General features: G+C 54.3%; 3 protein-coding genes, 2 long non-coding RNA genes and 1 pseudogene across 11 annotated transcripts; 4 read left to right on the forward strand and 2 right to left on the reverse strand.

The window, feature by feature from the left end:
* The first annotated feature begins 5325 nt into the window (after positions 1-5325).
* LOC133059217 (uncharacterized) lies at positions 5326-11653 on the forward strand. The gene is made up of 3 exons (XR_009693505.1): positions 5326-5461; positions 7019-7085; positions 7305-11653. It is a non-coding gene; the product is annotated as an uncharacterized LOC133059217 (long non-coding RNA).
* Positions 11654-39498: 27845 nt separating this feature from the next.
* On the reverse strand, positions 39499-41293 carry LOC133059945 (uncharacterized). Its single transcript, XR_009693668.1, has 3 exons — positions 41167-41293; positions 40152-40322; positions 39499-39792 (listed from the first exon to the last, which is right to left on the reverse strand). It is a non-coding gene; the product is annotated as an uncharacterized LOC133059945 (long non-coding RNA).
* Positions 41294-50398: 9105 nt separating this feature from the next.
* SLC22A23 (solute carrier family 22 member 23) lies at positions 50399-180236 on the forward strand. 7 transcript variants are annotated; one of them, XM_061147716.1, is made up of 10 exons: positions 50399-51031; positions 86207-86310; positions 91274-91428; positions 148190-148358; positions 161787-161914; positions 166533-166635; positions 166839-167071; positions 168620-168652; positions 169683-169806; positions 176747-180236. In XM_061147716.1, the coding sequence occupies exons 1-10, from the start codon at positions 50399-50401 to the stop codon at positions 177102-177104; spliced, it is 2040 nt and encodes a 679-aa protein (XP_061003699.1). In that variant the 3' UTR covers positions 177105-180236. The 7 variants fall into 7 exon arrangements, with proteins under 7 accessions (XP_061003699.1, XP_061003700.1, XP_061003705.1 ...); XM_061147717.1 differs by having other exon boundaries at positions 179307-180236; XM_061147718.1 differs by lacking the exons at positions 86207-86310; positions 91274-91428 and having other exon boundaries at positions 50572-51031.
* A 959-nt stretch (positions 180237-181195) lies between these two features.
* Positions 181196-185467, reverse strand: PSMG4 (proteasome assembly chaperone 4). The gene is made up of 3 exons (XM_061147723.1): positions 185218-185467; positions 183957-184032; positions 181196-181374 (listed from the first exon to the last, which is right to left on the reverse strand). Exons 1-3 carry the CDS (start codon positions 185389-185391, stop codon positions 181253-181255), a joined length of 372 nt encoding a protein of 123 aa, XP_061003706.1. The 5' UTR covers positions 185392-185467; the 3' UTR covers positions 181196-181252.
* Positions 185468-197544: 12077 nt separating this feature from the next.
* LOC133059218 (leydig cell tumor 10 kDa protein homolog) lies at positions 197545-198346 on the forward strand (annotated as a pseudogene).
* Positions 198347-208134: 9788 nt separating this feature from the next.
* LOC133059946 (tubulin beta-2B chain) lies at positions 208135-210989 on the forward strand. Its single transcript, XM_061147724.1, has 4 exons — positions 208135-208324; positions 209052-209160; positions 209435-209545; positions 209861-210989. The coding sequence occupies exons 1-4, from the start codon at positions 208268-208270 to the stop codon at positions 210919-210921; spliced, it is 1338 nt and encodes a 445-aa protein (XP_061003707.1). The 5' UTR covers positions 208135-208267; the 3' UTR covers positions 210922-210989.
* The last annotated feature ends 31166 nt before the right edge of the window (positions 210990-242155 follow it).

Genomic DNA, 242155 nt, shown 5'->3' on the forward strand with positions numbered 1-242155 from the left:
CCAAAGTGGGCGTCTCCAGCACAGCCCCGGGTCTGACGCGTGTCAGCCTCCGTGGTGACAAGGGGCGCTCAGGAGCCTGCTTTTTACAACAGCTGTAAAAACCTCACTTTGAAAATAAAGAAGGTGATTATCACCACCCTGAGCTCTAGTCGGGATCAGGTGCTGATACCGAAACCAACTCCCCAGACGCTAGCGTGCTCCCCGTGCCGGGGAGGGGGGAGCGGTAACAGCAGATCTGCTGTTGTGGGATCCGGCCATGTGCTAGCCCCAGCTTTCCGAGCTGGGAGCCGCTGCTGTCCCCGTGTTAGACAGGAGGAGCCTGAGGCACAGAGAGGTGCGTTATATCCCTATGGTCCCACAGCAGGGCTGGGATTCTAACCCACACGGACTGTGTGCCTCCAAGGAAGAAAAAGGAGTGCTCAGTTGCCAGCATTGGGCCCCTCTAAGGTGCTCATGGGCCCCAGTGACCTGTGAGGTTGGGTTAATGGAAGAATAACGGGGCTATTCTGCAAGCCTGAGCAAAGAATTCAGAGTAGTTCTTGAGCGCACCTCCCAGATTTGCACGGAGGGGCCGGTTGGGTTGCAGCCCTGGTAACTCTGGAGGCCTCTAGTAAGACACGCACCTTAGGAAGGGGGGACAGGGCACAGTGACTGTTAACGCGCCTCCCATCAGCCAGCTGCCTCCACAAGTCCTCCTGCAATGAGGAGGGTTCAGAGCAGTTGGTACAAAGCCTGGTTACTCCGAACTGAAACAAAATGAAGACTGTAAATTTTAGGTCACCAAGTGTGCTGACTGCTGGTAGAACTGGGACCTGCCGGGACAGAAGGTCATAAATCCACCAAGTTCACGGCCACGGAGAGGAACGCAGGGCCGAGAGGGCTGTCCGTGGGCCTCTGCCAGCCTGCTGTCCCTGCAAACATTGCAGATGAAATGAGTTGACTCTGGATGCTCCAAGCCTGTGGCCTCTCCAGAGCCAGGCTGACGTTCAGGTCGTGCCGTGGGAAGAACTGATCCCCAGGTTTCAGAGTCTAACCTTTCTCAACCAAAGCCCCAGAAGACAGAGGCCCTCAGCTGGGTCGCCTCCAGGAACTGCCCACCGCTAAAGAAAGCAGGCTTGACTGAGGTCACACCACGCCCTGGGGCAGCTGTGTGCCACGGCTGGTCTCACCAACAGCTCCCGAGGGCCGTGGGCTCCGGAGTCCCCATGGGGGCTAAGCGTCCTGCAGTAACAGACACTCCTCACCACACCCCGCCAGACTCCTCGGACTGTAGCTCTCTTTGTGACCCCGTGGACTGTAGCCCTCCAGCCTCCTCTGTCCATGGGATTTCCCAGGCAAGAATAACGGGGTGGGTTGCCATCCCCTTCTCCAGGGTATCATCCTTACCCAGGCGTCAAACCCGGGTTTCCTGCTTTGCAGGCAGATTCTTTACCGTCTGCGCCACCAGGGATGCTTGTCAAGTCTAGCACTTTTCATAGCGACACAATACAGTTTTGGCAGAAGTCAGAACCTCCATCATCCCTGTGTAACTCAGCAGGTGGCCTTCCATCAGGGACAACCTGTGGACAGCCAGTGACAGAAGCAGCCCAGACAGAGGCGTCCTTGGAGGACGGCTACCCTGGGACTCAGATATGCTTGTAAGACAAACCACCTTGGTGTTAAGACTTTTACCACAGCCATCCTTCAATGAATTTCCCTGGCAAAAAAAAAAGAAAATCTCCGTTTATAATTGCCTTTGAAATTTCCTTGGAATATTGGCAGTGCTATGAAACCATCATTCTTTGAATACGAATTAATTCACTGATCCAGGTCAGTTCTGCAAGTATGGACTGCACACCTCGCATGTTCGGGAGGGAACGGCGGGGCCGGAGAGACACCGCTGCGGCAGCTACACCCGGTAGGCCAGTGGGGACACGACCAGTGGGTGTGGCCAGTGGGTGTGGTCGGCGGGGGCGGGGCCAGGGAGAGAGGGTGTGGCCAGGGAGATGGGGCGTGGCAGGGAGAGGGGCGTGGCCAGGGAGAGGGGGCGTGGCAGGGAGGGGCGTGGCAGGGAGAGAGGGCGTGGCAGGGAGAGGGCGTGGCAGGGAGAGGGCGTGGCAGGGAGAGGGCGTGGCAGGGAGGGGCGTGGCAGGGAGAGGGGGCGTGGCAGGGAGAGGGGGCGTGGCAGGGAGAGAGGGAGGAGTGGGTTGGAGTTTGAAGCCACAAAGCTATTTCCTTAGAAAATGCCATATTAAAATGAGAGACATTCAAGCCACATTGTCAAATAGCCTATTCCCTGCCTGAGGGGGTCCTGCTCCCCTGGCTTTGGGTGGGTGCCCACCATCTTCCGTGGATCGGGAAGCTCCGCTGGAGGAGGAAATGGCAACCCACTGCAGTATCCTTGCCTGGGGAGCCTCATGGGCAGAGGAGCCTGGAGGGCTACAGTCCACGGGGTCACAGAGAGTCAGACAGGACTCAGCGCCCACCTGAGCACGGACCACCACCAGGCAGGCCGTGCAGCCCACAGGGGTACGCGATGTCTTGAGACCCTTCCGGTCCCAGGAGGGCCGTCTGCCGCTGAGCTGGTGGAACTCGCAATCGTTGGGTGGACGTTGGCCAAGTTTGTGCCTCGGTTTCCCCACGGACGGCCCAAAGAGGAGGATAACCCACTTTCTGCTGTGTCATCGGGCCACGTAAGGGTACGGAGGGATGTCAGGTGAGGGCTCTGGGCTCAGAGGTTTGCTGTGATGAATACATCATAGCGAGTATCGACGCCCTGACGGACGATGGCTGAGCTCGCAGAACTCACCGAACCGCTTTAAAAAAAATATTTCTCCCAGCGAAGGTCACGTTTATTTATTTATTTAAGTTAATCTGTTTCTTTTAAGTTTTTTAAAATATTGCTGCTAGAAGATTTGAAAGTACATTTATAGCTGATTATTTTTATTGGACAGTGCTGGCCTAGATGGTTCCAGTTTTTTTTAAACTTTATTTCGTGTTGGGATATAACAGAGCCGGACATGACTGAGCACGCATGCGTTGCCCGCATAGCCGATTAACAATATTGTGATAGTTTCAGGGAAACAGTGAAGGGACTCAGCCACACGTACACACGTGTCCGTTTCCCCCAAACTCCCTCCCAGACAGGCTGCCATGAAATACTGAACAGAGTTCCCTGTGCTGTCCTGTACCGTAGGTCACAGGTCATATTTAGCGTGAGCGAAAGATAAAACTCATAGCGAAATGGGGACACGTGAAGACTACTTCATTAGCATAAGCAGAACAGTTTACACAAGCAGGATAACCCAGTGACCTCAGAGCCTGCTGTGGACTGGCCCATGGCAGCATGGCAGCCCCTGCTGACCAGGGTCGCTCGGGGAGACGGAGGGAGCGGACTGGCCCGGCTCTCTGCCTCACAGAGGCCCCTGCACTTGGCGAGATCCATAGTCTCATACCTCGGTTCTGGACGCCGTAACCCCGCCCTCTCCCTGGAGGCAGGCAGGCTGAGACCTTCTGAGCTCCAGTCTCCTTGTTCCACGCAATATTTACATAAGAAGGGAGCAGACCGACTCTGAGTTAACTTCCAGCTTACGCATTCTAAAACGCCAGTCTGAAAGCTCATAGCTCTCACTCGTAATTACCTTCCAGCCTCACGGCCGGCCCCGGCGTTATTCTATTTTCATTCCATCTTACAGATGAGGAAACTAAGGCGCAGAGAGGTCAGGGGAGCCCAGAGAAGACCACACAGCGTGTAAAGAGCAGAAAGCTTCAAACCTGTGTCTGGTTGCCTCCAGGATCTAAACTCTTGGCTGTTATGCTGAACACTGGCTGTGATGGTTCATCTGATCTGTCAACTGGACTGGGTCACAGGTCGCCCCCGTATCTGGTGAAATGTTACTCTGGGTGTTTCTGTGAAGGTGTTTTCAGGAGAGGCTGGCATTTCAATCCATAAACTGAGTAGAGAAGGCACCCTCCCAGCGTGGTTGGGCTCCATCCAAACCCTGGGAGACTGAAGAGAAAAAAGGGAGAGGGAGGAGGAGGAAGGGGTCTTCTCTCTCTCTCTCTGCCTGACTGTTGAGCTGGGACCTGCCTCGTCTCCTGTCCTGGGGCTTGGAATGGGACTCACAGCACTTATTTCTCGCATTCTTAGGCCTTTGAGTTTATAGCACTTTTCCTTCTCCGTCATCAGATGAGCTATTTTTTCATAATAAATCACTCTATAGACGATAGAACAAAAGAAGGAAGGAAAGAGAAAGAAAGGAAGGAAGAAGAGAAAGAGGGAAGGAGGGAGGGAGAGAAAGAAAGGTATAGAGAAAGTAGATACAGGTGTAGATTGTATAAAGATATGTACAGAGATACAGACGTTGAACCTGAAACTCTAATAATTTGGCCACCTGATGTGAAGAGCTGACTCATTGGAAAAGACCCTGATGCTGGGATAGATTGAGGGCAGGAGGAGAAGGGGACGACAGAGGATGAGATCATTGGATGGCATCACCGACTCAACTGACAAGAGTTTAAGCAAACTCCGGGTGATGATGAAGGACAAGGAGGCCTCGCGTGCTACAGTCCATGGGGTCGCAAGGAGTTGGACACGATTGAGCAAGTGAACAACATAGACATAGACAAATAGATATATAGACCCTATTGGTTCTGTTTCTCCAGAGAGTCCTACGATTCTGCCTCTGAAGCAAAAATCATCCCTGGTGGCCCTTTTCCTCTTTGCCACGTCCCTAGAATAAGGATGATGGGATTGGAAGTCTGAGTAACAGTATCTTCATCCACGTACCCCGCCAACATCTTTACTATTATTATTATATTGCTGCTATTGTATCAAACATCAGTTTAACATAAGTTCACTATTTAAATGAGATGGCCTTACAGAATTTCCCTTCCCAATTTTCAATAAAAATAAGCGGAAAAAATTTTAACTGGCAAAAAAAAAAAAAAAAAATAGGATTTCCCGACAGCCAGCAAGGAGGAAAAGAATATAACCCAAAAAGGTGCATTTAAAAACCAGAAGCCAAAGGCAGGGGGAAGATTCCAGGGCAGAGTCCAGGGCATGGCCAGTCTTCGAGGCCCGGAAGCCACAAGGGAGGGTCCCCCCAGCTGAGATGGGCTGTCTCTCCCCCTGCCTGAGCCTGAGCCGGTGGAATCAGTCCTGAGAAAGGACAGTGGGCGAGGGCTACAGTCAGACTGCCCGAGGGGAAGGCCCTGAGTCCCGGGGTGTTTCCTGCAGGAGCCGGGCACACCTGCCACGAGGCGGGGCAGGTCTTGGTTCATGAAACAAAGTCCAGATGGCGCGGCACAAACCCGATCAGGTCAAGCCCTTCCCTCTGCTGGGGCCGTACTCGAAGGCACCAGGAAAACAGACTTTAAGCTGCTTGCAGAGAAAAACAACCCGGTCTCAAGGACGGAAGGCATCATGTCAAGTTACCTCTTTAATTCAAAGCAGAGGGTTTGGAAGGAGCTCCTTAAGCAGGTGTCAGACGGAAAGAAAGGAGTCAGCAGCTAAGCAAGCATCCAGCAGAGTGGGGGTGGGGGAGAGCAAGCCGGTGGGAGGGGGTGGGAAGGGAGCTGGGAGGGGGCTGGACAGGGGAAGGGGGAGGGCAGGGAGGGGGACGGGGAAGTGGGGGCAGGGGAGGAGAGGAGGGGGCGGGGGGCAGGGAGGGGGAGGGCAGGGAGGAGAGGAGGAGGACAGCACCAAGAGTCCGAAGATGAGAGGAAATAACTGCTGAGAAAGGAGCGTGTGTTACTAAGGGCACCGGTGGTGAAGAGTGAGTCTGTTTAAAGGTAAAGCGCAGGTCGCACATCAGGAACTGTTGTTGCCCAGGAGACTGTGATTAATGCAAACCTGGACAGCGCACCAGTGACTGTAAGTTTGGCCAGGGCTGCTGTAACAAAGCGCCTCAAACTGGGGACGGCAGAAATTTCTCCTCTCCCAGATCTGGAGGCTGAAGCCTGCAGTCAAGGAGATGGCAGGGTGGGCTCCTCCCGGGGGCTGGCAGGGGGACCTGCTCTAGGCCCTCTCGCAGCTCCCAGGGGTCACCAGCAGCCCGGGGTGTTCCAAGGCTTGTAACGACCATCCCACCCCAGTCTCGGTCTGTGGTCTGTGTCAGACCGTCCGTCCCCCTGTAAGGACAACAATCCCAGTCACCAGTATGGCCTCATTCTAACCTGATCACACCTGCAAAGACCCGGTCTCAGAGGCCCACGGTCACAGGGACCACGGTAGGAACAATCCTTGGGGGAGCTCCATTCAGCCAGCAGTAGTTCAACAACAAGTGAAGAGGAAGCTGGCAGGAAATGGAAGCAGCCCGAGAACTCCAATATCCCCGTCTTCACTCAGAAGAGACAGTTGATCTGTTCTCAAGTGGAGACAGGCAGTATAGACGTGTGTGTGTGTGTGTGTGTGTGTGTGTGTGTGTGTGTGTGACTGTAAAATCCCAGCCCACTCATTTTTCTGTAGGGCTTCCCAGGTGGCCCAGTGGTAAAGAATCGTCTGCCAATGCAGGAGACTCATGTTCAATGTCTAGGTGGGGAAGATGCCCTGGAGGAGGGCATGGCAACCCACTCCAGTATTCTTGCCTGGAGAATCCCATGGATGGAGGAGCCTGGCGGGCTACAGTCCATGGGGTCACAAAAAGTCAGACACGACTGAGAGACTAAATAACAGTAACTCATTTTTCTGTAATCTCTTACACTAAGAGGAATAATCTCTTTTGTGGTAAAGAGACACTTGTCTCAAGAGTATAAAGTATAAAAATAGAGACACTTTATTTTTATCCTTCTATAAAATAAGTAAATGTTCAATGTAAAGATTCCTGTTCTTTTAAAGACCCTAGTGACAGCTTACAAGGTTGTTCCTTAAGCAGTTCTGATACTAACTTCCTCCCCAACAACCACCAGAACAATCACAAGTGTATGAATAAACCAGCGACCTGGTTATATTGAAAGTCCTGGCAGCCAGCAGCATGCTCACTTCATAGCTGCTGCTTAATGTCAGCTAAATTGGATTATTTTGTTTCTAATTGCGCAGGGTTGTACCAGATAACATACAACCAAGCTGGAGCTGATAAGCCCTCTGGAATCCTGAGCCAAAAGAGGTACATGGTGTCCAGTTTTCAAGGACTGCATCTTTCGTTTCTCTTTCACACCCAGCAGCCTAACTCTGGGAGGTTATTTCCAGACAAAGCTGAGGGGAAGAGGGCACAGCGGTCTGCAGTTGGGCTGACCGTGTAGAGAATGGGAAGATGAGTACCTTCTTTTTCTCTGGAGTGTATTTCATGCCCCTTGATCTAAAGTCACGTTCTCCGGCTACACAGAGATCCCATCCTTGGACCTCAGGATCTGCTGGTGAAAAGCCTTGGGGTTACGACGCCAGCTCTTGGAGCCCAGCCCCGTTCCTGCACATGAGTTGTTACTCCTGGGACCCGGCTCCTTCCCTGCACACGCGTCTCAGCGGTGAGCGGATGCTGGCTCAGAAAGATGCCGCGGGGTGTGTGGAACATCCACACTCCATCACCCACCGAGAGTCCGCCATCCCCCATCTCCCGCACGACCCCCTCCAGCCTGCTGGGAGGCCACACAGAGGACTTGGGTTTAGCCCAGACCTGGCCTCTGCCATCACTGACAGGCCCTTGGGGAGGCAGCGTGGGGCTGCATCCATCCATCCGGGTGGTGGCTCCCTCCCTCCCTCCGTGCGGTCGGCATTCCGCTCAGTCACAGACCTGGGGTCTCGCAGGGGTGTCCGCTGTCCAGGCCTGTCCTGACCCATCGTGGAGCCAGTCAGGGGCAGAAGCCACCCGCTGGGCCGGCCGGCTCTGGGACCTTGGGCCCCGGCTGCCCAGCTGGGCTGCTCTCAATCTGGGCTGCCAAGAGCTGGGGACAATGGCCTCATGGAACTCGGGTCTAGTCCTCGTACCAGCAGGAACCCAGATGGGCCCCATTCCCAACCGCCGTGGTCTCTGTCAGACACACACAGACACACACACATACTCACACACGGCACAGATGCACGCACACACTCCAGTTGCCTTCCAAGCACAGCACCAGAGCAGTCAGCAATGCTGGACCCCACTTACCAGGACTCTGGCCCAGATGGGGGCCCCCTCGCCTCCCCCACTCGGTCCCCACGCCCTTGTGCACGTGGCCTCCCCCCCATGCTGTTCCTTCCAGCTCCGACCTCTTAGTGCCTCTGGGACCGACTGAGGAAGAGCATCCGTTTCCCGAGCCCCGTTTCCCTCTGTCCCTGACCCGAGCCTTCCTCCTAACCCACAGGATGTATTTCTGCATCCTTCCCGGAGCAGTGATGTCTGTGTACAAACTCCCCCAAACCCCTGGCAGGGTTCTGGAGGCTGCTTTCTCGGCCACTGAAGACAGCTCCCTGGAGGCCTGGTCTGCACTCTGTAAGGCCAGAAGTTATCCAGTCCCCGAGACTGCTGCTGTTTCTGCCAGTTTTACTGTGGCCAGAGGCTGGTGGCCGGCTGGCACCTCACCAGCCCCACACAAGCAGCACCGATGTTGCGAGGATGCTGTGGGGAGGAGCCTGAGGACCACGTTCCAGAAGCCGCACCAGCATCGAGTTGTAAGAACAGTACCAAGAACTCCTACCTGTTCTGTACCCAGTTCTCCACTGTTAACAATGACCACATTTACTTTATCACTATTAATAAGTGCATAGGTTTAATGTAATCTCCCCAAATGACCTAAAGAGCTTCCTTCCTTCACAAACAGACAAGCAAATTCACTGAAAATAAGCAAGTAAGCACAGTCCAGCAAGACTCTAAAGCAGAAGAGAAAAAAAAAAGAGAGAGAGAGAAATAAAGCAGAAGAGAGAAACAAGGAGAGATTGGTCTCCCCGGTTCTTAAAACCCTCACAAGGCCTTGGTGATTAATACAGAATATGAATAGACACACAGCCCACTGGAACAGCAGAGAAAGTCCAGAAATAGCCCTGAGTGCCCATGGGACATTAATATATGACAAATGGGGTCAAAAGAGGATTTTGTGGTAAACAGCGTAGGGACCAGTGGCTGGTTGTTGGGGGAAGGGAAGCGGGGACCACCCAGAGTCCATCCAGAGAGACCCCATGGTAAAGTTGTCAATTGGAAAGTAAGCCCCTGCAAGTGCTGCCAGAGGGGTCTGTAAGTGGGCCTGATCTATGCCCCCTGCGTCCACCACACAGAGTTCAGACCCCTCGCTCCCTCATTCTGGGCCCTGGACTGCTGTCCACGGGGACACCACCCGCAGCAGGCTTCTCCCAGCGTGGAGCTACGGCCAGACAGGGAGGTGCGAGGAACGTGAGGGTGGGGTGCTCGCTCCTGGTCCCCCCAGACGGGGGCCCCTCTCTAGGCAGCCTGGTCTACACGTTCCCTCCCTGCAGGCTGCATGACTCCTCCACCCCGGGGGGCCCAGGGTGATGGCCTCTCTTGCTGCAGGGCCCCCATTCTCACCTCTGGGCCCCCCAACACTTGCCCAGGCCCTTGTCATTAGTCGCTTTGTATGCAATCCCCACTTGGGTCACCAGACTTTGAGTGTGCCCTGTAATTCCTGTTGGGACTCTAAATAGAATAACCTTGGAGTTGACAGACATATGGAACTAGGTCTCAAAATCCAGCAGCCAAAACACAGAGGTGAACAGCTGCAAGCATAGAGACTTCCCGGGTGGTCCAGTGGTTAAGACTTCGCCTTCTAATGCTGAAGGTGCCTGCTCGACCCCCAGTTGGGGAGCTGAGACCCCAGGGTGCCTCTCAGCCAAAGAGCCAGGACACAGAAAGAAGCAATGTTGTAACAGATTCAAGAGGGACTTTGAAAATGGCCCCCAGTTTAAAAAAACTGCAAATGTGAGCAGCAGCCACTTCCATACAGAAAACCAAACCAAACCGCAACCCAGAAGGGAAAGCGAAAAGGGCAGAACCTGGGAAACTGCACCTCCCGACACAGAGAAGCGTTTTTCTCCAAAATACATGAAGCGCTCTCAGAGATGAAAGCAGAGAAGACCACAAGACCAACAGAAAAACAGGCCGAGGTCACAGGCGGTTCACAGAACAAGAAATACACATGGTTCAAAACACGTGCAAGCCTGACAGTCAGAGACGCCTGCAGTCAGTGCAGCAGGACGCAGGTCTCATCGGCCAGCTGGGAAGGCGGTGGGAGTCTGACCAAGCACTCTGGTGTCGGGGGGCGAGGGTGCCCAGGTGCCCACGCTGTTGTCCTTTCTCAGTGGATGTGCCCGCCTGCCTGTGAGGGGCACGGCCAGCAAGACCTCCAACGGCCTTTCCCCGACTCCGTGACCTGCTCCTGGGGCTACCCCTGACGCGGGGACACTGACCTCTGACCAGGTGGCTCCCTGTAGGATTGTTTGTGATTATAAAACACGTGCAACCAGCAAGTGGCCAAACCCGAGCACCTGGCTAGGTAACCCGATGACTTACCAGGGCCTGTCTCTGTGAGGAGGAAGAGGACGCTCCCTTGGAGCTAAAAGCAAAATGTTCCCTGGGCACTTGGCTAGGTGAAAACAGAGTAAGTGCAAAAAGCATGGTGCATTTGGCGTGCCAACTCTGGGGTAAGAAGGTAGGAAATAGGAACATGCATGTCTTTGGTCTTGAGTTTGCACAGAGAAGGGAGGCCGAAGGTATAAGGAAATTGGGGAGGACACAGATGCGGGGTGGGGGCCAGGCCAGGTGGGAAGGAGGAGTCTCAGTGCCGACCTTCCTTACTGCTTCAGTCCATGAACGGGTGCTTATGCCCAAGGATGGAGCGTAAAGGAGTCAAGGATGCAGGGGAGATGGAGATATCGACCACGCTGCAGAGTTTGAGAGAACGGTGGCCATCCTCCGTGAGGGTGGCAGGGCCGCAGTCTCTGAGGTCAGAGGTGAAGAGTGTGGCACTTGGGATAGAAGGGACCTCAGCTTGGACCTTGCTGTTTCTGCCTTCCTGCTGGACGCTGACCTGACCCCTCTGAGCTCAGTGTGCACGACTGGGCAATGGGTCTCTCAGCCCTGATGTCACAGGGTCCTGAGGATGTCATCGACGTCCTGGCAAAGCGCTGGCTCATAGGAAATACAAGACACTATTGTTTCCATAGCTTTTAGCAGATGTGTTGAAAGGTTAGAGTTTAATTGCCCATGTGAACTCTTTTTACCAAAAATTCTCCCTGGAAAATGAAATTGTTGTCTTCCAAATATACACTGAGTCTTCTGTTTTGAGAAGCGTGGCTGAGGGCTCTTTGCTCACTGTGACTCCAACATTTAACAAGTGCATCCAGCATGGAAACTTATACATGACCACGTGTAAAACAGACAGCCAGTGGGAAGCTGCAGTGTAACACTGGGAGCTCAGGTAAGTGTGGGCTTCCCGATAGCTCAATTGGTAAAGGATCCGCCTGCAATGCAGGAGACCCTGGTTTGATTCCTGGGTTGGGAAAATCCACTGGAGATGGGATAGGCTACCCACTCCAGTATTCTTGGGCTTCCCTTGTGGCCTGGCTGGTAAAAGAATCCGCCCGTAATACAGGAGACCTGGGTTCGATCCCTGGGTTGGGAAGATACCCTGGAGAAAGGAAAGGCTACCCACTCCAGTATTCTGGCCTAAAGAATTCCATGGACTCTATAGTCTATGGGGTCACAAAAAGTCGGATACAACAGTGACTTCACGGTTGATTCACATTGTTGCATGGCAGAAATCAACACAACATTGTAAAGCAGTTATCCTCCAACTGAAAATAAAATAATTATTTAAAAAAAAACACAAGCATGTCCAGGAGGCAGGAGGGTGCAGTTGGTGCAGGGCTCCCCTCCCCCCACCCCCCTCACCCTCCAGGGTCCCCTCTTCGCTTCATCCTTTCCCGTTTCTCCTGTTCCTCCTCCCTCCCCTCTCCCTCCTCCCTCCCCCCTCCCCCGCCACCCCGGCCTCTGCAGCCACAGATGACCTGGCTCATGAGGCCTTCTGGTTGCCTGAGAGGTAGATTTGATTATCTCTGTTTCGCTAATGAGAACTTTTAAGTAACTTCCCTAAGGCTTCCCCGGTGGCTCAGATGGTAACGAATCTGCCTGCAATGAGGGAAGACCTGGGTTTGATCCCTGGGTTGGGAAGATCCCCTGGAGAAGGACATGACAACCACTCCAGTGTTCTTGCCTGGAGAATCCCATGGACGGAGGAGCCTGGCGGGCTACAGTCCGTGGGGCCACAAAGAGTCGGACGCGACTGAGGACTAACACCAAGCCCCTGTACCTCTGACTTGAAGCCGCTGAGGAGCCATGCCTGACCACAGGGCTGGCCTCCTTCTTCATGAGGCTCGAGGGCCTCCCTGGGGACTTACCCCGCAGCAGGGAGGCAAGAAGGAAGAACAGATGGCCAGCTGTTCCCCGGAGACCTCTGTGCGCCTCTGGCAAACCAGGTCTCCAGACTGTCTGCTTTTTATTTTCTCTTTCTCTTCCTTAGGGAGAAGGTGAGTCCCTCGGCTAGATGCAAATAAAAATCCAAGTTTCCTGAGGCCAGAGAACAGCATTTGAAGATCGTTTGGTTCCTCAGTGGAACCCAGTAAAGATGAGTGAGGTGCAGAATGCATCCAGAAGGGGCTGTGAGGGACTTCCTTCTCCCCACGTGGTTCCAAGGTTGTGTTTCAACCGCCCCGGGCACATGCTCACAGCCTCAGGGGCAAGGGTACCCTGCCGGCCCCTTTTCTTTTGAAAAACAGGTTTCTTTCTCTCTCTCTCTTTGTTAAATCCTTCAAGTATAGCTGATTTAAAGTGCCGTGCCAGATTCTGCTCTTCAGCAAAGTGACTCTGTTACACACATACACGCATTCTTTTTTTATATTCTTTTCTATTATGGTTTATCACAGGATGCTGAGTCTCCAATGCAACACAGTTGCACCTAGAGGTCGATCCATTCTGTATGTAACAGTCTGCATCTGTCAACCCCAAACTCCCTGTCTCTCTCTCAATCCGCACCCAACCCCCCCCGCCCCCCCCCCCCACCCCGGCATCTACGAGACTGTTCTCTGTGCCGATCGGTCTGTTTCAAAGACAGATTTCTGTGGAAGGTGACTGGGGCTTCCTTCATAGCAACCGAGGTGTAAGAAACAGTCAGCTGAGGCCCTGGGGGTTTTCCCTTCAGACTGGGAATCCTTCCAGCGGACCCCAGCTCACCTGCCCGTTTCTTTCCCAATTCAGCGGTGCGAGGGTGAACAAAGCTTTCCTGTTTCTGCGGTGACGCTAGGCTTCGGTGAAGAGGTCCGCTCACGGCTGGAACAGAATCCTGCAGAGACAGAGGTAAATATTTCCCTGACAGAGATAGTCTTCAGTGGGATTCTCTTTCTGCCATGATGTTTTCTAGCTTAGTGTCCCGGTTTTGCAACATAGTGATTAATACATTAAACCAATCAAGCTCTGAGTAACTGCTCACACTTGTTTGCATATGTATTTTAGAAGCAAACACACAGAATTAGTCTGAACCAAAGGTGTAATTTATTTGTCTGAAATCTGAGTCACTAAGTTCCCTCAGGGTATCTCTGAACTTGTTCTATCTCCATGGAGTACTTTTTTTTTCTCCTCCAAACATGTGGTTTCTTGAGACATTGAAAACAAATTCATGGTTACCAAAGGGAAAGGAGGGGAGGGATGAATTAGGAGTTAGGGATGAACAGATACACACTCCTATACATAAAATAAATAACACAGTGCTACTGCGTAGTGCAGGGAACTCCATTCAATATCTTGTAATAATCTATCAAGGGGAAGAATCTGTGTGTGTGAGTCACTTAGTCATGTCTAACTCTTTGCAACTCCATGGACTGTAGCCCACCAGGCTCCTCTGTCCATGGAACTGTCCAGGCAAGAAAACTGGAGTGGTTGCCATTTCCTTCTCCAGGGGATCTTCTGAACCCAGGGATTGAACCTGGGTCTCCTGCATTGCAGGCAGATTCTTTACCGTCTGAGCCACCAGGGAAGCCCATATATACAAATATATGTGTGTGTGTGTGTTTGTATGTGTGTATAACTGAGTCACTTTGTGGTATACCTGAAACACTGTAAATTAAATATATTTCAATAAAAAATAAATACATAAATAATTAAAAGATTAAAAAAACAAACCCCATGTGAATTGTTTATAAACAGCCTCCCCAGCCCAGAACCCAACCTGTTCTATGTTCTCTGTTTCAGAATTTGCTCACATTACTTAAGAAATACTCAAACCACATGCTCTGTGCCTTTTTGGCTCTGAATCCATGTGCAATAGTGAATATTGTTACCGTGGCTGTTTATCGCAGAAATTGGAAACAACTACCCTCCCTAGACACGGCCTGTCAGTATTGGAGAGTTACAGCAAGGAGATAAGCATCGTTGGTGGTTCAGATAGTAAAGAATATTCCTGCAATGCAGAGACCCAGGTTCGATCCCTGGGTCAGGAAGATCCCCTGGAGAAGGAAATGGCAACCCACTCCAGTATTCTTGCCTGGAGAATCCCATGGACAGAGGAACCTGGAGGGCTACAGTCCAGGGGGTTGCAGAGAGTCAGACAAGATGGAGTGACTATTATCTATCTATCTATCTAGAACAAGGCGACAGCAGAGACTGTTTCCACACACCTTTCAAATCTCTTCAGCTCTATGTCACTTACAGCACTGCACGATATTTTACCTACAACTCAAAAGAAATTTTCCTCCTAAACATTTTACATGGCTTTTAGCCTTGAGCTGAAAGATTTTCAGAGATCTATACAATTATTAGAACCCAGGTACAAGAGTTCAATTTTTTTCAGGCCAACGACCCTTCTAGAATATTCGTGAAGGTCTGCGGCATGTGGTCAAGAAGACCACAGAGCCCAAGCTGCAAGTCGGCTGTGTCGACCCCGGGACTGGGGTGAGCTGCCCTCCCTGGGCCTCGGCTTCCGCAGGCGCGACGTGGGGAAGCACCTGGTCGGCCTCAGGAACTCTGTGTTTGCTTTCAGATGATATCATGCCCCTGGAAGCCCTTTGTGGTGAGTGTGCGAGGCAGCCCTCCCACAGCGCCTCCATCACAGCCCTTGCCTGGTCTCCACGGAGAAGTCTGCTAAGGGACCCGCGGTGGGACGGGAAGGAAACAAGAGCGCCTGGGAGACTCATTCCCCAGCTTTCATCCCGTTTCTCCTCTGGGTGCATTTGGAGGGGGGGCTGTGTGTCTGAGGGGACCCCGGCCGGCGCTGTCCCAGTCACCTTCCGGCGTGACTTCCGTGCCTGGCAGAGGCTGGAAGCCTCCGAACCTGCGCTTCCCAGGTCCCTGGGGTTCGGCTCCCAGTGGAGACGCTGTGTATTGATCGCGTTCAAGCTGCTGCCGGCTGGGAGCGTCCATGTCCACCCTGACGCAGGGACCTGGGACGTGCCCGTCACCCCCACCCTCCTCCGTCACCCCCACCCTCCTCCGTCACTCCCACCCCTCCTCTGTCACCCCCTCCCACCGCTGCCAGGGAAACTTCCCACGAGTAGCCAGGCCGCCAGCTAGGGGGACAGCCCCGGATCCCGGGAGAGCAGCCCCTTCGTTGTGCAAAGGGGTCCAGTGAGGAGAGAGGACCAAAGGGCAGTTTGGGACAAGTGATTTTTCATAAAGCCCCTGCACCCACCACCGGACATGGTCATAACTTCTCAAGTCACAGTCCCGCTGAATATTCTGTCACCGGAAGACAGAACGGGAAGGTTGGTCTGTGTGTGAGATAACAGTGGAAAGAGAAGGGAAACGCTCATGTCCGTGTGCATGCAGAACGACGCACACATCGGAGCAGGGAGGAGACAGGCCAGGTCCTCGGCCTCCTATGAGTGGCTGGGCGGGGACTTCCTTCCACCCACCGCCCACTCCAGGCTCCCGAGCCCCGAATCAGAACGTCCACCGTTATCTGGGTCCTGACCTGGTGAAACTACCCAAACCTTCATGTGCCCAGTGGTCTGAATCCTGAATCATCCGGCCTTTTCCTGTTTTTTTGGTTGCTGTAGTTTTCCATTGACCTTCCTATGAGGCAGGGAATACTCCGACTTACCCTAGGAGCCCCCCAGGTTCCAGACGCAGTCCTTGCTGCCCGATTCACAGTCTCCCCTGGGTTACCGGGGTTTGTCACTCCAGCCAGTGGCCTGACCCCTTTTTGTGCCCAGTGGTTCCGAGGCGTCAAGAGCCCAAGAGAGCCGGGTGGCAGGGGCATCTTCCAACTCCATGAGGCCATTGTTTTGCCCGGGGTGGGGAAGGTTGTCCTTGCTAAGATCTCCGGACCAGCGAGTTCGGAGCTGCTGGGACTGAGCGGCAGCTCTGCAAGGGGTTGCTGCTGCTGATGGAGTGGACCCTGCCTGCTGCCACCCCCGGCCTCCCAGATCCGGGGTCCTGGCACAGGAAGGCAGGGGGGAGGCAGGGAGGAGGGAGGAGGCAGGGAGGAGGGAGAGAAGGAGGGAGGAGGGATGGATGGAGAGACGGTGGGAAGGAGGAAAGGATGGAGGGAGGAAGGAAGGAAGGAGGAAAGAAGGAAGGAAGGAAGGAAGGAAAAGGAAACGAAGGAGAGAGAAGAGAAAAAGGAGACAGAAGCCCCTGGCACTAGAGCCCGCCGGGTTTCCAGAGCTGCGCCGCCTCGCCGCCCAGAGCCCCTCCTCTCCCACAAACACAGCCTCCATCCAAGAAGGCTTTCCCAGCAGAGATCTATTGCTCTCAGGCTCGCTTTATGTAGAAGCAAGTAATTTAGGGGCACCATAAAAGCTTATTGATTACCAGTGGTCGGCTCTGTGGTAGGTACTTGGCAAGGGGGAAAAGGAAAGATAGAAATAAGCCTCGAGCTTCCTTCTGCAGAAAGAAATAGACCAAACACCAGCATGGCATCCTCCCAGCCCAGGCCATTTCTTGCACTCATTAAAATTCAACATCAGTGACCTGATGTGTCCTGGAGGAGTCGTCCCAGCCTCCCCGGGACCTCTCGTACGCCTCTCCACCTCCAGCAAAGGCCTCCATGGGACGAAGGGACAGGAAGGCGGTGGTTCTCAGGCCTGGGCACCAGAACCCACTGGAGGGCCTGTGGGGTCCACCCAGAGGGTCTGGGCCAGCTCCCTGCTGGGCCAGGGCCCACTTGCTGAGAACCAGTGGTTTTGAGGTGGTAAAGCAGAGAGGTGAAGAACACAGACTCTGAAAGTCAGACCGCCTGGGTCCAAATGCTGCTGCACCTTCACTGTGGGACCCTGGACGATCACTTACGGGTGCCATCTCTAGAATGGGCATCACAGCACTAGGTGCCCCACAGGGTCATCAGGAGAACTGAGTTAACAAAACAAAGCACTGAGCCCAGCACTCGTCTCAGGCCAAGTATGAGCCGACCCCAGGTGCTAGTTACACGCTTTCTGTCTGGTGACCCGAGCCATGCCCCGAGTGTCCCGTCCGTGAGCCCCCCACCGCCGACACCCCTGCTCACAAGTGTCTCCGTTTCCTCTCCCATGAGACAGGAGGACTGGCTAGTTGACATTCAAGATTCCTTTTCATAGAAGGACGAAGCGACCTCTGCAGCTCGCAGGAAGCCCTCTGAGCCTCTGCAGGCTGTGACCACGCCCGGCACGTCTTCTGTTTTAACTTTCCAGGGTAGCAAGCGTGTGAGCCCCAGCAGCTTGCTGAGTCAGAGCTGACGGTGTGACCTTGCCCTTGTGCGTTTCTTCTCTTTTTGGGCAGCGTTGCCTCCTTCCCCGCTCCGTCAGGGCCAGGCCAGGGGCTGCCCCCTGCTCACTGTGGTCCTCGGGGCGGCCCTGGAGGGCCGTGGGCTTGTCTGAATTTCCAGGCGAGGGAACCAAGCCCAGGGCAGGGATGAAACCTGCCCAAGGTGAGCTACCTGGTGGGAGATGACCCTGGGACCTGAGCCCCGCGTGGAGGCTGCTGTGAGGTGCTGGGGACCGAGGTTGGGGCACGAATAGACAGACCCAGACCAGGGACCCCCAGCCGGAGGGGTCCGAGGAAGCAGAGGGGCTTCTCCAAGTGAAGGGGCTGCCAAGCCGGGACCCAGTCTGCCAGACAGAAGCCCCAGGATCCCCCATCCTGGCTAGGAACGGCAGCCTGTCTCCACCCAAAGCTGCCCGGGAGGGCAGGGTGGCCTGCTGCCCCTCCAAGCTCCTTCACCTGGCCCTGGGCCTGCGGGAGAGCCTGCTCACTGGCCGAGGCCCAGCCCGCACCGCTGCGGGGCTCCTGGGACTCCTGCCCACCCTGCAGTGACCGCCACTCCAGGCCAACAGGTGTCTACCACGGCCTCTGGGGCATGAATGCATCCCTTCACCCCACGACCTGACCCCCTGTTGCAGGCTGAACTGTGTCCCCCACACCTGTAGATTCCCATGTTGAAGGGCCAACCCAGGAGGTTAAATGAGGTCATTGGGGTGGGACCTAGTTCAACATGATAGGTATCTTTACTTTTTTATTTTTAAATTTATGAAAGTATAATAATACATGTATGAGACTTGTAAAATACAGAACAAGGTTACATATAGTTCCACTATATATTACAATTATTTTTTTAAGTAGATAAATTAAGATTTTTAGTTGGAGTTTCAATACCAAACTCTTAAAAATAGAACAAATAGACATAAAAGTAGAAGGATACAGTAGACCTGAAAAGCACCATGAACCAAGTCAACATAAACAGTTAGTTGCTCACTCGTGTCCAACTCTTTGCGACCCTATGGGCTGTAGCCCGCCAGACTCCCCTGTCCATGAGATTTTTCAGGTAAGAATACCGGAGCAGGTTGTCATTTCCTCCTCCAGGGGATCTTCCCGACCCAGGGATCAAATCTGTGTCTTCCGCATTGACAGGCAGATTCTTTATTTAGTGCCCCGGCTCAGCACTGAAAAATGCCTTAAAGAGCCCCTCCTGCCATGGGATGTTGGACACCAGCCCCCAGCGTCACGGTAAGATGAGTCAGAGCAAGACGACTGAGAAAAGGCTTGGCAGTTGGCAAAGGGGAGAGGAGTGCTAGCAGGTTCCAGTCGGCTGCCTCTGTGGGGGCAAGGCAAGCCTCTCCTCCACCCCCAGCAGAAGCTTCAGTTCCTCTGTGTCATTCGCGGAGCTCTCCAAGTTGGGTCTGGGTTTGCGGCTGAGCAGCCGGATCTCTGGGTAACTGGCTGGAGAGGCTGGGCTGTGACAGACCCTCCGCAGAGGCGGGCAACCCCACGGGGGTTCCCTGACCATCTCGGGGGTTCCCTGAGTCCCGGGGGCTCAAGGCAGCGGTTCTCCACCCACCCAGCCGTTAAAACTCCCCAGGGTGCTCGAGAAAGGTCCTCGGGGCCCAGGTGAGCGTCTCCACTTCCGCCTTCGGGAATCCTTAGGGTTCTGGAGCCGCATTCCAACAGGTGCGCTTGTGTAAGAAGCGGCTCAGCTGGGAGAAATCTCAGCCATCAGTTTCCATGGTGAGAAAGTATTTGTGAACAGAGACGTCTTTCATTCTCTAAATAAATAAGAATGAGGTCGCTTGGGGGCTTTGTAAGATCTTACCAGGAAATGTGTGTGGGGCCAAGGGCCGGGAGGTCCCTTACGGAGGACAGAGGAATGCTCCAGGTGAACCCCACCCCACCCCGTGACCCCTGGAGCCCTCAGGGGGCTCGCCATCCGGGCTTCCGCTGAACAGGCCTGTCTGGAGCCGTCCTTCCGCCCCAGTCCTCTGGGTACACACCCAGCAGGACGTTCCCAAGAGCAAGTGCTTGAGAATCCTCAGGTTCCTCCAGGAGGGAAGCGATCTGCCAGCTCGCGTGTGAGCCCCGAGGGCAAGACGCCTGGGGCCTGCAAAACCGGAAACCGGCCTTCCCACGATTCTACAAAGAGCGCTGCTTTTAAACCGTAAAGAACCGGAAAAAGCCCTGTGCCCCTATTAAAGAGGTTCTCTTTCCTCTGCTCAGGTGTAACAGGTGAGCCCCAGGTCCTCAGCACCTTGCTATCCGGGAAGCGCATCGCACACCTTGAGAGTTGTCCTTGCCTACTGACCGCGGTCCCCTCCCCCCGCGTGAGCCTCTCCCCCACGTGAGCTCTCCCCCCACGTGAGCCCGTCCCCCCACGTGAGCCCTCCCCCCATGCAGGCCCCTCCCCCACGCGGGGCCCTCCCCCACATGAGCCCCTCCCCCACGTGAGCCCCTCCCCCACGTGAGCCCTCCCCCACATGAGCTCTCCCCCCACGCGGGCCCCCCCCAACGCAGGGCCCTCCCCCACGTGAGCCCCTCCCCCCACGTGAGCCCCTCCCCCACGTGAGCTCTCCCCCCACGTGAGCCCCTCCCCCCACGCAGGCCCCTCCCCCACGTGAGCCCTCCCCCACGTGAGCCCCTCCCCCACGTGGGCCCCTCCCCACGCGGGGCCCTCCCCCACGTGAGCCCTCCCCCACTTGAGCCCCTCCCCCACGTGGGCCCTCCCCTGTGCATCAGGGCCCGTCGGGGTCTAGACCAGGCCGCACACCCCGCGACATCACGGTGAGAAGCGGCACCAGCCCTGGGGGAGCTGGGAGCCTGGTCCTAGGATCCGCTCTCCGCCCGCACTGGGCACAGAGGGGCTCAAGCACCGGTGATGCAAGAGCTTCAGGGCGGGTGAGGATGGGCAAGTGAGGGCCCCACCAAAGGACAAGCCCATGCCTTTTCGGACTTCCATCCCCCACGACGGTGCAGCTTTAGTAGGACGGCATGGGGAGGGTGAGGGGAATGAGCAGGGGTGGGAGGGTGGAGAGGCGGGGGCCGTGGGAGGCCGGGGCATCTCTGACCTTAACCTTCCCTCCACCCTGGAGACAGGCCGGCCCTGGCAACTCCTGCACCACCGAGGTCTGAGAGCGGGATTCAAGCTGCCCCCAAGCAGAGGCCGCGTCTCGGAGGTGGCAGGCCTCTCCGCGCGGCACCTCTCCGTCTCACGCCTTTCAGCCCCTTCCCACGCGGTTCCCAGGGGCCCCCAGCTGTGCCCTCAGGTGACCCGGGAGCCTCCTCCTCACAAACCAGGAGGCCTCGCTCCTCTCTGCCACTGGCAGAGACCGCGGGCCAGGACTGCACATCCTAAATACCTTAAAAATAGCACGGCTGACATCTTGGAGACTGATTAGCAATCTGATGTTTGCTCAGCTCAGCTGCCTGAGTTGAAATCTATTTGGATCTATCGATTGGCGGCGGTGGAACACCTGCTGGGAGCCGAGGGCAAAAGCAGCACAGAGCGGTCCTCGCGGGGCGCGGCTTCCTGCCTCCGGGAGTCTCCGGCGATGCTGAGCGCGGCCGCTGGGCCTCCAAGTGTGAGGGGTGCTGAAGGTGCCCCAGTGGGGCGGGAGGATGCCGGGGGCAGCTGTGGGCGGAGGCGGAGGGGCACCGAGCGAGGGGTGACTGGAAGCAGAAGCTGCAGCGGCTGAGGGCCCGGGCAGGGGGCGTGGGCCGGGACCACCGACAGACGGCCACCCAGCGCGGGCCGCGGAGGGAGGCAGGTGATGCAGGGCTCAGCCCATCGCAGGCAGAACAGAACCCAGAGCAGAGGCCGCAGCAACGCCGACCGAGAGGAGTGGGCTGGCCTGGGCGCGCAGGATGCAGTTGGGAGAGGAAGGACAATCCTGGGGAAGACGGGCAGGAGGGGGGGACAGGCGGGAAGCAGAGGGTGAAGAACCGGCCTTTCAGGCCCAGGAGGTGAGAGAGATAAAAGGTTCCGGGCACGGGATTCACTGGAGAGCTTTCTTCTTTCTTTCTTTTTTTAAAGATATTTTTATTATTAAAAAAACAATGTGAAATGTACACAATGAAATGTACCGTTTTGTTGTTTTTTTGTTTGTTGGAAGATTTTTATTTTTATTTTTTATTTTTTTATTTAATTAATTTTTTTATTAAGTTGGAGGCTTATTACAATATTGCAGTGGTTTTTGCCATACATTGACATGAATCAGCCATGGATTTACATGTGTTCCCCATCCCGATCCCCCCTCCCACCTCCCTCCTCACCCCATCCCTCTGGGTCTTCCCAGTGCACCAGCCCTGAGCACTTGTTTCATGCATCCAACCTGGGCTGGTGATCTGTTTCACCCTTGATAATATACATGTTTCGATGCTGTTCTCTCAGAACATCCCACCCTCGCCTTCCCCCACAGAGTCCAAAAGTCTGTTCTGTACATCTGTGTCTCTTTTTCTGTTTTGCATATAGGGTTATCGTTACCATCTTTCTAAATTCCATATATGTGCATTAGTATACTGTATTGGTCTTTATCTTTCTGGCTTACTTCACTCTGTATAATGGGCTCCAGTTTCATCCATCTCATTAGAACTGATTCAAATGAATTCTTTTCAATGGCTGAGTAATATTCCATGGTGTATATGTACCACAGCTTGCTTATCCATTCGTCTGCTGATGGGCATCTAGGTCACTTCCATGTCCTGGCTATTATAAACAGTGCTGCGATGAACATTGGGGTGCACGTGTCTCTTTCAGATCTGGTTTCCCCGGTGTGTGTGCCCAGGAGTGGGATTGCTGGGTCATATGGCAGTTCTGTTTCCATTTTTTAAAGTTATCTCCACACTGTTCTCCATAGTGGCTGTACTAGTTTGCATTCCCAACAACAGTGTTAAGAGGGTTCCCTTTTCTCCACACCCTCTCCAGCATTTATTGCTTGTAGACTTTTGGATAGCAGCCATCCTGACTGGCATGTAATGGTACCTCATTGTGGTTTTGATTTGCATTTCTCTGATAATGAGTGATGTTGAGCATCTTTTCATGTGTTTGTTAGCCATCTGTATGTCTTCTTTGGACAAATGCCTTTTTAGTTCTTTGGCCCATTTTTTGATTGGGTCATTTATTTTTCTGGAATTGAGCTGCAGGAGTTGCTTGTATATTTTTGAGATTAATCCTTTGTCTGTTTCTTCATTTGCTATTATTTTCTCTCAATCTGAGGGCTGTCTTTTCACCTTGCTTATAGTTTCCTTTGTTGTGCAAAAGCTTTTAAGTTTCATAAGGTCCCATTTGTTTATTTTTGCTTTTATTTCCAATATTCTGGGAGGTGGGTCATAGAGGATCCTGCTGTGATTTATGTCAGAGAGTGTTTTGCCTATGTTCTCCTTTAGGAGTTTTATAGTTTCTGGTCTTACATTTAGATCTTTAATCCATTTTGAGTTTATTTTTGTGTATGGTGTTAGAAAGTGTTCTAGTTTCATTCTTTTACAAGTGGTTGACCAGTTTTCCCAACATCACTTGTTAAAGAGGTTGTCTTTTTTCCATTGTATATCCTTACCTCCTTTGTCAAAGATAAGGTGTCCATAGGTTCGTGGATTTATCTCTGGGCTTTCTATTCTGTTCCATTGATCTATATTTCTGTCTTTGTGCCAGTACCATACTGTCTTGATGACTGTGGCTTTGTAGTAGAGCCTGGAGTCAGGCAGGTTGATTCCTCCAGTTCCATTCTTCTTTCTCAAGATTGCTTTGGCTATTTGAGTTTTTTTGTATTTCCATACAAATTGTGGAATTATTTGTTCTAGTTCTGTGAAGAATACCGTTGGTAGCTTGATAGGGATTGCATTGAATCTATAGATTGCTTTGGGTAGTATAGTCATTTTCACAATCTTGATTCTTCCAATCCGTGAACATGGTATATTTCTCCATCTGTTTGTGTCCTCTTTGATTTCTTTCATCAGTGTTTTATAGTTTTCTATGTATAGTTCTTTTGTTTCTTTAGGTAGATATACTCCTTAGTATTTTATTCTTTTTGTTGCAATGGTGAATGGTATTGTTTCCTTAATTTCTCTTTCTGTTTTCTCATTGTTCGTATATAGGAATGCAAGGAATTTCTGTGTGTTAATTTTATATCCTGCAACTTTACTATATTCATTGATTAGCTCTAGTAATTTTCTGGTAGAGTCTTTAGGGTTTTCTATGTAGAGGATCATGTCATCTGCAAACAGTGAGAGTTTCACTTCTTCTTTTCCTATCTGGATTCCTTTTATTTCTTTTTCTGCTCTGATTGCTGTGGCCAAAACTTCCAACACTATGTTGAATAGTAGTGGTGAGAGTGGGCACCCTTGTCTTGTTCCTGATTTCAGGGGAAATGCTTTCAATTTTTCACCATTGAGGGTAATGCTTGCTGTGGGTTTGTCATATATAGCTTTTATTATGTTGAGGTATGCCTTCTATGCCTGCTTTCTGGAGAGTTTTTATCATAAATGGATGTTGAATTTTGTCAAAGGCTTTTTCTCCATCTATTGAGATAATCATATGGTTTTTATCTTTCAATTTGTTAGTGTGGTGTATTACATTGATTGATTTGCAGATATTAAAGAATCCTTGCATCCCTGGGATAAAGCCCACTTGGTCATGATGTATGATCTTTTTAATATGTTGTTGGATTCTGTTTGCTAGAATTTTGTTAAGGATTTTTGCATCTATGTTCATCAGTGATATTGGCCTGTAGTTTTCTTTTTTTGTGGCATCTTTGTCTAGTTTTGGAATTAGGGTGATGGTGGCCTCATAGAATGAGTTTGGAAGTTTACCTTCTTCTTCAATTTTCTGGAAGAGTTTGAGTAAGATAGGTGTTAGCTCTTCTCTAAATCTTTGGTAGAATTCAGCTGTGAAGCCATCTGGTCCTGGACTTTTGTTTGCTGGAAGATTTCTGATTACAGTTTTGATTTCCTTGCTTGTGATGGGTCTGTTAAGATCTTCTATTTCTTCCTGGTTCAGTTTTGGAAAGTTATACTTTTCTAAGAATTTGTCCGTTTCTTCCAAGTTGTCCATTTTATTGGCATAGAGCTGCTGGTAGTACTGTCTTATGATCCTTTGTATTTCAGTGTTGTCTGTTGTGATCTCTCCATTTTCATTTCTAGTTTTGTTGATTTGGTTCTTCTCCCTTTGTTTCTTAATGAGTCTTGCTAACAGTTTGTCCATTTTGTTTATTTTTTCAAAAAACCAGCTTTTAGCTTTGTTGATTTTTGCTATGGTCTCTTTAGTTTTTTTGCATTTATTTCTGCCCTAATTTTTAAGATTTCTTTCCTTCTGCTAACCCTGGGGTTCTTCATTTCTTCCTTCTCTAGTTGCTTTAGGTGTAGGGTTAGGTTATTTATTTGACTTTTTTCTTGTTTCTTGAGGCAAGCCTGTAATGCTATGAACCTTCCCCTTAGCACTGCTTTTACAGTGTCCCATACATTTTGGGTTGTGTTTTCATTTTCATTCATTTCTATGCATATTTTGATTTCTTTTTTGATTTCTTCTATGATTTGTTGGTTATTCAGAAGCATGTTATTTAGCCTCCATATGTTGGAATTTTTAATAGTTTTTTTTTCCTGTAATTGAGATCTAATCTTACTGCATTGTGGTCAGAAAAGATGACTGGAATGATTTCAATTTTTTTGAATTTCCCAAGGCTAGATTTATGGCCCAGGATGTGATCTATTCTGGAGAAGGTTCCGTGTGCACTTGAGAAAAAGGTGAAATTGATTAATTGGGGGTGAAATATCCTATGGATATCAGTTAGGGCTAGCTGGTCCATTGTGTCATCTAAAGTTTGTGTTTCCTTGTTAATTTTCTGTTTAGTTAATCTATCCATAGGTGTGAGTGGGGTATTAAAGTCTCCCACTATTATTGTGTTACTATTAATTTCCCCTTTCATACTCATTGGCATTTGCCTTTACATATTGCGGTGCTCCTGTGTTGGGTGCATATATATTTACAATTGTCATATCTTCTTCTTGGATGGATCCTTTGATCATTATGTAGTGTCCTTTTTTGTCTCTTTTCACAGCCTTTATTTTAAAGTCTATTTTATCTGAGATGAGTATTGCGACTCCTGCTTTCTTTTGGTCTCCGTTTGCGTGAAATATTTTTTTCCAGCCCTTCACTTTCAGTCTGTATGTGTCCCTTGTTTTGAGGTGGGTCTCTTGTAGTCAGCATATATAGGGGTCTTGTTTTTGTATCCATTCAGCCAGTCTTTGTCTTTTGGTTGGGGCATTCAACTCATTTACATTTAAGGTAATTATTGATAGGTATGGTCCCGTTGCCATTTACTTTGTTGTTTTGGGTTCGCGTTTATACAACCTTTCTGTGTTTCCTGTCTAGAGAAGATCCTTTAGCATTTGTTGAAGAGCTGGTTTGGTGGTGCTGAATTCTCTCACCTTTTGCTTGTCTGTAAAGTTTTTGAATTCTCCTTCATATCTGAATGAGATCCTTGCGGGGTACAGTAATCTGGGTTGTAGGTTATTCTCTTTCATTACTTTAAATATGTCCTGCCATTCCCTTCTGGCCTGGAGGGTTTCTATTGATAGATCAGCTGTTATCCTTATGGGAATCCCTTTGTGTGTTATTTGTTGTTTCTCCCTTGCTGCTTTTAATATTTGTTCTTTGTGTTTGATCTTTGTTAATTTGATTAATATGTGTCTTGGGGTGTTTCGCCTTGGGTTTATCCTGTTTGGGACTCTCTGGGTTTCTTGCCTGTGTGACTATTTCCTTCCCCATTTTAGGGAAGTTTTCAGCTATTATCTCCTTGAGTATTTTCTCATGGCCTTTCTTTTTGTCTTCTTCTTCTGGGACTCCTATGATTCGAATGTTGGGGCATTTCACATTGTCCCAGAGGTCCCTGAGGTTGTCCTCATTTCTTTTAATTCTTTTTTCCTTTTTCCTCTCTGCTTCATTTATTTCCACCATTTTATATTCTACCTAACTTATCCTATCTTCTGCCTCCATTATTCTACTTTTGGTTCCCTCCAGAGTGTTTTTGATCTCATTTATTGCATTATTCATTTTTAATTGACTCTTTTTTTATTTCTTCTAGGTCCTTGTTAAACATTTCTTGCATCTTCTCAATCCTTGTCTCCAAGCTATTTATCTGTAACTCCATTTTTGTTTTCAAGATTTTGGATCATTTTTGTTATCATTATTCTAAATTCTTTTTCAGGTAGATTCCCTATCTCCTTCTCTTTTGTTTGGCTTGGCGGGCATTTTTCATGTTCCTTTACCTGCTGGGTATTTCTCTGCCTTTTCATCTTGTTTAGATTGCTGTGTCTGGAGTGGCCTTTCTGTATTCTGGTGGTCTGTGGTTCCTTTTTATTGTGGAGGTTTCTCCCAGTGGGTGGGGTTGGATGATTGGCTTGCCAAGGTTTCCTGGTTAGGGAAGCTTGCGTCGGTGTTCTGGTGCGTGGAACTGGATTTCTCTCTGGAGTGCAATGGAGTGTCCAGTAATGACTTTTGAGATGGGTCTATGTGTTAGGTGTGACTTTGGGCAGCCTGTATGTTGACGCTCACGGCTATGTTCCTGCGTTGTTGGAGAATTTGCGTGGTATGTCTTGCTCTGGAACTTACTGGCTCTTGGGTGGTGGTTGGTTTCAGTGTAGGTATGGAGGCTTTTGGATGATCTCTTACTACTTAATGTTCCCTGTAGTCAGGAGTTTTCTGGTGTTCTCAGGTTTGGGGCTTAAGTCTCCTGCCTCTGGATTTCAGTCTTATTCTTCCAGTAGCCTCAAGACTTCTCCAACTATACAGCACTGATAATAAAACTTATAGGTTAATGGTGAAACGATTCTCCACCATGAGGGACACCCAGAGAGGATCACAGAGTTACATGAAGAAGAGGAGAGGGAGGAGGGAGATAGAGATGAGCAGGAGGAGAAAAGGGGGACTCAAGAGGAGAGAGACAGATCCACGCAGTACTCTGTTCCCTAAGTGTTCTCCGTAGCCCAGACACCCACAGAGATTCACAAAATTGGATTGAGAAGAGAAGGCAGAGGGAGAAAATAGAGGTGATCTGGGGGAGAAAACAGAGTCAAAAGGGGGAGAGAGTGATCATCACACTCCTGAGTAAAAATGGGTACTGAATATTGGATTCTTAAATGTCCAAAATTAATATCAAATGCTGAAAAACAAAGATTAAAAATCTAGAGTAGAGGTTAGACTCTTAAAAATACAATATTTAAAACAAAAACAAAAAATTTAAGAAATATATAAGAAGTTTGCTTTAAAAATAGGGTCTTTTTTTTTCAAGGTTATAGTGAAATGAAAATGAAAATTAAGGAGTAATAGAGGACTTTAAAAGAAAATAAGAGAAAAAAGAAAAGAAAAAAATTTAATTAAAAAAATAGTAAAAATATATGAAAATGAAAGTTAAGGAGTAATAGGGAATTTTAAAAGAAAATAGAAGAGAAAAAAATGAAAAGAAAAAAAAAATTTTTTTAATTAAAAAAAAAAAAGGTAAAAATATATCTAGGAGTTTCCCTGGAGCTGTTGCGGTCAGTGTGGGTTCGGCTCAGTTTCAGATAGCTCCTCGTTCCAGCTTACGCTTCTCGATATCTACAGGCCCCTTCCGGTGTAGTCGGTGTTTTCTACAGGGATTTTAATGTGTTGCACCAGTCCCTTCTGAAGCGGTTCCCTTTGTTTCTTTGGCTTCTGTTTGCCGGTCTCTTCAGTGTCTAATTTCCGCCCTGACACAGGCGGGCGGAGGTGGTCTCTCTTTAGGTTCGCTGGTTCAGCCCTGCTGCGGGGAGTGCGGGGCGCTGCAGGCAGATATCGCTGTCTGTGTGTGGGGAGCACTCGCAGTGTTCCGGCCACCCTGGGTTTGCCCCGCTCGCGGCGTGTGCTCTCCCCGTCTACACTGCTCAGGCTCCCGGCTGCTCTATATGGAGCGGGCCCTGCGTGGCGTGCGGTTCCAGTTTTCCGGTACTCCACAAAAGCGAGGACTCGGTTGGGCCTGCGTTTTGTGCCTTCCCCGCCCGAGCAGCTCCGGCAGCCAGGAGCTTGCCGGGCGCACTCTCCCCGGGTGCGGTGCACCTTCTCCCCTCCGCGGCCCCAGCCTCAGTTTCCGCGCATGCTGGTTGGGTGCGCCTTCTGTCTGTTCTGGGGGGCTGGTCTCTAGCCGCGACCCTCCCAGCGGATGTCAGCCATCCAGAATCTCAGGAAGTCTTTGGTTAGAAACTGAAGGCCTGTTTGCAGTTTGGTAGGGATGCCCTCTCTGGGGCCGAGTTTGCCCCTTTCCCCTCCCCGCTGCCTCCTGCCTCCGGCAGGGGATGGGCTGGCCCGCAGCCGGCTAGCTCTTCTCTGGGATCGCTCAGTTCTTCCTTTGTTCTGTGAACGGCCGGCAGTATGTTCGGGACAGTTAATTTTCTCTTTCTCTCTCTTGCTATCCCGCAGTTTAAGTTGCTATCTCCCGTTAGCTCCCTCCGATTGCCCTCAGGGCACTCAGGCCCGGTCCTTACCCTAAGCAATGCCGCCCGCTCCTCTCCGTTCCGCCCCCACTTGCTGGTGGTGGATGCGGGCGTCTGGGGTACTTTTCTGCTGGGAGTTGCTTTTAGGCATGTAATCTGTGGGTTTTATTTCTTTTTCCTCCCACTTAAGTTGCCCTCCGAGATTCAAAAACTTCCCCCAGACCCGCCAGTAAGAAGATTTCCTGGTGTTTGGAAACTTCCTCTATTATGACTCCCATCCCGGGACGGGTCTCTGTCCCCAGCTCTTTTGTCTCTCTCTTTATCTTTTATATTTTGTCCTACCCCCTTTCGATGACAATGGGCTGCTTTTCTGGGCGCCTGATGTCCTCTGCTTGCGATCAGAAGTTGTTTTGTGCAGTTTGCTCAGCGTTCAAATGTTCTTTCGATGAATTTGTGGGGGAGAAAGTGGTCTCCCCGTCCTATTCCTCCACCATCTTAGCTCCTCCTCCCCCGAAATGTACCGTTTTAACCATTCATGTCCAGTGCAGAGCGCCACATTCACCGGCGCCTCCACAGGGGGGTCTGACGGTCCCCAGCACCCATCTCCCAAAATGAGGCTCCATCCCCGTTAAAGCCCAACTCCGCATTCCCGACCCTCAGCCCCGGGCGCCCTCTTTCTACTTCCTGTCTCTGCTTCGACGGCTCTGGGAACGTGGAGTCGTGCAGTATTTGTCCTTTTGTATCTGGCTTATTTCACCGGGTATCACGTCCAAGGTTCATCCACGCTGTGGCCTGTGTCAGAATTTCCTTCCTTTTGTCGGCTGGACCATACATCACTGTGTGTATGGACCACGTTTGTTTATCCACCATCCGTGAAGGGCCACTTGGGTTACTTCCACCTCTCAGCCATTGTGAAGGATGTTGCTGTGAGCACAGGTGTGCAAATCATTGTTCCAGGCCCTGCTTTTAATTTCTCTCATTCCTCTCTCATTTTGCACTAAGCAAATCGAGCAGCTCCTTCAAACTTGGCTTAGACATCGCCTCAGCTAAATATCCAAGTTCATCACACGCAAGGCCCACCTTCTACTCAACCCTAGAACATAGTCAAGTTATTGTTTAACCAGGATTGCTTTCCTCCAGTGTCCAGTAACACACGGCTCATTTCCGTATGAGCACCCACATTTCTACCACCTTCCCGAACATATGAAGCTTGTTCCCTGACTCCATCAGCAGCGCGTCCCCCGGCCCGCTATGTGGGCAGCTGTGATTCCTGGCGTGAGAACGGGTCTCTGTCTCCCCACCCGACCCCCAACCTGGCCCTGCCTCCCGGGGAAGCCATCCAACCACGAGGGTCTCAGTACTGTCATGGGGGATGGGGATGGGCACACATGACCTTTCCCCAGGCTCCTCCCAAGGGTTAAACCAGCCACCAGTGTGCAGGCCTTTCGGCGCCCTCACACCTAAGGATTTCCCGGTCACAGCTTCCAGGCTTCCACGTGCTCTGACAGTCAAACCCCGAAAGCCCACGTCTGTGTTCATCTGCACTGACCTCTTGCCCGCTTGTAAGTGTGGGAGGCTGACATTCTCTTTCTGGGGTGGCAGGCACTTTTAGAACAGAGACATGCGTTCTCAGTCACTTGGGTTGTGTCTGACTCTTTGAAACCCCACAGACAGTAGCCCGCCAGGCTCCTCTGTCCATGGGATTCTCCAGGCAAGAATAATGGGGTGGCTTGCATTTTCTCCTCCAGGGGATCTTTCTGACCCGGGGATCGAACCCACGTCTCCTGTGTCTCTTGCATTGCAGGCGGATTCTTTACCCTCCAAGCCACCACCAATGATGGCAAATATTGGGTTCCAAAGGAGTCTCAGCTGTGTCCAGTCTCGGCCAAAGAGGGCGATGGTGTCCACCAAGGGCAGGGGGCAGGCCAGGCTGAGCCCAGACCCCAGGGGCTCCAGAGACGGTCACCAGACTCTTGTTTTTCAGTTCTCTAGACTCTGAGTAACGCGACCTCCCTCTCCAGTATGTGGACCTGTTATCCAAAGACATGGAGCCAAGACGTCAGAAGGTGGTAAGGACCGTTTAATGGTGAAACCAAACCCCACCACACCGTCAATCCTCAGCATCTGCAGAAACGAGCAGGGACCCCCCCCCCCCCACCCAGCAAGTGAGCGTTTGACGCGTGAATTCCTGCCCGCACGCAGGAAGCACCACAGACCTCAGGCCTTTAGCGTTGTGCCCCGAATTACAAAGCAAACAGCACAGGCGTTTGCCACAGCTCAGCCAAGACAAAGGCCACGATAATTAAACCTGCAACCGGTGACCAGCAGGCCTGCCTGTGTCTCCCGAGGCTCACACGCTGTGCTGTCACGGCCCGCCTTCTTCTGCACTGAGCCCTCCCCACGCCATAGTGACATTAATTCTGTCTTCTTCCCTCCCTGGACAGTGAAGTCCTCGGGGCCCAGGTGCCCCATTAAGTCTGTGTCGCCGAAGCCTGGCGCGTCCTCTGCAGACCTGGGAGGTGCGTGTGGTCGAGCCCCCCCAGGCGGAAGGTGCCAGCCATGTTGTCCTGGTCTCATTCCTTCCACCTCTCATCACCTGCGGGGACCAAAGCAGGCCTGCTTGATTTATTTTGGTCTCTGTGTCTGAAAACGCATACATTAGCTGGCTTGTGAGAAAGAAGTGGCTCTTCCACAGGCTGGAATTAGACACTGTATTCAAGCTTTACACAGCGACTTGGGGGATTAGAAAAACGCCTTGTCCCAAACAGGAACCGTGATGCTTCCCTTTTTTTTTTTTTTTTTTTTTAGTGTAAAACATGAAGTAAACATAATTCACAGCCGTTTTCAATGTCCTGGTGCATTCTAGAGACCCATTTCAGATAAATGACTCTCCAGCGCTCGATGAGTCTGGTTTGATGGGCTATAACATGTTCAGATTGTTTTAAACCCAGGCCCTGCTTTGATATTTGTTTCTTGTTGTCACCATGGATGGAAAACAAAGACACCAGGAGCAGAAGCGGGTTCTGCTGGGGGATGAGGGAGAAGCGGGAAGGGAGGGTGTATCTTCAAAAAATCACAAGGCAGATGCGCTGACATCTGTAAAACTGAGGTGGTACCGGCTTATATTATTGCCTGTACTTTTCTGAAAGTTTAAAACATTTCAGAGAGAGAGAGAGACTCCTCCAGGTGTCTGTACCCTGCTGTGAGTCCTGGCCACCCTGAGCTACTCAAGGTGGGGTCGGCCAGCAGCTTCTCGCAAACGCAACTTCTCAGGCCCAGTCCACCCTGGAGAATCTGCATTTTAAAGAGCCCCAGATGATTCCCACACATGTGAAACTGGCCTCTTCCCTCCTGAGAAGCAACCCTGTGCATCACCTCCTGAACTCCTAAAGCACAGAAGCAGTTCAAGGATATTTTAAGGTTTCTTTGAGCCCCCATCTGGGTCAGAGAGTTCCCCGATGCCCTGCACGTGCTTTTCCCAAAGCACTCTGCATTATCACCAGATGCCCCCTGGACTGTGAACTCCCCATCGGGGCCTTCAGCCTCTGGGCGATTGTCCTAGCACAGTACATCATGGTACATGGTGTGAGGGTCAATGGATGTTTTAGGCTCAAACAAGAATCCACATTTTTAGATACCTGTCAGGCCACCATTCACACTGACGCTTCATCCAGGGGAGGGAAGTGCCTGGTTCTGGAGCACATTAACGCGTGGGATGGCTTTCTCACCGCCTTTTACAGTTCTAGATCTAAAATAAATTAATTCACTGTAAAATTATCCACATTTTTAAAAACAGCATGTTTAAAATGTAGCAAAGTGGGACTGTTAATGGCACATGTCAGTAAATTGACATTAAAAAAATATCCCCACTTCATAAAGCATCTGCCTACCAAATACAGGAGACACGGGTTCGATCCCTGCCTGGGAATACCCCACATGCCTCGGAGCAGCTAAGCCTGTGGACCACAGCTACTGAGCCTGCGCTCTAAAGCCTGGAAGCTCTGACTTCTGAGTCCATGCGCTGCAACTCCTGAAGCCCGCAGCCCTGGAGGCCATGCTCCACAGCAAGAGAAGCCACAGCAGTGAGGAGCCGTGCCCGACAGCCAGAGCGTGGGCCCACTCACTGCAACTCGCGCACAGCCACGAAGACCTGGCACAGCCAAAATAAAGAAAGAAAAAATAAACTTTAAAAATGCAGGAATCTAAATTTTCGAGACAACTTGACCCCATATAAAAGCCCAAGGAGAGATGGGAACGTCTCCTCCAGAAAAAGGAACACAATTGGTGTGTAATTCCAGGGGCACAGACCCCAAGCAAAGAGCCTCCACCCTAAGTTGACAAGGCCGTGTATGCTGCCCTCACCCGGCGTTGTCCTGGAGTTTCCCATGAGCATTGGACGCGTCAGTGGACACTCTCCCCACGTGGCACTCGGGGCAGCCACCTCGTCTCTGTTACTATAAAAATACCCCCAGCAACACACTGGAAATCATGACCACCTTGAAAACTCCTATCATCATTGGCTGATTATATGATGTTTTGAAGGGTTTTAAGTCTGCAGTAGGACTTCCCTGGTGGCTCAGTGGTAAAGAATCCACCTGCAATGCTGGAGACCTGAGTTCAATCCCTGGGTTGGGAAGATCCTCTGGAGAAGGGAATGGCAACCCACTCCAGTGTTCTTGCCTGGAGAATCCCCAGGGACAGAGGAGCCTGGTGGGCTACAGGACATGGGGTCACAAAGAGTCGGACACGACTGAGCGACCAAACAAGTTTGCATTAATCCCACCAGTTCTCCTTGTAGGTCTAGGAGGCAGGAAGTGGTCACGGGAATCTACTTACTGGGCAGATGCCGCCTTGGGGACCAGACAGTATTTTATCAAGTGGATTTTTTTTCCCTTTAAGACAGAAAAGGACCTTGGAAGCAGTCAGCAAAGCAGTGGAAATATTTTCCTCTATTTATAAGCACCATCCAACCAGCACATGGTCTATGCATTCAGAACAAGTAGCGCCTGGAGGAACCAAGATGGGAGGAGCCGTCCGCAGGAGGCCCTGGTGATGTGGGGAGCCCGGATCTCAGGGCTGCCCACTCCACGCCCTGTGCATTCGCTGTAAAGAAAAGCCCAATGCCCACCCCTCTTAGCAAGAATCCCTTCAGGAGAAACACCGGCTTTTAGCAGTCATCTCCCCTGACATTCAGTCACTGCACCCGTGAGAATAGCGTTAATAGTTTAGTGGAATAATAGTGAGCAATAATTCAGTGATAATTGAATGATAATAAATAAGAATGATAGCGTGCATGGAAAGACCTGGACAAACTTTTTGGCCAACCCAAAAGTAAGATGGGTATTTGCACTGCTTTTAACTTTGCAAAGCTCTTTCACTTTCCATTGGTCCAGTGATTTAATTATGTTGCCAGAAAGAAAGAGGAACTTCCTCCTCTGTTCAGACCATGGCCCCCGATGTGTCCACACACCCCCAAAAGCACCCACAGAAACCACGGAGCCTCAAGGCTGTGAGTGAGTGCTGAGCCTCAGAGACTCTTCTTGCCTTATGAGTGTCTGCGATATTTGCAAAATGATTCCCCGTGGACAGAAGTCAGCTCCTCCTGGACTAAGTGCTGAGTAAGAGGTTGATTAAAAAAGACTCAGAAATTTTGAAAAAGGCCCAGAAATCTCAAGGAAGGCAGAGTTCATAAGAGAGGCTGGCCTTCCAGAAGAATCACCTTTCTTTGGGAGCCTCATTTAATTAAGCTCAGGAGATAAAGTGAAGCTTTGGGTGAGTAGCATTTTTATTTTTTATTTCAATTTATTTTAAATATTGCATTGATGTTTTTAAAAGAAGTCAACTTCTTCAAAATCATAAAGGGAAAGATGGTGAAAGTTGCTTAATGGCTGGTTAACCAAACTCATTGGCACCATCAGAAGTGTCAAAGGGGATTTGGGAGGTGATGTTTTGCCTGGTTTTATTCATTCCTTCATCCCCATTTATTGAGCCCCTACAAGGTTCAAAAGATGAAGGCTATACAGTCATATCTTCAGAGAGCTTCACGCTTAAGAGAGCAACTCAGAAAGAACGTATTTGTTTCCAGAAAACTGAGGTTGGAGGGACGTGAGGGAAAGAGCCTTGTGGACTGTTTGCACGGCTGAGCCTGGTCGTCCTCCACAGACACGGTTTCTGGGGAGCCTCACCCAGGGTGTGTTAACTGGGCTCCAGACCTGAGCTCTCGCCCTGGGCTGGCCTCTGATGGAATCTTCCATTTAGGTGGAAGGATTGGATTTCCCTGGCCCTCAGGTTCCTCTCTGAGAAAGCCCCGAGAGGCTGTCAGACAATGAGAGGACCCGCGTAGCTTCCTCGTGTGTTACCATCAAAAACTGCATTCGCCACCCCGGAGAGGGAGAAGTTATTGATTTTTTTGTTGCCTTGGAAGAAAACCAGCCACGACGCGGGAGCAAACACACTAACCAGCTCTCCCCAGACTGGCCTCCAGGCCCAGGAGAGACCATCCCTCCTTGCCGGGGGCAGGTGCGGGGGCGGCTGTGTGCAAAGCTTCCGAGAGAGGCCTTAATTAGCGAGTCTGCACTTGGGTTTAAAGCAAAACAGCTTCTCCCGGCAACAGAGAGCTTCAAACGGTGAGCCCCGCGCCAGCGTAGACGCTACGGAGCCGACATGGAGTCCAGAGCCTACAGAGCCTGGTGCCCAGAGGAGGGACCGACGCCACCTGGGCCGTCTGCCCTCCTGGCCCGGCCGGGTGAGCCTGGAGCCACCGCAGGCCTCTCTCCTGCAGACTCGGTGAAGGCGCTGCAAGTGGGCCTTCCCTCCCAGCCCGGCCGGGTGAGCCTGGGGCCCCTGCAGGCCTCTCTCCTGCAGACTGGATGAAGGCGCTGCGTGTGGACCCTCGCCACGGCGGGACCAGCAGGACCTCACACCCGAAGATCTGATTGGGGGGGAATGGACGGGGGCCGGCGCATGCATTCTCCTTTGAAAGGGAGAAAACTGAAAATCAGAGAAGACAGACCCCGGAGGAGCCTTTCATCTCACCAGCTGGAAAGCGCAGCTGAGCGGGAGCAGCTGAGAAGCCACCTTTCCGTGGACGATGCGGGGGAGATGAACGTTCTTCTCAGGGCCCCCCGGGGCCTGGACACGTTTCCGCCCTCATTAAATGGAAATGCGCGGGAAGAACGCTCAGCTGAGATCAGAAGGGAGCGTGGTGCTTTCGAGCGAGCTTGGAGCGGACCGGAGCCCAGCCTGTCACTCATTGTCACCGTCCCCAGCATGAGGCCTCCTCTCCCCATGGCCTCCTGGGCTGCAAAAGAAATGCAGGACCCTCAGAGCCACACAGGACAAGAAACCCACCTCCTTAAGTCATACGCAAGGTCGCCTCAAGTCCCAGGTCATGCTTCTCAGTCAAATCACTCAACTTGGTTTCAACGGACTTTCAGCCTCTGAAAGTCAGGAGTGTAAAAAATTTTTTCACAACTGAGGATATTCAAAGAATGTGCTGCAAACTCCAAATGCAGTTTCGGGAAGCAGGCTGAACATTTGGAACTATAGCAGTGCCATCCTCAGGGGTCCTTTGTCCTCTGGGAAGAGGAGGGACTCCTGGGCTCATATTCCCATCACTTAAACATATCTGTTTCTCAGTGGGACCTAACTCATCAAAAGCTTTTGCGCAGCAAAGGAAGCCACAAACAAAACTAAAAGACAACCCATAAAATGGGAGAAATATTCGCTTAGGGTGTGACCTACAAGGGATTAATCTCCAAATTTTCCAAACAGCTCATGCAGCTCTATATCAAAAATAAACAATCAAAAGATGAGCAGAAGACCTAAAGAGGTATTTCTCCCAAAGAAGACATACAGATGGCCAAGAGGCGCATGAAAAGTAAGTGCTCAACATCACTAATTTTTAGAGAAATGCAAATCAAAACTGCAATGAGGTATCACCTCACATCAGTCAGAATGGCCATCATCAAGAAGCCCACAAACAAAAAATGCTGGAGAGGGAGTGGAGAAAAGGGAAGCCTCCTACACTCCTGGTGGGAATGGAAACTGGTGCGGCCACCATGGAGAACAACAGGAGGTTCCTTAAAAAACTGAAAACAGAACTGTCATATGACCCAGCAACCCCACTATTGGGCGTGTACTCTGAGAAAACCAAAATTCAAAAAGACACATGCACCCCAATGTTCACAGAAGTACACTTTACAATCGGTCCATAGACAGATGAATAGATAAAATGTAGTACATATTCACAATGAATATTACTCAGCCATTAAAAAAAATGAAATTATGCTATTTGCAGCAACATGAATGGACCTGGAGATTATCATACTGGGAAGTCAGACACAGAAAGACAAATACACATCTCACTGACACGTGGAATCTAGAAAAATTACACAAGTGAACTTAATTACCAAACAGAAACAGACTCACAGACTTAGAGCATGAACGTATGGTTCCAGCGGGGAAGGATGTGGGTGAGGACAGATTGTGGGTTTGGGATGGACGTGTGTCCACTACTACTGCATTTAAAATAGATAACTATTAAGGACCTACAGGGAATTCTGCTCAATATTCTGTCATAACCTAAACGGGAAAGGAATCTGAAAAAGAAGAGATGCATGTATATGCATACCTGAATCACTTTGCGGAACACTTGAAACTATCACAACATTAGCAATCAACTATACTCCAAAATAAAATAAAAACTTTTTAAATAAAATAAAAAAATCTATTTCTCTATGTAAAAGTCTCATCTGATACAAGGCATTAAGGTTTTTTTTCTTTAATGATCTAGGCGAGAAAAAAGGTAAACATGTCAAATAGAATCCTAGACAATGGAGTCTAGATTCTTGCTCTTTGGATCTGTTCTGCAGAAAGCGCCCCCTCACACCAGGGTGATCCCCAGCCTCCGTGACCACTCAGACCAGTTCAGGCTTCAGCCCAAGAGGGCCAGTCCCTCTGGGGTTGGGGAGGGACTGAAGTTCCCCTGTGCTTCTCTGTGGTCCCGCGTCCGACAGGAAGACAGAGAGCGAGACACAGAATTTTAGACTCCAGAGCCTTCCTAGTGGGAGAAGAGTCCAGAGTCCAACACAAAGGGCAGTTAAGTCGGGCAGGTTTCCAAGGAGCCTTCCCTGTCTGGGGCTTTATGTTGTTCACTGACCAAGGGATGCAGAGGTGAGTCTCCTGACTAGATAGCGGACTCTGGAGAGCGTGTGGGCTCAGTGGTGTCCCCGGGAGGGCAGGGGTCACAGAGCTGACCTCAGGAGCTGGAGGCGGGCACCTTCCTGTGGGGAAGCCCTCGGGGGTTTCCCAAGGTCTCCAGCGTTTGGGCAGAGAGCCAGGGGCTCCAGGAGCGAGGCATTTTCGGGGTGAAGGAGGCCCCGGCACGACCTTCTGCTGGGACGACGGGGCGGGCAGAGCAGCGTTGCAGGGCAGGCTGGCGTCCTGAGGCCGGCAGGGGACCTGGGCAACGGCCGTCTGCATCCCAGGCCGGCTACCACGCAACCTCGGGCGGGCGAGTCAGCCCCGTCAAAGCTGCTGTCCTCACCTCCGCCAAGGCCATCACGGGGTGCAGGCGCTTCAGGGAGTGATGCACCAGGCGGGCGTGGGGACCAGGGATGGCTCTTGAGATGGTCAGGAGCGTGGCCCGTCCCTGGTTCTGCCAAAGACGCGGAGCGATGTTTGCGGCAGGAGGGCGGTCAGAGGGCGGTGGGGTCAGCTCGGCTGTTAGCGCCTCTGGGTGTAAAATCAGGGCCGGGACTGCAGGTGTAAAAGCCTGCCCGAGGCTGCTCCAGGGCGGGATTGGGTGGGGTGGACGGGACACTGGCCAGCAGGGTGTGGCAGTCTTGATGATGTGGATTCAGCTCCGTAGATAAGATAGAGAGCTGTCTGGCCTGCCCCTGGGCAAAGGGGCCACCAGGGATTCCGGTCAAAACACTGACGTCAAGGCCAGAGTCACCGCTCCGAGGAGGTCTGACCACAGGCAGCAGAGTCCAGCTCTGCATCTGTCGGGCCTGGCTGCGGAATCACTTAGCGGAGCTAACGGAGTGGGACGTCCTGGGATTCCAGCCTCTTTGCTCTGTTTGACTGATGTTGGAAGCCGACCGTGGATGGTGGGGATGAGGAATCCTTTAAGCTCAGTCTGGGTCTCTCGAGGGGCTGGGGCCGGGACGACCACTTCTGACCGCACCTGAACCACCCTGGGTACTGTACAGTTGTTCACCCGCCCGAGTCCCCAGCTCCCACCATCTCGTGTTCCTCACAGACGCCCCGTGTGACAGGCGGTCGGTACTAAGGCAGGTGTGAGGATTATTCCCACTTTACTGATGAGGAAGGGCTCCCCTGGTGGCTCAGTGGTAAAGAATCTGCCTGCCAATGAAGGAGACGCAGGTTCGATCCCGGGGTCGGGAAGATCCCCTGGAGGAGGAGAGGCGACCCTCTCCAATCTTCTTGCCTGGAGAATCCCACGGACAGAGGAGCCTGGTGGGCTGCAGTCCATGGGGTCAAAGAGTCGGACACGACTTGTCAACCAAACAACGATGACAACTCAAGAGGACAGTAAGGCTCACAGAGGTGAGGGGACCAGTTCAAGGTCACCCAGCCAGAAGCCGTGAGGTCCGGAGAAAGAAATCAGGAAGTCTGACTCTAGACGCTCTGCTCTTGAGATCCTGCCGAGTGTTAGGGGGCTTGAAATACTTCTCCTCCTGGGCTTAGGCTTTGGTGCCTGGAGGCAGACCCTGGAATGAGGAAGCCGGCGAGGGGGGGGGGGATTCCCTGTCCCAGGTGAAGGGGGCACCGAATCCCAGGGCCACCTGCTGCCCTGTCCGTGACCTCCCGGAATCCAGCGCTCTGAGGGGACGTCTCCACTGGGGGCTGACGGGGAAAACGCCCTGTGGAGCTGGCCTCCATTCCCCAGCTCCCCGCCCTGGCCTCCCCACAGCGACAGCTGCTCGTGCCCTTCGGGGTCTGGGCAAAGCAGGCCTGCAGCCAGCACGCCTGGAAGGCCCTGCATCTTCCTCTCGGGGTGACAGCCTCATGAGCAGCCCTCCCACCCCTGCTTCGGGGAAACGTGGAGTTCAGTACCTGAGCATCACCGCTGTTTCGTGGGCAGCAAGTCCTTCTCGTGTATTTGCTGAGTTGTCCTGAAAAGTGGAGGATTCCCTCCTGACAGCTTGTCACTAATGTCTCATCTGTTTTCTCTCTGAGATGAAGGGCCCTGGGTGACGTCGACATAGTACAGTTTGCACGACGTGTCTATCGAGCACAGAAATGGGCGTCACCGTTTCTGCTTCAGGAACCGCACCAGGGGGCTCTGCTACCCGCCTCCCACCCCACCAGGCTCGTGGTTCAGACCAGCCTCGGGCCCCCTCCCTGCACGTGGCCAGGCCTGGACGCAGCATCACAGCCAGGTGCCCTGGTGACAGGCTCACAAGCGCACGGGGCCCTCCAACCGTCAGAGCCGTGGAAACTGGCTGGGGACGCTGTTGGGAACTTTCGAGAAGAGCTGCGTCTTTCTGTGGGAGCTGCCAGGGTGGATGAGCAGGGGACCCACACGGGAGCCAGAGAACGAGGGCAGAGAAGAGGGCAGCTCCAGGGAGAGACACCCCAGGCTGCAGCGTGTCCGAAGCCAGCCCACCCCCTGCTCTCTGTGGTTACATAAGCTAGGGAAGTCCCTTTTTTTTTTTAGCATAAGTCAGTTTGCCTTAGGTCTATAGTTTCCATATGAAAAAAACACTAACATACTCTCAGTATCGGTAACTTCCTGTTGATGTCTTGCTGTGTCAGCAAGTATGAGACCCTGCTATGCTGCCTAAAATAAGTCCACCTCCAGATACTGACGTGCCAGTCATTCACGTCAGCCCAGACCACGAACCAGCAAGTTCAGTGCCATCTCCCCACGGTTACTCGTGTCCTCAAAGAACACGAGCATTGTCCACATCTCCCGAGAACGCAAGCTGTTCCCCGCCCGCTCGGACGGCGCTCCACCCGGCCGGGGCCCTTTGTTCACACAGTGGCCATTGGGACAGTTTTTGTGGGTCGGGGACCCAAAAAGCACCGTTTTCAGATAACCCAACTGCTGCTGCCCCTAGACCTTTACCAGAGAGCAGTGAGAGCGTGTGTCTACACAGAGGACGTCTGCATCTGAGGGACCAGAGCAGCTCCATCCCGAGTGGCCCGTGAGCAGGGGGACAGATAACATGTTCACCCAACAGAACACCACTCAGCAGCAGGCACGAAGGAGTGAGATGCTGACACGTGCGAAGATGTGGGGCCTCTCACAGGCTGCTGAACGAAGGCAGACGGACATAGGACTGCAGTGCCTGGTTCCATTTGCACGCTGAGGACAGGAATGACTGACCTGCGGTGAGAGAAATGGGCCACTCGCCGTCCAGGGTGGGTTGGAGGGTGAGAACCGTCTGCAAAGAGGCGCCGCGGAACTTTTCCGGGTGACGGACGTGTCTGTACCTTGATGGGGGCGAGGGCTTCGCAGGTGTGTACATCCTTGTTTAAATTTAAAACGTGCGTGTATAAAATATACCTCAATAAAGTCACTTTACGTTTATTATTGGAGTGTAAAGTCATTTTCTAAAGTGAGGATTTCCCCAGAATTCTCAAAACTCCTAATGTTCATATTTAACACAGTCTTTTGAAGAGTGCACTTTCTCCTTCCCACATCCCTCTGCCCCTGTGTCTTTCTGGCCTGCAGATGGGTCTCCTCTGCTGCTCACGGAAAACACTTCCCTTCTGGTCACCACGTGCGGAGGGCTCTCAGCCCGCGAGTCTCTGGGACACCAGCATGGTGTCCTGAAACTTAACTCAGCTCTGACACTGCTGTCCCGCAGTTACACCAAACCCCACGGATCAGGACTCGGTCGCAGCAAGACTGCCCTCCCCACTCCCCTGCAGACGCTTGTTATAGACCCGGCCTCACCGGTGCTTCTGACCCAACAGCTACACAGCGGACGCTGCGATGATGGACTTGAGTGTGATTCACTTGATAGAGCGGTTCACAGAAGTGGTGGAAATGTCTACTTACCTTTCCCTGTTTATTAAAGAGTGCATTACCAGCCCCTTGCGCCTCTCTAGAGATCTGGGGAGAGAGGGGCTGAAAATTCAGAGCTGCTCACCCTGGCTTGTATTTCGGCCACCAGCCTGCCTCCGGGAGCCACCCAGGCTCACCTGCTTAGAACAAGGGATGCTCCTAGGGCTCTCTGTCTGCTTAGCTTTAAGATTTTTTTTCTTTTTGGATGTGGATCATTTTTAAACTCTTTGTTGAATTTGTTACAGTATTATGCTTTGTTGTTTTGGCTATAAAGCATGTGAGATCCCTCACCAGGGATCAAACCCTCACCCCCTGCGTTGGAAGAGAAAGTCCTAACCGCTGGACCACCGGGGAAGGCCCACTCCTCATGCTTTTATCACCTGGAAATCTCAAGGGATGTAGGAGTTCTGTGTCAGGAACCAGCAACAGAGACTCACCTATATATTCTTTGTTGATGTTGTTTAGTCGCTCAGTCGTGTCCGACTCTGTGACCCCACGGACTGCAGCCCACCAGGCTCCTCTGTCCATGGGATTTCCCAGGCAAGAACACTGGAGTGGGTTGCCATTTCCTCCTCTAATATGTTTCTTATTTCACAACAATGTTATTATTTACATGCCGTAATTGAATCATCATATAGAAATGCCATGAGGTTCCTAAACTTTCACAAATGGTAATTCTCCTTGTACCTCGGGGCCTTCCTTCCGGCTGTTCCTTCTAGTTGTTCCCTCTTCTCTTTCTGGCAAAATCCTGCCTACCGCCCCAGCCTTCATGCATTCCAAAAATATTTATTGAGTGCCAGGCAGTGTGGCTACTGAGACATATAACCAGGGCTCTGCTCTGGCCTTCAGAGACGTACACTGGAAACATGGAGTTTCACTCGAACGCCCTTAGATTTATATCCCAGCATTTTCTGGTTGATGAAAAGATTCTGTCAAAGACCATTAACCTGGAGGCTATGGCCGCTCCGTCCCATCACCCAACAGCCGCTGCTTACCCCAAAAAGCACATGTGCTTGCCTCCTCCCTGCAGGGTCTGTTAACTCTAAAGAAGTGGGATCTTTGAGAAGGTTACCAAAGCAGGAGGAAAAAACTCTGCCAAAATGAGGGGAAAACTTGGGACAAGTGCACTTCTGGGTTGCTGATCAGAACACGGCACGAGATGGAACTGTAAACAGATGAGACGGGGGAATGTGAAGACTGAGTCTGCCTGACTCTCAGGCTGCCCTGAGGCTCACGCCCCAGCCCCCAGCCTTTCAGATGGACCACAGCCTGGACTGCAGCAGGCAGATTTACTGCTGCAGGGGTCTTTAATATTTTAGAGTAGTTTAAAAAATGTTCCTGGAACAAGCTTTCATTAAAATTTACTTTTCGGGCTTCCCTGGTGGCTCAGTGGTAAAGAATCCACCCACCAATGCGGGGGACCTGGGTTTCATCCCTGGTCTGGGAGGATCCCACAGGCCATGGAGCGACTAACCCGTGCTCCACAGCTACTGAATTTGTGCTCCAGAGCCTGGGAGCCGCAACTACTGAGCTCACAGGCTGCAAGTACTGAAGCCGGTGTGTGCCCTGGTGGCCGCGCTCTGCCGCAGACGCCACTGCAGTAAGGAGCCCTGGCGACAAAGAGCAGCCCCCGCTCGCTGCAACCAGAGAGAAGTCTGTGCGGCAGCAAAGACCCAGCACAGCCAAATGCAAATCAATGAAATTAAAATTTGTTGTCCGAGGTTTTATTTTTTTCTGCTCCCCCATCAGCTCTGAGTTCCAAAACCAAATCTTTACTTGATTAAAAATATCATCACACACTGTAAATCAACTATAGGTACAATTAAAATTTTTTAAATATACCATTGCAGACATAGAAACTGTACAGAGGAAAATCGCTCATTTGGAACTTACAATGAAATAGTGTTTGAAAAAGTGTTAAATCACCTTAAAAATTTTTTTTTATTTTAGAATATTTTGACACATAGAAAACATTTCCAAGGATAGTACAGTTTCCATATACCCTACACCTAACGCCACTGCTATTAACATCTTGTAATTAGCCTGGTATATGAGTCAGAACAAATGAGCCAATATTGGTACATTTTTACTCACTAAAGTCTCTAGCTTGCGCGGACGGGAAGTCCTTCTCTTTCAGGACCCCATCAGTTGTCACATCACGCTTGATCCTCACCTCTCCTTGGCTCCTCTGAGCTGTGACTTCGTTCACACTTCCCTTGCTTTGGATGAGCCGAGCACTTTTCTGTTCCGGTTGGGTATTTTGTAGGATCCCTCAGCTGGGATGCACTTGGTATTTCCCTCCTGGTTAGACAGGTTCGGGGTTTGGGGGAGGAAGATTCCAGAGGTAAGGGCCCTTCTCATCACACCAGGTCAAGGTTACATGCTCTCCGGCTGACTTTGTCCTTGTTGTTGTTGAAGTGATGACCCTTCCTCTTCAGAAGGAAACGCCGTGGCCAGCCCACGCTCGATGAGTGCTGAGTTACGCTCCACCTTCTCGAGGGCCATGTACCTACATGTATTGTCTGCAGTTCTCCCACAGGAGGGATTTACCTCTTCTCCATTTCTTTCTTGCTTTATTCAATCATTGTCTATATCACTATGGAACTGGGGATAGTTCTTTGATGTGCTCAGTACTCAGGCGTGTCTGACTCTTTTTTGACCCCACGGACTATAGCCTGCCTGGTTCCTATGTCAGCGGGATTTCCCAGGCAAGAATGCTAGAGTGGGTTGTCATTTCCTCCTCCAGGGGCTCTTCCCGACCCACGGATGGAACCTGCGTCTCCTGAATCACCTGCCTCATCAGGTAGATTCTTTACCACTGTGCTCTCTGGAAAGCCCATAGTTCTTTTATACTTTGGGTTAGTAACCAACATGACTTTATTTTGTTGCTCAAATCAGGAGCTTGTCTCTTTGACACAGCTCTGCTGCTGTGTGTGTGACAAGGAACATTCTGACATTCCATTTATTTCTTTTAAATTTTATTGAAGTATAGTTGATTTAAAATGTGTTAATTTCTGCTGTAGAGCAAGGTGATTTGTTATACATATATATACATTCTTTTTCATATTCTTTTCCATTGTGATTTAATCACAGGATATTTAATATAGTTCCCTGTACTATCCAGTAGGACCTTGTTCTTTGTTCATCCCACATGGGATAGTTTTCATCTGCTCATCCCAGACTCCCAATCCTCCCCTCTCCTAACCCCTCCCCACCCCCTTGGCAACCACAGGGGGCTTCTCTGGGTCTGTGAGTCTGTCTTTGTTTTGTAGATATGCTGATTCGCACCATGCATTAGTTTCTACGTGTAAGTGACATCACACTTCTTAACCACAAGAAGGCTAACGTGACATCTGTGGGTTTTAGCAAACAAGAGCCAGCCCCCAATTCTAGATCAATTTGTTCTGCTAATTGTTTCTAAACTCAATAAGAGTTCAAAATTAAACTTTAACCAAGCGTTTAATTGGGCCCTATCAATCAGATTTATAATTGAATTGCTTTTTGCATAGAAGTCTTATCTCCACTTTGTTACTTCTTTTCACTTCCCTTGATCAGGAACAATGAATTGGCTTGTACTCCTCCAGTTTTTCTCAAGATATTCCCTGTAGGTTTTTTAAAGGATAGATTTTGTGATATTTTGATTACTTCTTCCACAGAACAAAAGTAGTTGTTGCACTTTCATTTATGATAGGTTTTGTAAATGTCAAATTCCTTGTTAGTCGAAAGTTAACATTTCAAAAGTCAAAGGATGATGTAAATAAAGTTCAAATGTACACAGTAGACTTTGAAGTAATTTCATATCACTTTCTCCCATCCTCCAAAAATCAAGATAACCTACCTTTCAAATAGCTATTTGAAAGAAAGAATCAGACTGTAGTATATATATATAAAAAAAGGACACGATGTTTTAAAATATATCTACCTGCATTTCAAGTATAAATAAAAAGCATGAACATACAGGTTCAAAAAAAAATGAAAAGAAAACAATGTGAAGTCCATCTGCTATGATTGCTTTGTACATTTTATTAACCCTGATACCAATTCCTTGAAACTAACTCTTCCAGAATTTTGGAGGATTTAAAATTAGACTTCTATCAACTTTAGAAGTAAGCTAAATATTTTTTTTCCTCTTGCTATGTCCAAGGAAATAAAATTGCTCAAGTGTATTGGTGATTTGGTTGTATCTTTTATTTCTTTTCATTGTTTTCTCAATTTTAATAAAATTACAGACAGACATTTTTGACATGCTTTCAAAGGAAGAGAAATGGAGATCAGTGAGTTCAGGATACCAACATAAATTTAGGGTCACAATCTCAGACGTTCTCTGGGGCCAGAGACATGCACACACATCCTAGTGTGCCCAGCAGAAACAAGAGAAGCTGAGAACTCCTGTCCATCCACTGTCTTTCAAGGAAAGGAGCATCACAAGGGCCAGGGCTTCTGCCATGCGCTTAAAAGAATCTCCTGGTTTTTAAGTTAGTAGTTATTTTTCTGGATGCATAGTGTGTGGTCTATGAGCTGCTTTTGGCCCACAAATCATGGTGTGCAAAGCCATCTGTTATTGTTTCGTTGCTAAGTCGTGTCCAACTCTTTGTGACCCCATGGACTTCCCTGTCCTTCACTATCTCCCGAAGTTTGCTTAAACTCACGTCCATGAAGTCGGTGATGCCATCCAACCATCTCATCCTCTGTTGTCCCCTTCTCCTCCCGCCTTCAATCCTTCCCAGCATCAGGGTCTTTTCCAATGAGTCAGCTCTCCGCATCAGGTGGCCAAATTATTGGAGCTTCAGCTTCAGCATCAGTCCTTCCAATGAATATTCAGGACTGATTTCCTTTAGGATGGACTGGTTTGATCTCCTTGCAGTCCAAGGGACTCTCAAGAGTCTTCTCCAACACCACAGTTTGAAAGCGTCGATTCTTCGGTGCTCAGCTTTCTTTATGGTCCAATTCTCACATCCCTACATGACAACTGGAAAAACTATAGCTTGGACTATACGGACCTTTCTTGGCAAAGTGATGTCTCTGCTTTTTAATATGCCATCTAGGTTTGTCATAGCTTTTCTTCCAAGGAGCAAGCGTCTTTTAACTGCCCATAAGAACTTTACACTGGGAGCTAACCCACTTAATCACAATAACTTAGAATAAGACATAGAATTGTCAGGACCATTTGAATTCTCCTACTGGCTGATCTGAGCACTATATTTGAGAGATTCAACAAACATGAAAAGGCTGCTGGGTGACTGAAGAATCCGAGTGAACAGAGATGGAGGATCCTAACAGATGATCTCACCAAGCAATGACAACTGGACACACTCATTTATTCAACGATATATACTGTCTTGGGTGTGCCAGGCAGCAAAAACATAGCTGAGGACAGGAACCTTCTGGAGTCAGGAGGCAATAAATAAATAAGCAAACAAGAAAACTAGCCCTTAGTGATAACTACGGTGCAGGAAAGTAGAATTCAGTAATGTGATAGCAGGTGTCTGATAGGCTGCCCTGTACCGGCTAGTGATCCCAGACACTTACCCTGGCGGCCTTCAGTTTCCACTTCTTTCTCCTGACTCATTTTGTTCTCGGTCCCTCTGTGAGGTCACTTGCGATATGCCTTAATAAATTCAAGAGCACTTTGTTACCTTTCAATCTTCTTGACTAGATTTGGGGGGGGGGCATGTCGATCCAAGGCGAATTTAGGAAAACCCTAATCTAATCAGTAACTCAATTACAAGGACCAGGTCAGTGTGGCGCTGGCTAATTCCAAACATCTTAGGTGACTTCCTTTTAGTTTGATTAAAAAAATTTTTTTAATTTATTCTTCAATTGAATAACTGCTTTACAGAATTTTGTTGGTTTCTGCCAACCATCATCATGAATCAGCCACAGGTACATATATGTCCCCTCCCTCTTGAATCTCACACCTCTCTCCCCTCTCCTCCTCCCCTCTAGGGTGTTACAGAGCCAGGGGTTTGAGTTCCCAGAGTCATGCAGCAAATTCCCGTTGGCTCTCTATTTTACATACGGCAGTGTAAGTTTCCATGTTACTCTCTCCATATAGCTTGAATTTTAAGGGCTACCATTTCAAGTATGTCCCCCAATTCTGGGAATGTACCACTTGAGGGTTTTTACCACCATTTTGAAACAAGAGCTAACAAACAGCTTAGCAATGAAACTCCTCCTCAAGGCCAGGGATTCTCCCACTTAAAAATCAGTTCAGTTCAGTCAGTCAGCTGTGTCTGACTCTTTGCCACCCCATGCATATTGACAAATATCTTTTAAAACTCTTTCCTATGATTTTTTTTTTTCTTGATTTTCTTTCTGTTTGCTTTGTCGAGGTTTTGTTGTTTACCCTGCCTGTTGAAATGGAGGAAACCCCAGAGTGTAAAGTCAGAAGATCTGGTTCCAAGCTAGATGTTTGGCTCTGCCTGGCCTGGTATTCACCTAACCCTGCAGCTTCATCTTGAGGACCTACCTCTTGGAGGTCCCAAGAGGAGTATCTGAAAGCCAACACTGCCAGGTTCAGTCTTTACCGAAACACTGAATACTAACGAAGTGCTTCGCGTTTAGATACGTGCAGGGTTTGAGACCCATTTCTCCGAGGTCTGGCGTTTCCTGCGGGCCCCTTGCTTATCTAATCTCCCCTTCTCAGGCTCACAGGAGACTCCATGAGCTCCCTGCCCCCGAGGCCCCTGGAAGCCTTTAAAGAATTCTCTCTCTCTCCTGCGTGCTAGTATTTTATATAGTAAGTACGTATTGCCCATAACAAAGAGGAAACCCAGGTTAAAAAATGTAAGCAAATAATGGAAATCCAAGAGTACATTGTGTAAGCGCAGCTTCCTTTGGAAAGCAAAAGCATTTCTTCCATCCCCCCCCCCCCCCCGCCCCAAACAAGTGTGCAAATGGACTGCTCTATTTAAGACACTCATTAATAAACTTCCCAAAATGTCAAGTTAAGGGTCTCTATCACTGGGCAGGCCGGGTGCAGGAGGAAATGTGCGAATGCGGCCGTTTGCCGCAGGGCGGTGTTCTGTGTACCGCGCTGGCGGCACGGTCGGCCCGGGAGCGCGAGAGGGGAGGGGAGGCCGGGCCGCGGGGCCCCGTGCGCTCCGCCGGGATCCGAGTGCACCTAGGGGAGGGGATGAGGGACGCCAGCACCTTCGCGATCCGGTGTTAGTATTTACATGTAACTCCAGGTTGGCAATATATCCGTCTGGCATCGTGTTTAGACAGGAGTGGGGCGAGAAATGGCGACTTGGGAGTGGGTGCTGCGGTCGGTCTCGGGGGACCTGACGCTGCGGAAGACCCACGACCTGAAATGGGCACACGCGCCCACTCGACTTGTGTCGGCACCTCGAAACAGAGCCGGGGGCGGGGGGTTGCTCCCGAACGCTGGCGACCCTTGGGCTGGGAGCCGGGCGTGGGGTGCAGGTAGCTGGTGGCGGGCACTTGGGAAACGGATAGAGGTCACCGAGAGCCGGCGCCCGCCGGAGCCGATCCCGAGGACCACCCGATCACCCGCCCGGCGCGCGCCGCCCCCTCCGAGCCCCCGACCCCACGCGCCCGCGGCGGCGCGCGCCGCCCCCTCGCCCGGCCGGGCGCCGAGAGGATCCGGGCGGCGATCTTCGCACCGGCGGCCGGGCGCCGGAGTCCCCGCCCCTCCCGCGGCGGCGGCGGCGGGCCGGAGGGGGCGCTCGCGCGCAGGAGCGGGCGCAGCAGGTGCCGCGTTACCTCCACCGCGCGGGGGGAGAGGGGGCGGGCCGGGGCTCGGGAGGCGGGGGAAGCCGGGGAGCCGAGCCGGGGAGCGCGGCCGGCGCGGCAGGCTGGCACCGGGCTCGCGGCTTCCGGGAGGCGCCGGGGTCGGATAAATACATCCCGGGCGCGCGGGGATCGCCGAGCCGCCCGCATCGCGCGCGCCGCGCCCCGCAGAGCTCCGCCGGCCGGCCCCGCACCGCGCCGCTCCTCCTCCTCGAGCGCGCCGCGCGCGGAGCCGCGGAGAGCGGCTGGCTCGGCCGCCGGCGCCCGGGCCGCTGAGCAGATGAACGGCGGCGGCTGAGGGCCGCGGCCTCTGCCCGCCCTCCGCCCGGCGCCCGCCGGGGCCGCAGCCGGGGCGCGGGTGGCCGGCCATGGGGGCGCAGTGACGCGCGCGGCGGCCGATCGTCCCTGCGAGCGGCGGGCCCTGCTCGGCGGCGGCGGCGGCGGCGGCGGCGCCGGGCCCGCGCGCTCTGCCCGGGGCCCCGCGGGAGCCTCCGCCGCGCTCTATGCGCCTCTGCGGGCGCCGCGGGCCCGGGCCATGGCGATAGACCGGCGGCGCGAGGCGGCGGGCGGCGGGCCCGGGAGGCTGCCGCCCGCGGCCGAGGAGAACGGCGCCCTGCCGCCCGGGGACGCGGCGGCCTCGGCGCCCCTCGGGGGACGCGCGGGCCCCGGCGGCGGCGGTGACATCCAGCCGCTGCCCGCGCCACACGCCGCCGGCGGAGCGCACCCGAGCCTCCTGTTGTTGGACTACGACGGGTCGGTGCTGCCCTTCCTCGGGGGCCTGGGCGGCGGCTACCAGAAGACCCTCGTGCTGCTCACCTGGATCCCCGCGCTGTTCATAGGCTTCAGCCAGTTCTCGGACTCCTTCCTCCTGGACCAGCCCAACTTCTGGTGCCGCGGGGCCGGCAAGGGCGCCGAGTCGGCGGGGGTCACGGCCACGGGCCGGTGGGGCGGCGGCGACCTGGCCAACGGGACCAGCCCCCCGACCACCCCCTTCCCCACCGCCGCCTGGGGGACAGCCGGCCCCCTCGGCAACGGCAGCGGGGCGGACAGCGGCGAGGCGCCGCCCCTCCCGTCCCCCCCGGACAAGGGAGACAACGCCTCCAACTGCGACTGCCACGCGTGGGACTACGGCATCCGCACAGGCCTGGTGCAAAACGTGGTCAGCAAGGTAAGGCCAGCGACCGCGCCGGCCCCGCGTCCCCATCCCGAGCGCGCTGTGCCCTCCGCGGTCCCCGCGCACTTCCCCGCGCGCTCTGCAGACCGGGTCCTGCGGTGGTGCGCGCTCGCGTGTCCACGGCCTCCCGTGGGCTCGCCCTCCTTGCGTCCCCCAGAGGTGCGGGCCTGGGTGCGCGGCTGGGCTCCCGCAGCCCTTCGCGGCGGCTCTGCCTCCAGACTCCCAGGGGCACCCAAACTCGCGTCCCCGCTGGCACACACAGAAGGGGCGCCCCTCCCGCCGCGAGGGAGCGAGCTTCCCTCCCCCACCCTGGAGCTGTCACTGCGTTCGGGCAGGGCTGGCCCGCGGAGGGCGAGAGGCTGGTCTGTGAGCCGCTGGCCCTGCGGACGCGCCTCTCTCAAGGTCTGCCCGCTGGAGCCAGGCCCCGGGCTTAGCCCTTTGCTGGCCCACTGCCCCCGAGTCTCCCACAGAGAACCAGCCCCTCCAGAATCGCTCCTATGCCCAGGCATTCTTCCTGGCAGACCCCAGCCATCCCCCGCTGGCACTGGAAACTGACTAAAAGCTGACGGCAGAGCCCGAGTGGTGGCCAGAGTAGCAAATGGCCTTTGGAATCTCCCTCTCCCTGTCCCCAAGCTCAGTCCTTCCCAGAGGCTGGGGTGTTTATTTCCCGGTGGAGTTTGCCACCCCCAGTGTTCCTCAGAAAGCAAACACCTCTGGACTATAGGAAGGGTGCTGAGTTTGTGCTGTTCTGGGACAGCCGGGCTCTCACACTGCAGCCCTCTGGTCCTGGCGTTGAGATCGGATCCCGGCCAGCCTCAGCTCCACATGGACTTGCTCCAGCCCAGGGGCCCCCTCTAGCCGAGGTCCTGCATCCTGGAAGACAGAACAGGAGTGTTTGCAAGAGATGCGTGGCCTGCAAAAAGACGGAGAATGGGCACTACTAGGAAATTAACACCCAAGACACCTACATATTGTCTGGATTTCTTAACATGTAAGAGAGGTCGTATGCCAGTGTGTCAAACAACTTGTGTTATTTTGCCCCTTCTGTGTTTTAAACAACTAATTTGCCTTTCAAAGTAAATGTAGACCTTTCTCCCACTTCCATGCAGTTCTGGGCAGAGTTTTAAATGCTTTGTTTAAATGCAACACTGAAATTTGACGGTTTGTAATAGTCCATGGGCATGTATTCCCCCCTCCCCCGAAACATGTGTTGGTAAACAGTTGTGCCTCATGGATGTGTAAGATGAAACTCTTACATCATCATAACCATTGTCTTCAGCTTGTACCAGCCTGCTGAGAAATGATCTGGCCTCTGGGAACTGTTGGATTACCTGTTAATGGGGAGATCGTTCTAGCTTGTTCACCTTGAGCCCCCTGCCCCCAGTCAGCCTGTCCTCTGCCAAGGCATTTCTGTGACTGTTTCCCATCCATGGAGGTCAATATCTGTCTTTTGTTTACCAGCAGGAAAAATGAAGAACATTGAGTATCTTAACACTGTTTGTATGTCTGTGAAAGTAAGGGTTTGCAACACTGTCAAATACTTTGAGCCTCTTTGTAGAGTAGGGGAGGAATAATGGAGATCAAAGCAGATGCGTGTACAGGGTGGTCTGTCCCGGGGTGACAGGGGAGGCCAACTTGGAGTTAGGAGGTGGGACAGAGAATCGTTACCTAGTGGTGCTGTGGATGGTGGGAGGAGACAGCTAGAACCGTCCTTGAAAGCAGGCTCTGCGGGCACCTGGGAGAGCTGGACAGGTGTTCCAGGTGAGCGATCGAGGGGCTCACGTATGCGCAGCGTGGTTTGGGGTGCCTGCTGTGCAGCTCCGGGCCGCTGACAAGGCAGTCCAGGAGGTGCAGACTTGGGGGCAGTAGGGAGAGACACATTTTCCTGCAAGACCAAGACTAAAAAGGACATATTGATTTTCACGCACAAATAAGATCTAAATAAAGGTCTGTCCTTCCACGGTGTTCTGTTCCATAACCGATGCTCTCAAGAGCCTTTTAAGCACACTCTGGCAGAGCCGAGGCCGGCCGCCGCCTCTGCGGGCCGTGCCCCCTGGATCCTGGATCAGATGCACGGATGCGGAACGTGTCCTGGGTGGGTGCCGACTCCGGGGGTCAGGGGCCTGCCAGCGTGGTTTGCCCGAGGGAGTGGAGTTGGCTGCTTCTCCTGTCAGCAGATGGAAGCGCGGGGTCTGAGGAGTGCTCTCTGGTGCCCTCCCCCGAGCAGAGTGCCAAGGCCTTCCCCACTCAAAGAAGCCCCGTGCAAGGGTTTTGTCATTCGGCTTCCTTCAGCGCGCATGTGCCCCTCCCTGCCACAGAGGCCCTGTCCTCCCTCCGGGTGTTAGGTGGGGAGGGGGCACCTTGCTTTTCCTTTTATTGTTGTACATAGTGATGTTGTTGTTTAGCTACTCGGTCACATCCGACTCTTTGCGACCCCGTGGACTGCAGCACCCCAGGCTTCCCTGTCCTTCACCATCTCCCGGAGCTTGCTCAAACTCAAGTCCATCGAGTCGGTGATGCCATCCAACCATCTCATCCTCTGTCGTCCCCTTCTCCTCCTGCCTTCAATCTTTCCCAGCATCAGGGTCTGTTCCAATGAATCGGCTCTTCGAATCAGGTGGCCCAAGTATTGGAGCTTCCGTCCTTCCAATGAATATGTCACGTTATATTAAATATATGTTATAGATATATACCATTTATATATATATATATATATCATATATTGTCCTGTTACAGGGGTTCACCACCTCTGTGCCACAGACCAGTACCTCCTCTCAGATCAGTAGCAGCACTAGATTAGTAATAAAGGGCCCAATCAATGCAGTGCACTTGAATCATCCCCAAACCATCCCCCTCACCCCCAGGCTGTGGAAAGTTGTCTTCTACAAAATCCCCAGTGTGAAAAGGCTGGGGACCACTGGGTTATACAGGCTAGGATAGCCTCTACACATGTGAAACTGTCAGGCCCGTAGAGCTCCAGGCTGTTAGAGTTAGGAGGGGCTTTGGAGCTGACAGACCTCTGCCCCCTTCCGGTGGCATCCCCGGCATGGCCGTCCCTTGCTGAGAGCCCCGCGAGCTAGCAGCCCACTTCTCAGCAGCTCTTCCAACAGAAAGATGTGCTTTTGGCGGCGACAACAAGGATCGTCTCATGCCTGTTTGTGCAGCATTCTCCTCCGAACGATTCTTCTTCCTTCGTATCACACCTGCTCCGATATCTGAGGGTACAAGGGCTGGGTTCTTCCCTGGCTAGGAAATCTCCAGCTCCTTCAGTCCTTCCGTAAGGAACAGCATTTACCCTTCTGACAGCTTCACACGGTGTGCGTGTCTCTTAAGCAGACCGCCCAGGACACGGCCAGCAGGCACACACACCCTGATCTGTTCTGATCAGAATCTTCCACTCATGAAATTCACGGTCAGCTCATGAAGGCTTTCAGTAGACGCATCATCTGTCTACCTTGAGGCCACAGTCCCCAAAGTTCGATGGGATCCTGTTCAGGCAGGGCTTTCTCAGCCGGTGCCCGTGTGTGGCATGCTTGCTAGTTTAGGGTTGCTAGATCTCTCCTGTTAGGATCTTTTTTTATTTCTACTTTATTTCTGTCTTTGTAAATTTCTCTTCTTTGCCTTGGTCCCTGGTGTTTCAGGATCCACGGTGCCTTCAAAATAATGCTGATGATGCCACTTTCGTGCCGCCCCGTAAAGTCTTCAGGGCATTTTCACGTGTTGGTGCCTTTGGTTAAGAATGTTGAGCCATCCAAGACCGCTCTTAACACTGTGTGGTCTTGAGCTTTAAGTCGGTTCACCAGCCTCGAGTGGATCATGAAGTTGGTCCTCAGCTTCCACGTGCTGTTGCTTGCTCTTCCTTTTTTCCCCAGCCCACGTAGGAAGATTGTCGCGCTTAACACAGCTCTGCTGGGTTTAAAACACGCCTCAATAATTTGCATAGTGAGCCCTGTATTGTTCAGAGTGAACCCTTGTTGGTTTCTAATGCTCTCCACTTCCTTGAACAACCCTTAGAATTTTGCCTAAAATCAGTGTCAGTAACACTTCCTAACCTGCTCTCTTTCTGTACGTGAAATTTAAGGTGCTTGCTCATCTCCAGTGTCCTGGTGTTTTTTTCTATCTGCCAAGAACTCTCATAGATTGTTGGCTCTTCTCCTGTGTAACCTGGGAGTTGTTTAAATATCCCAGGAAATAATTGGACTTCTTTTTCTGGGGCTCAACACTAGAAGTTGTTTCAAGTGGCTCAGTACAATTAGGATGGAGAATGATTACAATATCATCACAATAGGAATAGTTTTAGAAAGAACTTACCTGTAGGTCATCCCAGTGTGGTTTTGTTTAGTCTGCCTGCTATATACAACACAGCAGTGAACATGTCTGTGCATGTCTTTTTTTTTTTTTTTTTAAGGAACTGACCGTAATAAAAAAAAAATGCACCCACATGGGACAGAACATAAAGAATAAAAGCAAGATTTCTCACCATCTCTGCGTCTAAGTTCCCTCTTCAAAAGCAACCATGGTTACAGTTTCTTATGTATCCTTCCAAAAATATTCTATTTTCATTTATATCTATCTTCTCTCCTAAACCTCAATATGCCATACGCACTGTCTCATGCTTCTTGATCACCTGTGTGGGGGAAGGGTGTGCACCAGTGCGGGCAGCCTCCTCTCTTATTTTCTCACCTTCTAAGGGGGCCTTTTGCTTATTATATAACGTACAGTGAAATTCCGGCACACAGGAAACGTAGAAGTGGAGGCTGTATTTTTATTTTGATAGATGTTGTCAAAGCGCTCTCCATAGAGATCTTATTACCAATTCACACTTGCATTGATTAGGCGGGAGGCCTGTTCCCACACTACCCCCACCCCGCCCACCCCTGGAGCATTGTCCCAGTTCTAAATGAGAAATTGTCTGTGGTCATTGCTGTTACTTGCATTGTCTTCTGAGGAGCGAGGTTAAACATCTCTGAAAATTTTCGAGCCATTTTTCTTTCCTTTTCTGTGAACTGCATCTTCACGTCCTTTGTGTGTGTATCTTTGGGGGGAGGGCATTATTTTCTTACTGATTTACAGAAGTACATCATGCATAAAGTAAATTAAGTGTTCGGGATGTTTTGTGAATGTTTTTTTCCCCACAGTGTGTTGTTTGTCTTTTGATTTTGCTTGTCGTGTTTTCATCGCGCACAGACTTTTGGTTTGGATAGTGTCAAATGAGTTTTTCATGGTTTCTGGGTTTTGTGTTAGATTTAGGGCTTCTACAATCCTGGAATATTAGGGCAAAAACACTGTCTTCTAATATTTTTATGATCTCAGTACTTTTTTGATTTGGTGTTGTAGGGTCAGAATTGCTTCTTTTGAGCTATTAGGGTAAATTACTGGGAAGGAAAACAAATGTTAGGTCAGCGGGTATAGCAGCTTTTCTCAAAGGCTTTGACTTGCTCGTGACGAGCTCCTTTGTGTAGAATCCGGCCTGGTCCTCACTGATGGAGAGACAGGATGTTGCGCAGTTACTAAGCAGCTCTTCCATCTTTTGGGGGACGGTGTTCGTCCCAGGTCTCACCTTTCCTTCATCTTCTCGGTCTGCTGGATCAGCTGCACAACCTCTTGTCTTTGGCCTTTTCTACAAGCCTCGGTTCATCTTGGCCTTCAGTCCCAGGTAGTACTGAGTCAACAGTGGATGTCACTTGTGGGGTGTGGGGAGGGGGGTGGGAGGGGATTCAGGATGGGAGACACATGTCCACCCGTGGCTGATTCATGTCAGTGTACGGCAAAGACCACCGCAGGATCGTGAAGTCATTAGCCTCCAATGAAAATAAATAATTTTAAAACAAAAGTTGATGTCATTTAAGAACAGAGGATGAGACGGACGGATAGCATCATGGACTCAGTGGACAGGAATGTGAGCAAACTCCGAGAGGTGGTGAAGGACAGGGAAGCCTGGCGTGCGGCAGTTCACGGGGTCACAGAGTCAGACACGACTGATTGAACAACAACAACAGAAGCATGTTGGACTCGGCCTGTCCGTCCTGGCTTGGAGCCGGCTGGACCAAATGGTCAGGATGCAGGGCTGGCGGCTGGAGCGTTTGCCCCGGGCACGTCTGCAAACTCTGCGCACCCGGCTTTCTCATTCATTCTTTGAAGCCGTTGTTAGGCGATCAGCAGGCCCCTGAGTGTGCCCTGGGCCATTCCTGTCTTTTCTTCCTAACCTCCCCCATCGCCCCCCTTCTCCCTTCCGCGGACAGGAGTGCGGATCCTGGGCCAGGCGGTGTGGTTTGTGTTGGGGATACAGCGCCAGGCAGAAATAGCGCAGGTCCCACCGAGCTGATAGACTAACGAGGGAGGTGCACCTTAGCTAATCATCGTGACTTTTTAATTACAAACCGAGCCGAGTGCACGGAAAGAAAGGGAACTGAGAGAGAGAGAGCAGAGCGCCTGGGCCGGGCGAACCGGCCTCGTTGACACTGAGGCCTGAGATGCCGAGAGATGGAGGCGGGGCGTGAGTGCTCGGGGGTCTTTCCCTTGGAGAGCGAGCGGCTTCTGCAAGGGCCCTGGGGCCTGCGGGAGCCCGGATCTGCAGGGTGGCCTGGAGCATGGGCCGGGGTGACTCACAGTCACAAGATGAGCTCAGCCGGCCAAGAGAGAGGGGCTGGAAAGGCAGGCGCCCGGGGAGGGCCTGTGGGGTGAGATGGGGGCTGGGGTCGACCCTGCTTGGGGCCCCGCGGACAGGCGACAGGGAGGCCGGGCCTGTTTCTCCTGCCGGAGGGAGGCTGCTGACCCCAAGCGGGGCCTGAAGGGGAGCCATGGCCAGCAGGTCCACCACAGGCCTTGGACAAGTGGACCTGACCGGGCCCCAGCGCTGTTGATAGGAGAAGCACCGGCCTTGGAGAGTTCCAGCATTTTCTCTTGCTCTCTGGCTCCAAAGGGGAGGCTGCTAAGTAAATTTCCCCAAGGTTGAGGGCCCTGAAACGGGAAGCCTCCAGCTAGCGTGGGGTCCATTCAACCAGCTTCACCTATGCCCAGCGCCCGGCATGGGTGAAAGTCTGTCCCGGGCACGGCTGACTGTGGTGTTATCTACAAGTCCGAAGTTCAGTTCAGGGCGGGGAAGGAGGCGGGCGGTCACTGGCCTGTCCAGAGTTGGAGCTGCAGGGTTAGGATCTCTCACCCGCTCCGCCTGAGGGTGTGCCTGCCTCCGCCCTGGGGCCCCACCTGGAGGACGGGGGTGATGGGGGGTACCCTGCCCTTTATCTTCATCTTTACCAGTCAATCAGAGGTGGGGTCCTGCTGCTGCCGGAGGATGGGCGTGGCTGGGGGCTGTTACTGTGGCTTCCTGCAGTAGGCCGTGCAGACCTGGCCGGCAGCTTCCCTGATCTTTGCTCCTTCTGCCTTCTGAGCCCTTTTCCTGGAACGCTTTCCTCTTCCGCCGGCCCGCCGGTCCCTGTTCATCCTTTAGATCCGCCGGGTCTACACACAATGCCCCCAGCACTGGCTGTGTGTCTGTCCATCTCCCCACTAGACGTGTACCTTTCACCCACTGAGTCCTCACCATACACATCAGCTCGCCTGAACTCATGTCATGAAAAGACTGGTGCTCTCTGGTTTGGCAGGGAGGTTACGACCCATTCATCTATAGGGCCTTCATGGGTAGAGGGGGCTCAGGGCTCCCCCCCGCCCCGCGCCAGCGGGGAGCAAGAATGGGAGCGAGGCCCCCACCCTCCAGGAGGCACCTGGAAATCTCAGATTCCTTTCCTCCTCATCTGTGGGGTGAGGACTGGCTGAGCGAGTCAGGTCAGAAATGCTTAGATGGGGAGGAGCTGATAGACCACACCTGGACGGGCAGTTTATCCTGCAGCCGTTCCAGGGCGTCTCACACCTTCACCCGGAAACTGATGACACGGAAAGCCAGGTGCACCTTTCAGACTGGCTGTCCCAATCCAGGGGGCCGGAGGGGGCCGGCCAAGAGGGGCCTCCAGGGGGGGTTTGCCTGAAAGAGCCTTGAAGGCACTGGGAGGTATTTGTGGTTCTCACATGAAAACAGAGCAGGTCTCTGGCCACAGGGCCCAGGGATCTGATAAAGGAGAGGAGCTTCCTGACCTCCTGGTGGGTGGAAGAGTGGGGAGGCTTCCTTGCCTCCACTGAGGTCCTGGGTCAGAAATCTGAGTCCATGCCCTTTGATGGAAGACAGTGTTCTGAGTTTGGAAGTCTGGTTGGCTGTGCTGGGTGGAAACGGATGGAGAGAAAGTGGAATTTTAAACAGGGGCAGAGGGTAACCTGAGCCCTGACCGCAAGGATCGGGGAGAGGACTTCAGGGCAGGTGCAAGCAGGGGAAAGGGCCAGGCTCCACCTCCGGCGGTGTTCCTGGTTCTGTCTATGGGAGGCCTTGACCTGACCTTGGTGGTCCACAGACCTGGATCTCTGCTTCTCTCAGTGTTTACCCCTTGCTGGTCACTGTGTAGGAGCTGACCTCCCCCAGACAAGTGACCTGGAGATTCACAAGCCTGTGTTTCTGGGAAAGGGGCAGGCTTATGGGCTGGTTGAAGCGGGTTTCCCCTACAGCAAATCATTGCTGTCCTAGAAAACCACCAGCGGGCTCTTGGGTCCTCATTTGCATAGATGAAGTGCTGACTGACCCTCTCGTCTCAGGACTTGTCTGGTTGCAAGTAAGAAAACAAGTTTCCAATGACATTAACAAAATAGAGAAGAAATTGGTTGGAAAAATGCAGAAATGGTTGAGGAAACCCAGGGTGGGATCTGAGGCCAGAAAGTGGGGCAGGGGGCTGTTTCAGGGGCTCTGCCACCTTCTTCAGCCTTTTGGAAGCTGTGTCTGCTTCTCCTGGAGTTGGCTCCCCTCCACCCACCCCAGACTGGGTTTTGCTCACCCGGTCTTTGGTCAGGCATTGGCCAGTGTGGGCCTCTGTCCAACGCCGGATTCCTGGGTGCAATTCTTATGTCCACTCAGGGCCGAGGAGGCAGGTTTCAGAACACAGTTCTGAAACTGTGCAGTTACCCAGGGTGGGGGACCCCTCCAGACCTTGTGACAGAAGACAAGAGTGGCTGTTCTTTTTGGGGGTGAAAGGGACTAGACATGGCTCTTTTCGGCAATGAATGGAGAATAAATGAATATGGATGCCTTCACCATTAAATGCTTCAGACAAAGTCGTCTTCCCAGAGACTCAGGAGGTAACTTACCTGGCTCCTTAAGCTTGGTGTGGAATCGGCAAGACCATGCTTCCTGAGGCTTTTCTTCTGGAAATAGGTACAGATGGCCTCAGCTGTTAGCTCCAGGGCAGAGGGGGCTTGGAGCAAGCCCCTGGACGGGCACTGAAGTGTGGGGCCAAGCGTTGCCCCCACCCCTGCCCTGAAGGCGGGTCTGCAAACTTTTCTTCTACTCAAGACCAGCCACGTAACTTGCAAGATGAAAACGCAGGCCCTCTTGCTCGTATGGTTCCCAAGACGAAGGTGCCAACCATGGAGCCGGAAGCCAAACGCGGCCCTCCTGGGGTGCCCCCAGGGGCCGCGCGCCCGTCCGTGTTCACAGAGCCAGGGGTCAGCGCTGCGAAGCCCAGCAAGTGTTCCCCTGCCGTCCCGCCTCTCGCTTCCCAATTTCACATCCTTCTCCTTCTGCTTTTCCTTCCCCGTGTTTGTGTCTCTTTCTCGCTGTCTTGCAGCGAAAGTCTAACTCACTTTTGGGGGGCCTGGGTCTGGGGGCACAGCCCTAACCAGTTGAGCACTGAGTGTCTCGTTAGGAGGGGGCCTGCAGGGCTCCAAGGGGCCTGGGAGGCTCCCGGCACTGGAAAGCCTGCTCCTCAGAGAAGTGAGCCAGTTTCCTTATCTGAGCAGCGGACCCCGCGCTGAGTCACAGGAGCCCGCGGGGAGGATGCTGGTTAAGTGTTCGTCAGCTTTTTTTTTTTTAAGTGGGGAAGAGGGTCAGTCTTTGTATAACTTGATTCCTGCTGGCTGACGGTCACATTTTACTTCTTAGCATCATTTAAAGAATACGTGCAATGGCAACAGCACTGGTGTAAGCCAGCCACCAGCCTCCGAGGGGTCATATTAAACTATGGATGGTTATGCACTCAGCCCCGTAATTTGCGCTGCAGACTGTTTCCTCCCAGATTAGATTAAAAGCTGCTTTCTCTGTGTGTTTAAAAGATGCTTTACTTTGGGTAGTATAGTCATTTTCACAATAGTGACTCTTCCAATCCAAGGACATGGTATGTCTCTCTATCTGTTTGTGTTACCTTTGATTTCTTTCATCAGTGTCTCATAGTTCTCTATGTACCGTGTTTTGTCTCTTTAGGTAGGTATATCCCTAGGTATTTTATTCTTTTCGTTGCAGTGGTGGATGGGATTGTTTCCTTAACTCCTCTTTCTGATTTTTTATTGTTAGTATATAAGAATACAAGGGATGTCTATATGTTAATTTTTATCCTGTGACTTCGCTATATTCATTGATTAGCTCTAGTAATTTTCTGGTGGAATCTTGAGGGTTTTCTATGTATAGTATCATGTCATCTGCAAATAGAGTTTTATTTCTTCTTTTACAATCTGGATTCCTTTTATTTCTTTTTCTTCTCTGATTGCTGTGGCTAGGAAAATCCCATGGACAGAGGAGCCTGGTAGGCTGCAGTCCGTGGGGTCACTAAGAGTCAGACACAACTGAGCGACTTCATTTTCACTTACCACTTTCATGCATTGGAGAAGGAAATGGCAACCCACTCCAGTGTTCTTGCCTGGAGAATCCCAGGGACGGGGGAGCCTGGTGGGCTGCCGTCTATGGGGTCGCACAGAGTCGGACACGACTGACGCGACTTAGCAGCAGCAGCAGCAGCAGCAGCAGGACTTCCAAAACTATGTTGAATGATAATAGCAAGAGTGGGCACCCTTGTCTTGTTCCTGATCTTGGAGGAAATGCTTTCAATTTTTCACCATTGAGAATAATGTTTGCTGTGGGTTTGTTGTATAGGGCCTTTATCATATTGAGGTAGGTTCCTTCTTTGCCTGTACTACCCAAAGCAATCTATAGATTCAATGCAAGCCCTATCAAACTACCAATGGTATTTTTCACAGAACTAAAACAAAAAATTTCACAATTTGTATGGACACACACAGGACCCTGAATAGCCAAAGCAATCTTGTAAAAGAAGAATGGACCTGGAGGAATCAACCTTCCTGACTTCTCTCTATCCTGCAAAGCTACAGTTATTAAGAAAGTATGGTACTGGCACAAAAACAGAAATATAGACCCCTGGAACAAGATAGAAAGCCCAGAGATAAACCCATGCACCTATGGGCACCTTATCATTAACAAAGGAGGCAAGAATACACAATGGAGAAAAGACAGCCTCTTCAATAAGTGGTGCTGGGTAAACTGGACAGCTACGCAAAAGAATGGAACTAGAATACTTTCTAACACCACACACAAAGATAAACTCAAATTGGATTAAAGATTTAAATGTAAGGCCAAAAACTATAAAGCTCTTAGAGGAAAACATAGGCGGTACATTCTTTGACATATATCATAGCAAGATCCTCTGTGACCCACCTCCTAGAGTAATGGAAATAAAAACATAAGTAAACATATGGGACTTGCAAGCTTTTGCACAGCAAAGGAAACAATAAACAAGATTAAAAGACAACCCTCAAAATGGGAGAAAATAACTGTAAATGAAACAACTGACAATTAATCTGCAGAACATACAAGCAGCTTAATACCAAACAAACAACCCAATCAAAAAATGGGCAGAAGACCTAAAGAAGACAGACAGATGGCCAACAAATACATGAAAGATCCTAAGCACTGATCATTATTAGAGAAATGCAAACAAAACTACAATGAGGTATTACTTCACCCTCATCAGAATGACCATCATCAAAAAATCTACAAACAGTAGTGCTGGAGAGGATGTGGAGCAAAGGGAACCCTCTTGCAGTGTTGGTGAGAATGTAACTTGATACGGCCGCTATGGAGAGCAGTATGGACCGTCCTTAAAAAGCTAGAAACAGGAGTACCATGTGACCCAACAACCCCACTGCCGGGCATATACCCTGAGAAAGCCATAATCGAAAGAGAGGCATGTACCGCGCTGTTTGTTGCAACAGTTTTTACAATAGCTAGGACGTGGAAGCAACCTACATGTCCATCGACAGGTGACTAGATACAGAAATTATGGTCCATGTATACAATGGAACATTACTCAGCCACAAAAAAGGATGCATTTGAGTCAGTCCTAATGAGGCGGATGAACCTAGAGCCTATTATATAGAGTGAATAAGTCAGATAGACAAATATTGTGTATATCAACCCATGCATATGGAAACTAGAAAGATGCTATGGATGAACCTATTTGCAGGGCAGTAGTGGAGACACAGACATAGAGAACAGACCTGTGGACACAGCGGGGGAAGGAGAGGGAGGGATGAATTGAGAGTCTCGTGGAAGCACATACATCACCATGTGTGAAGGAGCCCGTGGGAATTCGCTGTATGATGCAGGGAGCTCAAGCTAGCGCTCGAGACGAGCTGGAGGGGTGGGATGGGGAGGGCCTGGGAGGCGTTTCAGGAGGAAGGGGACACACAGACACCTGTGTCTGGTTCATGTTGATTGTGGCAGAAACCAGCACAATAATGTAAAGCAATTATCCTCTAAGTGTGAAGGTTGTAAGTATGTATAGTGATCCCAGTTATCAGGGTGAGTATTTATCAGCAGGGAGATGAATCAAAGTGTCTGCAGAGTGACGTCTGTGTGCGGGGACCATGAATGATCATGGTTTCCCTCTTTTCACCTCTATTAAAAATTATCTGGTCAACAGGGAATATTAAGTGTAGATAATAAAGTGTGTCTGTGTGCTTAAAAAACAAAAAACAAAAAAAGGTGCTTTACAGATTGGCCACTCTTGGTGGCTTCTTCCTGAGGCATTCCACTATTCCCAAATGGACGTACATGAGCGTCTGCAGAAAACACGGAGTCCTTGTCCTACTTTAAAACTTTTTCCACAATTGTGGTGAAATCGTCACAACATAAAGTTGGCCATTTGAACCCTTGGTGAGCGCACAGTGTGACGGCGTTGAGGACAGTCACCGTGTTGTGCGACCATCACCTCCATCCTCCGCCAGAATTTTCTAAGAGTCTTCCCAAACTGGACCCCTGTCCCCATCAAACACCAGCTCCCTGTCCCGCAGCCCCTGGGCGCCACCGTCTACTTTCTGTCTCTGTGAATTGACTGCTCAGCACCTCGTGTAAGTGGAATCATTCTCTGCCCTCCTGGGGGGTGGGGGTGGGGAAGCTGACTTAATTCTCAGATGGAGAGAACGTAACTGCAGGTCAGCTCAGGCCTGACTTCCCATTTCCAGGAGCTGCTGAGGACCGTGAAGGGCCACGCGATGCGTCTGAACCAGCGGCTCATCACACTGCGCTTCATCCTGGGCCCTGGGCCCCATCCTGGCTTTAAGCCAGTGTTTTCCAGACCTGCTCGCCACAGTCTTTTCTTCCAATGCAAGGTCCGTGTGGACAGAGTTGCTCTTTCTGGATCTAGGATCAGGGGCGCACCTGGGGAACTTTGGGGAGCATCTGCAGACCCCCGGCATCCGCTGTTGTAAAGGTCCTCGGGTATCTCCAGTGGTCTGTGCTTCCCCTGAGCACACGTGGCTGTCACGTCAGAGGAGGACGGGGTGCTAGAGACTCCCGGGGAGCAGGGAGCAGGGGTGCTGCTCTCTGAGGAGCAGCAAAGGGTGATCCCCCCAATGTCGAGGGTTCAGGTCCAGGCTTGTGTAGACGTCCACTGTGTGGTATAGACGCCCAGCCAACAGACGGCCGGGGGCAGCCCAGCTGAGACCACGGCTCCCCTGGAACGCGGGTCCGTGCTGCAGAGAGGCCGGGAATGGCCGTCAGCCCCGTGGAGGGGCATCTGAGGGTCTGAGAGCCTTCCACCAGGGCCGGCCTGCCCCGGGAGGCACGTTGTGAAACAGCACCCAGCGGAGTTTACCTGTAAACCGGAGTCGCCAACAAGTCCGCCCCTCATTAAACAGGCCCTTTGAACCTCTGCTTAGAATAGTGGTTAATTACTTGTAAAGGAAACATTTATTTGCAAGTGACAGGTATTTATTTTCAAAATGGCCCTAATTCAGACCAGTCTTTTCCGTAGTAATTCCCCTTGAGGTGGTTTGATAGTGTTTTCAGGGGCAGGAAAGGGGAGCTGGCCCCTGGGAGCAAGCGCTGGAGGCCAGAACAGCGCAGGAGCGCCGTTCACGGCGTCAGAGCCGCGATCAGGGTGCCCCCCGCCCCCAGCACAGGCCGTGAAGAGCACCGTTCACGGCGTCAGAGCCGCGATCAGGGTGCCCCCCGCCCCAGCACAGGCCGTGAAGAGCACCGTTCACGGCGTCAGAGCCGCGATCAGGGTGCCCCCCGCCCCAGCACAGGCCGTGAAGAGCACCGTTCACGGCGTCAGAGCCGCGATCAGGGTGCCCCCCGCCCCCAGCACAGGCCGTGAAGAGCACCGTTCACGGCGTCAGAGCCGCGATCAGGGTGCCCCCCGCCCCAGCACAGGCCGTGAAGAGCACCGTTCACGGCGTCAGAGCCGCGATCAGGGTGCCCCCCGCCCGCAGCACAGGCCGTGAAGAGCACCGTTCACGGCGTCAGAGCCGCGATCAGGGTGCCCCCCGCCCGCAGCACAGGCCGTGAAGAGCACCGTTCACCGTGTCAGAGCCGCGATCAGGGTGCCCCCTGCCCCAGCACAGGCCGTGAAGAGCACCGTTCACGGCTTCAGAGCCGCGATCAGGGTGCCCCCCCCAACCCTGAGCACGAGCACGGGTCAGGGGATCGGGGGGCCCCCCACCCCACCCCAGCACAGGCCGTGAAGAGCACCATTCACAGCATCAGAGCCGCGATCAGGGTGCCCCCCACCCCGCCCCAGCACAGGCAGCGAACCTGCTGTGGTCCAGGTGTGACGTCGCCCACGACACGTGTGCCTCTGACAGTCAGCCTTGGAGGGTCTCCAGAGCTGCTGGCCTGGGGCCCCTCCGCTGACTGGAGCCCGCTGCCCACTTCGGGGAGGCTCGAACCCCCGGCTTCCCCAGCCAGTGAGATCTTTCCCTCCTTAGACGCTCACCGTGCTGTCCGCCTGTCCCGCTCACTGTCCTTCTGAGGGTCTGTGCTCGGAGTCCTGATAGGAAGGGCTATCCGGGGCTGCAGACGTGGAGGCCTGGTGGAGCATTCCGGGGCTGGGGTGCGTTAGCTGGCTCTTAGAGGTAACTTTGCAGTAGGAAGCAAAGATGCCTCGGTCAGCGGTCACCCAGAGAGAGACAGTACAGAGAGACAGTGGCGCGTCTGGAAGCTTCTGGAGCGGTCGCATGGTGGGTGAACTGTAACGTCTTCTAGGCTCCAGGGGAGGGTTTTTTATTATTTCATCATGATAGAAGTTTTATTTTTAATCCTTTCTCTGGAAAGTCCCAGAAGAAGCCGCTTTTCAAAAACGGGTATCATCAAGGTTATGAGGCTGTTTTGAGGGTTTTTTTGGGTTTTGTGTGTCTGCAGATTACAGGTCTGGATTGAATTGTGGTTTAGGCATAAACAGTGATTTCTCTCCTTAATAAGTCACTCACCTGCCATCTTATTTTTCCCTGTTTGTAACTCTGGTCCTCCGTTGACTGGAGTTTTGACCAGAGTCTCAGAGAAGTGATTCCAGGGAGGCCGGTGAAGAAAGAAATCCTTGAGGCTTGGTTATGGGTCTCAGTCCAGCAGCAATCTGGGGGAAGCTGACGACCTGAGCAGGCGGGAGGGTGGGGGTGACCAGGGTTTAAAGACCATTTATGATATTGAGGGCCTCCCAGGTGGGGCTGGTGGGAAAGAACCCTTCTGCCAGTGCAGGAGACGCAAGAGACGTGGGTTTGATGCCTGGGTCGGGAAGATCCCCTGGAGGAGGACATGGCAACCCACTCCAGTATTCTTGCCTGGAGAATCCCACGGACAGAGGAGCCTTGTGGGCTACAGTCCATGGGGTCGCAAAGAGTTGGACATGATTGAAGGGACTCAGCCCGAACGCCTGATACCAAGAGTAGGTTTTCAGTCTCCAAGAGGCATTTTCCTCGCCAGGCGGGAGGTCGTGGTCCACAGCCGCCTCTCCTTGGCGACCTGGTTGAACCCGTAGGGCAGAGGCAGCAGCTGAACCCCTCAGGTTCCTGTTCACAAGGGGAGAGGACCCCGGGGGCAAAGTGCAGAGGGTGTGACGGTCCTGTTTGCTGGGCGGCTCTGTTTGCTCAGCGCTGTGCTGAGAGCCCGTGAGTCATGCCCCGCGGACGGGGCGGGCCCGGAGACGAGGAGAATGTGAACAGCGTGGGTGGGGGAGCCTGCAAGGGGCAGGGGCAGCAGGAAACAGGAGGAAGCTCTTGTTTCATCTTGGGAGAGAGACGGCTCAGAGTTGTGAAGGTCTGAGCCCTTGCGGGCCAGTAGGGATGCTGTCCGCTCGCTGCCAAGGGCAGAAAACGTCGGGTCACACTGGGTTCTGAGACAGGCAGGAAAATGTCGGGCATCTCTGGAGTCCACAGTCTTTCCTGCGTCTCTTCCCCACCTTCCTCAGCAGAGGTTCGCCCTGACTCTGTAGGAAGCTGACACTGCTGGGGTGCTCGTATCGGAGCCCCAGGGGCTGGGGCTGAGACAGCAGGACCGAGTCCCTCCCAGGCTCAAGGCTGGGCTCAGGGTCAAAGGCTGTGCAGGGTGGGTTCTCCCGAGGCCTCTCTCCCTGACTGGTAGGTGCCGCCTCCTCCCTGGGTCCTCAGGTCTCTCCTCTGAGCATCTGTGTCCTGATTTCCTCCTCGGTAAGGACACCGTGCGACCCCCTCCCCCCAATGACCTCCTCTTGATGGCTTAATCACCTCTTGATGACTCAGACGGTGAAGAATCTGCCTGCCAATGCAGGAGATGTGGGTTTGACCCCTGAGTCAGGAAGATCGCCTGGAGAAGGAAATGGCAACCCGCTCCAGTCTTCTCGGCTGGAGAGTCCCACGGACGGAGGGTCCGTGGGGTCGCAAAGAGTCGGACACAACTCAGAGACTAACACTTCCACCTCCTGAAAGCCTCGTGTCCAGATTCCGCCACATCTGACGCGCCGGCGGGAAGGGCTTCTGCAGGTGGATTTTGAGGGGACACAGTTCCATCCTCGTGTTGGCGCAGTGACCCTCCCAACAGCGGCTTTTCCCCGCGTGTCTTCACCCGGGCCTCCCTCTGTGTCTCTGTGTCCACGTGTCCCCTTTTCCCAAGGACACCACCCCCCCCCCCATGGGGACCCACCCTGCTGACATCGCCTGACCTTGACCGTCTCTGTGAAGCCCCTTCTCCACGTACGGTCCTGTTCTGAGCCACCAGCTCATGCTGGGGACGCAGCTCAGCCCACAACAGGTGCTCTCGGGGAGACGAGAGCAGGTTCTCACCCCTGCGCGGGGGTGGTTCTGTCCTTCACTTCCGTTTTGCAAGAAGAGAGCTTCTCCAGACGATTCTGTCTGCTGCAGAGTGACGGATCTGCAGGCAGGCGGCCGCAGTGGCGATGGGGTGGGGAGGGGGTGGGAGACAGGAGAGGTGGCTGTGGACCCGAGCATCTGGGGGTGCCATTCACGGGGGGTGGGGGAATAAACAGCACCTGCGGGGGTCGCTCGCGCTGTCTTGAGCTCGTGGCCGTCTCCTTGAGCAGACGGAAAGTCCGGACTGCTGCCTTCCCTCCTCGAGGTCCGTCCAGCCTGCAGGCTCTTCCGTCGGGGCGGTCACCCCCCACCCCTCACCCCCACCCCGCGTCTCCTTCACCCCCGTCACCAGAGACCTCGGAAGGCGAGGAGAGGGAAGCCCCAGTCAGCTCGGTGTTTCTGCCTCATCTTTGGGGACCCATTTAAGACAATCCTCCCAGGTTTTAAAAAATGGGGGTAAAGCACTGCGATGTTTAAAATGGATCACCAACAAGGACCTTGTGTCGCTGTTCGCTGTCTCTCCGTGTTCGCTGAACCAGGGTGGGCCAGGCGCGGGCAGGAAAGCTGGAAGAACTTGTGAGGAGCCGTGGGAACTAGTCTTGATTCGCAGCAGCGGGCCGACCTGCTTAACTCCCTCGTGGCCGACACGGCAGCATCGACGATGACAAAATGCAACGCGACTCTCCTGGGGCTTCTCAGGCGGTGCTTGCACAGGACCGCGTCCCGGAGTGCCCCGAGTGGTCCCAGGTGCAGCACGTGTGTGGAGTGGGCGAGAGAGCCTGGCCACTGCCGCCCTGGCTAACTTGCCCTTTTCCTACAGACCTGCGTATGACGCCGGGGACTCTGCTCCATGATCTGTGGCCGCCTGGATGGGAGGGGAGTTGGGGGAGAAGGGATACATGTATATATACAGCTGAGTCCCTTCACTGTTCAGTTGAAGCTATCACAACATTGTTCATTGGCTGTATTCCAATACAAAATAAAAAGTTTCAAAAAAAAATGTTTAATGGAGGTACAATTAAATACAATATAAAACAGGAAGAGTTTAAGCATGTAGTTCAGTGGGTTTGGACCCATTTACATGCCTTTTAGAAAAAAATCGAAAGTGTTCAGTCACTCCGCCGTGTCCTACTCTTTGCAGCCCCACGGACTGTAGTCCGCCAGGCTCCTCCGGCCATGGGATTCTCCAGGCAAGAATACTGGAGTGGGTAGCCATTGCCTTCTCCAGAGGATCTTCCCGACCCAGGGATCGAACCTGGGTTTCCTGCACTGCAGGTGGACTCTTTACCGTCTGAGCCCCCAGGGAAGCCCCCTACACCTCTGAACCTGAATTAAGCCGCAGTGCGCTCCCAGCGCCCAGCTCCGCCACCCCACCCCGAGCAGGCGTGTCTGCCTCGGGCAGCGCAGCACTGGCCCGCGGCCTCGTGTCCACTGCTCGCCCCTGCATCTCCCGTGAGCCTCGTCCACGTGCCCGCCACGTCGACGGCCGCTCCTGCTCCCACAGCCTCTGACCCGTCTTCCATCGCTCCCCGGCCGTTATGCGCAGGCTCCATGAACGTGAAGTTCAAGAACTTAGTACGGGCTTCCTGGTCCTCCTTACATTTCAGTTCTGAGGCTTCCACGCTGATTGACAGAATCAGAGCAGCCGGTGGGAGGCCCTGCCTTGCTTGTCATCTGGGTCAGCCTCCCTCTTTCTCTTTTCTTTCTGGGGGTCGAAAGCAGGAGTGAGGGGGTGCTGTCGGGGAGAAGCTGCAGGCTCTGGGACGCAGGAATCTACATAGAGCTTCCCGGGCGAGCGTCCTGGCCCACAGCTGCCCTGCACCCCTCGGGCGATGAGGGAGCCGGGGATGGTGCTGGGGCGGCGGGAGGAGCCCCATGGGGACCCCCTGGTCCCGTGACTGCGGGGCGGGTACCATGTGGTGCTGGGGAGGCCGAAGGAGCCCTGCGAGGACCCGCTGGTCCCCTGACCGCGGGGTGGGTACCATGTGGTGCTGGGGAGGCCGAAGGAGCCCTGCGAGGACCCGCTGGTCCCCTGACCGCGGGGCAGGTACCACGTGCGGCTGTGGTCGTCCTCCCCACTCCGGGGGCGCTGGGCTGCAGGCTCTCCAGCCACAGGGGAACTGTGCTGGGGACCCCCGTCCCTCCTGGCTTAGGGAGACCTGGGTGAGCCTGCTGCAGGCAGACAGCTCTGGTGTTAAGTTTGGAGCCGGAGACCAAACAAAACAGAGGGGGCATCCGCCGGCCACCAGCCACAGCTGAAGGCAGAGCGGCGGCCCGTGTGTAGGGACGGGCCAGGGAATTCTCTTCCCGTGGACGTGCTTGCAGGGTCCTGCTTGTCCCCTTCAGGGCGAGGAGGGGGTTAGAAGAGAGTTTACCAGCAGGGCTGGGGTGTGTGGGAGGCTCGGCCCTCCCGACCTCTCCCCTGCCTGCAGACCCTAAAGGAAGCCACGAAGTGCAGGCAGACACGGTTCCGGCCACGTCTGAAGCTCGGGAGCCGTGGCGCTTTCGCTGGGGTTGTCCCGTTTTCAAGTCCCCGGGCCTTTGGTCGGGAAGCGTGTTTGCGTCGGTGCACACGCATCGTCCCCGGTGAACTGGACTCCTGTTGAGGCAGGTGAAGGCCCGAGGGACGCGCTTGTCCTGAGACCCCGGAGTGAGGACGCGGGCCCCGTGCTCTGCAGGGGGGCTGAGTTCATTCCGACGGTGATGGCGTCTCTGCGCCGAGAGGACAGCGTCTCTCCTGCGCTCAGGAAGGCGGTGCTCTGAACGACAGTGTGTGCAGTCGCCAGGGGCTCGGTTCCTCCAGGTTTTGTAAAATCAGCCCATGATTTGAAGGAAGACCTTGCGAAACGTGATTTTACGCGTGGCTTGTTCACAGCGTGGCCTTTGTCGCACGCATGCGAGGTTGTGAGACCCAGACCTGGTCTGGCAGAGGCGCGGCTCCGCGCCTGCCCAGCACGAGGCGAGGGGTGGTCCCCGGATCTTCAGCACCTTTCCGCTCAGCGCTCCGGCTCCTGGAGTTGCCGGGCAGGAAGGGGCTGCCCCGTGCTTCCTGCAGCCTCTGTGTGTGAGCTAAGTAGGACGCTGATCAGGCATCTCAGGTTCATCTTTGTTAGAACTGGAACACAATTTTATTTCACTTTTTAAAATTCTGATAAAATATATATTAAGTAAAACGTAACCGTGTTAACCATTTTTAGGTACATGGTTCACTAGCATTAAGTACATTCACGATGTTGTACAACCGTCACCACCATCATCTGCAGAACGTTTTCATCTTCTTAAACTGAGACTTTGTCCCCATTCACCACTCACTCCCCGCATCCCAGCACCCACCCTTCGACTCTCTGTCTCCGTGGATCTGACTATTAACAACCTTGGATAAGTAGAATCTTATTTGCCCTTTTGTAACTGACTTATTTCATTGAGTGTAGTGTCCCCAGGGGTCATCCCTGGTGTAGCCTGTGGCAGAATCTCCTCCCTTTTGGGGGCTGAATAATATTCCACTGTGTGTGTGGACATTTTGCATATCCATTCATGTGTTTATGGACCCTTGGGGTGCTCCTACTTTTGGGCTGTTGTGCTTTGCACAAAGTGGAAGTTTTAGTCGCTCAGTCTTGTCTCTTTGCAATCTATGGACTGTAGCCTGACAGGTTCCTCTGTCCGTGTGATTTCCCAGGCAAAAATACTGGAGTGGGTTGCCATTCCCTTCTCTAGGGGATCTACCCAACCCAGGGATCGAACCCGGGTCTCCTTCATTGCAGCAGATTCTTTACCGTCTGAGCCACCTGGGTTTGCACAGGGACATAGAAATACCTGTTTGTGTCCCTGAGTTCACGTCTGTTGTTGAGGGAACTACTCCTTAAGGAATCCGTAAGTGCCACTGGACTTGGCTGGCCGAGCGTCCTCCCGCAAGAGGCGGTGACGTCCACTGGAGGTTCCCGTCCTTTCGAGGAGGCTGAACTGTGCGTGGTGATTGCATTTTGCCATGGTCGACCTTCTGCATGTCTTCTAAGGGTAATGAGTGTTTGTTCATCCATCACCAGTTAGCCTTTATAGTCTTTATAGAGACACAGAACAATGTTATTTTCATTTTCTCTGATCACATGTAGAAAACATTCCTCTGCTTCCTTTGCCTGTCCTATGACACATGTGAATGGCAGGCTCCCTCCCTCATGTAGGTGCAGGGGTGACTGAAGTGTTCCACCCCAGGCTCAAAATCCCAGAACTGCTATGTTATAATTTGCATTGTGATTGTATATTAGGTCATAAGGCAAACAGAATGTACATGGCAACATCTCTTACTGTGCAGTTTGAAAAATGCCCTTTACAAAGCGTAGGGGGGAGGGTTTCCAAGGCCTCAGGTTTGGGAGGTACAGTCACAGAGACCCTCTCCTGGATCTGTGGTGTGCAGTCTATAAAGGCTCTGAGAAGTCCTGCAGGGCAGGCCCCAGCTTCTCTGCGTCACCTGTGGGTGCCCTTTCAAGCACCTTCAGAAAATGCCTCCGCTGCTGACTTAGAAGTGAATGCGTCTTAAAGACGTAGCCCTGCAGGGGAGAACAGTCCAGCTGAAAGTTTCATTTATGGGCCGTTCACTTCTCTTCTGCTTCCTGCGTGCCTCAGACAGAGGGGATAGAGTGCCCAGAGGGTGGCCTTCGTGGCCCTGTGGCAAACTTTGTAAAATCTACTCTCTTGAATCAGTGGTGGATGGAGGGTTTTCATCTGGTCATCTGTGAATTGCATGCTTTTAGAGCATGTCCAAGGCTAGGTTGGAATTCAGGTGCCCTGGCTTAGTTAGTTAACAAGGCCATGCCCACCAAGCCCCAACCCTGATGCAGTTAATACTGTTACAAGAAAGAGCCCAGGTTTCCCAAGGTTCCTAAGTGCTGCTATTTCAAATGCATTCCCAGCAGAAGACTCCTCTCAGGAGTCCACCATTCCCAGGCCTGTCCTCAGTAGTAAATAAAGCCCATGTGATTCTGGCCAGCCTGGCAGGGGAGGAGGTGAGCGCACCCATGCAGCCTTGGGGACCTGCAAAGGAGACCACCTGAGGCACAGCCTGGCCACTCGCAGCCACTTGGGCCTGAGGGGTCTCTGCCCCTGCCTCCCCGCTCTGGCTGACTGCCATCTCCCTCGCCCACCTGGCTAGCCTGCCGTGGGTCCCGGAGGTCTGCCCCTCCGGTTCTCGGCAGTGGGTGGTATTCCTCGGGGAGCTTGTTCTGGGGTTGGTCTAAGGATGCTTTTGCGTTTATTCGAGGAAGATCTTGGAGAGTCGTCTGTTAACTTGGTGCCTCAGTGATCCCGAGGAAGGGGTGTCTTCCAGCCGCATGTCCTGTCTGTACAGCCAGTGCTGGAGACAACGCCCCCTGGGAGCAGCCGTGTCCGCCGCTGGGGGTGGGGGGGTGCAGGTATCAGGCGCCGTTCCCCACGGGGGTCCCCCAGCCCGGCGGGATGTGGACAGCGGGGCCCCTCCTGCATCTGTATCTGCACGTCCGGGTCCCGCTGAGCCCTGGGCAGCAGGAGACAAACCACACTGTCACCTCGAGCTGTCACGTTGCCAGTTCAGCTCAGTGTTTTGGAGATATTAATAGTTGGCTCAAGGGGGGAAAATGTAAACACCCTTTTGGGTGTCATAGTGTTGTTGGCTTTTGAGAAGCAGCCTCCTTTTTCTCCTTGGGGTCAGAGAAGCACTGTGTTTATGCCTGTTTGTGGGATGTCTGGTTCGTGTGGCTGGGATGCTGTCCCCGTCTGTGGCTGCTGAAGTGAAGGACATTGCGTCTGAGGTCAGGGGAAGGGTGTGAGGGGCGCAGACCCCGTGGGGCCTGGCGCCCACTGCCCTGCAGACCCTGCCCAGCGGCGGACACGGCTGTGCCCCAGGGGCATCGTCTCTGCCCGCCTCGCCCCATCTCTCCCGGTACCACCCTTCCGCCGGGATCAGTTAGGGTAAGGCTCCATGAATGACCCAGACTCTCAGTATCCAAACCCTTTCTGAAAGTAGCTTTATTAGCTCTCCTGCAAGTGTTCCCAGCAGACATAAGCCCTAAAGGAGCTGCAGACTGAATTAATGAGCGGTAATCACTTGTGCCAGAGACTACACAGACACATGCTTTATATTAGTTTTGACTCATAACAAACCCATATTACAAGTTTTATGACCTTTATGTCATAGATGTTGCAACCCCGAGAGCTGAGGGGACGCTCCCGGGTCACGTGACTAGAGCCGAAACTCGGGGAACCTGCACCCTCTCCTGGGCGCCAGCTGCTCCCCGCCTGGCCCGCCCCCGCGTCGGTCTCCGAACTCCTGGCCTCCTCCATGCTCTTGTTTATCCAACGGTGCTCTTCCTCGGAGACCCTGGTAAACTGTTGCCCAGCCCAAGTGCAGCAAAGAAAAAGACCAGATTGGTAAAAATTCCCCAAATCGTGTTGCACTAGAACTTTTGAGAGTTCAGCAGCTGAGGGATCAGTGTAGCTTGTTTAGCAAGTTGCTGTCAGCGGTGCTCGTGGAAAAGGCGCTCATCTAGATCCACAACCGCCCTGGTTTCTGATTTGAGTCAGACGAAGCAAATAGCATCCTCGTCTGAAGACGCCTCTTCACCTAGCGTTCACGTTCTTTCAAGATGGTTAGATTGATGTTGAAACGGAGAAAACTGGTTTAGCTTCTCCTCTGTTCTGATTCATTTATTGTTTAAAAAATGACTATTTGACAAGAAGCCCAAAAGTTGGTCCCAATTAGAATGTTGAGTCAACTTTTGAAAATCCTTTGGACCAGAGTAAAGGTGATGCAGACAGGTGACCTTGAGGTCAGGAGTTGGACCACGTGTCCTCGTCCTGCTCAGCAGTGATGGACCCGGACAGTTTGGATTAGGGTCACCTGTCAGGAAGTGACACCTTCCACGGCAGCCTGGACTGGGGTGACTGCAGTCCAGGAGTCCTGGCCCAGCCACAGGTGACTTGAATAAGTCACTTCACCTCTCTGGGTCTCAGGTTTCTCATTTTCAAAATCAGGATGTTGACCTTGACTTTTCCCAGCATTTTGGTACTAAAATTTTATGAAAAATAAGACACTGGGATATTACTTTTTAATTACTGCCCTTGAGTACATCCTTGCCATTCACAGGGACGTTACCAGCTATTTTTGTTTAGTCATCAAAACAATAAAGTAGCAACAAAACTTGTTCTGCTTCCATGGTTATGCTTTGCTTCCATGTATCTGAAGTCTTCTGAATACCTGGCAAGACAGATGCTGTAACCTAGAGCAATATAATATAAGCCAGAGAATTGTTTGTGTTTGCATGAATGAGAGCCGTCTCTTTGAGTTGATGGTTGGGGAAAGAGCATGAGTTTTAATCAGACGCAGATTTATAACCTTGTGAGAAGCCATTTGACTTTGGTCTTGTTGCTTCCCCTCAGCCTCAGTTTCCTCATCTGTAAAGTGGGCTCACTGGTCATAAAGCCTGAGTTGTACGGCTGTTCCAACAGCTGAATGAGACACTTAGTCAAAGCAGCCAACAGGACACCTAGACCATGGCGGGTGCTCAACACATGTTGAGATGATGCTTAATTTACGTAACAGATTTGTTCTATTAAGCAAGAATTGTTCATTGTTTTAACTAAATTTCTCATCTCCAATATTCTATGGGTTGTTATAACAAAACTAGAATTCTCTTTCCCTTGGGGAAAATGACTAATAACAGAAAATGTGGCGGAGACACTTAACTGCCATATTGCCTCTGTGGGCGTCATCAACTGTGTGTCCACTGTTTGAATCCTATTGGAAGAAATCCCTGCAGAGAGGAGGAGGGGCGAGAAGATCCCTGGCACAGTGGACGCAGATCCCTGCAGAAACGGACGCATCCACTTCCGGGCGGCAGCTCCAGCTGCTGTCTTGCCCCGTCGAGGACCTTGGCTTGGAGGCTGAAGACAGTCCCTTTCTTCCAGGAACTCACAGTCCAGTCCTGGGGTCGGCAGACTCTCCGTGTGCGGGGCTGAATACTAGATGTTCTCTGCTCGGCAGGCCGTGTGGTCTGCGTTGCCACCACACTGCTCTCCACACACACTTGTGCACGAGCAGAATCAGACACGGACCAAGGCGTGCAGCTGGACGCCCATCAGACTATGCGCAGAACAGGAGGCAGGGCCGTGCCGGGGCCGTGGGCTGTGGGCTGCCAGCCCCTGAGCTGGAGAAGGAAAGATCTGTAAACCGCAGGCAAGCGTGACACGTTCTGATGAGCGGTCTGGCCGTTCACCCTGAGTGCAGGTCTCCATAGGAGTACCGACTGGGGCGCGGGGAAGAGGAGAGTGGCTCAGTTGTCTTTATTAAATACACAGAAGTGTATGTATTGCATCTTTCTAATTTTTCACCCCTTGTAATCAACCGTGTGCTTACAAAGGTCATATGTGCCCTTTCAAAGGAAAAATGCCACCAGTACAGAAAGACTGCCTTCTACAACCCACGGGTGATGGTCCCTGTTAAAGAACTGTGGCTGAAACGAGTTTTATGCTTTGAGTAGGCACTGAGGAAAGATCGGGTGTACGTGGAGGTGAGAGGACGGGTGTGGGGAGCAGGTGGAGCCGGGGCGAGGCTGGGCCCTGGCCAGGCAGGGGCAGGGGCAGCCGTGGGCACAGAGGTGAGGGTGGCTCAGCCTGGTGGCCCCTCACGGGTGGAGAGGGGTCAGGGCACAGCCCGCCGGGCATGCAGCTTCACAAGTGAAACGGACTCTTCCTTCTGCCTCTGAGTTCTTCCGGGGTTGGTCACCGGGTCGTCACATCCTTCTCATTCCAAGGCTCCTCTGACCCTGCCGTCCAGCGGTCCCAAAACTTGGCTCCTTTCCAGAATTAGGGAGGCTGTTTTAAACGATAGAGTCCAGTTTTGCTCCTGCTGGGACTTCCCTGGTGGCTCAGCTGGTAAAGAATTGGCCTGCAGTGCAGGAGACCTGTGGTTCGATCCCTGGGTTGGGAGGATCCCCTGGAGGAGGGAAAGGCTCCCCACTCCAGTGGTCTGGCCTGGAGAATTCCATGGACTGTCCAAGGGGTCACAAAGACTCGGACACGACTAGGCAACTTTCGCTTTCTTTCACTTTCACTTTTGCTCCTGCACTGTATTGTACTAAGATCTCTTTTAGTAACACATAAGACAGCTTTTTAATATCTGAGAGTCTTTCAGTCACTAATATCAGTCATGTGTTAGAAGCCGGTGTGTTGATTTCATTTAGGCCACGAGTAGTTCCTCGGGTTTAGTACTCTCCGTGGTGGCTTTTTTCCCTCCCTCGTTTTCTGGTTTTGCAGTAGCCATTTTGAATATGTAGTGGGTACTGTCAATTTCGTTTCTTGGAGGTAGTAAAATACGCACTGCAGCGTTTGGAGAGACTCTCTGAGGTTCTGGCTGATGGAAGGTCATTGCTCATCTGCCATCTCAGCTGCCTGAGGATTGTAGATTCAGCGTCCCCCAGTGCCGTCCAGGGCGTGATGGCAGATTAATCAGAACATTCGCTAGCATAACCTCTGCTTTGACTGTATACTCCCTTGCTTCCTTTCAGAAAAAGTAAAAGAAAATTGAGTGTTACTGCCCAGGGATGCTCCTACATCCACTCCTCAGGGCCTGTTTAGGTAGATGATTTTCTGTTTCCTTTTTAAGTTAATTTTTTTTTTAAGAAATTGAAGTGTAGTTGATTTACAGTGTTGTGCTAGTCTCAGGTGTATAGCAGAGTGATCAGTCACACATCATATTTGTCCTTGTTGTTCAGCCGCTCAGTCGTGTCCGACTCTTTGTGACCCCAGGGACTGCAGCACACCAGGCCTCCCTGTCCATCACCAACTCCCAGAGCTTACTCAAACTCATGTCCATCAAGTCCGTGATGCCATCCAACCATCTCATCCCCTGCCGCCCTCTTCTCCTCCCGCCTTCAGTCTTTCCCAGTGAGTCAGTTCTTCACATCAGGCGCCCAAAGTATTGGAGCTTCAGTTGCAGCATCAGTCCTTCCAATGAGTATTCAGGGTTGATTTCTCTTAGGATGGACTGGTTTGATCTCCTTGCTGTCCAAGGAGAATAAATACATATATACATTATATATATATATTATATCATTATATATTTTTTAAAATTATTTTCCATTATAGTTTATTACAAGATATTGAATATAGTTCTCTGTGCTATGAATAAGAGGTTTTATTTTTCCAGACCTTTAAAAAATGGTCAAATTCAGTCAGAAGCAGGAAAGCCCCTGATGGCAACATTTGAAGCCAAAGGGCAGCAGGCTTTGGAGTCAACGGTGGGAGAAAGAAAGAATAGGGACAGATCACTGAGCAAGTGTTAGGATGAATCTAAATGACTGCATCGGTCCATAGCAGACCACGTGAGGCTGAAGACGTTTACCAGCGTTGATGCTGAGGTTTTGGAATAGTGCCCCCCAACACACACACACACACAGACACACACACACACACACACACACACACACACACACACACACACACACGGAATTCAGGCTTGCTGGTCTCTTCCGTGCAGTGCCAGCAGGCTCGCAGTAGATTTTTGGTTCAGATGTTTCCCTCAGTGTACTGTGTTTGAGTTTGGGGCACCAAGTGAGGGGGAACAGCAATGAATGAAAAACAGAGAAGCAAAACTAAAGAGAAAAAAATGAAAAACCTCCCAGAGTCGCTGGCAAGGTTGTTCGTTATGTCATTCAAGGAAGCTTCTGAGAGTGCCAGCCCTAATTGGCAGCTCTGTTGGCTACTGTCAACAGTAGCCAATCTCCTAAAATTGCAGAATGAGCTTAGAGGCAAGAAGCAGAGAATAGTTTGGGGTTTTCAAAACATGCAGTATTTCTTGAATTTTAATAGAATCTTTTAGGGAAAAATCCAAATACAGCTAGGTTAAAAAAGAAAGAAAGAAAGAAGCACTGAAAAACACAGACCCGTTGAACAGTTGATCTTAGCTAAAGTGATTCATGGATCCAGTTTAAATGACCAGCCTTCCAGGGTAGAGAGTGTGAGTGAGTGTGTGAGTGTGTGTGTGAGTCTGTGTATGTGTGAGTGTGAGTGAGTGTGTGTTTGTCACTTCTGTAGTCTCCAGCTGAGAAGCAGGGCAAATCCTCAGAGTATGAAACGGCAGTTCACGAGGGACCAGTGAAATGCCGCTTCATGGGAAAAAAAGGTTGCAGAAGAATGTTGACCTTGCATTTCTCTAAATCCCTACAACTCAGTCAGGAATGCTGTTTTATTTAAGCTTTTGAAATTTTCAGCAGTGTTATCCCCTTTGTAGTCTGAGCAGAAACTCTTCCTTTCATCTCCACTGACTCCTCAGCTCTAGAGCACATGTGTGTGTTAAAAGCCCTTGTGGTTTCTACTGGGGATCTCCAGCTCCAAAGATGAAACTTAGGGGAAATTTTTCATTTAGTTCCCTAAAAAATGTTTTTGGCTTTAGTCAGTGAATGTTAATTAATATCACTTCACTGGTGGCTCAGTGGGAAAGAATCCGCCTACCAGTGCAGGAGACGCGGGTTCGATCCCTGGGTCAGGAAGCTCCCCTGGAGAAGGAAATGGCAACCCACTCCAGTGTTCTTGCCTGGAGAATCCCATGGAGACAGGAGCCTGGTGGGCTACAGTCCATGGGGTCACAAAGAGTCGGACACGCTGAGCGACTAAACAACAACAACATTAACATCACAGTAATCTTCCAAGTTCCTCAGTTTGTTTCCAGTCACTTTCCTAACCAGCCTGAGTGTTTAGATTGTGTTAAAACGCATATTCCTGAAAAGGTGAAAAGTTTTTGGTTGTTTTTTATTTTTAATGATTTTGTCTCACCCTCATCACCATCATCACTTCCACCTCCATGGGTGGGAGCTAACATTACCTATATTTGTTGTCCCATTATAAGGCTTATCGATTAATTGTAGAAACTTTGGAGAAGTCAAGAAAAGTATAAAATTGAAAATAAGGCTACAGTCCATGGGGTTGCAAGGAGTCAGACGTGACCGAGTGACTGACACACTTTCGCCCAACACGCCTGTATTCGTGGCCTTTATGCCGAGGCTTTCTCCTAGTGTTGTATTGGGAGCATCTTTCTGGAGCATCTGCTTTCAGACGCAAACGTTCTCATGCTCTACAGTCTTGCTGGACATCAGGCAGGGTCTCATTTCTCACAAGCGACCGACACTGAGGCTCATTGTACCGGGACATCCGAGGGCTGCCCTCAAGGTCTCCTTGGGGAAAAGTTCCAAGAAAAGCAATTGCTAGGATGGAAGAGTGGTCACGATTTCAAGTCACGAGATAAGTGCTCCCAGACAGCCTTCCAGAAACTCAGGGCTTTGTTTACATGCCCAGCACATGCTCGATCCTATGTTTCTCCTGCATCTTTGGGAAACATAAAAAAAAAATCTTAAAAAAAAATATTAATAAAGTATTGAGCTTTGATTTTAATTGGACTTCCTTGGTAGTTCAGTGGTAAAGAGTCTGCCTGCCAATGCAGGATATGTGGGTTCGATCTCTGGGTAGGGAAGATCCCCTGGAGAAGGAAATGGCAACCCACTACAGTATTCTTGCCTGGGAAATCCCATGGACAGAGGAGCCTGGCGGGCTACAGTCCATGGGGTCCCAAAGAGTTGGACATGACTGAATTGACATAGCACACACACACACACACACACACACACAATTTTTTTTAGTTAATAAAGTATTGAGCTTTGATTTTCATTAGAGGAATGAAGTATTTCCCAGGTGTCCTTTAACCATTTGTTTCATGTTTTGTGAATTTTCTGGATGCTTGACCAGAAACTTAGAGCATTGGTCGATATTGTTATGGAAATACTGACTACAGATAGTAAGTGTTCGTTGCTCAATCATGTCCGACTCTTTGTGACCCCCATGGACTTTAGCCCGCCAGGCTCCCCTGTCCTTGGAATTCTCCAGGCAAGCGTGTTGGAGTGGATTGCCATTCCGTTCTCCAGAGGATAGTGACCCTTTGGCTATTGTAGGAGGAAATCTCTTCCTTTCAGGCTCCTAGGTTCTGTGGCTGGGGCGCTGGCAGCTAGACTGAGGGAAGGCGGCCGAACAAGAGGGAACCAGGGTTCACTGCCAAGTGCAGCCCGGCACACGGAATGCTCAGAAGGATGAGCGCTCAGAAGAATGGGCAGGGCTTGGGCTCACGGAGCATCTTGACAAAGGACAACATGTCTGCTGAAAAGGGGGAGAAGAGTTGGGGCTTTTAGGGGCAGCAGACTTGGGAAGTAAATATATGGGGGGGGGTGGGAACTAATGGAAGGTGAGGGTTGTTTCCGTGAGGTTTTTTGAAGTTTTTATTTTATACTGGAGCGTACTTGACTTACAGTGTTGTGTTAGTGTCCCGCAAAGTGATTCAGTTACCTTTACACGTATACCTGTTCTCTTTCAAATTCTTTTCCTGTTGAGGTTATTCCAGAATATCGAGTAAAGTCCCCTGTGGTGTATAGCAGGCCCTTGTTGCTTTACTGTTTTATACACAGTAATGTGTCCACATGTCAGTCCCAGACTCCTAATCTGTCAGTGAGGTTGTTTGCAGACACATCTCGGCGCCGACTTTGATTTCACGGCCTCGGGGCTTGCCCGGAGAGGGGGTTTATGGCCCTCTCCGCTCCTCCGGAGTTTCTGCTTTTCGGCAGGTGGAGGGGCTCTGAGGAGGCTGCTTTCTGCATCTGCTGATCCTCCTTTGCCTCCAGATGAAGATCGCCCCTGTGCCAAAGTGGCCTTTCTAGGGGCTGGCAGACTCCTATCCCCTTCCAATATATCCTAAAATTTAAGTCTTTATAATATTGCTTATGTTATTTTTTATATGAGGAGATTTTAAATAAGTAAAATGAATAATAACTCAGGAGTAACATCCACTTATAAAATCCATCATCTTTTCCTTGGGTAATTTTCCCTCTTTTAGTTTTTATCCGTAGGGAGCCCCTCTTTACCTCAAAATTGGATAAGTAATCTGTTTCCATCCGTCTTTTTTTATGCTCTTGTTTGCATTTCACTTTATCAGAGTTTTCATTATTGCTGAAAATAAGATTCTTTTCCTCCCATCCCATTTATTTTCCATCTTCTTTAGAAATTTCATTAGTTTCCTCAATGAATATTTCTCTCCTCTGGCAAGTCAAACAATTATATTTATTCCTTAGAAAGTAATATCAGTTTTCTTTCTTTCAGCTTATCCTTGAAATGTATAGGTAGGTTAAACAGTCTACCAGATGTTTTGTAACTGCTGCCTTAAAAAAAAAAAAAAAGAAAGAAACATGGGCAGCTAAGATTGAGATCACATTCTGGGGTCAGTTCCCTAACTGAGGACCATCCCTGGTCCTGGAACCACAGCAAAGAGAGCAAGCCTCAGGCTGGAAAACGGGGCCGTGACGTCTCCACTTCCACGGCCTTGGTAGGCTCGCTGCCGGGGTGACGCAGGGCTGAGCTGGAGGGCTGTTCCCGCCCTTGTTGAGGCAGCGAGTGGGACTGAGGGGTCAATGCGTGGGGACCCCGTGTGAGTTCAGGGGTGGGGACCCCAGGGAGACGGGCCGTGGGACCAGCACTCAGAATTCCCGGGCAGCTGAGGGCGGGCTCCCACATGCCCCCACTTCAGTCTCTTCCTAATTCAGTCACCCCGGAAGTCAGCTTCAGGTTGCCGCGGAAGGTTATTTTGAGGGGCCGATGGCCGGCGGAGCCCCAGCCTCGTGGGAAAGCTTCGCGGGAGGGCAGTCCGGGAGCGGCGTTTTCCAGCCCTCCCCGCAGGGCCCGCCGCGGAAGGGTGGCGCGTGAACCCCTGCGGGTTCCCGAGAAACAGGCTGTCTGCAGAGCGGGCGGGGTGGAGCTGGGGGCAGGGAGCGCCCTCGGGCGTTGGTGATTGATTGGTGATTGGCGTGGGGGCGTGAGAAGAGGGAGGTGACGGCGGGCGACCTCAAGGGACGAAACCCATGCCCCTGCGTCCTGGCTTGGTGAAATGACTGATTGCTGTACCCTATTTTTTCTCATAATTTTGTCTGTGTTTGTCTTTGGCCGTGTTGGGTCTGCACTGCTGCATGCGGACCCTCTCTAGCCGGGTGAGCAATGCTCTGTCGTTGCACACCGCGGGCTCCAGGACCCGTGGGGCTTCGGTAGTTGGGGCTGATGGCTCAGCACTTGTGGTTCCTGGACTCTAGAGCCCCAGCTCAGTCATTACGGCTCTCGGGCTTAGTGGCACGTGGGGTCTTCCCAGACCAGGGATCGAACCCGTGTCCACCGCATCGGCAGGGGAAGTCTTTATCGCTGAGGCACCAGGGGAGCCCAGCCATGTCTTATTGGGAATGGGGCAAGTTTTGGAAACTGAGTGATCTCAAGGCTTCCTTAGACTCCTGAAATCCTTCCCGAGATTGTAGCCCATCTGAGCATACTTTATTCTCATCAGATGTGGAGGTCAGACAGGAGATCCCGGCCCCACCCTCCTGGTTTAGGGAATGTGCCTCCAGGGGGGGCCTCCAGGCTTTGGGGGTATCCAGCAGACCCCAGGCGGGGGATCTTTATCTTGAGGAGCTTGCGGGGGTCTGGGGTGGTTTTCTTGTTGACTCAGAGATGCTGTCTGCCCTGGCACCTGGAAGAGGGGGTTAGGGCGCCAGGTGGCTGCCTTGCCCTGGATCCCACCCCCGGGCTGCAGGCCGTGGCGTCAGCAGGCCGTGCTGACCAGCCGCCTCTCCCTCCTGGCCGCAGAAGAGGGCCTGTGTCCTCCCCGGGTCAGTTTTCTGCTCCTGCCTTGCTAATTGGCAGAGGTTGCCCTGGACATCTCTGTAGGCAGCAGCCGGATTGGGTGGTGGCTGCCCAGGGCCGGGTCGGGTTGTGGCTCAGAGGCTTGAACACACAGCAGTGGTGGCAGCCCCCCCCTTCCCGAATGCTTCTGTCCTCTGTTGCCTCCTGGCCAGCCCCTGCAAGCAGGGTGTGCTGCGGGCATCACTTGACCTCAGATCAGCTCCCAGCGGGGCGTCAGGGTGGAGACCGAGGGCAGAGCGGGCACCTGGTGCCCCACCCTCGCCCTCCCCCAGCAGCACCTGGGACAGGGCGTGCCTTTCCCCTGCCAAGCGTGTGCCCACCCGGCGGAGGTTCGGGCAGCTGCCACGGCGCTGGGCTGCGACGATCACAGGGGCCGTCAGCCTCTCCTGGGCAGGGAGATGCAGCTCGTACCCCGTGGATTGGTTACCTTGTGGGCCACGAGGAGAGAAGGGAAAACAGCAGGAGCAGCCTCAGAAGGCAGACAGCGGGGCGGGGGGTACAGACCGTCCCGGGCTGTGACTCACAGGAGGGCAGAGAGGAGAGAAGACCAACAGCCTCCAGTCGAAACCAGGGGGGCAAAGAGTCGCCGCTGCCCTGCTCCTGATGCAGTGACTCAGCAGCGCTTCAGGCTGCGTGTCCCAGGTTAGACATGCAGGGTGCGCCGTGGAAGGTGTTTGTTGTTACAAATACGTTTGCTCCTAGAAACCAGGTCACGTGAGTTTGGTTTTCCAGGCTGGCCTCCAGAAGCCCCCTTAGCTGCCCCTCCAGCCCCACCCGGTGTGTTCCCTGGAGACTCTGACCACCCCCTGCACTCTGGGGGGCTGTTGTTTGAGCCCCAGCCTGGGAAGCTCATTCACCGAATTCGAATGGCCTCTCGGTCACCTGGATGGCTTGTTAAACCGCCTCGCCACGCTTCCTCCAAAACCTCCCATGGGGTCTGGCCTGGGCCCGAGAATGCGCATTTCTGATGCCTTCCCAGGTGACGGTGCTGCTGGGGGTCCCTGAGCAGACATGGGAGGACAGCAACCCAGTAGAGAACCCTTGAATCTGAGTCATTAATGATCGACTTGTGCGGCCAGCGGTGCCCGGCCCTGGGTGTGTCCAGGGGACGGCGTCACAGGCGGCTGGTGCCTCCTCCGCAGAGGCCGGTGCAGAGGCGCGGCTCTCCCCGAAGCCCGTTGATGCGGAGACCCCGGTTGTTTGCCCCCCTCGGACCCAGACATCAGCTGCCCTTGGACTGAGGGCCGGTCCCCACCTGTGCTCCACGTGGACACACGTCACTCGGAGAGAGTGGACGTGCGTTTTTCTCCCACTTCTGCCAATACAGGAGGGAAAGATTGGAGGGCTGTTTTCTATTTTTTTTAAATAATAAAGCTTATATGTAAAACTAGTCTAAAAGTTGTGTGCACCAACTGATTGGCTTTCTCTCCAAGTAGAGCAGGTGGCTTTAGCCTGGAATATGGGGAAACGTGTGGCATTGACAAGGAAAATGTAAGACTGCTTCAAGTGGCTATTTCAGCATTGACCGCTAACTGTCTTAACTGTTAGGATGACTTGTGAAGTTTGGGGGGTTTCCGGGCTGGAGACGCAGAGCTCGCGCTGTTGTGACCCGCTGTGCAGAAGCCGGCAGGGGCTTCCCCCCGCGGGGCGTGTGCTGGCCGTCGGTGCCTGGGGACACCTGGCCCTGCCTCCCCGCGGGGATGGAGGGAGGACCCCCCCCCAGATGTCACGAGGGCACCAGACCCTGCAGACTTCTGTCCTCTGCCCCAGACGAAAGCATCACACCGCCTTCTGTGGCCAGGTGATAGTTCCCGTTGTTGGATTCTCCAGGCCCTGGAGAAACCCCCAGTGGTGCGTGTGACGCAGCCTGTGAAGGGCGTCACGGCCCCCACCCACAGAGATGCGTGCTCTGTGATTGATGACGCTGGCCTCTGTGTGCCTTTCTCTCTGACCTGTTTTCTATTTGCCCCTCTCTAGTGGGATCTTGTGTGTGATAATGCCTGGAAGGTCCATGTCGCTAAGTTCTCCTTACTGGTTGGATTAATCTTTGGCTACCTGATAACTGGATGCATTGCTGACTGGTAAGTACCTGCATGCCTGCCACACCACAACCCCCCGGAGCCTCCCGGGGCGTGGTCGGCCTGAGCTCGCGGCGACCGAGGCTCCCCCCGCCAGCCCTGGCACTGGGCCAGAGCTGACGGGGGCAGCCGCCCCCTGCAGAGTTCAGACAGAGAGAGCTGGCCAGTGCCCAGAGCAGACCCTTTTGAAGTAAGGATTTAAATTCATTGCAATTCCCTGGCTGCTAGAATCTAGCTAAACCAGCCTGGAGCCAGCCGCCCATCTCCTGAGAGAGCGAGGTTAGAAAGAGCCTGGGAACGTGGCTTCGAGGCTTTAAGGGCTGGGCCCTGGGTAGGCATAGACAGACCAGGGGTCTCAAAAGACAGGGAGAGGACAGACAGACTCCTCACACTCGAGAACTGGACAGATGCAGGCAGATCTCAGAGAGGGACCGTCCCTGTAAGTTGGCTTGGCCAGGAGATGCTTCTGCAGGTCCACGGGGAGCTGGGCTTTGAAAAGTGGACGGCCTGTGGGTGGCGGCTGGGCAGGGTAGGCAGAGGGGTGCGGACGGGAGACAAAAATAAATGTGCTTTCCTTGGGCGGGTGAGGGGCCAGGTGAGGGTTCCGGGGGGAGCGAGAGGGTGGGATGGAGACGCGGGTCGCTGTGGCAGGAGTGACGGCGTTAGCAGCCCGCCCTCACCGACGCCTGTGTGGCCGGGCTCTGTGCTGAGTGTCTCCGTGGATTAAAATAGCCCCTCCGCACAGCTCCCCTGTTTCCCAGTGGAAAACTAGCATCACCCCTATCTCCTGGGGAAAACCAGAGGCACATGCGTTTAAGTAAAATCCCCGGATGCCCTTGGGCTGGAGAGCCGGCGTTTGAAACTAAGCTCCTCGCGGCCCCAGAGCTGGACTCCACAGGCATGGACTGAGTCATGGGTCTTGTGTCGGCAGTGGGGACTCGCCCGAATAGCATGGCCGTGGCCCAGTGCTGCTGGGGCTCGCGGGAAACAGGGCTGCCGAAGAGGAGAGGTGCGGGGACCCCTCCCCGCTTGACGTTCTTTCTCTTTAAGGGGCTTTATTTACGAATCAGGGCCTCTTGAATCCCAGACTTAATAAGCCGGCAGTGAGGCGGAGCAGGCTCCTCGAGGCTGAGGTGTGCCCTCTGTCCTGGTCGGCTGAGTCCGCTGGCCGGCACCGTGGGAAGTGCCCGCGGTGGGGAGCCCAGGGAGACCACTTTCAAGTTCTGGAAAGTTCTTCCCGAAAGCTGACATCTAACTGGGTGTTCCCTGCATTAACATGAAGTGCGATTGTCTATGTGTTCAGAATTTGCTGAATCATCATCTGTAAGTGCTTCTTAAGGGCATCCGCCCGGGGCAGGAAGACAGATGCTGGGAGTGACCTGTAGAAACCCACAGACATCCTCATGTGGGGTTTGGTGGTGGGTTTTTGGGGGAGAGGGGAGGGACCGGGATTGGAAAAGGATGAGGATTTCAGTTTGGTTTTTTTTTTTCAAACCAAATACTTGAACTTTTAAAGGTTTTCAGAGTGAGCTATACTGACCTAAAAGACACTCCAATCCCAATGTTTTAACCACAAGGAATTTTGTTTCCCAGGAACCTACACTGAGATAGGTTGGGAAGATAAGAGTAATATAACCACCTCACTTCTCCCTAAAATCACGGACTTGACTAAGGTCTTAGCGTCCTGATTCAGTGATTTAATAGGGAAAGTAAATGCAGACTTCACCAAGAGATCTGCAGTGGTTTTAAGCTGTTTACAGGTGGTTTTGTGGTTTCTTAAGCCTTGCCCATCAGTGGTGTTCAGCCTCCCTGATCACACACTGGCCCCGGGGACCAAGACTGGAGAGTTTGGGGTCTTCCTTGGCAAGCAGCCAGGGGCTGAGCTGAAGCCCCTTCTCCAAGGTCATGGGGGTGGGGGCAGTGGGCCAGGGGTGCCCAGAAGGTGAGGGCAGGCAGCTTGTGCTGCGGCTTTCTGAACATTCTGAGCGGGCCTCAGTTCCAGTTTGAAGGTTTGGTATTTTCCGCCCTTGACTGATTTACTGTTAGCATTTTACTCCCTGCTGGAGCCTTGCTTCAAAGGAGATAAACACATACAGAGGGAAGTCCGGGTTTCACAGCTGCTGGTACCGTTTCACGGCCGTGTCGGGAAGCTGACCAGGTCATAGGTTATGCCAAGACCCCAGTCAGTGTCTAGTGAAGCTTCAGCTGCATGGTTTTTTGTTTTTGTTTTTTTTGTTTTTGTTTTTGTTTTTAAAGGTGACTGTTTTGCACACACGTTCAGTCTGGGCTGGACAGCATGTCCTGTCAGGCAACGTGTTAGTTTAGGTGGAGGATGGGGACAAGCTCGGTCAGTGGCTGTGGCCAGATGACCTCGCTGCCTCTCTTGCTGGGTCTTTTGCTGGACTCTGCGCGTTTCTCATCCTGCCGGTCCTGGGAGGCGGTGTATAGGCTGCACCGCAGACCCCTTCCCTCTGGCTCTGGGCTGAGCTTGGTCAGTGGCAGGGAAGGAGTTTTTCCCAGCTTCTAGAGACTCTCCCACACTTCCCAGGTGGCTCAGTGGTGAAGAATCCGCCTGCCAATGCAGGAGATGCAAGAGGCGCAGGTTCGACCCCTGGGTCAGGCAGATCCCCTGGAGGAGGGCATGGCAACCCACTCCAGGATTCTTGCCTGGAGAATCCCATGGAGAGAGGAGCCTGGCGGGCTGCAGTCCACGGGGTCGCAGAGTCGGACACGACTTGACAACTAAACAGCAGCAGAGGCCCACCCGTTCCTTGGCTCCGGCCCCACTTCTAGTTGAGCCCACCGTGGCTGGCCAGGTCCTTCTCGTGAGACCGTCTCCCTGGTTCCATGCAGCCAAGAGCCCTTCACTTTGACCCCATCTGCAGAGCCCCTTGTGCCGTGAGAGGCGGCACAGCCTCTGGGGGTTAGGACGGGGATGCCTTCAAGGCCGATATTCTGCCCATCACAGGTCCTGGCTGACCGACGACGCCTCTGCATCGCAGATTTGGGAGTGTGAGTTTACCGGTCATGTGGTGGAAGACCTCTGCTCTGGGGAGAGCTAGGGCCCACTTGAACCCCAGGGGCTTCTAAACTTGTGCACGCATCTACACCCGCTGGCCATTCCCGAAGAGAGCCTGAGGCTCGTGGGACCCAGTGTGTCTTGCTTGGGACCTCCGTCCCCAGGGAGCCTGGGTCGGGGCCAGGGCTCTGACTTTGAACACCATGTTTGCCCCGCATTCCTAATATGAATTTTCACTTAATGATTTTTAGCAGCCACTTGGGAGGAAAGATTTAGAATTGTTTCTACAAGTTAAACAGAAATCCAGGATCTTCCCTAAAGTGTCAGGACAGACCAGACTGTGTCCAGTGGGCGTCGGGGAGGCCAGACGTAGGAAGACCCGCGGCTGCCTGGTGCCCGGTCTGTCGTCCTATTAGTGATCTCGACACTCTGCGATGCAGGACAGATGGGGAAGCAGAGGGAAATAAAGAGGGATAAGTTTGACTTTGGTTTCCTTCATTTTAATAAGTCAGCTGAGCTGTGTTTAAGTTCATTTCTGTAGATGAGTTGGATTTGGACAGAACTTCCTATAGTCGTTCCTGGTAAGGGCTACGTGACCCCAGTGCAAGTGAAGGGAAGTAATGGCCAAAATCTCGACAGGAAAATCAACTTAGGTTGCATTGAGCTCACAGCTTTGGCCCCATTTCTCTAACCCAGAGTGACAGACGGGGATGCTCAGAGGCCTAAGGGATCCTGAATGAGATGGTGTCCTGGAGTTCCCGCCCCCAGAGTATGTAGAAATAACATCTGTCTCTTGCACAGGCAAGGCCAGACGCTACCACATATTGCTTTTCTTAAAAAACAGATTTATTGAGAGATGGTTTACACACCATGGAGCTCACGCATGTTAAGCGCACAGGTCAGTGAGTTTTGGTGTATCTGCAGAGCTAGACATACGGCCAATGGCACACGCTGCCTTTAGAACGTTCCCCTCTTCTGCCCACTCCCAATCTCTGCTGGTCTCGCCCCGACCTCAGGCAACCCCAAACCTCCCGTTTCTGTTCGCCCTGCTGGGTGTCTCCCTTCCAGGAGGATGTCCAGGCATCAGAGGTTCCAGGCCTGGCATTTGTTCCCTTGGCAGATAGAGTCCAGCCTCTCTCAGAGCTCTCCTAGTCCGCGCTGGCTGTGCCACGCTCATCCTCGTGTGTGGGGAGGTTGGTCCGGGAGGGGTGGCGAGGGAGGGCCGCCCCAGGCCCGAGGGCCGTCCCCCCACCCCCCACCATGCCTGGAAGCTCACTGCCTGCTGGTGCTCCCCGAGCTCGCTCGGGCCGGCCCGGTGACCACTCGCCCAGGGTGCGCTGGCCTTTCCCTAATGGAGAGGACGGGCCCCTGGGGACCTCCCTTCCAGGTCCACGTGCATCCTTACAGCTCAGGCTACCCCCGCTCAGTCTGTGCTCCCTGCTGGTCACTCCTCATCGTGGAGCTGAAGCCAGCCGGCCGCCGGCTCGCCCCCTGGCTCACCAGGCCTCGGGTGAGGTCGAGGCTGGGCTTGTTAACAACTCAGAGAAACAGCTGGAAGCCACACACCCTATGTCTGTGTTGACTCTGGAGCCAGTTTCAAAGGTCACAGCCTCCAAGCCATTTTATGCTGGGCATGCCAAGGTTGAGGTTTGGGGAGTTACTATTGGTTCTGTTGAATTACCCCCATAAACTCAGGAGTAGACTGGCCAACAGGAATTGGTTCCCATCTCACGTCTGTCGTGCAGCGGCTGTTGACCTGTGTTCCCTTATCTACAGGGCGAGGTGTGGGTGTGTGTCCCCTGAGGGCCCACTCCCCCTGGGCCTCCCCACGAGGGTCCAGGAGGGATGCAGACTCCGTGGGGTCCCCACCCAGCAGCTGCTGGCCCCCAGGGAGGCCCGGCCCCGGCCCGCCCGGCGGTGACTAACCGTGCCCCTCTCTGCGTGCAGGTTCGGCCGGCGGCCTGTGCTGCTCTTCTCCATCATCTTCATCCTCATCTTCGGACTGACCGTGGCGCTGTCCGTGAACGTGACCATGTTCAGCACACTCAGGTTCTTCGAGGGGTTTTGCCTGGCGGGAGTGACCCTCACCCTGTACGCGCTGCGTAAGTAGGGGCCTTCGGGGGGCCTTGAGGAGGTAAGGGAGCGTGTGGCCGCCACGTGTGAGGTGCGGGCAGGCGTCCGCGTGCTGAGACTCTGGAGCGCAGACGATGGCATCTTCCGCGGCGAGGACCCTGCTCCCGGGCTGTGCGTCTCACCCGCCCTTCAGCCTGAACTCCGGCTCGGGCTCAGGATGCGTCGGAGCCCGTGGGGGGTTGCATCGCCACCTGGAGAAGTGGGGCTCGGCCTGCCGCGGGGGCCGGGGTCCTCCGTGTTGACTCGCGTGCTCCTCCAAACCCAGGTGTCCCCACGCTTGGGAAACAGGGAACAAAGCAAGTGGCTCATGTTTGGGGTGGGCTCCGTGTTCTGATGGATTTCTTAAGAGTTTTCTTTCTTTGTGTTTTTCACTAAGGCTATGCAGAGTCCAAATGTCCCACATTCCCGTGTGGCCTGAGTGGTCTGGACTTGAACCCCGAGCCCTGGTGCTGGGAGATTTAAGTGGCGATCTTTTCAGTGTGAAGACTGTCCTCTGTTGATCCGCCGTGTGGGCGTCTGTGTGGACCCCCCTGTTAGGATGGCCGTCTTGCTTCTTTGGTGTTTTCTAGTGCATGGCCACACACCCACAGGGAGAAGGAAGGTTTTAGGTGTGGATGTTTATTTATTTTCCAGTTTTATATTTTTTAACCATGGTGTGGAAAGAACCATAAGGAATAATATAAGGTTATTCGTAATGTATTTTCCTTTTCTTTCCCTTGGACAACATGTGTAGGATCAGAGATTAAGTAGCAATTTCTAGAGGGGTCGATAAGGATAGCTCTGATTATCTTAAGGTGCAGCTACCTTTGTTTAGCGTATGATCCCTTTAAACGACACTGTTAAATAAACTGGATTTTGTTCCCTGTTGTAGAGGATAGAACTATGGTCCATTACAGCATGGGTTTACAGTCACGGAGAAGAACAGGACTACAGATGTGTTCTCCGGAATCCACAGTAGGCTGTTCTGTTATCTTCTTCTGACGTTGACTTGAGTTGTGGTTTCTTAGACATCGCCGTTTTCAGGTTATTTGCATCTTTTCTGGCAGCCTCGCTCTGGGGGGTCCTTGGGACTGTGCCTGTCCTGGGTCAGCGGGTTGGTGTGACGACCATGTGGAGGGCTTATCTCTCTGAACAGAGGTCTCGGGGTTTGAGCCTGAGCGCTTCCGTAGGAGCTGCCTGGGCCCTCCTCCCTCCCTGCCCCCATGGTCTGCACAGAGGAGCGGCCCCCCTTTCTGGAGGAGACCCCAGCACTCGTCTCGAGCCCGCAGGCCCCGGGTGTGTACCAGCGTGTGGGGTCTGCTCTCCGGGGCCCCATCCCCACGGGGCTCCAGCTCTCATGCAAGGGCGCCGTGCTGTGCCCCCTGGAGGGCCCTGTTCTAGGGGCAGCCCTGCAGGCTGGCAGAATGGGACAGTGGGCTTCGGGAACTGAGCAGAGAAGCAGCCTCCATCTCAACACCCCGGTGCCTGTCAAACTCAGCGCAGAGGACGTTCGCAGAAAAGAGCCTTAAAGCAAAGCTGATGTATCAGCTTTACCTTGCATGCCCACTGCTGCCAGAGACCGGAGGGAGGCTCAGGGGAACCCCTGGGGCTCAGCAGGAGAGGAGCCCGACCCAGCAGCCCTGCTGGCCTCTGATCAGCAGTGGGAGGACCAGCTCTGGCCATCTCTGCAGACTCCCCTGCCTTCACCAGACCTGGAGGAAAACTACCCCCCACGGCACCCTGTCAGCCTCACTTAGAATCACCATTGGCCCTATAAACCTGTGACTGTGAAAAATGAAGCTAAGGATGTTTTTCAAGAGATTACACGTGAGTTCTTGACAGTGGAAAGTTCTCGTGTACTTCAGAACCATACCGGAAGTGTGGTTATCCCAGGAAAGCTTTGCTGTTACGTCACGGGTGCAGAACCAAGTAACCCAGCTGTCTGCAGACTTTCTTCTCTACAGAGCCAGGTGGTAAATGTTTCATTCCGTCACAGGCATTCAGCTCTGCCATGATATCCTATCGTTGTTGCTCAGTCATTAAGTCACGTCTGACTTTTTGCAACCCCATGGACTGCAGCACACCAGGCTGCTCTGTCCTTCACCGTCTCCCGGAGCTTGCTCAGACTCATGTCCACTGAGTTGGTGATGCCATCCAGTCATCTCGTCCTCTGTCACTGCCTGTCATCCTCCTGTCCTCAGTCTTTCCCAGCATCGGGGACTTTTCCAATGAGTCGGCTCTTCACATCAGGTGGCCAAAGTATTGGAGCTTCAGCATCAGTCCTTCCAATGAATATTGAGGGTTGATTTCCTTTAGCATTGACAAACGGTTTCCTCTCCTTGCAGTCCAAGGGACTCAAGAGTCTTCTCCAGCACCAAGCAGTAAATGAGATGTAAATGGTTAGGCGCGGCTGTGCTCCAGGAAGACCTTATTCACAGAAGCAGATGGCGGCTGCTTTGACCAGCGGGCCGGCGTATTTTTGCCACCCAAAAGTGCTCCTCTTTCCACTGACTGCTGGGGAGCTTGGAAAACCTCGAATCTCATCTAGCATGTGTGTGGGCTCCGCAAGCTGAGCTTTAAATGCTGGCCCCATTCCTAGTTTTATTTGAAATTTTCTGCTTTCATTTTTCCTTTGTCCCATTTTTATATTGCCATAAGTTCAGTGTTATATGACTGTATGGATTTCTGTGAGCAGTCTTAAGTTTTCTCTGAAATAACACAGGGCATAAGTAAAGAGTTACATTTTCTTAGATTGGGATTACAAATCAGACGTCACGGCAGATACCACTGTGGTGAGAGTTTCCAAGTGTCCACTAGTGGCCCACTAGGTTGATGTGATATGTGATATAGCAAAATTAACATAAAGCAGAAGAGTAATTGTCTGGAGTTCACTGAGATAGTATTCAAACAGCGTGAATCAGGGGGTTGACTGAGAGACGGGAGGAGAACCAGGCTTGGGAAGAGAGGCTCAAAAAAAGGAAAGTTCTAAATGGACAGCATCGGGGCGGGCGTGCCGTGTGCTGGGCGGGGGCAGCCCCTCCCCCGGCGATCTTGGAGGAAACGGAGGCTGGGGTGGGAACTGAGGATCCCAGCCCTCGGTCCACGGGGCTGCGCTGAACTTCCTAACCAGTGTGCTTGCTTCGTACACCAGTCATACCTGGGCTGAGTGAATGCTTGGCGATTTGTTTCACTTAAAGGAATTTCTTGCTAACCCTGGTCACAGGGTTAAAATATTTCTCGACCGAAGCTCTCACTCCGGAGGCGCTGATTATTTGGGGGATAAATGTTAGACGGCCCTGACGCTCTGTCCCCCCCACTGGCAGGCTTTTATCTCACTTTGTGCATCTGCGGGAAAGGTCTGAACTTTCTCAGAAGAGACAGGATGTGCTTCTCTTTTCCGTCTTGCAGGTGCCTGGCCTTGCAAGTGGGGAGAGTCTTGGTTTTGGCAGGTCGCGTGGCTTGCGGAGCTCACTGTGAAGGTGGACTCTGTGTCTGAGACGTGCTGCTGATGTGGGAAACTGTGCTTTTATGTGCGGAGTTGCTTAAGGCTTTTCGGCTTTGGAATTTTTCTATGGTACATTCCAGTTAAACACTCCTTCCTTTAAACTGTAGTTTCCTTAAATTCACCAAAGGGAGACAAGGTTGCGTAATTAGGACATAAACCAGAGACCGTTGGCATCTTCCTCAGGAGCCTGTACCTGGAAGCCTGTTGGCAGGAGCCAGAGACGGAGCGATGCTGAACTGCGATTGGTGGCTGCAGGCGGGGTCCGGCCGCCTCTGAGGCTGCGCAAGACACTCAAGTAATTTAACCCACCTGGCCACCCTGGTGGCCTCCTTGTATCTCTTAGCTCTGACAAAGAAGAGAAAAGAGAAAATCTTGACCTAGTCAGGCCAGGGGCAGGGAAGCACAGACCAGGGAAAGAGGCGAGCATCCTGTTTCCTTATCTGTTCGTGAAAATAAAGACTTGCCAGAGATGAAAGTCTTGCCCATGTGCTTCTCAACAAGGGCAGCCACGACCTGTCGCGTGAATTCTTTCCCCAGGGATGGTTCACCTCACAGACAAGGTGATGCCGCTTTTGCTGGGATGTGTCCTTGTTGAAAAGAAGCGCAGAGAGAAAACAGCTCTTGGAGCTGACTTGCTGTCCGTGTGCTGAGTCCTGTGGGAGAGGAATGGTTTTCTTACCTTCTCTGAATCGGTCCTCATTGGATCTCTGTCTCTCTCTCCCCATTGGGGCAACCTCCCCCTCCCCAAGTGGAAGTGATGAAGCCTGCTTCTTGATGGCAGAGACCACACCTTAGTGACGGTGAGTGAATGAACACTCCTTGTTTTTGTTTTTAGGCCTAACAGCAGCGAGCCGTTTCCTTGAAAATTTCTCTCAAAGGCTTGGCGTTCTCATTATAATAACCCTCCTCAAACCCAGACAGCTTAAATAATTGGGCAAATTTTACGCATAATCAAAGGGTGACCAGAAACTTCACAGGCGACTGAGTTACTGATTACTTTGCAAAGTGTGAAGCCGAGTCTTAACTGGTAAATAATTTTGGGAGAGCCTTGATTCTGCTCTGGGCGGGGTGATGTCGCTCACGAGATGATGGGCTTGGCCTCCGGCTGAGTCGTTTCTAGTGTGCTGGGTGATGTTCCTTCTTGCTATTGTGTGTCTTTCTTTTTTTGTTCAAATCTGGGACTTCGGTGCTCCAGGGTTCCTTATCTGGTTTTTTTTTTTAATACAGTTTCTTTCTTTTGTTTATTTTTGACTGCGCCGGATCTTCATTGCTTTTTCGAAGCCTGTCTCTAGTTGGGGGGAGGCTTGCTCTCGGTTGCAGCACACACCGCCCCTTTCGGTGGCTTCTCTTAGCGCGGAGCACGGGCTCCAGATGCACGGACTCAGTAGTGTGGCTCACGGGCTTTAGTTGCTCTGTGCTGCGTGGAATCTTCCCAAACCAGGGGTAGAACTGGTGTCCACTGTTTGGACTGGCAGAGATTGGCAGGCAGATTCTCATCCACCAGGGAAGTCCTCTGTGTATTTCTGTAATTTAATGTTTTTCTGAATACTCCTTGGGGTGTATTTCAGTTGCCAGGATTGTTGAGCGTCAGAGCCGCCGTGCTTATAATAAGAAAAGAATCCACTGAACCATAGTTCCAGGTGGCGGGCTGTTGGGCTGTGGGGTCAGGTGTAGTGACTTCAGCTGGCTAGGGCGCTAATATGTGCATTGCATTTGGGTGAAGGGACAGTTTCTCAAGAACGTGCTCTGGGCACCATGACCCATCACCTGTCTTCACCCCACACCCCCGTCTGCAGCCTCCCTGCCTTCTCAGCAGCTGCCCTGGGAGCCCCAGCCCTGCACTTCTGGTGGGACCAGACCTGCCAACAGGCTTTGTCAGCCAAGGCAGTGAGTCAGAGTTTACCCAAAGCCTTTAGCAAGCATTTTTTTTTTTTTTAATTTCAGAAGAGTTTTTGTCTGATGCAGGTTCCAAATGATACGGTTGGGAAATCAGAATGGACTTAGGTTCTCATCTGGCCTTCGCTTCTCTGGAGACGCTCTGCTAACCCGGCAGACAGACCGTGACAAGTGAAGAGCACATATAGAAGAGGAAGGTGGCCAGGCCTCTGTGGCAGCGCTGCCCCCTCACCCCCCCGGAGCCCCAGCGCCGGTGCCCCCTTGGGGTACAGGAGAGGGCAGGGGCGCCCGGGCCCCTCCCCCGAGGGGCTGGCCTGAGGCTGGAGGGGTGAGCCATCCCGTGGGGAGCCGGAAAGCACCCCCGAAGACCAATTTTTCTCAGAGTGGTGCCGGTGCTTCAAATGAAAATGGTGACCCCTCTCTCCCCCTTCTTAGCTGTTAGCCGCGGTGCAGATTTACATGGAGACTTCACTCCGAAGAAAGTGCAAACGTCTGTGTGTCTGTGGAGCACACGAAGGTGCACTGTGTGTGTCCACATCAAAGGTGGAAAGACGAGGGCAGAGGAGGGGGTCTGCGCCTAGTGGGCTCAGTGAGGTCCAGACTGTGTCTTCTGCAGGAGGTTAGGGCAGCGTGTCTGTGTGTGGGGGGGTGCTTCAGAGTGCCTGTTTCTTTGGGTGTTTCGAACTTGGTGAGAAGATAGTCTGTCTCAAAACTGGCAGAAAAGAATAGAAATATTTAGCTATCTAGCATTCTAAAATCACAGTCTCTGGATGCCTTTTCCAGCATGCATGCGTGCTTAGTCGTTCAGTCATGTCTGACTCCCTGTGACCCCAGGGGCTGTAGCCCAGCAGGCACCTCTGTCCGTGAGATTTCCCAGAGAAGAATACTGGATTGTGTTGCCATTCCCTTCTCCACGGGATCTTCCTAGCCCAGGGATGGAAGCCTTGTCTCCTGCGTTGCAGGCGGATTCTATACCTCAGAGCCTCCAGGGAAGCCCTGCCCCCACTTTTTTTTTTTTTTAGCAATGGAGGATAATATTAATATTAACACCATGTCTGTCCTTAAGGACTAGGCGTTTCCAGACACATAGTGATTTTAGCAGTGGGATGGTAGTGGTGGCCGAGAGCTTCATTTGAAATAAGGTGTTCACGCACCAAGAGGGAAGCAGGACGATCTGGAAATCTGGAGACCCAGGTGTAGTGAGAGCTCCGTGGTGGACCCACTGCATCTGCCACAAACCACCTTATCTCCGTGCCTCTGTCTCCATCTCTCTGAAGTCAGGGCACAGGTGTTCGATGTGTCCTGTGGAACCACGGAACTATGGAGTCACATCGGTGGAGAAAATGAGTGGAAAACAAAAATGAACGGACTCCAGGTGTGGACACTGAATACCGCGGTCCAAATAAGAAAACAGCAAAACCAGGTGGAAACCCCCGCTGCCCGCCGCCTTCTCCCTTTGGAACTCTAAGCTCAACCAGGAGCCTCCTCCGTGTTGAGGGGGTCACCAGGAACCAGGGATGCTGGGCTCTGAGCGGCATCCCCATCCTGCCCAGGTGGGCAGCTGGGGTCATTGCCGTCCAGAGGCTGCCGCGTGTGGGGACTGGAGTCCAAGGTGACGACGTGGGAGGAGGTGAGCGAGCGTCCGGATTAACCGTCCCGGCTTCCCGGCCCCCGGGGGCCAGGCCCTGCCCTCCCACCACAGCCCTGTCCCCGCACCCCGACCCTCCTGGGAAAGCCCACCTTGTTCTCTGCACCCTCCTGTCTTGCCGCACGCTTGCCAGGTGGACCCACAGGCCTGTTCTGGGAACCCCGTAGGATGCTACCGGAGTTTCTTCTCTCATCTGGAAAGAGAGGAAGAGACACAGGGCTGGAAGCCGGGCTGACTGGGAGAGGGGCTGAGGAGAAGTAAGAGAGGCACCAGGCTGACTGTTTTTCATTCTTGAAACAGAAGAGAGAGGAAATGAACGTCACCTTGGGAGCAGGTGAAGACCAGGCTTCTTCAAAGACATCCAAATGGATCTGGTGGGAGGTGAAGTCATGAGTGGTTTGCCGAGACTTCTATTGGCCAAAACAAAATGAAACAAAACACAACTTTGGTGGTGAGACCAGAGAGGAATGTGACTCCCGAGATGAGGAGCCATAACGCTTGCTGTTAGCGCCGGTGTGACTGCGTCACGCCAGAGCAGCTGGGCTTCAGAGAGTCTCGGTTTCGCTTGGGGCAGCCTGTGAAAGCAGGATGGCTTTCTTCCTCACTCAGCAAGTGTCTGAGGGCTTCCTGGGTACCAGGGGGCCATGATGAACTTGAGTACTTGCTGTGTGCTGTTAGGGGCCAAGCATGCAAAGGCAACATGCCTTTCTGCCCATCAACAGATGACTGGCTTCAGAAGACGTGGTGTGTGTGTACAACGGAACATTACTCGGCCTTAAAAAGAATGAAGCAGTGCCCTTTGCGGCAACGTGGATGGACCTGCTCATAGTGAAGTCAGTCAGACCAGACAGATATCATGATGTCACTTACGCGTGTGGAATCTAAAAAATAATACAGGGGAGTTTATTTACGAAACAGAAACAGACTCTCAGACATAGGAAGCAAACTGTGTGTACAAGAGGGAGAAAAGAAAGGGGGAGGGATGGACTAGGAGATTGGGATCAACATACTGCTGTATATAAAATAAACAACACGCTCCTGCCATATAGCACAGAGAACTAGAGTCAGTATCTCGTAACAACCTAGAGTGGAAAAAATACTGAAAAAAAAAATAACCGAATCACTTTGCTGTACGCCTGAGACGACACCAGCACTGCACGTCAGCTGCGCGGTTTAAAAAGCCGTCATCTGTGTGACAGAAACCACTACAGTGTTGTAATCAGCCTCCAACTAATACAAATAAATGGGGGGGGAAAGCTATCATCACATCCTCCTCAGTCTCTCCTTTCTACTCCTTAACCTCAAAACACTGCTCAGCACCATGCCACACACACACTCACACACAGACACGCACAGGCGTGTGCACACACACACACACACACAGGCGTGTGCACACACACACAGACATGCACAGGCGTGTGCACACTCACTCACACAGACACGCACAGGCGTGTGCACACACACAGAGACACGCACAGGCGTGTGCACACACACTCACACACAGGGGTGTGCGCACACACACTCAGACACAGACACACACAGGCGTGTGCACACACACTCACACACAGGCGTGTACACACACACACAGACACGCACAGGCGTGTCTCATTATTGTCTTGCCTTCTAACTCAGTTTTTCCTGTCCAGTGATAAGGAAGATTTACCACTGTTATTTTCTTGCACAACAATGCAGATGCCCTTAAGCCCCTAACTTCCTCACTTAAAAATAGTGGCAATGGTAAATGTGTGCACACTCACTCACACAGACACGCACAGGCGTGTGCACACACACACAGACACACACGGGCGTGTGCACACGCACTCACACACAGACACACACAGGCGTGTGCACACACACTCACACACAGGCGTGTACACACACACACAGACACGCACAGGCGTGTGCACACACACACTCAGACATGCACAGGGGTGTGCACACTCACTCACACAGACACGCACAGGCATGTGCACTCACACAGACACAGACACGCACAGGCGTGTGCACACACACTCACACACAGACACACACAGGCGTGTGCACACACACACTCACACATAGGTGTGTGCACTCACACACAGACACGCACAGGCATGTGCACACTCACACAGACACACACAGGGGTGTGCACACACACACAGAGACATGCACAGGTGTGTGCACACACACGCACAGACACGCACAGGCATGTGCACTCACACAGACAGACCCGCACAGGCGTGCGCACACACACACTCACACAGACACGCACAGATGTGTGCACACACACACAGACACGCACAGGTGTGTGCACACTCACACACAGACACACACAGGGGTGTGCACACACACAGAGACATGCACAGGCGTGTGCACACTCACACAGACATGCACAGGCGTGTGCACATGTACACTCACACAGACACAGGCGTGTGCACACACACACAGACGCGCACAGGCGTGTGCACAGACACGCACAGACACGCACAGGCATGTGCACACACACTCACAGACACGCACAGACGTGTGTGCGCACACACACTCACACAGACACGCACAGATGTGTGCACACACACAGACACGCACAGGCATGTGCACACTCACACACATTCACACACAGACACGCACAGGCATGTGCACACACACTCACAGACACGCACAGGCGTGTGCACACTCACACACACACCCTGCCTTCAGCGTGAGCAACGTCACACCCCTCGAAGGACACAGCTGCCCCTCCAACTCTGCTGCAGTTCTGAGTTCCCAGCTATCGAGCCAAGACAATGCGCTGTTTTAGGCGACTTCAAGGAAAAAATCTCATTATTGTCTTGCCTTCTAACTCAGTTTTTCCTGTCCAGTGATAAGGAAGATTTACCACTGTTATTTTCTTGCACAACAATGCAGATGCCCTTAAGCCCCTAACTTCCTCACTTAAAAATAGTGGCAATGGTAAATTTTATATTATATACATTTTACCAAAATTTTTTCGAAAAGTTATTTTCTTCCTAAAATACTTGACATGAAGACAAGGTGGTATTTTTCTGGGGAACACAGGAATTAAAAGCAATGCTTGAAACAATTTAGATCACATTGGTCACTGTATGGAAGTTGCTTTTGCCCCAGTTACCTCTTACCTACTGGGCAACCATTGCTCCATCCATGGTCTGCATTTCTCAATCCTCGGCCTGCGTTACTGGCCACTCTCACTGGCCCTTTCTTCATGCCCTGGTTATCAGGCTGTCCTGACTTCCCACTGGTCTCTCAGGTTACCGCTTCCTGCCTCCCTCCACCCACTTACTTCTCCTGTCAGTCGGGTTCTCAGCACACTCAGCTCTTCGGAGCCTGTGACTGCCTCCGAACTTCTGGACAGACGACTGCCTGCTAAGTCAGCCCTCTTGGGTGCCCCTAAGGCATCATCCGCTCATCATGTCTGAACGGGAAGCTGCCTGTCATCGCCCCCAGCAACCCTGCTGGAGGAGGGCGAGGCCACTGGCTTCAAAATCTATAGGGTTTGGAATCAAAATCCTGGGCTGCCTCCCTCGCTCCACCGTGTGGAGGAGAATCAGTCCAGGTGCCCCAGCTGGTCGCCCGGTCCTGCCCCCTCCCCATCCGCTCTCAGTCACCTGGGACTCGTCCCGCCTCCTCAAAGCCTCTCCTTCCCCGTGGCCAAGGCCTTCACACAGGCTCTCCTTCCTCTCCCAGACGCCGCAATGGCCTGCAGCTTTCAGCTTGGCCTGAGCTCTCCACTGCCCCAGCCTGACCAGCCCCCCTGAAATGTGCATCTAAAACTCTACCTTTCTTCTTCGAAACCTACAGGAGCCTGGCCTGTCCCATGGTCACGGAGGACAGAATCTCTGTGCATTGTCCTAGCTTCCTTCCCAGGCTTCCCGCCTCATGATTCTGGTCTCTACCCAGCCCCCAGCCACTCTCATTACCCAGGATGCTCTAGGCTCCAGCTGGGTCCTAACCACTCTCATTACCCAGGATGCTCTAGGCTCCAGCTGGGTCCTAACCACTCTCATTACCCAGGATGCTCTAGGCTCCAGCTGGGTCCTAACCACTCTCATTACCCAGGATGCTCTAGGCTCCAGCTGGGTCCTAACCACTCTCATTACCCAAGATGCTCCAGGCTCCAGCTGGGTCCTAACCACTCTCATTACCCAGGATGCTCTAGGCTCCAACTGGCTCCTAACCACTCTCATTACCCAGGGTGCTCTAGGCTCTGGCCGGTCCCTAACCACTTTACCCAGGATGCTCTAGGCTCCCCTGATCACTCACATTACCCAGGATGCACTAGGCTCAAGCTGGTCCCTTATCACCCACAGGACCCAGAGTGCACTAAACTCCTCTGGCCTCTGAGCATCCAGTGCAAATAGCAAACACCTACCCTTTCGACCCTACCAAACCCACAGTTCGTGGTGCTCCGGTGGCCTTTCCATGGCCGGCTTCAGCCTGGTCACGTCCTGGACTGCTGTCTATATGTGTGGAGACTCTGTTCTCCTGCTACTGTGTTCAAACCATTATTTAGCCTGAATCTGTGCCGCCGGTCGGGATGACCTTTGGTCTTTGTGAGTGTAAATTCAGACACAAACATGGGCCTGAAGTCCTAGCTCCACGCTGGGTTCCTGGCTGCTCACCCAGACAATCAGGGTGATGCTTATGTTAACGTATCAATAGATGAGTTTTCACTGACATGAGAACATAAAATGTACGAGTTTCTGCAGACTGCTTGGAGCGTGTCCGCAGGTGGCCGCAGGCCTCTCCCCAACTCAGGAACCGTGTTCTAAAGTCCGGAGTCCAGCCCCACCGCGGGGCCCTCTCCCTGGCCCCATTCCCACCACCCTCAGCTCCCCCTCCCCCGTCCCCAGGTTGATGGCTTCTCCTGCCTCAACCCCCCTCCCTTTCCAGGGTCTGCTTCCTCTCTGGCCTCGTGCAGCTGATGACCAGGCGCCTTCCCACGATGCTCCTCCCTCTCACCCAGGAGCCTGGCCAGCAGGTGTGACTCTCCAGGGAGTCTCCATGGGGGAAGGAGAAGGTTTCCCCGGAGGACTGGGGCTCCCCGGGTCGTGGATGCCGGGTGAGGTGTCCGGGCTTCACTCTGGAGGCCGAGGACGGCCATCACCGCCTCTGTGAGAAAGCATTTGCTCCATTCTGTGTTTCGGGGAGGTGGTGCTGGGGGTCCTGTCCTCTCATCCCGTGGTGACTGTGCTATTCTAGTTCTCCCTGGTTCTGACCGGTTTGAACTGAACTGTCCTCTGTCACAGAAGGCGTCCCCGGACGTGGTTCAGTGGGGAACGAGTGATTCAGATCTCTGGTTCTCAAGGATGAAGTTTACCCCAGCCTTCCTTCTCTTGGCAGTTTTGTCACAGACAAGAGGGTCTCCTCCAGAATCACCCTTCGGCGGCTATCCTGGTGTTTGCACAGCTCTTGGAGGGCAGGGATGTTGCTGGAACCTGGGTGTCAGTCTGGAGCTTGTTGGATATCAACTTGCTCCAGGGTACTCAGATCTTATTCTTTAAGAGGGTGAGACTGAATCACTTGCTTCCCGGGTGGCTCAATGGTAAAGAATCTGCCTGCCAATGCAGGAGATGTGGGTTCAATCCCTGGGTCGGGAAGATCCCCTGGAGAAGGGCATGGCAACCCACTCCAGTATTCTTGCCTGGAGAATCCCATGAACAGAGGAGCCTGGCAGGCTACAGTCCATGGGGTCTCAAAAAAGTTGGATACGACTGAGTGACTGAACAAGTGACACAGAGGTCGCCACCCAGTGGAGGTGGGTTTGCAGGGTGCCCGGGAGGAGTGTCGCGGAGCCCAGACCTTGCTTTTCGTTTGTGATCGTTGCCCGGAAACCCTGCTGGTCTCTGACCCGCTCGTTTGTGGGGGTGTTTGTTTTCTGCTTCTTTGTGGGGTCACTGTAGGATCTCATTTCATGTTCTCTGCAGGGATGATTGCTCTTTTGGTGCTCTTCCAGGCTCTCCTGTCTGGCAGTCTCCCCGTCCGCCTTGTGACCGTAGAAGCGAACGTTTGCACGGCTGGCTTTTCTGTCGCTTCACCGCTGCTTGGTGTCTGTGTGGGGCTGGGACGAGGGCGCGGGAGGCGTCTGCCTTCAGCTGATGCAAGAGCGTCTCTTAGGCTCCCATCCTCTCTCAGGGTTGAGAAGGCAACCCCAAGTAAAAGAAAAATTGAGACCTCAGGCTGGTTACCTTCTGAACAGTCATGCAGACCTCTGCCCTCTGTGAATATTGGGAATTGTTGTGAGCAGTGGATAGACGTGAACCTGAAGCATTTGGGCAAGGGCGTGAGAACAGTGGTGGTTTGCGGTCCACTTTACAGAAGAAGAAATAAAATAAAATAAATGATTTTCTTTCCCGCTCTCTCTCGCACCTCAGCTTGTGAGACAAGCAAATCCATCGTAATAAACCATCCCTAAAGAGGCGTGGACCAGAGCAGTCGCAGAGACCTTCGGCTGTGCTGAGAGTGGGCTGTCTACACTGCCCAGGGCTCTGACGTCACCGCAGGCCGTTGAGCAGGGCAGCGTGGCTGTAACGTTAATGAAGTTTAATGAATTAAAGTCTGTGTTGGTTGGCGCTGCTGGAACCACACGCCATGTTGTTTAGTCACACAATCCTGTCTGACTGTTTTGCGACCGCATACACTGTAGCCCGCCAGGCTCCTGTGTCCATGGGATTTCCCAGGCAGGAATACTGGGGTGGGTTGCCGTTTCCTCCTCCAGAGAATCTTCCCGACCCAGGTTGCCATTGGCAGGCGGGTTCTTTACCGCTGACCCGCCTGGGAAGCCTGTGCTGCTGGAAATGTGGTATTAAATCATCTGGGGGTGAGTTATTTCACCAGCTCTTACTTCCCTACTGAGTTCTACCCCTCCGCCCCGCGGCCCGGAGGGTATTCAGCTTGGCTGTTGGAGGCCTTTCAGGTGCCTGCTTCAGGGCTGAAGCAGAGCCCTCATCACCCCGCCAGCCTCCCGGCCTCACCCCCTCATCCTGCCAGCCTCAGTCGAGAACCACCATCCGCACCGGGGCTCCAGCTGGGTCTGAGCCACTGTCTTCTTGATCATCAAGTCCTACAGATCACTTGCCCAGCTACTGCCCCTGAAAGCAAAGCCTTTCCATTTCTTGCCTGAATAACCACAACAGCTTCCTGAACCATCTTCCTGGTCGAGCCGTGCAACTGATTGTTCTCTTACAACCACGGCAATATTTATACGGCGTGAGCCAGAACTTGTACCCATCCGCCTCAGACCCTCGGGGTTAGTCAGCAGTGGCTTCACTGTGACAGCAGGAAAACCCCAAACGACAGGGATCTAAACAAAGTAGCTGGTAATGTCTGTCCTCACTGGAGTCATCCAGGGCTGGTACGGACAGTCTCCTAACTCTGGGGCCCGGACTCTCTCTGTCTGCTAATTCTGCACTCATGTCCGCATTCCGGCCAGCACAGAGGTGGGAGGGAGGATGCAGGGATGCTGTTCCCATGAAGGTCACCTCTCAGAGGTTGAGGGTACCACATCTTACCTCCCCTTAGTGTCCTGCCCACAGCCGGTTGCTGGGGACAGGGGGTGGGGCTGGGCAATATTGCTTCGTCTTGAACATCCGCAAGCCCGCAGGAGACAGGGCAAAGGGTGTGGGGAGTGATCCGTGGTCATCGCCTCACGCTCCAGCAGCTTTCATGGTGCAGCCCCAGCTCCTCATCACGGCCTGTGAGGTCCTGCGAGGCCTGCCTCCTGCTGACCTCACTCTGTTTTCCAGCCAAACTGAACTTTCCGTCCTCTGTGTGCCGGGCTCCCCCTGCTTCCTTGGGTCATCCGTGCTGGCCTTGCCCTCTGCCTGAAACGCCGCGTCCTGGGCCTCTGCAGGCTGGGCCACGTCTTGTCACCATGATTCTGCTCACATCACGTCGGTGGTTATCACCCACATTATTCCTTTAGGACCCTCTGCCTTTTTCCCAGCATCCACCACTCCCTGGAGATTTACTGATTCATCTGTGTCTCCATCAGTACCACCCCCTGCTCTGGAGCAGGACCTCTCATCCTTCTTTCCCCCTGTATCTCTGGTACCCAGGGCTGTGCCTGGCACAGAAAGGGTGTCTAAATATGAGTTGGGTGAATGAAGGAATTCATGGCACTGTCAGGGTAGGAGTGTGTGTGTGGAGCTGGAAAGGCTGGAGTTCTCTTGGTCCATTTCTCATCTATAAAGGATGAGGGGAAGGGCTCGTGGTGGTGTCACGTAGGTGGTTATGAATGGTAGCGGTAATTAGCTGAGATTTCTCATGAAAGCCTCGTGGACTAGACAGATTCGGACCGGAAGCCGAGAGGATTGGCTGGATTTGGAACTGATCGCTCACCGCTCTGCCTCCACGACTGATCGACAATCTGGGGGCAGCAGACAAAAGATGCCCGCGAGCTCGGTCTAGACGTCATCTTGCCCTCCACCTTCGGGCCCTCCTCAGAGAGTCTTCCCTGGCTGCTCACACAGAATTCACCGGCTTATTTCTCTTACTACACGCTGATCCTCTGCGTGCACTTTTAAAGCATTGTTTAATTGTGGTATAAAGCTCTAACAGAAAGTTCCCCATAGTAACCCTTTCTAAGTGGTTGTGCCGTGTTAAGTACATTCACTTTGTTGTGCAGTTGTCACCACCATCCGTCTCCCACTGAAACTGTGCCCCATGACACGCTGGCCTCCCCTCCCCCTCGCCAGCCCCCACTACCCACGTTCTACTTTCTGTCTGCATCTGAGTCCTCTGGGGACCTCACGCCAGTGGCATCACGCAGTATTTATCCTTTTGCGCTGGTTTATTTAAGTTATAATGTCTTCAAGGTTCACCTATGTTGTAAAACGTGGCCAGGTTTCTGTTTTAAGCCTGAGTAGTATTCCAGTGTCTGTCTAGACCGTGTGTAGTTTATCTGTCCTTCCACCCCTGGACAGAAGGTGGGTTGCGCCCACCTTCTGGCTGATGAAGGGAGCAGGGGTGAGACCTTGCTTCCAGTTCTTTGGGGTATATACCCAGAAGTGGGATTGCTGGATTATAAAGGACTCACTTTTTCCATCTGATGCAAGTGTTGGCCCTGGGCCCCGGCTGTCTCCAGCGTGGCGTGGCCTGGCCGCTGGGGAGCAGGGCCCGCAGAGCGGCTGCGGCCAGAGGTGCCAGTCTCCTCCGGGCACCAAGAACAAGGCTGTCTCAGAAGAACCGGGAACCTCCCACGGCCACTTTATTTGGAGCCCCTCCCCCGACTTCACAAACGAGCGGAATCGTTAGGGAGGACGGTGCCCCTCCCGACTGCACGGCTGGGGCTGCGGCTGTGATTTCTGTGCAGCAAGCGAGTCTCCCTTCTTTCTGTCCAGCGCTGAGGCCTGTCTGCCCCCCTGCAGGGCTCCCTTGGGGCCGTGTCCCAAGTGTCCCGTCCTGCCCCCTCTTGTCTTCCCTCGGGTCCGTTTCTAAACTCCTGGGGAGCTTTCCGAGCCGGGGCGGCATCACTGGTGTGTTTCTAGCTCATGGCAACCCAGGTCGTGTAATAAATGCATGTGCAGGTAATTAAAGACCTGGGAGGAGCGTGTGAAGATGCTGTTTTTAAGCCCTCTGAGACCTCCTCTTCGTGTCCAGCAGGGACTGAGGTATTTAAATCGGGAGATGGGGAGCTGCGTTGTTTCGAGCGCAGTGCGTCTGATTTGGCAGCGTCCGGCTTGAGTTCAGAGCCGAGGCGCTTGTTGAGGGATCTTAGTGCCTAAGGGGTCACTCTGTGGGTGTTCTTGGAGAAGGTGAGCTGAGAAACACTCGGAGCCCGGATCTGCCCTGCCGACGTGCAGCTGACAGACTCCTCCCCGACCTGGTGGCAGAGGCCTCTGAGGATGGTTTGTTGTGACAACAGGGGTGGTGTTTGGGGGCCAGAAGCAGGTACTTGTGTTTGTTCCCACAGCGGGGAGGACGCAGATGTCCTTGTCTCCGGTCAGTCTTCAGAGGACATCCCTGAGGAGCCCAGAGACCTTTAAGGAACCTGGGCCATCGGGGCCGCAGGGAGGGACAAGGTGAGTCCATCTATAACCAATCACCAGTTGTACGGCTCGATTAAGATATCTAGGTTTGGGACCTTTGTGTTTCATTGGGTAAAATATACATAACGTTAGGGGCTTCCCAGGCGGCACTAGTGGTAAAGAACCCTCCTGCCAATGCAGCAGATGTAAGAGGCCTGGGTTCCATCCCTGGAGAAGGGAATGGCTACCCACTCCAGTATCCTTTCCTGGAGAATCCTACTGACAAAGGAGCCTGTCAGGCTACAGCCCACGGGGTTGCAAAGAGTCGGACACGACTGAAGTGACTTAGCACGCACACACACGTACATAACGTGAAACCATGTCAACGCTTCCTAAGTGTGTGACTCAGTGGCATTAAGTGTATTGCTGTTATTGGTGTCACCACCATCCATCTTGGAATATTTTTTGTCCTGCAGAACTGAAACTCTGTCCCCAGTAAACCACACCTCCCCACGCCCTCCTCCCAGACCCTCACACCCACATTCTCCCTTCCTGTCTCTACGAATCCGATGACTCTGGGACCTTGTGTAAGTGGGATCACCAAGGATTTGTCTTTCGGCTCTGCTCACTGAGCGGAATGTTGTTGGGGTTCATGCACGCCGCGGCCTGGGTCAGAACCCCCTTCCTTTCTGAGGCTGAGCCGTGTTCCACGCTGTGGGTGTGGCACACCCCGGTCATCCGTCATCGGTCACCTGGGAGGATTCCTCTTCTGGACGGTTGTGAGCGGCGCTGCGTGGACAGGAGTGCACAGCGGTCCGTCCACGTCCCTGCTTCCAGCTCCTTTAGGGCACACGCTCTGAGGAGGAGTTGCTGGGTCATCGAGTTTCGAAGACTTTTGAAGTCGCTGTGTTCTTTGGAGATGATTTGATCTAACTTTCTACAGCAGAATAAGAGTTAATGTTGACTTTTCTTTTTTCAAATAGAATGAAAAGGAGGCAAAAAATACAGTCATTATTTACTAATCAAATTGCAGGTTTGAACTAGGTGATGTGATGATGAAACCAGAGGCAGTGCTGTTTTTCTGTTTTGTTGTCTTTGTACCTTTTTATATAATAATAATAATTATTATTATTATATATGCATGTTTCTTCCTGCCTCTAGAGACATATGCTTTTAAACTGATTTTCCTACTGATATGATTTTAAAATGCTTACAGCATTCATACTTTTCACTTGTCTATACTTTCAAAGAACAAAGGCGCATTTAGATGGAATGCTTGTTTAAAATGGGTCTGATGGGTTAAAACCTTTCATTGTAAAGTCGGTTTGTGGTAGGAGATTGTTTTAGAGAAGGAGCATCTGCTTTACAAAGATTCGCCATTGGGATGTCTTTATAGGTGTAACCTCTCCCAGTGCACTGATATTTAAGTCAGTGTGCAAAAAACATTGGTTTGCACAAACTGTTTGTGTTCCTGCTCATAAGAGTCCATAGTCAATACCCGTCAGCTGTGGGAACAAAGGGCCTTGCGGTTGTGGCCTGACACCTTGGCGGTGTTTGTGGAACTGGTGGTGCGTGTCAGGGGCCAGCATTGCTCTCAGGCCTGCAGAACCCCGAGGGGGACATCCGCACAGCAGAATAAACTCATGTTGCCGCAGCAAGAAGAGTCTTTTTAGAAGATGACTGACCGTGTCTGTTTACCCAATGGCTTCAGTCTTTCAATGGCTCACGCTGCCTCTCAGGGCGGCCGGGGGACCTTCCAGCCCTGCTTTCCCACTGCCCCCTCCCCTGCCCGTTCAGGCCCTCGGAAACTTTGCCTCTGTGGCACCTGGATTCTGCACGGCGCTCTTTGCTGGAACACTCTCCCCCGACGTTTGCTCAGGTCCTCAAAGGTGTGCCGTTTTTTCCAGTGGCTTTTCTCCTGGCATCACCCACCCCCCAGCCCATCTGAGCTGGGGGCCTCCTCACTCATCACAGTGACTGCTTTCAAACTTGAGTTTGATTAGACAGTGAATAGGGACAAGAGTATAAGAAGTCAGATGTGAAGGATCCCAACAGGACACACAGGGGAGGAATCCAGCTGTTTCTTGACATCCCCATGCATCGCCCCCACCAGCCACTGTGTCGCCCTGCCCTCCTGCCCCCTCCCCTCCTTCGGTCTCTGCGAGCCTGGCTTTTGCCTTTCCCCTTCCCTTGCTCTTTACACTTTCGCTGTGTCCGCAGGATTTGTAGAATCGAGGTCAGGATCGCGCACCTGTCCTGGTCGTGATGGTTTTCCCCCGGCGTGTGCCCCAGGTCCGTCTGTGTTGACCTTGGCAGGCAAAATGCCCTAACTTCGCTGCTGTGTGAACGGCCCGCCGCTCTTTGACCCCTGATGGATTTTTCACGTCTCTCTACGCCTCTCTCCCTTCTGCCCCATCTTCATCCCAACACAGAACTTTAAGCTCCCACAGGGCGTTCATCTTGCCATCATCATGTCCCAGCTCCCAGCACGTAAGGAGGTGTTGAGTAAAGGAAGCCGTGCGCTCGGTCTGCAGGGCTGCATGTGGCGGTCACCGCCCAGGACAGCATCCTCGTGAGGCCGACGCTCTGTCCCCCGGGCCCTTCCCTGCCACAAGCCCCCAACCACGGCTCAGCACGCTTTCTGTAAGGGCCAGATGGAGAGTATCTCCAGCTCTCTGGGCCAAAGGGTTTCTCTTGCAACTACTCTGCCATCCTGGCATAAAGCAGCCACAGATGATGCGTCCAGGGAGGAGTGCACCAATAAAACTTTATTTGCAAAACTCGCTGTTGGGCCAAATGGGCCCATCAGCTGTGTTTGCCAGCGTCTGCTCCGGAGGACTTCCCAGAGGGGAAGCCCTGACTGCACCGTGCCTCCAGACGAGGGCAGGCAGGGTGGGCCGTGGCGCCTGTGAAGCCAGAGGCAAGCTGAGTGGCTCCATCCAGGTGGGAAGGTAGCGGTTTCCAGACCAGGACCCCAGCTCACCTTCCGGCGGCCTGCTGTGCGTGCGTGTGGAGCCGTGAAGGAAGATGCCTCTGGGGCCTGAGGTGCAGCAGGGACGGGGTTTGGATGGCCACCTCGCCGTCCTTCCCCTGGCCCTTGCTTCCTGATTCCCCGCCAGCCTCTGCAATGGGAGCCTTGCTGGCCGTGTGTGCAGACGACGGAGGGTCAAGCACGCAGGGTGTGTTCAGGGGCTGGGGGGCAGGGGGCGGGCAGAAACATGGCCTGATATTTTAGGGAATTGGGCAGAGCGGCTTCTTTGAAGAGTTCCAGGTACGAGTGAGGGAATCAACCTTTGCAAGCTGTTTTCCTGACCCTTGTGTGTGGTTCTCACGGTATCAGGACAAGCTCGGGAGAAGGTTTCAGGAAAGAGGGCAGCCTCGGACAGTTGGAGGCGAACTCTGGGTCAGTCTTGGTCTTTCTCTGGTTTGATGGGGATGCTTACCTCCCAGGATCCCAGAGGGATGCGACTTACTCTTTGTGGAACTGATTCATTTGAAACAAATGTGGCCAAAGAGAGGTCCGGGACGAGTGGCTCCGGTGCTGTGAGGCTGGCCCGCACCCCTCGCTGACGGCACAGTGCCCCGGGGGGACGGAGCCGCCCCCCACACCACCGTGAGTGGGAGGAACGAGGCTGAGACGCAGGTTGCCTGGCTGGGAGCCGCCGCTCATGGCCACAGAACGGGTTCCTTGGATTGGCTGCTCCTCTCTGCCGAGGAGCTGGGCAGTGGTCCTGAAACCTTCGGTCCGTTTGTCTGCTCTCACACCTTCCAGGGTGCCCGACCTTTGGCAGAAGAGACAGAAGCCGCCCTCGTGAGAGTCACCGAGGAAGAGGAGGGTGTGAAATCGGAGGGGCTGAGCCCGCACTGAGGTCTGGGGGCCGAAGTCCGGGTGCTGAGCCGTTTCCCGGGATGCTGTGCTGCGTGGCGGGTGGAGACGACCCCGGCGGGGCCCCGAGTCAGTCTCGGGGACAGGCCTGCGCTCTGCAGGGGGATGATGGGGCTGGGGGCCTAGAGACGTCTCAGGACACAGAGCTTCCAGGAAGTCAGGGCCACCTCTTCATGCGTGATGTGTGTTTGAAGCATTTTTGAACAATCAACTCCCCGTAACAAGGTGTGAATGCCACTGGTGACTTTGGCCAGTATGTCCCTCGACCTTGGGCAGGTCCCCATGTCTGGCCTGGACCCATGAGCTGTGAACAGAAGTGACACGTCCCTCCTGGGCCAGAGCATTGAATTATTGGCGAGGGACCTGGGGACCTTAACACATAACCATTTTCTCCGCCTGACCCTCAAGTGGCAGTGATAATCAGAGACCCAGCCAGCCTGCACGGGGCATGTGGTGTGATCAAGAAGTGACGTTCTGGTGTTCTGAGCATCTGACATCACAGTTTTTGGTTCCTGCAGCATGACGTGGCCCCACGACTAACACACAAGCCGGTGCGGGCTTCTCTCTGTGCGGACTTCTCTCTGTGCGGACCCTGCTTGCACCATCTTTTAATGTCAGACAAACAGGAAAGAAGGTTAGTGTTGACTTTGGATAGAGTTTTATAAAGAATAAATAAGTTGCAAAAATAGGGTCCACTGCCATAGGACTTTGGACATGATAATGAATCTACTAAGAGTTCGGGGGTCGTGATGACGTCAGGAAGTGTTGCTTCCTGGGTCAGGCTGTTGTTAGGAGCCCAGATGGACAGAAATACCCTTCACTGATGCAGCCAGACTGGCCGCTCCCCCGAGTCCTCTTCTCATCAGTGCTCGTGACTGTGGCTGGGACTTGTTCACCAGAAGAGCCTCCCCTCACATCTCACCCAGGATGCCGGATGTTCCAGGAGGACAAGCCGGACGGGCATCGGGTCCAACAGGGTCCTCCCCAGGCACGCACACAGATGCCCACCCACCTGACACGCTCGTCCAAGCGGTGTCTCCAACACCCGCTTCACCCGCTGAATCTGGGCAACTCGTTCAGCCGGCGGGCCTGTGTGCTGCGCGTGTGTTCTCCGCACGTCAGGCCCTGCTCTGGCCCTGGACGTGTTTCCTGCTGAGCGTCCTCCGTGGTCGTCATTTTGGGGTTCCTCCTCTCTCACCTCTCCCTCCCCTCCCGCACCGTGCCCTTCATGTCTTCTCTTGCTCACATGTAGGTGTTCCCCCCTCTCTGCCTCTCTCCCCCGACGCCCCAAAGATTTAAATCGATGCTGCTCTGAGATCCCTGACTCTGAGAAAATGCACCTTTTTCATCATCCCTTGTGAACAGAACTGCAGGACACCTAGGCAACCCCCAAGCCGGGCCCGAGGGGCTCGGGCGAGCAGGGCCGGGCCCTGAGCCCACCCGGCCGCAGCCTTCAGTCTGAGTCATGTAGTTTCTGCCTTAAGCTCCAGGGGCGTCGGTTTTCAGCTTGTGTTGAGGATGACGTGGAGCAGGGGTAGAGTGAGTAGGAGAAACCTAGCCCCGAGGGAAAGGAAAGGTGGCCGAATTCCCGGCCCACAGGTGTACTGTTCCAGTGTCACATACGCTGAAGTTCCCGGCCAAGTGGAGACGCTGTGCACCCCCGCCCCCGGGCCCTGCAGCGGCGATGCCGTGGATTTGCTCTGCAGTGCCCTTCCGTTCACAGACAGCGACCCACAGCGTGAGAAGTCTCATCTTTGACAGTGAACTTTCTCGGGGAACATTTGGTAGCTTTTAATATTTATAGTTGTGTCTGACTCTTTGTGACCCCATGGACCATAGCCTGCCAAGCTCCTCTGTCCATGGCATTTCCCAGGCAAGAGTACTGGAGTGGGTTGCCATTTCCTCCTCCAGGGGATCTTCCTGACCCAGGGATTGAACCCGGGTCTTCTGCACTGCAGGCGGATTCTTCACCATCTGAACCACCAGGGAAGCCTCAAAGTTTATGGATTATCATTAGGGTGGACCTTTCTCTCAGGGAACTTCCCACCGTCTTGGCTGTAAGACTTTTGGACGGGGAGGGCCCATCTATTCTGAAGCCCCCACCCAGCGTTACTTCCGTCTCCTTACGGTCAGCGTCCTTCTCTCTCCTGCTGGCCCACACGGTACCTGTGTGTCCTGTTGGGTTTTGTCCGAATGGCCCCATACCGTGCGTGTGTAGGGACCTGCATTTGCATGCTCTGAGCTGTATCCCACAGATGCTAAGATGTTAGTGATGCAAGTGAATCAATGAGGGATGGGTGTGGGTGGCTGGAAGTCACCGGAAATTCAGGAGAGAGCCGTGTGCATGTTGAGAGAGACAGACCTTCCTGTGGGAGGGGGCCTGAGATGGAACGTTTCCTGCCAGGGAGTCAAGAGGGCACGTTCTGTAGTGAGAGGAAGTGGTGGGGGGCGGGGGGGTCCCTGCAAGGGATGGGGGGTGCACGGAGGGTGGTGGGGCCAGGAGGGGCTCTTATTGTTGTTGTTTAGTCGCTGAGTCGTGCCCGACTCTTTGCATGGACTGTGGTCCCCAGGCTCCTCTGTCCGTGGGATTTCCCAGGTAAGAATACTGGAGTGAGTGGCCATTCCCTTCTCCAGGGGATCTTCCTGACCCAGGGATGGAACCCTCGTCTCCTGCATTGGCAGGCAGGTTCTTTACCACGGAGGGGGAGGCTCTAACCTGGCCTGAAAGGTGGGCGTCAGGGGAGAGCAGAGGGAGGGCTGACTTTGCACCCTGGTTTGCTCCTGGCACAGTCGTGGTTAAGGGGCTTGCTCAAATCCGTCGGTGAAATCAGTGACGAGGGGAGGAGGGGCCGGAGTCCAGCCGCTGGTCCAGCCTCTCCCGCGCGGCGCCCCTCTGAGATGCAGGCACAATGGGCGTTTGTGCCCTGAAGCCAGCATTAGCATTTACCGCTCGCACTCACTGGCACGATTGTTTAATAAAATCTGCAGGATCTTTATTACCCCAAATGCTGCATGTTTTCCAGAGAATTGTTTGTGGCCATAAAACATTCAGGGGTGGAACGTAGAGGAGGCTTCCTAGCGCCCACTAGAATGGGAACAGAAATAAGCATGGCACCAAATGAATTTATTTTTCTATTAAAATTCCCAGTGTATCAGCTACTTAAAAGGCAAGTCCGAGTGAACAGAGGAGGTGTGTGGTTTCCTCTAAGGGGAATATTTTAATGAGAAGAGAGACAGCTGCTAGACGTTTGCATCTGCATCCCTTCTATCTGCCCCATTAAACCAGAAATTGGTCTTTGCCGGGTAGTGACCTAGTATATATGCACGTGCTCACTCACTGAGTGAGTCTGACTCTTGTGACCCCATGGACTGTAGCCCGCCAGGCTCCTCTGTCCATGGGATTCTCCAGGCAAACATACTGGAGTGGGTTGCCATTTCCTCCTCCAGGGGCTCTTCCTGACCCAGGGATAGAACCTGAGTCTTCTGAGTCTCTTATATTGGCAGGCTCTTTACCACTGAGCCACCTGGGAAGTCCTGTGTATGTGTACAAGGCGCGATAATTGATTAGAAGGAGCCAGCTGCAGAACTGCCTGGATACTCAATATGCACCCATGTAGCACTCACATCAGGGGATGAAGTCTCCCTCTCTGGAGAGCGGGACTGTGCATGGAGCAGGAAGCAGCCTCCGCAGCATGACTGAGCAGCTTCTGCCGAGGACTGCTCCGTCCACCCAGGGTCGTGGCCTTGGCACTTGCCGTGGGCCCACGTTGGTCCCCGGGCAGAGAGCTCGCTACGGGGCGCGGCCACCTGGGAGATGAATGGTTTCATCGGATGCCTGACTATGCTTGAAAATGGAAAAGCAGTTAGCTTCCTGAGGGTCAGTGGCTGGTCCTCCTTCAAAACACAGAATGTGCTGGGATACGATCCTGAGACTTATTCGGCTTTGACTGCAGCTGTCCAGAAATGTTCTGACAGGGGTGGTTTGTCTGAAGCTATGGAGCTGGTGAGTTAACTGGTGACCAGGCTGGAGGAAGCAGCCACCAGCGAGCCTGTCTTCTCTTGGGCTTGCTTTTCATTTTTTCCTACTTTTTTCCGTGTAGCTTATTGTTGTTGAGAGCCTCCCTTCTTGTCGCTGCTAAGGTTGTCTTTTCCTTTAAATATGTTTTTCTGTGTGACTCGATGGATGTCATTGACTTTCTGCCCTGACTCCCTTACCCCCGTCAGTATCACCGTCATGGCTGCAGTTCTCCGCGCTTGCTCTTGGGGCCATCGTGAACACCCCGCCGCTGCTAGGGAGATGCTGGAGGCCTTCAGTCCTCTCTTTAGAGGTGATTCTTAAGCCCACGGCTGCCAGCAGTTCCAGCCCAAGTATGTCAGGATCCTCAAAGGTTAGACTGGGGAAGACTGAGACCGTCAGCACCACCGTCAGCTCAGAGAGGTCGCGCCGGCCGGGATCTCACAGGAGTCCGGCCGTGGATCCCAGCTCGCTCTAGCCCCTGCCTGCATGCCGCACGGGTTCACGTCATGCTGAGACTCCATCAGCATCTTCTCAGCTCCTCCCCATCCCCAGGGCTCTGGCCCACGCCTCCCTCTGCCCCGGATAACTCTTAGCAAACCATCGCTTCCTCCCTGGCCACACTGCACTGTTAGATTCAAGCTTTCCACGGAGGAGCCGTCAGTTTGACTTCTCTGCAGGTGGGCCCATGACTCCGCTGGCTGTCTCTCCGGCCTCTCCGCTTCTCACGGTCGTACCCAGGTCCACCTCTTCCCCGTGGGCTGCTCGCTTTCCCTTCTGACTGTTGGGAACTTACCTCTGAGATCCCCGCCGTGTCCACATGCTCCCCAAGACTGGATCACAATTCTAGTCTGTGCTGACCCCCCCAGTCCCGAATGGTGACCCCTTCCCATCTGTCTGCTCTGAGTGTGTGGTACAAAGCATGGTACCCGGGGCGGGGAGCCCAGAGTCCACACTGTCCGCACCGCTCAGAGGGTGACGCACACATATGCGTCCTGCTGAGGCTGGCATGGAACCCGCGCTGTGTCTCCTCAAGGGAAGGGTGGCACCGGGCCTGTTGAGACAAGTGCAGATTTCTGTCTGTGTCCAGAGAGGGACAGTTGGGTGCAGTGGTGAGAACTTGGATTCTAAAGCCAAGGGATGTGTCCCCGAACCAGTGTGTGACGGTGGGCGGCTCTTAGCTGTTTTGTGATCCGCGTCCTCATCGCAAGATGGAGCCAACAACAGTGCCCGCCTGCCAGGGTGGCTGAGGGTGAGCTGATGCGGGACGTGACCCTGGTGCACAACAGGTCCCAGAAAGCATGAGCCGTCGTCACCTCTATCGTCACCGACACCGTCTCCTGCCACCATCTGTCTTCCACTCAAAGGACAGAAATCACGAGGTCACCTCTCCCAGCGGAGTGTGGATGGGGCGGCCCGCCCCCAAGCGGGACAGAGATCCTCCCCTGGCTTCTCGCGACCTCCACTCTGGGGCCAGCGCAGACAGGGCCTCCATCTAGCACCCGGCTCAGCCCCATCTCTTGAGGACGATGCCCTGAGACAAAACGGCTGAGCGTGGCTGTGTCGGAGCCCCCAGCCCACCCGGGACTGAGGTTCTCAGGACTCAGCATGTCAGCCTCTGGTTCAGATGTGATTTATCACAGGAAAGGAAACAGAACAAACTCAGCGCAGGGCGAAGTCCGCAGGGGGCCAGGCCTGACTTCAGCATCCACTCCCGGGGAGTCCCACGGAGGGGCACTTCATTCCCCAGCTACAGGCTGCGACCACACGTGGGAGACAGTGTCGCCAGGAGCTCATCGGAGACTCACCACCCGGGGATTTGACCAGGACTGATCACACCGGCCCCCTCTGCCCAGCTCGGACCAGACTCCAGGCTCTCAGGAGGAAGCAGGTGCCTGGCGTGAACCACCCTGACCACGCAGTGTAGGTCCCCAGGCCCGTGCTCGTTGGCCAGGGCACCAAGGGACGCATCCTGAAGTCCCGGGTCCTGGACGTCACATCACGTCCACTCAGCATCTCGGTCCACCTCCCTGAGCTGGACAGGATTCCCCATGCGGCCATCCGGGGGCCCTGCAGGTGAGATGCTGGTACAGCTGCTGTTTTTATCCTGCATCTGAGACTCAAGTTTCCTGTTACTTCCTTCTGCAATCACACCCTGCCCGGAAGCACCCGGGGAACACGACTGGCTGGCCTGGGTGTGTCCTCTCTGACCGAGGACAGGGCCCCTCTGTGCCCGACTCCTGGACTTTGCCATTTCCTACTCAGAGGTCCAGCTGTTTCAGCTTCCACCAGGCATTCATGCCTGAGGGTCTGAGCTCAGACTCCTGACTCTGCTGCCCACTCTGGACCCAAGCCATCTGAGCACGCTCGGGCCACTCCTCGGTTTCCTCTTCTGTAAAGTGGGGACAGGAGTGCCCACCTCCTAGGATGCTCGCGGACTTCAAGGAGACACCGTTTTTCGTCGGTTCTAAAGTGCAGTCCTCCCTGCCCCGTACGCGCACACATATTTTAGCATCTGTGAAATCAGGATGCATCTTGCGATCGATGCTGCGTCAGAGGTTAACTGGCAGCTTTCTCTGTCTTGGTGATCCATTCAGTAACGTCGCGTCTTAAAATCAATGGCCTCGGAAATTAGATAAGATGCTATAAAAAGCACGCAGCGCTCAACTCCATGCTGGCAGGAGGCAAGTGTTCGGGAAGCTTAGCTGTTACTGCCGTGACCAGCGAGACCGCCCCCCCAGGAAGACCAGCTGGCATTCATCTAGTGCCGTCTATGTTTAGGTGCCTCATCGTTCGAACCCACGAAACAATGATTCGCCTCCTTATTTTACAGATGAGGAAAGCAGGGTTCGGGACGTCCAGGCAGCTCACCAACACCCAGCGAGGAAGGGGCAGACTCAGGAGTCTGCAGGCCACGGCCCCCGGCCACGCTCGGCCAGCTGCCCACGCTGTGTGGTCACTGAGCTGTGGGTGGTTTTTATGCTCTTTTATGATTCATGAAACATCAGAAGGAGATGCGTATTTAGTGATGTGTGGAAACTGTAAGAAATCGGAGTTTCCGTGTCCATCAGAGCCGTTCTCTGGAGCCGGCCCTGCCCTGGCAGTTCTGTGCCGGCTGGCGGCTTCTGCGCTGAGGTGCCAGCATTGGTCGGTCCCGACAGAAAGCCCGTGGCCCGAAGCACCAGCACCTTCACCGTTTGGCTTTTGACGGGAGAAGCTGCCGACGCGTAGCCTGGGTCTTGTGTCCTGTGTCCGCTGGAGGAGAATCTTGTTCATTTTTGTCTCCCAGGCTCGGCAGCCAGTCAGCCAGCGGCGGCTATTTCAAATTTCTGAAATCGCTCCTGAGTCTGAACAGCAGATCTCAAGTCGTGCTGGTAACCCGGGTGCCAGACAAACACCAAAATAAAAACGCTCATCGAGGAGGGGACCCTAGTTGGGGAGCCTCTCCAAGGCGCTTTTCCAAATCAGTTCATATTTGTGTTACAGCCTCTCTTAAAGAGTAAATAAAATATAAAGTGGTTCCCTTAGAACGAGACCACACTCCCAGGAGCTGTGGAATTTGTTAAAAAAAAAAAAAAAAAGCCTGAGGTAGGAGCTGTTTTAAGGAAACGAACAGTTGACCCTGTGGCAGGGCTGGGCAGACAGGAGACCCTTCGGCCGGGGGGCAGAGACGTGAGTCCCTGATGCCCTGCTTTGAAGGCCTGCAGGTTTCAAGAGGTCAGTCGAGTTATTGACACATGACCAGGATCGAGGTTCCCTCCCCATTAAATGTGTACAAGGCAGGTAGACGGAGGCACCAGCAAGGTCACGGGGAACTTGCTCAACCTGGAGTTTGAGCGGGCAGTCGGGCAGGTGGGCCCACGGCCCAGTGAGCAAGGAGCTCTGCGGCCTCAGATCCCGTTGGACCAGCACGGCTGACCGGTGCCCTGGGCAGCCTGCCCACCCCGATGAGGCTTTCTCCCAAGTCAGGGTCCTGGGGAGAGTCCACTCTTCACACCTGTGCAGAGAGCGCTTCGTGGAGTCAGAATCAAGAGCGGGCCCCCTGCCCTCGGGGGTCCACACCCACCACCTCTGCCGGAGACTCCAAGTTCCTCGAGGACCCACTTGGGATTCTTCCACATGTGTTTAAGCATTTAAATCGTCTTGCTAAATAATTTCCATGTAAGTCACTTCCCAAAAAAGCTTAATTTTAAAAAGACTTCTTGCATCCCTGGATGTGGTTAACCAACCTTAGTTTTGCAAAGAAAATCAGTGGAAAAGTTTAGGGGAAAGAATTCCCAACCAAGGCATCCTTAAAAGTGGAAGCATGAAAAAAAAAAAAAAAGTGGAAGCATGGATCCCACCCAGTGACATTCAGTGGTGCTCACGAGTCCACACCGAAACGTCATCCTCATCAGCTGGCGCTGTTTCCTTATAGTTTGCCTCTTCATCCTAAAACAAAACTGTGATGTTAACAAATAATAATTAGTGGTTACCATGGAGTGAGTTCTTCTTTTTCCTCTTGAATTTGGAGGTGTACCTGTATGTAACGCAAATTTTCACAAGAAAAAGGTTGCACTTAAAATATATTAAAAACCACTTGTGATATCAAAGCAATGTTGTTTCCGCACACATTTTAAATATGAAGCATTTCAGCAGTCTTTGGGTTAAAATGGTTTGTGTAGGCTGGGTCAGGGCCCCTAAAACTTGTGATCTTGAATTGAGAATCTAAACGTATGTTCATACCATTATTTCTTTTTTTTAATTGAAGTGCAGTTGAAGTTATGTTGTGCTAATTTCTCCTGTAGAACAGAGTGATTCAGTTATACATGTATACGTTTTTTCTCATGTTCTTTTCCGTTGTGGTTTATCACGGGGTTTTGACGATAGTTCGCTGTGTTGTGCAGTGGGACCTTGTGCTTATCCATCCTTATATATAATAGTTCGCGTCTGCTAACCCCAAACGCCCCTCCCTCCCTCCCCACGCCTCTCCCCTGGGCCACCACGTCTGTTCTCTGTCTGCGAGTCTCCTTCTGTTTCATAGAAGGTTCCTTTGTTTACGCCATTATTTCTAATAAGCAATTTATGCATGAACTTTCGGGAAACGCTCATTAAATAGACCTATCACTTTGAACCCGGGGCTGCAGGAGAATTACCAGGAGGTGATGGTGATGTTCAAAGCTCTCAGACTACAGTCCTTTAGTCTTTTTGTTGTGGTGGTTCTTTTATTTTTAATTAGGGCCCCTGCAGGGTGAGAGGCAGAGATTCACATGGTTTTTCAGTCCCTTCTGCCCGGAACGTCCCCATCTGTCTTCAGAAAAAGTGCTTGAAGGAGACGGGAGGAATTGTCAGCAAGACTAAATTATTCATGGGAATATTAAAAAGGAAAAGGTATTTTCTTACCGAAAAGCAATGTAAACCTCACCCTTTGTGACAGTCGGAATTGGGTTAAAAATAGAGCATCTCTGGGAAAGACCACGGAATTTTAATCAGCGCGTCTCTCCGAGCAGTTCTGACGTGTCCGCAGGTTGTCCCGGGGGTGGTGTCGGGGGGTGGGGGGGTGGCCAGGACTTCTGCACCGCACGCACGCTTTCCAGTTGTTTAAATAAAAACAGGAACCTGTGTGCCGGCTAAGCCAGCTGCCTGTGGCGGCCACCTCAGGGCGGACAGGAGGGCCCTGCGTCCACTTGGGGCTTCCGACGGCTCTTTCTCCTTCCTGACCCTGACCCCCCCTTCCATGGCCATCACCTCACCCCCCACCCTGTTCTGTCGCAGTCCTTTCCCATATCATATCCCGTCGCAGGACCTGTTTTAATTTCCCTGAAACCTTACAGATGCAATTGCCCATCCTTGACTTCTTTCCACTTCTGATCGCTCTGACCCACTTTATGTTGAAATATGGCCAATTTGACAGAAATGAAAGAGCCTTTTAAACTGGTGCTTCCGAGTCATCTGAATCTTTTTTTGGGTCAGAGACCCCTGCGAGAATTTGACAAAAACTATGGGTTCTTCCGCTGGAAAATGCATATTTTACACCCATGCAGTCGTATATAAAATTACAGGAAATTCATGGCTCCCCCCAGACACGCCTGTGCATCCCAGCTGATGACTCCCCGGCTGTGGGTGGGCGTGGGGGGCGGGGGTCCCGGAGCAGCCTGACTTGTGGTGTCAGCGCTGGGACTGTGTGGAAGGCATTCAGGAGGGGCCGGCAAGGAGTGTGTTCACAAGGCGTGGGTCTAGCAAGCACTGCATCAGAGAGAACCAAGGATTCAGGTTTGGGCCCAAACGCCCTGTTCCTAGAAAACATTAATGCTCTTCGTCCAAACGGGAGGAGGGTAAGGGGTTTGACTCCCTCCCCCAGGAGGCCTCCTGGTGGCACTGATGACAGTGTAATAAGTTATTTGTTGAGGCAGGAACCCTACTGGACAGTTGACACATATTAACCCGGCCCCCCACGCCGATAGCGTGAGTTAAACGTTTACCACCACTTAGCAGATGTCCCCAGAAGAACTCAGGATAGAGACACTGACCTTACAGGCCCGACAGCTAACTCCCTAATGCTTTAAAAGTTTCAGGGGGAGAGAAATGAACACATGGCCCAACCCTGTCTTAGGATTATGACAGGAAAGGGTATGTCAAGTGGGATTATTCTGGTAAATTCCTGGTGGGTCATTTCCACAGTTGTTGGTCCCGCCAGCGTCCTTCCCTGTTTATTCCTCGCGGGAAGCGCTTTAAAGGGGGCATCGCCCCAGCGTGCTGCCGACTTCTCCTGATGCCGTAACCTCCGCGGGCGAACAGGTACCCAGTGGGTGCCCGGCGGAGGCCCCCTGGGCGGATGGAGAAGCCGGCACTTCAGAGGCCCTGGCCCTTTCTCAGAGCGCTGGCTGAGACAGGTTGGTCGTGTCTTCTCCCCAGTTTTTCCCGAACCTGCTAAGGATCGACCACGTGGCATTTCCCACCTCCACGGCTGCAGCGGCACCTGCCCTTTGGTCTCCTCTCTCTCGTCCCCCCTCGGGGGGCTTGGCTGCTCCCGGAGGCTCTGCGCATCCGTGTACCCCTCGAACTCCTCTCCATTCCACAGTGACCCCTCTCAGCCCAAGCCCATCACGTCACTCCCCCGCCTCAGATCCCTTCAGCGACCTCAGACTCAGCCCACGTGTCCCTGATGGCGGGCTGGCCGCATGCATCTCCCGCTGCTCCCTGCACGGTGCCCCCGACGGGCCCAGGAACAGCGTGGGCACCTCCTCCTCCCCGGGGCGGTAGGTGGGGAGCATTTCATGGCCTGGAGTGGCTCCCTCCCCTGCCATCCCTTCCCGTGTGAGCGGCACAGGCTGACCTCGAAGTGCGGCGGTGGGGCCACCCCCTGACCCTCCCTCATCTGTGCCCTTCGGTGTGAGCAGGGCCGGGACGGGTGTGACCTCGCCCCGCAGGGCCTCGCCAGCTCGGGTCCCGACCACTCGTAAAGAAGGGGATGAGTGAGGGCCATCCCCAGCCCGGGAGCCTGGAGTCTGGTCCAACGGTGAGCACTTTGTCAGCCACGCAGCGTATGGCCAGAATTAGCCTGTCCTGCCTTCCGCAGGCTCTGGGGTCAAGTGCAGGAAAGGAGGCTCTGAGCCGTAAACCCCGAGGGGGCAGTCAGTGGCACCGTCCGGTCACGGGCGTTCATTTCCAACGGGCCCCTCTTGTGGTTTGTGTGCGGGCTGGACAGAGAGCCTTCTGTGTGCGCCCGGGGGGGCCCCTCCCAGCGGGGCTTGGGGTGGGGCCGCGGGGGAGGGGGCTCGGAGAGGGGCCCCGGGGGAGGGGCTCGCCGGGGGAGGGGGGAGGGGTTTGGGGAGGGCCCCGGGGGAGGGGCTGGGGAGGGGCCCCGGGGGAGCCGGGGTGTCCCGCCTGCCTCGGTGCCTGTGGGACGCCAGACACCGCCCAGGGCAGGGAGAGCCGCGCCGCCCGGCCGCTGGCGAGAGCAGGCCTGTGGCCTCGAGTCTGAGCGTGTCCTCGGGCTGTGCCTGCAGGTGGCCGCCGCCTCGTGGGGCCAGCCGTCCCCTGGCTCTGCCCCAGGCCCCTGTGTCCTCTGGGAGGTGTAAAGCTGAGGCCCCCGCGGCGCCAGGACAGGGGGCCCGCGGTGGTGGCCCCATCTCAGCCAGGAGACCCGGGCGGCCAGCCGCACGCAGGGCAGAGCCCGCAGCCGCGATCCTGCCCCTTCCTGTGCGCTCCCGCCCCCCGTCCTGTCCGTGAACCGTGCACACGTGGGACGCGGGATGCTCCCGAGGCCTGGACGGAGGGTCCCCCAGCCCCCCGCTGCTCTGCTGTCCCCCTGAGCTCCCGCTGGCCTGCCCGCTGTGTCCGCCCACACCTGGCCCGAGGCGCCCCACTTCCCCCGGGAAGCCTGTGGTGGACGCGCCTCGTGGGGTTGTCGGCCCCTCTGCCCGGCGTCGTCACAAAGAACTCAGCTCGCTCCTCGGGAACTGGGGCGGCATCCGAGGGTCGGTGGTGATGGACATGGGAGTAAGTGCAAACGTGGGGATGGGCGTGCGTCCGGAGATGCCGGGTGACCTCAGGAGCTGAGAAGGCCCTGAAGTGATCTCTCCCTGCTGCCGAGCAGGTGCCTGACGTCTGACTGTCAGGATGAAAGTCTCTATTTTAAGCCACACAGGATCCTTGCCCTGAGGATGGAACACAACACGCTCCCGGAGTCAGTTCCATGTCATGGTGACCAAGTTTATCTGGTCCCCCGACGGGAAAGGGGACCTAAGGACCTTGGTGGGTGGGGCAGGTGGGCACAGGCAGGTCAGGGCTCCAGAGGCAATTATGCCCACTTTCCGTTGAGTTTTTGCCGTAGTAAAAGACACAAGATGCAAAATTTACCCTTCTAACTATTTTCAAGTGTGTAATTCAGCAGCATTACCTACGTTTACATTGTCGTAGTGTCCATTTCCAGAACTTTTTCATCTTGCAGAATTGAAATTCTATCCCGTTAAGCACAACGTCCCATCCCCTTGTCTCCAGCCTCTGGCAACTACCCCTGTATTCTCTTTGTCTCTGAATTTGAAGCCTCCAGGGGCCTCATAGGCGTGGAATCAAACACAGCTGCCTGTTGGCTGTCTGTAGATCTTCCTTGGTTTCCGTTTTGCTTTAAACTTGCACTCATGATCCTTGTTCAAGTGGAAGTCTATGAGTGGGGACTGAGAAGGCCATTTGGTGACGAGGGCCAGCCCCTGCCTGCTGGCTCACCACCATCTGTGTCTGCCGGGTGGCGGCGAGGCCTCCGGGAGGTGGGCCTTCCAGCCCGTCCCCGAGTCAGCTGGGCCTCAGGTGGCGCCTTCCTGCCTCCCCTTCCCGGCACCCGTACTTTGCTCTGCTGAGATGATCGTGGCTCTGGGTACAGCCTGTCCGGTCGCTGATCCGTCTTTGCGGCACTGAAGGAATAAGACCTTCCCTCTCGGCGCGCCCCGTCTTCCCGTCCTGTTAAATCACCGAGACCCACAGAGGTGGGGCCCGGGGGAGCGCAGGCCTGATGTGAAAGCAGGCAGGTGGTGGAGGCCTGGTTCAGAGGCACTGGGGTGCAGAGAGCGGAGGCTGCCCAGGCCGTGGCCCGAGCGCCTGTGAACCCGTAGTGTCCCCACCCCTGCCCACCTCCCCCCTGCAGCCCCTCCTCGCGGACCCGTGGCCGCTTCTTGTGCTGTCCGTGGTGATGAAGCAGACCCTCCCAGGGGGCTCTGGGTCCCGGCGACCACGCCAGCTTGCGACCTCTCTTCCTGGGCGTGAGCTGAGCCCTGCCCTCAGCCCCTCCTCCCCATCCCCCACAGGGCAGTTTCAGACACCCCTTCCCCTGCAGAGTCCTCCCCAGGTCACCTCCCTCCTCCCACTCCCAGGGGTCTGACCTCAGAGCCCCGTGCCTCCTCCATCAGACCATCGTACCCCTGAGGCCGGCAGGCTGCTTGCTCATCCTGGCACTTGCCCCAGCAGAGCGCCTCTGCCCAGTGCCTGCTGAATAAGCAGACGGGATGCGTTCATGGTGCATGATCAGCCTTCTATTTTCCACGATTCACCGTTACCCAGTGTTTCCTCTGGGTCAAAAGCTGGACGTGGGACTTTGAATAGAAACTCAGCCCCTAAACTCAAGGAGCTTTTAATCTGGTCACCAGAAAGGTCGAGTCTGGATTTTTATTTATGATACGTGTGTAGATGTCTTTTTGATACTCTCTGGTGGCTCAGACAGTAAAGAATCCGCCTGCAATGCAGGAGACCCGGGTTCTGTCCCCGGGACGGGAAGATTCCCCTGGAGAAGGGAGTGGCACCCCACTGCAGTATTCTTGCTTGGAGAATCCCATGGACAGAGGAGCCTGGCGGGCTACAGGCCATGGGGTCGCAAAGACTCAGACACAATTAAGAGACTAACACCTCCACTTTCTTGACCCTTGGAAAGGGGTGAACAGCATGAGGCATGGGGCTCAGTTTTTGAGGCAGTTAAGCTCTGGCTGATGCAGAGCATGGGGAGTGGGGACACACCCCCTGTGTGGGCATCGCCGCCTCCTGCTGCTGGTAAGGGGTTGGTCCCCATGCTGTCGCCGGGCCGCCCGCCTGCCTGGCCAAAGAGAGCCGTCTGGATGATTGTTAGCACAGGCTTTCCAGAGGCCAAGGCATGTTCTCCAGCCGGTTGTTTGCCCTGGGAGTTAGCCTGTGCTTTCGACCTTTGCTTTTAAGGTAAGGGAGGGTTTGTTTGGCAAAAACAATGATAAATACTCCCCTGGCCTTTGCGTGCCGCTGGACTTCTGAGACCCGGGGAGTGTGGTGTGGGCTCCACAGGAGGTGTTAACGTCTCGTACAGACCTGCCTCGTGTCTTGTTTTTATGCTGCTGTGACTGTCTCTACCAGGCTGGCTTGCCTGCTTAAAGAGGAGTCTCTGGGCTGCCTGCAGTGGGCGATCTAGAAGCCTGGGTCTCTGGTGCATCCCCGTGTCAATGAACCGGCCTTTGAAGGTGTCGTTTCTCATCTTAGAAATGGACATGATACCTGATATCCTTATTTATAGGATTTACTGAGGCCTTACGAGGTCATGAGTCTAAAAATGCTCCGAAGGGCCTGGGTGTAACTCTGCGTCTTCCTCTGTTGACATCACGGGCCTGATTTCAACACTCGGCAGTCCAAGCCAGCAATCCTCACTGCCCAGCAGAGGATGGAGTCATCAGTTACAACCCCGCTCCACACTGGGGGAGAGACACCCTGCGCGGATGGGGTCCTGGCCAGCGGGTTCAGTTTTAAAATAAACACCCTTCTCCTTGGCTGAGATCTGCCCAGTGAAACGGAGACGCTGACCGAGGGCAGAGCGCGGTGGCTCAGTTTAGGGTCAGCTGTATTTTCAGCAGCAGATCAGGAAGTGAGAGGCTGCCAAGGTCACTCCTTGGAGGTGTCTCTTCCTGAGACAGCCACTGCCGTCTCCAAGACAGGGGCATGGCCCTTGACCCCGCCGCGGGTCAGCTGGATTTCGTGCCCTGCTTTAGGGCCCAGCTCCGTCAGCTGTTGGCTTGCTCACCATTTCCTTCCAAACGTGCCAGGAGCCTCTGGTCCAGCTCCTAAGAATGGGCGGGCACAGGGGAGCTGCTCAGAGGAACGCGTGGACTTTGATTTCTTTCATCCACGGTCACTAGGAAACATTCCTGATGTCACCCAGCGATGCACCCAATCCCCAGATTCAGAGACAAAGGATTATTGTGCAAAGTAGTATATATAGGATGGACGGACAACAAGGTCCTACTGTAGACCACAGGGAACTATATTCAGTGTCTGTGATAAACCCGAATGGAAAAGAATATGAAAAAGTATGTGTATGTGTATAACTGAGTCACTCTCCGGTGCAGCAGAAATTAACACAACATTCAGAATCAACTGCACATCAACAGAATTTCTTTTTAAAAGAATGATCTGGGGCTCCTACCCCTCAGCTTCTTCCTCCCCACTTGTCTGGACCTCCCGCTGCTTTGTCGCCCCATGCATTTCCTTTCGCCGTGGCCCGTCTGTCCTTGTCCCCAGGCCGTCTCTAGGACACTATGTGGTACTGGGCTGTGTGCTAAGTCGCTTCAGCCACGTCCGACTCTCTGTGACCCCGTGGACGGTAGCCCCCAGGCTCCTCTGTCCATGGGATTCTCCAGGCAAGGACACTGGAGTGGGTTGCCATTCCCTCTTCGAGGGGATCTTCCCGACCCAGGGGTCAAACCCACATCTCTTCCATCTCTTGCATTGGCAGGTAGGTTCTTTACCACTAGTTCCGCCTGGCCCCTATATGGTACTGGTTTGCCTTTAAAAAAAACTTTAAGTGGTATCCTGTGTATTTGTATTTGGAATAGGAAATGGCAACCCACTCCAGTATTCTTGCCTGGAAAATCCCATGGACAGAGGAGCCTGGCGAGCTACAGTCCATGGGGTAACAAAGAGTCGGATACGACTTAGTGACTAAACAGCCACAAGTGTATTTGCTCTCCTGAACTTCCTTTTTTTCTTTTCGAAAACTCAGCACTGTGTTTGGGAGGCGCCTCCGCATAGACCAGGGTGGAAAGGATGAACTAGAGCCTAGTCAGCTTTGACGGTTACGTTTGCTCAGGACTGAACTTGGGCCTTGACTTAAGAAATAGCAAACATACAGTGGAGGAGGCAGAAAATCACGTGCTTCTGTTTCCTCCATGCTGAAACTGAATTTTGGAAGGCACAGCATGGTGGGCAGGGCAGGTGGAGACTGCGCCTGCAGCCTGGGAGCGTGGTGATGGGGACGTGGGGTGCAACGGGCCCAAATCACACCCTGTTTTTCCCGTCACAGGTGTAACTCGCTGGGGCTCTTCCTGCCCTTGGCTGTGGCCCTGGCCCCCTTTCTTTCCGTGGTACAAACAGAAGGAAAGATGGTCATGTTGCCAAGAATAGGGCACGAGGAATCAGTGAGCGGGAAACTGGGTTTCCTCTTACTAGTTTTTTAAGTTCAAAGGCTTCTTACCAGACCCAGTCAGTTCATCTCTTTTCTCTGATACTCTTCTTTCTGATTTTCAGCCTGAAGATGGGGAAGCTGATGGTAGCAGGGCCTCTGATCATCCTCTTTTATTTCCACAATATAAAGGTGCAGAGACGCTGGTTTGGAGGGATGTCCCTTTTGCTTTGACTGGTGAGGGCGGCAATCATACAGGGAGGGTGGAGGACCGGAACCGCAGACAGGGGTGTGGATGCTGGAACGCACTAGAGGTGGGGCGCTGTTCTCATTTCTTGCTGTCAGCTTAGGTTTGCCGACTCAGAGTCTTTCCCGTTTCCCATTTGAAAGGAGAAGAGGCAGCACGAACACATCCAGATCCGTGACGCTTTTGGGGGCAGAACTAGAGCTGTAACCTCTAACCCTCAGATCACCACTCTCCCACGGTCCCCTCTCCCCGGGAACTGACGCAGCCACCTGCCACAAGGGGACACATGCTGATGAAGGTGATGTTGAGTTACGACTCTCAGCGGCCACGGCCACTTGGCCCAGGGCGGCTCCTCCCCGCTGCGGACGGTCACTGATGACTCGATGGACTGGTGGGAAGTTAGCAGCCCACTCCAGTGTTCCTGCCTGGAGAATCCCATGGACGGAGGAGCCTGGGGGGGCTACAGTCCATGGGGTCACAAAGAGTCGGACGCGACTGAGGCGACTTAGCACTAGCACAGTGCGGATAACTGAAACCTGGGCAGCTCCCCCACCCACCCCCGTCTCCCACCAACACTCGTGAGGGGTCATCTACTGAGAGGCCGAGCTTCCCTTCTTCCCCTGCCGAGTGGCCGATCCATCACTTGCTGAGGGACAGCCCGACGCCGGTTCAGGGTCTTGGGGTGACCAGGGGGTCTGGCCACATGGGGGAGTCACGTGATGAGGCACAGGCCGGGTGCAGTGGGGTGCGGGACTGACGGACTCCCAGCCTCTCTGGAATCCTCTGACCCTCCCTCACGTGAAGGCAGGAGAACCCGGGTCTCAGGGCCTCACTTATCAGTTTCAGGGCAAATATGTGTCTCCTGCTGAATCTCCCACGGAGGTCTTGGGGGCAGGGCGTGTCTCTGGGGGAGGGTCCAGTCCGTCCACCTGCTGAGCCGTCTGTGAGTCTCTGGCCTGGACTCTCACGCGGCTCCCCTTGGCCTCGCCAACTCAAAGGGGAAATGCCTGAGATCGTGGGAACCCCCGCGAGCCCCTCGGGTGCCCAGGAGCATCACCTCGTGGGAAGGTGGTTTCGCCACCAGTCTCCCTGGAGAACTTAGCCCGGCCTGGGAACGGGGTTCCCCCAGCGGCTCCCTCAGAAAAGCCAAGCCCGCCTGTAAGAGACGGAGAAAATCCAGGGCCTGCCCGTGTCATGGTCGGGGTTGAGCTGGGGTCCTGGGGGACGTCCCCCGCGGAGGAGAGGGAAGGACAGAGACCCACCCTCGTCAGACATCAGTGAAGAAGACAGCACACAGCCTCCCCCCAGCCCCGTCCCACCCGGGGAAAGAGGCACGTGACCGCTCTGGTGATCTGAGGACAGAAGTCCCACTCTGTCTTCACTCAGTCACAGAACTGTCAATCACTGTCTTCTGTGTTCAGTTGAACCTTTCTCCTGATGTTTAACTCTATGATCTTTTAGAGGGTCGTAAACTCCTAATCTGGCTCAGAGGTAAAGAATCCACCAGCTGATGCAGGAGATGTGGCTTCAATCCCTGGGTCAGGAAGACCCCCTGGAGCAGGAAATGGCAACCCACTCCAGTACTCTTGCCTGGAGAATCCCATGGACAGAGGAGCCTGGGGGCTGCAGTCCACGGGGGTCTCAAGAGTCAGACACGACTTAGTGACCAAGCAAGAACAACGGAGCGCACTGATCATTCTCAGGACACGAAACACGTGTGGCTTAGACGCGGAAGTTCTCACCTGACGTGAGAATATGATGGAAGGACCAGGGGATTCTGTCTTCCGGGACTCAGGGGAGTGTCAATAGAGGTTTCTTATTAAAGGTGGGAAAACGATCCTGAGACGGAGGCAGAGGTCAGAGCCTCTGGAAACCAGCCCCTCGGGGCGGCTGCTCCCCCCTGCTGTTGCTGACCGCTGTTGCAGCTGAAGCCCGCTGCTCCCGCCCCGTGCCTGCGGCGTGTGCCTGGTGTGCGTGCGTGCACTTGTGTGTGGCGGGTGCTAGAGTGTGTGCGTGACTTCCACGCTGCCCGTCCCAAACGCCCCTTCGCCAGGGTCCCCGCAGCCTGGCTGGGGCCCTATGCCTGGCCGCCCACAGGCCCGCGGCCCTGCCCAGTGCGGGGAGGCCGTGCCTTTCCGGGACTCGAGCTCGGAGTCGAGTGCTGCCAGCCGGGCGCTGGGCACCGGAGCCTCGAGCTGTGTCCTCCCTGCCCTTCTGCTGGCCCTGCCGTCGTGGGGCGTGGCTGGGCCTTGGCCCCTTGGCTCTGGGCCCTGCCTGCAGGGCCGTGTGTGTGTGTGTGTGTGTGTGTGTGTGTGTCGGGACCAATGAGGTCCTTCAAGCCTGGGTCTCTGGCCCACTTTGCAAGGAAGCACGGAGTCCCCTTGGGCACCGTTTTGGTTCCGAGTGACAGAAGGGTGGCCTCCCCAGGTCCGGTTACTGTGGGCACTGGGGGTGGGGTAGGCCAGGGGGCCAAGAGGGGCTGCGAGCCGTCTAAGTGGCCCACGGCCAAGGCCAAGAGGGGCAAAGGAGGGGCCTGCTGAAGCTGCTGGAGGTTGGGGGCAGGAGAGGAGCACCAGAAGGCCCTTTATTCGGCCGCCTCTGACTGTGCACACAGGCTGAGGGTACCCGCGGACACACCCTCAGACAGAGCCCGGGGTGCAGCTCACTGCCCCCAGCCCCCCACCCCACGACTCAGCCACGGTCGGGTTCCTCCCCCTCCCACTGTTCCTTCCCCCTCCTTTGTCCACCCCAGAGGCCGACCCCAGGCGTCTACGCGTCCCCAGATGACACTGCACCAAGGCCCACAGGCGGCAGGGCAGGTGGGAGCCTTCTCTTCTCTCCCGGGAGGGCCTCAGAAGCCACGCCGCCCCCAGCCCGTGCTCTTGCTTTCCTGCACGCCCGGCCTCAGCACGCCCGGCCTCTGCACGCCCGGCCTCAGCACGCCCGGCCTCAGCCGCAGCGGGCCTTTGTTTGCAGCCATTCCGATGGCTTGAATGTTAAGAGAAATTTTGTCTAATCAGCCTGGTGTTCCCTCATGTGGAGAAAATGCAGGCTTGTAATTATAAGTTCCGAAAGGGATGGTTTTTAACACCATCCTTTTCTTCCGCCACAAATTAAATGCCCCCATAAAAGAAGAGCATTAAAAATTAAACCGCCCTTGGATGACAAGCTCACTGCCCTTGGAATCCACGGTGCAGGACCCTCCCACACCCGAGAAACTCCAAGGAATCTGTTCTCATAATAAAAATCACCTTGCTCTTCAAGCGATCTTACTGGTCATTCTGTCACAAACGAAAGTGAAACGGAAATATCCCGACTCCGGGACTTCCCTGGCGGCCCACGGGTTAGGGCCCCACGCTCGCACTGCAGGGGAGGCAGGTTTGATCCCTGGTCGGGGAACTAAGAGCCTGCGTGCTGCACGGACCGTAAACGTACATGTCTCCTAACTCTGGCTCCCCACTTGCCTGATTGACCAGGTGGTCCAGTCTGCACCTGTTAGAGCTTCGCAGCACTCAGCAAAGTTTTTCTGTAAAGGGCCAGACGTTCTGTCTTTCAGGTCCTGTAGGCCATCGGTCTGTACCCTGGTGTGAGAATAACTCAGCCAGGCTGGGAGTGAGCAGTGTGGCTGTGTTCCAGCAAGACACTGTTGGCTGACTCTCAAATCCAAATTTCACATACATTCCACACAAGAAGCATTATTCTTCCTGTGATTGTTGGGAGCCCTTTGAAAATGTAAAAAGCATTGGTAGTTCGTGGACCGAATACAAATAGGTGGCAGGTTTTAGAAAAGCAGGCTGGACGGGCCGGGGTCCCAGTTCTCAGAGGCCCCTGTACATGTGCTTCTAAAGTGACCTGAACCCTCCCCTGAAGCAGTTACCCTGAACCCTACCCTTGAAACTGCAGTTTGTAATACTTCAGGGGGTTACCAAGTCCATTTGGGGGACTCCTTCTTGGCATTTTAAAAGGAAAAAATAGAATTTAGTGCCAACACATAATATGGCTTAAGTACTATGTCCTGAGGGCTTCCTAGTTGGTTCGGTGGTAAAGAATTCACCTGCCAATGCAGGAGGCATGGGTGTGACCCCTGGGTCAGAAAGATCCCCTGGAGGAGGAAGTGACAACCCACTCCAGTATTCTTGCGTGGAGAATCCCATGCACAGAGGAGTCTGGCAGGCTATAGTCCATGAGATCACAGAGTCGGACACGCCTTAGCGACTCAACAACAACTATCTCGTGAACCCTTGTGTGTGTACTGGGTGTGTATGATGCTGTCAAGGACTTGGACAGAATTTTATATCAGCATGGCCCTCTCCACCCCCCCCCCAGACTTTTGTGTACCCCAAGAGATGCAAGGACTCTGAATTGGTGGAGCGCTGAGGTCAGGCAGCAAAGGGGACCAGGGTGTGTGGATCCCCCCTTTCCTGTACCCCAGGAATCAGGATGCTTAGCATTCATCTGTCTCCTGGATCAAAGCCTGAGAGACAGAAGTAACGAGCAAACATCCGTCCTTATAATACTAGGTGGTCTGGGGCATGCCCGTGAAGCATGAATATCCTGCCTTTGTGTTGCGCTCATTTCTGCGTAGCTCCAAGGATCTGTCTTCGTCTCTCCGCTGTCTCTCCGCTGTCTCCCCAGACTGAGTGATATTTAAAGCGTTGGTCGGGTATTCACTGTCCTTCGCCAACAGAAACGCAATCCTGCGTGGGAAGAGGGATGATACAGTTTAATCTGATAAAAACAAGGCATGCCAAGTGTGGCTGTTTGCCAGGCCATGAGGAACTGGAGGCGGAGGAAGGACTATTTGGTGCTGTAATGATTCAGGGCCCACGGGGATGCCCTGGGGGTGATCCACAACCTGGAGAAGGTTCCAGAGACTCCAGGGGTCCCAGGGCTCCCCTGGGCCTTCTACTGCGTGTGCTGGTGGTCGGAGTCAGTGGGGCCGAAGTGCCTTCCAGGAGGTGTTGATAGTGACAGGCGCGGGGTGGACGGAGGGAGAGACAGCGCCTTAGGTTCCTGCCTTGGACCGCTGGGGTGGGGCGGGGTAGGGGAGATGGGGCTGGAAAGAGGTCAGGTTCCCGTGGAGCAGCTCCGTGCCTCCTGGCAGTGGAGGGCTGGGGTCTCCGGACTCAGAGGCCTTGGGGCGCCCCCGGCCCCATGAGTGGGGCGCTCCTGCTCGGAGCTGCCAGGAGAAAGGCCTGCTGCCAGGCCCCCTTGTTCTCCTGTTCAGATGGTGACCGACTTGTTTACCCAGAGGGAGAAACGTTTACTTTGCTGACGAGATAATGGAAGATTAGCTTCCATTTCCAGGGTGGTGCTGGCGGCGGAGACGAGGTGGGGAGGCAAGGGGGCTTGGTCACTTCCTCCCCAGAGTGGAGTGTGCATTTCACAGGCATCCCCAGTCCAGGCCTGGCCCCCGGGGACGGCTCGGGGAGGTCGGCGGGTGCTGCCCTCGAGCCGTGTACAGATGAGAGGTCTCAGCCAGATTGTCGCTGCACGGTCCTCTGGGGGTCTGAGTGAGTGACTGTGGCCGTGGGGAGCGCCCAGCTCAGTGTCCAGAACGGGGTGGACACCCAGCGATGGCTGGGTCACTCAGGGCAGGACGGCAGATGCGGCATCCCGTCCCTAGGGCCCACGTCCACACATGCATGCAGAGGTGCATAAGTGGAATCAGGGCCCAGGCGGCGGCCTCCCTGAATGACGGACCCGCGCATCTGGTCCGGAGCCCAGGGTGGTCATCACCAGCCTCCTTTGAACTTTCAGTAAGGCTTTCACTGGGCTTGTTGACGGGGTCCCCTGGGGCTCTCACTGAATCTCTTGTATTTTCTTATCTTCACCAAAGAAAGAAGTGGGGGAGTATGGTAAACATAAAGATTTGACGGAGCCGAGTGTGGGCACACAAATATTTTCTATTACTTCTTATACTTTTCCACTGTATACTTGAAATATTTCACAATTTAAAGACCATCTCTTAAGTTGTCTCCCCCTCCTTCCTACTTACATATTCTTGAGAATGTTGAAATATCTTTATTTCAACACTGACATCAGATTCTAGATCAGCGCTGTCCAATAGAACATGTGAAATGTGGCTAGCCCAACTCAGCAACTGAATTTTTTATTTTATTTAACTTCACTTAAATTTAAATTTTAAAAGTCCTAGTTGGTCATCATATTGGACATGTGCAGTTCTGGAAGGAAAAGCTGTAGAAACCAGCATATTCCTCCGGGGCTGTCAGAGACAGCGCTGAACACTCTAATCTGTGTTCTCAGAGAGCCTCAGGGTTAGCTGCTCAGTTGTGTCTGACTCTCTGCAACCCCACAGACCGTAGCCCACCAGGCTCCTCTGTCCATGGGGTTTCCCAGGCAAGAACACCGGAGTGGGTTGCCATGGCCTTCTCCAGGGGATCTTCCCAACTTAGGGATCGAACCTAAATCGCCTACATTTCGGGCAGATTCTTTACCATCTGCGCCACCAGGGAAGTCCAATTTGTGTTCTATACCTGAGCAAAAATCCTCTTTAACAGTCTTAGGAATTAACGAGCCAAGTGTAAGATTTTCTGAAGGAAGTGACATCCTCAGTGTCTATGTAGGACGTAGATTCCTCCTTCTGCAGCCTTCTGGCTTCCACTTGTCCTTTTCCAAATAAGACGTGCCCTTCCTCCTCGCGTGTGAGAGCCGCCCCCTGGCTGGCACTGTTGTCCGACAGTTATTAGCTCTTCTCTAGGCCAGACTCCACCCAGTCCCTGAGGTCATCAGTCAGTGTCTCTCTGTTTGGAAGCAGATGGACAATTCAGGAGCCAGCGATGGGCCCTTAGACATTTGGCTGGTTGCTGAGTGTTTAATTATGTCTCCGCAGACACAGGAGGGAGCCCTCATGTATACGTTTAGCTTTTTAAGGGCTGGTCTTGTTAATGGCCCTGGTGATAAATTGAGTAAGTCTTATTGGAAGGAGATGATTAACAGGAAAACAGAGTGTCTAAATGGGATCCGAGTTGGTTTGGAGGGCGGCATTCTTTGCTTTGTTCTCAGAGGACGCATCTGCTGTTTAAAATCTAAAGGTCCGGGCTCAAGTTCTAGGTGCTGAAACCCGGGAAGCCTGCCGGGCCTCCTGTGTCTGGGGGCCACCCTGTGCAGTGGGGAGGGTGCTTGCTTGCAGGACACGCATGTGGTTGGGAACAGAGGTGGTGTTGCAGGCCACTGCGTCTGCCCCAGCAGGGTCCAGGAGCTGCCGTAGTCGCGTAAGGGTTACTGGGAGCCAGAGACGCGTGCAAGTTGACAGGTGCCGGAAGAGGCGTTCTCTGCATTCCCCTTACTGCCCAAAGGGAGACTTTTCTAAAAGAATTCAACTTCCATAAATCCCCCTTTATGGGAAGCTTAGAGGGGGAGGGGGGCACATCAGGAAGAAGAGCTCCTGTCACCTGAGATGAGAAGTTGCAGACTTCCCTACAGCAGACCTTACTTTCCAGCAGTTTCTTTCATCTACATTTGTGGCGTTCGTTTCTCCCTGCTTACTGTTCCTTGAAATCCTAACTCTTTCCTCACGTGAAGACGGTGTATAAGCCCCACATTCTGTATAAACCGCAGATATTTCTGGGAGGTCTGACAGTTGTCTAACTAAAAATGAGCTTTGAGCGTGCCCTCAAAGCTTCACCTTGAAACAGCCTCTTACCCCATATAAACAGTTGTTGTTGTGGTTCAGTCACTAAGTCATGTCTGACTCTGCAAACCCATGGACTGTAGCCCATCAGGCTTCCCTGTCCTTTTCTGTCTCCCGGAGCTTGCTCAAACCCATGTCCATCAAGTCGGTGATGCCATCCAACCATCTCATCTTCTGTTGTCCCTTCTCCTCCTGCCCTCAATCTTTCCCAGCATCAGGGTGTTTTGCAGTGAGCCAGCTCTTCAAATCAGGTGGCCAAAGTATTAGAGTTTCAGCTTCAACATCGGTCCTTCCAATGAATATTCAGGACTGATTTCCTCTAGGATGGACTGGCTGGATCTTCTTGCAGTATAAACAGTAGGCTTTTGGAAGAAAATCTTTTAAACAAACAAACAGAAAAGCTGTAACTCGATGGCAGAACTTTCCCAAACTTTCGATCTCTGTCCTATACCTGACCTGTCCTCTCAGCCCGAGAGGAGGGCTGCTCTCTGGGAATCTCTGGGAATTCCCGCTGCAGCTCACAGAGGCACCTGGACGGTGGGCCTGCCTGGGTCCTTGACATGGGGTCTCACTCTTTACAAAGTGCTGGAGCTCGCGGGCGCCATATGACCCCTGACTGCACAGCAGGCTGTTTTGAAGGGTATGAAATGGTCAGAAGTGGTGTGTGTGTTTGTATGTGTGTGTGTGTGTGTGATGAGAAGCCCTGTGCTCACAGAGAGAGTGAAAGATGGGGCTCCCGGCCACTCACTGTTGTCCTTGAAGAAGGAACATGGTCTGAAGACGCTGCTCTGTTAAGTAGGATTGCTGAGAATCAGGCTCCCCTGGTGGTCCAGTGGTTTACAATCTGCCTTGCGCTGCAGGGGAAATGGGTTCGATCTCCGAGCTGGGAAGACCCCACCCGCTGCGGAGCACCTAGCCCGGAGCTGCTGAAGCCCTCGGGCCCTGAGCTTAGGCTCCAGGAGAACCCTTGCACGGCAGCTAGAGGGGACCCCCGCTCGCTGCCGCTGGAGAAAGCCCACGTGTAGCAGCAAAGACCCAGAAACAAAACCTTTTATTAAACTTAAAAAAAATATACATAGAATCTACAGTGCCTCCCCGCTGCCTTTAAAAATACTAAATGTGTCCCTTCCAGGTGGATCCCATCAAACCCAGACAGTCCCCCGGGACCTCGCCCACCTTCCCAGCCTGGGGCCGTCCTTTCCCCAAGGCCCGTCTGTGTCTACAGGCCGCATCTGCCCTGAGAGGTGCCTCTTCCCTTTTCACATGGGCCCTGGGAAACCTTCCTCAACCTTTAAACAATGGATCACTTAGAAAGGCCCTTCCTCATGCTGCAGGTAGAATTCTCGGCTCTTGAGAAGTTGCCGTTCTTTGAAAAGTCCCCAGCTTTCACAAGAGGTAGAAGCTTTTTCAGAGGTTGGTTTGTTTCACAGTTACCTGGAACTAAAGGGGTGTTTGGGAGCAGCCCCCGCCGCCCCGGGGCTGTTGGGCCGCATCCCGGAGTTGCTGTTGCTTGGAGGCGCTGCGCCGGGCGCTGGGGAAGGCGCTGGGAGCCCGCCTCGGTCACCGGGCTGGTCAGAGCATCCTGCACCCTAAAACGGGCAGCGTGAGCGTGTTGGCCACCAGGCTGGTCTGGAGGGTGGAGAGTCCACCCATGTCCTCGCTTGTTCCCCCCACTGCTGCCTCTCCTGGACAATGCTGTTCCCGTGGGGAAGGGGCAGCCAAGCAGGTGGACTCGCAGATACAGGCCTGGGTAACCTCAGGCCTGCAGAGAGGGGCTGGCCTCGGGGCGGGTGTCCCCCAAGGTCCTGAGCTGGAAAAGCTGAGGCTTGGCCCCAGAGGACTGGGGCTGGGGCTTGGGAAGCCGGTGCAGCTGGCAAGGGACGGTCAGCATCTCCCCATCAGGGGCCTGGTCCACACGTCGGGGAGAAGAGGGCAGGGGAAGGAACGCTGGTTTCATTTTTATAAATCGGGGCAGGAGCTAAAGGACACGGATCCTGGTTGCAGGAGGCTGACTTGGGTTTTAGTCGTGGTGGGAAAGAGGGCCACACAGCTGTCCTGGCACCTTGGGGTGACTGGACGCTCTGTCCCGTGAGCCTTCCGGCCCCTCTGCGGGCGTGCTGGCGGGGCAGGCCTGGGTCGGTGGTGAACGCTGCCCTCCACATCCTGGCCGCAGCCCCTGAAGGTGCTGCCTCGGGTAGCAGATGCCCAGTGGGAGCTGTGAGGGTGGCTGGGGGGCAGCCGTGACGAGTGGGCTGCCAGCTCCCCTGTGGTCGGGGGTCCTTGCATCTAGAGGACCCTCCCGCCCATGTGGGAAGGGGCTCAGTAGACACTGCAGGCCCTGGCGTACCAGCTCATGGGCTCCCGGGGAAACACGCGCCTCCTTCGTGTTGTGGTTTTATCTCAGCGTTTGCTGAGCATCTGCTCAGTGCCGGATGCAGTGCTGGACGTGAAGAGGGGCCAGAGGGACGCGGGCTGGTTGCTCCCACGACCTCTGCGGCCTGACTTTCCCTGTGAGCGATTCCAGCCAGCCGGCAGACCTGGCCCAGCTGTGTTCCCGGTGACCCAGACAGGGATTTATCTCCTAATTGAATTTAAAGGCCTTTGAACAGAGCGGGCAAGCTGCGATCTGCCACAGGCCCACCCTCACGCCAGGCCAGCTTGGCACGCTTCTTACCTGCCTGGCATTCGACTCCGCCTGCCCCGCTGGGTGTTCTCTGAGCTTCCTTTCATCTGAAATAGGCTGACGGTTGAACTTCTTTGCAACTGCAGGTCTTTATGCCTCTGCCTGCCTTGCCCTTGGGATACTGGGAGAACTCTTCTTCAATGGGAAAAAAAAATCACATGTATGGTGATGGGAACAAGCAAGCATCCAGTCTCCCCAAGGCCTGCAGGCCAACTGGCGCTGTAAGCTGTGCGGCCTTGATCTGTGTTATTTTCAATACGCCAGCGCGGCAGTTTTGTTGTTGGTTGGTGTTCAGTCACTAAGTCATGTCCAGCTCTTTGCAGCCCCATGGACTGCAGCACACCAGGCTTCCCTGTCCTTCACCGTCTCCTTGAGTTTGCTCAAACTCACATTCATTGAGTAGTGACGCCATCTAGTCTCATCCTCTGTCGTCCCCTTCTCCTCTTGCCCTCAATTTTTCCCAGCTTGAAGCCTTTTCTAGTAAGTCAGCTCTTCGCATCAGGTAGCCAAAATATTGGAGCTTCAGCTTTAGCATCAGTCCTTCCAATGAATATTCAGGACTGATCTCCTTTAGGATGGACTGGTTTGATTTCCTTGCAGTTCAGGGGACTCTCAAGAGTCTTCTCCAGCATCACAATTCAAAAGCCATCAATTCTTTGACGCTCAGCCTTCTTTATGATCCAACTCTCACATCTGTGCATGACTACTAGAAGAACCACAGCTTTAAATAACCGTGCAGACCTTTGTCGGCAAAGTGATGTCTCTGCTTTTTAGTATGCTCTCCAGGTTTGTCATAGCTTTCCTTCCAAGAAGCAAGTGTCTTTTAATTTCGTGGCTGCAGTCACCATCTGTGGTGATTTTGGAGTCCAGGAAAAGAAAATCTCTCTGTTTTCACTTTTCCCCCATGTATTTGCCATGAAGGGATGGGACTGGATGGCATGATTTTAGTTTTTCGAATCCTGAGTTTCAAGCCAGCTTTTTCACTCTCCTCTTTCACCCTTATCAAGAGGCTCCTTAGTTCCTCTTTGCTTTCTGCCATTAGAATGGTATCATTTGCATATCTGAGGTTGTTGATATTTCTCCCAGCAAAATGCTGCACAGGGGACCTTACTTAATCTCAGGGTTAAGAGGTATAAACCTCTCCCTCCAGTGTTGAGAATGCTTGGTTCAGGATGCTGAGTGTGGTCCCTGAGTCAGCAGCACCTGCATCACCTGGAAACATGTTAGAAACACAATATTGAATATTAAATATATTCAATAAATTCAATAAAGACTTTAAAAATGGTCTACATTAAAAAATTGTTTAAAAAATGTAGACATGAGAGAAATGGGAAGGTAAGAAGAAGAGAAAAATAAAAAAGGAAGACCTTGTTTAGAAAGACTACCTTGCTAAGAATTCCTCCCTATTTAGGAAAATTATGCCAAAGACTAGAGGATGTTCACTGTTACCAGGTATTATACAGTAATGATACTGTGACCTCAAGTTGAGATATATTTACCATAAACCCAACCCCCTAATTTCCTGATTGCTTGTCATGCTTGTAAAGTAGCAAGGCCAGCAATGCCAATGCAGAGAAATAAACGCCGGGTGATCCTCCCGGGGAGCTGTGTGCCCCTGATGTGGGGCACGGTTGGACGTTTTAACTTAGGCCTCCTCTCTTCGGCCACATTCCTCTGAGGTTCCAAATCTGACGCCTCTGGGGCCTCTGTTTGCTTGCATGTCTCATCTAATTATGGAAACATGTGGCTTAGACCCATGGAATGGATGATACCAAACAGCACGAGCATTGAGGATGTCACTTTGGAACCGGCAGCTGGAAACCTGGGTGGCGATTCCTAAACTCTGTTCTGGACGTGAAAATCGCTCACTCTGTTTCTGCTCCTTCACTCGGCTTGAAAACACTCAGCAGACCCGAAATGCCAGGATTTCAGTGGACTTGAGCCCGTTCTGATGTTGCAAGTGACTTCTCGGGTTTTTCTCCTCCTATTAAATAACTGGTGAAAGTGAAGTCACTCAGTTGTGTCTGACTCTTTGTGATCCCACGGACTGTAGTCTACCAGGCTTCTCTGTCCATGAGATTTTCCAGGCAAGGGTACTGGAGTGGGTTGCCGTTTCCTTCTCCAGGGGATCTTCCCAACCCAGGGATCGAACCCAGGCCTCCCGCATTGCAGGCAGACACTTTACTGTCTGGGCCACCAGGGCAGTACGGTATTAATAACTGGTGGTACGGTATTAATTGAAATGCTTAAGCGTGTACTGCTGAACGTCAGCCACAGGTTTTAAACAGAAGCATTCCCTGAGCAGACTAGTGAACACTTAAATCCTTCTCCCTCCTTTTGAGTAATTGCAATGTTCATTCAAAGCAGCATAGGGTGGTGGAAAGAATCCATTATCTGGGAAGGACAGTGGGCTGTGTGGCTCGTGCCTCGCAGCTGGCTTGGCGGCGGTGTCTCCCCAACCTGTGATCAGCGGGTGGCTCTGTGAGCCACGTGAGATCCCGTGTGAGACGGGCTCCTGCAGGTTTACTGATGCGCCTCAGCCGCCGTGACCCTGACGGGCTCCGTCGCGGGGCTCTAAGGCACGCGGAGCGCAGGCATCGCCGCTGGACCCGCCAGGAAGAGCCTGCCATGCCGTCCTCACGTGACTGACGCCCGAGCCCCGTGCCGGCTTTGTCCCAGGCTCTGAGCAAGGGCCGTGGGCATCTTCAGGTGGGCCCGGCCCCAGGAGCTGAGATCCCGGCGGGTCCCGCTGAGAGGCCAGAGCCAGCGGGGTCTCTGCTTGGAGGCCTTCCTGCAGCAGAGAGTAGGGGCGGACACACGGGGGCGGGGGCACGCGGCTGCAAGTCCTGCTTTGTTCCCTCCTTAGCTGTGTGATCTTGGACAAGCCACTTCATCACTCTGGGCTTTAGGGTCCTCTTGTGTAAAGTGAAAGTCGCTCAGTCATGTCCAACTCTTTGCCACCCCATGGACTATCCAATCCATGGAATTCTCCAGGCCAGAATACTGGAGCGGGTAGCCTTTCCCTTCTCCAGGGGATCTTCCCAACCCAGGGATCGAACCCAGGTCTCCCGTATTACAGGTGGATTCTTTACCAGCTGAGCCACAAGGGAAGCCCAAGAAGACTGGAGTGGGTGGCTTATCCCTTCCCCAGCAGATCTTCCCAACCCAAGGATAGAAAAATGAATATTAAAAACAGCACTTAAACTAGTACATGCTGGGTCACATATATGTCTCTCTGTGACCCCATGAATTATAGCCCTCCAGGCTCCTCTGTCCATGGAATTTTTCAGGCAAGAATACTGGAGAGGGTTGCCATTTCCTTCTCCAGGGGATCTTCCTGACCCAGGGATTGAACCCACATCTCTTACATCTCCTGCGTTGGCAGGAGGGTTCTTTACCACTAGCACCAGCTGGGAAGCCCACTTAACGCTAGACTCCAACATAAACTAAAAAGTTTTTTAAAAAAAAAAACTTCATTGGTGATATTACATCAGGAACGTGTGTTATAATTGATGTAGTTTCATGTTCTTTGTCACTGAATATTTGATGAGAGTCCAAACAGCAAACACTTAATTGAAGTTAAGGAACAAATCATTGTGTACTGACTATAACAATTTTGTGGCTTGATAAAAATAATTTACTGAATTGCTATCTTTTAAAGGACAGTGTCTGTAAGATACTGTGCCGGACACCATAAAATTGACAAACCAGGCGTTCTTCTGAAAAACAGAGCAAAATCAGTACCTCCATCAGAGAGTTGGGCAGATGAGTGAGTTTCATACGTGAAAAATGCCCACCGACGTGTTCAGCCCCAGGGAAGGGAGAGCCTGCCTCAGCCCAGCGCTGCAGATCCGGCGGGCGGCCTGGCTGGTGAGCGGTGCGGTTCTTCCGCATTTGAGCATTAAACGTCTGCATCAGCGCGTCTGGCAGACACTGGAACGTGATTTGTAGGAAATATTGATGTTTCTATATTTTTTATTTTCTTTTCCTCTAAGTGGAGGCAGTTTTAACTATTCCACTGGGTTGCCAGGTCCTAAATTGAGAGGAAAAGGAAGTTTTCCGGGGGCAGGGAAGATAATCGCAGCCTTCTGCGCTCACGCCCTCGAGTGCTATTTGAGTCCCCATGACTGGCGATTTCGGACGCTCCTGCTATAATAAGGAATTCCACAATGACATGTGGCAGGTCTGTCTTCCGGGGCTCTGGGGCCCCCGTGTCCTCAGCCGGGATGGTAATTAGTGAGGGGAGTGTCCCCTTCTGGGCCAGCGCGGTGAGCGGCAGGAAGCAAGGGAGAGGAGAGGGGCCCGCAGGTGTCGGGGGGCAGCGGCCAGGGAGCTGCCCCCTTGGTGGGGGGGCGGGGGAGGAGCCCAGGCCCAGGGGAGCAGCAGCACCCCCGGGTGGGGGGCGGGGAGGGGGCCGCTGTCCTCCTCTGGCAGTTTCTCTGCAGCAGCTCCTGAGCCGCTGGGCTGGTGACAGAGGCGGCTGGAGGACGGGGCGCAGGAGCGCGGTGGAGGACCGAGCGCAGGGTGGAGGACGGGGCGCAGGCGCGGAGTGGAGGACGGAGCGCAGGGTGGAGGACGGGGCGCAGGCGCAGGGTGGAGGACGGGGCGCAGGGTGGAGGACGGGGCGCAGGCGCAGGGTGGAGGACGGGGCGCAGGGTGGAGAATGGGACGCAGGCGCGGGGTGGAGGACGGAGCGCAGGGTGGAGGACGGGGCGCAGGGTGGAGGACGGAGCGCAGGGTGGAGGACGGGGCGCAGGCGCGCAGTGGAGGACGGAGCGCAGGGTGGAGGACGGAGCGCAGGGTGGAGGACGGAGCGCAGGCGCAGGGTGGAGGACGGGGCGCAGGGTGGAGAATGGGACGCAGGCGCGGGGTGGAGGACGGAGCGCAGGGTGGAGGACGGAGCGCAGGGTGGAGGACGGGGCGCAGGCGCGCGGTGGAGGACGGAGCGCAGGGTGGAGGACGGAGCGCAGGGTGGAGGATGGAGCGCAGGGTGGAGGACGGAGCGCAGGGTGGAGGACGGAGCGCAGGCGCAGGGTGGAGGACGGGGCGCAGGGTGGAGAATGGGACGCAGGCGCGGGGTGGAGGACGGAGCGCAGGGTGGAGGACGGAGCGCAAGCGCAGGGTGGAGGACAGGGCGCAGGGTGGAGGACGGGGCGCAGGCGCGGGGTGGAGGACGGAGCGCAGGGTGGAGGACGGGGCGCAGGGTGGAGGACGCGCGTCTGCACGCGTGGCCTCTGAGCGGCTGCACCAGGCCCGGTGGCCCTTGGCCGGCGCACCCCTCCGTGGGGAGGGCCGAGTGCCCCGCAGTGCCCTGTGCTTTGACGGACTTCTCGTTCCGCGCCCGGCCTGGGCCCGAGGTCGGCAGCGACGACAGCCTGGTGCGGCACTTAGACGTGCGTCGCTGTCCGGCCGATGGATGTCGCCGACTTCGAGGGCCAGGAGAGGCAGGGCGGAGAGCGGGCTGTATGGGCCCCGCCTCCCCCGCCGGGCCCACGGCCGCCTCCTCTTGCGCAGGCGCACTCCTGCGTTACTGCAGACCCCCGCCCGGAAAAACCCCAGAGATTCCGAGACCCGGGAACACCGTGTGATCTCAAGAAAACGTCGACCCCCCGCCTTCCTGCAGCAAGTGCACGAGAAGTCTATTTATACTACATTTAAGAGAGAATGAGGGTCGGGAGCGCCCGTGTGCAGCCCTGCGCCAAGCCTGTCTCGGGAGAACCGTCCGCCTGAAGTCCCCACCCCCCCACCGGCTGTGGGGACTTGGGGCTCACGCTCTGCTGTTCGCCTTCCTCTCCTCACCTCAGAAAAGCTGATTTCTCATCGTCCAAAAGGAACATGTGATTTATGGCAAACCCGAAGTGCCTGCGGTTCTTTGATAATTGCTTTTTTTTTTCCTTTAAACATCTTTACAGCCACCCTTCAGAGCACAGTTGCTTTCAGGCAGTTTGGAACGAAGTCCTGGTGAGTCAGGCAGAAGGTCGTTGTCTGCAAGTGTCATCTGTGTGCCCTTACATCAGATCGCTGTGTTTTTCCACTGCCCCAGCAGGAAGGCTGGAACACCGAGGATCTGCTGGAATGCTCTACGTTTTGCTACCTGAGAGAAAGTAACACCTCTGCTAGCATTCCTGGCGAAACAGCAGCCCTGGAGAGGTCCGGAAATGATGTTACTTATTCAGCTCTGGTAGCTGTGTGTCCGGGAGGCAAAAACATTTCTCCTGCCGGGGGTGATGCGTAACGGTTTGGGGGACACAGTGAGCCAGCGCGTCTCCGCCAGGCATCTGGGGATCTCGTTACAGTGCAGACGTGATCCTGTGGGTCTGGGCGGAGCCCCAGGCTCTGTGTCTCTAACGAGCTCCCTGGTGGCGCTGCTGCTTCCGCCCGGGTAGCCAGGAGTTAGAGACTCGCTCGGGCCGCTCGGGGAGAGCAAGGAGAGACCCTCTAGAAGGCGCACCCTGGCAGTGTAACCCTAACAGATGTGCTGGCCACGGCGAGGAGAGAGGGTGGAGTAAGATTGTGGAATCACGCACGTCGAGGGGCGAAGCGCCTTTGTCATCCACAAACCTCGACCCAGGTTCCGGAAGTTACCTGTGACCCTAGGTGTGTAAGCATGTAACGTAGATTGATATGTGGGATCAGACGTCCCCGAGGGATCCGGGGGAACCACGGCAGCTGCAGATGTTTGCTTACTGCATCGTGAAATTAAAGAGCCAGGCAGGGAAGAGGAAAACTGCCAGCCGTGTGCAGGGCCCGAGGATGTGAAGCGGTGGTTACTTCTCTGGCTTTGTTTGTAGGTTACCCGGGTGGCCGGGTGCTGGATTTTCTCATCTGATCTTAGCCAGTGCGGAGCCTCAGAGCATCACACTTGCCCTGGCTGATGCTGAGTTCTGGTTTCCATAGCAACACATCCTCTGCTCTTGCTTAATACATGAAAACTAGAACTTGCCACTGTCAGTCTTTTCTAAAAGACCCTGATCTCCTTCTTATTTTTAAGCGCAGAAATGCCAGATCTGGGGTGAGTACCCAAGCCACGCTAGGAAGTAATCCTTTACTGAACCTGACCCCGGCCCTGAAAGTTACAGCATCACAGTAAACGGCCAGGAGAGGGCTGTTTGGTCCCGTTTTCTTCATTAAATGGCAAAGGTTCTTTATCTGCTGCAAGGCCAGGTTTCTCTCACCCACGGACAGCTGTGAGGGTGACCTGACCGTCTGCGGCGGGGCGAAGATGGAGACTGATGGCTCTTGTTTCTTCCGTGTGTGAGCTGGTGGAGGTGTTGGCTGGCACAGCGCGTGGTCCTTGTTAGCGCCGATTCTGTCCTTGTGACCAAATGTGATTCGCCTGTGCCCCCCTCATCTGCTTTCCTTCTTACTGCCTTTTTCCCTCTGACCTCCACTCTGACCTCTGGACAACCAGCGAGGGGTCTGTAGCCACTGACCTGCCATCTCTGGGGACAGAGGTGTGAGGAGGGGTGTCTCCTGAGGGTCTTTCTTCTGCTTTTTTAAGAATCATTTTAACTACACTTTAAAAAAAAAAAAGCAAACTTTAGGGACTCCTGCAAATTGTTGAAGAATAGCAAACAGACTCCATGCTCTATAGGGGGGAACATGTATCAAACCTAGCTGGATGTTCTAGTATTGGGGACCTTTATTACAGGAGTTCATGCAGTGGGTGGACACTGGTTGTCACTTGGATGCTACAGTTCAAGGTTTGGGGACCATCTTCCTTATTCAAGTTCAGATTAAGAGCATAGATTCTTGCAAACAGGAGGGACTGTGATGACCTTGACATTTATTGAAGGCAGGCACTGTGTTTTTGGAGCTTCACAGGTGAATCAGACCTGCCCCTGCTGGCAGAGCCCTCATCTGAGAGGGCTGCGTGAGAAGCCCAGGGTGGGGGTGGGGGGGGTTCAGTGAGTCCCGCCCTAGGAGATGCAGTCTGCTTTATGGTTTGCTTCCTGTCTGGTTCAGAAGAAAGGCCGGATGTGGCTGGTCTGATTTAGGCTCACGTGTAAGCGGGTTGCCTGGAACTCAGGGTCCAGCGGGAACTGGGACACACGGCGGGCGGTGAGGTGGGGGTCTGGAGGACTTCTGAGCGGAGGTGGGGAGGGTGCAGGGCAGAGGCAGAGGAAAGGGCAGCAGAGGGCTGGGGGCCCCGAGTGATGTTGCACTCAGTCTTCATCTGAAGCAGCAGCAGCATCTCCTATCCCGGGGCCGGCCGCTCTCCATCCCTACGTTCTTCTGCCAAGACTTGCCCTGCGACCCTTCATGCTGGGGACCCAAGCTCATCCAGCTGTTAAAAAATGAGTGTCTGAGCCTGAAGGGGAGCGGGCAGGCCGGGCGCTCACGGCTCTCTCGTCCCTTCTGTGTTCCAGGAATAGAACTGTGCCCCCCGGGGAAGCGATTCATGATCACGATGGTGGCGAGCTTCGTGACCACAGCGGGGCAGTTCCTCATGCCCGGGCTGGCCGCCCTGTGCCGCGACTGGCAGGTGCTACAGGCGCTCATCATCTGCCCCTTCCTGCTCATGCTGCTCTACTGGTCGTGAGTACCCGCCACCCGCCCGCCCGCCCCAGGCCCACACGGCACCCAGAGTCCCCGCCCGCCCACCCCGGGCCCAGACGGCCCCCAGGTCCAGCTTGTGGTTTTTAATGAGGGGATTTCTCTCCTTTTTAAAAAAAATTTCCTCTTCTAACTGTTTCATCTTGGAAAACATTCTAACATACACAAAAGCAGACGGAGGAGCAGGACGAGCCCCGGGCGCCCCCTCTGGCCCCATCATCTGGCCGGGCTTCCCCGATGCTGGGTGTTCTGACATGGCTTTCCCGAATGGGCTTCCGAAGGGCAGGGTCCCGTGTTGGGAGGAGGAAACCTGGTTGACGATGTCCAGGAGAGATTTAGCAGAGCCCCTCCCCGTCTCCTCTGGGTGAGGGTTGGGCGGACTCCGGCCCACTATCTGTGTCTGTAAATAAAGTTTTATTGGAACACGGGCCCTGCTCACGTGTTTCCACCTCTGTCATCCATGACCACTCTCACACCATGCTGGCAGAGTTGAGCAGGTACGACCGAGACGATGTGGCAGAGTCAGGCGCGTTTACTCTCTGGTCTCCTGCAGGGGTTTGACCGCCCCTGTCCTGGACGAGTCCACTGGGGCTTTTAGAACCGTGTGTCACTTTTAGTGTTTGGCTTCCTGACTTTAGGGGAAAAAAACAACTGAACACACTGGCCTGGGGGTATAACTTGGTCAACTAGAGGCTTTTAAGCTCCCCAGGGGATTAATGTTTAGCCAAAGTTGAGAAAATGCCGCCCTTCGATAGAGATGTTTACACAGAAAGGGAGCGTTGTACCTGTTCCGGAAAAGCCTCTTTTCTCTCTTTCCTTCCCTCCCATCCCGCTTCTGTGCCAAACTCCACCCCCGCCCCAGTCCAGAGTTTGAGACATCAGAGAGATTTTTACCAGCTCCTGTGTATCTGTTATTTAGTTACTAATGAAAACTAGTTTCTAGCCAGAAGTCAATTGTGTCTTTGCTTAAAGTGTTCACTGTGGCCGAGACAGCTATTAATTGGGCTTCCTTTTCAAAGATGCCAGAGAGGGGAAGAAAGCGGCAAACTTTCAACTTAGTAGGCTGGCCCATCTTCGCCTGGCAGGAGAGCCCCCAGCAGAGCAGTGCTGTGAGCTGGACTCAGGTGGCTTTCCTCAAGAGCCGGGTTCCCGCTCAGGGTGTCCGCAGAGTCGGGCAGCGGTGGGGAGGAGGCCAGATGAGGGAAGGGCCACCCGCCAGGAGGCCGCCCTCGGGCCAAGGCCAGCCTCCCCCGCCGGCCCGGGCTGGATGGTTCTGCTCCCGCAGGAGCCCGCGCGTCTCAGGACCTCCTGCTCTTTCCGGCAGGGCTGTAAGAGGCGAAGAAAGAAACCGTTCCCCAAGGCAGGATGGAGTGGGCAGCCCCCTTTGTATCACCTGAGGAGGCCTTTCCTGCTCACTCTCTTGCTTCTCTCCAGGGCTTGGCTTCACTTGGCTTGGAATTTCAGGCCATTTCCTTATTTAACACTTGTTCGCCTAGCACTTGTGCCAACACAAATGGCAAACTCTGTACAAATAGTAGATGTGTCAGGCTGGGCATTTCATGGCCCCATTGAACAGAAGGCAAAACTGAGGACACCCGCAGGCCCTGGAGCCAAGGGTGCTATCTACTGCCCTCAGCCTCGGTGCCTCATCCCTGACCTCCTTACCACTGAGAGGAGCCCACTGCCGCGGCACGTCCACTCTGCAGTCAGGAATCCGCCCCCCCACCCCCACCCCATGGAGGCTTCCCTGCCTTCATGGCGCCCAGGGGCAGTGGTGCTATCTGCCAGCCCTGGGGGCTGGAGACCTGGGCATCCACACGGCCTCTCGGAGACTCAGATGCCCGCGAGGACAGGCAGCAGCGTCTCCATCACCGCCAGGCTCCGAGGCTCCAGCCAGGTGCTGCTCCCACCTGTCACAGGTAGGAGGACACACCTGATGGGGAGAACTGGCCGAGAGGGGTTTCCTGGAGCCGGTCTGGGGGCCCGGCTCCCGGGCCAGATGCTAGAGGGTTTATCTTATTTTTTATTTTCAATTTTAAAAATACCTGAGAATTTAATGACAGGCAAGGTTTAAAAAAGTTCATTTATGTGAATACATAATATTACATAAATATTCTGTGAATATTTATATGAAAATTCACATGAAAATACATGGAAAACTCAGCAGTGGCCACAGGACTGAAAAGGGTCTGTTTTCATTCCAATCCCAAAGAAACGCAGTGCCAAAGAATGCTCAAACTACCACACAATTGCACTCATCTCACACACTAGTAAAGTAATGCTCAAAATTCTCCAAGCCAGGCTTCAGCAATACATGAACCGTGAACTTCCAGATGTTCAAACTGGTTTTAGAAAAGGCAGAGGAACCAGAGATCAAATTGCCAACATCCGCCGGATCATCGAAAAAGCAAGAGAGTTCCAGAAAAACATCTATTTCTACTTTACTGACTATGCCAAAGCCTTTGACTGTGTCGATCACAACAAACTGTGGAAAATGCTGAAAGAGATGGGAATATCAGACCACCTGACCTGCCTCTTGAGAAACCTGTATGCAGGTCAGGAAGCAACAGTTAGAGCTGAACATGCAACAACAGACTGGTTCCAAATAGGAAAAGGAGTTCGTCAAGGCTGTATATTGTCACCCTGCTTATTTAACTTATATGCAGAGTACATCTTGAGAAACGCTGGGCTGGAGAAAGCACAAGCTGGAATCAAGATTGCCAGGAGAAATATCAATAACCTCATATATGCAGATGACACCACCCTTATGGCAGAAAGTGAAGAGGAACTAAAGAACCTCTTGATGAAAGTGAAAGAGGAGAGTGAAAAAATTGGCTTAAAGCTCAACATTCAGAAAACTAAGATCATGGCATCCAGTCCCATCACTTCATAGATGGAAAAACAGTGGAAACAGTGGCTGACTTTATTTTTCTGGGCTCCAAAATCACTGCAGATGGTGATTGCAGCCATGAAATTAAAAGATGCTTACTCCTTGGAAGGAAAGTTATGACCAACCTAGACAGCATATTAAAAAGCAGAGACATTACTTTGCCAACAAAGGTCCGTCTAATCAAGGCTATGGTTTTTCCAGTGGTCATGTATGGATGTGAGAATTGGACTGTGAAGAAAGCTGAGTGCCAAAGAATTGATGCTTTTGAACTGTGGTGTTTGAGAAGACTCTTGGAGTCCCTTGGACTGCAAGGAGATCCAACCAGTCCATCCTAAAGGAGATCAGTCCTGGGTGTTCATTGGAAGGACTGATGTTGAAGCTGAAACTCCAGTACTTTGGCCACCTGATGCAAAGAGCTGACTCATTAGAAAAGACCCTGATGTTGGGAAAGACTGAGGGCAGGAGGAGAAGGGGATGACAGAGGATGAGATGGTTGGATGACATCACCGACTCGATGGACATGGGTTTGGGTGGACTCCGGGAGTTGGTGATGGACAGGGAGGCCTGGCGCGCTGCAGTTTATGGGGTCTCAAAGAGTTGGACACTACTGAGCGACTGAACTGAACTGATGTGAATACGTTAGAAAACCTAAAAATGTTCTTTGAAACATGCAAATGTAAAAACAAAACTTGATGGTGCAAAGGGCACCCAGGGTGCTTTGATAAGTGAGGAGTGTGTGCAGACAGACAGACGGGTAGCGTCTCGATGTACGGACGCCATGTGGTTCCTGCCCGGGCACCCCGGCTTTGAGGTGGACCCACTCCACCCCGGGTCAGCTGCTGTCGTGGACGTCAGGGCCCCCGAGGCACATGGTGCGCGTCTGGCCTGAGCGGCGCTGGCAGATCGTAGCTGCTGCTATTACCGTTGTCACACCCTGCTTCCAGGGGTGCAGGCCTGTGACTGTCCAGGGGACAGTCGAGGGAACCGCGGTCCACCTCTGCCCACAGCCCTCCGCGGATCCGGAGGCGTCACTGGCTTTTAAAGGCCACTAAAGGGCGCCCTCATTTTTGTCCCCTGATGACCACCCTTCCGCCCCTCTGCTGCTGGAGGAGCTTCGTCACTCCTGAAGCATGAACTCGCCTCTGGGGGAGGGCAGGAGCTGCAGCCAGCTGTTGGTGACAAAAATATTGAAAGTCACTCTTTAATTTAAGAACCAGTATTTGTATGCAGTCTGGGCACCTGGCAGCGTGCCTGGTGCTTTGGAGCAACTCCGAGGAGCAGAGGCCGTAAACCAGAGTCCATCCTGAAGGAAATCCACTGAATGTTCATTGGAAGGACTGATGCTGAAGCTGAACCTCCGATACTCTGGCCACCTGATGTGAAGAACTGACTCACTGGAAAAGACCCTGATGCTGGAAAAGACTGAAGGCGGGAGGAGAAGGGGACGACAGAGGATGAGATGGTTGGATGGCATCACCCGACTCGATGGACTTGAGTTTGAGCAAGTTCCGGGAGATGGTGAAGGACAGGGAAGCCTCGCGTGCTGCAGTCCTTGGGGTCCCAAAGAGTCGGACACGACTGAGCGACTGAACCACAGCAAAAGCAGAGCACATGATACCGATATCATGTGAGCAGGAGCGTGGGCACGTCTGCCTGGGGTGCGCTGGGGGCGCTGTGTGTGTGTCCGTCGCTCAGTTGTGTCTGACTCTGCGTGACCCCTGGATTGTAGCCTGCCAGGCTCCTCTGTCCATGGGAGTCTCCAGGCAAGAATACTGGAGTGGGCTGCCATTTCCTTCCCCAGGGGATCTTCTCCACCCAGAGGTCAAACCCGAGTCTCTTGCATCTCCTGCATTGGCAGGTGGATTCTTTACCACTAGCGCAGCAACTGAGCGAGGTTCCCGGCGAGGCCGCTGGTGAGACAGCGCACCCAGGCTTCTTCAGGGAGCACACCACTGTACGCACACACACACTCTCCCGCCGCGTGGAAAAGCAGGTTGTCATGGAGGGGAGCCTCAGGTGCCTCCCGCGAGGAAGGTGCACCATCAGGTGTGGCGACTTGAACGTGTCTTCAAATTTTCAGGAAGCGCTTTTCCGGAGATCAGTCCTAGGCTCCTGTATGCAAGGCTGTGTTAACCTGATATTCTCGGATTAGGTCCAAGATGGTGGTTAGTGGGATTATCCCTGGTTTTAGCTGGAGAGACCAGGGCATCAAAAAGCTTCTGTAAAAACACTCACAAGTGTGGAGAGCCATTAAAAGTTGGTTTTCGAGCGTCGGTGGTTCTCAGAGAGCAGGCTGGGCCAGCACTACCACAGGGCCTCACCCCAGACCTCCTGGGTCCGGATGTCCAAGGGTGGTTCAGGAAGCCTTCCAGGGAGGCTGTCAGCTCGAGTCCCGGGGGCTGCTGCATGCCGGGCTGCCCCGTGAGAAGGAGCACCCAGCCGTCCGCTTACAGGACGAGGGGCCTGGTCCAACGAAGATGCTGACAAGGTGTCAAAGGGGACACGTGTCGGCTGAGGACAACACACCCTTCTTGCAGGAAGGGGTTCTTGGTTCTGCCGAGCATGAAGCAGGTGCCATCCGTGAGGGTCTGCAAGATGCCACGCGGGACCTGCTGCGCAGCGCAGTTCCTGTGGGTCATCTCAGACGGCGGAAGTCGTAGGCATTCCTGGAACCGATAGAAGACACAAAAGCCTCGGTACAGAATCCAGCGATTTTATCTGCGCTGTGAGAATGTACCCCCACATGCAAGCACGTCTGGGAGTCTCCAGCTGTGGCCCCTGGTGGCAGCTGCTGGGACGGCAAGGTCCCACCTTGCTCACCTGCCCCGGCACCTGTGTGTCCCTCACCCCGCAGGAAACCTGGGCGTGGTCTCCCTTCACGACCCCCAGGCTCCCAGCCACGCCCCTGCATCGAGCGGGGTCTCCCTGAGACTCGCCTGATGGACGCGTGGCGTGAGCTGCCTTGAGAAGGTTCAAGACACGTGAAGGTACGGGATCATCGACCGAGCACTGCGCAGTCACCGAGACTGCGGGATGCGTCCAGAGAGCAAGAAGGGAGTCAACCCCGCGGGAACACGGAGGCCTGAGAGGAGGCTCTCCCGGCCCTGGGAGCAGCGAGAACAAGCAGTCTGTCCATTCCTCAGAAGGAAGATGAACCTTGACACCACGGTCATCCAAGCGGGCTAGCCTGGGGACTCTCTGGGAGAGGAGAAGCACTTAAACCCTTCGGGCACATGGTATGTGCTAAAAGCAATCTTAATTTTTAAAAATTTCAAGAAACAAGCCATTGTAAAACATTTGAAGGGCCTCATGTTAGATAAATATCCTGAAAAAAATTAACAATTCCAATAGATAAGCGCTCCTAAATATTATTTGGCTCTTTTAAATATGGTCGGAACTATTCTGACCAGAATGATACTGATTTTTAACATTTCTTGAGGGTCTGCTCTGAGTCAGATGCTGCCCGGCACTTTCTACGACTCAGACCCTCCGGAGGAGGTTCCAGGGCGGATGGAGAAACTGAGGCAGAGAGCGATTGGCCCAGCTCTGGTCTGCTGGCCGAGGTCAAGGCCCGCAGTGACTCCCGAGCCGGCATGAGGACCATACATGAGCATCCCAGCGTTTGTTCGTCTTGCCCACTCACACCAGGGGGACAGAACACCTTCCTGCATCAAGAGAAAGTTTATTTCAGCATGTATGTGTGTCTGTGTGTTAGTTGCTCAGTCGTGTCTGACTCTTCGTGACCCCCATGGACTGTCGCCCGCCAGGCTTCTCTGTCCATGGGATTCTCCAGGCAAGAATACTGGAGTAGATTGTCATTCCCTTCTCCAGAGGATCTTCCCAACCCAGGGATAGAACCCTGGTCTCCTGCACTGCAGGCAGATTCTTTACAACAGGGGGTCGAAATAACACTATGCAGACGTAAAACAAGGGCCTCAGGATGCCCTGCGCACCAGGACAGAAACCCAGTTCAGCTACAGCGTCCCCGGAGGTCAAGCCCCACAGGACGACGTTTTCCTCCCAGGAAAGTGGAAGAAGTGAGTCATAAAAGACCCATCGCCTCTGGGAGCTTGATTGACTCTGCAGTGATTATTTGTACAGGTTGTCAGATAGTTAATTTAAGGAGAGTTTCAGGAAACTTGCAACAACAACAAAATGTTTTAGTCAAATCCTATGTGTGTGCTCAGCCATGTCCGACTCTTTTGACCCCATGGACTGTAGCCCCCCAAGCTCCTCTGTCCATGGGATTTCCCAGGCAAGAACACTGGAGTGGGTTGCCATTTCCTTCTCCAGGAAATCATCCTGGCCCAGGGACTGAACCCACTGCATCTCTTGCATCTCCTGCATTATTGGCGGGTGGGTTCTTTACCACTGTGCCACCTGGGAGACCCATCAAATCCTATGTATGCGTGTGAAAGTCACTCTGTGTGTCTGACTCTTTGCGACCCCATGGACTATACAGTCCATGGAATTCTTCAGGCCAGAATACTGGACTGGGCAGCTGTTCCTTTATCCAGGGGATCTTCCCAATCCAGAGATTGAACCCAGATCTCCCACTTTGCAGGCAGATTCTTTACCGTCTGAGCCACCAGGGAAGCCCCACGAAATCCTGGTTGTCTGTAAATTATCTGGATGGGGAAGGTTAGGTAATATTGACAAAGGTGAACACAGAAACAAAAGCTGTAAGCCGATGTCAGTCGTAAGCACCTGATGAACAGATCAGAATGCTCTCTAAATTGGGGTTTGGGGGATTTGCTGATGGGTGGAATTTTCAGGAGCCCTCAGGCTAGAGGCAGCCCCATTTTTGCCTTCTGAGTAGGCAGAGATTATGTAAAATAATAGGAAGCCCTGCAGTCAACTGAAACGTTTCCAAGTAGACGTGGAGAGAAGCTGCCAGTCCGAAGCGAGGCACTGCCGTAGGGTCTGACCCCAGAGCCACACCGCGGCCCAGGGCCTGGCCTCTGCTCCAGTATTCCGCCCCGATACCCTGCCCACCGCAGGGAAGCCAGGGGTCACTTAAGACCAGCTTGAGAATCTCGGAGCCTGGAGATCAGGCCACACTCAGGCCGTGCGCATGCACACGTGTGTTGTGTGCAGGTATGTGTGTGTGTCGCGTGCGCATGGGTGTCGTGGGAGTGGCAGGGTGGAGCTGTTGGCGGTGGCAGAAATTAGGGAAGTGGCCTGGTGACAGGTGTGCAGGGAGAACTGCTAAGTGCCTGCCCGGCTGGCAACTGGCAAGAGTCCCCGGAAGGACAGAGTGGCCAGGTCCCAGCCTCCATCGGTCACTGAAGGCCCTCTGGCAAAGCCCACAACAGCCCCACACGAGCGGGCGGTCCTGGCAGGAGACGGGAGGCCTCACCGGTCCTTGTGGCTGCTCTTTGGGGTCGGCCGAGGTGTGACACAACGGGCCGCCTCCCAGAGCCGGGTCTGAGGTCACGGCAAACCATCAGGGTTCCATTTGTGGCCTCGATGATCATCCCGAGGGGTTCGAGACTGCAGCCACAGGCCGGGGTGGGGGGCGTGAGGGGCTGCTCCCTGGGGGTCCAGGAAGCTCCCTGTAACAGGCGGCTGGTTCAGAGGAGCCGATGGAATTCCAGTTAGAAAAAGAAGCGCACGGAGGCTCTGCTGCTTCTGCCCACTCACCTCCTCAGGTCGTTTCTCAGCATCACATTTTATTTTTATCGTTGGCAAAAATGCCAGATTAATTCCTCTTCAATATTACATTTGAATGCCCACGTGTCCTATCACTTTCTTCCGCCTGATCACCTCTCACGTAAATCAATTAGTAAAAGGAGCTGAAAGAAGGGAGTCCAAGGAAGTGAGGAAATGAGCCCAGATGAATTCCAAGTAATCCCTGTCTCGAGCGGGAACTGAGGAACTTTTTTTTTTTTTTTTCTGAGGAACGTTTTAAATGTATCCCAGCCGTTCCACGCTGTGGTCCATTCAGAGCTGCCGAACCTTTAAAAGGCCAGCTTCGAAGGCGTCTCAGGGACTGACTCCACCCGTCCTGGCGGAACCTAAAGCAGCATTGGAGCATGGGTTCCGTGCACTGTGTGAGCAGCACCTTTTTTAACTTTCAGAAAGAGGCAACAGTCGCCACGAGCCCCTTGAAATACATTAGAATGTTGGGGTCGGGGGAGCCTTGGTGTCATGACACACCCCACCCCATTCCACAGATGGGGAAACAGAGGCCTGGGGCGAGGTGACTTGCCCAAGGTCACAAAACTGGTCTATGAGCCTGCACCTCCTGATAAATCCCCCCACAATTTTGCCGAAGTGAAAGAATTCTGGAGTTTAGGTGTCCATCATGTTGCAAACCAATAAAGGTGCTGCGTTCCAAATTGCATCCCTATCAGCTCGTGGGATGCAATTTAATTATGAAGGAATTCCTTGTGCTACAGAAATTTACAGGAAGGGTTCATTTGCCTTAGGGAGACTTTGGGGCTTAACCATCTTGAGAGCCAAATTTTCTTTAATTTTGTACTTGTCCCTTCTCCCTAATTTACTAAATTTAGCTGAAATCATGAACTTGACTTTTTTTTTAAAAAGAGCTAATTCATATCCATTTGCTCTGCCCTGAATTGAGCCTCCTTACCTAATTTTTTCAATGCCAAACAGAAGGAAAGTTTAAAAAAAATTCAGGTGAAAGCTTATCTACTGGAACCAAGGGTATATTTTTATAAGAGCTTTGTTTCAAAGACTTAGAATATCCTTCCAACTGGTGTTTAATTCAATTCTAGTCTTGGATTTTTTTTTCCATTTTGAGAGCGTTTTCAGAATGTCATACGTGTGTTGCTTGGTGATACTCCAGAGCTAGAATCACCTCTTTAAATCAAAGCACCCTTAGAACAACCATCTACGACCCTTTTCTCAGCCACGTTCAGGGAAACTCCATCCTCAAAGCCTTTCACGGCTCTGCCCCTCCATCCTCACTGGTCTCCCTGTGGCCGGTTGATCGTGTTCAGGTCACGTTTCCCCCAGAGTGTGGTGACGTCGCTGTCAGCAGGCCTGTCACCCATAACTAAGTGCCTCGGAATCACAGACAGAACAACTCGAGGAGAGAGTTAATTTTACAGAGTGTCAGCAATCAGCCTTACTTCCATACTTTCTTTGTGAGTAAATGTTCCAGCTCAGCGATTTGAGGAGAGACGAGCTTTAGATGCAGACCCTTGCCAGGACCAGGTGTCATGTGGCAGAGCAGGAAGGCAACGTGCGTGGTGTCCAGTGGGACAGAAGCAGTACTTGGCCTTATTGTGAAACGTTAAGGAGAAAATGTCAGCGTCATGGTATTATGAAAGGATCACAGTGTTAGGTTTTAATTTCTGAGGGATATTTCAGGTGATGGGGATGCAGCACAGACCATGAGTGTGAGTCTGACTTGCTGCCGCTTCTTGTCTAGGGGCTCAGTCCTGTCTGACTCTTCTGCGGCCCCTCGGACTGTAGCCACCTGTCCTCTGTCCGTGGGGCCCTCCAGGCAGGAACACTGGAGTGGTTGCCGTTTTAGCACTGGCCCCACGTGTGAGTCCCGCAGCAGACGTGGGCTCCAGCCGCCCACTATGCTCTTAAATTTTTGTTGAAAATGATGGATAGTCCTGAGGCTCAGCTACATTCCTGCCAGACCCTGGGCCACTGGCCGGCTTTTTAATTTCCATGGTGTTATTACATTATGTACTTGTTGGGAGACATTTCATTAAGTTCCCATAATGTGGCCGCACCGCACATCACCCAGGTTGGAGCGGCCGTCCTGGGCTTTCTCACCAGCGGACGGCTCAGTGAGTCCTTTATGACCACAGCAGATTAAAACACCCGGGAGGGGGTGGGCACTGCGGCATCTGGAGGGCCCGAGGGGGCGTCGCTGGACCAGTGTCTGCCTCCCATCCCCCATCATCGGAGCACCATCCCCACACTCGGGCTGAGCGTCTTTGCTGTGACCCCCGAGGTTCTGGTCACGGGTCCTGGGTCGGGGTGCCTGGGCTCTGATTCAGCTCTGCCTTTTACCCCCTGGAATCTGGACGATGTCCCTGAACTTTGTTCACCTGAGTCTTCCCATCTGTGCAGTGGGGAGAATGTTACTTCTACATAACAAGCTTGAAAGGCTTAAACTCATGGGAAACGTGTGGCAGCAGGCCTAGTGAGTGTAGACCCAGTCGTGGGGAGGTGGTTTGCAGTGCTGTCTGCCACCAGTCGTGGGGGTGTGGTTTGCAATATTGTCTGCCCCTGGAGACGGGTCATGTGGCTAACAGTCTGCCTGTCACCTGTGCCCAGGTCTCCTGGGAGAGCAGTTTCTTACTTGGGTTCATTCTGGTCCGAGGGCCGCTGCTCCCCCATAACCCTCCCTGGGCCCTGCCTCTCTCCTCTCCTCATCTCTCCTCTTGGTTCTGGTTGTGCCAGCTTGCAGGAACACAGACTGTTTTCTCAAAGTGATTTTAAAAACTTAAGAATCAATGAAACAAGACTGCAGCTCTACCACTACCCTCCTCTCAAACCCTGTGTGTTTGTAAATGTGTATATATATATGTAATATGCACATGTTTATATATACATATATATGTAACATTTGCATTTGTAAAATATATACAAGGTTTGTCATAGGTAAGGAAAAATCCTGAGAGAGTCACAAATATTTAGAATCAAATCTCAGCAAGAACTCCTTATCAAAAGTTGTAAAGTGTAGCTAAAATGGTAGGTGGAATTTTGAAGTCCAAAATGCACATATTAGAAAAGAAGAATTAAAGTTAATGATCTATGTGTCTCTCTCAAGAAATAAGAACGTGACACTAAACTCAAATAAATCAGAAAGATGGATGGGAGAGGGTATTGAGAGCTATAAGAGTGGGCATTGTATCAGGCTATTTCATTACAAAGAAAAGCTCTGATAAAATATGGCAAGATGTTAATGTCTATGTAATATGATTCTGAGGGTTTCTGTTTGCTGGACATACATTATTCAAAGTTAATTTGTAAAAAGTAAAAGCTAGTAAAACATTAACTTTTATTATTTTTTTTAAAAAAACCTGTACCTCCAGTTTGAAACCTGTGTTTTATCAGCTTTCTGGGGGGCTCCCCGAGCCCAGCTTCTGGCTCGGACCATGCCTTCCTGGGGAAGACCCTCCTGCAGCCTGCTGGGAGGGGGGCTCTTTGACTCTTGGTGACAACCCAGGTCGCCCAGCTCAGATTAACACTCACAGAGCAGCCCAGTGTGCCCAATGTACCGCTGACATCAGCTCTTTCTGCAGAATACATCATGAACATTTAGAAACTTGATTTTTGTTCAGACAAGCAAGGGGATGACAGCTGTTGCATCATGAGTGATGTGACTCTGTCAGAGTCAGCTTTTCTGGCTTCTGGCTGACTCTAACTGGAGTCTCCCCAGAGCTGGCAGGGCAGGTGCCAGGCAGCAGCAAAGATAACTGCTTATCAGCATTGGTCACGCTTCCTGGACACCCTGCAAGCGACAGGGGACACGGGGACACCCGGAGCGCGGGCCACAGGGGCTGTGCTATCGTCCCCAGCCCCAACTCCCAGCTTCGGCGTCCCCCACCCAGGGGCACCGCCAGCCTCAGAGTCAAGTCCTGGGGACACAGCCCGCCCCTGAGGAAGGGGCAGTGGCTGGTTTATGAAGAGACCTCGCGGCCCGCAGGCAAAGTCTAAAATATTGGCTGTTTGGGCTTTTACAGAAAAAGCACGCTGACCCCTGCTCCGAACAGGCACGTTGTTCTCTTCGGCCGACTTGCAAATGTCGTTATAAATGTAAAATTACAAAATGCACTGAGAATAAGACACGACTTTGGGAGGTTTTTTCCTCCCACTGGGAATCCTCATCAGATTTCATCCTAAACAGTAACCAGCAAGGAGTCTGTTGCCAATAACCCTTGAAAACCAAACTCGCAGGGAGCAGTTCCGGGCATTAGCAGCAAGGTGAAAACAGTTCTGCGGGGGAGGCCCGGGAAAGAGCCTGTCAGGTTGCTAGGATGGGGGCATTTTTTAAAACTTAAAACAATTCTGTGAACATTTGTTTTTTGAAACAGATCTGTCCATAGGATTTCCCAGGCAAGAATGCTGGAGTCGGTGGCCATTTCCTCCTCCAGGGGATCTTCCCGACCCAGGGAGCAAACCCGTCTCCTGCATTCTTTACCATCTGAGCCACCAGGGAAGCCCCGGTTTTGAGACAAACGATCATGAAAGCAGCCCGTCCGCGAGTTGCCAGAACGGGCTTTAGAGGCACAGCATTGTGCTCAACAGCCTACATGGGTTTCTTGACACAGCTGGGAGGATGCTGCTCCTTTCTGCCATATTTTAAAAATTGCAACGTTTACACTTTCTAAAGAAAACTACGAACATCCAGGGCCACAGTCTTCTTTTGGCCGGCGGCACTACCCGAGTCCTGAGCACCCACTGGCCTCCCCAGCTCACGGACAGAAACCCAGACGGACCTGCCTGGACGCTCCCAGCCCCCAACAGAGCGTCTCCTCACGCCACACGATGCAAAGACCCTCACCCGCTCCCCCGTCTCTCTGCAGGATCTTCCCCGAGTCCCTGCGGTGGCTCATGGCCACCCACCAGTTTGAGTTGGCAAAGAAGCTGATCCTGCACTTCACGCAGAAGAACCGCATGAGTCCTGAGAGTGACATCAAAGGCGTGATGCCCGGTAAGCATGTCTTCCCTTCAGCCCCGAGGCCCCACCAGGCGTGGGGGACCCGCCAGCCACCCCTCCAGGACAGGGAGTCACCCCACAACACGCCCTGCATGGGCCCCACTCTGCCAGGCAGTGGCCCACCCAGCGGTCTCACTTCCTGTGATGGTCAGTCCCCAGCTCGACGAGGAACGTGATCGGGTCCAAGTCTGGAGGGAGGCGTGACCTTCCGTGCCCCTGCTCCTCCGGGGAAACGCGAGGCTTAGCCGGCGCCTGGCACTCAGCCTTGCCTGCCTGCCTGCAGGGTGAGGTGCCAGCAGACGCTGGCCTAGGGGTGGCCCTGGTCCCCGAGCCATCTCTCCCAAGCAGGACCTTCAGGCAGCTACCCCGTTGCCTGTATCTGTTAGGACCTATTGACTGGGCGTCGGAAGAAGCAGCAAAGTTCAGATCCGTAGAATTTATCAGGAATGTCAGCACAAGCTGGACCAGACGTGTGGCGTCACCAGGAGGTGTTGGAGCCCAGACTCCTGGGCCCCTCCCGGCAGGCAGCCCGAGCTCTGGTCCAGTAGATCTCGGAACGAACCCTGAACGCTGTGTGTTCAGCAAGCCCTAGAAGTGAGCGGCGCGTGTTGAGTCTTTCCGCGGCAGCTCTGTACAGCGTGCTGTGGCTGTGCCTGTTCGCAGGTGAGGGGGCCGAGGCACAGGGAGGTTGAGCGTCTTGCCAGGGGTCACACAGCTAGTGAGCAGTAGCCCTGGGACGTGGGCCCTGCAAGCCCAGCGGCAGCGGCAGCGGCTTGGGTGCTGCCGCAGGAGAGGGGGGTGGACGCAGGCCCGGCGGGTTGGCCGGGCGGAGGGCCGCGTCTGCTCCTTGCAGACAGGCCAGCCCTCATCCCGTCTTGCCCAAGCCCAGCCATTAGCACGTCAGCGCTCTTAAGTCAAAGTGCCTTGTTTCCGGCGTTTCCCCACTTAAGTCGCCTCCTCTGCCACTTCCGGGTTAGAACCCGTCTGGGAGGAGCTTGTTGTCTGCATCCTCATTGCACGGATTCATTTCCCTCCTGTTTTTGGAAGGCGGTGCTCAGTCTTTTCCCGCTTCCCTGCCCGGGGGTTGGGTGGTGCTGGGTTCAGCCCAGGGCCCCGGGGCACGCGGTTGTCCCCGCCCCTGGGTCTCCCTCCGCGGCAGCACCTGGGCAAAGCTGGGGGACAGCGGCTGTCCGAGCTCCAGACCCGCGCCCTGCACTGCCTGGGTGGACTCTCCTCCCCGGCATCTAATCCAGGCCCCTCCCGGCTTCTCTCCAGCCCTGACTCCACCCCCGCCACGCGGGGCTGAGCCGCTCTTTGTGCGTTTGACCCCACTCAGAACCTGTTCTGTCAATCAGATCGTCCCCCTCTACCTCTGGGGAAGGGGCCCCAAGAGGCTGGGGCTGGGGCAGGGCTCCCCACCCCCAGCCTTCCCTCCTTGGCAGGAGCCCCCTGGCCTCCTCCGCGTGAGCCAGGTCGGGGCAGGCCTATCCCCCTGCAGCAGGCCCTCTCTGGGCAGCCTGACGCTGAGGGGAGCATCCTGGCCCAGGTCGTTCGGGTGAGGCTCTGAGGTTCGAGGGTCCCCACATCAGGCCAGGGGGCTTTGCCTGAGCCCTGCTCAGTAACAGAGCGTAGACCTGGCCCCGCGTGGCTCGCTCTGTCTTGTCCGTCTGTCCTGGACCCCGGGTGAGGAGCAGGTCCCCGTGTCAGGCCCCCTCCTTGCCCCCAGCGACCCGCCTCTGACCCTCTGCATAAGCTTCCTGCTCCTGTGGGGTCCTCGGGCTGGCTGGAGCCTCGCGGGCCGAGAGGTCACCTCAAGGGTCAGCCTCAGGGGTCAGCGGGGGTCCCCCAGGCCCAGGAAGGAGTCCTTGCGCTGGCTGGGGAGAAGCCGGGATGGTCTGGGTCAGCCGAGCCTGGGGCCAGGGAGGCGGCTGCACCCGGGGGCCAGGCAGCCCCGCGACTTCTGTCTGGTCGTTAATCCGTCCCTTCATCAGACGGGAAGCCTCAGCCTGAGGGTGAGAGCTGGGGTTCCGTCAGGCCCCTCGCCCCCCCAGGTGAGGACAGCTGTCACCTGTCCGGCCAGGGCCGGCTCCCCGGTGGCCCATCGCGGGGAGCAGGGCAGAGAGGGGGCGCGGGTGGAGCAGGGGAGGCCTGGAGCCCCAGAGGCCCGACTTAGCCTTCGTCTTGGAATCTCAAGTCTGGCTCCAAGAGGTTGGAAGAGGCACGGGGAGAGGGGAGGCGTCTCCCCATCAACTCGTGGGTGCTCAGAGCCTGTTCTCCGTGCCCCTTGTCCCTCCTGTTCCCCCATGTGAGGACCTCAGGGAACCCCGAGATTTCTGGAGAGACCAAAAGGCCTCTGGTGTCCATCCCGAGGGCCTCCCCGCTGGGTTTCCTCCCAGAACAGACCTGGGAAGTTCTGCGTTGTTTTTGACAGGCCAGGGACACGCAAGACACCAGCGGCCCCGACGGGTCAATGGGATTCCACCCAGAATAACGCAGCTACCTCTGCAGACTACAGTCTACTTGGGCTCCAGAGTTTAATGCTTAAAAAAGAAAAAAAAAAAACTCAGGTCATAATTACAATTGCTACAGCTTCTTAACAACCTCTATTTCATATACCAGAAAGTATCAGGAATTCAGTTTGGGCCACAGTACAAAAAAAATTTTAATCTATACAGCTGTCCTGATGGACGTCTAGTTTTTCTTCTTGGAAGGTTTCCACGGTGAGCGAGTGTGGAACCTGTGATAGCAGGTTCGTGAGCAGTTTTACAACAGCGAGGATACTCGTGTCGTTGGATCGGCGTTATGTGTTCAGAGCACATTTCCATGCTCTTTAAAAGTCTTCTAGTGTTGTGACTGTGGGGAAAGTGTGTCTGTAACCCCCATGAGCCTGTTTCTGCAGAGGGGACGATAAAGGTCAGGAGGACCTGTGGATGGACGGCTGGATGCCCAGCTGTCCCCGCTGGGGCACAGGCCGCCAGGCCTGGGCTTGAACAGTGAGAAGGAAGAAGGTTCTGGAGACTCAGGGGGCTGATCCCTCAGATGTAGGCGCAGTCCCCCTTCTCCCTTCCGGGCCCCAGTTGGTGGTGCTGATCCGGACTTTTTTCTTTTTTGGCTGCACTGGGTCTCCGTGCAGTGTGGGGCTTTCAGCAGCTGTGGGACGCCAGCTTCATTGCCCCGTAGCCTGTGGGCTGTTGGTTCCTCAACCAGGGATCGAACCCACGTCCCCTGCATTGGAAGGCATATTCCTAACCACTGGGTCACCAGGGAAGTCCCCATTTTTAAAAGAGAAAACCTCCTCAGCCCTTGTGGTTAAGCAGCCTGTTTTTCCCCCCAGCTGTCACTAGTGAGGTGGTGACCCTCTCCCGTGGGATGGCAGGGAGGGGGCAGGGCGCCCCGGGGTCGGAGTGGGCCTAGGATGTTTGGGAGGGGCACACACCCCTAGACCCCATCTCCCAAGAGAGCTACCACTCCCAGGCCCCTCCAGAGGCGACCCCGCTTCCCCCAGGCCTTTGCACCCACCGCGGGCTTTATTTTTAGTGCACTTGTTTAGGATTCATCTCAAGTTTATGGTAAAGCTGCAGAGACAGAATTCTGAAACCTCCCCATCAGTCTCCCGGTTGTAACGTCCCAGGTCCCCTGACTGTGTCACGGCTGGGAAACTGCACGGCTGTTCTGCGGGCAGCCCAGCTGCAGCCCGGACCCGACATCCTCACCGAGGGCTGCCCAGGACCCCACCAGGGCTGCCCACTCCTCAGGCCCCCAGCCGCCTCTGGTCGGCGCACTTTCAGTCTTTACTCACTTCCCCAGCTTCAGCAGTCCTGCTTGCTTAAGTCTCCTTTTCCTTTTCTGGCCCCTGAAAAGGGTGTCGTTGTGGCTGTTCAGTCGCTCAGTCGAGTCAGACTCTGCGACCCCATGGACGCACACCAGGCTTCCCTGTCCATCACCAACTCCCAGAGCTTGCTCAAACTCAAGTCCATCGTGTCGGTGATGCCATCCAACCATCTCATCCTGTCGTCCCCTTCTCCCGCCTTCCATCTTTCCCAACATCAGGGTCTTTTCCAATGAGTCAGGTCTTCACATCAGGTAGCCAAGTATTGGAGTTTCAGCTTCAACATCAGTCCTTCAAATGAATATTCAGGACTGATTTCCTTTAGGATGGACTGGTTGGATCTCCTGGTCCATTTGGCCACTTCTCTTTCTAAGATGCAGGCACTGTACCTGCCCAGTTTGTTGTGCCCACAGGGGTGGTCTGGGGACGAGGGCAGCGCGTGTGTCTCCCAGTCCTTAAGCAGAGGGAGATGCAGACCAGTCAGACTCCGCAAGGAGGAGAACCCCTGCCCGAGCCTAACCAGGGCCTCAGCGCCCGCCAGCAGCGCCTGCAGACAGAGCCCACTCGGATGACTGCTTCGTGCATCCTGCTGTCTCTGGAAAAGGCCCGGTTCCCTGCAGCCCCTGAGGCACCTGCAAAGCCAGTGTTCTGCCCCGAGAGCCAGGCCCTCCCCCGCCTTAGCGGAAACCGCTCTCCTCCTGACGACGCAGTTGACGCCTGTTCTGTCGGTGGGGCCCCCTGCCGGCCAGCCGGACAGTGTGACTCACGAGCCCTTCCCCGCAGAGCTGGAGAAGGAGCTGTCCCGGAGGCCCAGGAAGGTCTGCATCGTGAAGGTGGTGGGGACCCGGAACCTGTGGAAGAACATCGTGGTGCTGTGTGTGAACTCGTGAGTGCGGGGGCCGGCGGCGGCGGGCGGGGCGCCCAGGAGTGGCGCGGGGCCGGTGAGCCGAGGAGCTGCTGGAGCGTCTGGAGGGAACCTTGCTGGCGGACACGGACCCCCAGCCTCGGGAAAACGGGGCGCACCGGGAGCACCCCCGCGCGGCGGCCCCGCCCCCAGGACCCCGGGGCCCACGCGCTGTGTGCCCGCAGGCTGACTGGCTTCGGGATCCACCACTGCTTCGCCCGCAGCATGATGGGCCACGAGGTGAAGGTGCCGCTGCTCGAGGACTTCTACGCCGACTACTATGCGGCGGCCGGCATCGCGCTGGCGTCCTGCCTGGCCATGTGCCTGGCGGTGCGTGTCCTGGGCCGCCGGGGCGGCCTGCTGCTGTTCATGATCCTCACCGCCCTAGCCTCGCTCCTGCAGCTCGGGCTGCTCAACCGTGAGTGGGCCGGGCCGGGGGCGGGCGGCCTGCGGGACCAGGGACATGGGGGTGGGGTGGGGCGATACCCAGGGGCCCCGCTGTCCTCCCAGAACCCCTGCACTGAGAGGCTGCAGGATGAGCTTCCCTTAGAAAGCGTGGCCACTGCCCCTAGGGTGTGGGGTCTCCCCTCCTGCCCCTAGGGTGTGGGATCTCTTCTCCCGCCCTGACCCCAGCCCTCCCAGGCACCGAGGCCTCTGCAGTCCTGGCAGCCATGACCCCCTGGTGGCCACATGACCCCTTTGTGATCCATCATCACCTGAGAAGGAAGAAAGGACTTTTCTCTCGTGTGACATCAAGGGAAAGATAAACACTCAGTGACACCCTTCCCCTGGGACACTGCTTTTCACTACGTGTTCCCGAGTTTATTAGCTGCTCTTGGGGCCAGAGAACTTCTCAGTAAACGTTAAAAATCATTTAAAGAAAAGCTAGACCAACTGTGTAGCTCGTTCGGCTCTAAGAGTCAAGCCCAGTGCGGTTCTGGTGAACTGAAGCTGCTCCCACGCCGGGACGAGGCTCAGAGCGTCTGATCACCCAAAGCGAGGCGGGAGCCGGGCACCCGAGCCCCCTCTACCCAGGACCGTCCCCACGACGGCCTCGGGCACTGCGGCAACCAGATGCCTCTGATGGCTGCCCCCTCCCTCCCGAGGTGTCGGGAGTTAGGCCAGAGCTGCTAAGAAAGCCAAACGCCTCCTAGTATCCCAGGTCTGTGTGACGTCCAGGTGGGGAGCGCGTGTCCAGAACAAAGGGAAGAGAAGGAAAAGACTGAGGACTTCCTCAGCCTTGTTGTGCAAACTGGATTCTAGAACAGCCAGTGTTGGACTGTTTTCCGACTTGGGCAAGTTTGCATGCGTTCAGCATCTTGCCGGGAGACTGGTCTTACGAGCTGTGGCCACATGGGGCCCGTCCCCTGCTGGGGCCTCCCGAGTTGCCCTTGGGGGAGTCTTCCTCGGTGCCCCTGGGTTGGGGGGACGTGCAGGCAAGCGGCAGCCCAGGCTCACAGCCGCCACCTTGGTCCTTGAGCTGGGGTGCCCAGGGGACCAGGCTTCATGGGCACATGATGCCGTCTGGTCTAACCTGAGCCTGGTGCCCCAGCACAGGCTGCAGGGACCTGAGTGGCACTGGACACAGTGAAAGTCACCCTTTGGCTTGAGGGGGTGCGGGGTGCTGTGCCTGGACCCCTCCTCTCAGAGCTGCACCCCCCTCAGGCTCCAGAGCCAGAGGGGCCCCAGACCTCCCTTCTGAACAGGAGGCGCTCCATTTGGTGAGAGGCGTTCCATTTGGTGAGAGGCGCTCCATTTGGTGAAACGCCCACCCGGAGGCCCTGGGCTCTCCCCCTCTCTGGCCGCTGGCAGTGTCAACCGTGCTGCCCGTGTGGGCCTGGCAGGCGGGCAGAGAGGCTGCCCCGCTGCCCCTGGACACACGAGATCGTAACAGCCGCCCTGACCTGCTCTCTTTCTCTTCTCTCTGCCCACCTTCATCCCCCTCCACTGCGGTTCCACCGCCCAGTGATCGGGAAATACAGCCAGCATCCAGACTCAGGTGAGCCCCGGGGCGTGCGGTGACGCTGTCTTTTTATTGCACCGGAAGGGCGTTTTCAGAGCGACTCACAGACCTGTGGTTTCCCTTTCCTCTCTCTCCCCACCCCTTTCGCCCCAAGAGTTGCAGCTGAAGTTGGCCGTAGGTTGGACACCACACGCATCCACTTGTCCTCTGTCCCTCCCGCCTCTAGAAAGCCTGGCTTGCCCCCCTCCCGTTTGCGTCCGGCTTGCAGGCTGCCCTCGCCCCTTCCCCTGGCAGCAGCCGGCAGCGTGGCCCGGCCCAGCCACGCCTGCTGGGATGCAGGGCCTCGGGGACGCGGCCCCGGAGCGTTGGAGGTCTGGCTGACCGCCGCCAGGGGAAGCCGCCCACCCCGCATGTGAACCCCCAAAGCCCGCCGCCCTGGCCACGGGGACTGCTGGACCGCTGCCCCTGCACGCAACACGGCTGTGCGCACGCACGAGCCATGGCTGCGCGTGACACGGCTGCGCGCACGCACGAGCCCGGCCTACAGAGCCGAGCCCCCGGGGCTCCCGACCAGCCTCGCAGGGAACGGGCCGCACCCCGCTTCCGACCCTCAGCAGCTTGCCTGCCGCCCCGCGCCTGCCCCCGCCTAGGTGTGAGGTCAGACCCCGAGCCACGGCCAAGATGCCTGACTCGGTCCGGCACGTTCCCTCCAGGCCCCCATTCCTCTCTCGGGGTTATCTGAGTTTTTGTTCCGCTAAATCAAGCTCGGGGCTCCTGTCCCTCGTCTTGGTCAGGCCTGAGGCCAGGGAGCCCCCCAGTCTCCGTCCCTGCCGGTCGCTCCCGTCCTCAGCTTCCGGCAAAGCCAGCCTGGGCCCCGCGTTCCAGTCCCCCGGGGCCTCGGGGGAACCTGCCAGGAGGGCTCTGACCTCCCCCGCCTGGACTCGCTCGTCTCAGGTTCTGCGCCTCACCCCGGGCAGAGGGGAGGAGGGGAGAGCGCCGTCAGGCCCCCTCCCCCCGCCCCCTGCCCCGCGCCCTCCAGCCCCTCACCGCCCCGGTTCTCCCCCAGGAATGAGCGACAGCGTCAAGGACAAGTTCTCCATCACCTTCTCCATCGTGGGCATGTTCGCCTCCCACGCGGTGGGGAGCCTCAGCGTGTTCTTCTGTGCAGAGATCACCCCCACGGTCATCAGGTACCTGCGGGCCGTCCACGGGCGGACGGAGGTCTTCCAAGGACACTGGGGTTGGGGTGGGCGCTGCCTGGCAAAGCTTCTGGTGAATGTGCCACCAGCTCTAGCCCAGGCCTCTGGACAAGGTGTGGGCTGCACTGGGCGTCCGCTTGGGATGGACTGCTGTTCCACCCTGACCCCCAGGGATGCCCGAATCAGGGGAGAACTGAGCCCTGGGTCCCGTCCAGGCAGCTGGAGGGATGGGGAGCAAGCCACACAAGAGGCCCTGGTAAGGGGGGTGTCGGGGTCCCTGGATATATGCCTGTGCTTCACCCCACCAAGTGCTGCCCACTCTCCTAGGAGGATTCAGTGACAAGTCGGTCTCAGAAAGTAGAGTAGAAAGGGCCTTGGTCTGCTGGCTGAGAAGCCGGTGTCTCCAGTCCAAAGAAAGGCCTCATAGAGAGAAAGCCCAGCCGGTTACGTCACTGATTTGTCTGACAAACACTTGTTGGGAACCACCCCACCCCCGTGTGCCTGCCCGGCAGAGGCCGAGTGCAAAGACTGAGTGGCGGCCTGTTTTCTGAAATGGCGGGGGGACCTGCCCTGTCCTTGGGGGCGGGGGGCGCGTGCACAGGCTCTGGTGCTGAGGTTGTAGCGACACGGAAGGGTGTCCTGCTGTCCGGATGTCACTTGGGTTCAGTGAAGCGGCGACTTTCGGTCGAGCTCCTGAACTTGGTGTGTGAATGTCATTAACTTTCTAAACACGTGCTTTGTTAATTGAGTGTGTGGCAGTTATTCGGCCGTGAGATAGAGCCCAAGCCGCCAGCACGCAACACCCTGCCAGCCTCCCTTTCCCACGTGAGAGACACATGCGGCCAGTCCCGTTCAAGGCAGGGTGCCCGGGACGGACCGTCTTGCCCCTGGGCTCTGGGCGGAGGCAGGCAGGTCTGCGGGACTGCCTGATTTCTGATTGCTCCTTCTGATTTCTGATTCCTCCTTCTGGGTTCTCACACGCGCGCCAAGCCTGAAGGCTGCCCCATCCTGGAATACGACGCCAGGAGCTTATTTCAGGCGAGACTCCGCACAGTGCCCAGGCAGACAGCAGCCCTCGGCGTCTCTGTGCGGGTTAAACGCCCTCCCTTCACAAAAGCACCCTGCAGGAGGGCTCCTTCAGAGGGCAAGAATCATGGTCAGACCTGTGTGTGGTTGTCTCTCCGGGGCGGGCCACCCTTCACCCTGGTGGTTGGCAGACTGCATTCATCATGGTTAGGTTCTGCTGAACAAGCTGAACTGAAGGAAACGCAGTCATCCTTTTCCTCGGAGGCAGACCTAGCAAGATTATTGGGGACGGAAATTCAGCGAATGTTCTCGGGGTCAGCTTGTCAGGATGACAAGCTAGACAGAATACTTGACCTGGGCGATGTGTTTGTAGTTGCAGAGGAAGGAGGTGAGGTTGGGGGTCTCCCACTGAGGACACTCCCCGCGGGACACCCCGCATCCCGGCCCTTCCTGGCGTGTCCCCTCGGGGGCAGTCCCAGTGCCGCTGGGGGGAAATGGGCTTCCTGCCCCTCCCATCTCACAGGTGAAGCCCGGAGCAGCTGGGAGGGGCCGCTCGGGCCTGCAAGCTTCATGTTTGCTAATACAGAATTAGCCTTCTGTTCAGCACTGTTAGGAACACACCCTCCGAACACCGCAGCTGCGAAGGTCAGGGACCGACTATCCAGAGGCGGCCAGAAGGCTCCAGGGCGCCGGCTGTCGCGTCCGCGGGTGACGGGTGTACTCCAGGGCCCCCAGGTGCAGCAGGCACTTCCCTTGGGCTTCGGCAGGATTGGGGCATCTGGCTGGTGAAGAGGCAGCGGTGGCTTTGGTATGACAGGCCCCGTGCCACTGCAAGCTGCAGGCAGGTCCCCTCACAGACTGGACGGGGAGGAGGCAGGCGCTGGGGGCAGGGGCGAGCCACTTCAGCTCCCAACTTCCTGGCTGCCTACGCGCCAGGGCCTGGCTGCGGGGCTTTGCTTTTCTTTATGGACAGTTGATGCACAATGTAAGTTTCAGGTGTGCCGCAGTGAAGGTTACTGTATGTTAACTGAAAGGTAAATTATAAAGTACTGGCTCTATTCCCCGTGTTGCAGTGTACATCCTTGTGGCATATTTTACACCGGCTGGTTTGTACCTCTTACCCCCCACCCTACCGTGCCCCCCGCACTCTCCCTCCACTGGGAGCCACTAACTAGTCTTTCCCGTATCTGTGAATCTGCTTCCTTTCTGCTACATTCCCTAGTTTCTTCTACTTTTTAGATTACACTTACAAGTGATACCATACAGGATTTGTCTTTCTCTGACTTACTTCACTTAGCATGACACCCTCCAAACCTATCCATGTTGCAAATGGCACAGTCTTGTTCTTTTTCATGGCTGACGTTCCATCGCGTGTATATCCCACGTCTTCTTGATCTGTCCGTGGATACTTGGGATGCTTCCATGTTTTGGCTGCTGTAAATAATGCCGCTCTGAACGCTGAGGAGCATGTCTGGTCTTGGTGTTTTGGGTTTTCCTTGGACCCAGAAGTGGAATCTGGATCATGTGGTAGTTCCAGTGTTGGTTTGCTGAGAAACCTCCATCGTGGTCTCCGTGGTGGCTGCAGCACTTCCCACCAGCAGGGCACAAAGGTTCGCTTCTCCACGTCCTCATCGGCGTGGGGGTGGGGGGGAGGTTGTGTTCTTTTCGATGATGGCCATTTTGGCAGGGGTGAGGTGGTACCTTGCTGTGGTTCTGATCTGCTTTTTCGGTGATGCGGAGTGTGTTTTCCCATGCCTCTCGGCCATCTGCACTTCTTTGGAAAAATGCATATTCGGTTCTGCCGATGTTTCAATCGGGGTCTTCTGTTTTTGACGTTAAGTTATATCAGCTGTTTGTGTATTTTGGATGTTAACTGCTTATCGGTCATACCACTTGCAAATACTGTCTCCCATTCAGTAGGTTGGCTTTTCGTTTTGTTGACGGTTTCCTTTACTGTGCAAAACCTTTAACTTCAGACCGTTTAATTAGGTCCCGTTTATTTATTTATTTATTTATTTTTTGGTCCCGTTTATTTTTGCTTGCATTTCCTTCACCTGAGGTGAGCAGCGTCACCTGCCGACACCTCCTCACAGGCTCTGGGGGGCGCCAGTGCCTGCCTCCCCCCTCCCCCTCCCCCAGCACCTTCCTCTCTCCTACCGGTTCCTCCCCGGCCCCACTCCCGCCAGATGGAACCCGCCTGCGTCATTGCTCCAGGCGGCCCTCACGAGCGGGCACCAGGGAGGGGCAGAGACAGCCTGCACGTTCGAGACACGCAGGGCGGCCGCTTACGTTGTATATAAATGTCTACAGCACAGGCTCCCCTGGGAGGTGACCCAAGACTCGGGCCCTTTGCCGCAAGAAGGGGGGAGCTCACCTCTGCCCCGAGAAAGACTCATCCTGATGGCCCCATGTCGGGGACGGGTAGGGACAGAGAGCACGTGCAGGGTCTGATCCCAGGGACGTGGTGTTATCAGCGATGCCTACCTGAGTGTTTCTGGCAGTGATATGCAGAGATTGGCAGAAATATTTGTTCATCTCTGGCTTCACAGAAAGGCAGTAAAAATAAGTAACACAACGGAGGAATCGAAAAACAGGAGGCTTGTTTTCTGTGTTCGAGATGCTGGGTTCATGTCTTTAAAAAGATAATTTGAAGATTTCCTTGTTTTTTCTTTTTCTTCCCCCAAAGATCCCAGAAAACTTAATTCAAGCTTGCTACTTGTAAGAAATCTGCCTGCATGCCAACCTTTTTATCATTAAAGTAATTTAGGTGTTATTACTAGTAAAAAATAAGGGCCCTTTGGCGCAGATGGTAAAGAATCTGCCTGCAATGCAGGAGACCTGGGTTTGACCCCTGGGTCGGGAAGATTCCCCTGGAGAAAGGAAAGGCTGCCCACTCCAGTATTCTTGCTTGGAGACATCCATGGACAGAGGAGCCTGGTGGGCTGCAGTCCTTGGGGTCGCAGAGTTGGACACGACTGAGGGACTAACGCATCACCATCACATCATCACTAGTAAATCAGATATCCAGTGCATATTAAACCTTTGTGCTCCTGAAGCTGGAGGAGGCAACCTGCCCTGGGTCCTCCTTTATCTGTAAGTCTACTGCTTAAACACAAGCAGGTGCTGCCCTCTCCTGACAAGCTAGAGAAAAGCAAAAAATGTACAAAGGCAGCATTCCGGGGTGGTGGGGGCGGGGTAGAGCCTCAGAACCAACCACATAATCATCCCATTCTCTGAACTGAGATTTCTGAAACACAAGAGCCAAAAATGGAATATCAGATTCTGCCACAGCTGTTCCTGATCTTACTAATTCCAAGGGATCCTTAATAGGAAATCAACAGAAAACGGCTTTTGAGGGGAAAAATATATAAAGACGTATTGCATAGTACATATGCGTGCACACATGTATTGCATTTTATATGTATGCATTTGTAGACACTTTTTAAAAACCAGTCCAAAGTTCTACCGTAAATCAAACACATTTCATTTGATAGACCTCCCAGGTGGCGCTAGTGGTAAAGAACCCGCCTGCCAGTGGAAGCTCAGGTGATAAAAGAATCCACCTGCAATGTGGGAGACCTGACTTCATTCCCTGGTTTGGGAAGATCCCCTGGAGAAGAGACAGTCTACCCACTCCAGTATTCTGGCCTAGAGAATCCCATGGAGAGAGGAGCCTGGCAGGCTACAGTCCATAGGGTTGCAGAGTCAGACACGACTGAAGCGACTTAGCACGCAGAGTAACCTAATACCTTACATGTCAAGTTCACCTGGACTCTGAGGGGAGCCCAGCTCCTTGACCAGGACCCCCTTGGGGGCTGTGTACCCACCTCCCTGTGGGCCCACCTCCCTCGGCACCACCCAGACTCAGGCACAGGAAGGTCACCCAGGTGGTCTTGGAGAAAATGACCGCTCACTGGTATCAAAAGCCTGAGAACAAGCGCTTCAGCCCCAGCACCCCACACGCCCCCTGCAGCGCCCTGCGACTTCCTGGAGTGAGCAGACTCACGAGGACCAGATGGTTGTTTCAGGTTCTCGTTTATCCAACTTCAGGTGGCTCAGTCACACCACTCTTTGCAGGGTCATCATATTCACTGTGCTGCGTTCACTCGGCCAGTGGCCCTCTTGCCGAGGACCAGGGTGATCTGATCTGCAGCGTCCCAACGGTTACGAAGCAGGGTGTCTGCAATGGACGTTCCAGAAGAGAATGCTTGACTGTCTTTTCCCCACTGCACATTCTTGCCTCCTCTGTCACAGGTTAACTGACCATAAGCGTGCGGGTTTCTTTCTGGGCTTTCTATTCTGTTCCGTTGGTCTGCGTGTCGCTTTCTGTGCCAGCACCATGCTGTTTTGATCACTGTTGCTTTGTAGTGTAGTCTGGAGTCAGGGAGCTTGATTCCTGCAGCTCCGTTCTTCTTTCTCAAGATTGTTTTGGCTATTACAGGTCTTCTGTGTTTCCATAAATTTCTAAAATGTTTGTTGTAGTTCTGTGAAAAACGTCATGGGTATTCTGATAAGGACTGCACTCAATCTGTATATTGCCTTGTGTGGTGGTGATTTTAAGAACATTGATTCTCCCAATCCAAAAACAGTGTATATTCCTATTTGTTTTTGTCATCTTCTGTTTCTTTCATCAGCATCATAGCTTTCAGAATACAAGTCTTTTACCTCCTTTGGTAGGTTTATTCCTACATATTTTATTCTCTTTGATGTGATGGTAAATGAGATTGTTTCCTTAATTTCTCTTACTGATAGTTTGTTGTTAGTGTACAGAAATGCAACAGACTTGTTTATTAGTTTCTTATCTTGCAGTTTTACCGAATTCACTGATGAACGCCAGCAGTTTTCTGGTGGCATCTTTAGGATTTTCTAAATATAGTATCACGTCATCTGCAAACAGTGACAGCTTTACTTCTTTCCAACTTGGATTCTTCTTCTCTGATTGCTGTGGCTAGGATTTTTATTCAAAACTACATTGAGTAAAAACGGTGAGAGTGCACACCTTGTTTTTGTTCCTGATCGCAGAGGAGATGCTTTTAGCTTTTCACCGAGTATGTTAGCTCTGGGCCTGTGACCATGCTCGTGCTCAGCCGCTAAGTCATGTCCGAGTCTCTGTGACCCTGTGGACTGTGGTCCCCCAGGCTCCTCTGTCCATGGAATTTCCCAGGTGAGAATACTGGAGTGGGCTGCCGTCTTCTCCTCCAGGGGCTCTTCCCTGGAGGGGAATCAAACCTGAGTCTCCTGCACTGACAGGCAGATTCTTTACCACTGTGCCACCAGGCAGCCTGGGTTTGCATGTATGGCCTTTATTGTGTTGTGGTGTGTTTCTTCCTGGTGCAGGACCCCCAAGCTGGGGAGCCCGACTTGGGGCTCAGAACTCACTTCTGCGGGAGATCCTCTGGAATATATTCTCCAGCATGTGGGTCAGTGGTCTGGTGGGAGTCATGAGACTTTATATTGTGCTTCTGGTCCTCCTACCCATCTTGTCATGGTTCCTTCTTTACGTCTTTAGTTGTGGATCTATTTGGCACCAATGGTTGTTCCACAGACAGCTGTGATTCTGGTGGGCCCTTGCAGGGAGGCGAGCTCAGGGCCTTTATGCTCCACTGTCTTGGCAGCTTTCCTCTTGATGTGTTTTTAATGCGTTCGTTAATCCGTGGCCACCCTCCTCTCTTCTAAGCGGAAAGCAAGCCTCGGGACAACAGCGTAATCTAGTAACACTTGGTTTCTCAACACCATCTATCATGTAGGGCAGGTGAGGCTGGTTTTCCCCCTTACGGTGGTGTTTATTATAGAGTCACCTTTGAAAGTGAAGGAAGGAAGAAGCCTGGGCTGACGCGGGGAACGCGGGGCAGGGGTGGAGCCCGGCCCGGCCCGGCCAGGCCCGCTGACCCGTGCGCCCTCGCAGGTGCGGCGGGCTGGGGCTGGTGCTGGCCAGCGCGGGCTTCGGCATGCTGACGGCGCCCATCATCGAGCTGCACAACCAGAAGGGCTACTTCCTGCACCACGTCATCTTCGCCTGCTGTACACTCATCTGCATCATCTGCCTCCTGCTGCTGCCCGAGAGCCGGGGCCAGAGCCTGCCCGAGAGCATCCCCGACGGCGAGCACTACACGCGCCAGCCGCTCCTGCCGCCCCGGCGCGGCGAGCAGCCCCTGCTGCCCACCCACGCGGAGCTCAAGGACTACTCGGGGCTGCATGACGCCGCCGCCGCGGGCGACGGGCTGCCCGACGGGGCCACGGCCAACGGTGGGCGGCCCATGTAGCCGGGCGCGGCTGCGGGAGACCCCACTCCGCGGAGGCTGCGGACCCCACGGGGGGCGGGGACCCTGCAAAGCTCTCGAGGAGCGCACGCGTCTGAGGAAGGGGACCTAGCAGACGACCCTTTGGAGACTTTCTTTTCTGCCATGAAATGTTTGTATTTATTTTGGTCATTTTTACAAGAAGCACTTTATTCCCTTCCCTTCACTGATCTCAAAACCGAGCCCCCTCCTCGGGAAGGACACGCCGCCGCTGGACCTGACCGTGCAGCCCGGCTCCCCGGGGTCCCCCGCCCCCGAGCATTCCCAGGGCTGCGCTCTCCTCAGACTGAGATGTGAATGGTTAGGGTTTTGCTGGAGTCTCTGTGATGGTTTGTACAGGTCTTTTCTGTAAGGGAAGAGCTTCCGCTCTGTGTTAGGGAAAAGCAGCTCACAATATCATTAAAACCAGCTTCGTCTCTCCTTCGAGATCATCCTTTTATACTTGATCCGGAAGCTCTTTCGGGGGAAAAGCGTCACCATTTCACCGGAAGTCATAAATGATGAGTGGCGGCCTCGCCACGGTCTTCCAGCGCAGGTCTGCCCGCTGCGCTCCCCAGCAGCCAGCGCCTCGCGTCCACGAGGAGTCACTGCTGTCGCCGCCCTCCCGGCTGTCGCCCGCCTCCCGGTTCAGCTCCCGCAGGAAAGGCCCTCCCCGCCCCGCCTCGCAGTCAGCGTTTCTGCAGCACGACTTCACTACCGGCTCCTTCCTGAACTAAACCCAAGGGAAACATGACCGCGGCAGCGCTCCGGGAGGGACGGGCACTCTCGCAGGCGTGGCCCAGGTAGGCCGTGTCCTGAGCACACACCGCGCGGAAATCACCAGCCTGGAGGCCCCGGGGAGCCTGCGAGGGACCGGCCTTGCCCCCTGCTTCCCCCTGGCGAGGAGCAGGCCCGGGGCGGGGCCTGACCGCAGCCTCGGAGGGCATCGAGGCGAGCGAGAAGCAATAACCCACCCGAGCTCACCCCGCCCCGCCGTGCGAGGGCGCACCTCGCGTTCCTCGACCCGTCCTCCCGCCCCGTTCTCCTGTCTGTCCTCCCGCCTGTCTGGGTCAGGCCTTCGGTTCCCGTCTGCGGCTGTTTCAGAGGCGGCACGGGGGAGGCCAAGAAGCTACCCTCGCCGGCCAGGCGACCCCGTCCTGTCGCAGCACCGGCACCGTCTGGGGGCAGCCTGGGCTCTCTCTGGAAGGCCCGGCCCTGGCTCTGGAGCACGTCTTTGCCGTGGGCTCTTCTTCCAGGGACAGCGTGGCCCCGAGTCTGTGTGACCCAGCAAGGCAACCTCCCGCCCCCAACCGAGCCCCCACAAGCTGGCCGACGTGGGAGGAGCCACGGGCTCCGGAGAACTTTGTGGGGAAGCGAGCAAACTCGCAGGCCTGTGACCCAGCTCCTCCTGGCTCTCCGTCTCTCAAGTCACTTCTGTTCTCTGTTTCCACGGGCGGGTCCCACTCACCTTAACCTCCAGGCCTATCTGCCAAACCAGGAGGTGCCTCAGCCCTTCTCACGTGCTGGGCGCGGGCCCCCCGGGCCAGGACAGGCCTGCAGCGTGGGGGCCAGGGCAGCAAGCAGGGTCCCCGGGCCCCACCTGCCAGGCGTGCCTGCACCTGCGACCCCAGAGCAGCCCACTCACCAGACCCCAGGCGCTGCGCGGCCTCCCGCTGGTGGTGTAGACCTCTAGGGAACGCGTGAAGCCGCAGGGTGTGGCCTGCACCTCCAGGAAGACTGTCCATCTCAGGTGACCGCGGTGGACGCCGGTCCTGGGGGGTCAGCACTGTCCCGTCATGGTCAGGCCTGGCTCCTGGACTAGACGAGACGCTGGCCGAGGCTGGGCTCCTACGGGCATGAGCAGCACTGCCCGGCAGAAGGCTTCCATGAGCAATGGTTGAGAATCAGGGCCAAAGCAGAAAAGCCTCCCGTAGGCCAAGCCCACAAGCACCCACCCGCGTGGGCAAGGCAGCAGGGCCCCGCCTGCTTGGTCAGGCCCCGGTCACGCGTGGACCCCCGGCCCGTGTCCTCCACGCTCAGCAGGGAGACGCTGCTCAGGCACCTGACCGCTCGCCTGGGGGGACCCACGCCACCCTGCACCCCGTCCCGACCCCAGGGAGCCGGGACCCCCCCACTTCCAACAAGTCAGGCACACAAGCAACCCTTCTGCTTTCTGTTCTTTTCCAGAAACCAGTAACAACTCACCTAATATCCCGCATATTAGCACCCGAAACAGAGAGTAAAACGCTTTAAATATCTCATTTTCTAAGAGGGTAATCACTGGTGACTAGGGAGAAGGGGCTGGTGAGCTGGTCTGACCACAGAACAGCAAGAATGAGGCCTCGAAGAGTAAGTACTGCCCCTGGTACCACCTCCTAGAGCCAAAAAGGGGGGCCGACGGGCCACAAGACCGTGGGGACCCTGGCCAGGATGCAGCGCCCCGGGCCAGGGGGACGCAGCGCTCCGGCCTCACTGACGGGCCCTCCCTGCCCCGAGGCCGCAACCCGGAAGCTTCCGGACGGGACGCCTGGAGTGCCTGCTGGCGGCGCAGAGCTGCGCCCAGCCCTGACCCGGCCTTCCGTGCCGCCTGCATGCCGTCACGGCTGTTGTACCCTGGGGGAGATGTGTGTGTAAATGTACAGAAATAAAGATGTTGCCCCATTAACAAACCTCCTCTGGAATGTCTTCCCTACCTCATCCGATGGGATCCCCTGCAGGGCATTTCACAACCACTGGCCACAAGGAATAAACTCTGTGTTCAGGTCTCACTGTGTCCCTGCTTCAGCGCCCGTGTGACCCCAGCCCCCGCCCTGCCCCAGGCCGGGGGGCTCCTGGCCAGCAGGTCCTCGTCTTCCGGGCGGGCGGAGGCAGCGTGGGGGGGCTGCCCACCACCTGCTCAGTGCCCCGCTCAGATCCCCGAGGAGGGGCGGCAGGTTTCCGAGCTCGCCCCGCTCGTGTGTGGCCGTCCTGCTGACCTCACCCGGGGCCTGGAGCCTCCCAGGGAGGGAACAATTCTCACACTGTGACTGTCGAAGACTGAGCGCCCAGGGCTCTCTTTAATGTAGTGTTTTTTTAAACAAGAAAGCAATATTTCTTTAATAAAGTATTTATACCAAACTCTCCTCTCCATAGCCCTGATTTTGTTACCTATTCCTCCCTCCTAGAGAGGTGCCCTCCGTACCTCCAAGCCGTGACGGGCCGGGGCTCACAGGTTAGCGGCTTAGCCCAGGACTCAGTTCCCGGAAGGGCCGTTCATCCTGGCCAAGCGTCCCAGCCCAGCTGCAGGCACCGGCCCAACGTGACACCTGCCACCACGTGAAACGCGTTCCAGGGTCCCGAACCACTGCCTCCCCGGACAAAAGGGGCCCATGTGGACCCCAAGCATCAGAGAGTCCTGTCCCCGCCTTGGCTGTGCTGAGAAGCACGTGGGGCGCTCTCCGGCCCCACAAAGCAGGGAAGCAGGGGCCGCCCAGCTCTGGGGAGGAAGCTGTAAAAACTCCCCAGGGACGCGACTGGAAGCCAAGTGAGGAGCCGCTGACCCAGGAACGCAGCTTCCGGAAAGCAGCACGTGTCCCAGAGAGACTGATGCCACCGCGAGCGGCAGGAAAAGGCTGAGGGTTAAGACGCGGGCAGGAGGGGCCTGAGGCGTGGAGGAGAGAGGAGACAAGACGGAAAGACGGGGTGGCGGGAAGCATGGGGTGGCGGGAAGCATGGGGAGGGGCTGACACTGGGATCCGTTCAGCGAAGCAGGTAAACCCGGGACCCAGTTCCTAGAGGCACCGGCATCCAGGGTTTGCAGAGCGTTTCTGGTGATAACCCAGCCCAGGGAGACGGTTCCCACCTCCCAGGTGAGGGGACAGGGCCCAGTGGAGCGAGACCTTGGGGATGGAGCTGGCAGGACAGCCTGACACAGTCGTGGCCCACGCCCTCTCGGGGACCGGGGCAGCCTCCCCATCCTCACACGTCCTGCTGGACCCCTCCTCCCAGGAACCTCAGGTGCAGCCCTGAGACCCTACCCCGGCGACTGAAGGGAGGAGACCAGCCCTTTAGGAACAAACGCGAACACGTAAACCTGCTGCAGGGTGGGATCCAGTCCGTTTATTCAAGCGTCCCCTGTGCCTGAGTCTCTCCGGCTAGAACTTCTCCGGAAAGGCCTGCATCTCCTCCTTGATCCGGTTTTCTACCAGCAACTCGAAGCTGCTGCTGGTGTTTGGAAGGTTATAGCTGACGAAGACCTGCTTGCTGGTCTTCCTGGCTGGAAGAGAGAGACCGCAGGGACGCGTGTGACCCCATGCCTGCCCACAGTGGAGAAAGGCCTGGAAAAGGCAGGCTTTTTGAGAGCAAAGAAAGTTCTGACTCCGACAACATCGCAGGCAGCTGCTGCAAAGCAGACCAGTTGCTGGACCTGCCACTCATCCGGAAGAGCAGTTCTGAGAGCCACGCACCAGGACCTGTGAGGTGCACCCCCAGACCCCCGAGTCTGTTCACAGATCCCGGTGTCTGAGACCCCCACGCTACACACAGGGCTGGCTGGTTGCTGCGCTTCTGCAAACCACAGATGATGTCCACAGACTTAAAGTATTAAGGTCCTCCAGTACCACCCTCCTCCCAGAGGAGCTGACACTCCTACATGAATGTAAGTGCAGGTGCACACGCACACACGAGGTGTGGTTTTCAGCTGCATGCTGAATACACGACTGAGCCCCTTTCTACAGAACCACCTAGGGCTGGTGGGAGTGGCTCCAACCAGGAAAACCGACTCAGCTGCACACCCAGCACGTGAAGGCAGGACAGGGCCTGAGGACAAGCGGGCGGTACCGGCCCCTCACCCGGTCCCACCCCCCAGGGGCAGGCCACAGAGACGGGCGAGTCCCACCGTCAGAGGCAAAGAGCAGGCGGCGGGGGAAGCTGGGCCCCTCGCATCACAGCGGCTCCGTGTTCAGTGGCAGAAAGTCCCCGACCCCATGGGCCGCTGACCCCCATCCCTCCACGAGCCAAGACCTGAGCCCACCTGCTCGTCCGCCCAGCAGCCCCTCTGCCCTCCAGAACCACACGGAGCAAGGAGTCCCCGTCCACGGGAAGCCCCCAGGGCGCTCAGCTCTCCCACACGAGACGGTCTCGGGACACCTGTCTCTTCAGCACCGTCCAGACAACCAACAACAGTTAATAACACAACTTCCACTGCAGAGTCCAGACCCCAGGTCCAGAGGATGGTGCAGCAGGGCATCACAGGCCGGCCCGCCGCGATCTCAGCAGCCATGTGACCCGCTCCGGGGGGCGGGGGGCAGTGCTGGCATCTCACCACGCACGCCCGACCCTCTGGGTGGTGGCCGACAGCCACCAGGTTTGCAGACATGGGCAGCTGGGAGTCAGTTACAGGGGATGTCTGTGTTCTGTTTCAGACTGCGTAGTTTGTAAACTGATGTAAACCAGGTGAAAGAAAAATGCTAATTTTAAAAAGCCCCAACATTTGCACAAAATGCAAAAAAAGAAATAAAAAGAACCCCGGTTTTTGCTTACAGACTGCTTCCAGGCCTCGCCCCGAGGACACTGGGAGCCGGCCTCCCTTCACTGAAGAGCCAGCTCATTCGTTCTCCTCAAACGAGCTCCCGCCGCCTCCTCTCCCAGACTCTGTCCACACTCGGGGACCCCCCAGTCCCAGCTCCACACACCAGCAGGCTCCCGCCCTCCTCCTCCAGGCCCGTCACATGGGGTCTGCCTGCTGGGGTGAGGCGGTTACCCTGAAACGCAGGCAAACACACAGTGAAACAAAAGGGTGTCAGTCTTCCAACCTATTTCCACTAAAAACCACCACTCTAGCAAAGGCAGAGAAGGAATGGCGGCACCTGGGAACCCGGGTGAAAAAAGCTGAACAGGAAGACTTTCTCTCTTTCTTGCTGCTTTTCTGTAGAATCAAAATTGCTTCCTAATGAGAGATTACCAAGCTAACTTACCACTCGGATTCCTGTAACTTCAGGCTAAAGCACAAGTGTGGTGGACGCTCCTGAGACGTGGCCGCTGGCCCTGTGGTCTCCACCCCATCTGGTGCGGCCCGTGGGCCCCATGACACCCCCACCCCTAGAAAGCCGGCGGTGCCCGGAATCCGTGTGACCGTGGGGCGTCCCAGAGCGACCACCACAGACATGCCCACTCCCCAGGGACCAGGCTGACAGAACTGTGAACACAACCACAGAGAGCGCCTCAAAACCACGGCAGGGGCCCCACCACCGCACCCCGGCCAGGACGCCAGGCTCCGCACATGGCCAGGACACTCAGGCCAGACGGGGGCGAGGCTGCTCTGCCCATCGAGGTGCCCAGGCACCGAAGACCACTGGGCAGTCACACATGCCAGCCACAGGCATCCTCACCTGGACCGGTCAGGCATCTGTGGGACGGGTGCTCGGGGTGCAGTGGAGGCTGCAGCCCCCAACCTCGGCCCCTGCTTGACAACCCCTCCACACCACCCTCAGGCCAGGCCATCTCCCTTCCAGCTCTGAGCAGCATCACGTGCAGTGAAGGGCAGGCCCCGGATGCTACCTGGAACCACTGCCACTGGGCACCGAGGGCGTTACTCACCCTCGCCTCCCAAGAGGACAAGGAGCAAAATCACCTCTCACTGGCTTGGAGGCAGCCAAGGCCATTGGAGCCCGTGGGGAGCAGGCCCCCAGAGAGGGGGCTGGTACCACCTCCTGAGACCAGTGCGCAAGGCCTGGGCTTCCTGCAGTGACCAGGGGATTCACCTCCCAGATGGAGACCCTCCCTCCTACACTGACTCACCTCCCTGCTTCACTGAACAGCCCCACCCGGGCGCTCCGGCAGCTGAGCTGCGGAACCTACCTAAGCGCTGGGCAAGGCCGGTGGACATGGTGTCAGATGCGTCCCCGAGGAGGGCAGTGGACAGGGGGATGGAGTCCTGCAAGGAAAACAGAGAGTGGTACTGGTTCTTCTGCGAGGTCCAGCCTCCTGGATCACCTGGGCACCCAGGGTCCCACAGCCCCCCTTCTGGTCGCAGGCCAGCCTCCCCTGCGGTGGGCCTGTGTCACCCAGTTCTGCAGCCTCTTCCGGGAGCAGACGGGCCTGCCCCGTGAAGGGCTGGAGCAGCCCAGAGGGGCAAGTGGGTGCAAAGTCAGAGGGGCGGGGGCGACCCAGCCGTTACAGGGCCTGGAGGTCCATGCAGGCTCTGAACTCTTGAGGGTCTGAGTGCAGGGATGACAAGGCTGATGTTGTCAGCACCAGGCTGAGCCACGTCCTCCAAGAGGAATGTCCAGGTCCTAGCGTCCTGACCCCAGCACCTGCGAAGGTGACTTTATTTGGAGACATGGTCTCTGCACATGTAGTTGAGACATAAGCAAAGTGAGGCGGACCCTTCCGCTAATAGGACTGGTGTTTGGGGAAGAAGGGGACAGACTGAGATGCACAGAGGAGGCGATACTGGAGCAGGACTGGGGTGACGAGGCTGCCAGACAAGGGGCCCCGAGGTGTCAGCAGCACCACAAGCCCAGAGACGGGAGGAAGCAACCCGCGGATGCCTCAATTCCGCCCTCTCTGCTGTTCTCAGCCCCCCAGTCTGCGGCCCTTGGATACAGCGGCTCTGACACACCCCAAAGGTGGCAAAGGGGACCTCGGCCGGGGGAGCGATGGCGCGGGGCCCAGGTAACAGGTGAGGGAGGTGAGAAGTGGCTGGATTCCGCGGGAGGGGCGGCCCTGGAGGAGCGGTCGGGGGTCTGGAGAGCCCAACAGGACACCAAGTACACCCGCGATGGGACAGCAGAGCGAAAGAGCGGGAGACAGGTCCGTGCGGGAAACGTAAACAAACGCGCTCAGCGAGGAACCCGCAGGAAAAAGGCAGGGACACGCCACCCCCGGCCCAGGGAGGGTGAGAGCGGACAGCAGAGGTCCCGCGGGGACCCCGACACTCCAACCAGAGACCGGGGGCGGGGGGGGGGGGGACCAGCCGTGCGGCGGGACAGAGACCCCCGGGTGGGCGGCGCAGGCCCAGCAGACCCGGCCCCGCCCCCGCCCCGCCCCCTCCGGGACCCCAGCGCCCCTCCCCCTTCCTCATCCCCTCCCTCCCCCTCCCGGCCCCTCGCCCACTCACGTAGCGCGTGCACATGGCCACGGCGAGGTTGCGCAGGTGCGGCGTGGCCCCCACCCAGAGGAAGAGCGAGTCCGTCAGCCGCATCACATGGAAGTGAACGAGCTGCTCCCACAGCCTCGCGCTGAAGTTGTGCAGGGACACGTCCCCGGCCGCGGCGGCCACCGGCCGCTCCATCCGCCCGGAGCCCGTCCGCGCCCGTCAGCCCGCCGCCGCTACGAGACGCGAGCAGGAAAGCGCCGAGAGGCCGAGTGGGCGGGGCCTTCCGGGGGAGGCGGGGCCTGAGTGGGAAGTTGAGGGGCGGGGCCCGGGAGTGGGCGGGGCGGGGCCTTCCGGAGGGCGGGCCCGGGCGGGGCGGGCCTTTCGGGGAAGGCGGAGCCTAGGTGGGACGTTGAGGGGCGGGCCCGGGAGTGGGCGGGGCGGCGTCCCCATTGGGCGAAGTGTAGACTCGCAGGAGCACCTTCCCGGGTGTAGACGCGTGGTCCCGCGCTGTTTAGTCGGTGCCACAAGCGCTCAGTGCGGCCGCCTGTGTCCCGCGAGCTGGGTTACACTTTCTAAAACCCTCCTGCTGCCAGCAGCCCCGTACCTGCTGGAGGCCCGTGAGAATGGCAGTGATGTCGGGGGGCTCTCAGAAGAGCTGCGTGAGTTGAGTTAGGGGCGTGTGCTGGCGCGCCTTTGGTCCAAGACCCCAGAGCTGGTCGCTGTACAAGCGTGGGCCTCGGCTAACGGTTCAGCCCCTGAGGCTCAGTCTCCCCGTCTGCCGCTCAGAGACGGGGGCCACTGTCAGCCCTGCTGGGGAGCTTGACTTGAGTCACTCTGGGACCTCCAGAGCTGACACGGGGACCCTGCAGTGTGTTGAGAGTGTCTTTGTTGTAAAAACACACAGCGCCCACTCTTGTCAGATTCTGTTGCAACTATCTTGGGTTTAAGGACAGAGCTATCAGTTCTGCCTTTTAAATCTCTAATAGGTCTAAATTAAACTGACAGTTAAGAAGGTAAGTATTGTGAATAAGTTTGCTCAGTTCGCTAATTAATGATTCAATTTATAATTTTCAGGTCAATATTATAATAGATTAACAGCTTTATTAAGAAATAAACTACAGTAACTGCACTGATCAAAGTATACAGACTGAAGCTGTGACATGTGTAACTCATAAAATCATCACCACAGTCAAGAGGGTACATGTCCATCACCCCCAGAGGCTTCCTCAAGCGCCGGGGAACCCTTCCTCCCTCCCCCACCCCAGGCACTGTGCTGCACTCAGTCACAGAGTAGTTTGCATTTCTAGAGTTTTATGTAAATGGAAAGTATAGTGTGTACAACTTTTTGTCTGCCTTTTCTCTCCTCACAGTTATATTGAGATTCACGCAGGTTGTTGCATGAGTCAGTTGTTCCTTCCTTTGTGTTGATGATCAGGGCTCCGCTGGCTGGACACATCGCTGTGTGTTTAGCCCTCACGCAGTGGTGTCCACTGGGGCGGTTTTCAGTTTGGGGATATTGCAGTCAAGCTGCTGCAAACACGTGTGAATGCGTAAGTCTCTGTGTGAACATGTGCTTTCATTTCCTGTAGTTAAAGGCCTGGAGCAGAATGGTTGTACCATGTGTAGCTTCTTAAGAACCTGACAAGCTGTTTCCACAGTGACTGTACCACTGCACGCTCCCAGTCTTTTTTATTTAGCCATCCTAAGGAGTATCTCAATGTGATTTTAATTGGCATTTCCTTAATTATTAATGAACTTCAATTTACACTCTACATCATACACAAAGTGAAGTCAAAATGGTTCAGAGACGTAAGTGGGAACCCTAAAACGGTCAAACTTGCAGAAGACAGAGGAGAAAGTCTGTGACCTTTAATCAGACCAAGATTTCACAACAAAATACCAAGTGTGATCCATGAAAAAATAAATCAATAAACTGGACTGACACAGCAGGTGATGTCACCCACACATTAACTCCTAATACCCTCTTAATGCCTAGTCCCCTTAGAAGACAAACGCCATTTTCAAATCAAGAGTTTCTCTCTGAAGAATCCTGAAGAGCTGTCTGGGAACCTAAGGTAACTAGCTAACTCCCTGTTGCCCGCCTCCTCCCCAGTCCCGCCCCAGCACAGGTGGGAGACTGCTCTTCTCTGCTCCTCCCACTGGGCTCAGATAACCACCAGGGAAGTCACATGACCCAGGCAGGGCTTACAACCTCTAGCCACCCCATCAGCAGCTGCCCCACAACACACTGCCCTGCGGCCCCCGGGATTGCACCCTCTCATTTACCTTGAGGACTCTTCCCCTCAAGCCCTAACCCCACTAAGCCCAAGTTCAGCAGATGACCCAGCTTCTGTACTTAGAAAGAAAATCGAGGTTGTCAGGTTCAATTTCCCCAACACCTTGTCTCTCTACTCAAATCCATACCTTTGTGTGGCCTCATTCTCACCTCCTTCTCCCCCCTCATTAAGCAGAGATGCCCCCTCCCTGTGTCCAAGGTTGATCTCTCCCCCTGTGCTCTGACCCTGTCCTCCTCCACGTCCTCAGGAACCCACCCCATCAACCATGCCAGCTCTGCAAACGCTGTGGTGGCCTCTGAGATGTGCCGCCCAGACCCCCTTCAAGAAAGGACTGGCTGTCCCAGCTGCTGGAACTGCCCAGCGCAGACAGCCTCCCGCTGTGCCTCCTTCGGGGTCTGCACCCCCTCCCCAGGCAGCCCACACCCAGTGACTGACAGAAGCAGCTGCGGAAAGGCAGGCCATTTCAGCCCAACGCAGAACAACTGCGGGGGCCGTTTTCATTCCTGAGCGATGCTCGGCTGACGCTGAGCTCCACAAGGAGGCCCGCCCCCGCCCCCACGGTCTGCCCTGTGCACCCCTGCCCTCCCTGCCTTCCCCACAGTAGAAACCCAGGTCCGGAGGTTTGCCCTGACTCTGCCCACAGGAGAAGTGGGGAGACTCTCCTGGCCTGCCTTTATACCTCACACAGAGCAATCGTTGGCACAATGGCCTTTTTCCTGCCCACCTTCCTTCTCGGGAAGCTCCTCGGGGCAGCCCTGGGGCCCCTCACCCTGGGGCCCTGCACGTCAGAGGCACAGGGAAGATGGGCTGAGTGGTGGGGGGAGTGAGGGAGCTGGAGGAACAGACGGGGACTTCCCAGGGCTGCAGGCTCCTGGCCTGGCTCAGCTCTCACTAGCGCTGTATCCCTGCGCTGGGCTTCTGTTAACTTAGCTGGAAATGAGAAGACGGGCTTAGGTCATCTGCAAGGCGCCTTCCAGGGCTAGAACCCTGTGAAGATCAGATAAGCATGCAGACGGGTAACAGGATCCTTCCACTCCAGGACAGGCAGGAGCCTGTAATTCCGCAGGGGGCCGCGGGGTGGCAGGTGGGAAGGAGGCGGGCTCCGTGCAGAGCCGCCTTGGCTTTGCAGAGTGGAGCGAGGGCCTGGATCCTACCCTCAACTCAGGGTCAGCCTTTTCTCTAAACTGTGCAATTTTAGAACACTCAGGTGAAAGAGCAGGTCCGGGTTCCCAGGCTGCAAAGGCAGCAGTAGGAGGCTTCAGGAGAGATCAGCCTGCCAGCTGTGGGCTTGAAGAGGGGACGGCCCAGTGTTTCAACTCATCCCTCTCCTCTCTCTGCCACCCGTCTGGGTTGTGAGCCTCGGTCTGGTGTGAATTTCATTAGGAACCAAGAACTACAGGCTTCAGATGATGGACACCTATCAGCTTCCTCCCAGGTGAGGAAAGATGAGTCCCAGGTTCGTGATGGGCCCCACCTGGAGATGCAGCTGCCCCCCAGGCACGTTTGCGGCGTGTTCACGGCACAGTCAGTGAGCCACAAGAACGTCCAGGATGTCTGCAGCATCACCAGAGTTTCTCACAAGATCCTTGGGCCTTTAATCCAAAGGCATACCCAAACTCTGCTATATGCCCTGGTTGGTCAGGTGGTATCGGGTTAGTAATACACCAGGTTACATGATGGTAATGTTTTAACCCTGAAACGGCAGTGCTGTGAGGGAACCAACTCTTGTCTTCAGCTCATGATGTATTTCTAGCTTGGACAGGGGGGTAGGAGGTGGGGCGGTGGGGGTACTGGGCTCCAGGTGCCACCTCGGGTCACAGCTGCAGTGCTGGGTCCAGCCCTTCAGTGCCCCGACCCAGAAGTGACGCATCACATCCTCTTATAGCCCATTCGCCGCAGATAGCCACCCGTCACTGTGACTGGGCGTGGAGGGGTTCCAGGATGGGGGGCAGATGGGAGTGTTGGATGAGCACCACTGTTCCTTCTGCCGCAACAGAAAGGCACGATTTACCAAGAGTGACCACAGCCGGCGTCATCCAGATTTTCCAGGGTCCTGGGTCAGGAGGCGTGGCCCAAATGGTTAAACCATTCGTTTTCTAACCCAAAGAGTATTCAATAATCCATGCCCTGCCCCAGATCTGTCCCAAGCCCCGCCCAACCCAACCTGAGAAACCTTCTCCAATTGAACCATTACATCCACTTCCATCCTGGGATCAAGTCCACTCCCTCACTCACGGGCCCCGTCTCACGTCCAGGGCAACACCCAGCGGTCGTACCCCTCTCCTGCATCTCCAATCTGCCCCTCCCTACTAGCCTACTCCTGTCAGCATACAGATGGCACCTTTAAACAGATCTGTCTCCCCATTGACTCTGAGCAGCCCCCACGACGTGTCTGCCGTCCCTTACCCTTTCCTTCCTGAACTCACTCCATCCGGCTGCCTGCCCGCGCCTGAGCGGGTCCCACCGACACCAGCAAAGACCTCAGGAGTCAGAGCCATAGCCTGATACAGCCTCTCCCCACCTGTGGCTGCTGCGGCTTCCAGAATGTCTCCTCCCTCCCGCCCCTTCTCAGGGTCCCCCCAGGTTCTGGGTCACGGTGGTCCCAGGCTCTCCAGCTCCAGGGCCCACTTGCTCCCCGAGCCGCTCTCCCTTCCAGGTGACCCCACGCCACAGCCCACACTGACCTCCCCCGAATTTGTGTCTCTGGACGCAGCCTCCTTCCTGAGCTTCCACCCCATAAGGTCGGCTACCCACCAAGCATTTCCATCCGAATGTGCCTAGAAACCTCTCATTTTCCACGGGTCCCCCGGCAAGCTGGCCCCTCCAGTCTCCCAGTTCAGAACGTGGCCCCTGATTCTTAGGCATTCAGGCATCTCCCTGCTGCCTCCGCCCATCACCCCCATCTGGCTGCAGACACTAAACTAAATGGCTCCCCCACCCCACGGCCTCCACCCTCATCTCAGCCCCTGGCCAGATATCTATTCTCAGAATAGCAGAGTGAGTCCTTTAAGCAGCTCTCATCTTCCCTCATTTTTAAAATAAGGGGATTAGATGCTCCAACCAAAATTACCTAATGTGAGGAGTCTGTTTTCAGGGAAGACTTCTAAAATGTCCATCTTCCTTGGGGCTATCAGAGCTATTCCTAATTTTTTTTTAAATTTCTCATCAGTCCTTGTATGTATGTGTGTGTTAGTTGCTCAGTCGTGCCCACGTCTTTTTGAACCCCATGGACAGTAGCCCTCCAGGCTCCTCTGTCCATGGGATTCTCCAGGCAAGAACACCGAAATGGGTTGCTATTTCCTTCTCCAGGGATCTTCCCGACCCAGGGACTGAACCCGAGTCTCCTGCATTGCGGGCAGACTCTGCCACCTGAGCCACCAGGGAAGCCCCCATCAGTCCTTGAAGCCCCCAAAGGCTAGCGTTCCCAGTGCATCCAACTCTCCCCTGCTCCGCACGCCAGCTCCCCGACTCTCTCTCCACAAGTGCAGACAAAATATTTTTGCTGGCACCAACTGTCCCAGGGCGTTCCTTAGCACTGACACAAGAGAAGAGCCCTGCCCAGGTTCTGACGTCATCAGGGTCTGGCATGAAAGGAAAACAAGATGACCCTACTAGCGTGCTCCAGAGGAAGACAAACCTTCGAGTGGGCAGAAGCAAGCTGAGCCGTCCCTGTTACCACGGAAAGGACCATCCACCGCGAGATTTTTCTGTAACTGCTTTAAAAATGTTTGTTCAGTTTCTTTACCAATTACACTTCAACCCAGCCCCACCCTACGCAGAGGTTAACCTGCTCAGCCTCTGCTGCAGACCGCCGCCCCCCCTCACTTCGCCTCCACCCCGGGCCCAGCAGGAGCCCCAGTTCCACCCTTGCATGGAGCAGGCCTTGTCCCTGCCTCTGGACGAACCATGAGTGATGAATAGAAAGGTTCCCCCAGTCTGGCTGGCCAGGGGAGCAGCCACATGCATGCCCACCCACAGTCCGAGGGCAGGGTGGACACAAGCCCAGGATTCAGGGGAGCAAAGCAGGAAACGGCGTTCCAACACGGGCAATGGCCAGGTGTCCTCACCCTGCCGACCCCTGCAGCTCCTAGGACTCACTGAGCTCTGGGCGGGAGGATGGCGTCTGCCCCCCCAGGCAGGGACCAGCCAAGAATGAACAATGGGGGCAGGACGGGGCCACATGGGGGAGACCCTCACAAGGATCCTGTGAGGTGGCTGTTAGGGAGTTTTCAAACAAGGAAATGAAGAAGGAGGGACAAGGGACCCCGAAGACCCTTGGTCACTACCGGCAGGGCTGGGCCTCTACTTACACAATGGGGCCTCTTCTCCCATCACCAGGGAGGGGGCGCTGAAGGCCAGCCAGGGAGCCAGGATGCAGGGGGTGCAGGGCGGGGGTGGGGGCAGGGAGCCTGTTCCACAGGGCATCCCTCCTCAGCCTCCTCGGCTGGACATCCGCCATGGCCCTGAAGGTGGGCAGAGACTCGGGCCGGGTCACCAAAGCCAGTGGGACATCCATTCGTCCTCATCCCAGACCTCAGAATTTCCCAGCACTTTCAGATGAGCAGCCGCACCTGGAGGGGGACCCACTTCACGGATGGGGCGCAGCCCTCGGGCTGGGGACACGTGGCCGTCGTCGGTGTGTCGCTGCTGGGGAGGGCCCCCCTGAAGGCGCTGGGGCGCACGTGGGTGGCGGACACGAGGAGACGCGGGAGGAAACGGAGACACAGCTGCCGGTTGAGGCTGGAGGAGCCCGGGCGGCTCCGGGCGCGGCCCCCCAGGCTTTGTCAGAATCCTGGCAGCCCTCGGAGCCGAGGGCCCCCCCCCCCGCCCCCCCAGGAGCGGACAAGGAGGACGGGGAACAAAAGCGGCCTCTCCTGCGCGCTGTGCGGCTCCTGGGGAAGGGTCACGTGACGCAGAGGAGCGCTCAGTCTGCAAGGCCGGGCGGGGGAGGGGGAGGGGAGAGGAGGGGAGGGGAAGGGGAGAGGAGGGGAGGGGGAGGGGAGAGGAGGGGAGGGGGAGGGGAGAGGAGGGGAGGGGGAGGGGAGGCGGGGCAGGGGAGGGGGAGGGGGCTCAGAGCACCTGAGGGGGGCGGCGGAGGGGTCTCTTCCACAACGTCACAGCCCCTTGCCTGCCTGGGTGCCAGCCCGGCCCCTCGGCCCCGAGCCCCTCCCGGAGCGTAGACCTGCAGTGCCCAGACCAAGGCTGCCGGGCGGGTCCCTTCCTGCTGTTTTCTTCCCAGCCCTGAAGACGAGTCCAGCGGCCCAAGAACGAAGGACTCGGCCCATGAAAGCAGCTGTTATTTCAAGGAGAGCGGGGAGCAAGCCAAGGGAAAAATGAAAAGATCCAGCGACAAAACGCCCATTCATGGGCTCACTCGGCAAACATTTACTGAGGCCATCTGTGCTCCAGGCCCGCCCTGAGTGCTGGGGGCACAAAGATGCCCTTGAGCGCGCGCCCCGCCCCCGGCTGCCCAGCCTGTCCGCCCGGAGCGCGGGGAGGGCGGCACCCCTCCACCCGCGAGGCTCAGCTTCCGGAGCGCGGCCGTGTGCACGCGCCTCGCGCCCGGATGAATGGACCTGCTCACAGTGCGGGGCGCAGGTGCATCGGTGCTGCCGGATACCTGGTTACTCTCCCGGGCAGGAGATGAAGACCACCAAGGGGCCCAGGAAGGCGTGCAGCGCCCACCGGGAGAGGTGAAGCTGTCCCCTGTAATCTGAGCACTTTCTGAATCGATCCTGGAATAGCCTAAGAGTCTATGTGTCTATACAGGTATTTATAGACATGTCTGTATAGACTCAGAGAGCAGGAGGCCTTCCAGGGCATCTTTTCCGCTGCCTCTGCCCAGAACCAGATCTAAACAGTACCGGCCCCTCCCCTATTTGCCCCAAACTTGATCACATCTCCACCAAAAAGGTCTCTATCTCAGTCCATAAAATGCAATAATTAAGTCCATTGATCCTAATGATGGTGCCTGGTTTATACCGAAGATGAGTTCCCAGTTTTTCACTTACCCATGCATATGTTTATCCTACAAATTATTGAGTGACAACTGTGTACCAGGCACCAGGGGAACAAAAGAAAATGAAGACAAAGCTCTTTTTAACGAAAGGAATGGAAAAGCAAATCACTGCAGTGCAGCACAGTAATGGCTGGGCTAGAAGTAAAGTGAGTTGGGTGTTTTGGTCCAGCGCAGATGGAGCCCTCAGGAGGACTTCCTGGAAGAGGCAGCGCCATGCAGGAGGATGAGGAGGTGTCAGATGGACCAGGTGGGAGGCCTGGGCAGGGGTGGGGGAACGTGCCGGGTGATGAGAAGTTGGGGTCCGCCTGGAGAACGCAACTGGGGACACAGGGCAGAGAAGGTTCAGAGGCTGGTACACAGACAGGGAGAGAGACGAGCTGACAAAAGGCAACAGTACAGACGAAAGGGGAGGACTAGAGTCCGCAGGATTCTCCCGGCCGACCTGGTTCCATGAAAAACCCTCATCTGAACATCTGGGAACCCACTCAGAGTGGGGACTCTGCCTTAGAAATGGAGGAAATTCCGCCACAGGCTGCAACGTGAGGAACCTGAGGACACTGTGCTCAATGAGATAAGCCAGACACAAAAGGACAGATACCAGATGATCCCACTCACAAGAGGGCCCTCGGGGTGCGGAAAGTAGACGGGTGGGGGCCAGGGACCCGGGGGCGGAACGGGGGAGTTAGTGTCTGATGGGGCAGAGTTTCAGATTCGCAAGATGAGGAGTCCTGTGGATGGACAGTGTGATGGCTACAGAACAGTGAGAATGGACGTGATGCCACAGACCTTATACTTCAGAATGGATAAAAGGGAAACTGAATGTGTTTTACCATAATGTTGTGTTTGTTTTTTTAGAAAAAGAAAGGTGACTTTAGCTTGGAAGGTCAACTACATTCATAATGTATTTAACCAGACCCCCTAAGAAGGCTTCCCTGGTGGCTCAGACGGTAAAGCGTCTGCCTGCAATGCAGGAGACCCAAGTTCGAGCCCTGGGTGGGGGAGACCCCCTGGAGAAGGAAATGGCAACCCACTCCAGTATTCTTGCCTGGAAGATCACATGGACAGAGGAGCCTGGCGGGCAACATCCCGTGGGGTCGCAAAGAGTTGGACACGACTGAGCGACCAACACACACACACATCACCTAGGAAGCCTCCTCCCACTCTGCTGTCCAAACTATGCCAGGTCCTCGAGACAGGCTGGGCCCTGGGACCTGCTGCAGCAGTGCTCACACCTGGACAAACACCTCCAGCAAGAAAATACAGATACTGAAAGGCGGGACTAAAAATAACTGCAGGCACGCCCAGCTGAGCAGATTATGAACAAGATACAAAAAGGCCACTTCTGAGGGGCTGGGAGCAAAGGCAGGGTCCTGACACGGTCCCTGCACACTGTACCAGCGAGGGGCGGGCAGACCGCCTGAGCCACCGTCCAGTCTGCCCCCACGGTCGCCGCATTTAAGGGGCCAGCCCGCCCTCCCCGGGGAGCTCACAGGGCACCTGTTTCTTGCCTTGGCTGCCGAGCCCCAGTGAAGCTTTGCCTGGATTTCTCCTCCAGCCTCCTATCCACTTCTATTGAACAAGAGTCCAAGGACCCGGGCGGGGAACACCCTCCGAGAACTCAGAACAAATCCCGAATTGTTACTGGTGTTGCAAAGGTCCTGGTCTACAGTTCTCCTGTAAACTTCCGAATCAGCTTCATTTCCAAGAGACCCTCTGGGTCAGTCGCCCCCTTTCTGGACACTCCTCTCTGGAAGCTGCAGCTAAAAGCCCACCACAGCTTCCGGGCCCCAAAGAACCCCCGTGCAGACCCTGCCCGCCACTTGCCCAGCCCGGCTCCACAGCAGGCCCACGAGGGAGGGGGCAGGACCTCTCCACCTGGTCGCAGAGGCTGAAGCTGAGCAGTCGCCTCCTTGCCCACAGGCCCTGGGCGCTGTGCTGAGGCAAGGAGCCAGCATTTCAGGCATGCAGTCTGTGCATCGCCCCCTCACACCCCCTAACTCCTTGCACTTTCCTCCCAGTTGCAGCAAGGAAGTGCAGACTCCGGGCCCAGCTCTGACGCCTGGGTTTTTCCCACCCACTTCAGCACGAGACCCTGAACCCTTTCGTGCCCTCAGCGAGCAGTGAGGATGCCGGTTACCCGTCGGGGTGCCCGCCTCAAGCAGGGAGCTGCCGCCACGTCCTCACGTCCGCTCAGCCACGACCCGGGGAGGCGTCCACGCGCTTTCGTTTCCCCGTTTAGGTCGCGGTTTGAGTCCAGACTGGGTGTTCTTCCCTCTCTGCTTGCTCACTTGGTCTGGGCGACCTGGACTCCCCTTGGAAGTGCCTTTAAGGCCTCGCTCCGGGTTCAGAGGACATCCCCACCCGTCTGTGTCCCTGACTCATCGGCTTGGGCATCTCCTGTTCCCCAGCCCTTCCAGTCCAACCACAGCAGCGAGCACTGCACCCCCGGCCTGGGGTTTGGGGCGGGGGGAGTGGGCAGCGCTCTAGAGCCGCTCAGACGCTGCCGGGCCTGCAGGGTGGACCTGGGGCTGCGGGACCAGCGCCCGGCGGGCCACCGCCCTCCTGCATAGCGCCTTCAGCGGCTCCTCTTTCATCTCGAATCTGCGTGGCTGGGTGGGGCTCGGGGCAGAGAGAACAGAGCTCACCTGCCGGCCTCACGGGGCCCCGAGGGTTCTAGAAACGTGCACGGCGGCTGAAGGCCAGAGGTGCGGAGGCCGCGGCCAGCGGCGCAGTTGGGTCACTGTCTTCTCCTGGTTAAAATGAAACCCCCCGGGGGCCACAGGCCCAACTCTCCCCCAGCACCCCGCCCCGCCGCCCCTCTGCACATGCTCCCCCCACAGGCTTCTCCCTGGACCCTCGCGTCACCGCCGCCGGCTCCTGGGGGCGCTCACCTCGTGGACACTGTGTCCAGGGCCACAGACGCCCTTCCTGGGCAGGCGCATGGGGGCCCGGAGAGGGTTCAGCCTCTCTGTCTGGGTGGCTGGTTTGGAGCAAAGAGGGCCTCACAGTGACCATGGCAAACAGGTTCACCTCTCTCTGCGATGACCCTGTAATTACTAAAAACACCAGTATTTAAGCTGAGGGTTTGCTTTTTCTTTTCAAGTGAAATCCCAGAATCAATCACTTGTCTCCCACACCAGGTACTCTGTAAACATTCAGAGAGAGAGAGAGGAAGAGACGGAAGGAGGGAGAGAAGGGAGGGGGAGATGGGTGGGGGAGATGGGAGGGTGACTCACCTTGACCGCACCTCTTCCGCAAGCCACCCAGACTCACCGTCACCCCAGCTTCTGCAGCCCTTAATTACTTGTCTGACCACACGCTCAATTTAGCAGAGAACCGAAAGGTTTGGAGGAGCGTAAGAACGGGCTAAACAAAACCAATGAGGGGAAGCAAATGAGGATGAAGAAAACATCAAAAACCCCAGGAACGGGGCTTCTCTAACCTGACCGCCTGGGCTGCCGCTCAGTTCCAGGAGGGCCGGGGTCCCACCCGGTGCGTTCGCTTGTCTTTCTGGGCCTAGAACAGCGCCCGACACCGCAGACGTTTGCGGGGTGAACGTGGTGGCCTCTCATACCACTCTGAAGGATGACGCGGGGTGTGCTGGCTGGAAGATAACACTTCCAGGGGCCCCGAGGGACCCACAGCGGGGCCCAGCCTGCTGTCCTGGGAAGGCCTCCAGGCCCCTTTCTCTGCCTCCTGGGGAAAGGCCAGGACCAGGGCTGTTTGGGAAGCAAGCTCTGTTTTCTCACCCTCACCCTCCGCTCTGACCCCTCTCTCTGGTCCTTCTAATCATGAGGACAGCTGGGCCTGCCCCACTCGGGCACACACCCGATTTCACTCAGTTTCCAGGCTGAAGGCAGCGACTAGGACAAAGGATCAGGCCCCCTGCGGTCGTTCCGGACCATCTGATTCCTGACCGAGGGAATCACTATCGTGCAGAGGTGGACACCACCTCTCTACGCTTCAGATTTGTTGTTGTTTAGTCACTCAATCGTGTCCAACTCTTTTCAACCCCCATGGATTGTAGCCCGCCAGGCTCCTCTGTCCACGGGATTCTCCAGGCAAGGATACTGCAGTGGGTTGCCATGCCCTCCTCCAGCGGATCTTGCCCACCCAGGGATCGAACTCGAGTCTCCCATGGCTCCTGCTTGGCCGGCGAATTCTTTACCACTGAGCCATCAGGGAAGTCCTGCTCTTCAAATTACAGTGAGGTTTTTTCTTTTTCCATCTTGAAGTACCTTGACAACATTTTTAAACTTTACAAATAGTTTTTAAGGGTAGGTCATTTTCATAATGTTTAAAATTTATAATGTTTAGCTCTTCTGATGCGTGCCTGATCATGGCGCAGGGGCAGTGCAAGTTCCAGGCGCAGAAGCCAGCGAAGAGCAAGGCGGCGGCGGCGGCCTCGGTGCGGAACCGGCCCGAGGAAGGGCGCTCACGTTATCGTACCCGAGAAGGCACACATCATGCAGCAGCAGCAGCTCAAGAAGAACCTGGAGGTTGGGATCCGGAAGAGGACTGAACATGACGTGGTGATGAAAGCCAGCACCTGCCTGCCCAAAAAGCTGGCGCTTTTGAAGGCCAGCACCAAGAAGAAGGAGGCCTCTTCCTCCACCAAGATGCCTGCCTAAGGATGCGCCCCAGCAGGGACCATCACTGCAGCCCCCTCCTCTGTGCTCAGGCCTGTGCGGTTAACCCCACAGGAAAGAGGAACTGTGCTCTCCAAAGACTTGAATTGCACCTCGAACTTGACCGGGGATCTGGCCTGTGAGCCAGTGAGTAGCAGGTCAAAAGCACATGGACTGGCTGGCTTCTCAGGTGCTGAGGTCTCAGCACAGGCCAAGGCCAGGGGGATGTCTTCACCGACTTCCTGTGTCCCCACTACCCCCACCCACATCCCGTCTGGATAACTTGGAGCGAGGCACCTGACTTTGTCCTTCCTCCCAGGGTCACATGCTCCTGTGAGCAGGCCGTGCTGGGGCGTCGGGCCAGGTGCCCAGGCCACCCGGCCAGCCCCAGTTTACACATGAGCCACATGCCCAGGGAAGGATGAACAAACTCCTGCACCTCCAGCCTGGGGGCTGGGGGAGAGTCTTTTCTTTCTCCCTACCTGGGGTGACTCGCCTGCTTTCCCTCCACAGATATCCCTGTGTCTTCCCGTCTGCCGGGGACAAGCCAGAGAGCCTAGGGAGCCACTTTCCCATCCGCAGGACAGACAGTGACACCACCTTGTAGAGTCAAAATGCTGATTAAACCAGAAGCGCTTTCCAAAAAAAAAAAAATTTATAATGTTTAAAATTTCATAATGTTTAAAATAATTTACTTGGATTACAGTAACAAAATAAAGCAGGTAACGCTGTGGTCAGCTGCATCTGCAGGGTCTCCTCCGTCTGGGGCTCATCCTGGGTAAGCAAGAGTCAGTACGAGAGAACAACAGAAGTGGAGCCCAACCAGCGGCCCGTTCATTGTCATGAGCCTGGTCAGGGAGAGGCCTGAGAGCGGTCCTGTGAGCCGCCAAGGCTCAGCTCTGGAGCCTGAAGACATTCCCGAATCTTGCAAAAGGTGGTGGCAAACAGTCCCCTGCTCTGGGGTGGGAGGAGGGCAGGGAGGTCACTGAGGTCAGAGCAGAGTCCAGGGATTCTAGAGGGGGGTTCTCTGCCGGGCTTCCCACCACGCGGGCGCATGCTCTGAGGGGGCAGTGTTCCCTAGGCCTGGAGGGCGAGCCCAGAGCGGGTGGGAGACAGTGAAGAGGCCCAGAGCCCACCCCCTGCGAGGAGGTGTCTAAGCGGACCCTGTGGGCACCCTCTGTCGTCCTCCCGAAAGGCCGAGTTCTCAGACCAGCATCACCCGGGACGTTCATCATTGCCGGAAGGATGAGGTCTCTGCGTTTAGTGATGACAGCTCCTTGAGCCCGGCACCCAGGCACATTTTGTTCCAGAAACCTTTGGGCCTATCTCTTCCCTGAGAGCTGTCGTTACCGCGTCCTCCTGGGTGTGAGCATGGCTGCGTGGAAAAGCTGCGGGTTTGGCTGCCTTGGTTTCTGTCCCGGGCTGGCATACGTCACCCTCGGCTCCGGTGAGTGCAGCGGGCCAGCTGTCACGAGCCCCCAGGGGACAGCCTGGGGTTTTGTGAGCTGTCTCTGCTGCCATCCTGCACCAGGGGTGTCTTCCTTCTGCCCCGGGGGTTCTCACTTCCTCTGCAGCTGCCGGCCTCTGGGCTTCTTCTCCCACTTACATGTGTTGTGGATCAGCTGCTTTTCCAGAACCCTGTGTCTTGAGAGAGAGGTCATCACCGGTCTCGGCTTTGTGCTGCTAGGTTTTTTCTTTTGTTTCCCAGCAGAATTTTTTGGGCAAATGTCACGCCCAACTGACCTCTCAGCCCTCAGCTTAAGCTGGAAACAAAGGATTGAGCAACGGTTTGTCTGTGAAACCTGCATCTTCCTCCTCTTTAAAATACTCTTGCTGCAGGGCCTGGCCTCCAGGTCAGCTGCAAATGCAGTGATTCAAAACTTTGATTTCCTTCTCTCTGTGAGCAAGGCGCCTCACACATCTTTCTAAGGGTTTCTACATAATTTTGTTACTTCACGGAGCTCAGAGTGTTTCTAATTCCTCCATCACTGCTCCACGCTCCTCTTAAATCTGGTCATGTTCCTCATAAGCCTGATGGAGTTTAGACCTCATCTTTTCTTTACTAATTTAGTTTTATTACAGCTTTTTAAAATTTTTCTTTCTGCCTCTGTGAGTTTTTACAGAATTCCTTATAAAACACGTGACATTTCCATAGAGTTTTTGGCTTCCCAGTAGCTTGGCCTGTTTCTTTCCACGGCATTTATCCTTCGTCATCAAAGTAAGAAGCAGATTTTCTACTGCAGTCTGGGTCATTTCTTCAAGCCCCCGACAATGTGTCTTGAAGCCCACTCACCTCCTCAGGCACACTCTTACTTTGCATCCTGACTTCTAATGTGGCCTTTGTTGCTTTGACGTCTGCCTAAAATCTTAGGATTTGTTGAGAATTTTATATTTTCATGGGACATTTTAAAACGTCTGTGCATCTGTTTTTCCATCATTTGAAATCGTCTACTCTTTGTAGCAGAGAAGTTTCCAGAATAAACTGGCAAACAACCAATTCCCCATAAGGAGGTAATAATTCCAATTTCAGGGAACTTGATGACGATCTGGCAGCCTCAGGTCCTCGGCCAGCACCTGAAAAAAGCATTTCCAGCATCCTTCACGAAGGACCAATTGAAGGACTTCTGTGTCTGTCTCTAGGCTGTGTTTGGAGGTACCTTTATCCCTTAGGTCATGTGCTGTCAAACAACCAACCTTTCTAAGATCTATTTCACATTCTCTGAGATTCTTTTTCTTTTTTTCTTTCCAAAATGACTCACAGAAGCTACATTTCCTCGGTTCTTTTATGTTCAAAAATACCTATTACCTTTAAAATTAAACGTAAATGTAACTGGGCATGCAAATATTAAGGCATATTTTCCTTGCAATTTTTATAGGAATTGTTCTATCATGTTCTAGCATTGACTATTGCTTTATAAAATTCTGGATAGCTGAGTTTTTCCACCTTTATAAATGACCTGGTCTTTTTTTCTGTTTCTAACCTGCTTCTGAGTGTGCTGGAAATAGTTGGGTTCTCTAGTCGCTGTATATTCAAGATATTTTATTTACTAGAGAAATATTTATTGTTTTCCTGCACTTAGTTCCAGCAATGTGGGAGATATAAAGGCTAATAAGACATGGTTCCTGCCATCAAGGGGTCAAAAACCAGCAGGAAACAGAGGCCTCAATGGAATGAACCCTAACCTCACGAAGAAATCTAGTCTGGAGGTGGGGCCGGCGGAAACGGCCTTTGCAGTGTGGGAAGAAACTGTGAGAATTCCTATTTATGCTTATTTCCTTTAGCTCCTCCATCCACGGGATTCTCCAGACAAGAGTCCTCAAGCAGGTTGCCATGCCCTTCCCCGGGATCGAACCTGCATCTGCTATGGGTCCTGCATTGCAGGTGGACTCTTTACCACTGGGCCACAGGGGAAGCCCTACCATAAAAATAAAGAAATTAATATAACAGTTAATGTTAAATAGCTGATGTTCCCAGTGATGCTGGGGCCTCACAGGGTGCTGTGCGTTGCGGTCACGTGTTGTGAATTGTTCCCTGGAAAGGAGGAAGCGATGACGGAAGCCACCACATCATCGAGATTTTGCTCCACGGATCCTCACAGCTGGGCTTCAAACACTACAGAAAAGAAACTGCAAAGTGAAGATATTAGTGATGCAAACACATAAGAAAAATAAGGAGATGGCAGAGCTTACACTCTGCTCCTTCCACAGGCTCTTAGTCAAGTCCATTGACAGGTAAGAAAACCATGAGTAGCCCAAGTCTGGTGAGACGTTGGCCAAAATAAAAGTGAGACAGTGGTGAGATGGTGACTACCTTCTGATGTCACTCAGGATACAACTCACACTAAATATATGGTACCTTGAGATACAGGCTTGTAAAAATAAATGTATACAATTTATGGATAAATACCTTGGGCACAAATAAATAATAAATATGGTGGGCTTGTGGGGGCTTTCCCAGATGGTGCTAGTGGTAAAGAATCTGCCTGCCAATGCAGGAGATGTAAAAGGTGCAGGTTTGACCCCTGGGTCAGGAAGATCTCCTAGAGAAGGGAATGGCTACCCACTTCAGTACTCTTGCCTGGGAAATCCCGTGGACAGAGGAGCCTGATGGGCTACAGTCCATGGGGTCACAAAGAGTCGGACACGACTGAAGCGACTAAGTACATACTGGGCATGTATTCTCAACTTTTTTTTTAATGGGTAGAGGTGTGCAATGAACAAGCTGGGTGATCACTGCTTTTAGGTAATAAATGTAAATCTGACACTAACCGGAGAAGAAGCCTCTGGGATCAGAGCATCAGCAACTCATGGTTCCAGGTGACCTGCTGGGGTGGGGGTGGAGAGGGTCGCAGGTAGTTACGATGCAGCAGGAAGAACAATGGAAATGTCACCAGTAAAGAAGAGGAGAGGTTTCTCCAGTCGATGGAGCAGAATGAGACTCAGACTCGAGAACACATCCTCAAAGGAACTCGGCGGGCAGGCTCAAGTCTCCTGGGATGCACTGTGGAGGCAGAGAGGGGGCGGGTAGCACTGGGAAGGTAGACCACCCGAGTTGGAGTGGCCACAGTGCTGTGCTAAGAATTTGGACCAAAGACTCTGAACCACAGGGCATCCGTGGAGATGTAAGAACAAGGACAGCCATCAGCCAGTCGGTGCCGAGATGCCTCTGACACCTTTGGTGCAGAATAAGGGGCAATAAATGATGAAATTGATGTTAGTATTTAAAGTATCTATCTACTGTCTCTGTGCCTATCACCTATCTATCTATCTATCCACCACTGAGAAACTTGGGGCACCGTATTAGCATCAAGACAAAAAAGTGCCTCTATATATTTCACAGAGAGTAACAAGCTATTTTTAATTGTGGTAAAATGCACACAAACATAAAAGCTGCCCTCTCAATCGTTTTCACAATTACATCTCATTGGCATTAAGCACATTCACACTGTGGTACAGCCACCACCGCCAGCCTCTCCAGGACTCTTCCTCTTGGAAAACTGAAAGTCTGTCCTCAGTAAATACTCGCTCCCCATCCCCCTCCCCCAGGCCCTGGGCACCCGCCCTCACCCTCTCCGCCTCTGCAAACTTGGCTACTCTAGGTGCCTTGTATATGTTAAATCACACAATTTTTGTCTTCTCACAACTGGCTTCTTTCACCAAGCACAATATCAAGGTTCGTCCATGTTCCAGCTGGTGTCAAAACATCCTTCCTTTTTAAGGCTGAATAGTATTCCATGTGTGTGTGTGGACCACACTTGATTTGTATGAATACATCCGTCTATCACTGGACACTTAGGTGGCTTCCACTTTGGGTATGGTGAATAATGCTGCTATGAACATGAGTGTGTGTGCAAATATCTCTATGAAATTCTTTCAGTTCTTTTGAGTATATGTGAGAAACCAAATGTTTTGATAAACTGTCTCTCTAGAGACTAATTTGAAAGAGCGAAATTCTCCCCGAGGTTCTCTTAAGGAATTGTTTTCTTGAAAATGGACGGTGAATGTATGGTGGCTAGTGACAAGAAGGCTGGGCAGGTCAAGCCAAGAGTCCCTGCTCAGAGGGTGACCTGCTTCTGCAGTTAAGACATCGGTGACCAGGTTAATGGTGACCAGGCATCTAAATGCCAGAGGCAAAGGGTAGACAGTCACAAATGCTCTGTGGACGTGTGTGCCTCTGTCTGTCTGAATACACAGGTTTAATTTTATTTAAGTGGCAGGCAAAGGTCTGGGGCCGATCTAGAAGAGAAGCGGTGAGCTGCCTGGATATCCATGTGCCCAGAGGCTGGAGGACCGGTTTCTACTGGGGGGGGGGGGGGCAGCCCTGCAATCACAATTATACTACACTGCTACGGCGGCGGCGGCATGAAACTTAAAATGCACCCCCCCAACCCTTCCTGAGAGTAGCATTCATTTCATAAATTTATTTCTACCTTTGTGATTTCACGGATTGCACCTGCCGGTCTTAGCATTCTGGAAGGCTCCCATTCAAGGGTATTTTCTACCCTCTGCTTGCCTTTTCCGCACAATCTGGCTCGGTCACGAGCTGTCCTTCACCAAGGATTCACAGAGTCCGCATCCTCTGGCCTGCCCTCCCCCAGCCCGAGAATCTTAGGGTCTCCGACGGTGTGGGGGAGGGGCGCGCATAAACAGGGCGCGGGGTCCGGAGAGCGTGGTCCGACTCCCCCCGCCGACCTGCAGGACAAAGAAGGCAAGGCTCCGCGCGAAGAGCCCAGCGCTCTCAGGCTGGCCTGAGGCCACTTTCACCCCAGTTCGGAGGCCGGCCGTGGGAAAACCGCCAGCTTGACGGAGGAACAAAAGGAGAGGTCGCCGCCCCCTCCGCCACCCGCACGCCCGGCCTCAGCGTCGTCCCGCTCCGTCCCGTCCTTTGTTACCTGGGCCGGCTGCTCCCACAGGGCCCCGCGGCCGCGGAAGACGAGGCTCGAGCCTCCCACCCGGCCCTTTGATTAGAGGGCCCGGGGCAGCCCTGCGGGAGCGGCTGGCTTCCCGGGGCGGGGGGGGGGGGGGGGGGTGGAGGGGCGGAGGAAAGGGGACCATCCACAGGGGCCCTGGCAGCTGAGAAAGCTCCCGTCCCGGCGGGTCCCAGGACCCCCACCCCCCGCAGCCACAGTGTGGGGCTGGACCCCGTCCTAGTCCCGGTTCTGTGGCCATTGACTCCTTTACATAGATGTTAGGGCTGGTAGCTTTCCAATATTTCTAGCTGGAGCGCATTGAGACGAGTGAAAAAGGAAATAATGATGGATTTGCAGTCGCTTTCTTTCAATTCCGCTTCATTCATTGGCTAAGTGTCGGTTACCCAGGAAACCGCGGGCATCTCCAAGGCAGAGTTGTCTGTCAGGCTACCAGCTCCGCGAGCTGGGTATTAAGTAGTGATTGCAGGCAGGCAGTGGGAAAACCGGAAAGCTCTAAGCCTTGCAATTTCAGTCTATGCAAAAGCACACACCTTGGTTTAAGAAAATAATGCTTTAACAATTCACTACCCATTCGGCTATGCAATGCCCCCTCTCAATCAGACGTCTTCCGTTAATTAACACAATGACTCTCTGTGTTACTGATGAATGCAAACTCACTTGAGAATTTGCCCTTGAAAATACTCTGCAAAGTGTGAGAGCAAATAGAATTTTAGTAGCTTAAGGGGTATCTTACTCGCCTTGACCTCATACTGTTATGCATAAAATTAAGGTGGGATTTTATTTTGCAGTGTTATTTCTACAATGGTCGAGGGAGGGGAAAAATTTAGAAATGTTAATGCATCATTAAAATTAATAGCTTGTAAAAGACGATAAAATATATTGCTGTAACACCTTCACGTCTGATACACAGTGACCCAGATGGAGAGGAATTGTGTGTAATAAACAGGCAAAAGGAAATGCTGTGATGCTGGGAGAGGGAACTGAGATTAATTTTTTTTTTTTTTTTTTTTGCTTTGAAAGCCCCTCACCAGCCTCTTCTCTGGGAGCTACCCCAATAAAGGTGACAACGGTTGGCAGACGAACTGAAAACTTCAGGGGAAGGGCTGGCTGTCTTCAGCACTCATCCTTGCCAGGCAAAACCAGCTCCTTGTGAAAATTAAGATGAGGAGTCTCATGCTTCCAAACTGAGAAGGGGCCGTGGAGCGGCTACCGAGGTTGGCAGCTCAGTGGAGGCGGGGGCGCGGGACGGTGCCGGCAAACGGAAGGAGACAAAAGCGGATCTGGGGCCCGAAATGCTGCGTCCCCGAGGGCATCCGGGCTTTCCGACGGACGAGCTCCAGCCCCACCCCGTCCTAAGCCCCTTTGCTGAGAGAAAGCCCAGGGAAAGGGCGTTTTCCCTCATCTTCGTGGACCCGAGTGTCCACCCCCGGCCCTCCGCGGAGACCTGGCCGTGAGACAGGGGCCGGCGGGGCTCAGCCGCCGGGCGTGGGGCGGATCCCGGCGGGCGGCGGCGCTCTGCCCCGGCCCGCTCGAACCGCGCCGCGCGCTTCCGCTCTGGCTGCGCGGGCGTGGCCCTCGCTCGCCTCCTTCCCGCGCGGTTCGGTCCCACCCGAGCCGTCACCCCGGGCCCAGCCACAACCCTTTCTGCCTGGACACGGTCCCTCTCCTGAGGGCTGGGCGCCGGGACGCGAGATCCCAGCCTGAGCCCTGACTCTGACTGGCTGCGTGGCCGGGGGCGTCCTTTTCCCTGGACGCTTTTGCCTCTGCAGGAGTGAGTAGCACCAACTCGGGGTCAGGACCCGGTCCTTGGGGCCCCGCAGGCGGGCACGTGGGCGGCCTTCCGCCGCTCTGCCCCTCGGCCGGCGCCTCCCCACCCGGACTCCGACAGCCACGTCTTGGGACCGCCGTCGGAGCTGGGGGTGTCTGGGGGCGCCGAGCTTTTGTTCTCTCTGCCTCTCTTTGTGCGCTGGAATTGGGCTGAAAGCCCCCCTTCCGCCCACAGCGGGAAGGGAGGGGATGACAGCTTGCTGATACTTCAGGGGGTGGAGGGCGGGTCTCACTCGACAGCTGCGGGCTGCTCTCCACCGGGGGAACCTGGGTCATTCGGCCCCTCTGGCCTGAAGATGAAAAGGGGTCACGTCACCTCGCAGACGACCTGTCAAGGGTCGGGGTGGAGGACAGGAAGCTTCGCCCACGGAATTGCGGGGACCAGGTTCCAGCGCGCTCTCTCTCATACACACACACACACACACACACACACGCAGGCACGAAAAGTAACAAAGAGATCAGCTCCTTCTTGGACTCCCTAGAAATTGTAGGTTTGAAGGCGTGTCGGGGCCGCGTCCGCGCACGCGCGCCGTGGGCCGTCAGGGTCGCGCGCGGCCCCCGCCCGCCCGTGCTGCAGTCTCCAGGCGGGCCCCTCGCCCGCATCGGCAGCACCAAGGTTGGGGACCTCGTGGCCGCCTCGGCTTCCGGCGCCTGGTGGATGATGAGAATGTCAGCGGTGGGGCAGGCGGCGATCTCCCTGGGGACCTGTCCCCTTAGTGGACAAAAGATGAACCGAACCCAGTGTGACTGTCAAACGCTTGGTCGTGGGAGGTGGCCCACGCGTTTTCCAGCTCTTTGTTCTGCCGCAGCCCCGCCCCCGAACCCCACCCTCTTCTGATCGCTGGACCGTCCACCCTGCCACACCCACCCCGCAGGCTCCCAAGGAACAAAAGCCGCCGGGTGGAGGAGTCCTGGGTACCAGCCGGGGAGGTGTGGACTCTTGGAGAGGGTCGGGCAGGGCGGTGCAGGCCCCGAGGTGGCCCGGTCCCCGGATGCCGCAGCCACAGAGAAAGGGCCCTTGGCAGAGACAAAAGAGGGGACGCACGGACCCCGGGGGCGGGGCGGAGGGCACCCTGAGGCCGTTGGGCCGTAAGTGTCTAGGGCCACGGCCCTTCGGCCCCAATAAGCTGTCACAAGGACTTCCTCCCGGGGCCGAGGTTCGGCCGCTGCACCGCCGTTGGACTGGGGAAAGGGGCAGGAGTCTCCCCGGGAGGGTGGCTTAGGGGGCCCCGGCCGAGGGTGGAAGAGGCGCCGCAGTCCGCGGTGATGGCGAAACCCAGGCCACCAGCGCTACCACCGGCCGGCGCCCCAGCACGCGAGCGCGCTCCTTTCCGGAGCACCTGGCGGCCCCTCCACCTGTTCCAGTCTCCCACCCACCCGGTGCCCGCTCTCCCTCCACACCCGGCCTGCCACGCCGGTCACCCTCGCGTCTCCACCCTCCCGCGCTCGGTTTCCTTCACCCATCCCCCGGTTCTCGGTCCCCAGCTTCTCCACATCTCCCCCAGTCCTAGACAATGCGCACGCCCCCCACCCGGCTCTGCTCAGCCCCGGGGCCGCGCCCGGCCCTCAAGCCTCTGCTGATTGGCCGCGGGCCTGTGGTCCAGCCCCTTGGACGGTCCCTGGGGCCCGGAGTATTACGTCAGCGGGGCCTGGAGAGCGCTAGCGCGAAGGGGACTGGGGGGGCTCAGGCTGGGGGCGCGGCCTGCGCGGGCCGCCCCACCCTTCTCATATAAAAGGCCGAACCCGCCGGGCCGGCGCTCTCAGCCGGCTGGTTCCCGAGCGCGTTCCCGGTGACCCCGCAGTGGGTGTGCAGGGGGACCGACAGACCGACCAGACGCCGACCCGGGCCAGAAGCAGCGAGCCGGCACCATGCGCGAGATCGTGCATATCCAGGCGGGCCAGTGCGGCAACCAGATCGGCGCCAAGGTGGGCGCAGCGCCCGGGCGGGGCCGGGTGGGGACCGGGGCCCAGCCTGACGCCCCTCGGGGCTCCGGGCGCGACCGTCGTCCTGAGTGCGGACCTTTCCGCGGCTCTGTACGGCGGAGCCGGGCGTGCGCCCGCGGCGACCTTCAGCGGGAGTGGGGGGAACCCCTCAGCTCGAGGCTGTGACTCGTGTGGCCTCTCGGTCCCCGGCCGCCCCTCCCTTCTCTTCTCTAAACCTCGTACGCTGTCCCGGAGCGCGCGCGGGGGTGTCCGCGGCTGTGCGCCACTCTGCGGGCGGCGCCGGGACGCCGGGAGAATCGGTTTTACTCGCTCGAACTCTAGTCGAGTGGCGGGGGGAGGGGCGGAGGACGAGCGTCTCGTGGTCCCTGGACGTGCCTTGAATCTAACCACCCCCGTCCTTCAGCCCCTCCGGTCCCTGACCCCCCTCCCACCCCCTCCGCGCCGCTGGGCGCCCCGCGCGCCCGCCATCCAGTTGCTGGTCCCTCCTCTCCCCGCCGAGACCCCCGCCTCCCGCCTGGAGCAGCTGTTCGCCCAGGAAACGCCCAGTTTCAACTCCGTGACCCTGCAAAATGCAAGCCCTGCCGCGGTGAGGGCGTGACTGCCCTAAAGCTGCGGAGACGCTGGGCTGTCGGAACCGAGCCTTTTCATTGTGTGTCGCGGGCCTCTCGGCGGTGGGGCGTGGTCTAATGCAGGTTTTTCTGTGTCTCAGTTTTGGGAAGTCATCAGCGATGAGCACGGCATCGACCCCACTGGCAGTTACCATGGAGACAGTGACTTGCAGCTGGAGAGAATCAATGTGTACTACAACGAGGCCACCGGTAATCGCCTTTACCTTACCCTGCCCCCCTCCCCAAGGGACTCACCCCAGAAGTGTGGCCCCTGGGGAGGGTGGTCTAGCGGATTTAGCATTCCTATCTTTTCCTGGGGTTTTTTTGGGGGGCGGGGGGAGTGCTCCTTTGAGAATCTTGTGAGAATCCTGTCCTGTGTCCTCTCTTGGGGCTAGGAGCAGCTTCTGTAAGGAAGGAAGCTGGTACCGGGGCCCCTTTTCTGAGCGCTCTGCCTGCAGGTCTGAGTCCTGCTCTGTCCCCCCAGGTAACAAGTATGTGCCTCGGGCCATCCTCGTGGACCTGGAGCCGGGCACCATGGACTCCGTCAGGTCTGGACCCTTCGGCCAGATCTTCAGGCCCGACAACTTCGTGTTTGGTGAGTGACTGGCATGGCTGATGGCCTGGACAGCTCAGAGTGGAGGGGTGTGGCCGCCTTAGAGAAAGCATGGAGCTGTGTACTCATTTTGTCTTAATATATAACCTAAAACAAAAGGTCTTTCAACCTCTAAGGTCCCTAACCTTCCTTATTTATAATTATGTCCATGACCAAATATTTTAATGTTTGGTCCTTTTAATGATAACCTGAAATCTGATCTGAACTCTGACTCACTGAGCTCTATTAAAGGGTTTAAGGTGAAAAGGAATTTAATGCAATCATCAGTGACTTATGAAGACTCTCTCCTTCTGGCAGGCCAGAGCGGCGCCGGGAACAACTGGGCCAAGGGCCACTACACAGAAGGCGCCGAGCTGGTGGACTCGGTCCTGGACGTGGTCAGGAAGGAGTCCGAGAGCTGTGACTGTCTGCAGGGCTTCCAGCTGACCCACTCGCTGGGGGGCGGCACGGGGTCTGGGATGGGGACCCTCCTCATTAGTAAGATCCGCGAGGAGTACCCCGACCGCATCATGAACACCTTCAGCGTCATGCCCTCGCCCAAGGTGTCGGACACGGTGGTCGAGCCCTACAACGCCACCCTGTCCGTGCACCAGCTGGTGGAAAACACGGATGAGACCTACTGCATCGACAACGAGGCGCTGTACGACATCTGCTTCCGCACCCTGAAACTGACCACCCCCACCTACGGGGACCTCAACCACCTGGTGTCGGCAACCATGAGCGGGGTCACCACCTGCCTGCGCTTCCCGGGCCAGCTCAACGCCGACCTGCGCAAGCTGGCCGTGAACATGGTCCCCTTCCCGCGCCTGCACTTCTTCATGCCCGGCTTCGCCCCGCTCACCAGCCGGGGCAGCCAGCAGTACCGGGCGCTGACGGTGCCCGAGCTGACCCAGCAGATGTTCGACTCCAAGAACATGATGGCGGCCTGCGACCCGCGCCACGGCCGCTACCTGACCGTGGCCGCTATCTTCCGGGGCCGCATGTCCATGAAGGAGGTGGACGAGCAGATGCTCAACGTGCAGAACAAGAACAGCAGCTACTTCGTGGAGTGGATCCCCAACAACGTGAAGACGGCCGTGTGCGACATCCCGCCCCGCGGCCTGAAGATGTCGGCCACCTTCATCGGCAACAGCACGGCCATCCAGGAGCTGTTCAAGCGCATCTCCGAGCAGTTCACGGCCATGTTCCGGCGCAAGGCCTTCCTGCACTGGTACACGGGCGAGGGCATGGACGAGATGGAGTTCACCGAGGCCGAGAGCAACATGAACGACCTGGTGTCCGAGTACCAGCAGTACCAGGACGCCACGGCCGACGAGCAGGGCGAGTTCGAGGAGGAGGAGGGCGAGGACGAGGCCTGAGCCGGCGGAGGCGCCGCGGAGGCCGGGCAGGGAGGCCGGGCAGGAAGGCCGGGCGGCGGCCGAGGGGAGGGGGGCTCGCGGAAGGAGACGAGGAGGGCCCGGGGTCCCGCGAGGTGGGCGCTGGGGCTCTGGGGCTCTTCACTGTTGCCTGTCCCTTCTTTTTTTTTTTTTTTTTTCTTTTTGTAATATTGATGACTTCCATGTAACATTTGAGGTCTTTCTGAACTACTGTTGTAATGGTTAAAATCACATAAACGTTTGTGTCCTAACGGTGTCCTCTTTTCTGTCTCCTCCTCTTTATTATCAATTTAAATGTCACTTTCAGAACACATTCTACTGAATCCTTCCTTCAGCAAGCGAAGGGATGGGTAAATGCTCACATGAATGTACTCTTTGGCTTCAGAAGGATAAAATCAAACCAACCACAGGCGTACCCAGTTTAGGAAGGGCGATCAATCTGACTTTTAAGATGCCTTTTTTTTTTTTTTTTTGGCTGCGAGGTGGGGCTAGTGGGGAATTCCCCCCAGCAGGGGTGGAACCCTGTCCTACTGCCCAAGTGGAAGTGGCCGGGCAGAGTCCTAACCATGGGACTACCAGGGAATTCCCTTAAGATGCCTTTAAGTAAATATTTTATTAGCTGAGAGATGCCTGCTTGAAAGCCCAGACTCTTATGGAGAAATCCTACTCCACCTTTATCTCCTCTACAAAAAAAAAAAAAAAGAGAGAGAAACGGGATAGTTACTATATGCACACAGCACCTAATTCCAAGCACAGAGTGGAAAACCAGCCTGTCTACCTTCTGTGCCTCTTGGTCCCTTCCCTCCCCTGGAGGGCAAGCGTTCTTCTATTGTATTTCTTGCGTCCTTGCAGGGGTATTCTGTCTTCACACCTATGTGGACTATTCCCCATTTTCTTTTTTCACACCTTATGGTACTAGTTCTGTCTTCTGCCTGTTTTTTCAGTAAACAGTGTATCTTTAAAATACAGAGATCTGCCTCCTTTAAATGGATGCATAGTATCCATTCTGTAGTTGTGCTGTATTTTATTTAACCAATTCCCACACATGCAGGTTGTTTATATTTCTATCTTATAGTGCCTCAGTGAATAATTTTGTGTGAATTTCCCTAAGTGGAATTTTCTGTCAAAGGGTATGTGATACTGTGACATCTTAAGGTAATGAAATCCCCTGTACTTCGGAATAGCCATAGATTTATACATCGTTAATACACTAAAATTCTCAGGCAACTTTTCCTTTCAGCAGTTATGTTTATACATGTTAACTACCTTTTAATTTATATGAAATTATAAACCCTGGATTTTTGGAGAATTTTACTTTAAATTGGTAAGCCACTGTAATTTTCAGTTTGTTGTGTTCTTACCATGCAGATTTGGAATTTGAACCCAAGCCTGCCTCTAGACTTCCCTCAATCACTAAAGAAGCTGTGGCTTTTTAACATGTGATTTTCAGTCATGATTTATATGGTTCTATAGGATCAATTATACTTTGTCAAAAAGGTGCCAATGCTCTGCCTTAAGGCAGAGTCAATTAAGCTGGGCTAGTCAGTTTCATATTTTGGGAAAAGGAGTGAAGAATAAGTAATAAATGAATGTGCAAAACATTTACATACCACTCTAGGAAGAAAAAAAACACCAAGGAAACTAGATTTATGATTTTTTTTTGTAATTTTTAGACAAATTGAAAATTAGAGGAAATATTACTTTAAATCTGACCCTGTATTTATTTGATTCTACTTGGTTCTACTCTTACTTAAGTGTGTGTGTGTTTAAAGAAGAAGAGGGAGGAGGGGAGGGGCTTGAGGATGAGAAGGAGAAAGATGAAGGGTGGATAAAGGATTCACAGATTAAAGAGGCTGAAGCATGAAGACAGTTTCAAAGAAAAGGTGTGAGCAGTGTCATTCTAAGTAGTATGAAAATAAGTTCATTTACCAGATGCCCCCCCACATGGAAATGAGCAGCCGTTCACTTTATGAACATTACACATCCTAAAACCCAGGCCCGTGCTGAGGATTGTCAAACAGGTGAGGAGCCAGTGGCTTCTGCTTTCATTTTCTACATTTAACAGCGAACCCGGCAGGTGTGAAAGCCTCCAACTGAGCTGAGCTGGTGGAAAGCCTCCAACTACCTCACCGAAGGGGAACGTTGGACCGAAGCGCCCGGAGCACTTGGGCAGCTGCCAGGGCCCCCGGGTCTGCCCTTGGTCGTGCCTTCCCGCAGCCAGTCAGAGCTCCGGAGGTGGGGGGGAATCCTGCTGGTGCCCCTCGGTACCCTGGAAGAGCCCTGCTTCTCTTTCCACTCGGGAGAAAGCAGTGGACGGGAGGCCCCCAGCAGGCAGGCTGCTAGCCTGTCGCAGACCCGCGTGGGCACCACGAGGGCTCACTTCAGCAGGATTGCAAGGAGGGTGCCAGGCTGAGCGTCAAGCTGACACTCCAGGGCAAAGCTTTAAAAGCCCACTTGTATAAAGGGGCTTGAAACGCTGCTTAGGAAAACACTTGGGAAGTAGGGGCATGCACGGACTAACACCTGATTACCAGACACTTTCTGAAGCCGCTAGTGCCTTTGTCACATTAGCGTTGTGTCATGGGATTTGTTAGTGGGGGTGACGGTATGTGTTTTCCAGCACCATTTCCACAAAGGAATGATTCCATCCCTCCCCCTGACCCTGAGATTCCGCCAGGAGGACATTTCACTTCTGGGCAGGCGTGGGACCTGAATGACAAGACCCGCTGAGATGTGACGTGGGATTCTGGGATTAGGGTTGGGGGGGCTGGAGTCACCCAAGGAGTCTGAGAAGGAAAGGGAACCCCAGCATGCTGCAGATTTCCTGCATCTCTGCATTGGCCCCAGAGATGACCAGAGATGAGCTCCCATTTCGTCACTAACAGTGTGTAAGACTAATAGGAACTTGAACTAAAAGTAACCTGAAAAGGTCAGCTAGTCAGACCTCCTCATCTTGTAACTAAGGAGATGGAGGGTCATAGAACTTTTTCTCAGTTCACAGGACTCTGTATGCAAATCCGATTTTGGACTCTGATCTTTTCCCCACAGCTGCACCTCTCAGGTCCTGTGGTTACAAGGCCACACGAGAATTGTGAAGACTGGAAAGAGGCACATCCTGGCTTCAAGGAAAAACCCAAAGCTACCCCAGGGTTCTCACTCTGCCCGCCGGCGTGGGCTGGGCACAGGACCGAGCGTTCTGTCTCTGCCCAGGTCGTGGTCAGGAGATGCGGAATCTCCTGGTTAAATCACCACATGCCAGTCCTAATACAGTTCTGGTTGCAAGAAGAATTTTCCATCGGGGATACTTCTTGTGAAAACGAGTGGGAAGTTCATGAGTATCCTTTTATACTCACCCATTTTAGTTGTGACTTGTGTCCCTCAGAACAGAACTTGACAGCTACTCTCTGCTGATTTCTTTCCATTGTGTAAGAGAAATTCTCTTACAAGGTCATGCTTTTATCAAACACGAATGTTTGATATTCACTTGAATATTCAGACATTCACTTGAAAACAGACTCACTCGTTCCTTTGTTTCTTAAAGGCTTTTGTCCCCCACCTCCCCCACCCTTCATGCTTTTCTTAAGGCTTGCTTGCGGGCCCGGGAAGACACTGGTAGACTCCAGGGACGCACGCAAGTCAGTACTGGGCTGGAGGGCCAGCGGGGCGGGGAAGCTGCGGGGTGGCCCCTTCCACATGGAGCTGAGACCCTGGGGGTACCGCTGAGAAGGGACAGCCTTCAGAGGCTAAGACAGGAAGAGTCAAGCCTTGACTTTAAACAATTATAGTTTAAAGAGATTAAAAGCTAAGAAAACCAGATATATCCAGTGTTTACCAATTCAGGTTACTTCCATCTTTTGGGGTGGATCACTTTTCCTTCTGCCTGAAAAACTGCCTTTAACATTTCTTATAGGGCAGATCTGCTGGCCATAACTCTCTCAGCTTTTGTTTGTCTGAAAAAAGTATTTTGCCTCATTTTTGAAAGATATTTTCCCTGGATATGGAATTCTCGGTGGACAACTTGTTTTCTGTCAGCACTTTACAGACATAATTCTCTCGTCTCCTGGCTTGTGCTATGTGAGACATCATCAGTATTTATCAGCTTATTTTCCCTCTGTGTTTTATTTTTCTGTCCAATTACTTCTAAGATGATCTGCTCAAGATAATCACTGTTTTCATGTTTTAATCTGATGTCCCTTGGGATGGTTTCCTCTTTTTTTTATTCTACTTGGGGTTCCTTGAATTTATAGTTTCATCAAATTCATAAGAATTTCCACCATAATTTATTCAATTATTTTTCTATCCTCCCCATTTTATTCTGGGATTCGAATTGTGTGCATTTTAGACTTCTTGACAGGGTTTCACAGTTTACTGAAACCTCCTTTTTTTTTTCCAAGCCTTTTCTCTGGGCCTTGGGTTTTAACTGCTGCACCTCCAGTTTATGTCCTCTGCAGTGTCTAAGCTGCTGTTATTCTCATACAAGTATTTTTTCATCTCAGATGTTATATCAGTATATTTAATTTTTAGCAGCTCTGTTTGTGTCTTCTGAAAATTTTCCATTTCTCTCCTTTTCACGTTCATGCTTTCCTCTAGTTTCTTGAATGCACAGATCATGTACGAGCTACTTTACAACCCTTGTCTGTCATTTCATCCTCTTTGTCATTTACAGGTCTATGGCTATAACTGATCTTTTTCATGGGCATGAATTTGAATAAACTCCGGGAGACAGTGAAGGACAGGGAAGACTGGGATGCTGCAGTCCGTAGGGTCGCAAAGAGTCGGACGTGACTTAGCGACTGAACAATAACAATGGTTGTGGATCATATTTTCCTACTTCTTTGTATCATTTTTTAAAGATTTTATTTTTTTTTGATGTGGACCACAAAAAAGAAATTCTTTATAGCTCCCTCACCATGGATTGAACCCACACCCTTAGCACTGGAAGGGTAAGTCCTAACCACGGGACCACTGGGGCAGTCCCTTTTTTGTATCTTTTGCCAGACACTGCGAGTTTTATGTTGCTGACTTCCCATTTTGTTCAGTTCAGTTCAGTCGCTCAGTCATGTCCGACTCTGCGACCCCATGAATTGCAGCATGCCAGGCCTCCCTGTCCATCACCAACTCCCGGAGTCCACCCAAACTCATGTCCATCGAGTCGGTGATGCCATCCAGCCATCTCATTCTCTGTCATCCCCTTCTCCTCCTGCCCCAATCCCTCCCAGAATCAGGGTCGTTTCCAATGAGCCAACTCTTCGCATGAGGTAGCCAAAGTATTGGAGTTTCAGCTTCAGCATCAGTCCTTCCAATGAACACCCAGGACTGATGTCCTCCAGGATGGACTGGTTGAATCTATTTGCAGTCCAAGGGACTCTCAAGAGTCTTCTCCAACACCACAGTTCAAAAGCATCAATTCTTTGGCACTCAGCTTTCTTCACAGTCCAACTCTCACATTCATACATGACCACTGAAAAAACCATAGCCTTGACAAGATGGACGTTTGTTGGCAAAGTAATGTCTCTGCTTTTAAATATGCTATCTAGGTAGGTCATAACTTTCCTTCCAAGGAGTAAGCATCTTTTAATTTCATGGCTGCAGTCACCATCTGCAGTGATTTTGGAGCCCAAATAAATAAAGTCTGACACTGTTTCTACTGTTTCCCCATCTATTTGCCATGAAGTGATGGGACCAGATGCCATGATCTTAGTTTTCTGAATGTTGAGCTTTAAGCCAACTTTTTCCCTCTCCTCTGTCACGTTCATCAAGAGGCTTTTTAGTTCCTCTTCACTTTCTGCCATAAGGGTGGTGTCATCTGCATATCTGAGGTTATTGATATTTCTCCTGGCAATCTTGATTCCAGCTTGTGCTTCTTCCAGCCCAGCGTTTCTCATGATGTACTCTGTATTTAAGTTAAATAAGCAGGGTGACAATATACAGCCTTGACATACTCCTTTTCCTATTTGGAACCAGTCTGTTGTTGCATGTTCAGCTCTAACTGTTGCTTCCTGACCTGCATATAGGTTTCTCAAGAGGCAGGTCAGGTGGTCTGGTCTACAAATAGCTGTGAAAAGAAGAGACACGAAAAGCAAAGGAGAAAGATATTCCCATTTGAATGCAGAGTTCGAAAGAATAGCAAGGAGACATAAGAAAGCCTTCCTCAGCGATCAATGCAAAGAAATAGAGAAAAACAACAGAATGGGAAGGACAGAAATGAACCCATTTTGTTACCCTCCTTTAAAAGTCATAGGACCTTGTTCTGGCCCACAGTTAAGATTACTCGGAACTAGAAGGATCTTTTGAAACGTGTTTCTTGGCTTTACTAGGGTGAGTCCAAAGTTAGCCTTTGACCCAGGGATAATCTCACCCCACTAAGGTCAAGAACTCACCTACCAATGCAGGAGAGCTGGGTTCCATCCCTGGGTTGGGAAGGTCCCCTGGAGAAGGGTATGGCAACCCACTCAAGTACTCTTGCCTGGGAAATCCCACGGACAGAGCAGCCTGGCGGGCTACAGTCCATGGGGTCACAGAGAGTCGGACACGACTGAGCCCACATCACAGCCATGCCTGTGCATGAGGAGCGCGTCCATTCTGTCTAACAGGAACACAGGTCATCCCCAGGCCTGGGTGAGCTCTGGGGCTTGTTTGGTTGCCTGCTTTCCAGTAGCTTTCCCCCATTCTTTTAAAAATATTTATCTATTTACTTGTTTTGGGTGTGCCAGGTCTTCGTCACTGCGCACGGGCTTTCTCTGGTTGCGGCCAGCGGGGTTCCTCTCCGTTGAGGTTCACGGGCTTCTCATCTTAGTGGCCTCTCTTGTCGCAGAGCGGAGGCTCTGGGTACGTGGCCTTCAGCAGTGGTAGCTCGCGGGCTTCTGAACTCAGGCTCAGCAGATGTGGGGCGCGGGCTTAGCTGCCCCTCTGCACGTGGGAGCTTCCCAGACCAGCAATCAGAGCTGTGGCCCCTGCACTGGCAGGAGGGTTTTAGCCGCTGGGCCAGCAGGGAAGTCCTCTCCTGCTCTCGAGCAGTATTCTTTCCTTCTCCTTGACTTTTGCCGCAGTGTCCTTGACTTACAGCGCTGTGCTAAGCAGCAGTTTCTGACCTTGTCTGGACACACGGTTCTCTGCCAAGGACCCGAGAGGATGCTCTGTGACGCTCCTTCCTCTTCCGTGGTCTGCCCTGTCCCTCCCTCTGCCCGACTTGGGCCCTCTGGTCCTGACGTCTCGCTCTGACTCGCTGAGACCCCCGAACCCTGTGTGGGCTCCACCCCCCACCCCGTGACACTGCGGCCTGGAAACTGCTTCCCAATGGCTGGCTGGGGCATCACGTGCTAACTTCCTTTCCCTTTCCTCAGCGGCGGTCACTCATCGCCTGGTGGCCAGGACCTTGAGAATCGTTATTTCATGCATCTTACTCAGTTTTTTATTTGTTTCACTCAGGAGGGTAAATCTAATTCTTATTGGCCCATCTTGGCTGAAAGTAGAATTCTTCTCTTCATTTCCTTTTGATTAAAATGGTTTTTTTGCCCTTCCACCTACTAAGAATCTACAGCACTACCTGTCCTGTGTATTTGCTCTTGTATTCCGTTTAGTTTGGACTTCATTTATGCTTCTCCTTTCTTCTCACCTCTTTTTCTTACTTCTTTCACCTTGTTGTAGCCACACATTCCGGGAAACAAACTCACTCAGAACAACTATGCAGTTTATCACACAGGCAGACCCAAGGCAGAGTCTCCTCTTAGCCAAGGACCCTGACCAGTTTCTGTGAAAACCTTACATACCCTAAGTGTACGTACCCAAACCCACCTCCCCAAATTCCCTGAAACTAGTCTGAACAAAGGAAAAAGAAAGATACAAAGTTAACCCCTGATTCATATGCCTTAAGCCTAGGTAGTTAACAGTGGACAATTATCCATAGGCCTGTGGTCATATCCCAATAAGCATAATAGAATGTATGATTCTATTCAGTTACACAGATAATTAGGCTATTGTTTTAGGCGATGGATAGTCTAGGTACGAGCCCTGGGGCTCTTCCTTCTGGGGGCCTGGTTTTCCAGTTGGTTGTAGTTTCCATAGATCCTGTGCATAGAGCTCAAAGTCCACAGTTCAGCCCTAGACGGAGTCCTGCTTTCAAGATAGAGCCTGTTCTGTCTCCTCCTTCAATCTATTTACAAATCCCCTCCCCTCCCTTATAATCTCATTTTATAGTTTTTCTAATTTTAATGTATTTTTCTTTCAGGTCTGTTATATTTTGATTTTTTTATTTTTTCAGATATTTTGAAATTTTAGGTTACAGTTTTCATCCATTTGGGTCTGTTGTCTTTTTGCCCTGCTTCCTTTATCTGCAGAGACATTATTGTGTCCTTACTTTTATGGATAATGCTGTGTGGGATTTGATCATGATCTTTTCCTGTTGCTCTTTTTAAAGCAAAACAACTTTTCCTGTAGTCTTAGGAGTAACAGAAAGGCCAGGGTAGTTTTCAGAGCTGCATGTCTCTATAGCTCCCCACCTCATTGCTCTCCCAAAGTGATTTTTTTAATGGCTTACTTGCTGAGGTCTGCTTCAGTCCATCTCCCTACCCCATTTTCACCCGGACCTTCTTGTTCCTTTGCTGCCGTCAATCCCGTATTCCACACTTTGGATTCCAAAACGGAGTTTGGTTTGCTTTGTTTTGGCCGCGTGGTGTAGCATGTGGGCTCTTAGTCCCCGACCAGGGATGGAGCCCGCAGTGGGAGCTCAGAGACCTGACCACTGGACCCGCAAGGAAGTGCGTGAGCGGGAGTTTTGACTTTTCAGTCTGATAGGGTTAGTTTCTTGGCCTGTTTTTTGGGGGGTGGGGGTGGGGGCGAGAGGAAGATGATTGAGGGAGACTCAGGGCTGTGGTCCCACCGCCCCTACCTTCCAAGGATCCTGGAACCAGTCACTTCAAACGTCTCAGTCTTCACGCTTCAAGCTCACTATCTGTTTACGTCAGAAAGTATTCATCAGGCACCTGCCCCGTCCGTGACACTGTGCTGAGAAGGCAAACAGGAGCGAACACACCCCAGCCTTCAAGGAGCTTCCGCCGGGGTGGGGCTGGGAGTCGGGGCGGAGGGAAACGGCAACACAGCCAAGTGCCCAGGCTGCGGGAGATGCCATGGAGACAGTCACGCTGCCTCCCTGGTTTGAAATCAGGCCAGCTTCCCCAGAACAGCAGCATGCTCATCCCCCAGACCGGAAGGTCTGCTGTGATTCACGTATTAACGAGAAGCAGCGTTCTCGGAGGAGGACGATGGTCTGCTTTGAACAATAGCTCTTCAAACAGCCACGCTGTTATTACGGAAGAGGCGGCTGTGTAATTATCGCGCCCCCTTCACGGAGCTGGGTGCCGCTCTCCATCCCCGTCAGCTGGGTCTCCTTTGTCTTGATCTGTTTTCCTCTCCCCGCTGGCAATCCTGACAGGTCTCTGGGAGGAGGCAGGACAGCTGGGCCTGCTGCGGATTCTAGCTCCTTCTCTTCGGGGGAGACACCCCCACGGCAGTTTTCCGTCCCTCCGCAGAAAGAGCTGCACTGCGCTCTCTGCATTCCTGCCCTGTGACGCTCCTCCTGCCGGCAGTTTGCACCGTCGTGCCCCTTTGTCTGGACATCCCCCCTGAAAGGCCAGCGGGTGGTGTGTGCTGCCTGGGGCGAGGGCAGAGGCGGCCTTCCGCCTGGCCCCACCCAGAGCCGCCTCGTGGGCAGCACCACGCGCGTGCCTTGCTCAGAAGAGTGAACTTTTGTTTCCTTGAGTAGAATCCAACATTCAGCTGTGCAAAGCTTACGTTAGAGACTGTAAAGAGACGTGGAAGGCGTGGGCATCCCTGGGGACAGGTGGCCTCTCCTGGGTCCATCTGTGATGTCTCCCTACAGATCCGGGGGCTCGGAAGGGAGTCCTGAGCCCGGGAGGCCAGAGGAAGATGGTGTGAGTGAGGCCCGCCCCGCGTCAGCCCCGCAACTGCCCCGGGGAAGCCCACCCGCAGCGGGCACAGCGCGAGGCTGCCAAGCAGAGGAGGGGGCGGGCAGGGGCCGGGAGTGCCGGCTGTCACCGCTGCCCCTGAAGAGGGCACAGGCCTCACACCCGCGCCGAGGGCACCTGCAGACGCAGCCCCAGAACAGCGCCTGGGCTCCACAGCGCCCGGTAACAAGACCAGTGGCTGTCGTCGTTGACGACACCCGAGGCAGGGAGAACCGTCACCTCCCGAACACGGCGCCCCTTGGGGGAAGCCCCCGTTCCCCTCTCCCCAGGAGGCACAGCCGGTGCCTAGGTCAGCGAGCAGGCGCTGGCGACTCCTCGGAGACTGAGGAGGGGACTGTGGACACCCTCTGGACCCCCTGTGTGAGCCTGCACCCTGAGAAATGACTGGAGTCTGGAGAGAAAACCCCAGATTCTGGGTGACATGGCCGCGACTCTGTCCCCAGGCAGCGGGGGCTCAGGCTGCTGGCTTCCCTCCCAGGTCCTCCTGACAGCCCAGCACAGGGACCAGGGCGCTCCGACCTCACCCCGCCTGCTCCACCCCGGGGACCTCGGGAAAGGCCGGCTCTGACTCAGGCCAGCTGGGGTGGGGCCGGAAGTCCGACCTTTCTAGCCGGCGCCCAGGGATGTGCTGCTGAGCCGCTGGTCCAGCAGGGGCAGGCACGCGGGGCCATGCCGGTGTGCTTGAGGTCTAGCTCCCGAGGGCCCGGGGTAAAGGTCTTCCTTGCGGCATCAGCATGTGAAACACAAGGTAAAACAAGGGGGCCGTGGAGCCTCTGACACCCGAGCGGCGTTCCCACAGCCCCCCTGCCTGGAGGCTTCGTAGTCTGCACTTATCGCTGCCAGCCCACGAAGCCTGCTCGAAATGATGCTTTCCTGGACTTCCTTGGCGATCCAGTGGTTAAGACTCTGTGCTCCCAATGCAGGGGACACCGGTTCAAGCCCTGCTCAAGGAACTAAGATCCTGCATGATGAACGGTACGGCCTTAAAAAAAAAGTTCTATTTAATATAAATTTTTTTTAAAATAATGCTTTTCTTCCCTGTCTTCATTCACTGAACAGATGCTAAGCGGCTCCACGGAAAGAGGCTGGGTGCCGAGTGTGGGAAAACGTCGTTGGCCGTCAACGCCTTTTTGCTGAGCCGGGTTTGGGCGTGAGCTCTCCGGAACCTGGCAGGGACTGCTGCCTGTGGAGATGCCCGTGGAGGTGCCCTGCTGCCAGGCCCTTCGCCCTGGCCGCCCTGCCCTGGCTAGAGACGGCTGAGGACTGGGAATGCTCCAGGGGCCCAGGCATCAACCAGGGAGGTGACCTTGCCCAGCCCAGCCCAGCTGTCGGGACAAGGACGCCGGGCAGGCAGAGGTGGGGATGGGACCTCGCCCCACACACACAGAGGCAGCCAGCCAGGCCCTCAGATCCGCTTCTTCCTGGAAGCCCTCAGCTTTGGGCTGGTGAGGTGAAAAGGCAGTTCAGATGCTCCGGGGCCTCTGAAACAAGTTCTGTCTTGCTTCATCTCCTGTCTGGAGCAGCTGATCCTTCCTCATTTGGCAGCTTGGTAACCATTTCACTTTTGCCATTAAATTGCTAAAAAGAAAAGAAAAGAAAAGAAAAATACGTTCTTTCTATGGGAAAAGGGTTTTGGAAAATATTTTATTTTCTTGCACTTTTCTTGAAATCCTCCCTTCACACCCTCCTGTTCAGATAACTGGGGATATTTTTCTTTGACAGTACACCAAAAACTTAATAGTTGGTAGTTCTTCAAAGGTTATTTCTGATGTAGAATCTAAGATTATCTACAAAAATGTTTTATGCTCTATTAAAGGGGCAGATGGGCTTCCCAGGTGGTGCTAGTGGTAAAGAACCTGCCTGCCAATGCAGGAGACAGATGCAGGTTTGATTCTTGGGTCGGGAAGATCCCCTCGAGGAGGAAACGGCAACCCACTCCGGTATTCTTGCCTGGGAAACCCCATGGACAGAGGAGCCTGGGGGGGGCTATAGTCCACAGGGTCACAGAGTCAGACACGGCTGGAATGACTCAGCACAGCACCGAGGGCCAGAGAGCAGATGTTTTCCCGTTTGCAGGCCGTGCAGTTTCTGTCACAACCGCTCAGCTCTGCCAGGGCATCACAGAAGCAGCAAAAGACATAAACAAGTGTGGCTGTGTGCCTGTCAAAAATTGACAGAACCTTTTTTGTAATAAACTTTTTGTAAGTAACTGCTGACTTCTGCTCCATTACATGACAATCCTGCTGGGCTGTCTTGCACTTGGAATGAATGATTTTGACCATGCAGATGCCCTGGAGGGGTTTCAGGAACCCCGGGGCTCACTAGACCACACGTGGAGAACCGCTGCTCCAATATTCTTGTCCTACAAGGTAATAAGCCTCTTAACAGGAGGGCTACTTTCAGTTCACGTTTGTTTCTTACAGCCAAAAGCATCTTAGCTGATGAACTCCTGGGTGTCTTCTCAAGTCAGAAGTCAATACCAGCTTCTGTCTTGGGCCCTGAGAAGTTGCGGATTGACCATATTCCCTCCACCAGTTTACATGCCAGCAGGAGAGGAGAAATAGCAGACTCATGTCCAGACCTGAGAGGCCCTGAGAATCCCCAGCAACCTCGCTGGGCCCCAGAACCTTGTAAGAGAGCTTCAGGAAGCGTCCATGTTTGCCCTGGGAAGGGCAGGGTCAGCGGGGAGAGGGCCAGGAGAACTGAAGAGACGTTGTTTAGACAACAGGTGTATTACTGGGCGTCCTCCAGAGAAGCAGAACCAATAAGGAGATTTGTCACCAGGAATTGGGAGCTGGGGAAGCCCCACCACCCTCCATCCTCAAGCTCCGGGAGCAGGGGAGCTGCTGAGGCGGCTGCAGTCTGAGCCCTAAGCCTGAGAATCTGGAGAGACGATGGTGCAAGTCCCAGGCTGCGGGCAGAAGACTCAGGTTCCAGCTCAAACAGTCGGGCAGAGATAGCAGGTTCTCCTTCCTCCGTCTTTCTGTTCTACTCAGACCTCGATGCATCCGGGGATGCCCAGCACACTGGGAAAAGCAACCCACTTCACTGGGTTTGCTGATTCAAGTGCCGACCTCACCCAGGATCTCAATTACAGACCCTCCTGGCATCACGTCTAACCAGCGATCTGGGCCTGCCACTGTCCAGACAAGGGGACCCATACAGTGCACACACAGGTAACTATCACAACGGGACCAGGCAGGATAAGTGAGCACCAACTCTCTCCTGGGAGACAACAGGGGACGTGGATACCAAGAGGTGTGAGCTTCGGTGGATGACAGTGAAGGGCGTGGTGAGAGCCCCTCTCTGGACGTGGGTACCGAGAGGTGTGAGGTCCAGTGAATGATGGTGAAGGGGGTAAGAGCCCCTCTCTGGGATGCTCTGGTATCACATTCACCGCCTCTAACTTAGAACCAGCCTTAGGGAGGAGAGGGGAGAGTGAAACCCCGAGTTGACAGATGGTCTTCTGAATTGACAAAGATGAACCCACACTGACTAAGTTGAGGTGGTTGTTCCAGCCAACAGAACAGGGGGCTCTTGAGATAGAATTTAAGGTTGATTTTAGAAAACTTAGGACATTTAAAAATTTTTTAATAAATGTACATTTTAAATTTATGTGCTAAAAATTAACCTTCTGTAACAATGGACAAATTCAAAAATTTTGCCACCCTGAAGAAAAATGATGTATCATGATCATTTTACTTATATTTCCTAATTATCACTGAGGATAGATATCATTCGTATGTTACTGGGAGCATTATTTTCGAATCCACCACAGTGCTTTTGAATCATGTGCAATTAACGTTCACAAAATTGGACACTGTAGGGTCTGAAGAGGAACCCATGGCCCAGAAGTGGGTGCCACTGTTTTTACCCTTCAGTTGAGATTTACAGTTTTTCCAGCACCAAAGAGATCCAGCTGAGGCATGAACACCTCTCGTTCACGCTGCCCTTCTGCCTTTTCACGCATGTGCTGTTTGCCGTGCACACTCTTCTGCCTTTTCACGAGTGTGCGCTGTTCACATGGACGCTGCACTCTGCTCTCACGCGCACACCTTCCTGCTCGCCCCGTCCCATCAGCGGCTGCTGGAGCCAAGGCCAGGCGTCAGGCTGACTGCGCTCAGACTCTGGACTTCCGGCCTCTCCTCTCTCCGATATTCTCATAAGGTCAACAGGCACATCTTAGGATCCAGAGGCCACACGGGCCAAGGCTCGTAGTTCTCCACGTGCTATTTCTTTTCTATGTGAAACAGCTTCAGTGTGCACACCCGCGGGGGTCATCAGCATTTATATGTCACTTTTATTAAAAACAAGATGGAACACGGGATAAAGAAGGCTGCCTCAAATCTCACCACGCTAAAGCAAGAGCGTCCTCCTCTTTTTTCTTCCGAGTATCTGATCCTTCCTCAACAACACAGACTCACGTACTGATAGTACTGTATCATTACCTAAGCTCCTCCCCTGTGAGCACGGCGCATCCATCTGCTACAAACATGATAAATCAGGAAAACAAAGGTGTTACGGATTTGCATGATCCTTGGCTGTTGTAGAATTCAGATATCATCATATCTCTTTCTCCTTTTTTTATTTCTTTATTCATTTATTTATCGGTGAATATTTAGGTGCTGGGCAGTGGGGTCCACACATTAATAACACAGACACAGTCCTGCCCTTACGAACCTCACAGTCCAGGAGGAGAGGCAGATCCATTGTGCATTTACCCGTCTGAGCCAGGCACTCATCTCTGCATGAGCATCAAAATAGAGAAAACTTGCTTTTTAAAATGGTTCATGAGCTACACGCAAGGGGCCCACTGTGAGGCGGTTCCGCCTGTGTTTCGGCTGATGGAGTTGTTTCCTCGAGGCGATACAAGCAGAACCACGAGGAGGACCAGAAGACTCGCCCTCCATTTCCGGGGCTCCGTCTCCAGACACCACTCCCCACTCTGCCTGCCGCAGGACAGCCAGCGGATACAAATGCTCTTTTGAAAGAAGAAAACAATTAAGCATTGAAAATGTGAGGACAAGAAAGCGCAAGATAAAAATAGAACTCCCCAGCCTGCTCTGAGAGCCGCATTTCTCACAGCTGGGTTTGAAGGCAACGTTCTCACCAGAGTCCATCCTGTCTGTACTCTTCTTCCTTAATAAGGAGGAAGTCACCAAAACAGTAAGAAATCACCGCTTTTCCAAGGGTGTCCCTCTAGGCCTGTCACAAGGAAATTTGTTTCATGTTTCACTGTTGTTTAGCTGCTCAGTTGTTTCCAACTCTTTTGCTCCCCCACGGATTGTAGCCTGCCAGGCTTCTCTGTCCATGGGATTTTGCAGGCAAGAATACTGGAATGGGTGGCCCTTCCGTTCTCCAGGGGATCTTCCCGACCCAGGGAGCGAACCCACGTCTCCTGTGCAAGAGGCATCTCCTGAATTGCAGGTGGATTCTTTATCACTGAGCCACCAGGGAAGCCCCAGAACTAATCATTGGTCCTTAAAGTAACTTATTTATAAAATAAAACTTGAAACCTACAAGTTGAAAGAATATCATCCAGCATGTCTTCCTCAAATTTCAACAGCCATTGATGTTTTGCCCATCGTGCAGCCCTGGCGTGTGTGTGTGTGTGTGTGTGTGTTTGCTGAATTATTTGAACATAGACCACGGATGTCACAACACTGAGTCAGAGCACAGGTTCTGAGGACAAAGACACCCTCTCCCAGGGCCGCAAAGCTGCTTCCACACCCAGGAAGCGTGTCATTAATGCATAGGACCCCCCAGCATCCCGCTGCACCACCCAGGGGTTGTATGCCAGCTGGACCTGGTGCCAGCTTGGCTGCCGGGCACCGAGCCCTGCCCCCACTCTGCCCCCTGCCATCCAGGGCAAAAAGCCTGACTCGGGGATGACACGGTCCAGAGAAGCACCAGGCACCTTCGCCTGGCAGCTCGGACCCCTGATGCGGACATCTTCTCACAGAGGCCACGGCCCTGAGCTTGCAGACTGCCCAGGGCCAGGCTGACGCCTGCCCGTCCTGCCCGGGGCCCAGCTGCGGCTGTGGGTGTTTCCAATAGCTGGTGAAGATGTCGATCGAGCATCACGGGACTGGACCCAGGCGTTCTGACTCATTCCTGCACAAGACCCTGCCAAGAAAAATGGCTCTCAGCAGCAAGGCGCGGGAGCGTGCCTTTCATTAAAATTTATGTCAGAAGAGAGGTGCTCGTAACAGCAAATGCACTTCAGCTTCTCAGAAAAGCGCAGGAGATGCTCTGGAGGCAGCGAGATCAGACCATTGCAGGTGGGGAGGAGGCTCTGCTCTGGCTCCTGCCCCTTGTCCAAGCCCTCCACCCCAAGCCTGCCTTGGGGTCAGGGCAGGGGTCAGACTCCTGAGGTCCCCGCAGCCGCCTGCAGGGACCACCATGGGGCAGACGATGACAAAGACAGAGCCCCAGGGTGGCCAGGCCCCACGGCACAGACGCTCGCTGGCCCTGGACCCTGTTGCGGCCACGAGAAGGTCAGGGCAGGACGGGCTTTGCAGAGCCTCCGCGCGTGGGGAAGAGGGCCTGGGTCAAGGGCATAGGCTCCTGGAGGACGGGTTCTCAGGCTGGGCACCCTGAAGGGAGCCTGCCGTGGAGGCAGAGAGCCTGTGGGAAAGGGAAAGGCAGGGAGGGAAACAAACAGGATCGGGCTCACTGCTCTGACCGGCGAGAGGCTCAGTGAACCCAGCCCTGCGGCCAGCACAGACATCTCGCTGGAAATGTAATCCCAGCAGCAGGCTCTGGGCACTCTGTTGTCATCACATTAACACCCTGACAAAGGGCCGCAGCGTCGCTGATGCAGGAAAAGAGGGAACGAGTGGACCCCGGATGGACCACCCCCCGCTTCCACGCAGACAGTCCTGTGGGCTATGTGATGGTTTCCTAGGAAACAGCATGGATGCGGAACTCAAGGAAATGTGCAGTCAGGCAGCAGGAGATACAGCAGCTGATTTTTTTTTTTTTTGCTGGTGCTGTGTGATTCTAGGCCATCTTCTTAACCCCTCTGCAGCAGTCTCCTTGTGTCCGAGGAGGAGATCTGATCTACCTCACGTGTGTGTGTGTGTGTGTGTGTGTGTAAGCGCCTTGGCTGGCTGGAGGACACAGGGGAGCTCAGTGTGGATTTTCTCCTCCTTTCTACACCCACTCAGCAGGCATCACTGAATAACTGGGATGCAGATCGGATAGAGCAGCAGCTTAGGTGACGGACGTGAAGAGACGCCTGTGCACTGGGGCCTGCCTTCTCCACCGCGGGGTACCTCTGGCCACCACACGAAGGAGCGTGACTAACCTGATGGGTGACTTCAAGCCAACGGCCAGACAGATGGTGAATCCTTCACTGGACCAACACGTCTGCCCACCACCGGCCCTCGGGAAGCTGCCCGGGACATGGAACCTCAGAGAGGCTGGTCCTAGACAAAATGCATTCACCCAGCCCTTGCATCTGTGCTTGATAATAAATGCTTTGTCTTAATCAAATTTAGGGGGTTTACATAGTAAAATAATCACTCTATGAGGGCATTCTTCCTGAGATGACCCACACTATCCTCACCCATATCCTGCTCCCCACTCTGAGAGCTGAGGAGAAGCCTGGTTATTTCAGCTTCAGGAGTAAATACTCACCATGTCCCCTGAACAAGGCTTCCCCAATGGCTCAGTGATAAAGAATCCACCTGCAATGCAGGAGATACCTCTTGGCAGGAGACTCAGGTTGGATCCCTGGATCGGGAAGATCCCTCAGAGAAGGGAATGGCAACCCATTCCACTATTCTTGCCTGGAGAATTCTGTGGACAAAGGAGGCTGGGGGGCTACAGTCCATGGCGCTGCAAAGCGTTGGACACAACTGAGCGACCTAAGTACCTAAATTGAAGAGGGAGATCGCTCCTGGCGCCTTGTGGCCCAGAGCTCCAGCCACAAACCCCGCTAGAGATGGCCAGCACTCAAAGTCAGACGGGCCGCACCTGCTGGCTGGGAGCAGTGCCTCCCCCTGCAGCCGCCACCCCAGCCACCTGCTCCCTCGGTCCGTCTGAGAGCCGACTGGACCACTGGCCTCAAGACAAACACGTCTCAAGCCAGCCCTTCACTGCGCGGCTGTGGTGCCCACACGTCCACTGAGTCCAACGACCCCAGAGGCCACCTCAAGGATGGTCACTTGCCAACTCCAGCCCCTCCCAATCCCAGAGCGGGTTCTTCTTGTGGCAGAGACAGGCCCTGCATCAACGCACCTCTCAGATCCCCAGACCGGCTTCCACAGGGCTGTGCCCCACATGGGCACCCCTTTAACAGTCTTCACTGCCCATCTGCCTGACCCTAGGGCCAGGCCATTGCCCATGACCTATGAGTCATTGAAAGCCCAAACATAGAGGCAAATAGCTTGCATTCCAGTCCACTGAGCTGACTGCCTTCTACCTCCTGCAATTAGGGTGGCTGCTCTCCAGGCAATATGCCAGCCGTAAACCGGGCCTCTCTCCTGGTCAATAGAGCAGTTTCTGCAGCAAAATCCAGGCAGCTGCAGGGCCCAGGGGTGCCTCAAGTGCTCCAGAACTGGCCCACCTCCAGCAGACTGAAGACCCTCAAGGTGGGGGGACTAGCAGGGACTCCCGTGGGCCCCCTGACTTCAGAGAGCACCGCAGGAAGATCTTCATTCTGATCCCATCGGTGTCTGCTTTATTTATCCACTAACAACTGCTTCCAGATTTGAACCCCACTGGACTTACCCTGGAGTCTCGTGGGTCTTGGCTTTCTGCGCCTTTGCCTTGACTGTCCCCCTCGGAGGCAGCCCTGTGCCAGCTCAGAGCAGCCTGAATGTAGGCCTGGCTCAGTTCAAGCTCCATCTTAACACCTGCTTTCACTTCGGTCATTACAGACAGCCACCGCCCAGGGACCACCCAGGGACAGACAGTCGCCTGTTACTCTGCATTTTCTGAGGCATCCAGGGAGGCGGCTCCTCAGGAGCTGGGGCCATCATTCCGCAATTCCCTTGGTGACTTTTACCTCCAATAACTAACGGCAGCGTGGCTCCAGTTCTACGCCTTAGCTGACTTGAGGTCCCCTAGGAACCCCAGGTTCATCACCCCCCACCCTGTCACCCTCCCTCTTACCGTCCCATGAGTCAGGGTCACGTGAGCAAATGCCTCTGCTGGCACCAACCGTGAAGCATCTGGGCCAACTGTGAAGTCAGAGGGAACGGTCTCCAGGACTAGGCTTACTTCTGATACCAGCTGCAAGGGCAGAGGTCCCCAAGACAGCCCTTAGGCTGGACGGTTCACTGGGAGGCCTCGCAGAACTGACTGAATGCTGTTATACCCACAGTTCCGTTTGTTTCCAGGGAAGGACGCAGATGGAAATCAGCAAGGGGAGCGCGCAAAGGGCCGAGCCTGGAGAGTGGCCCGACGCTGTCTCCGTGGCCGTCCCACAGGGTCTCTTGGGCACATTTGAGGATGGCCCTGCCCACCCACCCGAGCCCGTCCCCCCCTCACCACATGCTGCAGGCCTCCTTTCACACTAGGTTCATCACCTGCCCTCAGGGAGACCCCGGGGGAGAGGCTAGAAGCAGGCCTGGAGCAGTTGGGGCAGGAAACTCAGACACCCTAGGATCTGGGACGTGGTGCCAGGTTTGGGCGATAGATCTCTGGGTTCTACAAGACTCCCCTCCAGCAGGGCGTGACCAACATAGGGAAGACCACGCCTGCACGTGGAACGGACCCCGTCACTCAGTCCGCTTATTTATTGGCCCTTTTCTAATCTTTGGACTTCCCTGGTGGCTCAGACGGCAAAGCGTCTGCCTACAATGCCGGAGACCTGGGTTCGATCCCTGGGTCGGGAAGATCTCCTGGAGGAGGGAATGGCAACCCACTCCAGTATTCTTGCCTGGGAAACCTCATGGACAGAAGAGCCGGGTGGGCTACAGTCCATGGGGTCGCAAAGAGTCAGACATGACTGAGCGACTTCACTATCTAATCTTTAACCAAATGGCCTTCTTTTTTCAAACGGCCTTCTTTTATCAGCAGGACCACTGTTACCTCTGATTTTGGTTTCCAGGCACTAGACGACCCAAAAGCTCTCTGTGGCCGACTTTAAGGAACTCGGGCAAACTACAGCTACGAGCCGCAGTGCAGAGTCAGGCCGCAGGAACAGGCTTTGACCTTCCTTCCTTGGCAGGTTCTCAAGAAGCCTCAGAGCAAGAGACTAAGGGATTTGGGGACTTGCCTGGTGGTCCAGCAGCTAAGACTCCATGCTCCCAGGGGCCCAGGTTCAGTCCCTGGACAGGGAACCAAACCCCAGAGGCCACGACCAAGAGTTCCCATGCCGTGGTTAGACCTCCTGCAGCACCAAATAAAACGGTTTTACGAGCGAGACTAAGGGCTCCGGGGGCTCTCACAGACACCCGAGTCTGGAGACACTCAGCCGAGGGCCAGAAGCCCACACCTCCCACACTCTGCTTCAGGACGCGACCAGCGCAGAGGACAGTCTCAGCACAGACGTTCACGTCGTCACCAGAGAGCTCCAGGGACTCAGCCCTCCACGGCTGGCTGGCACTGGATGTGGTCCCGGCTGACCCCGGGGGCCCTGGAGCAGAGGTCAGGAGTGACGACCGTGCATGCATTCTCACCGATGTCTGTGCTGCCACCCGAAATACTGCACGCGGAGAGATGAGCAGGTCGCCACTGCCCTTCTGTCTCTGCCACTGAAATACCCTCAGGCCCAATATCCCAGAGTCTTCTCAACAGCTCCCTTCCTGTGTTTTCCTCCCTAGTTAACCTAGAGTGTTTGTTAAAATAACACTCCTGAGCACCCCTCTTGTGAAAGCCGCAGTCTCTAAACCCCTCCAACAGCATCAGCTCAGGAACCGGCTCAGCAGATGGCAAACAGCAGGGCCAATGAGAAACTGGAAGTGCACCCAGCCCTGAAAACCCGTCGGACCCGCGTCAACCTCACACCAACCATAACTCGTCCCTCGGAGTGTCTGACCACAGATCTGATCCGTACGAAACAGCAGGAGCGACGGCCAGGTCTTCACAACTGCCATGTCTTACCAGATATCGGCCAGCCTCCCGCCTGCACGGGCCGCAGGCTGAAACGAGCGCACAGGTGAAGACTGTACCCGCGACGGTTCAGGCTGCTGATCTGCTGACAGAGAACGCTTTCCTGCTGCAGCCAGCTGATTTGACACCGGCTTGGTCTCCCTGCCTCTCTCCCCGGCCACAAAGCTCCTGCTGGCCCTGTTCACACCTCCCATCAGAGAAAAACAGCCTATTCTCTGATTTTGGATGCTTGCAAATTTCTGAGGTCAGAGCATTCTCCCTACAGTAATAGTCTTTTTGATTAAACTTGCACCATATCTAAGAATGAATGTGCTTTATGTGACAACAGGGTCCCAGCTCTGGCCACTGCCCCAGAGATGACTGTCCATCTGCTGGGATGCTGACGCTCAGCCCTGCCTGGGGGCCCAGCCTCCCAAGCTTCCGCAGCTGTGCCCCCCTCCTCCTCCAGGGCCCCTCCCTGCTTCCCAGTCTGTCTCCCTGACATAGCTGATGCTCTGCGCATCCCCGAGCCCCTCCGCAGAAGCTGCTGGAGGAACAGGGCGGCAGTTGCGGGCCTGTCTGCGGCTCCCTGCCTGTCTGACCACAGTGCCGCTGTTCCAAGGACAGGAGAGGAAGGGAAGGGCCATCGTGCTGACACCTAGGATGCCAGACCATCACGTGCTTCTTTCTCTACCTCCAGTTTTGGGAAGTCATCAGCAATGAGCACGGCATCGACCCCACTGGCAGTTACCATGGCGACAGTGACTTGCAGCTGGAGAGAATCAACGTGTACTACAACGAGGCCGCTGGTGAGGATCCCGCGCGCTCGGCCCCCTCTCCTTGTGTTCCGCTCTCTGGCAGCCCCAGTGTAGCAGGAACACACACACACGACAAAGAAAGGCTTCCTGCATGCATTTAAATGTCAGCTGCTCAGAAATACCCTCAGAGCCCCTGATGTCCCCTGCATGCGGGTCATAACCAGGCAGGCCCTCACCTCCCCTTGTAGAACAGAAACCTCCTCTAATCTCCTCTTTGCCTCTTGCTCGAATTTTCTGGGATGAGCTCTGCCTGGAGAGGCGCAGAGAGCAGGGCGTTGTCTGATTGCTCTGCCTGCAGGTCTGAGTCCTGCTCTGTCCCCGCAGGTAACAAGTATGTGCCTCGGGCCATCCTCGTGGACCTGGAGCCCGGCACCATGGACTCTGTCAGGTCTGGACCCTTCGGCCAGATCTTCAGGCCTGACAACTTCGTGTTTGGTACGTAGGGGTGATGTGTGGGCCCTGGCTCAGTGGGCCCCCTTCCTCCTGACCCCGTGGGGATCTCTGCTGAGTGCCTGGGGGAGGCTGTGTGTCCACAGAGGCCCTGAGTCCCGGCCTCACTGTCCCTGGTCCATGGGCTGTCAGCCCTCTGGCCCCTGTCCACGTAGCTCAAAGGCCAGGGTCAGCCTGCAGAGGCTGCTGCAGCCCTCCCCCTACAGAGCAGAACAAAGAGCGAAGGGAAGCTTCCAGCAGCAGCTCACAGGCCACCAGTCATTTCAGAGGACCCGTGACACGGGCAAGCCCTTCAAGGAGCCGAGGCCAAAGGCGCAGGTTGTGAGCAGAAGCTGAGCTGGCCCTCTGACCACGGGTGCCTCTGCCCTGCTGTCTGCTTGCGGCTGATTTAAGGGTTTTAAATACTGAACAAAGGCCTGAGCAAGCTGGCCGTGAACACGGGGCCCTTCCTTCAGAACCAGGTCCGGGCTCAGCCAGTAATGAAACGCCTTCCCCTGCAGTCCCGGTGCTACGGGCAGCGGGGCAGAAAGGGCGTGGTGCCTCTCCACAAAGACAGCCTCACGTGAGTCAGCAGAGTAAGGCGGCCGTTGAGAAGCTGGTGCGGTCGGAGCCACGCTCGTTGCAGCTCTCAATCAGAATCATCGACCCAGGTTCCCCCGCACCCAAACTGTAAAGGACCCAGCGTCCTGGGTCATGGGTCCAGGAAGAGCGTGGAGGTGTTTGTCCAGTGCTGAGACACCTGGGCAGTGTGAAAACGGCAAGGGGCTGATGAGCGTGAGGAGCAGAGCCTCCAGCTTAGCGGCTGGACCAGGACCCCAGGCTCCAGGGCCCGTGTCACCCGATGGGGGGAGAGTCCTAACGAGCATCCCTGCAGCTGACACCATCCTTTCAGGCCCCCTCACACACCCTCTGGAAGGAGGACCAGTCAAGGACGCGCTGGAGACTAAGGAACCCAGCTTCCCCGACTCGGGCTTCCCTCATAGCTCAGCTGGTAAAGAATCCACCTGCAATGTGGGAGACCTGGGTTCGATCCCTAGGTCAGGAAGATCCTCTGGAGGAGGGAAAGGCTACCCACTCTAGTATTCTGGCCTGGAGAATTCCATGGACTGTATAGTCCATGTGGTCCCCAAGAGTCAGACACGACTGAGCCACTTTCACCGACTCTGGGCAAGGGCAGCCCAGCTGAGGAGCTCTCAGACCCTGGGCGGAACTCAACTTCCTTCCTTCCCTGCTCAGGCCCCGCTTCCTGGGATCAGCCTCCAACAAACTTCCACTCAAATCCTTGTCGCAGGCCCAGAAATAAATCCAATCTCCTACAGTCAGTTAGCCTCCGACAAAAGAGGAAAGAATATACTACGGAGAAAAGACAGTCTCTTCAGCAAGTGGGAAAGCTGGGCAACTGCGTGTAAATCAATGAAGTCAGCACAAACCCTCATATCATTCACCAAGTAAACGCGAAATGGCTTAAAGGCTCAAATGTGAGACGTGATACCATAAAACTCCTAGGAGAGAACACAGGGAAGACATTCTCTGACGTAAATCGTAGAAATATTTTCTTAGGTCTCCTAAGGCAATAGAAATAGAAGCAAAACCAAACATATGGGACCTAATCAAACTTAAAAGCTTTTTCACAGCAAAGGAAACCATAAGCAAAATGAAAAGACACTCTACAGACTGGAAGAAAACATATGCAAATAATGTAATCAACAAGGGGTTAATTTCCAAAATATATAATCTCTCTTATAGCTCAACATCAAAAAGACAAACAACAAAAAGTGCAACTCAATCAAAAAATGGGCAGAAAACCTAAACAGACATTTCTCCAAAGAAGACACACAGGTGGCCAACAGGCACATGACAAGATGCGTAATATCACTAATTATTAGAAAAATGCAAGTGGTACCACCTCTCACCAGCCAGAATGGCATCATCAGAAAGCCTACAAATAATAAATGCTGGAGAGGCCGTGGAGAAAAGGGAACGCTCGTCCACTGCGACGGGAATGTAAATCAGTGCAGCTACTACAGAAAACATGTCGCTGACCACCTGAAACGATTCTGTAAATCGTGTGACATGTCAACAAGCACACTAAATATTTAAAAGAGACAGTGTTCACTCTTCTGCTGCAGAGTGTGTGACGCGTTGCCCCCAGCCCAGAGGGGTGGCCTCCATGACACGCTCATGGCGTCGAGCGGGGCACGGCAGGCCCTCTGCGTGGCCGCTCCATCCACAGCTCCATCCACAGCTGACCATCCCGGCTGCTCCATCCGCAGCTCAGGGCCCTCGGGGCCCCCAGGAAGTCATCAGCGCCCAGTTCCCTGCAGTCCTGGCTCTGGGGTCCCAATTGGCCGGAGGCCATTCTGGGCTCTGAGGTGCCTGCTGACCCCGCCACGAGGCCCCCAGCACGGCCGCCTGCAGAGGTTCTCCACTGGGTTAAAACTCCGGAGGCTTCTGCCACCAGCTGGAGAAAATTCCCTCCTTAGAGGGCTCCCGTGATTAGGGAAGGCCCGCCCTACCTAAAGTCAGGTGATCTCCTGATTTCAAGGGGAACTGATCTGGGCCCCTAATGACACCTGCAGAGACATTAGCACCTGATTGAACAACTGGGAACAGGTGTGTGCAGTCCGAACCAGCGACCCTGGGGCCTTGGCGTTCTGCCTGCCACCAACGGGCAGCTGGGGAGTGAGGAGACGTGGCCTCTGGACACTCTGGTTCCGAGACCTGGACCTGTGCTCCCAGGATGTAATTTTCTGCTTACCTGCTGTGTGGCTTTGGGCACGTCTTCGTCTCTCTGGGCCTCCGTCCATTCAGGACAGGCTCTGGCTTCTTGTCAGGGTCCCGCGCGGGGCCAGACAGGCCAGAGTAGGGGCACCGTCTGCTGTGTGTGTTGGGGTCTTCAGGTCCCTGTGACCACAGGCGTCTGTGACTCTCTGGGCTCATGCTTGGAAGAGTTAACCCACTTGCTCATCAGAGTGAGGCCTCCTTTGATTGGTATTAAGATATTTCCTGGGCCCTGATTTTCATGAGCGGTGGGGATTTTGTGCTCAAGTTGGTGGAAGAGTCCCAAGAGGTGGGAAAAGCGAAAAAGGAAGCTGATTCACCCTTGCAACTTCCCTCGACTGGCTCCGACACAGTGGTTTAAGTCTGCAAGTGCAGGAAGTCGGAATGGAAATTTCTGTCTCCCAAAGGCTGGACTGGGATCAGCAGCCCCGCAGCGGGAGGCCCCACTCAAACTCCCTCCTGAGCTTCCTGGTCCTGCCTTGCCAGCCCGTCCTCCCGGCCCGGCGGAGAGGCTGGACAGCAGGTCTGGGCCTGTGTGAGCATCGTCTCTGGTGGACCCGCAGCTGACTTGCGGGCCGCCGTGCCCCCCAGCAGGGCCAGCCTCAGCCTGCACCCCATCCTTGCTTCATTCCTCTGACCTCGGTCCCGGCATCTCAGCGGGATCCAAATGCCGGGTGACTTATAAAACTACCCAGTCTTAACAGTCACCTGAGAATCTGCACGGTAGTCACGCCTCCCATGAGTTAACAGAAGCCTGACTGGACGCCCAGCACACAGGCGAGCCTGGCTGCCTACCTGCCCCATACTTCGCGTCTCCTTCCCGGACACTCAGCAACCAGGCGGGCCTCGGCCAGCCGCCCCCTGCTGGCCAGCGCGGGGAGAGGACTGACCCAAGACCTCTGATTTCCTCCGTGGCCAAGTGCACACGTGTGCCTCCCTCCCTCCCTTTCAGAATCCACGGCTCCGTTAAATCTCCCTCGGACCACCCCTTTCCTACCCCTCCATTAAATCTCCCTCGGACCACCCCTTTCCTACCCGTCTCCATCTTCTGTAACCTCCTTCTGCCTTCTCGTTACCAAAAGAGTTTAAATTATTTCATTGTATCCAGACAGTGATACTAACTGTGAGGGACGGGCAAAGCCACTTGAAGAGTTTTGTGCATAGAAGATACCCCTCCTTCTGGGGGCACCACTCACATCATATCAAAAATGTTTTTTTGAATTTCTATCTTGTAAAATGTTTACCCGTTGTCATTTGTGTTATGCTATAAATGCTAAGCTTCATTTGGCTAATCGATGTAGGTTTAATTTCATTAAACACGCATTAATTTTACTACTGCAGCTTTCTTTTCATATTTTGCAGTTGTCAGCCCTAACCCCTCATTTTCTTAGATCCTGAAAACAAGCAAGGGCTATGCTTAGAGGGCCCAGTGGTAAACTGGCTTTGCTGATAAGATGAGAAGAGTGGACCTAACAGATATTTCTTCTAACTAAGAAAAACTTCTAACTAACTAAGAGAACACTGGCAGCAAGGGACACAGCATCAGCCTAGAGTGTGCAGCAAAATTTGTATAATCGAATAATACATTGAACAAAATCAATCCATGTATTTGAAATGATTCCCATTACTATTTTTCTAGCACATGCCAATCAGGCATAGATAAAAACTGGTTATAAACAAGTAGAAATATTCCTTCACGATCAGATCAAGTATGTCTGGGACGTTATCAGCAAAGACGGGAACCGTGAGCAGGAAACCGTCTGGGGTTTCTCTGAAGACTCCTGGCTGCACAGCTGACGTGGTCCTGGGACCTGGACTTTTCCAGAACTTAAGACCTTCAGGTTGTGAGACAGATGGACACAGTGCCCGCTGCATCAGGAGGGCAGGTCGTGTTCTTCCATAACTCGAACGCTCAAAGGTCCAATAAATACTTCTAAACTGTACCTCAGTGTGATTTTTATAGTTAAAAAGGCGCTTCATATTTCAGTCACATCTTCCCTGGTGGATTTTACAAGTTGGGTGGTAGGTTGTTGTTGCTCCCACTGCAAAGACTATTCTAGAGAAAGCTGTGCAGACCACGGGTAGGGGGATGGGGGGGCTCCTCTGTCACAGGTGAGAACCCTGGCAATGGGGAGGGGGTGCTGGCGAGCCAGGGAGTCCCCGGAGGGCAGCGCGTGGTGGTGGGGAAGCGGAGGGGCAGCTGGCTGGATGCCAGCCCGCTTGCTCCGCCTCTGCCTTGCACACCTGCTGCAGAGGACAGAGCCCAAGGCTCCGCGGGGACTCCTGGCCTCCTCGCCTCGGGGAGGGGAACACCGCCGGGCAATCCTTCCACGTCTGCCCTGAAGCTGAAACAGAGCGAACCTTGACCTCTGGAGCTTCCGAGAAAGTGACCAGCACCCTTTCTGCGCCCGGCTTGGCCCCGTGGTCATCAGCACGGCTGGCCTCACCCCAAGTCTCTGGCAACTCAGATTTTGGCGCAAGAAAGCCTGCCTTCAGAAGACAGGTGTGAGGGGGCCAGGAAGCTGGGAAGCGGCGGAAACGGCTCTGTTGGTCCCAGCCTCCAGGCCAGTCTGTGCCCTGGCCTCGGGGTGCTCAGGCTTAGAACCGTCCGCACGGTGCCGGGACCCCAGCTGACCTCCAGATGCTCAGGGTTTGGGGGGAAGAGCATCCAGTGGGGCGTCAGCTCACTCAGGAGTCCCATGACTCCCTACTCCCATGGCCCCTTCCTGCTGTGGACAGCCTCGGGGACTAGGGGCCTGGACGGCCGCGTGGAGGTGTGGGAGTACTACGAGGCACACAGGAGCGGCATCGCAGACACGGGCAGTGGACTGAGCCCCGATTCACGCGGAAGCGCCCCCTGGAAGAAGGGAGCAGCAATGCCAACTTCAACAGCTGATAGAACACTTATCCCCACTCTACGGACGATGCAGCTGAGGCACAGAGAGAGTAAGCTACTTGCCCGAGGTCACAGAGCCAGCAAGCGGCGGGGTCCGGATTCGCACCCACTGCAACCATCCAGGGCCTGTGCTGCTAACCCCGCAGGGAATGTGGGGGTGGGCTGAGTGGGGGGACATTCAGCCTGGTCACGTGGACAGCCTTGGCCGTGGGAAGCAGAGTTTGTTCAGAGAATTCAGTATGATCCAGGGATGCTAGGTTACAGGCAAAATGGTAGCAGTTGGGAGAAGGTAACATGTACTTGATAATTTGTGGGTTTATGTATCATTTAAGCCATAGTGTAAAAATAACAGTATTTTTCATTCTTAATGCCCAAGGCAAAAATGATTGAAATCATGATTAAAAGGAATAAAAACATCTAAATAACCCATGAAAGGGGAAAAAAGGAAAATATCAAACATCAAAAATAGAACTAGAGGAGAGTGGGAAGACATACATGTCTTCTTTAGTATTTTATAAACTTTTAAAATTTTACACTCAGAAAATATGTGTATATGAAAGATATCTTTACCACAAAAAACATGTATAATGTGTGTGCATATTACACATACACAGTATACTGTAGATGTTTTTCAGTTAAGAAAAGTCCAGATTGACAATTCTAATAAAAATAATTCATACTGGGACACGAAACATTCCAGAAAGTAGTTGAAAAACAATTATTATATATTTACTCCAAATTATTATTGAGCAAAAATTTATAAACTTTGGTTGAGCTGACTATCTCAAACTGGGGTTCAGACTCTTTATGTTTTAGGCAGTCACACTTCAAATGTTTTAAGCAAAATTCCTCCATCTTCATAAAGAGACACTTTTATTAAAAACCTGAACATGTGTGTATAAAAGAGCAGACAGGGCTGTTTTAGATGTTTCAGGGGAAAGAGAGATTGAGGAGCCCATCTCCTGGGCCTTCTCTGAGGTCACAAAGAAGGTGTTCCAGAATGACTGATAGCATTCTCCTGCTTGGACGGATCTCGGGTTCTCGCTATTCTACAGAGGAAGCTGATGCTTGACACACATTTCCCCTGGACCACATCTGTCCCTTACTGACGCACCTGCCGAGAGCAGTGGCCGCTGTCACAGGACCAGGGACTCGGGGCAGGTCCGTTGCAAGGCTCGCAGGGAGGCCGAGCGGGAGGGGACGGCAGAGCCTGCAGGAAGACGCACGCCCAGCCTTGTGCAGGGAATGCATGTCTTCCCTCTCCCGCCTGAGTTTTGTCTTGTCACCCGAGGGGCCTTAGGGGTGGGGGTGGCTCTAACACCGGTGACATCAGCCCAAGACAGGAACCGACTCGGGGCAGGAGGAGGTGGCTCCCCGCCCCCGTCGCCCTGCCCAGGCCCGGAGGAGCCCTTCTCAAACACAGGGGGACGTGGGGAGAGCCACCTTCTCCCCAGGCCTCATCAAAGCCCGTCCTGGGCAGGGGGAGGCTCGGGGCCCCACTTCCTCCTGCAGTCTCGCGGGGGCCGGGTCCACATGGCCTACTGCAGCTGGCGCGGAGTCCCCGGATGAGTCACCTGCGGTCAGGCAGGCGTCCTTTCTGCCCGTGTGCGTCTCTGACTGCCCGGCTCAGACACGGGCGGGGCTGGCACAGGTGGGCCGGGGGCACGCTGGGTGCGGAGGAGACGGCCTTTGCTGCCAGGGACGAACGCCCGCGGCCTGGGCCTGCTGGAGCCAGCGCTGTCATTCACTCACTGTCCCCAGACAGCCTCTCTCGTCTTCACGGTGTAATGAAGCCAGTTTCCAGGTTTTGGTGCTGGGGGCTGAGCGCTCAGATGACCTGCTTAACTGCCTGACTAGGAGGCAGGAGAGTGGACCCCGCCCCTCGCCGGAGATGCCCAGCTGTTACCCGGTACCTCCCCTTCCCGGCTCCCAACCCCCCACCTTGGCTGAAACAGCACAGGCCAAGGGGCAGTCAGCTCCAGAAGCCCTCTGTGAGCCGTGCGGCCGCAGAAGTTACGTGGAGCAGGCCTGTCCTCTGCAGGGGCCTCTGGAAAGGCCCCGCTGGTCGTGAAGAGCCCAGGGCATGGAAGCTGGGGGCAGTGCTGGTGAGAGGGTGGAGGCCATGCCCTCAGCACGCGGGTGCAAACCAGCTGGGGGGCTGAATGGAGGGCGCCCCGGAGCTGCCCCTCCCCCGCGAGGGGGCGCCAGGCTCCTGCCTGGGCAGGGGGGACCCCGAGGACTGGCCTCCTGGGGCAGGGGAGACAGAGCCTTGACTTTGCCCACCATTAACACGGCAAATGGGCCTAATATTTGTAACGACAGCATCACCTTGGGTTTTACAGGGGCATTTTTGCTCCATAAACTCGACCCGCTTTCATATAGAGCCTCTCATTTCCTACTCACAAAGCTGGCTGCAGGGCACCTGTAATTATCACTTTAAAGCTGGAGAAACTGGCCCCAGAGAGGAAAAGAGACGTCCTGGGAAACAGCAACCCCTGGTCTCTGCTGCCCCGGCCCCCAGTTCAGGACTGTCCCTAGGGATGATGAAGGCTGGGTCTTAGCCTCATCCTGGCCAAGCCTTTAAAACTCCCCTGTGCTTTTTCTTTGTAGAAGGAAGTTCTATGCCTTTACTCACAAGCTTTGTGGCTGGTCAACTATGAGCCTCCTTTTTGAAGCTGTTAACTTGGGATGGTAACAATGTTTACTCCGGAACTGTAGAAATACATTGTGAGCCACATAGGTAATTTAAAATTTTCCAGTAGTCACTCTGAGTGTAGCAGTCATTTAAAAAAACAGAAACATGGGGGGTGGGGTGGGGAAACAGAAACATGGAGAAGGAAATGGCAACCCACTCCAGTATTCTTGCCTGGAAAAGTCGATGGACAGAGGAGTCTGGCGGGCTGAAGTCCACGGGATTACATGACTGAGCATGTGTGCATGAGGGTGGAGGGAGATGGGTAGGTAGCAATAAACTGGTAGAACTAAAAAAAAAAAAAAAATAGAAACAAGTGAAATTAATTTCAAAAATATGTCCAAGATATTATATTGATTAGTAATCAATATACAAAATTAGTAATGGAACCTCTTCCATTCTTTTAACTTCCTGAGTCCATGGAACTGGATGAGCATTTACATCAAAGCACATCTCAGCCCAGACTCCCGGGGCTCAGAGGCCACACGTGGCTGCTGGCCTGCAGCTGGACGTCCACCTCCATGAGGTGGGCACAGGGACAAGGTGACATAAT

The sequence above is a fragment of the Dama dama genome, chromosome 7 (genome assembly GCF_033118175.1).
Source record: "Dama dama isolate Ldn47 chromosome 7, ASM3311817v1, whole genome shotgun sequence".
NCBI classification, from domain to species: Eukaryota; Metazoa; Chordata; class Mammalia; order Artiodactyla; family Cervidae; genus Dama; species Dama dama.

What these genes read in the sequence shown, in the direction of transcription:
- SLC22A23 (XM_061147716.1), top strand. Translation starts at nt 50,399, where the DNA reads ATGGCGATAGACCGGCGGCGCGAGGCGGCGGGCGGCGGGCCCGGGAGG. An exon ending in GTGGTGCTGTGTGTGAACTC is followed by an intron (nt 166,636 to 166,838) that starts GTGAGTGCGGGG and finishes GTGTGCCCGCAG; the next exon opens with GCTGACTGGCTTCGGGATCC. An exon ending in ATCACCCCCACGGTCATCAG is followed by an intron (nt 169,807 to 176,746) that starts GTACCTGCGGGC and finishes GCGCCCTCGCAG; the next exon opens with GTGCGGCGGGCTGGGGCTGG.
- PSMG4 (XM_061147723.1), bottom strand. Translation starts at nt 185,391, where the DNA reads ATGGAGCGGCCGGTGGCCGCCGCGGCCGGGGACGTGTCCCTGCACAAC. An exon ending in TGGCCATGTGCACGCGCTAC is followed by an intron (nt 184,033 to 185,217) that starts GTGAGTGGGCGA and finishes TTTTCCTTGCAG; the next exon opens with GACTCCATCCCCCTGTCCAC. An exon ending in CGGCCTTGCCCAGCGCTTAG is followed by an intron (nt 181,375 to 183,956) that starts GTAGGTTCCGCA and finishes TCTCTCTTCCAG; the next exon opens with CCAGGAAGACCAGCAAGCAG.
- LOC133059946 (XM_061147724.1), top strand. Translation starts at nt 208,268, where the DNA reads ATGCGCGAGATCGTGCATATCCAGGCGGGCCAGTGCGGCAACCAGATC. An exon ending in GCAACCAGATCGGCGCCAAG is followed by an intron (nt 208,325 to 209,051) that starts GTGGGCGCAGCG and finishes TCTGTGTCTCAG; the next exon opens with TTTTGGGAAGTCATCAGCGA. An exon ending in GTACTACAACGAGGCCACCG is followed by an intron (nt 209,161 to 209,434) that starts GTAATCGCCTTT and finishes CTGTCCCCCCAG; the next exon opens with GTAACAAGTATGTGCCTCGG.